At 43.8% G+C, this 288,358-nt stretch overlaps 2 protein-coding genes across 5 annotated transcripts; one reads left to right on the top strand and one right to left on the bottom strand.

Annotated features, from left to right (window-relative positions):
• The first annotated feature begins 93,888 nt into the window (after nucleotides 1–93,888).
• On the top strand, nucleotides 93,889–211,798 carry BBX (BBX high mobility group box domain containing). The gene is given in 16 exon segments (XM_010226704.2): nucleotides 93,889–93,905; nucleotides 161,765–161,935; nucleotides 163,475–163,717; nucleotides 169,510–169,708; nucleotides 174,631–174,698; nucleotides 179,489–179,569; nucleotides 180,899–180,930; nucleotides 180,932–180,977; nucleotides 185,579–185,659; nucleotides 187,300–187,380; nucleotides 189,106–190,027; nucleotides 190,909–191,047; nucleotides 193,458–193,606; nucleotides 206,341–206,538; nucleotides 207,368–207,560; nucleotides 210,059–211,798. Coding segments are annotated over 15 exon segments (2,682 nt in total). The 5' UTR covers nucleotides 93,889–93,905; nucleotides 161,765–161,773; the 3' UTR covers nucleotides 210,147–211,798.
• A 42,451-nt stretch (nucleotides 211,799–254,249) lies between these two features.
• Nucleotides 254,250–274,131, bottom strand: CD47 (CD47 molecule). 4 transcript variants are annotated; one of them, XM_088533772.1, is made up of 12 exons: nucleotides 274,070–274,131; nucleotides 270,209–270,556; nucleotides 268,823–268,870; nucleotides 265,519–265,608; nucleotides 262,866–262,967; nucleotides 262,400–262,492; nucleotides 261,824–261,919; nucleotides 260,439–260,531; nucleotides 259,437–259,468; nucleotides 257,027–257,051; nucleotides 256,354–256,381; nucleotides 254,250–255,217 (listed from the first exon to the last, which is right to left on the bottom strand). In XM_088533772.1, the coding sequence occupies exons 1-12, from the start codon at nucleotides 274,113–274,115 to the stop codon at nucleotides 255,196–255,198; spliced, it is 1,023 nt and encodes a 340-aa protein (XP_088389898.1). In that variant the 5' UTR covers nucleotides 274,116–274,131; the 3' UTR covers nucleotides 254,250–255,195. The 4 variants fall into 4 exon arrangements, with proteins under 4 accessions (XP_088389898.1, XP_088389913.1, XP_088389905.1 ...); XM_088533787.1 differs by lacking the exon at nucleotides 257,027–257,051; XM_088533779.1 differs by lacking the exon at nucleotides 268,823–268,870.
• Nucleotides 274,132–288,358: the final 14,227 nt, after the last annotated feature.

Below are 288,358 nucleotides of genomic sequence, written 5' to 3'. Positions count from 1 at the left end.
GAGATATGGGAAGGGTGGAAGAGGGAGGGGAACAGAATTTTTACACAGGAAGAGGGAAGAGAATTTTCTTTAATTGGAAAAGGTGGTGATAAAATCACAAAATTAATGAAGTGCAAGAGCTCAAGGTCAGTGCAATACCTGAAGATACTTTAAGCACATCTTTTAACTTGGTTTCCTATGAAAACAAAGCTCCTATGATCACCCAGTCTCTTCACGTCTGTCTGCTTTTCTATTCCCCTCCCTGCAATGATTTTCAAACCAACCGGCAGATTTCAGGCTAATCTGACAGGGGGTGCAGTTCTCCAATATAATTTAGTTTCCACTAGTTTCTTAAAAATAGCCACTGGCAGGTATGTAGGACCTGCATGGTTCAAGCAATCGCACTGCTTTCCCAAGTCACTCTTGATGCTCTTGGCTGACTTTGAGTACCTCTTCAAGACAGAATGGAGATTTTTTATTATTATTATTATTAATGTCGCTTTACTGCATATAACTAATGTAAACTTTAGTTTATAACTAAAGGAGGAATTCATAATTGAAAGAGAATTACTATCTTATAATTAAGCTGACAAGTCACTCAAGGAACAGGAGCAAATCCACTGGAAACTCGGTTTCATTACTCCATTTCATAGAGCTCTTTGCCTTCTTTTAGTAACACGGTACGTTAGGCTGATGACAGCCTCTTAAACGGCCTGAAGCATCAGGCTGGGAAACAGGGCACCGCTGCATGGTCCCTGATATCAGGCAATTGCAGATTGCTGCTGGAGAGCAGGTACGATGGCACAGAGCATAGCGAGTGCTCAAGGGCGGATTGACTAGATGTGTTGCGTTCCTGGGCCTCCGCGATGCTGGTGAACGTTCCTTTGTAGTCCCTGCAAAAGCAGGGACTCCTGCAAGCGTTTGCCCTAGCTGTGCGAAAACACGTGCTTTCCGGACAGGAAATGAGTGTTCCTCTGAGCAGCGTCAGAAAATATGGCATGTGCCTGACATTGTGAATTATTGCTTCTGATTACAGCAGCACACAGATGTGACATCGCCGCTTCGTGCATTAAGGGTCAGAGCATCCCTTAAGGGATTTTAGGAGTTAGAGGACCAAGGGAACTCAAGGATCCTAATGCATAATTTATTTTAGACAGGAAACAAGAAACAAGAGCAGTCCATAAAACTTTAATAATTTCCAATTTCTTTTGTTGTGTCTCCCTTATAAGAGCATTACAGAGACTAGCTCTTCTATAAGAATATAAAAACTTTTCACAGGACACATTTTTCTCTATGTGCAAAATCTGAAGTCATTATATCTACAATTAACAGATATGTTTTGTTTAATTATTGCACATTAATAAAGCAGGAGGTTCAAAAATAAAAAGTCAGCAAGGGGAAGGGGGAAAAAAATAAAAAAAAAACCAACATCCCAACACTAAACAAAAAATGTCAAAAGAGGCCACTTAGCTTCAGTAACTTGAAAACAGGTTGAACTCAGTTTCTCAAAGAATCCCTCTGAAGTTTAGTTATGTAAAATCACATGGTGTTTCCTAACCCTTACACCAGTGACATGTTCTGCAAGAGTATCTTTCTCTACAGAGAAGATTTGGTGGAGCTATCACCTGCGGTGCCTGGCTTCTGGATGCTTTCTGAGACTGAAAACACTCTTTTGATGCTAGCTTTTTTCTCTACTTCAATGGATATTCTTTACTATTTTTTTGAGTGAGTTTCTTTTGTTCCTCCTTTTTTTTTCCTCTGATCTTGTTCCTCTCATTTCTTCCTTAAATTGCACAGCTTTCTAGTAGCTTTTATCCTCCCTTTCTTTTTTCCTTATAGTTTTTGAGTTAAAGAGGAGAATATACCTCTTAAGATAATTGGTTGTATGAAAGGTTATCATTTTGCAATTGGATTAAATCTTCAATTGTCAGATATCCCTTCATATAGCATTTGGTACAATAGGAATCATAAGCTCTGTTCACCTTTACCTCAGACCATCTATTTTGATTGACGCACCTTAAAGTTTCCTCTTGTGTTCCTTCTAGCCAGTGTATTTTCTCAATGGCACGTCCGTGGAAGTCTTTCACCTTGTATTTCACTAAGCGTGTAACAGTGGGCCATATATAGGAATGTTCTTTTGGTTCAGCCTTCATGTTATAACACTACTGAGTCCAGGGTCACTCACAGATTCTCTTCTCCTCTCCTTCCATGTGTGAAGTTCATGCAGCCCTAGGGTGCTAAGGAGTATAGGAACTGGAGGGGAACCCAGGTGGGAGAACCTTGAAAGTATATGGAGATCAGAGCTGCTCACAAGAGGATGAAGATGGATAGCCTAGCTAAAGCAAGTGACATCACTGTTGTGAACCTAGGCATTACTAGAAGATGTACACGTTGTGACAAGTGTCTGTTCTTATCAGTGGAGCATTAGCAACATATAGCAAGAAAGAGGGGATGTCTATATTTCACAGCCATGAGAACAGAGCTTGTAAGCCTTTTTTATTTCCTGAAATACAATTGAGCCAACATTACCCAGGAGCATGACCCATAAGGATATATCTGTGTACATATTATTAAGCATTAAAGGTAAAGTTAGACTAGCAATAGCCCAAATGAAATGCATTGTGATTGAATCATTAATTTTAATAATAATAATAACTAGTACAATAATTTTGATTTTTTTTTCCTTTCACAATGCTCTTATTATTCAGTGTGAGAATGATCAGAGGACTGGAAAACATGACCTGCAATGAAAGATTGAACTAATTGGTTCTGTGCAATCTACGGAAGAGAAAATGAAGCAAAGACATGGTAATAGTTTTCAAATACATAAAAGGCTGCTGCTGCAAATAAGAGAACATTCTGTTTTCTCCATTCATAATGGGTAAGAAAAAAAACAAACAGTGGGCCTTATTTCAGCAAAGAAGGTTCTGGCAAGACATCAGGGTACACTTTGGCTCAGCTAAGGGCAGCAGAGCAGGGGAATAGTCCTCTTGAGGAACCTTGGGCCTTACAGCTCTTACAAGATGGTTAAGAAAAATGTCCATCAGGTTCTGGCCTGTTGTAGCTGACACTTTAAGGTCCATTCCAACTCTATTTTCTATTTTCTCTTTAAATTCTAGATATCACATATATTTATGGAGACCATGTTTCTGTGATAGTAAGTCTCCTGTCTCACAACACTGCACTTAATGAGAATCCTGTTGTTACTGTCTGTAGGAAAAGGATCAGGCCTTTCAGGAAATAAGTATCCATGGCGGTGTGTGGATTAACATTTCTGATTTTTTTTTCCCTTCTTTGTGCATGTCAGCTCTTACAGCAGCTTAAGCTCATGGGATATATTCTTTGGCGAATAGTCTCGTACATGCAGTGAGTATAGTTGCCTCAAAACCAAGCCTGGCATAGGAATACATGTTAATAACATGATAAACGTCTCTGGGGTGTGCAGACTATTCAAGCACTAACTTTGAGGGGCATTTTGTGTGAAATCAGCACCATATTTTCTGTTGAAATAATCATGAATGAAATATGTAATTATACGGTATAAATATAGTAAATACTACCTGCATTTGCAGAGTTCCTTTGGCACCAAAAGATGCCTTAGGGAGCAGGGAAGAGCACCTTCCTTGACCATGGGGTGCAATGCAAATCTAGAAGAGCTCAGTAAGAGCCCACAAGGAGGTTGAGAGAAATGTCAGGACCACTTAAAGTGCAAGAGAAATTACAAACCATGGAGAGCAGTTAGTGTGTTCACATCAGCTATTTTAAGCTCTTCTACATGTATAATTTTGAAGCTTTAAATCCCCCTGAGGGTATCAGTTTTTCTTCACCAACTCTGTAAGTGGCCTAGGTACCTAAATTAGCTCCCAAGTTATTTGGTATAAGAAGCTCTGAAGGTCCCGGTGTAATTATCCCGATACTTGTCTGCAATGCTAAGTTTAATATCCCAACTGATGAATAATAATTCCCTGAACGCAGAAGTGATGACCTGTGCATCCTTGATCCTCAGAGAAAGTTGGATCAGTAGATGGATTTGGGTTTTGTGATGTGGGGCCACCTTCAGGTCAGATCAGTGCTGCTAGTAGCTGAAATATCTAGAGGCGTAATCGTAGCATCTTGCTGTGTGGTTCATGACAGAAGCCCACAAGAAGGATATTGTTTAGTTGTAAAAAACATTTATTTCTGACCAGCCCTGGTTCGTATGCTGTTGGGTTGATAAGGCTTCTTGGAGGTGCCCTTCACACAGCTTGTGATGGACAGGGAGGCTCTGTGGTTGTAAGCTGGCCAGGCAGCAAGGGGGAGGGCTAACAGGTGCACAGGCAGCATGGCTGTAACTTGCTTTCCAGAAGAACAGCACTCCGAGACAGGGAAGAGGTGTTTCTGCATTTCACACAGCTCCTGCTTATGAAAGCTGTACGCATGCTTGATAAGCTGAGAAATTTGGAAGCACAATGAGCCCCTGCAATGATCCATCTCTTTTTTAATGTGATTGGTAATGAAATACCATGGTGGGATAACAGTCCTAGGGTCTGTTTGGAGCAGAGTCATTTGGCAGTGATTCTTTGCAGTCAATACCATGCGAGAGGCCAACAGGCAGAAATCAGCATGAGAGATGCACGTATTATCCTCTCATAACTTGCTGCTTTGCAGCACTTCACAGTCATTCTAGCAGAGACACCTACAGCTTCAATTTCGTAAATATTTACCCAGGAAAACTTCCTGGGCAGAAAATGCCGTCCTGCGCTTCGGGGCACATCGTAATTCCGTGTGCATGCCATGTGCATGTGAGACTGGGGTTCACTCTGTCAAAAGTTTTTGGAGGCTATTAAAAGATATGCAGCTTTTAGCCAAAAGCTAAGCCAGTGTTCAAAGTACTTAAGCACATACTCAAAGGCATTAGTAGACGCTTAAAGTTAACCCACTTACTGGCCCTTAATTGGTGCCTTTCTTTTCATAAGTTTCTTTTATAGCTACATCAAGCCCTGCTCCAAAGTCTTGCAAGGTCAGTAGAAGACTCCTACTGATTTCAGTGGGATCCAGATTGAGCCTTGAGCACTTCATCTTATGCATGGCAATGTTAACTTTAATATCTTTAAAAACTCTGTGTGCCAACCCTTACTTTCATTTTCTACTGCCTCTCTGATTGATGTATATAGGGATTTGCTGTCATCTGTGGGTAACTGATGGACCTTGAGACAAAATTATATTCTTTGACTCTTAACTGTCAAGAAGCTTTATTTTTCCCCCTCATTATTTGCAGAGTTTCCAATTTAGGCAACAAAGTAATTAAGGGCGCTGGATTTAACATTGACTGTAACAGGACTATCCATCCAAATTTGACTTACATTATCTAATTTTGATTTTCCCTTGCAGAACATTTACAAGGCCAGACAGGTGTATTATCTCAGCATACTCTTCATTATCAAGCATGACTGGAACAGGTGGCCTCATACTGATGTGTGTTTAATGAAACAGACGTTCGAATGCGTATTTCAAAACTGGGTAAATGATTTCCTTTGTAACACTTCAAATCACAAGCAGTGACAATTTCAGGAATACGCTAGCTCGTCCCAAACTGTGTCTCACTTTCATGTCTAGCATCTGCCAATGGGTGTTTTATTTTTCAGACTTTTCCAGTCTCTACTAGTTACTGGCATCTATGCTTGGAAAAATCAAATGAGTGGCCTCAGTGCATAACTTAATTGTGGTCCTGCCTGGACAGGGCAAGGCAGGGTCCTGCCTGCGTGCATGAAAGACCATCGCGTGATGTGCTGTCACCTTGTCCTTCTGGGTCTTTCAAGCCACTAGTGTTTGAAACCTATGCTGCTTGTTTTTGCCTCCTTTGTACATTCCCTGATGAGGAAATCAGCCTGCTGAAGATGTGCTCCTACATGCTTGGAGACACTGCCCGGTTTCTGAGGCAGTCCAGATGGCTCCAGCTGTGGATAGAAGCATTCCCTTGGCTTTTCTCGCAGCTGGGGTCTCAGTCTGTCTACGTGTTAAGAAAGGTGCGTGACAAGGTGTCATTCTCATAGCTACTTGTCTTCCTCCTCCTAGGACAAACATGGAAAAGACTGTAAATCCACACAAGTGGAAACTCATTAATGCTATTGACATTAGGTAAGTTCATACATCTAACCTAAGTGTTGGTGGCCCAGTTGTCTGTATAGCTAAAGGACTTCCAATAAGGAGCACTGAAGAGAAGTGCTCAAGGCACTTTTAGGTAGACAGTTGGGGTGCTGCTCTCTCTCTCTTATCCTTCAGACCCTGATCCAATTTCCAGTTACTTCAGCAGCAATAAGTCAAAGCCCACAGGGAGCCTCACTGGATTCAGGAGAATTATTCAAGTCTGTATAATGCAAAGATTGAGCTCCTTTCTTAACTAAGTACAACTAATTTTAGTAATTTAAATTCTGAGTCCTTCATGGTTTCAAGAGTCATAATGGAGCGTACTCTTCAGAGGAGACGGCTTTGTCATGGAGGTTTTCATAACAGCCTAGCCCATATGTCCAGTAGGGATCATGTTGGTGTCAGTGATATACCTGTCTGTCCACCATAATGTTGTAGACAACTTTAAGTGCCTGATTGACTGGAGACCACCAATAGACTGTTTTAGTTTAATAGTTTCATTTTAGAGGCATACTTTTGTTTAACTGCAAGCCATAAGTATGTGAAATTATAAATATTGCATAAGGCAATTTTTACAACTGTAATATTGAGAGCTGTTTAAATGAGTATTAGTAGCAACTGACCTAATTCTTGAAACCAAGAAAGAAAATATAATTAAATGTTGCTAGGAGATATATATTTAACCAATATCAGATATTTTGGAAAGGTAGTTATTTTTAAATCTATGGGTTTTTTTTGCATTTGTTTTATTTCTTTGAACAAATGTGGGGTTAATTAATAGATTTCTTTCAGAATCAGGTTGCAGAGTGAGTTAGAACCATAAAAGTTATAAAACAATATCTTTTTCCATAAACTTCCCACAGGTCTTAAATCTTAATGCCACCAAATATTGACACTTTTAACTATAGCTAATCCTTCTTTCACTTGTGACTTACGTTTTCACTGAACATCCTCTTACCCTACTAGCATAGTCACTAGACCCGTTCAGAAGCTGACAGGTTTCAAAGGAAATGTCAAAATACAGTATAAATTGATTTTAACCTGTCTGAAAGTAATGGAGGAAGTGAGAATTTTAGACAATCTGAGCAGTTATGGTCCAATAAAATGGACTCCAGAAGAATCAGAATTTGACAAGTAAGTTAGGTAACCGATAGACTAAACACTCCAGGTATATAAAGAAAAGGGCTCAGGACTATAGAAATTTTAACAAATTGTAGTGGAGACAGGCCTTTATCTTGCTTTTGTACATTGGAAATCAGTAAAGCCATCAGCCATTGAGTATGTTTCATGCACATGTGCTAAATCTCTAGCTAGCTAGCTACCTAAAAGAAGCGACTGACAACATTTAGCACCTATTTTCTCTCCAACTGTCACTCACTGAAACTCCCAATCTTTAACTTGATGTCTAAATGTAAGGGCTCTCAGCTAGTTAAAGGCATTCAGCTCTCATGCTTTGACTGGCATAGCTTCAAAAGTGGAAATAAATATCCAAAGAATCAAACAAATGCCAGCAGAATAACAGCTTGGAAAGACAAATGCTTGGTCCAATTCATGTCCAGCATGAATTCAGTTACTTGCTCAAATTTATTCTGGATTCAGGAGTGATGCAAAGATGATCCCATGAGAACTGAATAGACAATAGGTTTTGAGGCATGTGAAATGACTTTGTAGAATGGTTTAGAACAACTTAAACATTCATAAGGAAATTGACCTGTTAATAAATGCCAATCAACTTTAATTAATCACCTGACTAGCAGCTTAAATGATTTGTTATTCACAGATGGAAAGCAGAAGGAAGAGAAAAAAAAAAAAGGCAGGAGGTTGAGAGATAATGAGCTACTTCCATGCTGCTTCTTAATATTCAGACAACAGCACCAGAAATTCAGAATTGCAATTGCGAGGAAAAGCTTCTAGTTTGTTGTTTTATGGCTGTTTCTGGCTATTCTCTTTACTCTTTTTTACTGATGCTTTTCAACATAGTCAATGTTTGGACGACGTCTTCACCTCCACTTTCATGAAAACTATGGAGCCCCTCCTTAGAAAATCTGCTTTATATTCTGGACACCTGCCATTCTGTTATCCTTCATGGGCTTCACTCAAGGAAAAGTTACCACCAACTACTACCAATTACTAGAAATTAATTCAGCAATCAAATAATGTCAGCAAAGTAGGTCACCCATATAATAACCATGGCACCAGTCAGTGCAGTAATACCCTTCCTTACCTCCCATGAGGTAAGTGTCTTTTCCAGATAGTGAGGAGAGGGCACAGAGATAGTGTTAATTTTTTTTTAATCCTCACTCAAGCACTTTATCTGCTTTTCTTAATGACCTTACTGGAGAATAAATGTATTTTTTGTGCTTTATTTTCTCTGTAGCTACTTCGTTAGCTAAACTGCTGACCTTTATTTACTATACTTCAGGCGCAGTGGGATTAGATGATTCCTGGCTATCATGGATGTGATCTCAACTGCTTAACACAAGGCTCACACAGATGATTTCTTGGGCTCACGGTTGCTCAAATGTTGCTGGCAACTTCCTTGCGGCGAGTTGTTAGTCTCGGTTACTTGATCACAACATACCTGTCAGGTGATTAAAACCATTTAAATGGGCATATTATGTAGTAGCTACAAGAGTCTCTCTGTGGGAAAAGATGCATATGTAGAACATAGTATCTTGCTTTCAAGAAAAGACCTGTTTATCTATGGTGAAGTAAGTAGCCAAAAGGCAAAATTAACCATGAAGGACCTAGCTAGAAAGGTCTAAGATAAGAGCTGCTGACTTACCTCAAGATGAATATCCCAAACAAAGGACATGGTTCTATAAAGTAAATAAGGTATGCTATATATATACATATATGCACATGGATGTTTCTATTACCTTACTTTATAGCTCAATATCATTCTAAATTAAATGAATCTGGATTATGCACAAAAGGGATGAGAACCTGAACTGTTTGGTTAGTGAAGGTCATGTAAGCAATAGATTTGTTTCTCCTTGGCAGTTTAATTGTCTGTGAAGCATTGTTTCTCCACCTCAAAGATCCTTCCTAGATTTAGTTGAGTTTCTACTGGGCCATGGAAACACAGGTTTTTTGCATGTCACAGCTGGTGTGAGGTACAACTAGGTTATTTTAGGGGAAGGGTGTCTGGTGGCAGTGCTGGATGATGGCTGGAGCTCTGTCCCCTGTTGGCCCTCACTCAGAGTCTCTGCAGTCCAGCTGTAGCCCCTGTTAACAATATCCTCTATCCCTGGCTTTGTTTCTTACCTTACAGACAGTGCTGGTAAATACAAAGAGTATTCAGCTCACATAGATATAGCCAAATTTAAAGGGCGAAGTCTGTTACGCTGACTAAAACCTGAGGCTGTCTCACAGCAAAGCACAGCTGTACCTTTGCCCGATTTACAGTACATTTTGAAATGTACTTAAATAACAGTCTTCTTCACCGCAGTCAGTTACAATGGTCATTAGAGTACTCTGCATCAGCTTCCCTTGATGCTCTCCTGAGTCTGAATAGTAGCAATTTATTACCCATGGGGCCATGCAGCTTCAATCTCCAGTGGCACAATGAGTTTTCTTTTATTACTATAGATACATTTTGGTATGTTCGTTCCCTTCTGCAGAAGAGATCAGGACTGCCCTAGTGAGAATTAAGTACACAAATTTCCATGCTGTACCGCATTCATGCTGCATGTTTCCCTGCTATTTTGCTGGAGTTAAAGGTAGACCAGACCTTTGTCTGATTCTTGACGATTTTATAAGGACCACTTTGCACATTCAGCACACTTTCATGGCCATAACAAGTTGGGTAACGTGAAGGGTCTGTTTATGTCCCTCAGTCCAGACTCCCCAAAAAAGGACTCTCTGGAAAGCAATTCTCATTTTCCCTGAGTAAGCCAAGGCTCGCTTATGAAGCAGAGCAGTGTCTTACAAATAGATGTAGGTCTTTTGACATCTTTGGTGACTCAAGCCTCATTAAAAAATGGCTAGCTGATTTCTTCATTCTTGTGGGCAATATAAGTACTGACATGGCAACATCTTTTATTGAGCTATTTGCCTTTTATTGAAAACTGTCTCAGTTTGATCTGTTTATTTGGGACATGTTCTGAATATAGGCAGAACGTAAGCTATTTTTTCAGTTAGTCTATTCCACAATCAAAATCTTATTGCTCCATTTTTGGCCTTTTTAGGCATTCACTGGTTTGTTGGAAAACTCTGGTAATCTTTAAGACGGCTGGTGAAACATTGCATTCTGACTATTTTGCTTGAGTGATTTACAAAAATAAAAAAACCCTCTTATTAACCTATTAAAATTAATTGGCGGTTTATTCTTTTGGACTCAGAAACGACTGAATAATGAGTCAGTCATAAAGTTTGTGGCCTGTGCTAAATTCAGACAGGGATGAGTTACGTATTCGAATATACTCATTAAGGATAGAGAAAGCACATCCCTGTATATTTGAATAGAACAGTTATTTTCTGCTGCAATTGAAATGGATTATCAAATGCCAAGTGAAAAGCTCCATTCTGAATCATCATTGATCAAAAACAATTTGTTCACAGCATTATAAAAGTTTCAAGATGAAATGTTTATATAGGAATGCATTCTTCATGCCAGCAATCAGCATTTCAAGCTCTCGCACACCTGAAGGAAGTTTGCTTTCATCTTCACCACTAGTGCTTGCAACGTATTTTAAACGATCATTATCAAGAAAGAGGCATGGGTTTGCTGCTTTCACTGATATTTACCTCATCTTTACTGAAATTTCCTGACTGGCAGCATTATGCAAAACCTGTGCACTCTGTAGTGCTTACGCTGCTGTGACCTCAGCCAGAACATTTTGAGGAACTCCAAAGGAAACCCATAGACAAGGGAGAATCCACAGTCACCTGCAGACATATTTATGGTAGGTTAGAAAATCCCAAGAGGTTATGGACTCAAAAGCACCTGCTCTTGTTCAAAGGTTAAGGTGACTTTGTCCACCTAAATGGTAAGGTGGTAAAGAGGGTCTTTGCTCCCCGTCTCAAAGGGGAGCAACCTACGTATGTGTGGTGTTGGAAAACAACCCCTATTAGAAGACACTTATTTTGAAAAGCAAAATAAAAAGAAAGACGAGAAAGAAGACCTAAGATGATTCATATCAAATTCTTGGTAGTTTTTATTCCTTCTTATTTAGCTAAAGATGAAGTTGATACTACTGCTGAGTTTATAAGCTTTATTAAGTAAATTACACTGATAGATAAGAAGCTACGGAAAGTAAAATGTCTTACACTACACTAAAAGCACAAAATTCTGAGATTTAACAAGAACAGATTAAAATTTTATCAAATACCAATAATCAAACTTATTAATACATTTCAGATTCACAAGCACACAGTGGCAATTTTACCAAAATAATCTTCCCAGTAGATAATCGTACCTAGTGCATGTCCTGCCAGAAATAAAATAGTGGACCATTTCGCACCCTTTATTTGTATGTGAAACATATATTTGTATGTGGAACATGCATCCTCCCAGTCACAGGTTTGCACTCCCTAGAAAACAGCTTTGACTGAGAAAAGTTCTTTCAGTGCCTTGGTAACAAGCCTTACTTTAGAAAACAAAATGCATCCTGCAGTTCAGCCACTAGTGCTTTCCAGTCGCGTATCCAGGGGCACAGTTTCTAAATGGTTAGCTGTTTCAGGTAAAACCAAACAGGTACCCAAGAGCCTTGCAGTGAGCCTAGCTGCAATTTAGATGACCCTTCCTTGCACCTTTCACATCTTGGCTTCTTGTGCTCATCCCGTGAGCTTTGACTCTCTCTCATAAGCCTGTGGGGTCACGCGACTTCTAGCTCTCATGCCCCTCTAAGTCTAGGTCTTGTTGGCTTAGGCTTTTCCTGGGATCCCCATCACGACTGTGGTCACCTTTTTGCATGCTTCACATATGTGTTGAGCCTCATGTTGATCCATCACTTGGCTCATGCTGACTTTTCCAGTGCCTTTACTCCTCCACTGTTTCTTTGTTTCTGTTTCCTTGAAATGGAGGGCTCCAAGACCCAGATCTACTTCACTGCTGTAAAGCATCACCTAGAAAACAGTCTCTTTACCACAGCACGTTGCAGTGCCATCCCCACAGAGCTCTCAGCTCTGTGTAATGTGGTGACATGAGAAAGTAAACTGTGAAGAAGCATCAGGTTTTCTGTCTTGTTTTGTAATGATTTTCATGACTGCATGTCTCTCTCTGTTGTAAGTGCTAGTTTTCACCAGAAAAGACTGAATGCTTGAAATACTTGGGAATTAAAAAAAAAAAGGAAGAAGAAGAAGAAATGAATGCATTGATGTAAAAACTGCAAAGACAGTTTCAGAAATTTTGAGGAGAAAATGAAAGGGAATAAGGAGGTAAGGGAATATGTTATAATTTCCCACAAAAGTCTTTTCCTGGCCTACTTAGTTCTGTGGCTGCTGTTTGCGGTGATGAGACTCATAGGTGGTTTAAAATGGCAGTGATCCTTCCATAACGCCTGACTTTTTGGTCGAAAACTGGAGCTATAATTCAGGCTAGGAATTAATACCTTAACTACCGATAAACTCCTAAATGACATATTCAAAAGAAAGCTGCAGTATGTAACTTCAAAGGCATCCTGATTAGATTCAGAGCAGTTAGGCAGGACCGAAAGCCAGAAGATTTTCCTTGAAATTCTTAGATTAACTCTCTGTAGGACAGTGCAGGGGAGGTGACTGAGCACGAGCTCTCTCTCTGCAAGCTGAAGAGGAGCGGAGCCCATATGCAGGACTATGTTACCATCTACTGGGCTTGGGGAGGAATGCAGCAGCCCTGCAAATCCTGCTGGATTGCGGGTGCAGCGAGTCCCTGCCAGCATCCCGTGCTTTTGCCAGCATCCGTAAAGGGACACGGACAGCCAGAGCAGTCCCGAAGGGTCCCTCAGCACCAGCTACGTGACAGGGACGGGAATCCCGGCTGGAGCGTTGGCATCCAAGCATTCCATCCACAACCCTCGAAGCATTGCCCTGTCCATCCCCAAGAACTCGGCTCCATCTCCAACCGCTCATACATTGGGGCAGCTGGGCCCAAACGAGGACCTCACAAGGCACCAACGTGGCCGGGGGAGATGCCCTGGGCAGTGGCCAACTGCCTGCCCTGGTGGCAGGGCTGGCTTCCAAAGCGCTTCGTGTCCTGTCGCACCTGCCTGGGGAAATGCACAGGAATGGGGAGGCAGACCTGAGTCTGGGGCTTCGCAGGCCCTGCCTGGGTCAGGACGAGCACAAACAGGCACGTGGCGCCTCAGAAGGCAGCGTTGTTCCACGTCCTGTCCGGAACAGGCGCTGGACTTTGCTGGGCATCTGTTACACTTGCGAAATATTGAGATTAGCACTTAACACATTTTCTGTTTCCAATCAGAATTAAAAAATGACAGAGAGTAATTGCTAGCTGGAACAAATGACAATTTTGTAATTTCTCCCGGTTGTCAGGGGAGAAAGAGTAATCCTGTGCTGCTCAATATTTTTACAGCGGAAAGAAAAATTAAGAAGTCACATTAAGCTGATGCGTAGAACATCGTACACAACAAACTGCTCTATTCCAGCTAGCTGGCTTATACCCCTGTATACCAACACTGCTTTGATAAACAACGCTTCCTGGGAGCTGACTGTAATGTATCTCACCTCATCCAAACCACCCCTACATGCTGCTCTCAGAACAAGCATCGGAGCTCAGGGGCTGTATATTATGTTAAGCAGTTTAATATTGGGTATAAAACAGTGGTGCTGGTGCTGGGCAAGCAACTACAGCCTATTTGAAGAGTAGTTCCAGCTGAGGGAGGTCACAAGCAATCAAGGAGCAGGGGAGAATTTAATAGGCGACTCTCCCATCTGCAATATTTAATCACTTGGTATAATATATAAGTCCTTGATCTTTGATATTTGGAGTACCATAGGAACTGTCAGATTTTCTGAAGCGTCCTTTTCCATCAAAGGGACATTAGGGAGAAAGGACCAATCAAGTATGCTATGATTGACTGAAATGCTGGAGGGAAAACGCAAAGTAATATAACTACATTCAGTATAGGTGCTGTCTGATTTTCAGAATCCAGACACTTATTTTGTGTGTTCATACTCCTACTGATAATCTATTCAAGTGAATCTACAGAATAAAGTGCTGATATTCACAATAGCATCTTTTGCGCATTTTTCTGTGGAAGATTAATTTAAGGAAAGGTGGGAGGCTGACCTATAATGCCTCATCTAACTCTAAGATGCAAAAATTGTGTTTTCATCACTTTGTTTAGTTAGTGAGATATGTTTTCATACATAATACAGATTATTTAGGGGAAATTAGCACCTGATTTGTGATGTTACTTATATACCTTTCTGGTTCTTTTTCAAGTGGTATTTGGCTTTTTTTATAATTCTTTTTTAATCCCCAGAGCATTTATTGCACTAAGCCAACCACTGCACGGAAACTCCTCAGTTTCATCCTGAGCAGGGAGATGGATAGATCCCAAATCCTTATATTCTCCAGTTATAAGCATGCATGAGTCAGAGGAAGTTAAAACACACCGACCTCTGAAAGATTGATATCTTATTCCATAGCCTACACCAAAGTCCAAATCCAGGACATATCCACAGCAAGCAATGAGTGACACTAGTGAAAAGCCAGGGTAGGGAACACAGATCCAATTCTCACATGCAGTGATACAACCGAGGCACTGCAGGCTCAAACTGTCTTGAAATATGGAGCTCTCTACCCTGCAGACTCTGGTTACAAACGTTATTTCTCATAATATCCATTCCACCAAAAGTCTAAGAGGTTCAGATTAATGGTGAAAAGGAGTCTTTTATGCCCCAGGCCCTAACCTGGATCAGCAGAAACACTTCCATGCCCTTGCCACTCCTGGGGGGCCAGTGAGAGGAGGCTCCCTGCTCTCAGGTATGAAGAGCAATAAGACCACAAACCCTGGCCTTAAAATCAGAGCAAAGTGCAAGCCATGCAGCTAAACGTGTCATAAGCAATGGCAAAACAGGCAGAAAGACAGGAAAAAAATACCAAACTAGGCCTTGCTGCTGTCAACGCTCCTGTTACAAATACCTGCCTGGTTAATCCGGTTGCTTTAGGAATGAAGGTATTCCCTCTCGCTTACCCATCTCCTGACATTTTCTTTGCTTTGTACTTTTTGGTTCTTTGGTTGACTTTGTTTCGGTAGCAGCTTTGAACTATTTGTAGATAACTTTCCCCCAGTCACTGATCAGACTCCTTGTACTGGTATTAATAGAGGATATAATCTGTCCCTAACATTTAAATGTTATTGCATGTTTTCGGAAGCTTTCCTATAGATTGCTTTGTCCCTGCGCAAGGCTAAGCAAATGAACTGTGTGCTTCTTGTTTTTGTAGTACTCTCTGTCCCAGCAAGTCCTTGTCTGCAGCATAATCACATAACCATATTTATTCCAGGATTTAAAAAAAAAAAAAAAAACATACACACACACTAAGCTGTTTCTGCAGAAATCTGACAACTACAAACAAACTACAACTCATGGGATATTTGGGCCCCAGGTCAAAGAGTTGCAGGACCAGAAATAGTCATGTTTTAGAGGGAGGAGAAGTGTTTAGACACAATTTAGGAATAGCAAGAAATTCTTGCTATTGTGGCACCTAGTGCCACACAGCTCCTTAGACTCCCTACCCAGGGCTTGATTTGCTTCAGCTTTGTCATGAGGGGGGTATGCATGGGGGTAGGTCTGAATATCTCCTCCAGGAAGAAAATGAAATGTGTGGACTCTGAAATGCAAAAACAAGAAGGCCCAGCTCAACTACTGTGCCGAGAAGAAAGCGAGCGTCAGTGAAAGTTCATTTCATTCAGATAATTAGCTCCTGCTGACATTTTCTGTGGGAGTTGAAGAGAGCCAGTGATTCTAGCTGTTGTTCCGATCCCAAGAATGAATATGAAGTAATTGCAGCTTACCATAAATAAGGCTGACATGGAGCAATGCTTATTTTAGTTGTGACTTTATTTTTACAAAGCCTACTAAGATTAAGTTTATCAGTGGGAAAGAAAAAGTCTCTCTAAGTTAACCTAATGATTTTTCAGGGCCCTATCCCACTGGATAATCCTGCCACATGACACACCAAGGCTGGTTTCTAGCTGAATTCAGTAAACTGGCGGGGAACTGGGTGCACTGGAGAGCTGACTAGGCATAAGAAGAAGCAGCAGAAAGGCTAAGAGAGCTGGAAGGAGTGGCGGGTTCCTGAAGAGAGCTGGATTATGTTCACCAACAGACTAAACCCTAATGAAGAATGGGATCCCCACCCAAAACTTTGCAAAGACCTGTCTTGTGCAGAAGCGAGAGGGCGTTTTGCTACCACTTTCAATCAGGGCAGTCCCAAGAGATGTAACGTCAGGGACAAAAGGACACTGGGAAAATAATTGGAGAACTCCTTTTGTATGATGGGTGTATTATCTAGCGGTTCCTGCACACAACTGAATTACCAGGACTCTGAGGTTCTTCCTTCTGCCACTAGCTTGTCACAGGACTATCTCGCTTCTGTTTCTTTTCAGCCAGGTATATTACTAATGAGGTATTGTAAAGCTTGATGTTTATAAGATGCTTTGAAATCCATCTGTGAAGGCCCTTCACAGGCACAAAACTTTTTGTTGTTCAAAATCTGGCAAATTACCGTGCAGCATTTTTTTAATGAAGCCATCAAAACATACTCTGTATGCACTAAACTATTCCTTCTGACATCTTAGATGGTGTGCTGGGATTCATGATAGAAGTGTTTGATTCTTGATAAAGATGGCTGGAGCTTTCAGCAGAAGTAATCTGAGAATCTGTGCTAATCTGCATGTACAAGTACAATGCATAAATTCTCTCTGCTCAGGTAGGAAATTTTAATGCATGTGCTAAGGAAGGTGTGTCCTCTCTCTCAGCATCGCTCATTTTGTTAAGTATTCCAATAACACAGCTGTGGCAGAAGTTTGTTTTTTTTTTTTCTTTTCTATCTATAGCTGACAGGAAATGAAGGTGTTGAGATGGTGAAGTATAGCTTCCCACAAAGAACTAAGAAACATGTGGCAGTTAAGGGAAGAAGGATACTCATGGAATTTCCTTTTCCAGGTCTAGCTTTAAGACCAACCACGTCTGGACTAGGAGGTGTCTAAAGCTCTGGAACAAACCCTGGTCACCTGCAAGGATCCTACACTCTCCCTCAAGAAACAATATTCAGCCCAAAGGCTCCTCCAAGGCAGAGAGAAAAACAAGAAACAGAAATTGGAGTTCATGGTTTGATGCTCTATCACTTCTATATTGTGGCTTTTATGCTGTAATTAAAGAATGGTAGTTTTCTTTTTTAGAAATTCCATCCCTTGCCAATGAGAATAAAGTACGCATTTTTCAACATAGCTTGAGGACACATTCAAAATATATCTGATCAGTTTTTAATATCTCCAGTTCTGGGTGCCAGGTCTGACACACTTGAGTAGCAACAAGAATTGCTGAAGAATTGAGCATGTGCTTTTCTTCAGATTACAGCACTTCCCAGCTGTCCTAAGCACATACAAACAGAAGAATCCTTAATCACTGGTTATTTTTAAAGCCTTAACTGAATATAGTTGCTGTTTAATACTTTGGGGAGGTCACTTCATTAATGATGCTGGTACTCATTGTGTTCTTTTATATGAGAACCCTGACTGTGCTTGCAGAAGATCTTTAACTGGTTTTATTTGAAATGTTAAATCACTGAAGGGAAACTTAAATACAGGAAGAAAATTCTGTGTACACAACATCATTCTTAGACATTATGTAGTCTGCAACAGACAGCCTCTCTTAATTCAGGTCCAGCTGAGTGTAAATTTTTGAAGGAGGAGGACGACTTTTAGACCTCTGCAAACCTGTATGTTTAGATATTTTACTTACCTCACAGATGCAATAAATTTTCTCTAGAAGATTCATGCCGTCACCCACACATTAACTTGTCACTTTGAATAATAAAGTTCACAAACATCATTTCATCTTTTCCATGCTAAGTTGCCTGAATAATATAAGAGCATGTCACATCCCTTTGATTTGTAGCTTGTATACTTTATAAACAGCTTTGCCACAAACAGCCTGACAACATTAAGGTAAGTGGTCATTCTTTTTCAAGTCCCCGCACTTACAGTCCTCATTATGATTTACATGTATCAACATGAAAATATTGCAATTAGTGGGATGAAGTTTGGAGAAATGCATCCAGAAGAACAATCAAGGGCTGATTGTTTCGGAGGATGTGGAGGCTATTAGTGATCCTGTGCAGTATTAGAAATGTTGATCTTGCTTCACTAAACAGCTTGGCATTTCCAGCTCTTGCTTTTACTGACAAGGCTATCAGAAATGGCACATTTGTCACATATAATTGAAAAATGGCTATCTGTCTTCTCAGAACTTCCTTTCATTTAGGTTTACTCTGTGATATGCAAAGCATTTTTATGCCTGGCACATTTGAACGTTAAATTCAATTTTCTAATGTCTGCCACTAGCTTGGGGGAAAAGAACACACAGGTTCTTTTGCACTCCCTGGGGACCACAGAGGAAAAACAACAGTCCCAGAAACCGCTTGTGCGGCTGTGTTTTTAGGGCACTGAGGTTAAGAAGAATCTGTACAGAAAAAAAAGTTACAAATGTACCTTGAGACAGTCAGCTCCTGCTGATGCTTTAAAGACAGATGCAAACATTTTCAAAGGTAGACATATGTATATATTCACACACACGGCGACCCTATTCACCATTGCTGAGCACACATATCTGAGGCTTATCTCAGGCCCCATCATTACCTGGTTATGTGAAGCAAGCAGGAGATGGGGAGAGTTTCCCTGGGACAGTGACGAGGTGAGGAGGCAGCTGCATGTGGCCGTGTGCTTATGTTATCAACATGTACAAATACCTGAGAGGAGAATGTAAAGAGGATGGGGCCAGGCTCTTCTCCATGGTGGCCGGTGACAGGACAAGGGGTAACGGGTGTAAGTTAAAACACAGGAAGTTCCATCTCCATGTGAGGAAGAACTTCTTTCCTGTGAGGGTGACAGAGCCTTGAACAGGCTGCCCAGAGAGGTTGTGGAGTCTCCTTCTCTGGAGATCTTCTAAACCCGCTTGGACGCAGTCCTGTGCCACGTGCTCTAGGTGACCCTGCGTGTGCAGGGGGGTTGGACTAGATGACCTCTAGAGGTCCCTTCCAAGCTCAACCATCCTGTGACTCTGTGATTCTGTGCTCTCAGGGCCATTCAGGGATTTGGCTCCCACTGCATTTGCTCCTCTCACCCTTCCCATCACATCCCACACCTTGGGCAGCCCTGCCTACCCCAGGCACCCAAAACTGGGAGCAGGACCTGGCTGGGGCCTTTCCCTGCCCAGGCAGCACCATGGGATGGAGCACATCGACGTTGTGGAAATGAAGGGAAGGAGGAAGGTGTCATTGCTCTGCAATTTTGATGGTGCTTAGCAGCTAGGACGGAGCACTGGTGGGTGTTGGTTGCTAAGACAGACCCCTGAAAACGAGGATATGGAGAGGAAAAAAATGCTGCTGTGTTTTGGAAACCTTTCTCCAGCTGCCGGGATAATTTGTGGATGTAGCTGGCAGTCTCTGAAGGTAAGAAATTGAACAAATGAGCTGCTGCTTACTGCTGTAAATGACACAGCAGGGCTCTGTGAGCGTAGGCAGCTCGCTGGTGGGGCAAACTCATAAAACACCAGGCTTTGGGGGACTCTCTGTCTCTCAAAGACAGTCTGCTTTAACAAAATGGGAGCTGTGGGACCAGACACACCTGCCTCCCGCTCCATTTCTTGCTGCATGACTTCAAGGCCTTTCCCACGTATGTAAAGCTGAGGAGACCCCCAGGAGCCATGTACCTAGCCCAGCAGGCACTCTGGTGGCCTGAAACTCCAACCTGGTTGTGGGGCAGTCCTTGCTGAGGCCTAAGTGATGCATCTTCATGGCCAAACCAGCAAGTGCAGCCACAAGGATAGCCACACCACTGGGCCTTGTAAAGGCAGGCACCATATCTATGGCTGGGCACATGCAGGCCATTTGTTTGCACCGCAGGAAGCCATAAAACCTGTCGAATGTGCCATACATCCAGGCCTTGGCTTTTCGACTGCGCCACTTTTCCCCATTGCCTGTTACATAATATGTCACAAGCGATCAAGGTGTTCAAAAAGGAACTGATCTGCGTCTTCAGCTGTCAAGAGACTCTCTAGAAAAATCAGGCTTTTAAGGTTCTTTAGAGCTCACACTAGGCTTTTTGTGGCTCTTATGCTGATGCACGAATTAGGTGAGATAGCTTGTTGCTTCGATGTGGTGTTAAGTAGGATCACATCTGCACCCTGGAGCATGCTGAGCCGAGAGCAAAAGAGCTGCGCGAAGGGAAATGGGAGGTTCTAGGGGAGCAGTCGGGGTGTGCGGAGGAGCAGCGAGGGGGCTGCCTGCCTCTGTGTGCCTCAACACGGGCTCTGGAGCTCATGGGACAGGAGTGATGGTCATCAAAGAAATGCAGCAGCCACTGCCGGGGCTGCAGGACTGCGGAGTGACACATTGCAGCCCCTCTGAGCTTTCTTGGCCCTTCCTGTGTCCCCTACATGGAGAGGGAGTCCCAAGCTCTTACCCTTAAACAAACTTATTACAGGGGTCTTATTTTCTTATTTTTAACAGTCTGATTCACCAGGGGAGAGGTTCAGGGGGAGGTAACAACCCGTGTTATTAGTTAGCAAATGAATCAAACCTGTGGTCATGCTGCCTAATCAGTCTGGACGCTAGATGGGATTGCCCCAGGTGATGGTGATAAAAGAGGAAGCAGCTATAAAAGCAGTGAGGAAGGTCAAGGGAAGCTTTCTAGGATGGAGAAAGGAAGTGGCTGAGGAGAATTGAGTTTCAGCTTTCTCTGCTATCTGGAGGCTGCATGAGGGTAGCAGTACTGGGCAAGCTGGTGGTGGGAAGAGATGCTTATATGTATGAGCCATTTGAGACTGAAGGTAAACACTACAAAAGTCTATAGGACAAAGTGGGGTGGGAGGAAACAGTGTGACTGTAGTTATTGCTTTACACCTGAGGTTTTTTTTTTTTTTTTAATCCTGCTTAATCATGTGTTTCTTAAAAGCTGTAGCATAGGCCACATAGGGGCATTACTTCTGTGTACCTGAATTGAGGTGTTTATCTTTAACTACCACTGTAACTGAAATCTTTGGTCTATTTAATTCACTTTGATTTACCATTGTTTTGTGATTAAAAAAAGCTGTTTACGAATGTTGGTTGAGCTCAAAAAACAATTAAGAGTTTGTTCTTTCTTTCTTTTTCTTCCTATCTCTAAAGGCTGAACTAGCCTAGTTTTGATAGGTTACCATCTGATGATCTCTTATGCCATTAAAATCTATAGTTGATCCCTTTTGAATGCACACAATGACATCTTGAAGAGTAGAAAAATTGATTTAGGCCTTTTCTTTGTCTTTCTCTGAGTAGTAGTACTGTTTATAAGGGTGGAGCTTATCTGCTTATCTTCTGTCCATGTATCCCTATTCAAAGCCAGCAAATACGTAGAACTCGGGTGTATTTTGTTTCCTTTGGCACTCAGGTTTGCTTGCTAGGCCTGGTAAACAAGACAGAAGAGTTGTATCTTCCCCCAGAAGATGCAGTCTCCTGTCCATAAAGTGAGAGCTTCCTTTGCAAGGAAGGAGGGCAGAAGTGTCATTTTTAAACAATATGGGAAGATAGCTCAGTCTCAGCAGGCCCCAGCAACCTTCAGTAACTGTAGCAGCCACCTGACTGACTTCTTACCCTTGCCCTGGAAAGCTGTTAGAGGATATCAAAAAAACTGCTTGGCTGTGCCGATCGTCTTTGCCATATCAAAATAACTCACTGCCCCTCTGCAAGCCTGGATACCATCACAAAAGTCTTGTCTGTTCAGGCAACCACTTAATGGCTCCATTGGTTTAATGATCTCTGAAAAAAGGAAGTGCTTAAGTTAATAAAAGTAGGACAAAACACTTAAAAGGCATTGAAGAGAAGGAAGGTTGAGCAGAGGTTTGTGTTCTTTACTTTCTCCCATTATCTGCAGTGGAAAAAAAATGCAACCTTTATCAAAAGCACTCACTAAAGGGTGTATTCCAAAAATGATGAGCATGCACAGGTTCCTACTTGATGGTACTCAGGATTTAAAAGTGGAAACATAATATAAATATTTGCTTTGAAGCACATGTAACTTATGTGCTGTCCTGTAACAAGCAAATGCATTGTTCAACTTAATGAGAAGAAAGCATAAAACAAAGAAATGACAGCTTAGGTTCAAATCCTGGCTCAGGAGAGGGCATAGCTGTGGGTTGTTTTTCTAGTATAAATTGCGTATTTTAAAAGTGATTATCTGCAACCAGGAACAGATTTTTCTGGATATATTTGCATCAGAAAGGTAAAGAGACAAGGAGCACTGAATCGTAGCCTGGCCTGACACCTCTCTAGTCAAAAAGAATTATAAAATGGGCTCTTTCTGCTTCACACCTCTGGCTGAAATGCTGAAAAGCTCTTCTGCCAAAGTAGAAACAATAAAAGGTTTCACACTAAAAAGTAAGGAAGAACATTTTTGACATATTTTGGGAATTAGAGAACCTGAGGAGACACAGCTTCAGATCTGATGTCAGTCAGAAAAAGTCTCTTGCATGAGCATACAAATGAGGTGTGCTGTATGAGTTAGCAATAAAAAAAAAATCAGATGTATTTAGCTATGTCACAGTTGAGACAGAAGCTGATTTCCAAACAGAGTTATAGTCTTCAGCCTAAACTTTTTTCCTAAATTTCTTTTTTTTTTTCCTTTCAAAAGCCACAGCACCATGCAGTTGAGCTTGTATATTATTTGAGGTGAGACCGTTTTCTAGAATGTGGAATTAAAATGAAATAGCTAGGAATACAGAATTTAAGTTGGCCTTTTCTTTCAGACTTGGATTCACTGTCTTTTCTTTTTGATAGAAAAGCTAGCTGCCTGATTTATCTGCTTATAAAGACCTGTTGATTCAGAGGGAGAAAATTTCAAACCTTGTGGATGTTCTCTTAGAACCTTTATATCCACCTTGTGGGGAAAAAAAATACTGAGTTGTGACAATGTGGCATCTCACCACCTGATGCTGGACCTTGCAGGGGTGAGTGACGCCAAAGTTCAGATCTCCACTGAATGTTTTTGCCAGTACAAGGAGCTTTGATGTAGGCTCTGTGCCTCATACCTCCATGCATCTACCCAACCGGGTCCTTTAGATAGTTATGTCATAGCCTGTTTACCATAACTCTTGGGACAAAATTCTGCAGTTTGATTCACTCTGGTAAGCACCCCTAAGTTAATGTACTTTATGAACCAAGCTCTTGGGCCAGCAATTACACCAGTTTAATTCTAGTTTGCCTTTGCTAGGAGTGGATTGATGTGATTAGTGTCTGCCATGTTGCTGGACAGGTTGATTCAGCTTACTGAGTGGAGAAGAAGCAATTTAAGGGAGGGAAGATGACCATCTATCTACTTTGTGTTGCTCTGCACATGTGAGGATCCAGGACTGACTCCACAAGGATTTGCAAATACAAGTTTCTGTTGGGACACATTTTTCAGGCATGCTGATTGTACATTCTGTAGCCAATATCCATTTATCAGCATTAGAAGTAATATCCTCTCACCATCATCCTTTCATGATTTACTCCAGCTTTTAACTGATATGTCACATAGATGGTGGTCATACCATCAGCAACAGAATGCAAGATGAAGGGGGCTATGATTGAGTCCAGGAGAAGATTTGTTACATTGAGGTGGGGGAAATAAATCAGGAACAGCTGGTGGCTACACTTGAACATCATTTTTCCACATTGAGGTCTTATTTATGCAGAGATAGCCACAAATATTAACAAGAGAATTGACTTTTCAACCCTACCTGTTAGCAACAAGTCACACACAATGGTGCTCCCTGCACCTGTGGCTTCCTAATACACACTGCTCAGCCTGGCATTTGCCCTCCTGCTGTGTCTGGTGACTGTGCCCTTGGTATCCAAGTGTCAGAAGGAGCAGAGCAGCTGCCTTTGCTCCTCCGTTCACCTCCTGGAGCTTCGGCATCCTCTTGGCTCCTGGCTCTGTGTTTCCAGAGCAACCGAGTCTTGTGCTCGGTGCTCCTTTTCAGCTGGTTTGGTCATATCTCCTTCTGTGTGTTCGTTCTTCTCTGCAGTGCTAACGACTGCTATAGCAGGTTTGTGGGGCAGGGGGAACAGTGCCAGAGGCCTTTTTTTAAAATTTTATTTTTAATAGATATTTACGCGCATGGCTTTTTCTTTCAATGTTCAACATCTGCCCCTCTTAATGAAGTCTTGAAGGGCTGATGCGGTATATTTCCCATTCTCCTTCAATAAGGCCTCGCTGATCCCCTTGCACTCTCCAGTGGAACAACTTCTTATACTCGTTTCAGGGATTGTACCAGTGAAATGATACTGTCAGTGGAAGTGGCACTGCGTATACTTTGCCACCCTGACATTTCTATTGCTGCTGCTTTTCTGTGCATGTCAAGTGTTGTACGGCTCCCTCTAGCCCCATGACATTGGGGGCCCAAGGCTGCATGTACAGCGTGGGGTGCAGGGCATCCCCAGCAAGGTGCAGGGGATGAGGGCTGCATGGCATGCGATGCACCCGGGAGAGGGACACACGTGGCCTTGGGGAAACCCAGCAAGACCAGCCTTCTTGGGAATGATTCAGCACTGTTTTAGGCCTTAAATACTCTCTGAAAGTCCAAACCACAGATTCTAAATCAAAGAGATTTCTTTTCTTGTTGTCCATACAGATCACTTGTCCTACTCAAAAAGAAAAATGGCTGGAGAGGCCGTATAAAAGATGTTCAAAGCCAGAGTGCAACTGAACAATTTTCCTTCAGCCTTGCAGTAAAACTGCACTCTGCGCTTGTCAGCAGCCACAACAACAAACTTCATTTTCTTTATTTCTTGACCCAAATTCACTCTTTCCTCAACAGCTAAAATTCAAAGGGTGTTTCAGTGACATCTGATGACAAAATGCACAACTGCCAGAGATGGTTCTTGTCTGCTGTGCTGCTGACCCCCTCGTCTCCTGATGAGGCAGGCATGTATTTTTCTTCCTCCCATGTATTCAGTCTAACATTACTTTGCGCCCCGCCCCCCCCCCCCCCCGATGTATTTGCTGTATTCTACATGGAATAAATCTGCCTATTGCCTCCTGCCTTTTTTCAATCTCTACTTTCCAGCATCAGCCTCATTTACAGGTAGCAAAAGATAAAAGCTGGATAATTAGGTGACTTAGGTAGGAATTTATGGATGAGGTGGAAAGAACGAAAAATAGCTGAGTTTGGGGCTGCTGTGACAGCAGCACCCCTGTTTTTGGACGGTCCTTGCATCGTCTCACTGCTGTTTGATACATTGGGGTTCCCTGAGGAGCTGCTTCCCCTTTGCCCCTTAGTTTTGCTGCGTGTTTCCTGACTTTGATGTTTGTAAGTTTCCTGACCATGTCACCCATGCGGCTTGTGGTGGCTGCAGCCTCTGATGGCCTTGTGCTGTCCTGCTGCCCACCCCAGGCAGCCAAACCTGTCCTGCTGTCCACCCTGGCTCTGCTCCATCTTCCCTTGGGGCTGCTTGAGCAAAAGTGGAGCACATGATAGCACGGAGAGTTTTGTAGCTGGTTCAGTGCAATGGGAGAAGGGGGAATAAGTTTTCTTTTGCTTCAAAAGAGAAGCAAGCACCCGCTCTGAGCAGCAGCCCTGCAGGGCACTGAGGGGTGTACGTAGAGCATGGGCAAACCCGGGTCAAAGAAAGCTACCTTGGCAAGGCTGTGCTGAGCACTGGTGTCAGAGAGAGAAGCTTTGTAGAAACAGGCTGCTTTTCTAGACCAGCTCGAGGCAACTGAGGAGAATGAGAAGTCTTCAAAGCTGCAACCAATAAATAAATAAAAACTTTATACAGCTGGATGGAATCATGACAGCTGAGTGGAAAGAAGCCTGAATGCTTAAAGAAAAAAGGAAATAGAGATGACTACTTCCCTCCCCTGCCATTTTTGGAAGCGTGGGCCAATCTTTGTTTGTCATGACTGGACCAAAAGGCAAGATTTGAAAGAGCACTCAACTCTGTCGAGAAACTCTGAACTCAGGTGTCTCAAGATACTGAATTTGTCTAGAAGAAAAACAAAAAAATAATAGTTTTTGTTGGAGGTGTTCATAGGAAAAATACACGTAGTTCTTATGCCAGTTCTAAGTAAGTCCCAAATGCGGCTAGAAAAGCAAAGCTGTGTAAAGTCAACTGTGGTGTTCCCATTAAAAAAAAAAAAAAGCCACCAAGTTATATCTGTTCCTCCCCAAAGTAAGTCTTAGTACAAGTGCCATGTGCCAGTTCCTGGCAAGCTGCTACTTTCCTCACAGTGCAGTAGCTTTCTGCTGAAAAGCCAGAGGCTAAGAGCAAGTCTAACAGCATCATTTTACCCTCTGCAAAAGGCTATATGGGGTGTCCAACAGTGAGCAGAGCAGTGCCAGGTATCCATGCAGGCCTGGTGGTTAGCCCCAGTTGTAACAACATTTGACACTTGGTCACTGCTATCACACAGTAATTTTGCTGAGCTTGTTTTCTTTTTCTTTTCTTTCTTTCTTTCTTTCTTTTTTTATTTCTTCCTGATGAATCATTCTGTGATTTTCCTTGTGTGCTGAATCGTGGAGCTGCCGGAGCGGAGCTGCGGCTCTGTGCTAACAGCTGGCAGCAGGGGGCAAGAGCACACCAAAAATGCGGCCAGTTCCCCAAAATTCCCCAGCCGAGCGGGCAGCAATAAGCTTGTCTGTCTGAGCATTTTGAGTGGCATCTTCTCCACACAGTTCCTGGGAAATCTTTCTGCCCTTGCAAAATTTTCAGGCTATTGGTTGGTTTAGTTTTAAAAGCCTCTATTTTTTAAATTCTAATAAGAATTTTTATGAAGAAATTTCCTTCAGAATTTTTTTTATATTTGAAACTTCTCTTTTGTGGCAAAACTTTACAAAGGGAGAAGGAATGCAATTTTTGGCAGCTGCAAGGCAGAATCTTGGTTTGTAAACTGGAATATTTGCAGACAAGCCCCACTTTCTTATTCAACTTCATTTAGGAAATGAGCACTCTGCGAAGTTTGGGCATTACCCTGGCCAACTCCAGACTTCAATATTCAGGGAGTGAATATTTCCCCATTTATTAGATGTTTTCACACTGTTTACTTCAAGGAAATTTGTATTTATCATATGCATCACTTATTCTTATTTCCTGACTGGATGCCTGAAAAAAGGAAATTAAGTTGTGCTGAATGGCATGTGTTATTGATAGCACAGAAAACAGATTAGGAGAGAAGCTAAATCATTATAGGCCTGTGTTGTTTATAGGGAAATGATGATTCTTAGTATAGGTGTTGCTGTACCTGTGATAAAAGTCTCAGGATACAAAAAAGAAGGCAAGGATGTTAGGCAGAAGTAATATGTTTTATGGATTAACTCTTAAAGCTGGGAGACCCTCTGGGCTCACAGTTATTCCAGCTCCATAAGGAAAGACTGTGTGCAATTCCTTTATTTTTGCTGTGGGAGAGGTCATGCGTGGCCAGTCTCCTTTGGGAAGGAGCTGAGCCCTGTGGCACCCGCATGGTCCATCTAACCTGTGTGCAGCCCAACCACTCTGCTTGGGCAGGAAGCAGGAACCTTGTTTTATGTTACCAGGAACCTGGGTTTGCCCCTTGCTTATGAATGCACAAACGTGTTATGGACTGAAGAGAGAAGAACAAGGGAGGGCCCTTGAACATAATCCAAAATTCAAAGAGGTCAGGTAAGTTTTTTTTATCTGAACAATTTGTATGCTTCTTTTTTTTTTATGGCCCCAATTTTGTGGTCTTTGAAGTCACCAACATTCCTTAAATCAAAAACTACATGCTATTACAAATACTATAGCTGTATAAGCTTTTAGAGGGAAACCCCACACATCAGTGGAGCTCCTCCTTTCCAGACTGACATGCTGAATGTATCTTCTCCTCACATCAATAGGGGCGTATGGGAAGAGAGGAAAGAACTGCAAAAGCAACTTCCCTCTTTCACTCCAGGAGCTGTGACATTTGGAGGTTATGCATGCAAACAGCTAGCTCCTCTAGGAAGCCTGCTGTCACTTTTCCTAGCTGGGAAAAAAAATTGGAGGCCATAAGTTGATGCTATTTTTGGCTGCACAGTCTGTGGAAAGCAAAATGGAGTCTCCTGTGAGAACATGCTGCTCCTGAACCCTCCTGAGCCTGCCAGCCGGCTATGATGAAGCGACACACGGCTAATCTCCTGTGCTTGCTGCACACATGTTGTTATTAGGCAAGGGTGACATGGATGGGGAATGGCACTTGTGAGTAAGTCGACGTTTTGCTGGCGATGCTTTGCGTATGTGTTGGCAGTGAGGGTCTGTAGGGGCCTGTCTCCCACCCGGGCTGGTAAGGACAACCAGCAGGTGCATGGGTGGCATTTGTAGCTTGGTGAGGCAGTGGGCAAGAAGGCTGCAGTGGTGATGCTGGTTGCTGCTGCTGCGTGCTTGCTGCTTATCAGTCAGCGAGCCTTCCCCAAGCAGAAGTGTTCACACTTGTGCTGTTAAAATGTCTACTCCTGTGGCTACAGCTTGTTGCTGGATAGTTTTGTGGCCTCTCTATAATCCTGGATCTCCTCTTGCTTAGAGACACTTTTAGTGCAAGAGAGGACATCTGACACACCTCCTGGTTTTCAGTAAAAGCTGTGGCTCTGAAATCTTACTCAAGTTGCCTAGGTTTAAATTCATTTGCCGCTCCTAACTCGTAAAGGGCAAGGTTACATTTTTAGGTAGTGACCTGCCTAAAACATCCAGAGGAGCAAGACCTAGTAGCCATGGCTTTACTAAGAGGATGAAGATTTATCCAACTATCCTGAGACATTACACTATCAAGTGCACTGACCATGTCATTACTTGACCTTCATTTAGCCACCTGCCTGAACCTCTAAGTGTCCCAGGGACAGCAGATGATCCTTTTGCTTCTGTCCTGACACTTATTGTCAAGACTTCAGCAACACATGGGAAATGCATGAAGAATGAAAACCACATAGTCTGAATTATATCAGCCCTAGGAATTTCAGGAGGTGAGATGATGCAGTGCTTTGAGCAAGTGCTTCTCTCTTTGGGGCTCTTCCTTTTCCCACCAGCTTGGCTCTCTGTGCTAAAAGATCTGGCCATACTTCAGAAAGTAGTGGTTTCCTTATAGGAGATCAGAAGAATGTATCTTTTTCTTTTTCCCCAGATACTTGAAAGTGCTCATCGATGCTATGAAGAGGAATTAGTAGCAAAGCATTCTTCTGAGATGCGCAGCACTGAGCCTTGCAATTATTGACAACAAGACCTATAATGCCCTTCACAGATGATCAAATTATGTCTTTGCAGTAGCTGACAGTGGAGAAATAAAGTTAAGTATCTTCCCATTCACAGCTAGACACAGATATGGATTGAAACTGTTGGTCATGCCAAGCATTGCTTTTTGGCTTGAATGGACATTTCTCCTTCCTTTGTCTATTGCAAACAGCAGTAGTATTCAACAGTATTCACTCCACCTTTGTTCTAGTAGCTGAACCCTTCCACCCCCTTTCACACCTGTAAGATATGTCCTTGTTCTTCCCTGACATAAGGGTCATAAATGATATTTTGGCTTCATCTTTCCTAAGATTCTTGACTTCAGAGCCAGAAGAGCTTGTCAAAGGTTACACCTACAGCTGACTCGAGGACAGTGTTTCCTGACCAGAGACAGTTAATCATCAGCAGTATCCAGATGGCTTGTGACTGGGCCTGGTGATGATGCATGCACTTGGGGAATTTCCAGGTTGGTTCATGACTCATTCAGCTGTGATTTGCCTGGCTCAAAGAGAAGATCTCACAGAACATAATCACAGTTTGTGCTATAGAGCACTTTCCACACTCAGATTTGCACCAATTGAAATGGAGATTTCAAAACAGCTCCTTCCTGGGTGAGGCATGGTGTTGCATTATGAGGCTGGAGCAGAACCCTTCTGCCTCTTCTGTTGTGTACGAGCACAAGAACCTTTTATAAGATTGTCTTTCTCCGAGGCCATTTACTGTTGCAGTGGGAGAGAGCTTAACTTCCCTTAGCAGGCTGTGCTTCTGGTGGGATTCCTCATTTAATAATGGCAAAAATGCAAACCCTCACTCCCTTTTTATTCTGAAGGCAGATAACCTTTTTTTTTCCCCCCTTTTTACAACCTGAAGCCAGATTTGCATCTTAGAATGCAGTTACAGTCACATCAGCAGAGTGATAAGAAAGGCAGCAGAATGTCCTTTCAGCACCAGGAACATGTGTAGCAGCTGTTGGCACCTCACTGCCGATGGCGTGCACCTTTCCAGAGTGTTATGTGAGCGTCTGCAATATCCCTAGACACCAATTCCAGCTCAGCTAATCTTCAGGTTCTTGCCTCATATAGAAACAGAGTATGTTGTAGCCAGAGGACTTGGAGATAGTTTCAATGTCCAGTCATGCTTACTGCTCACAGGTGCTGTGCTTGACATTCTGGAGAGTTTTGATATAACAGATTGGCTTTTATTCTCCTTACAGAGAGCAGTGGGGAAACCTCCTGGGTGCTGTAGCGTAGCCTGTGTTCTTCACAAAGACAGCACTCCATTGCCTTCCTGTACTGTGGGACCACTATTCCCCATCACCTGGCCTCTGCTGCAATGCTCTGAAGGAAAGGCAGACTCCTTGGGACCACCTCAGCAGTCACCCCAAACCTGTGCCCTGCCACCCTTTACTCCTCCAGCCCACACATCCCTCCTCTATATGCAGACACTGGGGCATGCCCCATGCTGCTGCAAAGGGCAGACCTGTTTCTTGAATCCACAATTCCCCTGGATGTGATTCCTTCAGGAAGCAAGTTAATAACATCAATTTAAAAAAAAAAAAAAAAAACACACACACCAAAAAAAACAGCCAGTTCTTCCAGCTTCCTCAGCTGCTTCCTTTTTACGTGGATCTGGTGCTCTCTGTGAGGCATCTCTCTGCGTGCTGAACCTCATCTGTACTGATGCTGCTTTCACAATTACAGAAACGCTACCTACTGACCAAAGCAGCCTGCATCTGGGTGAGTATAAAACAGCCTGCAAGCTGCTTTATCCATCTTCCTCTAGGTGCAAAGGAAAGGGATTAAGGCATATATACTAGGGTGGCAATGCCAAAATGCTATCAGTTTTTTCTGTGCCATGGCCAGGAAGAAAGTCCACCTTGGTACTCACCATCTGAATGAGACAGGCACACAGTGATGCATGGGGAGAGATACAGCCCTTCAATACTTTCAACATAGTGCTTTTTAGCTGTTGCTTGAGCTGCTTCATTGTTTATGATCATTCCCATCTTCTATGAAAGAAAAATAAAGTCAAAAGGCAGCAGTGGACAGCCAAGAAGAGAAAGAAAAGGGTGAGAATGTAAAGACTCAAAGGAAAACCAGTGGGGCACCCAAGGAAATCTGCCCTGGATAACCAGGTCTTCCGCAGCTAACAGAGTGGCCAGACAGTAACTGAGGTGAACCTTCTGCCTAAAACACTAGCCACCATCCTGGGGCCTGTAGAGGAGAGCCCTTTGCTGCAAGGAGTCAGTCAGAAATTAGCGGGATCTCACATTGGCTTGGAAGCAGATCTTGGTCTCCATATGCCAAAGTTGTCCTAGATGTCAGCTGAGACTTAAAAGCTGTGCTCTAGGGGAAAGATAATTGAAACAGCTTTAATGCTATTGTACATGTGGGATGGGAGTGCAAGTATGTTGAGTTCTATTTTGGAAACAGATGAAACAGCAGTTTTCCTTCACAGTAGATTTTTTTTTTCTTGTCTCTACCAGTTGGCCAATTCAGCACCTCCTTTCAACTCTTTTCTTAACTTTTACATTGTTTCTATGGCTCAAAACTGCTTTTCCATAGCAGTGATAATGGCTGCACAGTACACTGTTCTTGTACCACGTCCTTCCCAAAAATCCCTCTAGAGAGGATAGTTTCCAACTAAAAAGCACCCCATTCCCAGTTCAGTGAACAGTCAGCCCTCCAGAGATGTGAGCTGGCAGGGGCTCTCTCAAAGCATCCCTCACCAGGGCGCAGCACCAGCAAACCCCATGGCTTCTGCCTTTCCTTGTTGTCCTCAGGATCCACACAGAGCACCTGAATTAGTATTTTTGTGTGCTCTCAGCCCGTGACCTACCAAACGCCTAAGAAAGCCCATTTTGGTCTGCAGCCCAGCAATCTAGTCCAATACCTTTCTTTGTAAATGTAATCAGATTAATAGATTTTGGCCACCTGTGATTTGTAGAACATAGGAAATAACAAAAAACATATTTTAACTACTCTGCAAGATGTGTTCAGTATACTTCTGTTGACAGGAGACAACTATATCTTCCTGTTAGCGCATATATCATTTTTATTAGACTTGCACAAACTTGAACTTCGGTGATACCTGGTTCAATTGAATTGGGTATCACAGAGACAGTGGCAGAAGGAAGAAAGGACATCTGAAGAACTTCTGTTGCATGATTACTGTTCATGGATAACACACCAATTTGCATTTGGGCCATCATTAACACTATAAAAAGCATGACGAAACAAATAGTTGTCTTTTAGACTTCTCTATTTGGAAAACCAAGATTGTATGAAACTGAAATGCCCTCCTTGAGGAGAATGCTGACTCCAATATCACCTTGCAGACTGCTGCAGACCATTATTCCCAAATATCTAAAGACAGCACAGGTAGCCAAAGAAGCAGCTCTGTGCTCTCAAAGTGTCTTGCAATATGATGGAACAGTAAAATTTAAATAAAACAAATAATAATTCTAAATATGTTTTTAAAATAAATGATTTTAAATTGAAAGATCATACTTTTCAGGCCAATATTTCTTAATCACTACAAAACACACTCCTCTGGAAGACCAGCAATCCCAAATGATCAGAGACAGAAAATGTGAGAAATGTCTCTCCTTCTGCTGTATGGGATTTGACTCTCTCGTGGCCTGTATCTGTGTCTCTGTGTAGCTCTGACTGAAGATGGATGGTATGCAATGTGTATGAATGACATAGTAGAATGATCGCAAAATCTACAGAAGGAAGATCAGCCTTGTTTCTGCACTGTATTCCTAAGGCAAGAAGGTACCAAAATAAGTAAGATCCCTAGTGCAATCCTACCACCAATCTATAGTATGATATTCTGTGAATGACTGCAACTTCAATTTTAAAGAAATATATAGCAGTAAGGGTAAATATGCAGTTTAAGTACTCTAGAGATGTGAGTTTATTTCTTTACAGCATGCTGAATATCTCAGAGCATATCTTAGTGATTCAGCTCTCCAGCTCTTAAGATAAAGATGTTCTTTCATGGGTGCAGTATTGGAATATTGTGGTGATTTGGCATTTTGTGAGCATTTAGAACCTGTGGATTTAATTCCCTATATTGATAAATCACAAAGCTAGACCAGAGACAGATTTGAAGTAAGAAAAACAATGTATACAGTGTATCAGAAGTTGAGGCCAACACATACAAGCGCTGTAAGACTAATAGGAAGAGGTGAAATTACTCATCCCATATTTCCTAGAACTTTATAATTTTGTTGATTTAGTTCTTGTGGGGGGAAAAAATAAAAAGGCAGAAAATTTTTGTAGTGATTTTTTTAGGCCATGAAGAACTCATTAGCAAACTTCTGGCACTTTAGAGATTTCATTTCATGATATAGCAAACTTTTTGTAGATTCTCCTTTCAATATCACAGTTAGGGCACATCCAAACAGAAAAGCAGATCCTTTGACTTTGGAGTCTTTCTAAAGTTCTCAGAAATTCAAGGAAAGGAGATGATCAAATAGTTCCCTCCTGTAGAGTATCCTTGGCCACTTGGAATATATCATGTAGTAGTGTGACATTGCTCTGGATTATTTTGGTAATCCAATAAATGTGAATTCAACCCTAGGGAGATACAACTGGGTAAAGATGTAATTATAGGCTTATAAACATTATACCTTCCTCATATTCCATTACTCTCCCAAGAGAAATGTATTGCCTTGGGGACTGAAAGCTATATGGATTTATACTTCCTACATCCATTGTTTCAGTATTTGCAGTTTACTGCCACATCTGTCTACAAGCATAAGATACAAGTGTAAGTACAAGAATCTGAGATTTCCTCACAGTAGCAATTCCAGACACATCAGAGGAGTTACACTAAATTAAATCAGCAAGGATTTAGGTGGAATCAGAGCCATTCAAACAATTGTTATTGCTGTGTACATCACGTGTATGTCTAAGCTTCATCTTCCTATGTCTTGGTTGCAGTGGATCTACACCAGTTTGTGCTAGGTAAGAACTAGAATATTTGTGTTTAAGACTGCAAAAAGACTGTGAGTGGAGTAAGACAGTGCAGTGCTGTTCTGGATGACCTGGACTTTGGTATAGGTGAGGCAGCCTCGCATCTAAAAACTCTTTTCATATGTCGTCTCCAGGCTTAGTCTGTTTTTCATAGCTTGGACTATTTTGTAGGACTGAGTTCACTCCAAACCCGTGGCACTAAAAATAACTAATAATGATTTTGACAGAAGAAACTTGTTGCATTGTTCAAAATAAGCAAAGTGAAAAAATCAATACAAAATGATTTTTAAAAACTATGCTTGGAGTTTTCCTGGCTAAAAAATGAACAAAAGTTCTCAGAAAATGGCTACTTGAGGAAGTAGAATCGTAGGAGGTGTTCAATGACTTCTTTGGTCTGCGATACTTTTTATCACAATATTATATGAAATTCTGCCTATGATGTGTCTTTGCATCCAGAACATCAGATAATCATCAATAACTGATGCTATTTTACAGAATCGCACTCTGGAGTATGCAACACTCAATGGGTTTGTGCCTGAGGAATTGGAGATAGCTAACATACTTCCATGGCCTAATATGATAATGTCAAGTTAGCTTGACTGCTGGTTGAGGGTTTTTTTGATTTTAAGGTGTTGCCTTGGGAATCCACGTTGTGCTATGCAAGTAAGGACCTACACTTATATCTATAATAAGCAAGGAGACTTCTGAGATCTTCCATGCTAATCAGTCCATTGACTGAATCAACTGAAAATTGAATTCCTGATGCCAGACAGTGGCAGGATCTTTGGAGGCAGCACCTATCTTTTTGTCAGAAAGATCCCATGTTTAAACTAGAGACAAGGTGCTAGAGTCCAACAAATATTTTTACATTGTACAAAAACATAGTTCATGCTCACCCCCTGCTTCACACAATCATTTTGCCTCTTTTAAGAAGGAAATGGGGCCTCTTCCCACTTGTTTGCTGCTGTTTGCAGGGTAACTATTTCCTTAAAGTTTATTGTGTATCCTAGACATAAAATCTGGTACACTAAAATAAAGTCTGAAGTAAATATGTCTCAGGTGCTGTCTGAGCTCACAACCCAATGTTTTCTTTCCCCATCCTTGCATCCTTCCATCCACAGATCCATCGTGCTGTTTGGCATCATCGAACCCAAGTGACGAGGCCTAAGGGTGGTGCCAGGCTGGTGGGAGCCTTGTCCTTGCTGATGTGATGTGCTTGGGTCCTGGGCCAGCACAGGGCAATCAGAGCTCCATGTGCTCAATGCACAGGAACACCCTGGTTTTGTGACAGGTTTCATCCATGGTGTGCTAGAAAATGCACCTCATTTTTTCTCTTTCAAACAAGGAATTACTTCAAAAGCACAACATGAGAGATGAAGGGCAGCAGGAAGGTGTATTCAGTTTTCACCTATGAGATTAGGAAACTGCCTGTTTTGCCATTTTCTCCCTAAAAATAAATAAATAAATAAATAAAATTCAGCACTGGCCAGGTGCACTTCAAGGGAAAAGGAATAAGCAGCTGTGATCCAAGGCATCAACTCCAGGCAGATTGCAGGATATGCTAAACCTGATTTGAGTGAACTGAGGGAGGCTTCTTGTCCTTATCATTGAGATTCATAATGCCTAAATATGAGGTCACCTTGGCCCCTCTTAAGGAAAAGCAAATAATATTTGTGTCTAGGGGAAGCTCTTTGGCCTGGTTGTCAGTTCTTGATATACCCCTTATTCAGTACTTTCTATTCAAAGTTGGCTACTCAATCCTACTCTAGAAGAACCCTGCTTGGATGATTGACAGTTTTATGAGAGAATAGCAAATAACAGATGACAAGTAATTTACATCTCCTGCAGATTTATGAAGCTTGGGTTTCACAAACATTTTCATGACTATGCCACAGCTATCTAATTGTTTCCAAACAAAGAGAAACAGAAGCTCCCAGAGAGCAAAGAACTAAATATTAGCTGGTTATTCCAGAAATTTGAGTTTTGTTATAGAACAAAGCTGAATACTTGCCCCTTGTATTTTACCTTGTAGCTGTGGCTGATCCCTTGAATCTTATTTTTTCCCTTCCAGCTGTTTATACTCTTACTTGCCCATGTGCTTGCAGCCTTCTGGACTTTAATTCGAGTGTGCAGTGGTCTTTCATAATGTCAGTTTCTAAGACATTCCTAAGACAAACTTATGGATAACATTTTTTAAAAACCTTAAATATAAGAACAACCTATGTGTTTACAGGTCCATGACTGCCAGCAAAACACAAGCACTTCACTTTCCATGAAATAGACTGTTGCATATATTCTCTCATCTCCTCACTTTACTGGTAAGTACATACCCACATAGCAAAAAAAAAAAAAAAATCTATTTAATCAGACATCTTGTTGCACCAGCTTAAGAGTGTCACTCTGCAGTCCAAAAAACACCTTCACACAGCAAATGCTTCAGTCTTTGTAGAACATCTACCTCCAAACAAACTTCACTATCCATGGCTCAGTATCCCCCTTGCCAACTCCATTGCATGTGTGCTATAAATTTTCCTTGGATATGCAGTTCCAAGTTTTGCACAAAGGAGCAGTTTCAATGGAGTGGCACAAGAGGCACCAGCTGAGGCTGACTATCTTGGTTGTAAAGCCTTACGCTTGATTCTGCAGCAGTACACATGACCTATATCCATTTAGACACCAGTCTCCAATAAGCTCCCCTTTGCCAGCTCAGAATTCCTGCAGGCCTTTCTTTTCATACCACCTTGCCCCTCTGCTAACCCAGTTTTCTGCAAACTCCTCAAAACAAAGTGTTCGTCTCCACCAATGAAAGTCATGGGTGAACTTCTAGGCACAGTGGGTAGTCTAAATGGGAGGACAAGAGCTCCAGCATGGAATTGCTCAAGTCCTGATATAATGCTATTCCAGCCCACTGATTAGCTTTAGAAAGTATCCCATGTTTTATGATGTGCCCGGAAGGCATACCAGCCTTTTCTGCCCAGGGATCGTGCTCTCGCTGAACTGCAGGTCCGGTCTAGCACCCACTGTGTTCCCACTACAGACACCAGGATTGTGTCTTCTTTTCACTGGCTTTATCTTATGACTCTATGGTTATCGTTACCACCAGAATAATAAGAGCTCTGATTAACACTTCATGGGATACTCCTTTACCATTCTGTCTTCCTGGAAATATATTTCCATCCAAAGCAAACAAATTCTCCTGCAGACAGCTGCAAGTCTCCATGTGAATGCCCTACTTGGAAGCAGACTATGAAGAGCTGAATGAAATCATTGGGCAGCATTTTATTCTGGTTGTGAAATTTGGCAACGCCTTCTCTTACGTTGCCCCGGCTGCTGCTGCAGGGAACCACAAACAAGGGAAACTCCTGCTCCTTCAAATCCGCGTGCCAAAGCCTGAGCAGGGCGGCTGGAAGAAAGGCAAAACTTCCATTGGCTCCGTGTGGCAGCGCCAGGTAGCTGCTTCTGCAGCCTCATCTGTCCACAGCTTCGAGGTGGCATCCTGATGCTGAGGATAACTATATCAGGATATATCAGAAGTCTCATGTGGACATTGTGGACATCAAATTCTGCTCAGAGTTGTAAATTCTCCCTTCAAATGGAAGATGGGAACAATAGCCAGCTAAAAATAAGCTTTTCCAGCAGTCTTTTCCAGTGAGGGGAATATCTGTCTTTTGGAGCTATTTTCCATGTATCCATGCTAGAAGCAAGCAATGCACTACTGAAGTGCACGTACACGTGCACCTGCATAAGTGCATATATATGTATATGTATATATGCATAGTCAAGAGATACTGTTTTCAAACAGCATTAAGTCATGTTTGCCCACACACAGATCAAAAAAATAAAAATAAAAAAGGCAGGATATGAAGCAGGAAAGCCAAAACAGAGACTTGCAGGGGAACCCTGGTAAGAAAGAGTCTGCTGATTGCTGGAAGCAGCTTTCTTGCTCTTACTCTGCTAACACAAATTTTTCTGTCTTTAAAGGGAAGCTGTTGCCCACAGGACTTCACTAAGAGGGTAACAGTGTGGGAGGATCATTCCTCCCGCTGCAGCACTGCTGGAGTCTGATAGCCTTAACTGACCTTAGGTGTCTTGATGCTCCAGCACCGTGTTTCATCTTAGCTTATTCTGCAGCTACTCAGCCTAGTTACAGAGGAGAAGACAAGTCGAGCCCATGGCCAGCAGGGAAGAGGGGGAGGGAGGGTGGGCAGTACATGTTTTGGTCATGTGTCATCATTTTTACAAGACTAAAAAATTCCTTCTTGCTTAAAAAGGACAATCTGTGGGCAATAGTGGCACAGGGCAGGCAAGTGAGCAAGTGCTCCTGCCCCGCCAAGTGTCATTCCCTGGAGTCAGCCAGGGCAGTGGAGAACATTTTGTGTGGCTCCATACCATGAAGACAAATGAGGTGGCAAACACAGGCTTGTCTTGGCAGGTAATGTCCGATTTCCTGTTTTTCCTATGCACAGAATCGAAGGACAGACCATGAAAAACAAGCAGAGGATTGGTAGAGGTTTCCTGTGTGGAGATCACGGCGACAGTGGGACCATTAAGTTGGAGGAAGGACAACAGCTGTGGAAAATAGCATGTTCCTGTTGAGGAGAATTAACTTTTATTTTTCCCTTTAATTCTCATAAAAGAAAAATAAGAGGGCATCTCATGAAATAAACCTAACCAAGTTTTCTTTGCTGATTTTTCTTGAGTTACCTGCAATGCAGTTATGAGAGCGAGAGGTAGGATTAAAAAAAAAGTGTTTTCAATATTTCTTGTTGAAATATTTGGCTTAGCCATTCTTGATAAACAGAGCAGTCTTAAATAGAGGGGGGATAGCAGTCAGTATGACAGTCTCCCTGTTTCAGACATTCCCGAAGGCAGCTCATCAATGAATGGGACAAAACATGTTCACTGTAGCACCACCCACACTGTCGGGTTGTTTCTTGGTATGACGTTATGTGTAATTTGTGCTCATGCCTTTTGTGGGAGAAACAAAGTGATCTACTTCAGCTACTGCTTCCTGCCATTCTGGAGTTAGACAAAGAGAGGTTGCCCCCTTTTTCCAGGTGAAAGAGGAAGGGGAACCTCCCCTGGACCTCTTCCTAATTTTTACGTAAGTAGAGCTGCAAATGCATTTTCATAGCAGCATACTGAACAGTTCAGCTACAGAAATCTTGTCATTTCATTGAAGAGAGAGCCACTCAGTACTCAAGGGGAATAATAATCATGTTTTCCCACCCCAGGTTGCTAGCTTTGCAGGGAAGATGGCTCTGCTATTTCTTTGCCTCGCGTCTAGTGTACCAGGCCCCAGAGAGCGCTGGGGGCAGAATAAAATCTCCAGCTTGTAAGAACTCTCAAGATTCACTCACATTCTCTCTTGGAGTTGAACCAAACCTCCAAAGTGTTTATTTGTGGTGTGGGCTTTTTTCAAAATGGTTGTTTTTGGAACGCACACTTCTGCTTTCCAGCTGAAATGCCAAGTGCTGTCTCCCACGCTCTCTCCTCTTCCCCCAGCCAGGCCTGCCCGGCGAGCCCCACACCTGGTAAAACCCTTCCCGTTGAAACTTGGATGACACCTCAACATACTGACAAAATACTTCAGCTTCAATAACACTGCAGTCTTCAATACGTTTTCCTTTCACCAGAAAGGTCCTAGCCAGCTGCAACCCTGAACTGAGTTGTAACCTTCAGGCACTGTATAGTAGAAATAGTGAAAAAAATAGCACATCTGATTGCAATCCAATATAAAGTGGAAAGGATCCTGACCATGCCAAAGAACATCTAACAAGGAGATTTGACTGTATTCCTGAAAAATCGCAAAGCAACGGCTCTGGGAGGCTTCATAATTATTGCCGTGGGATATCAGCTCTTCCACAACATCTGCTTTTCTGATCTGGCTCATTCCAGGCCCCTACTCTAAGTGTGTAAATTACCAAATATGTAGAACAGGATTTTTGAAGAAAGCAGAAAACAGCAAGTTTGGGGGTGGGTGAATTGGTTTCTCTCAGGCCTGAGCTCCAGCCCAGCTCTTTCGAGCTGATTCCACATGCAAAACCCCAAAGCTCCCACCAAAGCAGACAGTGGGAGGAGGAGCTCACGGTATTGGCGCAGCCTCTCTGATGGCCACCTTGGCTGCCAGGAACAGCCGCACTTCCAAGGACCCAGTCGTGGCAGCTCCACAGAGCAATCGGTCAAGAGAAGTGGACTCTGAAATGTCATATCAGCAGGAAAAGGACTCGGATGAATGGAAAAGTGGGTCTGCTCATTAGTTTCTCGGTGTAAACGGCACAGCATTACTCTGGCCACAGGCACCTTTGAGGAAAGTAGCACTCGTCGTGTAATGTGTGACTCGTAAACATATTATGTTATCCCCCCGCCTTGAAATTTTCTCTTTTAGAGAGGCAGAAAGTCTAGAGAGCTGGTCATTCCTATATCCCAAATTTCAAAGTCTGGTTCCTACAGCTATAGAAGTGCCCCATCATGTAATCTGTTCGAACCAATGCGGTTCTTTAGGGATTTTCTTGTCTGGAGTATTTAAGGGTGTAATTCTGCCAGACAGCTCATACAGCAGATATGTCCCCTTCCTCACAGACATCGCAGATGTCCTGACCTCTAGCGACTGCAGAGGCAAATTACAGGCTGGTTTCCGATAATGGGTATTTTTGCAAGACAGACCCGAAACAGAAACACGTCAGTCTGCTTGTGTGTGCGTGTTTATGTCCATGTAGAATTAACAACATTTTATAGCAGTTGCTTAAATATAAAGCTGCATGAATAAATCATTGTTTGAAATAGCAGAGAAAAAATATCAAAATATTTTCTAAACTAAACTAACTGTCTCTCTGTCTCTAAACTGAAAATGGAATTTCCCAGGACTGTTTGTTATTGCCGCTCGGCAGGAGGAAGCGACACTGGAGGAAGTCGCTGCAGTTCTGCTGGGCCTCAGGCTCCCTGCGTGGTTAATTTCGATATACCAATTCGGGGTGACTTAACAAGACTTTGCCAAGTGTAACAGGCTGCTGATGAAGTAAACCTGTGAGAGGGAGAAGTGTGACACAAAGAGCAAAGAATAAGGAAAACGTGCATTAATTTTCCTGAAAAATGTGAATGCTTTGGGAACACCATGCTGGAAAGAGTGCTGACCTCTAGGAGGAGAAGTGTTAGGAGAAAACAGAGCTAGAGAGCTAGGTTGTGTCTCCATTTTACAGAGGAGGTCCTGAGGTGCAGAAACATCTCATGATCATGCTGCAAAGATACCCTGTGATTCAAAGATGGGAACTGAGGCCCTCAAATCTCCACTTATCTCAACCTGACCCCTTGCCAGGAGCCAAGGTGGGTATTAGGTGGCTGCACAAAATCCCTGGCGCAAATTCCTGCCCCTCTCTCATGTGAGCCTGGCTCCTGAGGACATGCAAAACATTGGAAAAACTGAGCGAAAATAGCTAACAGTAATATTTCAGCAAATTTTAACATGAAGCATGATAAACAGCTCTGAGACATTTGGCCATTGTACATTTGTCCTTCCTAAAGAAAGGAGCTCGTTTCCCTGATCTGACCATATGTATAACAAATGCTTCTTGAAATGTTCTGGACTCTGGACTCTGGACTCAATGCTATCTGCTTGACAGGCTGATCTACGCATTGATTACATTAATGTATGCAATATTTCCCTTGTAACTGAGTGAACCGGCTCATAATTTGATTGAAAAGGCCTACCTGGTTGCACTAAAACAGATGTACATAGTAGATGGATGAGATACAGAAATTCTGGTGGTTTTTTTTTTTTCCTTTCTAGGGAGCCTATATGTAGGTTTCTGTGATAGTTTCCAGAAATTTTATAACAGTATAACTGGTGATACTTTTTAAAAATCATTAACCAACAGTTTTGGCTTATCAAAAACACAGGGTAAACAATTTTTGATGCTATCTCAATTTTAAAATCAAGCTAAAATGATAATGATCTTTAGGCAAATGCAGTGATTTTTAGAGAAAAGCCCTGCAATTAAGAAGAGGGGTCATTTTTCCCTGGAAAGCAGCAGCTGACCCTGACAAATAACCCCCCTGCTTCACTTCCACTGTGTTTCCCAGGGTACGTACCTTTGCAATATCCCCTGTGCTCGGCTAAACTGAAAATCCCTACAAAATTCAAAATATTCAGACATACAGATAACAAAGTCCTTTGCTGGAATGACCTAGGCACTCAGCAGCTTCTGTTTTTTTGGAAATAGGTGTGATGGAAGGCCTTGAGGTTACTGAATGGCTTTGGAGGGGTTTAATCCAAACTTCTCTGAATGGCTCAGAGTTCTCAGGAATCTTGAATAACTGCAAGTCTGTCCCAGGCCTGAAGACCAGGGAAATGTCTAAAAAGCACACTGCCTTTTGTCACTTTCCGGACTGCAAGAAGATGTCCTTGGTTTTGGGGAAGGTGGTCAGGTGACGCCGAGATCCACAAAGAAAGCTACCTCCACCGCATGCCGTTTCTTTTGATTTGTCGCATTTGAAAAAAGGAATGATTATTTCCCTTCAGATGGAACAAAAGTTGAAGAAGAGGCAAATGGAGGTGCTCCCTTGATAATGAAGTCCTTTTTAGAGGAGGCTTATTTCCAAAACCCAGTTCTGCTCAAGCTTTGAAAGCCCTCAGCTCCTGACAATGCAGTGTCCTCATTGAAGCTGACCTGGAACGGACCTCTATTTACCAAATATAAAGATGCTAATTATTTTGTGTATAGGCCTTAACGTGATTACTGCCAGCATGGACACTGTTTGTTGTTATAGCAATCTGAATTAAATTATGCTTTTGCCAGCATAATTAGGATCACCCTGTGAGTTTATTGGGCTGGTATTTTTAACATGGCATTTCAGAAGCATCATAAAAATGAGGAGAGTTTCACTTCAGCACTGGCTGAAGTCTGCAGGCCACAAGCCTGCAAACAGTGCCACTTATGTAACAAATCCCACAGAAGTCCAGCGCTTCGTGCAGTTCCTAGAGATGGCTTTACCCTCCCCTGCTCACGTTACGATAAATACTCCTTAAAAATCGAGGACTGGCGTTATGGAAGCTAAGCTTGCACCAGGCCTTCCTTATTAAGTGAACGCTTTCGCAGGGCAGGAGCAACTGCACTTCTTTCCAAGAGAAGGGAGCAGCGAAGTTGTCAGGCAGTGGAGCTGACACCCGAGCAACCCTGGCCCTGGCAGGACTTCTTGGTGCACAGCTCATGCCCCAGAAGCTGGACGGGGTGACGGGAGAGGATTTATGAAGCCCCGGGTGCAGCTTTCCTCCACGGACCTTGCTGTCTAGGAGGGGAGCAGCAGGCAGTGCCTGCTCAGCTCACAGCTGCCCCTATGCATTTCCCCCATCCTTGCCCTGCGGCAGAGGTGGAAGTGGAGGAAAAGCAGTGGTGAGCAGCATGGTAGAAGAGGTGCTGGTAAAAAGGCTGATGTGCCTCAGGGATGCGAAATTTCTCAGGAGGGGCCGCCACGTTCAGATGCCAAACGGGCTTCGCTCCCCTCCTGCCACACGATGCCTGCAGTCCCTGCAAGGTGTGTTGCTTATTATTTGTATTGCCATCTTTTTGTCTCCATATCGAGTAGAAATTCTGCCTTATTTTTATACTTACAAATTTACATTTATATTTCTTAAACTTAGCTTTGTCACTCACTGGTATTTGGGGAAAAGCTGGAGAAGGTGAGACAGCATCCTCCCTCACCTTTCACTGTTTTAGAGGATGTTTTGCTGGAAACTTCCCAAGGCCAAAGGCTCACGGTGCACAACCTGAGGTCACTGAAGGAGATGCTATCTGCCTGACTGCTGCTTGGTGCAGGTGGGGGACCCGTTTAGCCATCCCTATGGGCAGGAGCACGAAGGCCTTGCTGCTGAGGAGCTGGCTCTGCTCACCAGAGCGGAGACCCAGCCGCAGAGCAGGCCCCGAGAAGTGATGACAGAGAAGAGGCAAAGCCTAGCCATGATAAATAGTGTGCAATTGTCCGTGTCTTAAAAATTTTTAGTGTGCTCCAGAAGAGAAAGGTGCTAGTTTTTCACAGGAACTGCAGTGTGAATAGTTCAGCTTCACAGTTCAACTTTTAAAAAAGATTTCCAGCCTTTGGAGGTGTGACTCTCTGGGTGGTAGCAGTAATGCAAGTAGTGTGTTTAAAGCCTGTGTGGTCAGTACTGCAGGAATCTCACCATTGCAGAAAATAGCATGTCAGGTATTTAGAAGGATGCTTAGTTTCCAGAAAGCCAGGCTGGATGCAAGAGGAGCCAAAATTTAAGCAAATAAATGGCAGTCAGTGGGGTTACACACACATTTTGAGCAACACATGTGCTTAAGGAAGCTTAAGGAACTCAGGCCTAATGCTCCAGGACTGTGGTTTGTTTTTATTTCCAGCACTCTGCATAATTTGATCTTCTGTATTTATTGTGAATAGCAATAGGACCAAACCTGCTATGTAGGTGAGACTTGCATAGCTATCACATCTTTTCCAGGAACTCACTTGAAACACTATGAACATACGACCTTGCCAGTGGTTCACCAGGGCTTGTATTCTCTAGGATCACAGTGCTCCACAAATGGGAAACACACTGATAGGGAACTGATTTGGGAGGCAAGTTCCCACGCAGTGCAGCCTACTGATTCAGATGGTCAAAGACTCTGCTTTCAAAACTGTGCAAGGCTGCAACAGCAGCAGAGCAACAAATACAGCTTCCCTGCTTTTCACTAGGCCTCCTCCTCCCCATCGCATCCTGAATGGTAAAATGCACAAGGAAAGTGTATTATAAAGGCTAATACCTTCTGAGCTTTCCTAGCACCTGCCTTTGGCCAAAGCCAGCCCTGTGCTCTGCTAGTATCATTCAGTCAGAAGGTGCCTTAATAATAATTAGAAAATAGGTCGGGGGGTGGTTTAGCACAATTATTCATGGGGGAAAAAAAACTAATGGATTTTTTTTTCCTTTTTTTTTTTTTTCAAGCCCCAGAGCAGGTTCTCCAGTATTGCTCCACTCAAGGCAACGCAGTTGGGTCACAGATTCAGCCGGGTGTCTCGACACAGTAGCGCAGTGGGGGATCTTCTTGCTGTCAGCAATGGCAAGGACTGCATTTTATCCCGATTCAAGCTTAATATAGGTCTTTGTTACATGAGACTGAGTCCTGTTGCTGTGAAAGCACTGCCTTTTGGAACAACATTTCAATGAGTTTATTATAAAAGCATTCATCAGATTGCAGGGGGATGAGGGGAGAACTATTTTAGGAATCGAAAGCGGACTCATGATATTTAGGACAGAGCAGCCTTAGAGGCACCTTCAGATTCGGGAATAAGAAATACAAAGAAGGAGCTGGGTTTCAATGAAAGCAAACAAAACTCTTCATTCGTGTGATGCGTGGCAGGCTGCTTTACCCCGGCCTCGCTCTCGCTGCTCCTTCCTGCACCCGAGCAGGATTATTTACCTGCAGTTCTCCCTTTTTCCCACAGGCACAGAAGCCCGAGCTGACAAGCGTGAGCTCTGCTCGGCTGTTGAATCCTCTCCCCGCTAGATGGCCCGTGTCGCTGCCGGGAGGCCTCTTCCCTACGCGTCGCTCCGCGATGCCGCACGATGCCGCGGCCCTGCACAGGCCGCAGCCCTGTTTTGGAAAGCCCGTGCGCGGTGTCTGGGTATGGAGCAAGCCCTGCCATACGTGCTGCTTCACATACAAACATCCACCAAAGGACCGCTGCCAGCTCTGACGGCCTTTTTTCCAGCAAACTGTTTGGAAACTCGGTTGCTGAACTGAAAGGCAACTCCCGTGTTTTTATAGTGCGCGGATATTTTACCCACACGTGCCCTCTCCTCTAGCCACTGCACAGTGACATTCATGCAGCATTAGGCAGATCTGACAGTGCCCAGAAGAAAGTGGTGAGCGCTATCTTGCATGTGCATGCAAGCAGGCTGAGGTATCTAACTCCGTCCTCGCATCTGAAAGGAAAAACCTGCAAAAAACAGCCATATTCTATAGCTACGTTAGCCTGAGAAGAGTAGGAGCAAGATGTGTAAGTTGCTCTTTGTGCTCAGATTGGGACAGACAGAGAGGAGCAACCCTTGTAAGTGCATTTGCCTGCATGTAGAGAGCAGGAGGGTTTGGCACATTTTAGAAAAAAATATAATTTGCTCAGGAGCGAGGAACTCAGTTGTAAAAATGGGAGTGGAACAGCACAGCAGGAATGGCATAGCAAGAAAATGCTTTTGTTTTCAATCAACAAGCTTGGATCGGGTGCACTAGAAGATCTTACACCCCCACCCCAAAACCAGAGACTTCAGACTAAGAAGAAAATCCAGCACTCACTGAAGGAAAAATTCTCCCATTACATGTTTTATGGCATGCCTATGTCTTTGCAGAATTTCAGCACTGCTCTCAACTATACTGATCAAAATCATATAGTCTAGGGAATCCATGTCCTTATGGTGGAGGCATAAAATATGCATGCACATTATTAAAGTTGCATTAGTATTGTTCAATCGCCAATGCAAAACCTTGGAGGCACTATTGTGTAGAAGAGTAAGCACCAGTGTTGGTAGAGAAGGAATGTGGATGCTAATTCCTTCTCTGACAATCACATCACTTGAAAATTTAGCTATGTCACGTCACTCTCATGCTGCAGTTTCCTTGTTTGCAAAACAGGGAGTCAACAGGACTTGTTCGCCTTGCAGAGGAGTCTTGAACAGCTAATAGGTGGATTGTGCTTTAAATGCATAGGGTGTTGCTTAATGGCTCTGTGTTTTTAAAACCCACTTGGTTTTCAAGATTTGTAATTGTGATTTGTGATTTGTGTGGTTTTCTCCCCAATCATATTTGTGACAGCCTGTCAAGTTTTCCCAGAGGACAGAAGGAAAGGATGGCAAATGACAGAGCACAAGCTCAGAGACACTCTCTTTCCAGGGTGGCCCACAGCTGCCCATGTAGAACAGCCCAGCGATGCATTGAGCCCGGTGCACATCCCAGGCAGTGGCCCTTGCAGCACACTGCTGAGGAAGTGATGGGTATTACTGCCTAGTGCAACCAGTCGGGTGGTCAATATTATACTGTGAGGACAAGCCGTAAATTCCTGACCTCATCTGTCGCTCATGCCAAAAAAGAGCATTTGTGACCCCTATAAGGAGCAGAATAGAAAGAGTACCAGCGAATATGCATCTTCCTCCTTTCTGTTCTGTCCTGTACCTTACCAACCAAACCTGTCTGTGAAGCTTCCCAGAGGCGCAAGCCAAAATTACCTAAATCCTCCTGGCAGGCTGTAGGTTAATGTAACATGCTCCTACATTCCCCTCAGTGCTCTGAGAAGCTGTCTGCCCCTCTTCTTGGGCTGCATAATATGTTGCTACTTCTGTCTGCCTCGTGCACCCAGGATTATTGTTCTCCATGGCCCTCAAGGATCACCATCTCCAGCCACCCCTAAAGAAGTTTGCCAGTCATTGCCAGGAGCGTTTTGTCTCTCAAGCTGCTGATGAGATTAACATCATAGGTTCCTCCAAGAAGGACCACTGGAAGGCTGATGTGTCTGGTCATGGCTAAGCTGTGGAAAGGCCTCAGATTCTCATGCTGGAGAAATCAAAGGTTGTGCTGATCTGGTGGAACATAAAGTACACTGCTTAAAATGTGAGCAGTCTGCTACTGACCAGGGGTACTATGAATAACCTCAGAGAGACAGTGTGTAACCTCAGTGTAGCTGGTATAGGACTTCAGCCTTTCACCTCCTCTAACATATGGGGCATCTTTTCTTCTTCATTAACTAGAAGTGAGGCTTCTAAGTAAGAAGCAATCAGTATAATACAGCTGCAGTACAGTTATCACTCAGATGTGCATAACACACAGCATGGAGAAAGAAAGCAAGAGCACATTACATATAAGTATCAGCAGGTCTCTGTGAAGCTGGAAGACCAGTCACTTAGTGGATTAACAATTTTAGCAGTTGTTCCAGCCAAATTGAGTCTCCTGAAGGAAAACAGAAAAGAAAAGCTAGGACAGGAGAGGCCCTCTGTAATGAACTCCTTAGTATCAATTAATGCATTGAACTCTAACTGTAATATTCATTTCTGTGATCTCTCCCACCCAGCAAGAAATTCTTTGAAGCACCAGAATTTGTCACTGAAGAAATGGAGCCTAGGGTAACACAGATACATGTAACTGAGTGAATGACTGACACAATTGATTTGCACGTTCCCGTGATGCTAGACTCTTGGAGCTTGGTATACTCATAGATAACAGAGGGACATGCAAGCGCTTGGAAAGGAAGAAAAATTCATCTTCGACCTTTCTTTATGAGGTCTCAAAAAATGTGTTTTGTTTTTTGTTGTTGTTGTTGTTAAATTTAACACCAACACTCCTTCTAAGCTGAGATTTTGAAAATCATGATGGCCTCTTAATTATGGAGTAAATGACTCTGAAATTAGATATGCCCATCACCAAAAAGTCTTCAGTCTAATCATTTATCGTTTGATTTTATGTTCTATCTGTGGGCCTTGTAAGACTTGAAACTTCCTTTTTGGAGAGATTAGGGCCATCTGAGGTCAGTAGTTTAATTTATTGAGCTTTCGGCAAGACATCTCTCAAAGGGAAGAAAACACACTGTATACACTGATGTTGATTGCCAGTTAGCTGTGTTCAATTAATAACATATAAGTAGACCCTGAGGTCCATACAAAGAGAAACCTCATTTCGGATGTGTCTGAGCACACATAAGCAGAAGCTTCCTCAGCAAATAATAATTTGGCAATTACACTGCTGGTTCATATCAAGTTCCTGCTTAATAACGCTAATTCAGCAACATGCTAACATCAAAAATGTGAAAATGTGTAGATGTCTAATGAAGACTGGAATTACAGCATGAAGAGTGTCTTAAAGCACCATGGAGGGTGCTCAAGATGTCACATTTACCTAGAAAGTTCAGCTTGATGAATATAACATTACTGACATCCTTTCTCTCCCAAAACTCACCATCATCTTTTTCTTCTAAGCAAGAAGAGTTTTCACATTCAGAAGCGAGTAGTGACAAAATCCCACAGCGTTCCTGAGAAATTTTGCTATTGCTAATGATTTTGTGAGATGTATTCAGAGCCTTGGGGCTTACAATATGAACCTGTACTTACATATACACTTAAGTCCCCTGCTTAAGTAAACCGTGATAATGTCAACCGGAGGAGTCAGAGGTGATGAAATATCTGTAATGCTGAGGAATGGTGTAGTGAGTGTGAAGGCAGTTTAGGTCAATGATTATGAAATTCTGCACCCAAAAGGACATACAGGTAATCTACATAAATCTTTAAAGCCCTCACAGAGTTAAATTCAAAATAATCTAATATCAGGCTAATGCTTTCCAAGAAGGAGATGTGCTATTTTTGACCAGAAGTTGTAAGCAAGCTTCAAATCATCACTTTTCAGGTCATCACAAAGGAGTGGATCACTAATCAAAACTTTTGTTCGCTTATCTTAAGTGACCACCTAATAAATAAGACAATTTTCTGAAGAGACAAAGTGAAAGACCAGAAGAATATTAATGTCCAATATCTCCCATATTATACAATTTCTGAGGCAGATTTTTTTTAAAAAAAGCAAAGCAAACTTCTAAGAAACCCGTCCTTAATTCAAAAGTCTGAGCAGCTCTGAAATGTAACTCAGTTAGATTATCCTCAGCACACCTTGATGAAGAAAAATCATCATTTCTCTCTTACCTACTGTATTAATTCCAAGCAGGAGTCAGATTGGAATATGTTGGAAAAGCAACACAGACTGAGGAAGAAACTGGTGAGATATCTTCTTCATCAGAAACTATGAAGTGTCCTCTTCTGATTCTAGTAGATATTCTCTGTAGGTATCCCAAAATATTCCACCAGCAAAGATCAAAACATTAAGCATTTGCCCTTGCAGCAGCTATTCCACAAAGGGCAACATTGCTGTCTGGCTTTCTTCTAAATTTTCCATGCATGTCTGTCCTTAGACTGGGAGCTTGTCTGATCAGAGAGTGCTTGGCACATCTCTGACTTGTACTACTGATTAATTAATTGTAATCAAAGAGAGACCTGTAGGTACAGACAGATTGCTCGCCTCCTTGGAGAGAACATTGCCCTTTCTCGTGTCCAATATCTGCAAATGAAAGAGCCCTCAAGCACCACCCTGTTTCATGTCTAGTCTGTCGGAAAATTCACATTTGGGGGCTGAATGATGGGAAAGGCAGTAACAGATCCCACCAAAGGGCTCTGATCAGACTCCTATCACTCCTCTGTAGACATTAGGCTGTTGGAGCGCGGAAAAGGCATGTGTCTCCGTCCTATTGGAGACAGGTCCTGGCAAGCTCCCTGCCATCTGTGGGCAGGACAGAACTAACAGAAATAACCAATAGCACCGGCCCTATGACAGCAGTTTCTGCCTCCTAAAGAACGCTCAGCAATCAAAATTCCCCTTTCTTGCCTTAAAAACAAAAAATAAAGAACAAAAACAAACAAAAACCCACAAGCTCTAGAAGAGAAGAATATAAGAAAAGAGGCTGCTGAGATGAGTCTCAGTGAGAGTCCTTTGCATGCTCATTTCCATATGTGCTTTAGCAGAGCATACCTCAGAGAAAACCTGCTCTGCAAATGAAACGCACTGGGTACTGCTCCTCTTGGAAGGTTTTTGGTGCAAAGGTACAACCTGCTCAAATGCTTACGTCTCTCAGATGCTGTGTAGTTCTAAGGTAAATCAATAAGTAAACGAGAATCCTGTTGTAGCAAAGATCTTGACAAGACTGCAGGTATAAGTAGCTACTCATGGGAAATGGTAACAACTCATCTGTGACCAAAACCAGCCTGCATGACTTAGCCACGCTGGACAGTGAAGCATGCGAATATGATGCACTGGGTTATGTGCCTTTTCTGCACTTTGGGAGTACAGAATATAACAGGATATCTTCAGTAAAAAAGTCTGTTTTCTTCTAGAAGAAGCAGCCCTGGCATGCAGTGAGGATGATTACTAATGTCAGTCAAATTAATTTATTTGCAACATTTGTTTTAGGAAAAGGCCTGAATTAAAGGCCTCTCTACTTCATTTCCAGAAATCAGTGTCCTTTACTGCTGACTTTTAACTGACAGCATTCTTTGAAATCCTCAGGTTTGGGGTTTATCAACAAGATTATTTGCAAGTGAGGAGGAAAACCACTAAATAAAAATATGATTTGACATTTCCTCTGCCATGCTCGAGGTGGCCGCGCTCGCAGCCGAGGTGATGAATATTGCACCTGCTGGAATGCAGGCAATAAAGGCGAGCGCGTCGCCCGCGCTGACCCCTCACCTTCATTATACCCAGAACAATGCGCCATTCCCGGGATCCGAAAGCACGCTCCGCTTGTGAGAGCTGCAAGCAGCGGCTGGATTTACATCTACTCAGCCAGAGTTAAATTGCTATGATTCAGCTACCTCCTTCCCTTCTCTCTTGAACATAACCTGTCTTCTAGCTAGACTGCTGCCTTTCCAGTTGGGAATAAGCCACTGTTTTAAAGAAAAAGAACTGCGTGGGTGGAATGAAATGCTTGGAGGATATATGCTCTGCCATTTAGACTTTTTTCCTTAATAAAGAGAGCGTGCAAATAAGTTGCCAGAATCCAAAGAGCAAACCCGAGTGTGCAACTACATCTTTGAGCTTCTTTCTTGTTGTTTTAGATAACCAGGTAAACAAGGCAGAAAGGAAGGTTCTTGTTCCCAGACTAATTCCAAGCAATCAGCAGTGACTTGTCCAAATATTATTAATGATAACAAATATTAGCATTAAAGTAATATTCCTTTATGAAGCATGTAGCAAATCCATACAATTTGCCATGTTATGAGATCCGACTTTGTTCTTTTATGAACATATAATCAATCAGTGAGCTACCCTGTGAACAGAAAGCCATTTTCATGTATTCGATACTTGAAAAGATCACTGCATAGGCTTGTGCCGCTATAAAAAGTTACATTCATGGCACATTAATAATAAGAACCTCATTTTTTTTCCCTGGCACCCAGTTCTTTCCTTAAGAATAAGAGATCTAGGAAATACCTCATTGAATTAGGATCTGGTGTGGGTAATAAAAGTTATTTCCCACCTCCACTCTTGCCATGAGTGCCCACATTTGGGCAATCTCAATGACAAGTGAGATGATAGGGAAAAATAATGGATGTTTTGACTCTATTCTGCCAGTTATCTCTTGGCCGAGACAGGGAATCCCAACTAAGCAACACCATCTCCCTGTCCCTTGCATTCTTGGTCTGGTCCACACAGCAGCACAGTGCATCGATGGGTGCATCGTCATGGGAAGCCAAAAGGGATTCATGCTGTGCCCGAGTCTGCAGAATGGCTCTGAGCTTGCCTTGCCTGAGGAAACCACTTATAGAGGAATGTATCTATAGAGAGAGAGAGTGGAAGATATACATGTATCTATTTAACAGATGCACATCAGGATGGAGACAGACATACAGATATAAGATATTCAGAAGTACAAAATATCCATCTTTGCTGATAGGATGCAAAATATTTTTTTGTGCCTGACGATTCGTGTCGTGCCGTGGTGAGCTGGGCAGTCACTGGCCTCTGCTTGCTGAGGAAGCGCGCTCTCTGCTCCTCTTTTGGCCACCCGCCTCAAAAGAATAAACAACTTATATCTCTCTGACTGCCTGACTTAATTAATTTCACATTCCAGTTGTGGATGGAAATTGATTCCCTCGCTGACTTGGCTGCACAGACACACACACGCACCTTTCCAGACTGCAATTCAGCCGCACACAGGAAACTCAAATTAAGGTACAACCTAATGATTCCTGATAGTGATCTCAGTCCTGGAGCTGAAGAAATTAAGCGAGTTCTTGGCCAACAGATAGTGAGGGGTAATTACACTTGTAAAATGCTGCTGCCCAAAGGGCAGCCCCCTTCCTTGAAGCCTGGGAGATACACAAACTGCAAGGCACAAGCCTGCCCACTGATTCCTCTCTAAAGCTATTCGATCCATATCCTGCTTTCAGCATAACCATGCTCTCTAATTCGAAGGAGTTTTGCGGGGGGGGGTGGAACACTTAATTAGTAGTTACTGATAAAGTTGCATCTTTTTGCATCTAAGGCACTCAGAAGCATCCCATTTATGATGCTCTCATTCATGAGACAGGTGGGAGACACAAGTGGATTCCCCCAGGCACAGGATTTGCACCCAGGTACCCAGAAGGCAGGTAAGTGCTGTGACCACAGGGCTCTCAGATCTACCTGCAACTGTCTCTCCTCTGACCCTACCTGTCCCCCCACATGCCCAGCGATCAGTTTTTGGTAGCAAATAAACCTGCGTGCTAAAAAAAAAAAAAAAAAAAAAAAAAATTGCTCAGCAATGCACCCACATCACTTAAATGTTAATGAAAATACTGGCCTAACCAAACAGAATCCCTGTTGGCTGCTGTAGGTTAAAAGAAAAGCAGAATAAAGAACAGTAAATAAAGAACAGGAAGCCCCTCCAGTAGCATAATGATATATTGTTTACTTTCGATGAGCAAAGTGGGGCATCTAGCGCTTGTTGATTTTCAATGAAAGACAGCATTTTTGTGCCTTTTGAAAATTTTTCTCATAATTTCTAACTTACAGCCTAGACAGTGAGAAAGGAAAAAGTGTCATGCTAATTTAGATAAGTGAACTAAATGGTTCATCTTACATCAGCACCTCTGCAGAAATTGGTCTGAGAAGGCTGAATTTTGAGCTCTGGTAAATAACATTTTAACTCTACAAAGTAGTAAAAATGACAGTACTAGTCTCACATTTTGCTTACAGTCTGTAACACTCACTTTATGAAAGCCCTGAATAGGACTAATCCTTTGAATGACCTACTCAAATATGGAGTTCAGAGTTCACAACTATGTTCTCCAGAGCTGGAAAATGAAGTAGCAGCAATTTTCTTTGTTACAGATAAGACTTTCTGTCACACTCAAAGCTAGAGTAAGCCCAAGGAACACAAATGTAGGCCTCAATATCAGTCACAAAGTGATCTAGGTGGCAAGCACTGGATTTAGAGACAGCGTGTAAGCACGTACTTAATTCCCCTGAAACCAAGAATTCATCCTTTGCTGCTATGGTCAACGAAGGTGAATTTTCAGCTTGCTTGAAGTGCTTCCTTGAACCATAGTCTCTGAATCTGGCCCAAGAGAGGAAGAAAGTCCTGGCTTCAATGAGCTTTGCAACCTGCCCTCAGGTGCATAAATCTCAAGGCACTTCAACAAATTACAGTTTCCAGACCAAAATATTGGTGGAAATATTTTTTTAAAATGTTGCCATCACTTCTGCCACATAGATATTTATGATCTCATCTCTATCTACAGGGTCAATACTTCCACCTAGAGGTTGCTTTCCACAAGAATGTCAAATTTATGTTGACACTTTTGTAGAGCCTTTCTGTGGAAATGAATGGCCTGGAGCCGGGGGAAAGCTCATGTTTGGAGCTAGTTATTCCTGTTTCACAGGAGTCCTTTCTTCTGATGTTTAAGCTGTGGCCTATCACTTCCCTGTGAATCACTTCACCCTTCAGCGTTACACCAACGTACAGACCCAGTGCAAAACTTGGCTGCTGTCACAGGTTGCTGGTGGGTCACCCAAGGAAGCCAACTGGGGTTTCAGAAGAGCCCAAACTGTAACCTGCTCCCTTATAAAATCAAACTTTGTCTTCCCCAGACTGCTGGAGGAATAGAGATAGGATAGAGGAAGTCTTCTCGACCTTTAATTGGCAAGTGCTCCTGAAATCTCTGCTAAGTGGAAATCCAGCTCAGTAGAAGACACTTACAAAATTTCATCCTCAAAACAGATTTTTAAAGTGGGGCTCTTTCTTTACACAAAGGTGAATTTTACAGAGCACATGGATTCCTTTATCATACACATCTCTCTGAAAATCCAACACATTGTTCTCCTTACTTCAGATATCAAAGGTTAGTACAGCCTTTTAGTATTCAATGGCCCTGATTCTGTTCCCATGCACATGCTGTGTACCCTGGTATAATATTAAGCAGGCTCAGATACAGTTCCTCTAAATGCTGACAGTAGAAGACCTAGAGTGGTTCATGTTTATTTGATAGTTGCACTTCAATGCAGAAAAACAAACAAGTTTCTTTTTCTTCTTTTCTCATCTTAGATTTTTTTTTCCCAGTTTGGTATACAATTGACATTATTTTATCCTGAGTGGTGAAAACCCTCAAAAATTAGCAGGAAAGCTAATACATACAAAGCTATAAAGGTTGTTCTGATGGTATTGATATCAGTCGTACAACTCTGATTTCAGGGAAGCTAGAAATTTATTATGAATCATAATTACTTGGAAACTAGACGTGCTACCTTCACAGAGTTTTTCTTTCGGAAGGTCTGTGTCTTAGTTTTGCAGAATAAAACAGGATATAATGTTTCTGAAAAATCGTGTAAGAATGTCCCAATTTTATGTCTCCATCTTTAAATTGCTGTTCTTTTTTATCTGAAGGCATCCAACAAACCAAGAGGGGTTCCCAAAATTCTGTAACCCGTTTTTTTCCAGATATTTTTCCAGGCACGCAGAGCACCTGGCAGCTTGGCGCTGAAGGGGTGAGAGAGGCGCAGCGTGCAAAGCTGCACGCTGCAAGACGCTCTATTACGCGGCTGCGTCACGCACAGCACAGCGCCCAAGTCTTCACCTATCACGAACTGAAAAAAACAAAAAGCTCAGTTGAAACTCCCTCCTCAGCACGATGTTTCTCGTACACCGCTGTTCTGTTGCCTGGTTGCCACCGTGCCGATCGCCACAGAATACGGAAATCCCGCTAAACTCCTCGGATGAGAGTTGGCGGCGACAGCTGCGCTTGGCATTTCCGACACGGAGGCCCTTGCTGTGTGGAGCCAGCAGAGGGGGAGCACGGTCTGCCGAGCGGCTCCCCGGGGCCGGCGGCCGCCGCCGGCCTCGCCTGCACCCCGACTGCTCGCACCAGCTTCCCCGCAGCCGTAACGCGTCATTTCAAAGCCGAATTCCAAAGATCTGGCTGGAAATCGTGCTTTATCCTCAAATTTCCTGAACAATCAGGAGCAACAACAACAAAATGCGTAGCCTTTTAGCATTCTGGCACCCTCACTGTAAAATGGGAGTAATATTCCCCTCAGCTTCATGGAGATCCCGCGAAGATGCATTAGGGCTGCTAAAGTCCTGCTGACTTTGGAAACTCACTGACACGCACAGTCCAAACACGCTGTGGTTTTTATCCCTGCTTGCCTTCTTCACTATGTGTGTCTCCTGACAAGAGAAAAAGATGACATGCAGGACTGTGCGTTTGCAAGTTTTCTTGTAGGCTTCACCCAGAAAATAAAATGATACAATGAATTATCAGTGTCTTTTTTTTATTTATTTATTACTGTTATTTTACAGTTTAGGAAAAGAGATTACAGGTGATGGTTGCAAAAACCTTTTCTCCACCATCATGTTATGCCAGTTGCTTAATTGCATATCTCAGTAACTGGAGTGATTAAAGCAAAATAGCCACACACAGCATAGACCCTTAACTGGGCTTAATGTTATTTTAAGTTGTTTGCTTATACGAAAAGGAAAGAACTATATTGATGAAACCATATCTCTATGCTCACACCTTGTCTAGTTAACACTATAACAATTAAAATCTACTTTGTAAAATAACACTTGGCGAAATGATGTGTTAAGCATCTTCCACACCTATAAAGACTCTTCATTATTTTGTCAATACTACTCAGTGCTAATCACATCTATCCTTTAAAATATGAAATGAGCATTGTCCAACCTTTTGGGCTAAACAAGGAAAGGGGATTTTCTCAATGACAGGAGAAGTCCACATATCTCACCGTGCTGCATTTTCTACTCCACAGCTACAAGCTGCTGCCCTCACCAAAGCTGTTCATCATAGCCAAAGTCAACAGTGTGCTGCCAAACAGCTGCTAGAAGAAGGCAAGTTCAGGCAACCTGTCACTGGCTTACAGGACACAGATTAAGCAACCAGCTTAAACAAAATCCAAAGCAGTCTTACTCTCTTGGAAATCAAATCTACTGTTGTGGACCTCAGCAACCAGAAATAGAGCTCTCCGTGCTAACTCCCGTCAAAATGTAGCTAAAAATCCAGACAAAGGCATGTGCTATTAGCTTTTGAACCTGAAGGTGTTTTGTCAACCCTTAGATCTTGCCCAGCGCTGGTAATGACACCAAAAAGCAGTGGCTAAGGCTGATGAGAAGTGGTTGGCACTCCACAGTGGACACCAAAGGAGTACCATGACCAAGAGGAACAAGCCTTACAGTTATCACTGGAGAATTAAACAAACAGCAGAGAAATGAGCAAGATTCATATCAAGGAAATTAAACATTTATGTCACACTCTGAGTCCTTGAGACCTATCATCACACAACTAAAGGGACATAACTGCAGGACTTTAAGCCCTGTGTCTCATGGGCAACTTCAACCACCCTGATTTTTGCTGGGAAGACAGCACAGCTAGACACAAGCATTCCAGGAGGTTTCTGCAGAACATTTATGATAACTTTTTGACAAAGGAAGGTGGGAAAGTCAATGAGGAGAGGTGTGCTGCTGGAACATGTACTAACAATCAAAGAAGAACTGTTTGGAGATGTGAAGGTTGGGGGCAGCCTTTGCTGCAGCGACCATGAGATAGTGGAGTTCAGGATAGCATGTGCAGGAAGCAGGACAATATATAGGATCGTTGCCTTAGACTTTAAGAGAGGGAACTTTGGGCTCCTCAGGTCCCAAGACTTCACTCCAGTCTTCAGAAAGGGCAAGAAGGAGGACTCAGAAAACTATAGGCCGGACAGCCTTACCTTGATGCCTAGCAGGGTGGTGGAACTGCTTGTCCTGGATGCTATCTTTAGGCATGTGGAAGAAAAGGTGCTGATCAGCATAGTCCGTATAGATTCACCAAGGGGAAATCATGCTTAACCAGTTCGATAACCTTCTCTGATGGGGTACGTGGTTGAGTAGATAAGGGGAGAGCAGTGGACATTGTCTACCTTGACTTCAGCAAGGTCTTTCAATACGCTCTCCTATAACATCCTCATAGGTAAACTCAGGAAATGCAGGCTAGATGAGAGGGCAGTGAATTGGATTGAGAACTGGCTGAATGGCAGAGCTCAGAAGGTTGTGGTCAGTGGAGTCAGTGCAGTTGGAGGGCTGTAGGTAGTGGTGTCTCCCAAGAGTGAGTCCTGGGTCCAGTCTTGTTCAATTTATTCACCAGTGACCTGGATGAAGCAACAGAGTGCAACCTCAGCAAGTTTGCTGATGATACAAGAGGGTATTAAGATGATGGGGGCAGACTGTTTTCATTGTCAAACAACAATAGGACAAGAGGCAACAGCCACAAACTGTAGCAGAGGAAAAACTTCATGAGGAAAAACTTCCTGACTGCGAGAATGACAGAGCCCAGAAACAGCTTGACCAGAGAGGTTGTGGAGTCTCCTTCTCTGGAGATTTTCAAAATCTACCTGGACATGATCAAGTGCAGTGTGCTTTAGGTGACCCCGCTTGTGCAGTGTGGTTGGACAAGATGTTCTCCAGAGGTCCCTTCCAACTTCAAGTATTCTGTGATTCTGTGATTTAGATTTTTAAAGATTTATAATAGCATTTGGGAAACCTTCATACTCAAGATGTATAACTGGATCATCCATCTCAGGAAGAAAAAGCATGCTCACACAGGGAAGAAAAGGTTGCTACTATGTTTTTAAAACACTATGTTTTGCATTGAGTTAATAGTTCACCAGCTAGGCCCACATGGCATATTTGATAGTAGGGAGGGTGTGAATGAGGAAGATAACGGATTGTAGAAATACAATTGTACAATTGTTCAGCTGATTTATATGAACACCCAAGTGGTTTTACCCAAGTCTCTTCCTCTTTTTTTTAACAAGAAAAAAAAAAAGAAAAAAAATGTTGGATGAAATCCTCGTCTCTCTGAGATGAATGGAAAGGAACATTGACTCACTTTGTGTGGGCACTGTGGAAGATTTTTTTTTTTTTTCAGATGGAACTTAAATAACAGGCTGGATGGACCAGAGTAGTGAAAGACGACTGAGACTGCAGCACTAAAGTGGTTGGCGATGTTGTGATTTTTTTTAAAAAAAGAAACTAGGGCAGAAGAAAAGATCGTAGGTGGCTTGCTATTTCCTTGGCAGGTGGGGAATGGCAGGATGAGAGCAGCCATTTCGGAAAGCCAGGCAGATAGGACATAGTGTCACTGAGTAGTTGGTGCTGAGTTGAAACTGCAAGACCTATGTTTCATTACCCCTTTTATTGACAATTAGTTTATATCAGGCATATAATACATCCCCAGCATGTATCTACTGGATCGTGCCACACAAGGAGCAGCCAAATGGTGACTTTCCAGACACTGGCATTTTCACTTCTGTGTTCAGTGCTCTGGATCTACCTACCCCAGTGTGGTTGGCACATTCAGGGATCCTGGCTTTACCCCGGGCAGTGTTGACTTGGATAAGACTTCTACACTAGTCTGGAACAACACTTTTCACTGGTATTTCTGGCACCATATTACTTGTCCATTCCTCACACCCTCTCATTCTAATACAAACAGTAAGTAGTGAATAGAAATGGCAGCTATGTACTATCACTAAATGTTAACCAGACCATAAAGCTCAACCAGAAACAACAAAAAGAAGTTCTGCTGCATAGTTACAACTAGAAATCCTTCATAGTGTGAAGTAACATCATTGAAAAGAGAACACACACTCAGGACTCCAGAAATGAATAAATGCTTAATCAGGTCTCACATTTGAAAACTGATAATCAAATAATTTATGTTTTCAGGCTCCTCACGTCAGATTATTTTACTGGTTAAGCCAGCAACCCATGCCTTGGCTTCACCATAGGCAATGTTGCTGAGTGGGTGATGTACCACAGACAATTTATACATTGCTCACATAGCTGCTGTCTGCAAACCCCTGGCTAAGAACCACTTTTTTTTTACATTAGCACTGTCCAACCATTTGACTGTAACAGGCCATATCTACTTTCTCCATCAAATGAGCAGGTATTTCTCTTTTGTGTTCCTGTACCCATATGCTCCTGACACTTGGTGAGTATTTCATAAAACCCTCATCACACAACTCAACACATATCCCAAATCAACCACATGACTAATGGGAACACCTCCACACCTCCATTTGACATATAAGCATTTTGGTCTTGTAACATATGTGCATATCATATATCATGGCAGCCAGACAGTAAGGTCCCTAAGAAAATGGGTAGCAAGGAGCAAGCTGAGAAAAACCGGAACTCCAAATCTAGAATACTATTTGCTTCCTCTCCATGTCTAACAAGCCTCAAAAGGAATGTGCAAAAGACAGGAGACTTGGATTAAGACTTGTGACAGAGTTGAACTCTGCCCACTGGAAATCATTACCTTTGTTTTAGACTATCCTTACGTAATGATACTTCATTGTTACTCTTTACTGAATCCATTCATTTTGAATGGCCGCAAAAATAGCAAAACACTTTTTTTTTTTTAATCTGTATGTTAAGAAATAGCCATCAGGAGTACAATTTTGCTAGTAAAATCATATTAACATGTCTTTCGCTGGTTAGGTTAGGGATCGCATCTCATCAGCTCTTAGCACATCAGCGGGGTATGGTATGCTCAATATATCCAGCTTCCAACAGCTCCACTTCTCAGGGGCAGTAGAATTTTCTCATCACTGTTAGATCATTGATGGTTTTAGACCATTGCAGCTTGTTGATTGCAGTGGAGCTACATTGATTTCTATCAAATGTAGGTCTAGTCCTGTGTCTCCAGCGCATCTTTCTCAGAGAAAGAGTATAAGAATGTATGAAAAACACAAGAAGAAACAAAACTGTAGATCTAATTACTCAAATTGAGTACCAGTCAACATTACAGAGACTTGAAATGGAATAAAATCCTATTCTCATTTCTTAGTGTCCCCTATTCTCTTGGGACTGCTCTTGATCTTTCCAGATTGGCTTAGTAACAGGTGTATCGTGTCTAGACCGAGGTCTCTGAGACTCTCCCTGATTCAACACCTAACTGTGCTTATCAGTTGCTGATTCAAAAGGGGAAGAAGTTACCAAGTAATTGATGCCTCATCTACAAGAAATAATTCTCCTGTTGGAAGTCTCAGAGCAACACAAAACCAATTACTATTTCCACGAAATTTTAACGGTGAAGAAAAATGCATCCTTGAAAAACAGTAATCTAATTCCTAGTAGTAAAGCCTCGTAATTCAACTTTCACTTTTAGTAATGTACAGAATCTTCCCCTCGAGAAGGCTATGTGAGGTTGGCAGTGGGTGGTCATAAAATGAGATGAAGTGAGCTTTCTAGTGTTCACCAGGTAATTGCCTTGTGCCCATTAGTTTGAGTCCAATAAGAGCTTGCAGTGGCTTCATGCACTGGCACACTGAAAAAGGCCAAAAGAAGTCACTGTTACCTACAGTTGATAAATCCAGTCTGTTCTCTAATGTTATTCCAGCTTTCCTGAACATAGAACCTATTTTCTGACTGCCAGCTAGAGAAAACCATACTGGCTAGAGATAACCAAAGGCTAGGGAGAGCAAATGAAGACCCCTTTTGGACATCAGAACCAATCTACTGCAATCCCAGATAACCACACCTAGCCATCATCTCTCCGTACTTATCTCACAGCATCCGTGAGGCCAGCTTTCTCATCCTATCCACGGGAAATCTTTGAAGTACAAAAGCTCTAGGAAATGCACTAAGGTTGATAACATTCTGCTGTAGTTTTGTGTGGAATCAAAGAAAGGATGAGGAGGAAGTAATTGCTGCTTAAAGTAGAGAGCATCTTTTTTGTTTTATAAGCTTTTGAAAGATAACACAGAAGACGGCTATCATTGCCTGGCTTCCTCAAATCCTTGGCAGAGGCAGCTGTAAAGCAGAAAACACAAGGCCAATGAGGTAGAGTTACCTTTTCTCTCCTCAAGATGAAGAAACACCAGTGCTGACTTCTTTTCCTAAAGAGGAGTTCATGTGTAGATGGGAAAACCTTGGCAGTCTGAACCAAAGCTATAGAAGTTAATGTTTGAGGAAGTCAGTCAAATAGACTATGGTCACTGTCAATAAAAATAAATTATTTGAAAGAGTAGCTAAATCATGAAGAGAAGAACTTACTGTCTATGGGACAGCAAATTGCAGGACAGTTCCCTAATAAATATCAGTCTGTTTCTGTTCGCAGCTTCTGGGTCAAAATGAGTGATGAACTTCAAGGTCATTGTAAAGCGCACAACAGTGGCTTCTCTCTGGTCTCCTTTATAGAGGAATTACCTTGGTGTCACCATCCTATAAGAAATAGATCCACTTCTGGAAAATAAGGACAACATATCCAATGACCACACAAAAAAAAATGACTACAGGGGATTTACATAGGTCAGAATTGTACCTCCACTAACTGAGGGATAAATTCTTTGCTTACAAGAATCTAGATCTCGTGTGGATTCACTGTCTTTAATTGGCATTGGATATTTATTTTCTGACTAATTTTATGGCCAGCCCCTCAGCTTCTTCAGTTACCTGTCTCTATTGCATGCATGTGATTGCTCTCTTCCCTTCAGGTTTTCCTCTAGAATTCCTTGTATCAGAACTGAACGCAAGTCTGAGGTGAAGCTCATTTTGTGTAACTTCAGAAGCCTATGAAGGAATAGATATCTACATCTAGGTTAGTTCCTCTTTACTATCAGTGGAGGGAAACAAGAGGTTATAGGAACTGATTCATCTGACCTATTTTAAACCTACTTAGATGCAATGAATCATCACCTAGATGTGCCTATTTTTCCTTCCATGGACTCAAGGGAAGCCTGGAGTGATTTGTTCAGATGTGGATATCCGCAATCTAGATGCCTAACCATAGATATTTACATAATGTCAGAAGAATCCTATCTCTGATGGGTATCCTTGCCATAACATAGCTTAGCCTTCCAGCAGCATAACATTTATTGTTTGGAGAACAATTCCACTGAATTTGGCTTTCATAGTTGTTTAGATTACTCTTCATCCCCAAATATTCTTCACTGTTAGAAAGAAAGGGGCTATATCTTTGTGAGATTTCTTTTTCATGTGCTTTTCTTTATTTACTTCTTTTTTTCTCTTTCTTACTTCTCTCAATGCTGTTGATAAACACTGAATTGAAAAGATAGGGCAAAAGTAAAACTTCACCTTCCTACCAAAGATCTGCTGATGGGGTAATCCAAGAACTGCTTGCTTGGATATATATGTTAGATCTAAAGTATTTAGTCTGAAGTGGTGGCTTTCTCTTTTAAGATACAATTACTCTTTAATAAAATGATTTTTAACCTTTTGAGAACAGAGCGTGGAGCTATTCAGGTATTTTTGCAGTTCTCCGATTTTTGGATTCTGATCATCTTACCTGAAGAATCTTATTTTTGCAAAATTTTCAGCGTATCCGTAACATCACAACAGTTTGTTGGAAAGAAATTCAGATAAACATGTACATAGACACTAAACTATCCAAATAGTGTTGATGATGGAGCCCACACATTTTACCTACGCATCTTGCAAAAGATGGGAAGAGATGTCAGCAACACGACAAGGTGAATAGCCAGCTGTTTCAAACAAACAAACAAACAAAAAACAAAAAACAGATTGGAGAATCTCTTTCTTGCAACTCATTCTGTTAGAAGGTGAAAGGAATACAAGGAGTAAATCAAGTCATTTACATTGTTAGGCCACGGAAGTGTCCTGATGAATAAGAAATAGGGCAGCTATATTCATATGCTTATATAGGATTTGGTCAAAAACAATCTATAGTGTAAGGGCTAAACTACAGATACTCAGTGCAAATATTGCTTCTTTCTCGATACATGATAGTGAGATCCAGAAAAACGCTAAAGGCATAGACATTCAAAAGCAAATATCTCAAGGAAAATGCTGTATGCAAAATGATAGACTGAATTTATAACAAGTGCCCCTCCCAGGGAGCTGCACAGCTCCAGGTCTTCAGGTCATCCAGAGAAAGTGGAGATGGCAATATCTGGGCAGGGTGTGAAAACTGACCCAGGAGAACGGCTCACGGCAGTAGGGTCACTGAGCTGGCTGCAAAAGGGCTCAGTCAAACAGCACCTAAAGGGACCTGTGGCCTTTAACTACCATAAGGACATACAGAGAACAACCCTGGGCCAAGAAGGATGATGGAACCATGTTTGTGCTATGGTGGAGGAAGGACACTGACTGATACAACCTGAGAAAATTATAATCAGGGAGGAGGAAGATGGCAACATTGGTCAGTCCAGACTCCTGTGGCGCCTTACTGCCATCCTCTCCCATGAATGTCTGAAGAGAGTGTGCAATGGCACGCTCTTGTTCCCACCTCCAGTGAACCTGAAGGGAAACTGCTATCGAAGTCAAAGACTGCATGATCTTACATTTGACATTTTGTCTTCTGTTTTCTTATCTTCCGGCTTTTATTATTATCTTATTTTCTATGCACTATCCTTAATCTTTAAAGTTCTGCTGTGATTTTGCTTCTCCATGAGCTCTTTTCCCCCCCTCATTCCTACTCATAAGAGTGCTGCCAATGATAAATATTGATAACTGCCAATAGTAAACATTGGCTAAAACCTCTTACAAATACAAATAATTACTACAGGCTAAATCCTATGTTTAAACAGAGGTGTAGTTTCATGAGGCCAGCCTCTTTTCACTGATGGCCACCGACAGAACTAGAGGAAACGGCCGGAAACTAAAGCATCAAAAGTTAAAACACAGGAACTTAAGGAAAAAATTCTTAACAGTGAGGGTGACAGAGCACTGGAACAGGCTGCCCGGAGAGGTTGTGGAGTCTCCTTCTCTGGAGATCTTCAAAACCCGCTTGGACGCAGTCCTGTGCCACGTGCTCTAGGTGACCCTGTGTGTGCAGGGGGGTTGGACTAGATCATCTCTAGAGGTCCCTTCCAGCCTTAAGCATTCTGTGATTCTATGATTCACTGCCACAGATTTGTGTGTGAATGAGGGAAAGGCTCAAGAGTAGAACTGTGAGGGAGAAACTCTTTTCTGTCAATATATTTAGGATTTCAATGAATCTTAATTACAAAGAAGAATGATATCAAAGGATTTTGAATTTTTCTGAAAAAAAAACCCAACATTTCCCATAGAGGGAATGGTATGGAGTGACAGGAAGGGTGTCAGCAAAATAAATCCATGGTTCATATATTTTAAAACAAAAGTTGCTTCAAACTGTATTTCCACAACAAAATATTAAAAGACTTCTTTTTTTTTCTCACTAAATGTCTCTTTTTGCAATGAAAGCCATGTCTCTGATAAAAGTGTTTTGCTGAAAATATTCAAGTCGGCCAAGTAAGGAGCATTTTTTTTATAACTGTGAAATTTACATGAACAAAATTGGATGGGTTTTATGTCTTACATAAGCCTTCGAAATAGTATTTAAATATTGGTAAGTAAGTGGAATACAGGGAAGTTGCTTTCTTCCTGTGTACATTAGCTTACTGTATTATATAGCTTTCCGTACTTAGTATAGCAAATGTAGGCTTGTGGGATATATAATCTCAGAAATACATAAAACTCAAGGAGGTGTTTAACCTAAAGGACAATGCAAAGGACATGGAAACAGATGGGCAAAAAGCTACCTCTGAGTAAGACGAAAACACAATTTCTACCTGCCGCGTCAGAGAGGATCTGAAGCAACCTTCCAGGAAACATGAGGGAAGGGAATATATCTAGTAAAATGGTATATTTGTAAACGAGATTGTATGACCTGCTTGCCTGTGATAGAAGATAGCTGGACTCAAGGATTTTTACACCAAGGAAGTTAGCAAATATATCTGTTAAAGGAGAAAAATGGCTTTTGTTTATTACAGCCTTCGGAACTCTTTCTGGTTATCTATCTCTGCTTCCAGCAAACGCTTATAAAAATGTAGTTTCAGAGATATTAAAAGAGGGAGGAGAGCAGAGTATTCAGTTCTGATTGAATATTTCACTCCTAGCTCAAAACCACCTGAAGCAAAAAATAATAATAAAAATAAAAAAGCAACCTGCTAAAGAGGGAATACACAGGTTAGAATATTGGACTATCTCCCAGGAGAGTGGGGTCCAATTGCCTTTCTAGCATGCTAGATGACCTTCACTAAATAGCTTTATCTCCTGGTTCCTTACGTTCTTCATCAGCTGCAGTCGTTAATGCTGATGATTACAGCCTCTTTCATTAAGAGCTTTGAGAGTTATACTTTTAAAATACTATTTGAATAGCTAGTATTATTTTGCCACAGATTTAACGACAGGAGAATTCATTGCAAACTTTATTCAGTGGGATACCATATACTCTTCTTTCCGCTTGAGCAACAGGACCTTAGGCCATGTTTTTAATTGAGTTTAAGGATTAAGCACTTAACCACCTTTTCAAAATATCATCCTCAGCAACCTAAAAAAAGGAAATGATGATCTAAACTGAAGAGAAATCGGAACAGAAATTCTGAAATTTAAGTGTATGTTTAAGATGTTCACAGTAAAGAAAAAAAAAAAAAAGGCAGAATAGTCCTTCTTTGACTTCAGGTTGCTACAGATTTGCTTTAGTGTTGAGGGTGCCCTGGCCAGCACTGTTGTTATGTCCCCTGAAGAAAGGAAGCTTCATTTTCCATTGACTATGTTCTGATTTAGTACCCTAGAAAACACTTATCTTGATTGTTTGCCTGACTTCATTTTTCTTTAATGGGAAGCCTAGAGCACATCGCTAAACAAAAAAGCCAAATGTAAAGATTTGTAGGTTGACATTGGCTGCCACACTGTAGAGACACAGTATTACAGTTTCCATCTCTGAGCATTTCCTTTATAAATTTTCTCTCTTAATCCTATCCAAATATCCTAGAGAGCAAGACATAGCCACCTGCCACGGTTAGACTATACTCACACGAGGAACAACAGGGCTAATCACACTTTGCAGGGAAAACATACCCCTTAAAACCGTCTAAAATTGTAAGGGTTTCATTGATAGCTGGGGTGATTGGTCTTTACCTCTGCTAGCTTATGATTTACCTTTCCTTTTTTTTACCCCGTGTGCTCAGGGTTTAGATTGTACTCACTGTTACGGGTCTTGTTTTGTAGCAATGCAATGGTTATATTACTTACTAAAAATAAAGCTGGCTGGGCACTAACGGTGAACACAATTTATCACCAAAATTTGTTTTGGCTTGTAATTACAGACTTGGGAACATCCAGTCATGGTGTGAGTTTGACTTGGTTTCCCTGAATTGCTGAATTTCTGCATTTCATTTTGGTAGGTTTTATTTTAACTGGACTCACGCAAACTCTTTTTTTCTTTCTAACCAATTTTGTTTTGAAACAAAATACTAAATATTGTTAAAGAAACAATAAAATGATTAAAAAGAAACCCTCAAACCCAGAGTAAAGCGTTTCAAGACAGGTCGTATGAAATATATTTTTAATATAGTTCTCAAGTTTTTCTGTTTTCTTTTCCCCTGAAACAGCAAATGACTCCAGCACCAGTAGGGTCCAGCTGTAGGATTCTTCTCACATTCTCTGCATAGTAACGTGGGCCTGTGCAATCAGAACAGCAGCATTTTGTATCCACTTCTGTTTGAACAAATACAACCAAAGGGCAACATGAGATCCAAAGCACAGGAATATCAGGCCTTTTGTCTTTGAGGGTCATATGTGTGCACCTCATGCACAAGTTAGGCAAGAGCCCAGTCGCCAGAGTTGACACAGCTGGTCCCTGAAGCTTGTCTTACTTCTCCATAGTGTAAATGAGGATAAATTCTACATGCCTATCCTATGCTGGGTCTGAAATAGATTATCAGAGGGTTTTTGGAAGTTATAACTGATACCAGTGTAATTCCTGTTTTCTGCACTGACTAGATATAGATACAGCAGAGAATTTCCCATTTGCTTGTATTTTTTTTTCCTTCAGGAAGAATCTAAAACTTATTAAAGGATATGATAAAACGATAACAAGCTTCTGCCAATAAATTTCAAGAATTGGTTTTAATCTTCCAAAACAAAATTCACTGCCTAATACTCAATGGTTAAATGTTCCTTGTGCTTTTAGTGGACTGGTTGCAACTTCTGGCCCCTGTATTTAAGAAGGAGAAGATGTATATCGTGGAAAATGTGCCAGAAAACTTGACATAAAAGAGCTATATAAACTTGAAATGCAGACATCCACCTTCATTCGTAAAATTCAGGAGTAATTATGTGGCATAATTACATGATCTACCCAGGTAATTGCATGAAAAATTGGGTATGGTGTCATGTGCTAATTAGGTTCACAGCTACGCTTACATTTGTGTGTGTGTGATTACATACATTAAGATATTTTAAATCTGTTCCTAATAGTAAGACTTATTCAATCATTTGCTCTAAGCTACTCATAGTAGGGTGAAAGTCAGTCATAGCAAAAGTTTATTACCAATATTTTTCAAGCAGAACTTAAATGTAGCCTCATTTCCCTTTGCTGCTGATCTAGTTGCTGTGTAAAAAGCTGCCTAGTAATGATCCACTTCTCTGGTGCCAGTGGAAAACAGCAATAAGCAAGAGAAAACAAGAAAATCACTGAGATCCAGAATTCACATGTCAATAAGCTTTATACAGAACAGCACATGCAGTATGTCATGTCTAGCCTGGGTATTGAGTGCTGACATATCAGAGGGGTATATTGTATATAGCCTACATCTCCAGCAGGGAGCAGGAGAAAGGCAGGGTAGACGTGTCCCAGTCATCCTTCTGTTCCTCTTTGCAGGACCCAGTTGCTACCACCACTATATGTCAGGGCCCTTAGCTGGGACACCCTGCGTCACCACAAACGCTGTACAGCATCTCCCTCCAATGTAATCCGCTCCTGTCTTCTGTACATTCCCTCGTTAAGTACTGGAGAGCAGAGAAAGGTCCACAACGATGGCAATCACTAGTAAAGTAACTCTCTGTCAAGAGAAACCTGAGCCTTAGGTATCACCCTTGCAATCCACCATCAACTCCATCTGTGGATATGGTAAGACTGCACAGTCCAGAAAGGTAGGTAGAGAGGTGTGCCTGACCAAGGAAATTAGGGACTTATTAAATGCTCATTTACAAAAGAAGGTGAGATCATACCGGAACACAGCACCTGGCCTTTCTTTCAAGTCTGTGATACTCACACCCGTTAATGTTAAAAATATAGCCCATTAGGAAAATGATTTCATCCATGATGTCATGTAATCATCTTTCCTTCTCCTGAAAAAGTTATGTTAGCATCTTCTTCCACTGCTTTCCCACTGTCTTCAGTAATAGTGGAATCAATGTAATTGAGAACTCTTTTGAATAAAAATAACTCATTCTGGTTCAGGGAAGTCAGCCTAACGAAATGACTATGGCAGGAGTCTAGAAGTCCAGTGGTCAATCTTGGGTCTATCCCTGATTTGCCTACTAACTTGTTTTATGACTTCAGAAACAACTTTTCTATGATTCATCTCCTTCAACTGGAAGAAGGGTATTATCATGTCTGTTTATTTCAATGAAATCTTGAGTGGATTAAAAGGGTTTAATTAACCTCCATCAGACAATTTTGAAAGGTAATAATGCATAGTGTTAACAATACCATAAGAAGTCTAAAACTGAGGAGAGATCTTGTTAAAAGAAGTTGTTTCTTTAAGCTTAAAGATGGCATAAATAGGAAAGACAGTCACTATTTCTGTTTGGGAATAGAGAAAGTATGGAGACATCTAGTCTGCTCCTGGCCAAGGTAAGAGGAATTTTACATATTTATCAGTGAACCATGTATCTTGCAACTATACTTTTGCTGCTAGTTCATTCTAGTTAGTCTGGGAATGTTTACATCTGTTCTATTAACAGCCATTTGCACCTCTTAGTATTTCAGCCTAATGAGCCTATCTCAAACTTGGGTATACCTTTCAAAGTCAATTCTTTAAAGAATATCTTACAGTAGCAGTATAAGTGCTAGTGCCCAGCCCATAGTACATGGGATTATATCACTTTGCACACAGAGAACATTGAATTTACAAGATATGCCCAGTTAGCATGACTATACCTCCAGCACAGGTGAAGGGAGTTTATATTTGTTGCTGAAAGCCTGGGTTAATGCTTTGAGTGATCAGGAGTAAAACACTAATATTTCACCACAGATATCAGAGATACCTTAATCTGCAACAGTTTAGGCTCTAGCCATGACACAGTAACTAGACTTGTGTACATGATGAGAAAAGGGCAGTCTAAATCTACACTTAATTGTGTATTTTTAAGCAATGAATTTTGGACTAATCACAGTTGGCTACCTGAGAGTAGAATTGGTTCTTCCTGTCATAAATGTCATGATCTTTTTCTGCAGCTTCCAATAGAAAGCTCAAATCTGAGAACCTCTAGATAGAAAGGTCCATTTCTTTTGATAAGTGTGTTGGGAATAAATGTTTCTCCAAAGGCAGAGTTTGTGAGTGCTGGTGGGGGTTGCCAAGTTACCATTTAATTACATTTGTGTTTTCTGAGGATATTAAGGCAATTATGTTGTTGCATTTTCAGGATTATTTCTATTATGAACAGAGTCTAGGATTAGGTCATAAATAGGCAAACTGGAAATGGTCCCATTTCTCTGTGTGGTAGGCCACTTCTGCCACCATATCATCAATACGTTAAATAATATTAGAACTGAAGTATTCCAGCAGACAGATCACTTTCTAGCTCTCTTTCATGGAATCATTGTTTGCTACTGTATCACAATGTTCAAAACCTGTAATAGAATAGACTGCATAAAATTCCCTTATGTAGAAGCTAGAGTTCTCTAAACCTTAGATCACTTTAATTAGACTTTATAGGTCCCCCAGTACACCAATAGATGTCGTTGGTATGAAACTTCCACAGTTTTCCTTGGTGTATTTATTACAAATATAATATTAGTGGCATTTTAATCTTTGTAGTAAGTGGCTGTTTCTAAGCATTACTCCTAAGGAACCTGTGGTAACATTTGCAAAATCACTTAAGAGCCAAGTTCCACTTTCAAAAATGATTGAGGTGCCCAAGTCTCACAATCCAAGCAGCGCACAGGCAGTCAGGTGGCTACTTAGGTGCAGTCCATGCAGTATCTGTAGGCTTATATTGCAGAGGTGCAGAAATTTCCCTTCATTTGGTCACACTGGGCTGTTGAACAGAAATCCACGTGCATGGTACCTTCTGGATATCTCCTACATCATCTGCATCCATTCAGTGTCCCTATGGCAACTACAGCAATTGCTCACTTGAAATAGTCATATTAGGATAGCATTATATGATTTCTCTTTTAATTGATTTAGCAACTGAAAAGAAAACAGTAAGACAGCTATCGATGATAGCTCTATGGAGACAACCTAAAACTGTTTAACAGGCCAGTGGATGTCCAAATACTGCTGTTCAAGTGAAACTATTGGACTCAGCAAAATGATATAGCCTTCCTCTTTGGCATCTCAGCAACTTTTCCTTGGCAATAAGTAGAATGGGGAGAGGAGAAAACAGCCTTTAAATCAGAAAGAAACCTCAAAAGTTACATTTAGGAAGGAGTAGCTTTTATTTCATAGAATCACAGAATGCTTAAGGTTGGAAGGGACCTCTAGAGGTCATCTAGTCCAACTCCCCTGCACACGCAGGGTCACCTAGAGCACGTGGCACAGGACTGCGTCCAAGCGGGTTTTGAAGAACTCCAGAGAAGGAGACTCCACAACCTCTCTGGGCAGCCTGTTCCAGCGCTCTGTCACCCTCACTGTTAAGAAATTTTTCCTTAAGTTCCTGTGGAACTTTTGATGCTTTAGTTTCCGGCTGTTTCCTCTAGTTCTGTCGGTGGCCACCACTGAAAAGAGGCCAGCACCATCCTCCTCACTGCCTCCTTTGAGGTACTTGTAGACACTGATTAGATCCCCTCTCAGCCTTCTCTTCTCCAGGCTGAACAGGCCCAGCTCCCTCAGCCTCTCCTCATAGGGCAGATGTTCCAGGCCCCTGACCATCCTTGTAGCCCTGCGCTGGACTCTCTCCAGCAGCTCCACATCCCTCTTGTACTGTGGAGCCCAGAACTGGACACAATACTCCAGATGCGGCCTCACCAGGGCTGAGTAGAGGGGCAGGATCACCTCCCTCGACCTGCTGGAGATGCTCTTCTTAATGCACCCCAGGATCCCATTGGCCTTCTTGGCCACAAGAGCACACTGCTGCCTCATGGTCAACTTGTCATCCACCATGACACCCAGGTCCCTCTCTGCAGAGCTGCTCTCCAGAAGGTCGGTCTGCAGCCTGTACTGGTGTCTGGGGTTATTCCTCCCCAGGTGCAGGACCTTGCACTTGGCCTTGTTGAATTGCATGAGGTTTTTCACCGCCCAGTTGTCCAGTCTGTCCAGGTCCCTCTGGATGGCAGCGCAGCCCTCTGGGGTATCAGCTACTCCTCCCAGTTTGGTATCATCAGCAAACTTGCTGAGGGAGCACTCTGTGCCTTCATCCAGGTCATTGATGAATAAATTGAACAGGACTGGACCGAGGACTGACCCCTGGGGGACCCCGCTACCCCCAGGCCTCCAACTAGACTCGGCACCGCTGATCACCACCCTCTGAGCTCTGCCATCCAGCCAATTCCTAATCCACCTCACTGTCCACTCATCTATCCCATATTTCCAGAGCTTGCCCGGGAGGATGTTGTGAGGGATGGTGTCAAAAGCCTTGGTGAAGTCGAGATAGACGACATCCACCGCTCTCCCCTCATCTATCCAGCCGGTCATTTCATCATAGAAGGCTATCAGGTTAGTCAAGCAAGATTTCCCCTTGGTGAATCCATGCTGACTACTCTTGAGCACCTTCTTGTCCTCCATGTGCCAGGAGACAATGGCCAGTATGAGCCGTTCCATCACTTTTCTGGGCATGGAGGTGAGGCTCACTGGCCTGTAGTTGCCTGGGTCCTCCTTCTTGCCTTTTTTGAAGACTGGCGTGACATTGGCTTTCTTCCAGTCCTCCGGCGCCTCCCCTGTTCTCCAGGATCTTTCAAAGATGATGGAGAGCGGCTTAGCTATGGCATCTGCCAGCTCACGCAGAAAGGTCAGTGCTCCTAAGGTCTTTAATTTGTAGCATCATTCTCCTGAAAGGGTTTTGCATGTGTGAAGTAAACTCTTTTTAGAGATTCTAAATGGCAGTAAAAATTATACAGTGAAAGGCTCAACAAGTTTATGATATGATTCTTTTCTCCCTGCAGTGGTTAGAATCCATACCAAGATTTGATCTGAGGTTGTTGTTTAATTTCATCATCTGGTATCAGGGTGTTTTTCTTGTCTGTCGGTAAACCATTTCATGGGAAATGTCTGTATAAATTCCCAAGTCTTCATGGCTTGCAGAGGTTTATGGTGTTTTATTTTGAAGACCCATAGTTCAAACCCCATTGGCAGCAAAGGTGAAGTCAGGCATACTACCTCCAGGCCTCTACACCATTTTAAACTCAGTTTAATTGTGTTTCAAAAGAGATTTTAGTGATTAACATTACTTGATATTTTTAGATGAAATTTTCCAAAGTAGTTTGACTTTGAGTGCCTCATTTGAGTTGCACTCATCTTCAGTCTGCTCAGCTTTCAAACTGGTTACTTAAAATGCGGACACATAAGAGGTCACAAAGCTGTAAGGTTGACTTAAGGGCTCAGAGATTTTTATACAATAATACATCCTTGCTTGAGAAAATATGGCTTTATATAACACCCCAGTCCTTGTAAAGGTACTACAAAATTTGGTCCTGGCTTTGTAAAACAGACTGTTGTAGGATTAAAAAATGAATTCAAGTTTCCACATTTAATTTTTAACAAAGGTTTATGGGAAAACATAATATTAGACATGAGTGAGACAGTACTCCTGATGGCAGTGTCGGAGTCAGCTCAATCAAGCCTTCTTTCTTTTACGGAAAAGAGGTCTTTTCCATCTATGAGAGAGCAGAGAAAGCAAACTTTGTTGCAAATTACTTTTGCATTTTGAGCCTGTCTCTTTTTCCACCCCCTATATTTAAAAAAAAAAGAAAAAAAAATCCTCTGTGTGTGTATATGAATATTTTAAAATATATATTTTAAAATATTTAATATAATATTTAAAATATAGAATATTTAAAATATATTTTAAAATATTACAAAAAGTAAATATTTGAGGATGGAGTGTGAAGCCAATATCTAAGCATTTATTTCAGCATGTCCATCCTCACCTGTCATTGTGTATTGAGGCTGAAAATCCTAACTTGCATGAAATTAGAGAAACTTAATTTGCTATGAGTGGAACCAGTCTCTTCTCTCATGGTGCATAATGAATGGTCTTCCCACTGAATAAAGACCTTGATGAATTGTAGAGTGTAGGAATAGAAATCAGATTTTCTATTGATAAATGTGGAATTCTGACTAGTAACTATTTTCAGATATGATGAGATGAAAATCTGAAAATGCAAATATCACCTGACATCATTGGAAATACAGACTCTGTTTGGTTCAGAACTGAGAAAAGGTGAAAAATGGTAAACATTTCACTTATTAACTTTTATTACTTCTTTATTTATGTATAAACTTCAAAAGCAACAGAACTTTTGCATATTTATTCCTCAACAAGTACTAAATTTAATGAATTTTCTTTTTTCACATATTTTAGATTTCCATGTGATTCACAAAAATTAATCAGAAAAGGGATAAGAAGCACAGATAGATATATGTACAATTTCAAAACCAACATATGTTGAATGCAATTGTATTTTGCAATGAGGTCAGCCTTCTGCAGAAGATTTCCTCAAAAATATATTTGTATAGATGAATCATTTTAAGATTCAACAGTCGGTGGAAGTTGACAGAGGCTTTTCATATGAAATATTACAGAACCTTATGAACAACACAATTCTATGGCAGAACCAGTTCTGTTGAGCACTGCGGTCACTTTTCAAGGATCTGATCAATACATTTTCTGTCAAAGGGCAAAATCTGCTACAACAATCAGATTTCTTTTTCAAGAAAATGTTATTTGTAATACAGCTTGCTAAATAACTCTATAGTAATAGAGATATTTTCTTTTGAAGTAGACTGAGGAAATATCATACAGATTTTCAGGACATTTTCACAGATTCAGGCACTGTCTTTCAAAAGCTGATGAACGTGCTTAACTTTTCACAGAAGTCAATTTATTTCAATAGAACAGATCTCTGCCCACGAAGTGAAGCACATATATATGCCAACTCCACATCAAAGCCTTTGTTTCTGACCCTGCTTAAGTGTAACTTGGCCAAACCCCCTTTACGGCAAGTGCAAAGGCCTGTTTTTACAATCAGCTCTCAAGGTGCAGTCAAATCCTGGAAGCATTTTGTATGTGCATACCTTTCCAGTAAAGGTGTATTTAAAGATATTACTTTGATTCCAGAAGATTTTTTAAAAGACTTTCAATGTATCAGTTCTTGTTCTTTGTGTGCTTTGTTTGGAACCTTCTGAGATGCTTTCCAGAAGTGTTAAGACCTGCCTCTGATACAAGACCCAAAGATAGAAGAACAGGTTGAGATTTCTTTGCTTTTTAAGAAATTAGAAACACCTTTTGAAGGACCTGTCAACATTAGGACTTTTTGGTCAGAAAGGCCTTATCTTTCCATTCTCTGGGAGCAGCCAATGTCCCAGTGAAGGTCATCAGCTAATCAATAAAAATAAATGGTTTCCTGTGTTGGGGGGAAAAAATATGATGCCATCAGATTGATGGCATAATTATTGTTAGGAGTGGTAGGAAATAAGACACTTATTGAATTAGGCCTTTTCTTTGGGTTGAAAGATTATTACTATTTTTTAAAAATCTGTATAAACTTGATTACCTGAAGCAAGGATTCCCGGTTCTTAATTCAGATCTGGGAGTCAACACAAATAGAAATTGGGAGGGTTCTCTGTTTTTCTAAATATTCATATAGGAAAGAGGAACTGAGGCACAACGTAACTTTTAGATTCTGTCTATTGGTAATGTGGGGAGTTGATCAGCCCTCAGAAAAAATCCAGAGTAAATCTAATGCAAAAGGAGCCGCTGTGTCTCCTCACCAGTTACAGGAGGAGCCCAAATCAGTCTAGTCCAAACTGGACAGTGTGGATCCTCATCCAATTTTCCTTGTTTGTGGTGCCATAATCTTTTGCCTACCTATAGTCAAAGGACCTTTTCCACTAAACAAAGACAGCAACTCTAGAAGCTCATCTCCCTATTCACACTTTTTGGCCATAAGACTACCAGGCAATTATCTCATCTATCCATAGACTTTTGCCCAAACCATTGCTTTTCTCTCAGAAATAAAGCACACGCTGCATTGCACCGACTTGGATTGCCCTTCACCTCCTGCCAGGGGCCAAAGGCTCCTCAAGGAGAGCTCTTGCAGGGGAAGGGAGGCAGTGCGGGCTGCAGGACATCTTGTGGAGCCGTGCAGAAGGGCAGCAGCTGCTGCACTCTGTGTCTGAAGGGGAAGCGGGACTCAAAGCAGAGGCCTGAACTTCCGGGACCCGTCTCCTGCTCTGACTTTTACATAAGTAATCATGGCTTGAGAAGGTGTCTTTCTGTTTTCCTGATGAGCTGTCCTAATATCACTTTCCATCAGGTAGCCAGCTCTGAGTAGCTGCTCCGCTCAACTTCTCAATACCTGTTTTCTCCCCTGCCTAGAAGTAAAGTTCTCTGAAAGGGGCGACTATGTGAAGGCAGCGCTGTTTTTTTTTTGAACTTCTGTAGTTCAGAAAGCTGCTTCAATTTCTTAGTTATGATGAAGACTCTTCAGAGACAGGGAACAGTACATCCCCTTCAGAGTTGTCAGCAGTACCTTTCTTCTGGGATGTCAAGGCCACCTACAAAATCCCTTCCTCCTTTGGCCTAGTCTTTTGTACCTATTTGGTCAGAATTTCCTTAAGCTGGCCCCCAGGAGTAGAACAACATTTGAGATTTGAGACGTTATTTTTGTTCATGCAAAGCAGTTTGCTGTCATACCAGCTCACACTTTGCTATTAGCTGGTCTGTCTGTATTACTGACTTGCCAATTGCAATGAGTTTGCAATGATTTCCTGATGTTCTCTTTAAAGAGCTGCTCTGAAGCCAGCCTTGCACAGGTCCCTTGCTCAGCTGCTCTTGTGAAGGAGAAAGACTAAAGGAATATAGCGACTTGGTGCTTGGCTGTGCACTCCCTTTCTCTTTACTTTACCACATGCTCCTCCATGTTGGAGGGTTGCCAGAGTAAGTCCAGGTGATGTAGGCCATGTTGTGGGAGATTCAGACCTCCCTTAGGCCATACTTTTCCTCCTGAGATTATTGCAATCTACTGAAAGAGAAAGGGAGAGGGTGGGGAGGGGGGAAAGAAACCCACAAATCCAAGGCTTTTCTCCCTCCCAATAACATCTGGAAAGTCACAGGTCACCTCAAGCATCCTTGGACAAGGTACTGTCGTGAAGATTTCGTACCCTTTAGGGTCAGCCCACCTATGGTTCAAGAGGCTCAGACCAAATGAGCTAGCTGAGAAAACTATTCCGATCCTGGGGATTTAAGAAGGTCCTATGTTTGTCCCCAGAGTACCAGCAACACAAAATGCTTGTGCTAAACTCTAATTTAAATTCTCTTCAACAATTTCTTTTTTTTTTTTTTTAACCATGAGGTATCAAGTTTTCTTTGTCTCTAGCCAGCAGAGAATGTAAAATGGCCCCAACAGGTGTAGAAAATAAGCATATAAGAACCCACTCTTAACTCAACAGACACAAAGTAAATGTATTCAATAAATATTTTATTTTGATGCATATTACATATTCGTATTTTAAGAAAATACTATCGCCAAAGGGATGCTTACAAAGATTGACACGAAAGAAATAGCAAAGCATAAAATTATCATTTTCCTGTGAAGAGAGATTTTTCTACTTGGAAAAAAGTTTATATTATTCATCGAGTACTATCTATGTGCTCTGCACTGCTAAGAATATATAGCCAGCCGTGGGACAAGATGATTTCCCGAATCATCTAAGTGATTTGGAGACTAGGAGCCACTGTCAGTCAGTGGTTAGGTGCTTTTAATGCTGTAGCCTGTCTTTTGCTGTCCACAGGGCTCACTATCTAAACTCTTGAGGTCATTAAGAGGCTTCCCACTTAGTTCACAGCGCTCTGTATCAGGGTTGCAAGGTGCTCTAAGCTCTCTGCAAGGAGGCAGCAAGCTTTCTGGAATGGCAATCTTTGGACCGAGAGAGCCAGTTCACTGAGGATAACATTACCTACCTTTTTAGCAGGTAACATTCACTGCTACAATGCATGCAGCTGAGGGAGAAGCACTAGAACAGTGCTGAACACGTATTTTGCTTTATTCACTGAATTAACAGGAAAACCTATGAAAATAACACCCCAGTTTAATTCAAACTGCTGCAGTCTTCATTACACCTTATTTGGGGAAAGCTCAAGTTATCCTTGGCAGACCTGTAGCATCCAGTCAAGATGAGCAAGGCAAAAAAGTGACTCACCTTGTTCTCTTCTGTCTATTCAAATGGGAGAGAATGTGGTTGTTTTCTGTTATGAAACCCAGCCTTGTTCAGATTCCAAGCTGATAAGCACGAGGGCCTGAAAATATCAGAAAACTGTGGTTTAGTAGGAGAAATGCTGGGCAAATGGAGGAACCATCCTGCTGGTTTTGGAAGGAATGGCAAAAGTTCCACTGACTGCAGCTGGGCAGAGGCCAGGCCCAGTGAGCATAAAACTCCACTTGGCACCTCTTCTACCTTCCACACGCAATACTACAGATAAAATTAAATCGATTGTGGCACTCAGACATCACCCAAGAAGTGGGTTTTTTTTGTGGTAACGTTTAACTGTGTGTGAAGAGTCGACAGAAGGAGGACTATGAGGGACTTGGATGGTACATAAACCTTGCTTTGTTCCTCTGCATAACTGAATTTCACGCTGGAGGAGTTAAGCAAGCAAGTCTACTTCCTAGTGGTTCATTTTCTATTATAATACATGATGGATGCATGTTTTAAAAATATTTTAGATGTATATATGCATTGCACTAAAGAAAGGTGTTAGTTTGATGGTGGGGAATTAAACCCTGGAATTAATCACAGATAAGAAATAACCCTTTAACACTCTTGTAATTTTTTTGGTTGGAATGGAGGTGCAGCAGCATCATGTGGTTTTGTCAGTCCCTAGCACAACTGCCATGTAGTAACCTTGCAACTGCTCAATACAGAGGACAAAGATCAACAGAATGCAAATATCAAGTGTCATGTGCATAAACTCTGGGCCAGTCAGTGTTAGCATCCTTGTATTATTGCTGTATCCATAGATGGTGAGAAAACCAGGGCCTTCAAAAGTTATTTTGAAGAATTTAACCTTCTTCTTATTATTAGGCCAAAATATTGCCTCACCATGTACATAGGAGGCCCTAACTGGACCTGGCAACTTCTATACACTTTAATACTGAGACATTGAGATGTTTAAACTCTTGAATATTGTGGGATATTATTCCCCTCTTTGTTTCACACATACACACACACACACACACACACACCTGTTCAGAACCAAAAGCTATAGATTTATAAAGTTGCTCCAATAACACACGTTTTTCAGAATAAAGCAATAAGTTCCAGTGGCGACATATATGTTTGGTTATTGCCGTGAGACTGAAAGCAGACCATCCCTATAGGCATCAGTGCAGAGATAACCTGACAAAAATCACACCATGGACTTGCTTTAGTGTTACTCTAAAAGGTCTGGATAAAGTTGGAGAAAAAAGGTCAAAGCACTATTTAAAATATTTGATATTCTAACAAAAATAACAAGGTTTCATCAAGTGAGACTTGTCTTGGGAAGATACTCAATTATCTTGAAAGGTAGCAATCTCAGAATTGTGTGTCACAGTTTAGCCAAAATTACATCATAACCTTGGAGAAAGTGCTTTATTATTGCTGGTAATCAAAACATACCCAGCTGTATTTGGCCCTTTTCATTAAACCAGTTCAGTCAATTTATGCTAAAGCTACCTTGGAAGAAGACTCTATATCTATCACTAGCCCTAAACCATACATGGACATACATGTGAACAAAATCATTTTTTCCTTGATTAAAAGTGATATCGAGGTTGTGTTCAACACAAGGAGAGATTTTGAAATACAAAAACAAACAAACACAATAAAATGGCCTAAGTGGAAAAACAAAGGAAGCAATACGCAACAGAATGCAGGGAGAGTGAAAAACCAGCGCAGAGAAAAGATAAAAAGAAGGGGCATAAAAATCATTCAACAAATTGTGTACCGTATTCCTCTTTCAATCTGTCTTGGAGGACAATAGCTATTCCCATTTTATTTGGAAGACAGTAAATATTCCAGCTTTTTATAAAGTGGCAGAACAGATCAGCAGAAAACACAACAGAGAAAGAGCAAGATTTTTTCCCTTGGGGTAATGCTTATACAATGCTTATCAGAAATCAAATCAGTCAATATAAAGGCAAGAATGGCAAAAAAAAAGCAAACAAATAAAATAAAATAATAATAATAATAAAACCAAAACAAACAAACAAAAATCTATCATAGAACTGCCTTGTTCAGTGTTTCGGTGGTGCATCCTTGTGCTCTCATTTTCCTAGAAGACATTTTCTTGTACGACCAGGGACAGATTACGCTTTAACAAACTTTGAAGGAGAGGGACTCCTTCTCATACCTTTCTGCTACCAACAGCCATGCAAGAAGTTCATTCTCTCTCAGACTCAGGGTGAGTCTAATTGCTGAATGATTTAGAGGCTCTCATGTTCAAAGGTCCTTGAGGAGGAGCAGTCTTCAGTGAGACTAGGCTGCTCCATGTAGCACCATTTTGAGGCTATCATTAGTTCACTTAGACTGACAGTGCTTCATTTGGAGAATTCGTTGCTGTAAAACATCTGGAATTACTGAGCTAGCAGAGAACTAAAGTGATTATTATCACAGGTTCTAGTATTTTTCCCAAAGTCAATTGATAGCCCATAGTTCCGACCCACATTTCATATTTGTGGATTCTGCATTGTAATGGTGTATTTAACTTGTCTTTCTTGCCCCATTTCTGAAAGAGAATAAACCAGTCTAGAAACAGGCCAACTAAATTTTCAAAGCCATAAGGGACATATGTTGTTTTACCCATCTTGTTTCTTATGCCAAAGGCTCTAATTTAGGTAGGACTGGTGTATTTGGGGTAAGTATGTATGGGATGAACCTCACAAGCACATTGAGTGAATGTATGCTTTGTGTAAGTAAACTTATTTATAGCAATCACCTGTGTTCCTATTTACATGCTTACTCTTGTCTCCATATACTTAGCTTCTTCTCCTTGTAAATGTATGTGTATAATGAAACTCTGCTCAATATTCACTGTACAAATGTGTTAACAAGAAGATGGGACTGTGGAGACCTTGTTCGTGTTGGTGGGCATTTACTTATATCATTGCACCTGCTGAGAAAGTGCTCCAACACTTGTAGCTCCACAATGTAGCCTTACATAATCAGCTCCTGCCCATGTGTAGCTAGAGCCCTCCACAATGAAGCATTTCCATTTTCCTGAAAACGAGAACTGCGTGTGGAATCAAACAAAGCTGTATTTTTGACCTGTATTTTTTTTCTTTTTTTTTCTGGACAGGGAGCAGGTTGTATTTTACTTATTTTTCCTTTGTATTTCATTTTGTCTTGTTATTTATGAGAATATGCATGGGAAAACAGCATTTGCCAGGTCAGTGATAATAAATGCAAAATGTCCAATGAATGAAATGAATTCATTCAAAATAGGAAGGTGAAGGGGTTCCTGTCAACTATAATGTGAAAGACTAGGAGGATTTGTCCTTAAGGAATCATAGAATCATTACGGTTGGAAAAGACCTTTAAGATCGAGTCTAACCATAAACCCTTCAACACCACATCTGCTAAACCATGTCCCAACCCTCCCCACACCAGTTAACACTCTATATGGTAAGGAAAGAAACCAGAACAGCGTACATGGTCACAGTGTCTCCTCTTTTCATCCCCACCATGCCTGTTATCACACACTCCTGTGGATGCAAAGACACTGAGTTCTAAATTACAGCAATTCCACCAGAATAGCAAAACTTGGAGAATGACCCCAAGCTGATTTACATCAATGTGATCCTTCCCAAGAACTCTGAGTGAGTTGGGGACAGGACCTTGTTAGAATGAGTTCACACGGCATTGCTAAGTTTTGGTATTGATTTGTGAGGGCAAATAGAGTGAGGACTACACTTACTTTTTGGCGAGTCAGCGTCTTACTTCATGATTATTCATGAAATAACACATGCACAAGTACATTCAATGCACATTCTAAGAGGTTGCTTCCAACTGTTTCCACTTGACTGGTACAGCACCTAACCAAGAGTCTGAACATATACAACTGAATGCCAGTCTGAGTGCAGATTCAAGTAAATGGCAACAACAAAAAAAGGCCAGAAAATCAAAAGCCGCATGAACATTAAAAAAAAAAAAATCAGAATTCATTCTGTCACAACGACTGGCTTTGGAAGATCCCTGAGCAGGTTCATAGGCTACCTACAGAAGATAGGGTTAGTTCAGGGTTTATATCCGTAATTTAAGACTGGGGAAAATGCAGCTGGAAGACCATAGTCTTCCACCGTAGCCTGGAAAAAGCCATTGCTTTTTGCTTTGTTTCTCTACTTGTAAAACAGACATAATGCCTAAGTTCTCACCACTCAGAAGTGTGGTGAGGTGTGGGACCGGACTCCAGTAATAAACCTGATTTGTTATTGAACCAGGATGAGGCTTAGGGAAAGCAGCACACTCATCTTCTCTCTTATGCTTCTAGTGCCTGAAGCCTGCAAGGGCTTATTAAAACCTTTACGTCCTCTGATGGCCCACTAAAGCCAATGTTGAATCCCTTTCCAAGGTTGCAACAGGCCCTTTGTGTCAGAAGTATTCTGAAGGAAGCCCTGCACATGTACATGAGTAACTGTTATCACTGTTAACTATTAGTGATGTTGTTATTGCAATACCTATCTATGCATATATACATGCATAAGTGTGTGTGTGTGTGTGTGTATATACATATATAATCATACATATGTGCGTGTATATACACACTTCAGAATTGCAATTGAAAGTACTAATGTTTATCATTAAGATTTGGGACTTGAGCTGCTCGAGCTGCTCAGTTTATTCCCTGTTCCGCCATGGAACCTGCCAGATGTTCCCAAAAATCCTTAGGGCCAGGTTCTGCAGCTGTCTCCATATACTCACAAAGGTTGGATGAGGGCCTAGGATAATCTGCCTCCTTCCTGATCTGCTTTGAAAATCCGTATTTAATGCAACAGGCATCTTGCGCCGAGAACAGGAGTTAGTTGACTGATGGCGTTTTCCCTGCTCTGGAATTAACTTACTATGTGAACTTCCACATCCCACTCTGCTTTCTGCCCAAGTGTAATTATTCAGCCTTTTAAAGAGTTTTCCATCAATTGTAATCGATGGCTTGGGTGGATTTATCCCGAAGGAAACATTAGCTCTGCTCCTCCTACACTAGCAAGCATCATATTTGACGTTTCATCCTGCAATAAAAAGGGGTCTGTACCACTAAAACATTAATACCACTAGTATTTTGTTGTTACTAAAATATGTGGAGAGAAGCATTCATGTAGATGTATCAGAGGGGCAATTTTTGTTTTGTTTTTGGCGCATTGCATATATGCTCAGAAGCACGATGAAGAACGAATAAACAAAAAATATCCTAAAGTTAAAAGCTATATAGGAAAATGTGTTTATATTGACCAACCTCCTCATTTATTTCCAGTAACAAAAATCTAGGATGCCGCACTTATTTGTCTGAGAAATCCAAGTATGGGCCTTCCATCTCTCAGTGGCTGTCAGTATTGCAAAACAAGAGATCCTGACAAGTACTCCCATTCCCAGAGATGGCAGAGGAATGTCCCACTGCAGTCAAGGAGAGCTCTGGCACTGTTTTCATACAGTCAGGATTGCGCTCTCCGATTGTAAATCCTTGGAGCAAGTAAAGGGTCCTAGCACTAAGCTCCAGTTTCACAGAAAGGCAGAGAAGGGACAAGCCTTTGAAGGTACACGGCCAGCTTGTTCCAGGTAGATCTTTGTGGAAGAAGCAAGACCACACCAATGCTGAACCTCAAGGGGGTGAACAGCTCCCTCAAAGCCCATGGAAGCATCTACAAACCGCCCTTGGGTTGGGACCTCCACTTGTGACATAAGGTGCTCCATTACTTTCGAAAATAGTATTTCTATAGTGGCAGGAAGAAGTGGAGTGAAAGCAACAAGACAGCCTGGATTATTTAAGAATGAGGGGGAAATACTTACTAACATAATCTGACCACTGTTGAGTACACACAACCTGAGTTCACCTAGGTAGCACTCCAACAGTCACAGATTTGAGATTTCTTTATGAATATCTAGTTCATCACAGTCCATAAATCTCCCCTAAGATCTCTGCATGCTTTCCCACAACTTCCATTTGAAGAAATACAGAAATGCACAGAAATGCAGACTGCGCAAACTAGCGTTTTTTTTTCAAAGTATCTTTTTCAGAGTATTTTTTTCAAAGAATCTCAAAAAAACACGGGCAACAAATCATAAAGATTATTTTTCAAAAATACATGCTGAAACAAACAATTGTATTGCAGGCTCGGAAAGTACACTTAAAAAAAGTAGGTTTTAAGGGTCTGTTTCTTTTTTTTTTTTTTTAAAAATTATCATGGAAATGTTTGATTTAGAAAGTCCTTATACATTTCAACCTTTACATGTAAATGCAGGTCCTTATACTTCCCTCTGCCACACAGAAATGCTGGCCTAAGCCCAGGAAACATTTTTTCCTGAAAAAAAAAAAAAAGGTCTCAATATTATCAAATTTTTGCTGCTAAAATTTAAGCTTAAAATATTTGTCAGCTCCACTACCTAAATTTTACAAAATTATCTATTGTTTTAGACTAGATAAGACAGAGAACATGCCAGGGAGGGAAAGCCGCTACTTTTTAGTGATGCAGAGATTTCAGCACAAACAAATGCACTGACTAGAGCTGTAAACAGTGAGAATGAGGGAAATACCCACCCACGATGGGTATTTGAGGACTAGAACAAGCATGGCTGGCAGACAGACTCCAGGATGGGATTTGCCTGTGCTATGGAGTAAAGTATCTGTCAGGGGAGAAAGCTGCAAGAACCTGCTGACTTCAAGGGAAAGCCACAGTAAGAGGGCAACGCTGGAATACTACATTTTTAAAAGGTCTCGCTCTTACAGGCTGGCCTGCCAACACTTCTCATGTCAGAGCAGGGAGGAGTAGAAGAAAGTGCCCTTCTAAAGTTTCACCTTCTTCTCCATTTTAACCCAGTGGGACAGAAACAATGCAATGTGCTGATTTAATTTCCTCTCCAGAGGCCTCTCACCTGGATGCACTGAAGCAGTGAATAGCCTTGCTTCTGTAAGGATATTTATAGTGGGCTGCACTAATCCAAAACATGAATTGCTTTCTTCTTAGCTTAGCTTTTTTAAAATTTATTTTATTATTATTTTTTGATTTTTTTTCCTTGAAGCCCTCAAGGTCCATCCAATTTTGTTCTTGCAGAAAAAAGATGTATCTGCAAGGTAGTTGGGAAGGCTCTAGTTGTATACTGGAGGATGAAGGAGGATGTTAGAACTGAGTTGTAGCTGCTTTATGCTACATGTAAGCACCATGAATATGTATAGGAAGGGGAAAGCAAGTAAGCAAATAAGCAAACAAGCAAACAAACTAACAAATAAATATTTATTTATAAATATTAAATATTAAATATTAAATATTAAACCTAAATTTAAAGGGAAAAAAAAAAAGAAAGAAAAGAGTTCTTATTGCATTCTGTGCTCAAAGCAGTTAGATATTACTGCGGTTTACAGCAGAGCGGTCATTGTAGGATTCAGATGTGTGGGGCTGAGGAAAGGCTGCTCTGCTCTGGCCTAGCTCTTAGCAGGGTCTGGGTCAGTAGATCTGAAGGAATCCAGAGGATGAAGGTGTGCAGTACGGGCCCTTTGCTCTCCTGTGTGCCAGTGGCTGTGGAAACCAATTTGCTTGCACTCAACTAGCTCAAGGGCCTCCATAACCCCCAGGGAGCAGGTCTGGCCCGATTTACGTATTTTTTATACCATGCTGGCAGTATACTTGCATGATGACAGGGAAAAGCTACCAAGTTTAGGGCTGTGCTGACACCTGCCTCATTACCTCAGACATCGCATGTTTCACATACGCTAGTAGGGCAAGCAAGTGAACATATATCAGTTGAACGTGTACTTCAGTGCCTTACAGAATCAGAAGCAATCTTTGCAGAGGCGACAGACTCGGATGGATCTGGATGCTGTGGCTACCTCAGCTTATTACTGAATTATCCTGAAAGAGGGAGCACTGCTAGATAGCTCCTCATAGCTCCGCGTTAACATGTGTCTGAGAGAGGGAGACACCAGGGGAGGCAAACCTTGGAGCAACACAGAGAGGAAAAGAACAAGGTACTCAAAGCAATGCGCTGGAAGTTACGAGCCCAGATTTGATTCTTCTCCTATCACGAGACTTCAGGCAAGTCAATTCCCCTTCCTACTCTCGCGTCTAGCTCATCAACTCAAACCGCTAGCTGCTTGGTTCAGAGACTATTTGTAGGACTGATCTAACGCTCTTAGTAGCTGGTTTTGTTGAAGGGCTGCAGTGCTCTACTAGTAAAAAGTGGCGTGAGTAATAAGGAAAAAGAGTTAATAGTGAAGAGACTATAGGAAGGAGGTACAGACTACCCATAAGCAGCATGTAAAAAATGCAAAGAAGAGAATAACCTTGTTATCTAAATATTGTAAAATAGGCGGAGTAAGGAATAGGGATGAAGAAAAAAAAAAACACTGGTCCAACTGTGCCCTCATTTGGAGACATCAAGAGAAGGACCTGGCCCTCCCTCTGGCCGCCCCAAACTTCTGCAGAGTGCTCAAGAAGCTGAAAGGACTCCCGAAAGGGGCTGAGGTGGGAAGAGCAGCTTCCCAGTAGCGCTGTTCCTGAAGAAAGGCTATTCTGCACGAGTCCTCTGGCTTCCTTTGTGGCCTGAAGTGGATATGCCTCAAGCTCTGGCTCAGGTGAAACACCTCCTCCCTTCCACGCTCGCACATAAATTGCTATTAATGTTACCACGTTATACAAGCGCACCAGGGAGGAAAACAGGCTTGCTGATGCACTGTCCTCCTCCTGTGCTTTTCTGGGCAGCACAAAGGCGAGGTGGGCACAAGGCACAGAGAGAGGGAAAGCAAGCGAGGCGGGACGGGCTCCGCGCGGCTGCGGTGCCTCACCCATTCCTGCCCATGCTTCTCGACAGGCCGCGCGCAGAGCCTGGCGCGCAGGAAGCACGCGCTCCCCGGCTTGCCTCATGGCCGCCCTTCCCGCTCGCGTGACAACCCTCTCTGCGCTCCACTGGGGACACTAGGCCTGCGGGCTCAGGCTGCGGCTGGCTACCCCGTGCTCCCCGTTCTCTTATCCGAACGCTTTGGGAACGGCCACGGAAGCACATGCCTTCCTCGTGCTGCCCGTCACCTCTGCTCCATGGACAGCGGGAACGACCTGGATCAAAACGTCCCCCGTCCAGGGCACCCCAGCACTCGGGGAGCTCCACAGCCGGCCCCACAGCAAGGGGAAGGAACCGACCCTTGTTACTCTGTCATGGTTGCTATTTTTTCCTGTTATTGCTAAATAACAACATGAAGGGAAGGAGTATTTTTCTTGTTTGACGGACATTTGCTTACTTATGTCTTTTATGTTGCGCGATGGATTAATTAGAGGGGACATGAGGCTAGGAGGGAGATGCTCCACTGCCAACTGAGCACAAATCAGGCAGATCCAAATGAACTGGGAAAAAAAAAAAAAAAAGTCACAAGGTTTTTGTACCAGCTCTAAGCCCCAAATCCTGCTGCATGCGGATGTGAGCAGACTGCTCTGGCTGTGCAGGGCAGCATCGGCTTCGGCCGAGCGCTGCCTGCTCGCGGGCAGCCCACAGCGCAGGGGCATCGCTTGCTCCTTGACAAACAAACCCAATTATGTGAAAGTGCCAGCCATGAGCCAGCTGAACACCTAAGTTTCTGCAGAAACAGCTTGAAATGCAACTTACGTGGAGTTTCAGAACAATGAGGAGCCAGCCAGCAATTGCAGCATTTTCAGTACTTGCTGCCCCTTGAAAAACTCCTTCCTTGCAGACTCCTTCTAGCGCCTTATAACTCTTGATAACAGAGACTGAGTAATGCCAGAAATATCTCTGAACAATTATGCGAAGAGATTAATTTGCTTAAAATAATATAGAGAAAAACAGAAAGAAAAACAAGGAATATTTAGTATTCTTCCATCCTTTTCCTCATGACCTAAGTGCTTATAGAAGATCCTGTATTGATAGTCCTGTCTCCCCTCAGCCCCCCAAAAATCTAAATAGTCCTCTCTCTCTATGAACACAGTAAATCAAAGGCAGTGGAAACTCAATCCTTTTATTTTCTGACCACAGCAGTGCACCTCAGCTTACTCATGCTGCTTAAAAGGTGACAAAATGCTTCTGCTTCTCCAGGCCTATTAGGTAGCTGCCTTGCAACTCATGAAGTCATTTGTAACTGCACAGAGCGGGGCACAAAACATGATTGTTCTAACTAGTAGCACTGTATATCCATTTTGTATAGCCATAAACAACTGCATTACATGCGAGGCACCCTGAGCTTGACCTCTTTTCTGAAATGGCTAGTAAGGGCATCAATTGTAATACAGAACCTTGCTAAAAAAAAAAAAAAAGTGAAGCATCCTTTGAAATGAATTTCATGTATACTACTGAACATCAACATCAATTATACCGCTCAGTAATTACTTGCTTTGACGGGATTTAAGCTGGCAACGAAGAGGTGTGAAAGGCTCTGTATACGCTTAATATGAGTAAAAGAATCCAAGGAGTGAGGGCTGGTACTGAGAGGTAAGAGGCTGTACCAAAGAAGCTGAGCAGTTCAGCTCAGGCCTTTAGCTTGTGCATACTGCAGAGGTGCTGCCTGCGTACAGCTACAAAGCACTTCATGGTCTACAAGGGATAAGGGCACGTTCTGTCCCAGAATTAGGCCAAGTTTTTCAAATATGATTAACGAATTTTGTGTGCTTTCATACATCAGTGTTCTCAATGTGTGGCACCTGATGCACACCCAACGATAGGTGGTCAACTATTTTCTGAGCACTAGAAATGTAAAGATCAGGTAGAACACACTCATTTCAAAACACACATAACCTATCATTTTATAGTATGTAGCATATATAGTCAGTTCCTGAGTAATCTACCTACGACCCTTAATTACAACAGCAAGATAGTGATGATCCCATCCATCTAGAATTATTTTTTCTTACATCTCTCCTATTCCTGCCCCCACCCCCTGCCAAAAAAAAAAAAAAAAAACCACAGGCCTCCTTAGAATGACTTTTCCCAGAAATATGGATGCGGTTTTCTAAACTTCATGGATGCAATTTTTTAAACTTAGCTTGTATTTTACCCATTTTATTCAAACATCAAAATATTTTTCGCATATGTAACATGCATGTGGTGCAAAGAAAAAAATAAGTAAAAAGAAGTGCAAGAAGAATAGCTGAGCAATGGGGCAATGTTGAAATCCACCACATCATAGTGGAGAAAAGTTTGGGGCAGAGGACATACAGAACATACAAACTCTGTGGGATGCGCAAAGCAGCGGGGAAGCACAAACACTGCTCTTGTGAGAAGAAACGAGTACACTTCAATTTCTATTATTTTTATTGTTATTCGTGACTTTTTAAAGAAATACGTCGAGGCAGAGGCGCCCACCTGCACAGGGTGCCACAGCAGCATGGGCAGTGGCGGGTTTTGAGAGTGTCACACGCTTTTTTTCCCCTAAGGAGCACGTATGTTGGACAGGGCGATGTGCAAGGTTGGAGGCACCGCGCAGCCCTGCGGACGGCCCGCGGGCTCTGCCCACGGAGCGCACGCGCTGCCCACGCTGCCGGCGCCCGAGGGGGAAGCAGCTGCCCCCCGGAGCCGCTACATTCCTGCGGGGCTTTTTATTTGACTCTTTCCTCGCGGCCGCCCCAAACCCGCCGGCCTCGCACTGTTGCTCGCACCGCCCGCACCTGCCGGCGCCCCGGCCCGCGAGGAGGATGTGGCGGCCGCCGCGGGCCTCGGCGGCGCCCCTGCCCTCAACTCCCCAGGCAGAAGTAGGTGTGTAAATAATAAAGCGAGCAGCAGCGGGCAGCGCCGGGGGCCGCTGGGGGAGGGCGGCGCGGGCAGGGTCGCCGCCGCGGCCGCTGCCCCGCGCCGCTCGGCGCCTGCCCCGCGCCCCGGCCGGGCGGCCGCGGCGGCGGCAGGAGCGGCGCGACGCGGCGAGCTTTGTGTGCGCGCGGTGCGGCAGGGGCTGCGCGGCGGGCCGCGGGTGTAAGGGCGCCGCGGAGTGGCTGGCGCCGCCGTCGCTCAGCGCCGCAGCCAATGGCGGCGCGCCTTATATGGCGGGGAGTGTTTGTGGCGCTGCCCGGCTTGTATGGCTCTGCGCGGAGGCGCGTTCCGCGGGCGCCCCGGCGGAGCCGCGCTCGCCTCGCCCCGCTCGGGCTCGCCTCGCCCCGGTCGCTGTTGCTCGCGCCGAGGTGAGTGCGCCCGGCCCGGCGGCGGAGCGGAGCGGGCGGGCGGCGCTGCCCGCGCCTCGCACTTTCCCCTCCGCGCCGCCGCGGAGCACCCCGGCGGGACCCCTCGTCCCCGCGGGGGAGGCGCGCAGCGGCGGCCGCGTCCTCCTGCTGCTGCTGCCGCCGCCGCCGCTGCTGCTGGTGGTGGCGGTGGTGGTGGCGCCGCGCTCCCCAGTCACTTTCGCTCGCTCGCTTGCAGCCCAGGCTTCATTTAAAACTTTGGCTCGGGTGGGTCTGCGCCGCCGAGAGGGCAGGAGGCGGCGTGGGGCGCCCTGGGGGGCGGCAAGGGGGTGTCGCAGCGCGTTTGAAAACACGCGAGTGAGCGACGGGGAAGGAGGGAGCGCGAGCGGCGCCCAGGCAGGGCCAGGCCAGCCCGTGCCAGGCTGCGCCTGCGAGCAGCCACCTCCGGGCGCGGCGGCCGCGGGGCGGCCTGGCCCCGGCGCGGGGCTTGACAGCGGCGCCGCGAACGAAACTTCGCGGGGGCCGCGGGCGGGCGGGGGGCAGCGGCTGCGCCCCCCCTGCTCCCGCCGCTGCCCCTCGCTGCCCGTCCCCGCATCCCGCGGATGCAAAATGGGGGCGAGGAGGCGCGGGCAGGGCAGGGCCGGGCCGGGCGGGGGGCCCGCGGCGGCGGCCCCGACAACAACAGCGGTGGCGGGGCGGGCCGGGCGGCCCCGCGCTGGGCTTTCCGGGAGCGGCGGGGGGCGCGCGGCGCGGGCGCCGTGCCGGGGAGTTGAGGGCGGCGGGGGCCGGCAGGGCCAGGCCGCGTCCGTTTAAAGTGCCGCCGGCGGAGGTGAGTTGTGACATTGGCGGCGGGCGATGACAGAGAAGTTGGCGGCGGGCGCGCCGGGCGGGGGGCGGGCGGCTCGGGGGGGGCGCCGGGCGCCGCCGGGGGCCGCGCCGGGGGTGCGAGCGCGGCCGCTGCGAGCGGCTCCCGGGTCGCTGGTGAATTACAGAAACCAGCCGCCCTCCTCCTGCTGCTGCTGCTCCTCCTGCTGCTGCTCCTTCCCCCTCGCCTCCCTCCTCCTCCTCCTCGGCAGCCGCTTCGCCTCGCTCTTCCTCCTCTCGGGCTCATTCGCGATGTATGAAACTTGCATGGCCGTGCGGAGAGCCGCGCCGGGGTAGCGCGGCGAGGAGGAGGAGGAAGGGGAAGGGGAGGGGGGAGGCAGGCCGGCAGGGGAAGGGGCCGGCGCACCGTAATCCCGGGGAGCCGCACGGCAGCAGGTTTGCCTTGGAAATGCCGCCCCGCCGCCGCCGCTGAGCGAGGAAGGTAAAAACGAAGCGATGCGAAGGGAGCCGAGACAACATGCGCGGCGCGGCGGCGGGCAGCACCGGGCGCCGTCTCCTGCTTCGTATTTTTAATTTTCCCTTCTTTTTTTCCCCTTTCTCTCTCTTTTTTTTCCGCCTCCCTCTCCTTGTTTTTCGCTTTCCTTTTCGCTCTGTGTGTGTGTGTGCGTGCGCGCACGGGGGGAAATGGCCGGGTGCTGCCGGCGGGCGGGCGGGCAGCAGCGGAGCCCGGTTCCCGGGGCGGCTCCCCGCCGTGCCGGGGGGGGCGGCGAGGGGCAGGCCGGGCTGGGCGCGGGGGGGAGGCCGCGGCTGGCTGCAAAAGTTTGTGTTTTTCGGAGGAGGAGGGAGGGGAGGGGAGGGGAGGGAAGGGGGGAGGCAGGCCGGGGCCGCCGAGCGGGCACTCCGGCCTGGCGCCCCGAAACCATTGCCCGTCCTGCTGGCGACACGTCCGAGCGGCGAGGCGGGCTCCGTGCGGCGGCACCTCCCGCTCCGCGGCGGCGGCAGCGGAGGAAGGGGGCGCTCGGCGGCGGCCCCGCTGGAGGCGCCCGGCGCGGCCCGGCGCCGCCGCCCGCCAAGGTGCTGCGCGGAGTTGCGCCTCCCCTGCCCCCGCCAGGCAAGATGGACTCTCGCCGCCCTCCCTGCCTGCCTCGCGCGCTGCCCCCCGCGCGCCCGCCGTCTTGTCAGCCTCCCGGATCGACATTTTGTAACTGGGGTGCGAACTTGAGGCGGACCCGGAGGGGCCGCCATGGGGAGGTGGGGGGGCTGCGTGTGTGTGTGTGCGCGAGGCGGCGGTGGGCGCTGACAAAACAACAGCCAAACGCCGCCCGCTCTCCCACCTCCCGGGCGGGCAGCCCCGGGCTCACCGTGCCCACACGCATGTACGCATGCATGTGCGTTCAGCACGCACGTAACCCCCGGGGCGGCGGTGGCGGCCGCGCCGCCCCACGCGCGGCGGGTGCGCGTGTGTGGGGGGCGCTCCCTGGGGCCCCTCGGGGCCGCCCCGCGTAGCTGCGGCCCCCGCGCCGCGTTGCGGTGGGTGGCGCGGCTTGCGAGGGGCTCTCCGCGCTGCCCTCGCTGTTGTCAACTTTCCACGTTCCCCCCAGTATCCAAAACGTCCCCCTGCTCGTCCCGCGTGGCTCGTGCACGCGTATCGGCGCGCACCGGGGACCGCAGCGCACCCCGCTGCTGCTCCTGCTGCTGGGTGCCCACATGAGCCGCTCCATTTGCCCGCTGCCCTTCGACGCCGCTCTGTGCAGCTTCCGCTCGCTTTCCTGCCGCCCCGCTCTCGTGGGAGCTTCGGGATGGGGTGGGAGGAAGCAAGTTCCCAGCTTTGGGAGCGCTTGTCCCCTTGGCGCTCTGGTGAGTTGCGATGTTGTAAAATCGTGGTGTGCTGATGATGTGCTTTTATTTGATACTTTATAGGTCACTGTCACATGACAAAGGCTTTGAGACAGCTTCGTCCTCATCTGCGTGTGATTTCCCTTTGCCTTCCTGGGTAAGTATGTAAACTGTGCACGCAGAAAAGGAGTTTCGTTGTTGTTAACAAGATAGCGCTTTTCTGGCTGCCCTTTTCGCATGGAAGGGGCTCACTTGTTTGGGTTTTAGCACCTCGGAAACACGTCTTTTCCGGGCACTCGCAGCAACTGTTACGTTACAAAGTTTGCGTGTAGGAGTGGGTCTTAATAACCCCATAATATTGACAGCCATTTAATTCAGATTTCTCTCTTTTTATTTTTTCCCTTTTTTCTCTAAGCCTTGTTTTGTAAAGATAATCGGTAGAATCGAGGGTGAAGTTTTAAACCAGAGTAGTCATTAGAATGTGAAGAGTGCAGGATGCTGAGTCAAAAACTTAGTAAAAAGGTAAATGGCCTTTGAAATTTGGTGGGAAATAATAGAAACAAATAGCATAGTTCTGTAAAGATCTGCACAGGTAAGGAATCAAGAGTCCAGCAGAACGGTAATATGACAGCAACAGGAGTTCAGTTTTAACACACAAACTGGCGATTAGAATTCCATCCATGCTCTTCCTGTTATACTGATTTTCCTCTTGGCATTGATTAATGTAGGTAGCTATCAATTTGAAAGACAAATCTTAGTGACTGCTTGTATTTCCATAGAGCTTTCAGGTATGCACATTTTTTTTTTTTTTAACGTGTATGGTGTGGAAAAGTTTTGACACCTTTTGAAGAGCTCGACGCCTTTTAAGCTAAAGTAGATGCAGTCATTTCAAGAAGAGTTTGTAAATTTGTGGCATAAAGTGACCAGTGTTTGGAGTACTGTTCGTACAGTTATCCCTGGTGGCACTGAGCTGAGTTTGGTCCCGAATGGTGAAGTGGCAATTTTCTGTTCTTAATATGGAAGTTGTGTGTACGTAATTTAAAAAAAAAAAAAAAAAAAGATATGTATTTGGGGTAAGCTTGGTGCTCATAAACGTGCATGATTAATAACAGAGTCTTGACCTTTTCTAGTCAGTGTGTAGCAGACACAGGATAAGTGATGGTCCTAAACAGGCCAGCTTGAAGGGGCTGTTGGAGCAGCTGTTCCTGTGTGATATTAAGACCACAAAACTAGCCGTAAGGCTCGGATAACTCCTGGGGGAGAGGTGGTTTGGAGGGGGTAATCGGCCTTTTTCACCAGTTCCTGCAGAATTACACACATTTTTTTCTCTCTCCAGATTTTACAAGGGAATGAGATTAGTGCGTATAGGTCTGAGATTAGGCTATAAACACCGAATTAAATTACTGAAATTCTTTATGACAGACTAGTTGCGCAGGAGAATATTACTTTCAGTTTTATGGCGTTACTGACAAGGATCTTGTTCTGGGTAGAGTAATTGGTGTAACAGTTTTTACCAAATGAAAATACACACATCAGGAAAATCAAAAGCTTGCTGGTAGGCTTTGAACCATCGTTCAAAGCTCAGTGTGGACTCACTGAAGTTTTTGAACTTAATTCTTTGGCTTTTCAGGTAAGAGTAAGATTAGAGTGCTCTAAGTGCCAAGAGTTTTGTTTTTATTCTTTTTTCTTTTTTTTGGAATAATAGTACAAGATATTGGGAAGAGGCAGCTCAGAGACCTTGCTTCAGGTGGTGTCTTCGGCCATCATTATATGGTTTTATGTGCTGAAGTCTTCTGGATGGGTAGAGTTCAGTCCTAGAAATGATGGGCTGATCATCATCTTCCCACAATTTTACAAGGAGCGAACCTCAATTGTATGCGTAGTGCCAAGTGTAGTTCTTGCCTAATGTTGAAATGGCATTAGCAAATTGCAAAGAAAAGAAGGGCAAAATATCCTTGTGAGGAAACAGGCATGAAAGAAGCTTTAGAGGAAGCAGAGAAATACTTTTTCCTCCTAGCTGAAAAAGCAATAAAAACAACGTGCTCAGTTAAGGGGAGAATGGAGATTTCATTAGATTTGTCCGTGACTAAAAACTTCCATTTGCTTTCAGGAGCTTTTATTTTGGTAAAAGCTAGGACTCGCTTTACCACGCAGTTTTTGGTAGAATAACTGTTTCTGAGTGGGGGTTAGTAGTTTGGTTGAGATGCGAAAGTCAGAGTGCTGGATGTGGCCTTAGCAAAACTAGGTGGTGGACTGTTCGGGTGCAAACTGGGACTGATATGCTTAGGAAGGGGCCTGGGAAACATCTCAAAAGTTGGCCGGTGGTCTCCAAACTGATTGCATCGTGCTCTTCATCTGAGCACAGAAAGCCGATGAGTAATTTCAAGTAGACACAGACTTTGGAAAACTCCTGTATTGGTTTCTGTTTTCAGGTAAAATTGGAATATTTTAGAAATTGGTCCCGAATGTTTCTGAGGTTCTGAGGCTGCTTGCCGTAAACCCACCGCTTGCAAAACTTCCCTTGGTTTCAGCAGGAGTTTTATTTAGGAAAGGAGTGTGGGAGTGGTGGTGAGAGGGTTTGGTCCACGTTAATTTTCCCATTCAAGGTGATGAAGCAAGCCTTTTGCTTCCATAGTTGTTTGAATAATTAAAGATATTAAATGTCAGCTTTCTGCATAACATATCAGGGTAACCATGCATTTATTTTATACGTAGCACTCTTCATTCAGAAAGATCCTGTAAGCTGTTGGTTCCATAATTCAGGTGCTTGTGGAATGGTAAGTGTTCTGGAGCACGTGGCAAGCTGTGTTGAAGCCACTAACGCGACTGCTCACGTTCAGAGCTTAGTTATCCCCGTCTGCAGCTGCTGCTGGTCTGTGCGCTGGGGACATGCAGCGTCTCAGGACTCCTTACTTAAACCAGGGTGGCTCCTTGGTGGAGGAAGTAGCTCTCTGTCAAAGCTGGAGCTGAACTGAAACTCTGATTTCTGACTGTGTCACAGGCTGTCTCTGTGATCTCTGACGAGCAATTGTAGTTGAGACCCGTGGCTGCTTCTGGATGCTTGGACCCAGACTGGATTTCCTGTGCCATGTGAAGCATAGGGATCCTTGCTGCTGCCGGGGAAGCCAGTGGAGGTGCCATGGGCAGCTGGAGGCTCCCAGGTTCAGAGTTTACTCTTGGAAATGCAGTTTTGTGTCCCCTTTCCACCTGCAAATGGAGACTAAGGATGTTCGCTGTATCATGAGCTTTAAGATGAAAAATTTTGGGGACGCATGCAGTGATACGGCAGTGGAAGTGAAGATGTCAAATCATAAGGAGAACATTATTAGTGCAGATTTCCTTAATGAATTTAGTTTGTCTTAAAGCAATCTGTACACCGTTTACTTCCCTGTAACTTTAATTTATTTTCTTTGCCACTTAGGAGCCCACAGAGCTTGATTGAAACTATATCGTTATCGATATTTCATAATACCTCTTGAGGAGAAACAAGTCTACTTTCTTTCCTCTGTAGTATTATCTTCACTCCTTTTCTGCTTTTGCTGTTACCATGATATTCTTTTTTCAGAAACTTATGTTCTATGTCAGAAGATTGTTAGACCAGATTCTCCTTTTTAAAAATCAGTAATACCACCAGTACTTCTGGACAGCAATGTGCTGAGCCTGTGCACGAGTGGATGTGTGTGAACCTTCCCAAAAGGCTGCTGCAGGTGTCACCCTTCTTGATGGGCTTGGAAGAAGTGAGATGTAAACCGACATAAGGATCACTCTAAAGAATAGGTTGGTGCTTTGCTCTTAGATTGCATTGATTTTATTATTATTATTTTTTGACACAGGTTTGGGTCTTTTTTTTTCTGTCAGTAGTAACAATAATATGATAACTAGCAGTTATAAGCGGTGCTTTATTCATGTGCTTATGTCCTGTGTGGTGAAGTCCATAAGCCATGCCAAAATCATTCATCTCAAGAAATGTACTATCATTCCTTTTATCCCTGTTTCTGGAATAACTGCAAAGTGCTTTGCTGCTCTCGCTCAGCAGGTCAGCAACAGCAGGCAATGGAATAAAATCCGTGGTGACTCCTTAGCTTTGCATCTTTCCCTTGGTGTATGCTCCTTCACTGAAGTGTTCCTGGTAAATGCCTTTCCCGACGTGCGAGTGGTCTCGCTGAGTTCTGTGTTGTCCAGGCATCTTTTGCTAGTGCCACGCTTCCTTCACGGTGCCACTTCCCGCTTCCTCCACAGTACTTTAAGGAAAAATCTTCAGTACTAGTCTGAAGTCACTAACTTTCCGTTGTTGCATTTGTTGTAGCCAGAGAACTAGCTCGAAGCTTTTGCCACTCAGCGAGATACTTAAGCAACTGTGCGTATGGCACTGCTTGTTTTAATGCCTACTTCCCTGAACAAATTTTAAGGAACAAAATGCTCAGAGTTGTTGGGGAGTTATTAAAATATACATTGATAAAAATAGTTCTTTTCATTTAAATTACTTTTAATGTTTATAATCTAATGCTAAATCATTAGATCATTCATGAGGAATTATAGAATTGTCAGAAGCAGCAACTTCAACTCTTAGGCCATGTGGTGACAAGTAAGGGTGACTTACCAATTTGAACTTTTATTTCCAAGGGCAGTAACCTTATTTCATCCAATTGGATTTTCAGATTTGCTGGTTACTAGTGTTTTGTTGCTGAGGGTATGAGTTGGCTCGTGTTCAGAATAGGAGTTCTGTTGGAGGACGATCGTGTACTTTACTCAATGCCCAAGCGTAGACCTAATTGTAATATTTTCACAGTGATAGCAGCATTTTATTGTTTTTAATATTTATAAATTCAATTACATAAAAGATGAATCAACAAAGAGGGAAAGCATGGTTTTGACACTTTCCAGTGTTCTTGCCTTTTCTTTTCTAGCTCTTAAATGCATAATTTAAAATCAAGTCCTTATGAGCATGGACAATTCAGCATGTGAAAATAAACTGGCTCCGGGCATGTTTGCCTACAAAGAAAGCTAATATGACAGAATTTCAATTTTTAGCAAGGGGAGGCAAAGTTAACCAGATTTTATGAGACTATGCTTGAAAAATCAGTTCCTTGGGAAGCGTGGGATAGTTATTGTCAGAATCTCTCCACACAATTGTTTTGATGCAAGAGAGTTTGTAAAATGTAGATATCCCTGAAAATATACTTTGAACCTTTGTTTCACTGAGGGCCTCATTCAACAACGATTAAAAATGACTCAGGGGACTTCCATGGCTTGCTAACTGCAGACCTTATTCCAAGAGGAAGCTCTCTTGACAAGAAGCTTAACAAATTCTGTCTGCACCTTTCCTTACTGATGAGAAGTGGGAAAGTGCATCTTTCTCTTTTTTTTTTAAACTCCTGAGGGGTGACACATATGTACATATGTGGCAAACTGTTGAGCCTTCTGCTTTGAGACATTGTGAAAGCAGAGTAACCGCGTGCCCTTCTGTAGCAGCAGGAAGATTCATGTACTTGCATTGCCCTTAGTCCTTCTCTTGCAGCCTGGAGCCTCCCAGTGGCAGGGCCACTGCTCTAAAGGCGACCAAATTGGCCCGTGGCAAGGCTGTAATGAGGAAAGCTTAGCCCTGTTGCTTGGCCTTGGTGGCCTGGGCCATTTATGGGTGGTGACTGTGCAGTACCCAGTGAGCCACACAACTCCCCTAGCAGAAACTGGACTGCCAGGTAGGCTCTTCTGCTGTTTGCTTCCTGCCTTTGAGCCCCTGCTGGGTGGCTCTTTCCAGGGTATTTTTCATCTACTTAAGGACTTGCAGGCATATGCCTTGTCAGAAGTCTTGTTCTTTCTGCTTTTCATTTGTACCCATGTCCTCCACGATGAGGAATTACCCAGCTGTCCTAGCAGGAGCTCCTGAGACTGGGTAAGACCTATCACATGATCAGAGATAGGGATTATGTCTCGCAGTAGAATAGTAAGTCTTCTTTCTTCTGCCTGTGTTCTTTTATGAAGCAAATAATCCTAGATTTTTGCTTGTGTATGTGAGAATGTGCTATTTTGTGGTTGTCAAAGCAGTATTTAACGAAAAGTCATTGTGAGAGATTTGGAGAGGAAGCTGGATAAAGGAAAGCTTGGGAGGGAATGGAAGGGGAACTTGATGGTTTCTCCTCTCTTTTAAGCCCATTCGGTGCATGGTAACTCCATGAAAGTTAGTGCAGCTGAAACAGCCTGATACTCTGCATTGGAATCTGTCTGGGAAAGTTGAGAGTAAGACTTTCTTGATTAAAGAAGACTTTTTTTGTGTGTGTTTGGCTATGTTTGATTTGCTTTCCACAACTGGTCTTTGAGCCGTAACAGCTCTACAGTGAGATACAAGGTGCTGTTTTGTTTTGCCCTTTCCTTCCTCAGAGAAGGGGCGAAGTACTGAAATTTAGGCATCTTGTGCTAACTACCTGCTAGACCTGTGCAGCTGGGGTCCTGGGCCCAAAACTGCCACCAGCAATGTGGCATGGATCTGCTTCCAGGAGTTGGTGATAGCTTCTAATTCCTCCGGAAAGCTGGAGATGTCACGTTGTTCTTGCTTACTGATGGGCAGGTTGTCCTGCTGGGGCTCATGTGCAAGTTGATAGGCAGTCCCTGACCTGGTGATGAGCAGAATAGGGCTGGGTAGGAATAGAGACATCATTGAAGGGGATGGAAGAGCATAAGGTGTGGGAACGCCGTTGGGTAGAGGATATGTCTCTTGGCACATGTGCCACTGTTTGCCTCCCCAGTTTGTTACGTGGCCAGGTAGAGGAAACGATTTGATGTGTTGTAGTTGAGCGGTTGTAGATAACAGATTTTTTGAAAGAAGGTGTATTATCACTTCCACTTCTCTGATAAGCCTGGCTTCAGGCATTCTTTCCTTTTGCAAAAGGCTTCTTTATACCTGAGCCACCTGAGTTTCACTGAGCCACCTTGTGCAAAATGGAAAACTGCACGTGTGGTCAGGTTGTCTGGCCAGTGGATGCTCCACGTGCTACCAGCTTGTGAGGTTCACCAGCTTGTGATATTCTTATGTGTAAATGTCTGTATATTTTTTTCCTTATTTAAGTAGAATGCCTCTATTTATATTTTTCATCTAATTTGTTTGAGATACTCTTTCATGCATTGTGCTAAACATCAGTCATCAAGTGCTCATAATATATTTTGAAACAAGTATGCAAAATTGCAGCATGATCCAGTACTGATTACAGAGCTGTGGCGTATGAATTAATAAGAAAATAAAAATAGCATCATGAATTTCCAACTGCTTTTGGTGAAACAGAGGTGTTTATAGGAAGAACGTGGTGTTTTGGTGTTTGCAGAAGGGAGAATGACAAAACTCTCAGTGAATATGTCACTGCAAGTAACTGTTCAAGGTTTGCTTCCTCTGCTTTGTTGATTGAGAACGTGCTCCAGTACCTGAAGAGTAGACAGGAGATCTGGTGCCATAAATCTTGAGTGCGAGAATCGGAGCTAGAGTAAGGATGGGAAGTCTTTAATTTATTTATTACTGTGGGAAGCATTAAGTTAATGAAGTAAAGTATGGATAGCTTAATTGTCGGATGTTGGTGAAAGAGGATTGTCTGTTTGTATGGGAAATTAAACTTTTAGCAAAGGGACTTTCTCAGTGTGGTTGTCGTGTCTCCCATTTCCACCTCCTATACAGCGATGGGGCCAGGTGAGTGAGAGGGCCCTGGTGGGTGGATGCACCTGAGGATCCTGTCTGGATACGGTGCTTCATGTGTGGGGCTGCAGTGTTGCCTTCCTCAGAGTTTGCTGGATCCCTCGCTACCGCAGGGAGAAGGAGAGAAAAGCCAGGCAGGGACAAGGTAGGTGGTGAGCGAGGTAGCGGGGGCTCGCAGTGCGCTGCCCTGTGCAGCACGTGCCACTGCTGCCCGCCGGAGCAAGCTGCATCACGATTTTTAAGTCAACAAACACTCGGTTTAAGCTGGTGCTCTGGTGTTTCTCTATTTGTTTTCTCAGAAGCAATCTCTATTGGTAGACGACCGTTAAAATATGTGGCTAAATATAGCATTTACACTAAATCTGGCACTTCTTTTTTGTTAGTTCAGAGGATGTGCTCTGTGTGCCTGCATGTTTTTTCAAGTGATCGCTTGGCTTGTTTGCATTTGTTTAGCTTACGATTGTTAAGAAAGTTTTGGGTTGGGACATCGTGCCTTCTGGAATGGCTGCTTTTCAAAGGGTCCTGTTTAAAATTACCTTTGCATGTGCTAGACACGTGCATGGGCACACACAAGAGTTGATGCAAATAGTTTGCCCTGAAAGCTGTAAATAAAGCATTGTCCCTAATGAAGTAGCTGGTGTGGAGAAATAGTAGAAAATATGTAACATTTTAGTTAGTGGAACTCATCTTCCTGCGACTTGTCATCCCAATAGAAAGGGATTTCTGGTTCTCAGTTTCTCAAGTTTACGCCCAACTCTACTAGGTGAATAAGCTAGAATGAGGAGGAAAAAAAAATTCTTTACAAGTGCAGAGGAAGATACAGCTTTCACCCTGCCATGGCTTTTAGGTAACCTAAATGTTAGCAGTTGAAATCTTGATAAGATTTTCACATCGTTTATAGTTTGTTTTAATATAAGTTATATATAAGTTATAAAACTTTACAGTAGGCTCTAACATTGAGTTACCTTTAAAAAAAAAAAAAAAGAAAAAAAAGCTAAATTACAGCTAGGCGTTTTTGTAGATGAAAATCTATCTAGCATCAGTAAAAACCTGACTGAGGCTTAAGGCATCTGATTCCTGTGTTTAAAATGGAATCACTTGTGATTGGATCCATTTCTGCTAGGCTGAATATGTTTCCTCAAACAGCTTCATAATCGTATTCCACACTTCTCCTGATGAACCTAGCACTACTGGTGTCCAGAAACCCAAAAATGAAGCCAGGCTGTTCACTGAAGGCATTCTGCTCAGCTTTACTAGTGTGTTATACCAAGATATTAATAACATCTTGACTGAGGCAAGGAGCCTGGTAACACCTCTTGACTCTGCAGCTCTTCAAAGCCCTTCTTCCCCCAGCCCAAGCATAGGTTTTGCAATCTTGTTGCTTGGTACTGTTTTCTGTATTCCTTCCTATCAGTGCCGAGGTTGCATGAAATTCCAGTATTTATTGTGATTCTGATGTAACTAAGTACTAACAGATAAGATCAGAAACTTGCACAGAAGTTACAAGAAAATTAAAACAAAGGGTAAAATGCTATTGTAGGTCATAAATGTTTAGAACAGACTTTTTTTTTAAACTTCCTTAAAAAATAAAGATGGGAAAATAACTGAATGTTATCCATGCTTGCTCTTAAGATAAGAAACCAAAATAAGATGAATCAGTTGCACTGAAAGGGTCATCATTTTCATTTTTACATACATTTGGTGTTACATCAGTAAGGAAACAAATAGCCAATAGGCAACTTTGCTTATGGCAGCTATTTATTGCCGAAGTACTCACTCATATTTTATGAAACTGCCTTAAAACGATTAGCTCTTGTTTAGCATAATTATTTAAACAGAATGCTTTACTAATGTGGCCAGTTTTATATTTATTGCATTTTTATAGGGTTGAACTATTCTTGTTCTAACTTGCTTTTTAGATTTTTTTTTTCCCCTCCATTCAGACTTATGAAATGCTGAGGCTTTCTGCCTTTTCTGAAAATAGATCTTTGAGCCAAGATTTTCTCAGTGGAACTGGTATTTTTGAGGGCGTTCTGTTGGAGGTACCTGAGAAGAGCAGGTTACTCAGCATGTGCTTAGCGATGTTTTCTTCTGGGTTACATGAAAATGGGCTAGTGGTCGGCTTGCAAAGTCTGGATCTAACACTTGCTTTGGGGTGCGTTCGCCCTGGCTGGAAGCTTGTGCAGTTCCACTGGGGCAGCTGGAGCAGCATTTGGCTCTGTTTGCTGTGGGGGTTCGAGCCAAATCAGCTAGGAGTAGTGTGTGCTTAAAATATCGGCGTAACTACATCAGCAACACTTGCTTGGAAGGATGAGACCCTCTTGTTTTGGTCCCAGCACTGCAAATAAAACTAATTGCCCGAAGTGAAGTGAAAAAGCTAATGAGAGAGCTCAGCTCAATGAAAGAATCCTGCTGTCAGTCCATATGTAGATGACAGGTAATTTTTTCCTTTCTTATTTTTAATCAAAAGAGTCTTATATACCCAGGAACTTTCAAAAATCACATTTGCCACCAGGAGCACTTCTGCTAGTGCTGAACCAAACCATCACCAGGGCCAAGTGCTCTGCCTTTGCAGCAGCCCTGACCCTGCGGCAGGGAGTTTAAGGCAGCTGCTTTTTCTTACCTGATGCCCTTAAAGTTTGTAAATGGTTTTATTTTTATTTTTTTAAAGTCCCTGCTCACCTCTTGTTCACATTCCAAAAGGAACAAAAGGAAAGTTTCTGTTATCCAGGAGCTGTGTCGCTCTGTCTGATCCCTGTCACTCAGAATCCAGTGACAATTTTGCTGTCGACTTAAGTGGGAATAAAGTCTGACTTGTCGCTAACCTTCATGGATCTTGCCAATAAACATGTGATTCTTTAAGGATCTTCTGTACTTACATAATAATTTTACTGGTGACCGACATGAATTTTGCTGTTGTAGAACTATAGGTAGAAGTACAAACATGGATGCAGTTACTTTGGAGTAAAGGTACTATATGCCACTATGACTTATTCAGCTTCAGAGAGCTAAATAAGCAGGGAAATCTCCATTATAAGGGTGTGCTTGCATTTCTGTAGGCTTCCGCTTTGGCCTTTTAAAGTATCTTGGTATAAGAACTGGCGAGGAATTGAAACACACAAAAAAAACCCTTGGTGCTGGTATCCTGGTCCAGTTACAGTTGCCCTGCTGGTGTAGCTGAAGCGAGAAAAATTGAAGATAAATTCTTAGAGAAATGCATGAATTAATTTGATGGTGTTAAGAGCAAAGAGGAATGAGTTTTTTGTAGTAGATGTGCCAGACACTGAATGAACTTCTAAAAATATGACCTGGGTCACAGGCAGTACTATATCTAATGTAATTTAGTGTTTAAGTTCAAATATATTTAGGGGGATAGGTGAAAATACACTCCAGCTCTGCGCTTAACACCTTTGCAAGCAAATAAAGGGTTAGCAATTCTTTCTAGGATTCAGGCAAAGAGTGAAAATGGTGTCCAACAGAGCAGGGGAATAGAAACCGGGTCAGTTCTGCAGCTTTTACCATTAATGTGCCTCATGCTCTTGGGCAGATCACTTCCTCTTTCTGTTTCTCCCTTCACAGATGTGGGATGGTGATACCCTCTTCCTCTGCAAAGAGGTGTGCAATCTGTGGAAGAAAAACTTGGTGTCGAATAGATAGTTCAGGAGAGTTGTCCAGGTATTTTTGGCAGTTGTGTTAATTGTGGTCCTGTACTTTGGGGAAAACTTGGCACAGAGGTTAGGTTTGGTTTAATGTTAGTCATGATCTTTAAACTCTAGCAAAGGTGCTTGCTCCTTCCTCTGAGAAAGGGGAGTTCAGGTTGGTGGTCAGCATTTCATGCTATCAAAGCCTCGAAGCAAATCCCTTTCTGAACAGATAAATGAGCACAGAAGTCTTTCACAGTGTGTACTGCAGATCACAGTGGATATTGTCATTCACATATGCTATACGCTTTGTTAAAGAACATTCTTTTATGGAGTAATAATCTTTTCCTCTCATATGTGTCCTTTTACATGCATGACCTAAGTACATTTTGCAAACATTTCGGTACCGGTGTTAACCACCCGCGTTCTGCAGATTGTGGAGTAGACCAGGGGTGTTGAGGTAGTGGCACGTGGCTCGTGGCAGAGCCAAATACAGAACTCTTGAACATCGTGGAAGTTTCTGAGTCGCTGTTAAATTCACCAGGCCAGCTACATCTTTGTTACTAAATCATCCCTCGTGTACATGCACATAATAATACTTTTCACTGCTGGTAAGTTGAGGGGAAAAAATGGATAGTGGTTGTATCACCTGTCATGTTTCAGGCTTACTAGCTAAGTACGTGCAAGTTCTCATGAAGTCTGTTAGCATCCTTGCTTGATGTGAAAACTCCTTGTGCGTTCAAGAGCTTATGCTACATGATAGCTGTGGAACCTGGTAGCGAGTTCGCAGTGCCAGCTTTCAGACCTGGTATTTTGTTCTTGTGACCCAGAGTTTCTTCTCAGCTCAAAGCTGTGAGAATATTGCCCTGCATGCTTTTCTAAAACGCTTCTAAACTGAGCTTGCTGAACTCTTCTACAAGTGACTTTTGCAAGGATGTAGAACATGTTCTGTTTATACTCAGTCATGCCTACAGATGCTTGGTACCAGCACAAAAGCATTTCTATCATGAGCTAAATGCTTCTGAGCTTCATGCTCAGAAGACCCTACTTGTTGAGGCTGAGTCTGCCCCTGGGCGTTGCAGAGTGTTAGCTCTTCAGCCTGATCTTGGTGCTGCAGGCTGGCCTCCGAGGGCTGGAAGGAGATAAGCATGGTGGGGTTTTGGGGAGAGCATCGTGCTTCCAAGCCTCAAGTGCACAGGCTTTCAGAGGAGGAGGTCAGTAACAAGGAAGCCAAATGACTATCTTTAAAGCAGAACTCTTGCATCTTGTGCTTGCTTTCCTTGGGCTGGTGTTGTTCAGAGCCCACGTGGGCTTCTATGCTGACCTGGAGCTTTAAGCATGTTCCACTTCTCAGCTGGAGCACGATCATGAGCGGTCCAGAACCCTCCTCCACAGAAGATGCTCCATGGTTCACCTTCTCATTTTGGATCCAGCCATCCATGTGCTGCACTGCGAGAGGAAATGATGGAAAGCTGCAAAGTTAATCAGCAAAAATCAGTTGATCCTGAGGGAGTTGCTCCTATCCTTGCTCTGCTAGGAAAGCCAGCACTATGAGATATATATGTGTATATATACACACACACACACACATATATATATATATATATATTTGTAACTGCTGACACTTTTGAAAATACTCCCAGCTTGCGTCTTTTCAACTGAGTTTTTGTCTGTGTTGGATTTGCCTTTAAGACAAGGACCATATAGGGTTGCCACTTGAGGGAAGTGGGAAAGAATTGCTAGTATAAAAATACTTATATTTAAGAAAGAACCTGTACACTGTCTTTAATAAAATCAAATAAGTAACAGACTAAATGTGTTGAGTTTGGAGCTCGGTTTGAAGGCTCCTGCTTGCCTTCCTGCTTAGCCTTCTGCTAAGGTGGTGTGGCTGGTATCGGTGAAAGCAATTGGTAGACATGGATCTAATCGTAAAGTAAATTCTGATTTTTTGAGCATTGAGGTTCCTCTTGGAAGGCTCATATGACTTGTTACATATGGTTTATGAATTCTCTAACTTGAATGGTTTTTAGAGGTGTTTATCAAGAAATAAAGCCACTTGCATTCAAGCCTTTTTTCCCTCTAATATATAAGACTAAGCCGTTAACAACAAAAGGCATCAAATAAGTGGCCCGGTGGTGAGGATTTTTTTATTGCTTCTTTCTCTAGTTAATACATGAGTAAAGTAATTAATTTATATAACTTCTTTGGAAGTTCCCTCAATCAAAAATATTGTGGCAAAAGTATTTTTTTATAGAAAATTAAATACTCTGAGAAAAAGTAAAAGAAGCCTTGCCCTGGCAGCTTTGGAGTAGCTTTCCAGGTGTGAGCCAGGCTGAAGCCATGCTGTGATGTTTCCTAGAGCTGGACCCGATGCCTCTGGCTTCTTGGAGATCCTTGAGGCTAAAGTAGAGTCACTGCTGGCCTGTTCTCCCTGCTGCTGTTCAGAGTCCTGCAGATGGAGTGAGAACTGGGAATAATCAGATCACTTTCAGCCTGCTGCTGCTTGGGATTGCTGTTACTGGCAGGGTCATGCCATGCTCACCAAGAAGATGGCTTCTGGGCAGGGTGCGAGAGATATCTTTGCTGCTGCCTGAACTGACCTGAAGAACAAGGTCCTAGCTCAACTACCTGGTGCTGCCTATGGACTGAGTGTACAAGCCAGCAAAAAAGTTAGATTGGGGTCTTTCTGCTGCGTCACTAATAGTACAGAGTTATCAGACTTACAGAGAAGAAAAATGGGAATGAGAGACCATGGCAATAGCCAAGGTTCATTTGTGTGAAATGGACTTCCTTGTAGGGCCTGAGTGCTTTTTTGTGGTGCTGGTGAGAGACGTGCCACGGGTGTTGGATCCGAGCCGTTCCGGTGCTGGAGAAGGCTGTTTCTCCTTGTCTGCTGCCAGGGGTTGAAGGTAGCTCTGATGCATGTCTGTAATTACAGCAAGACTGATTTAATGACATGGTGTTCCCGAGCAGGGAGATGGCTGAACCAAACAGCTCCCAACTGGGAGATGTCTGCATTCCCAATAGCCTGAGGGTGGAAAGAACATGGCTGTTGTCTGGGCTGTCCTTGCAGAGCTTTGCCTGTGCTTTACCTGTAGTCCCAATTCCCTGTAATCCAGACTGAGGAATCTCCTGGAGAGCTTGCAGAGGGCGGTGGAGGTTGGGTTGTGTAGGGATATAGTGAGGAGCATCTCGGTATGTTTCAGGAACACCATCAGGACACAGGCACGCTTCAGGCTTGGAGGGACTCTCAGCCCAGATTGTTGTCATGGATCCTTATGATCTTTGGTGATTAACTTAACTGTGTGGCTACAAGGACTTCAAAAATATATAGGAGGAGATGGCAGGAGCAGTTCTGGCTATCGGATACAGCATCGGTTGTGCAGTTCCCCAGGATGCCTGTGATATGATAGAATTATTTTTAAGTAAGACATAAATTTCTCTCCGTCAGGTGTGTTGTGCCAACTTCATCTATTGCCTGACATTGTGGTGGTGTTTTACACTTCATCAAAAATGCATTCCCCTTTTGGGTAAAAGAGGACATTCCTGCTCTATTTCATTTCACTATGGATCTGTAATCATTGTTTCTGAGTTTATTTATGAGCTACTGGTGCCTTTACTAAAGGTGCTTTGCTTGTGATGTCAGAAAAGCCGTTCCTGTTTTGAGTCTCTTGGCAGTTTTTCTTCTACCAGGATGAAGTTCCAAGGAGTTAAGTTTGCTACAGTTGCCACCGAGGCTAGTGAAGCCATCAGTGGGGAGGTGAGAACTGCTCCTTAGCCTGTCTTGCCTTATTATATCCCTGTAGCAAATCATTTAGCTCTGATGAGAATTAAAAGGAGCAGGTTCACTGAGGTTGCTGATCAGGTTTGCAGGTTTCCCTCGTCCATGCTCCTCTGTGCTGCTCTTTTTTTATTAAAAAAAAAAAAACCCTTTAGTGGTATGGAGCAGTAGAGGTTTCTGTAGATGCAAGGAAAGCCTCCTCTCTCTAGCTGTTGTTTGGAGCTACAGCTGTCTTTGCACGTCCTTCTGCTAAGTAGGTGTGATGGGTTGCTTGTGTGTGAGTGGCTGCTCTTTGCCCTGATGGGGATCAGTAAGGAGGCAAGGTAAGGTGTGAGGACAGGGATTTAGATATTAGGAAGAGATTCTGCACAGAAAGGGTGGTGAAGCACTGGAACAGGCAGCCCAGGGAAGTGGTGGAGTCCCTGTCCTTGGCAGTGTTCAAGAAACGGGTAGATGAGGCGCTCAGGGACATGGTTTAGCAGGCAGGGTGGGGGTGGGTGTACAGTTGGACTCGAGTATCTTGAAGGTCTTTTCCAACCATAATGATTCTGTGATTCATCTGCTTGTTAACTGTGCTGAGAAAGTTTTCCTGTCCCAAATGTCCCGATATCCTTTGGAGCGCTGAAGTAGTTCGTTAATTGTACTGCATATGATAGGGGTGTGTGTTTGTGTGGAAATGATAAATAGAAGGTCAATTTGCAGTTAAAATTGATCATTTGGAGTTGGATTTTCTGTCACTATATCCATAGTTAGCCGTGTGCATAATTCCTTATAAAACTAGGGTTATTGTTGAGTTTCAAGTTTGCACCTGATTGCAAGGATTTACAGCCTAGTTTTGTATTATTCCTCTCTAGATTCTATTTCAGATGTGTGAATTTACTGCTGGTGACAAGTATTTGATCATAGTGTTATTTTAAACTTGTAAGCATCAGCAAAGAGCCTATCCAAAACTTTAGATTCCTGACAGATATTTAAATATTTAAAACATCCTCCATAGATTTACGAAATCCACCAGCTCAACTATATAAACAATACTAGAAACAATAAGCCAGAAAATATTCAACATAATATACCCTCTCCATAAATATTTCACTCTTATTTTGTCATTCGACATTGTGAAACACCAGAAAAAAGGGTGTTTGTGTGGTTGAGCCGGTTGCCTTGCTGTGGCGTTCAGGGAAATCCGTGGAGCCCCACAAGGTGGCAGGAGCTGACTGCTCTACACTGCCCCGTGCTCCTCAGGAAAGTAAAGGGAATGAGCAGATTTCACCCGTCGTGTGCATTCAAATACAGGGCAGTTGGACCCGAACTTCAAAGCCCGCTTTGTATAAGTGGTTCTTGGCCTTCTGAATAATTTAGGCAGATGTGCAGGATTCCATCCTCAATTCTGTCCTCCCAAAAAGCTTAAACCTTCTTAGTATGTCAGCCAAAAGGGCCTTCATCTTTGCTCAGTGGTATTTGCTTATAACGTCTTGTAAGGATGAAGTTCTGCAGTGACTTGCTAATGTATGAGATTCACAGTTTAGCAAACTGCCAGTGAGCATCTCTGTAACTTGCAAACCCACCTTGACATTGTGGGAACGCTGATCACGAGGACCAGCATTGCAGCCAGGGCAGAGGGACTGCGACAGCAAAGAAATGCTCTGCATTAATATAAGGAAGTGCTTTCCTTGGGAAACTCTGGAGAATCAAAACAGCATGAAAAACATCCAAGATTGAGGATTATGGGAAGTCATCAAAACAGCTAATTCTGCTTAGCGAAAGTGTGTTGGCTAGTATATAGTGCAAAAGGCTGAAGTGCAGGGAATTTATCTTCTCTTCCCCTGCCTGGTATGTTATTAGGCTGCCTGACGTCTTGTTTCGCTTTGTTGTGATTCTTTTCTCTTTCCCCCCCCCATCACCCCTTTCTCTTGTTTCCCTGTGCCTACTAACAGTGAGCTCTCTTGTGAAACATCTGGTGATCAGAGGATATAAAGCACTACAAAAAAATGACTGTGTCTTACTGAAGAAGTGATTTGATAGAGCTCTGGGTAGGTCCTTGCCTGACCTTGTGCTTTTGGACCTGGGTTAACAGGAGTTTCCTGGCCGACTTGGGAAATCTGTGGGCTTCTGTTGGCAGAGGTAACTCTGCACAAAGCAGTGATAAGATGACGATGATCAGCCCTGATTCAGCAAACCACAAAGAGCGTTGTTGTTGAGACCTGTGAATCTCTTGATTTGTGGTTTTCAGAATGAGAGGACAGTTTCTTTATATCCTCTGGGAATTGGCACAGCCATGTTTGTGGGGACACACAATGCCCTTCACCTGGGCTAGGGAGAAAATGAGGATGGGTTGTTGCTTCCTTAACCAGCAGGTAGATACTAGGAGTAGAATCAGCGCAATGCTCATGTGGAAATTATGGGTTCTCCCTTTCCCTTTACTGTCAAGTGCGTGTTGTTACGCTGGAGAAAAAAAGAAATACGCACTTGTGATGGCAATACAGAATAGCTATAGGAGGTGAGTTGATTAAAATTCTTCCACACCTATCTATGAAATGCCATTGCTTCCTTTTAGCAGTGACGGAAACAGCTTAATCTAAGAACACCTTAAAATCAGTCCTGTGGTGACTTTCACACTTGTTGCACTAAGATGTATTGTTCCCTAAAACGCCTACATCTTGGCTTACTAAAGGGAGGACGCAAGACAAGACCCAGAGGTGAACTGTGCATCTGAAAAGTTCTCTTGCAAGGTTCTCATTGAAATTCAGGACCTCCAGAAATGTTTTTAATGTACGTTTGCTGGAATGCATGACTTTTAGGAAAATTCTTTCACTTTTGGTTGTAGTGAAGGCAATTTTTAGTGGATGCACTCAGATGCCATTCCATAGTGACAATTTGCAGTTTCTGACAGCTATACTTTTCACAGGCTTTTCATGTTACTCTTTCCTAGTGATTATTTAAAGATTTTATAGAAGTCAGCTATTAAACCAGGATTCAGCATTTGATGAGCGCAGTGCTGGAATATGTTCCATAAGTTGGATACAGCTGGGAAGGCATGTGATTTACATACCTGTGTATCATGTAGGATTGGAATAAAACAGTGGTTGTAGCAGAATACTGGGGTTAGAAAGAGTAGCACTAGTGCAGCAGCTTGCCTCAGCTTGGTCATGGAGGTGATGCAGAGGAAGGCTCGAGACTACACAGCGACATGTCTTACTGGCCAGAATAGTTATTTTTCCAGGGTAGACAGTATGGCATTTTTCAGGTGCTTCTTCTCAGTGCAAGTGCCTTTTTCCAGGAAACTTAATCAGTCAGCATCCTGCAAAGCCTGCTTGTAATGTCTCAGTTCTTCTGCTGATTTTAGTTAGTCTGGGGACAACTGAGGTCATTCCAGGCTAGCTTCCCAGCAGAGGTGCTGAGCGCTTTCCGTTCTCCATGCCTTCCTTGGGAATGTAAGGCCTCAGCACGACTGAGGAAGGCAGGCAGGCAGGTGTCCTGGCTGCTAGGTTTCCTGCAGAGTAGATTTTCTGCATCTCTCCCAAGTTGGGTTTGCAGTTGGATTTCAGGGATTTGGAAATCTAGAGAGTTGGCTGCACTGCATTCAGGTTGTATTTGAAAATCCCAAGGATTCTCCTTCTCAACCAACTTTGTAGGAACACCCCGTTCCTGCGCAGCACTGTTAAATCCCACCTATCAATAGGACCTGACATAACGTCAAACCCTGCGGGCTTGGCTGCCTTGCACACTGCTGGGTTATGTAGTCAGGCGAGGATGCCTTAAACAAAGCACAACAGGGAGCATGAGCTGATTGAGCGTGCCTCGAGTTGGGGGAAAGCAGCTCGTGTGGTGTCCTGGCCTCCCATGGTTCGTGCTTGTGGTGCTCGATGGGTTCTGTTAAATGGGGCCTGGCGCCTAGGGGCAGAGCACTGCTGAAATCCCGTCGGGTCACCGGGGCCAGTCCTCGGTGCCATGTGCGACAAGGGCAGCTCTTGGACCTGCCTTTAAGATGCAAACGTCGGTTAGGCTGCACTAGCACCTTTCCCTGCACTAGCAAGCTGCACATCCTGTTTATGAATATCTTTATAGCACTAGACTCTTTTTTTTTTTTCTTTTTAAAAAAAGACAATTACTTTCTCATGAGAAATTACTGTTCTATTAACTTGGTATTTATTTTCATGTTACATATTGGGGTCTTTTATTGTTAAAGAAAGGGAAAATTTAACTGTCTGTTACAAGGCCTGCTCGTGATTTGGTTGGTGTGTGGGGAGAGGCACATATTTCCCTTACTGGTGCTGAGGTGCAGTTTTTGCTCCACTCTTCTACCTTTCTGTAAAGGAAGCTGTAACCGAAAACTAAAGGTCCCCTGGGGAATATAGGGAATTATAAGTAATTTGGCCTTGGTATTGACTCATTTTTGTGTGCCTGAAGCATCTGTAGAGCACTATGAATTTGGTATCAGAGGAGTTGTTACCCATTGCTTACCCATTTCAGTTGCCTTTGGGGAAGAGCCAGGTATGTCCAAGTGCCTGGGAACCAGAGTGCCGTGGCTGACTGATGCTCTGCATGTGGAGCTGGGCCTTGTGCCCATGGACCAACACAATCCTCTGGAAAGCTGCTCTCCGGAGTAGTGTCCTCCTGCCCCAGCCCTCTGTGGTGTCCCACACGTATGGCTTAGACTGGGGTGCAAGAAGCTGCTGCTATTTTTTCCCCTCATTAAGAGGTTTCCTATATTTATATTGTGCATCCATTAGTATTTTAATAGCATGCTGCCTTTTGGTGGCTGAGTCCAGCAGTGCAAACAAATTTTTCTTAAATATGAGATGAGGTGTCAATTTTCCATGTTTTCAATCTGTGTTGTCTTCATCTATGGTTATGTTAGATGCTGCGTAGTACAATTTTTTTTTTTTTTTTAAAAAAAAGAAAATTACATCATGCCCACACAAACACTAGGGTGAAAATCTGGTAAGAGAAAAGGCAACAAGTTTTTCTTTAAACAAGAAAAATGATTCACTTAGTATGCTGAGGAATGGAAAAGCAATAGAAGAACCCTTAGAGAAGGATTTATAATAGCCACCAATTCACCTGTCAGTTTTCAACAGCAAGGTTTTGGATTCAAGTGGGCATAATTTTGAGCAATGTTAGAGAAGATGTTTGTTTTCGTGTTTGAAACCTTAACCTGCACATACTACTGAAGATGAAGGAATTTTTTAAGCAAATTTTAAGTTAGTCAAAGCTGACAGGTGGTGTTGCAAAAGTATCTCAAGTTCAATTTATTTACGCTTATTCAGAGAACGTAGTTGTTAGTAACACACGCACACACAAAAAGCAGCTAAAGAGTGGGTGATTTTTATCTCATATCCACAGTAGTGGCTGAAACTTTATTTACTGGAATTAAGTGTTGGATACTGCCTTAACTCTGTGCCGCCTTCTTGGTGTCTTCTGCCTTTCCTGGGACCAGTCCTTATATCCACAGTCACCGCTGCGGCGGGCTTGGCTAGGATGCGCCTCCCTTTGATGAGCTTTGCTATAAAAGGGTGTGTTAGTGGCAGGATGTCGGGATTTGCTGCTTTTGTGGATGTGTAGCTCCCCAGACCCGGTTTTGTAGAGCTGTAGCTATGGTGCCGAAGTCTCGGTTTCCATTGCTGCTGTTAAAATAAACGCCAAACTCAGCCTTCTTGATGTATGAGTTGGTACAGTGACCTGAAAAAATCAGTGCGTGTGTCCTCTACGCCCAACTCAGGCTGTGGTAGTGGTTTTCTGGTGTTACTTTAAGATAAATTTAATTTGAAAGGTTTGTTTTTTAAATGTATTGAAGTTTGAATGGGATGAAATGCCTGGAGAATGAAATATGAAACTGTCAGAAGTCTTTATCCAAAGAAAAGAGGGGAGGATTCAGCCAAACCATCAAATGTTTCTATAAAAGCAATTGCATGTGCTCTAAAGGAAATTATTCAAATAAATAGTTGTGTATAGTAGCTGTTTTTAATTGGGCTTGATGTTTTATCACAGCTAGTTTTCCATTTAGGGGGAAGATAGGAACCATAAAACTTGATGCAGATAGGTGGAATAAAATAGCTTTCCTTTCAGCTACTATTTCAGCCTTTGTGCCTCTTTTAAGAATATGCTTATGGAATATTGCAACAGTACATTTGGGAAGAAAAGTGGAAAGCATATGACTTTGATCTATCGTTTCTGCTAGGAGGGCTAGAAAACAGAAGCTTCTGCTAATGCAACTTCCTTTTAAAAATCTATTTTGCATTTTAATCGTGTGGAGAACAACACTTGTTCTTAAAGTAAAAACATAACAAAACTCTTCTAATTTTAAGGAATTCTGATTTTGAAAATGCATCTTCATATGCCATAACTAATACATGATCTAGATCAACTAAAATTCTGCACCTCTAAACTTCCCCAAATCTTGGTCTTACAGTAAAGCTCACAGTAAAAAAAAGACAGCAGTGTTAAGATTTTATTCTGTCATGTTGTACATTCTGAGTACTTCCCATCTGTGAAAGTGAAGAAATAGGAAATAATTTCTCAGGATAACGGTGTTGAGGGAAGAGAAGGAGAAACAGGCTGCTTGAGGTAGGATATTATTATTGTTTTATTACTTGGAATGTTTTACACTTTGCATATATACGAATTTTGCATCAGACCATGAGCTGATGTGGCAGTCCTGTCTTTTGCACATTTATTAGGAAATGAGGAAATGGCTTCCTGGTGATGGAAATCTGTCCTTTCATGTATGCTGCTGTTGCACTGCAGAGGTCAGAAAACTTGTATGCGTCTGAAAATAAATGATACCACTTCTAAGACATGCTAAGTTGCAAGAGCCATTAAATGACTCTGCTTGTTCTAAATACACAAATTGTTGGTAGTGTTTTATGAGATATTTTATAAATATACCTAAATTGATTGATCTGCTCAATGTTATATTAGGGTTTGGTATTGTGTAGTTTATGTCAGTAATGTAAGTTTATGTAATTTAAGTTATGTATGGGGAGATTGTATCTGTTTTGAGTGGACTGGTAACTTTGTTTAAGGATTAGCAATTAGTATTGTATTCGTGAGAATGGAATAAAAAATGGAGTTCTTTGGGGATCTTGATTTGTTGATACCGATGCAAACTGTGTGTATTTATGTAACCACAGTTGGCCTCAAATTTTATAGGAGGCAGAATCACCATCATAGATGCATGTTGCCAGTCTGATTGACTGGGTAACTGGATGTCCTAACTGGTAGTCACTTTCAGATTAACTTTTGGAGCATTTTAAGTGTACGTGGAGTGTAAGCGTACATTCAAATTTGTGTTTGTTTCCTTCCCCTTGCTGTGGGATTTCCATGCTGGTTAGCAGGAGCCTATTAAAGGAAGTTTTCATCCCAGCAAGATTCATCAATATTGCTTCTTCCCTTTGAATCTTCTTCCACCGTGCCCTCCTGTTTATAAGCAACTCTGATAGTCATTAAAAAAAAAAAGGCAGTAAGAGACAGGAGAAGCTGTCCTGTCAGTTCAGGGGAAATTAGCTCTGTCACAAATTAACTCACTCCGTCAGTAGGTCTATCTCCTGGCTTTGGAACAAATACTCTGACAGTCTGGTGCCTTAATCTCAACCTGTCTTTAATCTAGCAAATGAGAGAGGTCAGAAACTGGCAAATATAAATGCATTTTGACAGTTCTAGATTAAATAAGGTACAAATGTCAAGTTAGGATGGTACATGCCAACTGTTGTATCGAAAGTACCTGGATTTTCTAACTCATCACTTAAGTATATGAGTTTAACAAACAGGAAAGTGAGTGAACACACTTAAAGGTGGCTGTTGTTTCCCACCTCAGGTCTTCTTTCTCAGGTAGGTTTCTACCTTCTATAATAGCTACGGGATTATTATGTATCAGAAGATCGCTTTTGATGGCTGCTTTCAAAAACTTTGTTTTTCCTGTGAGAAAGCAATGGATACAACAGTTTAAGGTAGTGGCTTTTTATTATTATTATTATTATTTCAGAAAGGCTAAAATAGTGTCCTGGAAAATAAATGTAAGCCTACCAACAATGGGCAAATCTTAGTTACTTTTGAAGACCTCTAGGAAATAATGACCAGAGTGTAAAAACTGCTGATCTAACGCTGTATCTGCGCTGAAGTTCAGACCTCGTGATGGAGTAATTAAGCCAGCCAGCAAAAATAATGACAGAAGTCCAACTGTTTGGTAGCGTTACCCACGGACCGTTTTGCTTTGCTGAGGAGAATGGCTGCCTAATGATGACTTCTACAATCCTGCGCCCGAAAGGCAGCAAATGGTGAACTTTGTTTTAAAACGTATTTGTTATTCTGATGACCTCACGCCAGCCAAGGAGACTTGGGAGGGGTGAAGATAGAGACAATAGTTATTTGAAGTACAAGCAGATGTTACTCTAGTTTCTCAAGGAAATTTCTTACGTAGAAAAACAGAGTTAAATAAGTGGAGCTTTTTATGCTGAAAGTGTTGGGATACATTAGCCAGTGTCCCTTCAGCTCTTTCTCTGGGGCACTTGTTGCATTTTTAAAGTGCATTTTTAAACCTGAATCTCAGGTATTTCCCCTAATACTCAAACTTACTTGCTGCTTTAAGGTCTTCCTTCAGCAAAGTGGTTTGTCTGAAATGTTGATTCTGGGATTGTGTGTGGGTTTGGGAGCTCATGTCTTTCTGGTGGGCTCCCAGAGTGCTCATGAGTGATGCAGTGGTATTAGTTGGGATTGAAGAGAAGCCCAGACGCTTAAACACCTGCAGCTGTATCAGAAAAGGTTTGGGAGAAGCTCTGCCTCTTCCCTCAAGTTGAGCACTTGCTATATTTTAGCTTTCCTTGCTGTTTTGTACACCCACCACCAGCAGCACAATACCCCTTGCAGTTTCTATGGATTCTTGGTTTTAATATTCACTAAATCTGTGCTCCTGAGTGGGTGAGTTATATATTCCCATTTCCAGTATAATTCTGCCTTTAACCTCTATTTTCTTTGCTTAGTGAGGAAGCAACTGTGTATCGCTTCAGTGCTAATAGTTTCCCCAAAAGAACGGAGAAGTTCTCCTGGGAGTGAAGCCAGCGCGCCTCGGTGCGTGCCCAGGAAGGGGTAATGCTGCTGAACACGCGCGCGTTGGGGACCCTCATGCGGATGGGGCCCCACGTGCCGCTGCTCTTGCTGGCATGCCGAGGTTCTCTGCAGGGTTGTGGTGATGCTGCCGCTGCTTGGCACAGCTCCACAGGGCACCTGGGCAGGGAGCTGGGAGATGGGGATGTGTCTCTGTGTCGGCAGCTGTCAGCGTGCGGCCTGGCGAAGTGACCTGCAGCCTGAAAATGCACGTGCAGGGCCTGTTGGTCCCATCCTCAGGCAAAGGCAGGAGCTGGGGATGGCGGCTCCGGCCCTGCTGCAGGGAGCCCCCTCCTGTTCCGCCATTTCTTTCCTCACCAGTGCGAGGGGCTCTGTACATATCTATACCCGCTATCCCTTTATGGGGACTCTACGCCATCTCAGAGCAATTGGAAGGTAGGATGGTGGCCAAAAAACAGTATGGGGTTTTGGTCGATGGTCAGGTCAAACCTGCCGTCACATGCTAGCCAGCTGCAAGCTCGCTCCACTTGCTCATAGGGCAGGATTTGGATCTGGCTAAAGCCTAAGTAGAAGAAACAGTTTGGAACAGCAGTCAAAAAGCGTGCGAGGCCTAATGAATGTCAAAGAGTCGCTGAGTACCATGTGAGGTGCTGGGCTACCCTGTCCCATGGGCTGGGGTGTCCCAGGTGCGAGTCGGTCGCACGTTACAGGCTCCCGTGTTGCAAGAGTGGACGAAAGAAGTGTTTAAGAGCGAATGGGTTGGCCCCTTCCTCCTCTTTTCCCTTTTCCTCTTGGTGCCAATGTGGAGGACATCACACTGAGCTTTAAATAGCATAAAGGCCTTAAATGATTTACTGTTTTCATTTCCCCTCCCGCCCCCCCCCGCAATGCAAAATTGTCACAAAAAGGTAATGGGATAAAACATGCAGAAGTGGGGATGGGGGAAGAGTAAGGCAACTATCTAAAGAATACTCTGTGTTTATCCAGTCTCATTTGGGGGAAAAAAATTTAGGAAGATCCACTGTCCTGTTGGTTGCTGTGAGTTTTAATCCTTGCTTTGAAACAACTGGCAGTGGCTGACAGAGGAACCAAATCTACCTTCTCTCATGTCTCGTGGGTTTGGTGCAGAAGCTGCTAGCAATAGGTGGGGGTTTCTCTGGTTATTTGTTTCCCTAGCTTTTCTATGCTGCTCGTGTTCAGTTTTCTGTTATATGTGGGCTTTGGGTAATCCCAGCCGCTGGGGAAAGGGGTTCCTTGCTGTAGGGGCTGGCGTGTGCCCGGGGGACAGGGTGGGAAGGTGGGGGAGGGAGGTGGTTACGGTTCGTATGAAGCAGGAGACGGTCTCATAGAGCTCAAACCAGCTTGGATATCCTTTTGAATCTTAGCCTAGAAGGCATCTCAAAAATCTCTGAAATGGTCGAAGTCTGAAAACACTTCTTGTAAATCACTGTTTTCCTCAAGAACTGCCCCCCCCCCCCGTTTTTTTTTTAATTTTTTTAAAAAAAAACTTTCTCTGATAAAGTCAGCTATTGCTTCCAGCAGACACCGTGTGGTGTTTCTGAGCGCATGCGGCGGCTCTCTCCTGGTGGGGAAGCAAGCGCACTAACCCGCGCCGAGGGAGGGCCATGTTTCCCGGGCCCGGCTTGGAGCGCGGAGCAGCGCCCGGCGCGGGCGAAGGCCCCCGTGCCGGCGGGAAGCGGCCCTGCGCTGGGGCAGGCGCTGGGAGGCGATGGCTGCAACGCTACCTGTGCCGCTGCCGCCGCACACAAGCGTTGTGCATGGGCAGGGGGAGCCCCGTCGGTGTCCGCGCTGGCTGCAACGCTGGTATTCCAGCAATGCCGCGGTATTCGACCGTCCTGCCAAGAGCGAGCTGCGAGCAGCGAGTCTCTGCTCCGCTTTTCCTCGCGCCGTCCCGGTGCTCCGCCCCGTCGGCGCTCTCCGTGCGCGCAGCCGAGATCAGCTTCCTGCTTCTCGTTTCCCTCAATGCTGTTCCTCCTCCTCCGAAAGAGTTATTTTCCTAAGAGCGGAGTTAATCTTTGTGGGTGATTGCGAGCTGCCCTCTGACAGGCTCCCTCCGGGCACTGGAAAAGCAGGATCATGGTGGTTTCTGTTCTCTTGCAGCGCGCCCGAGCCCGAGTGGTGAGGATGGTAGCCTGCTGCGCCGAGCCCACGTCCGTGCGAGCTCTGTGACCGAGGACGGCGGCGGAGGTGAGTGCTGCGCTCGCGCTGCGCAGGTCCTGGGAGCTGCGGCAGGCCAAACTGCCCAGGCTCTGTAACCAGAAATGAGCAGCTCTCTTCTTGCACCAGCTCCGCAGGGGGTTTCACCCCTGCTAATATTCTGGTAGACTGTTCTCGGAAAACGATGCTTTTTGCTCCTGTGAATACCTGCAGTCTTTAAAAGCTTGTGTTGTGCAGGCTTGCTTTCCTTAGCTTGGGAAGTGTAGATAAATACGACAGAGATCTAGCCCCGAGGGACAGGCCATAAAGGCCAAGTGTGCTCTAAACAACTGACGGTGGAGCAGCAGCCAGGCAGCTTCTGAGGTCTGAGGCAGACTGGGTAATGCCAGAAAGTGATCGTTCACTGCTCCAATAACTCCTTTGGGTCTGTGATAAAGATATATAGGAAGGGTTGGTGTGACTCACCCCACGTGTGGAAATAAAATTAAGAACATAAAAAGATAGAAGGTAAAACACCAGCCTTTGTGCATTTTCCAAAATTGCTGAGCATGCTCCAGGATTATTTATCTGCAGGAAGGAGCAAACAGGCAAGTTGTAAGAAAACTCCAGTTTTATACAGTGGAGGGAGTGTATGTGCACGTGTGTGTCTGTGTGTGTGTTTGCAGGGAGAAGAATGCAAATACTGCAGTTTCATTAACTTTTGGCCCTTTAAATGGGTATTTGTGGCTCTCTGCATACCTTCTAACGGAGCTCTGAAATTAGTAGTTTATAACTGGTGGCAGTTGGCTGCTTATTTTTTGTTACGGTGTCCCTCTCTTGCCTTCTGTCCCTTGCTGCCTGCCACCAGCCCCATGGGTAGCACAGCTTGCTGCCTGTGACCTGGCTGGTTTCACAGAGCTCCACTCTGGGGAAGCAGTGCCCGAACTTGAGCCTTGGTGGCCCATCCAGGCTGGGGATATCCTGTCGCTTGTGTCTGCAGGGCACCACCTCAGGGCTCAACTGCTCCCCAAGGGGCAAGGGAAACCAAGGAGAAACCTAGGAGCATGGGAGATGAGATGTCTACGGATTTGAGGAGAGCAGAATTGCTTGCCATCTTGATGCAGACCAGGGCTTGCACTTTGAATGCCTGTTTTCTGTGATCCTGAACTTGAATTGGCCGATTCTGCTGTAAAATGAAACAAAAATTTAGTCCTGAGTGAGTTGCGAGGGGCAACAGATGTTTCTCTAGCAATGAAGTTCTTAAGAGTAGCTGTTCCGAAAGCAGTTCTGAGTAAAGCTTGAAATTGAGGTTTGATAAATCTTGATGAAGACTGAGAGGGGCGTGGTAAATTAGAAACTGGGATTTGATTTGTGGCAATGCTTTTGGAAAAGATTGACATTTTCTCCTTGGTAGAAATAATCCCTGTTCCTTTCAGTTGTAGGGCAAGGAGGAGCATATTTTATGGAAGTATGTTGTATTACTAGGCCATACTTCTGGAATTGAAGAGCTCTGCAGATAAAGATGTAAGGTCAAAGCAAAAACAACAAGCCATGTTTGTTGTCCAGCTAGTGGCCAGCCCTGAAGGGGTAGAGGGGGTGAAGGGAGATGTTTAGAAAGTCATAATAAAAACTTCCAGTCACATATGGCCTTGTGTTTTTGTGTTTGGTTTCAGGCACTGGGCATACCACACAGATAGTATGTGGTTTTGCCTTCGTACCTCCTATAAATTCATGGCTGCTGAATGTACTTATTTGTGCACAAGAAACTTACCTCTCTGAGTGATGTCATGACGCAAGGCTAAACAGTGGATGAAGATCCTTTCTGTGCTGTTCATGTAGTAGGTTAGAAACCTGCTGCACTCTCAGGGTCTTAACTGTAAAGGTGGTAATGCTCACTATCAATTCTGCTTGTGTTTTGCCTGAGAACCGTGTGAGAAATGAGCTTATTCCATAAATGCAAATGTATTGCCCTTGTGGGCCCAGATACCGAACTCTCTTATCTGCCCAAGTTGCCTGTTTTCTACCGTCATTCTGCCAGTACGTAACATCTGCAGCACTGGAAACAGGCATGATGATGAGCATGAAGCCTTAACAGCCCCTCGGTCTGTGTGCCAGTCTACCTGTTTTGTACTTATTTTCAAAACTTCCTATTTTAAAAGGTAGGAAGTTGCTAGAAGAGTTTCAACCTGTAACTTGTCAAGGGCTCCAAGCAGTGGCCCTAAATATTGTGCTTATAATTCGTTTTCCAGGCTTGCTGACAGTTAGGGTCAAAACACTGACTCCCGTCACACTGACTCCTGTCACATTTTGTCAGTCTGGTCTTCTGTTAAGTTGTGGATGGGAATTCATTTGCTTTAGAGAGCTCTGGAATGGGATGGGAAGTTCTGTCTGCAAGCTGGATCGCTTTGTGGTGGAGAGATCCAGAAGGTGTGGATGAATGCTTCTTTCTCGTAGGCAGGGAGACAGGAGGGATGGTATAGCTCAGTCTTCTCACCTTCAGTTAATGGTGTGTGTAGCGCTGGGTCCAGGTAGTTCTCAGTCTAGACAGCTTAGGGAATACTGGCGCTGAAGATAGCATGACTTAGCTGTGGTGTTGCTTTCCTCTTCCTTCTTGTGAGCTTCTGTGAAGCAGGTGCTGCCTTGCACGGCTTTTCTTTGTGTCACCCACCATAGCGTGTTACCTGCAGGGCTATATTTGAAAGTTATGGGGAACCTTCACTGGGTGCCTCCGTTGGGCAAGGTAGCTCCATCTGCGTGCGGAATAGGAGTTTGCTGAAGGTTCAAGGTGTTGGTTGGATTTTAAGTCAGGGGTCTATGCACCAGGTTGCTGCAATGCAACTTTGACTACTTGGAAATGTATGTTTAAAGAGAGGGTAGTTTCTTCTCCAGTAGCCTGCAAGAAGAGTGCACATTCGTGGTCAGTACTATAATATTTTTTGTTTGTTTATTGTAATAGGAGGATGGTGGTGGTGGCTGTTGATTGTGTGTGATTTGTGGAGTTTAGGATGTTTTATTAGTGGTTTTCAAGCCTTTGTTGTGTGGGTTAGGTGCTGGCAAAAAGCAGCAAGCAACAAATACTTCTATGTGATTTCCCAGGGGCTCTGTTTTGGCTGGAGTAGTTAGGTGTTACATCCCAAGATAAAGATCCTGTTTTGAGATTCATTACTGTAGATCCATGCATTTGTGGAGGGCCTTGTCTCTCTCTGTGACACTCGGTGCAACTACAGGAATCTCTGCTAGTGGATTTTGACAAGAGTTTAAAAGATTGATCCTTGTTTTGTTCGGAAGTTGCCCAGATAGTAAAGAGTTGAAAATAACCTTTCTACTCCTTCCTTTGCCCAGCAAACTAAACTAAAAACCCAAAGCAAACTGTGGCACTTGAACTCATCACTTACTTTTGAGAAATACTTTGGAGTAACTTAAGCTATAAATAATGCTATCAATGGAAAAAAAAAGAAAAAAAATGTACAGGTAAGAGGAAAAGGAATCAGAGTTTTGGGCTGAGAAAGAAATATTTTATTTTTAAAAAGTTTTCTATCAAGTTTGCATAGCATGAAATCTAGTTGTTTTTTGATAGAGCTGGGAAGATTAAGGGCTGCATAGAATCCCAAGCATAAGTTTCACTTGGTTATGGCCTTCACTTTGGAGAAAAATAACTGTCTCTTGCTCTCTGGTTTGTAAATGGAGAAGCTAGTTAATGAGAATAAATCACACAACTAATGCTTTCTTAATTTCCACCAGACACACTGCAGCAAAACGCAAGGCTCCTGCCGCCGTGCTGTCGTGTGGTTGTTTTGGTCCTGCAGACCTGGGCCTCCGGCTGGTGAGGGTGGGAAATGGCGGGGCCTGCAGAGGCACCTTGGGGCAGTGCTGTTACACCCACGGTGTGGACGCAGTCGCGATACAAGGGCAGCTGCCTTCTCCCTGGACTCTCCCAGGTGTCCTGGAGAGTCTGATTGGGGAACAGTGGAGATCCAGGCATCTGGTAAGGGCTGCCTTCTCCAACCAGAGTTCTCCGTGCTCCCTTGTGGGCCAGCTGGCTGGAGTTAAAACCCTGGTAATGTCTGAGATAGAGGTTTTTGGATGAGGGAATTGATTGAGGAGAGAAATGCTTTTTACAGAGAGAGCGAACGCTTCACTGAGGGCAACTCATGCATCGCCTCCAAAGCAGCCCCAAAAGGTCCCACCAGAACAGGTGGGTGGACTTCCAACTTAGATAAGCAGCATCAGTTATGGAGTAAAACTCCAAAGTGTGTTTGCACCCTGCATCCATTAAAAATGGTTCATATTACAGTAGAAACTTAGGATATCAGGAAGCTAAGATATTTTCAAAACAGCGTATTATTTTTGTATCTTTATGCAGATGTTCAAACAAAATATTTGTTTCCCAAACTAGTCACTCAAAAACGAAGCTGTCTGTAAGACAAGTGAAAAATAATTTGATTAAATTTTCCTGTTACTAATTGGGGTAACGAATATCCTGGGTTTTTGTTTGTTTGCTTTTTAAATTTGAAGTGATAGAACACTTCTAATTAATATATTACTACGCTTAGGGTTTTTTTTTTTTTAATTGATTTGAAACTTGCTGCTCAGAAATTGCTCAGGAAAAGCAATTGGGTGTTTAAGTAGCTGAAGGTTACTCAGGTAAAGACTCGAGCCAAATCCATTTGGTCCTATCTGCACTGACGAAAACTACGTCACTTGGAAGACCTCATGTATTAGTGGAATTTGCTCAAGAAGCAGATTCTTCCAAGTCAGGGCCAATAAAGAATTTAAGATTTAAGCAGTTTCCTTCCCCATTAAAGTTGTAAGAATACAGTCAACCATCCAGGCTTCTGTTGAAAAAAGGTGCGAAATTTTATATACTAAAACTGAGACCTTCCCAGTGATTTTGTTGGTTTATTTAAAATGGATGCGAGAATGAGATGCTGCAGTAGATGCTTTCTGATTTAGATGCTGGACTTCCCTGGGATATTTTAGCAGTACACAAAGTTTTATAAATTCTGAGTTGGAATATGGAAATGTTCGCTGTAGGTATGGATATCTGTCTGGTGGATGTCTAATGAAATGATGAATCCAAATTGGCCTGTTGGTAAAGTGGTGGTTAGGCAGAGAAGGAAAATGTGCTTTCCTACTGTGCGTTTTCTGGGTAAGTGAATATATTTTAACATTATAATTGACAAATGAACACAAAAGCAGGTGAACCGTTTGTTCCTGCCAGTTCTGAGAGGTCTTCCAGCTTGTCTTGCAGGTGAGCAAGGTTATGAACACTGCAAGGGTGATGCCCTTAGTTGAAGGCAACTAGTGACTGATGCTCTTTAGCTGACTTCTGCTGAACAAGTAAGACATGAGGAGAGGCTGTCTCTTGAGTGCTTTGGCTAATCTGTGTATTAAGATATACTAGAAGCTCCAGGAAGAGCTTCACCTCTTAGTTTGAATTCAGAGGTGGGTAGATGATTCAAGAGTGGCTGTGTTGCTACTTTGGCAATGTCTTCCCTTTTTGTTCCAGGCCAGCTAGTACCTTCTTCTGCAAAGCTGCTTCGCAAACCAACCCACTGTTTTGTTCAGCATCTTACGTGTACCTGCAAACAGGTGCATCTCAATGCGTCTTCTCTCTGATAGCGGGACAAGGGGCGCATGTAGGAGTATTATCACTCCTCATGCTCTTGGTGCGGTTCACTCAAAGTATAAGGAGACCAAGACCTAGCTGAAGATGGTGTAAACTGATCAAGCGCTGCTCAATTTTTTTGGCTTGCTGTTTTATACCAGCAGTGAACCCATCCCTTCATTGTTCATGCAGAAGAAACTAAAGAAAAGACTAAGAAACTAAAAGTTAGAATGGGTTAAATCTGTGTGACAGTCTAACAGATAAGAATAACCTTGTCCTTCGTATGATGATGGCCAGTTAAGACTGTAGAATGTCATTTTTAATTTTTATTAACAGTACAGATTAGGTCTGTTTTAAAAACTAGGAAAAAAATCTGGGCTGCGCTTCTGTGTAGCTCAGAGTGCTACAGAATTACTTGCTCACCTGCAGCCATCGCTGTGAACAGGCCCCTGAGCGAGGAGCGTCAAGTAGCGCTTCTCGGTGGTTTCCTAACCTAAAGGCTAAGGTGTCCCCCCCTTTCAGGAAGAAATGTTCTTCGGGAGCTTTCCTTCTCCTTAGAGCGGCCTGTGTATGGCATGGGACCAACGCTTCGTTTGCTAGACCTGTGAAGGAGCAAGGTGGAGGCTGCCTGCTGAGACCGAGGGGAAGCAGAGTTAATTACTTGCTTCAAGCATCCTTTGGCTATTGCTCATACCACGCCATTTTGAAAGAGCTTCTGTTTTTAACTTCAACTATAAGGCTTTAAGGCTGCTTTTCCTGCCTTCCCCTACTGGTATAGCTGTGGTACTGCTGTTTGCTGCCACCAACTAGTCTGAAATAGGTCAGTGCTCCTTAACAAAACTGTAATGATGATTTACCCTTTCGGAGCACTCTCCACTGAAACCACCCAAGTGACTTACAGGATGGGTGAAAGAAGAATGTTTCTGACCGAGGTGATTAAGGCAGTTAAGCTAAAATTAAAAATCAAACAAACCAAAAATCCCCAAACCTTCCGGTTAGTCTCAAGAACTTACATTTCCTTATTTTCAGTGCTGAGCCTATTGCTACACAGATTAAGTTATTAAGTTGTAAGACATCAAGCCACGTGGGTAACATGCCTTAGAAACTGTGTGAAGGATATTTAACACATGGTGTTCACTTCCCTTGAGTCAACTCTTCTGCTCAGCAATTAAATGGAAAAGATGTTAATGATGGACTTAAGTCATCCTGCACTCTTTGTGAAGGAAGAGAAGCAACGTGGTATCCTCCAGAGCCTGGTGTTGTAGCAAAGCAATTTCCAGAACCAAGAAGAAATTCAAGGTAGCCATGTGCTTCAATAAAGTGTCTGCAGCTCTTTTCACCAAAGAGGTGACACAAATTGAGAATAACAAAAATTGATAAAAATGCTGAAACTAAAGTTTCTCTGAAAAAATAACAAATATGTTTTTTTTTTCAAGTTTTTGTCTCTAATATAGTTTAAATTGCTGTTTTTCATGGCTTGCTCTGAGCCATAAATGTTTGAAGTCTGCTAATAAAATTACATTCACTTCTTAAATTTCCGGAGCTTACCTAACTGGAGGTGTTGAACAGAGAATTGGTGAAGCATTACACATTTTTCTGAAGTTTAATAATAAGATTTTTATAGATATTTATGGTACTTATTGAAGTGTTAATTTAAATCATATTTCAAACACTCGTTTAAGGTATTACGGTTCTTAGTGGGCTTTGCATGTTATTAGGTGGATAACTCTCTTATGACAGAGGTACATAAATATTGAAGTGCCTTGTCCAAACCTATGCAATGAGTTTGTGGCAGAAGAGAGATTCAAGCTGAATGAGATCAGAGAACAACCTGGAAGAGCAAATGAATATATCGGTGGTCAAGACTGCTGCTTAAATTGATGCCCCTCGTGAAGAGGGATGGTGAACTGCAAGCTGGTGGTACGGTGTCTTTAAGAAGCAAAGAGCTTAAATTTGGCCTTGAGGATGGTCAAATGTGGACCTCAAAGGGAGCAGTTAACGTGGCTGTTGCTAATCTTACAGAAACGATGGCTAGGATGTGTCCTCCTGAGAGCGTTGGCGTGGGGGCTGAAGCTCCAGCTGTGCTGCCTGGTGGTGGGACAGGGCTGTTGTGAGGTCCAGAGCCCGTGATGTGGGCCCCGGCTCCGGCGTGCGGGAAGTGGTTGGCTGCGCGTGTGCCTTACGGCCACTAGGTGACTCCTGCAGCTTGCTCATGGAGTCACCCTGAGTCTGGCAGGGCTGCCGAGGTGGTGCCTTGAGGAGAGCTCAGGTTTTGGGCCCTGCTGAACACATGAGATACCCCCAAACTAAAAGGACTGTGCATTATTTAAGGAAGTATTAATGTGGATTTCTTACTGAGGCACTGGAAATGTGAGGTGGTTAAGTTTGCAGGCTGTCTTGTCTCCACATACACCTGGTTTTATGTTGAGTTTTGCTATTACAACTCTTTACTTCACAAGCTTTCAAGCCCTTCAGAGGGGCCTCTCCCAACACAATGCTGTCTCTGCATCCTCTTTGCATCTTATAAATGGGTGGATACATCCAGCTGGACTGTGGAAAGCTTGAGCAGACTATGCTGAAATTATGGCAAGGGCAGAGGCTTCCACAAGCCCTCTCTGGGTTTCACGATGTGCGCAGAGGGCCTGCTCACCCTAGGATTCCCAGCAGTTGAAATAATCTTCCTGTCTCATAGAGATGGCCTAAATGCTGCTTTGGCTTCATAAACATGTATTTGCCAATGCATGAGTTAAGCACATAGTCATTTTATCAAGGTAATTAGAAGATGAGGTGGTATCATTCTTGTTCCATGTGTTTCTCTGACATCCATTTTTGTTCCTGAGATGTAATAACAGATCATTAAATATGATTACTTCTTCCTGTAAAGTATGTTCTGAACAGACAGTAATGAATATGTCTGATTCTTCTTCTTTTTTTTTTCTATTTAACTTTCTCAACCAAAAATTCCATGTGGGGTAAGACTTCACTGAACTATGCCTTGAACTGTAAAGTGTTTATATTATTCTTGAAAGTTGTGATATTAGAGTGCTTCAGTGGTCATTGTGATATTTGAGTGCTTCAGTGTTCATTGCAAGGGCTGTGTTTGTCCTGTTTTTAAGCTAATTACACAATAAGTTATTATCTACTGTTCAGAAAGGTCAGGTGCCCCAGCACTTTTCCTTTCTATCATGTTTGGAAATTTTCTTTAGCTAAAGTTTTAATTTTCCTTGCTTGAATTTTTAAGGCCTCCTGATTAGCACAAAACCCTTTCTGAATTAGCTTGCTAAAATTCAGATTTAGATTCTGGATTAATTAGGCACTTTGCAGATTTTTCGTGACCCAAACGTCAGTCCCTTTGAAGGGTTGTGTTTACCTAGATGTATACTGAGATTTAGCTCTTTGGACTCTGTTGGTATCGTGCGATACAAAAGCAGCTATTGCTGGAGACTTTCAGTTATCTACTGTATGTGTATACAGAAATGTGCATATAATATATAATAAAGAACCTTTATTTTTGTATGGACACAGATCCTCTCTCTTTCAAAATGTATGTGGATTCGCTTACATGCACAAACATCAACCCCATATTTTGGCATTCCGAGGTGTGAAAGCCGTCTATGGCTACTTCATACTGCTCTGAAGTGAAGCTTTGTGATCTGTCATTTAAAAAACAAACTCCTGGTTTGTAAGTGAAGTATGATAAAACTGAAGAGAAATACTGAAATAAGCAAAACAATTTCCCGCTTTTGCTTACATACCTTAAATAACTTCCATTCTCTTCGCTGCTGCCCCATTACTGCATTTGCTACATGGCATGTTCTGTTTAATTCACTGAGATTTCCTTCCTTTTGTGTATTTATTTAAAACCGTAGCTCTAAAGGGCTTGCTTGCCTCGCTTAATTGAGGCTTGAAGGAGAAGGAATCAGGGGCCAGGCTGGGCACGAGACTGACAGTCAGAACATCCATTCCTGCACCCCTGCAGACTTGCTCGGCTTCGGGGAATTTCAGCTGCCCCTTATGGGGCACTGCCTGAAGGACGAGGCCTCGTGTGGCGCACGGCGGCTGCTGCCCGCGCCAGGCCCCGCTCCGGCGGCACCGGCGCATGACGTGCCGGGACACGCGGGGGCCGCCGGCGCGGCGGGCAGCGGGGCCGCAGCGATACCCGCGAGCGCGCGGCTTCCTGCGCCGCCGCCTCCTGGCCTGGCTGCAGGCTGCCGTGCCGCGGTGCGGCCCGCGGGCGCTTGGGATGCTCGCCTGACGCCTTGCCGTGGCAGTCTGCAGTGTGCCCGCTTGGCATGTCGTGTGAGGAAATGCCAGGAATTGCGGTACCCGGGGAAGGAAGCGCAGAGAGGGCTCGAGCCTTGAATAGGCAGCGGGTGGCGATAGCACACTGGGGCTTTGGGAGGAGGGAAGGAAGGAGGTAAACTTTGCTTAACTAAGAGGTCTTACAACAGCTTAATTTACAGAGGATTTAGAAGTAAAAGCTTTTTTTTTCCTCTCCTTCCCTCTCTCTCTATTTTTATTTTATTTATTTTTTTAAATCTGTGTCATTCAGTTATGTGATCTTGGTAACAGGCATCTTCAGGTCTCCCTGCGCTGGGCTATACAGTGCTAAAGTGCAACAGCTTGGGTTTTGTTTGACTTTGGGTCTGAATGGGAGCAGTCTGGTGATTTGCATGGTGCTGTGCTAGCACTTTGTGCCGCCGGCCTTACGTGAATGTACCTCACGTAATGCATATCGGAGAGGGTGATGATTTGCTGTCGTTTATCCTGCACTCTTCCCCATCTCTGCCTCTCATTCCCATTCCCCCACGAGTAATAAACCAGCATAGTGAAAATGGCGGTAGTTTTACTACTTCTGTTTCAAAAATCACCATACTAATTCAGTCCCTGTCTTAGTCCTCATTTTTTCCTCTTTTCAGTGATTTCAGTTTTGGAAATGACCTGAGAGGCAACTTATGCTTGAGTAATTATTTTCAACAATTGTTTTTCCCTCAGATATACACAATTTAATTCTGAACTAAGATTTTTATTGTGAACTTGAAATGCCATTTGAGTATTTCTTTGCAAATGTCTTGGTAGAAGTTCGCCTTAGATGTTGGATTAGAGGTCTGTGAACTGAAACAACATGTCTTGAAATAGGAGCTTAAAGTTTGAACTGAACCCCCAAAAATCCGGGATATTTTCATTCCTTAAGCTTGTGTTTCAAGGTCCATACCTGTATCACAGTCAGCTTGCATGCAGGTAACATTGCATTAGCTCCTCCCTGGTGCAGTCTTTCCCAGAGTCAGTTTTAGAGTCGAATTTAATATTCTAGAGCCAACATTGGCATAGCTCTCAGGTGAGTATATTTAGTGTTTGTTCTGAAGCACGCATGGTCTCTGATCTGTGTCCAGAAAATTGTTTTGGTGTGAGTGGGATTTCTGTTGTGCATGGGCATAGGGTTCCCTCCAGAAATAGATTTCCTCGTCTTCTCACAGCTGCTTTAAGACTGATCCTTTTGGTACTGTCGAGAATGAGACTTTGCATAAAAGCCTGTTCGAGTGCATGGTGTAGGAACAGCCTAGACCACTGTGGGTTGCACCAGAAGTCCTCTCTGACCAGGGTGACCAAACTCCTGCCACCTTCCTTACCCTTTCTGGCCTTCAAAACAGGGAACCTGCTGGGAAAGAGCCTGGAGTATTTAAATAACAGTTATTGCCTTAAGCTTTAATATCTCATTTTAGCAAGGTACTAGTGCTGATTTCACCATTTATTGAGAAATTCTTGAAGTCGTTCATAAACTCAGTCTGGCTCCTTTGCAGTGCAGTATTTCCAGGCAGTCTGCAGCTAAACAATCTCTTCATGGGTTGTGCCGCTGTGTCTTGCTGGGCATGTTCCCTTCCCATGTGTGTAGCGAGCAGAATAAGGAGTCTGTGTGTAGGGAACCCAGTTTTACTAACAGAGGCTGCAGCTGAGCTCTACATATTTAGTGCTGGAGACTTGTCAAAGTGCCCTGCATGGCCAGGCTGCAGCCAGCCCTTCCTCTCCGGCTCCGTCGCTGAAGCTTGTGAGGAGAGAAGAGAAGAAGGGTTTGTGGCAGGGCTGACTCCTCACCTCCCGAGATGGGCTGCAGCCGATCCTGGGCGCAAGTGGAGCCCACGGGGAAGGCTGTTAATATGTATTCCAGATTGCTGCTGCTGTTCCTTCTTGGATTAAAATGAGCAGCAGAATAAGCTTCAGAAACAGCGCTTCCTGCTCATGTGAATTTGGTAGCCATTACATCTGTGTGACTGTCAGACTTTCTCCCTCTACAAAAAGCAGAGGTTTCTGCATTAGGCAGTTTCTTTAAAGCTGGGACAAGCCTGTAACTCCTTGGTTTGTAGCAGAGCAAGTTCCATAGCTGTGGTAGCATGTACCTCCTAGATGTTATTAATTTAAAAAACAAAGAACCAAACAAATAACCGTAAGGTGCATGGATTTTTTTCTGTGTATATACACAAATTATGTGTCCACAAAAATTTTACGACCTTTGTGTCCTTCACATTTTGCTGTTGACTAGCCTTACTGCTAGAAAGGTTCATAGCGAGCACAGCATTCATTACATTATATTGTTATCACTGTCATATATAAATATACTGTTTTTTTTTTTAACAGATAAATCTCTATGCAAAAGCTTTTCAAGAATTGTGCCGGTTACAGAGGTAACAGTGTATTCACTGTTTTGCAAGAGACTACGAAATTATATTTGTATTACATAGGAGACTCCACTTTTTTCATCTCACAGATGTGCACCTACACAGATATGTACCTGTGCAGAAAGTTTTATAGAAAACAGGCCTTTCTGGTTAAAGTCTTTAAATAAGAACTAGCTATCTGCTGCCTTCGCTCTACCACTGCAAGAACAGTTTTAGCTGGCCGGTCTGCTGAGGTCTATAACAAACTGCTTACATAGCTTTGGGGAACGAAGGAACATACCATGCTGTTCAGCAAATACTTGGTCTACGAATACAGGTTAATGGTTAACTGTGTGTAAGTCTGGAAACGATCATATAGTAATTACAGTTCATTATGAGGCGGTACAAGTGCTTTGACATGTGCGAGGTCCTAAGAACACTCTGAGACTTGGAAATATGCTCTTAGGAAAGGGATTTGAATATGTTCACATCTTTGCAAGACAGAAGTATAAAATCACCCTTTTAGGCTAAGGCTGGCATAAACATACAGGTCCCTTTTGCTGTAGTGAAAGTCAGTTTCATTTAGGTACCTTAAAGAAGAAAAAGATACATTACTAGTTCACCTAAAGTGGCAGTAACTTGTCTGCCTGTGCAGTCAGCTCCCTGTCCTTGGTCCAGGAGCAGTGTGCAGCAAAGGTGGATCTTTGCAAGGCACTTTGGGGCTCTTGAGGAGCTTGTCCCTATGGAAGTATCCTTCAGGCAACTCGTAGCATGCTGTATTTTGGCTTTGGCCTGTCTCTTGGCCACTCACCGAGATGGATGCTTAGTGCTTTGTGCTCCCCCATAGCTCTTCTGGGAAAGCCTCGGCGACATTTTTATAGCCAGTTTTTCCTGCCTTTCTGCCTCCAAGTAAGGGCCTGTGGCAGAACAGAGAACTGGCTCTCCTGATACTTTCCTTCAAGACAAAACGAATTTGTCGTTCAGCCATCTGTTTTTCTCTTTTTGGTTTGTGCCTTCTGCTGAAAGTGAGGTTCTGCAAACAGATTTGCAGGCCTGACCAGGATTTCTTCATGCAGTCAATCTTACTAAAGCTCTCCAAGGTCAGTGGGAATCCTGTAGCAAGGAAGGGTTTGAAGGCCTCCGCCCTTAAGTCTTGGTCTTGAGCATGCTTACACTTAGGCACAGCTTTTTGGCAGAACTTCCCTTCTGCCAACCTCAGGGGCTACTTGTGTAGCCCCATTTAAAATGGAGCCCAAACCATGGGCAGGGTAGGATTGGGTTGATGCTAAGGGGAATAGTTCATCCTTGCATCCCCAGGACATTTATTAGGTGTTGAGACAACCTACCAGTGACTGATGGAGAAGGTTGGGATCTCCCGCTGGTCCTCAGGCACTTCCCTCAGGCCCCTCTGGAGATCTTGGATACTCCAGGGCATCTCAGATGCCACCAGAGGTCTGTTTATACCCAGCCACAGATCCGAGTAACTTCTGTTTCGTGGTGATGTAGTCTTTATGTGACCAGAAAAATTGAGATGAGGGTATTGTCTTGCAGAATTTAAAAATAAGCTTTCCTAAAGCTCTGATAAAATTGTAAGAATTACTTAATGCTGTCAGGCTGGGGACCAGGCCACCATGTCTGTGTCCCAAGGCACCTGTTACTGCCCTGGGTGGTTTCCTTTAATTCACGGGCGATGTTCCCAGTGCTTGCAGACGTGCTGAGGAAGAGACACGGGGCTGGTGGATGGTGGTGGGTAGGATGGGCTGCGTGTGGTGGTTACGGGGCATAAAAGCCTCGTCCTTGGGCCCACTGACTGCTTCAGTTCCGTGTCTGCCTTCCGCTCAGTTAAAAGCATCGTTTAAGAAACGGCTCTGTGGTTTCTGTAAATACCTTTCTGTAAACACTTTTTTTTTTTTTTTTTGAAGGGGAAGAGTACTTGCACAGATTCTTTTCATAATTACATTCCCAAATAAATACTTATCTCTGAGTGGTTGCACAAAGCAATTAAGGACTAAAGGCCTCCACATTTCTTCGAAAGTGAGACGATAGGGATTTTTTTCAGCCCCGGTACCTTCCATTTGTGCTTTTCACGTGCTCTGTAACTGCCTGTCGACTGTTAGGAGTTGTGAATGACTGCCTGTGGTTTCATTTACTGGGTTGATCTGCATCGTAGCAGGCTGCTGCTGCAGTACATTCAAGTCTCTTCTTGTTGGCATTATTGGGACCCTTTGCAGAGGAATTGGAAGGCATTCTCCTTTGCTTTCCAGAGAGCTGGGATGAGCTGGAGGTCCCGAGTGCTGTCCTCTTCCTGGCAGAGCCTGGAGCATCTCTCTGAAGAGCTCCCATGTGGTGTCTGGTGGCTCACGTGGCCCCTTGATTTTTATGCAAAAAGCTGCTTGTAGCAGCTGAAAATAGCATAAAACTTCTCCAATTAAGATTCTGCATTTGAGGAGAATTGTATGGTGGTGTCTACTGAGAATTTTTTTTTTCTGAGAATTCCCTTAGAGAAATTCTCTTCACACAGCTAGTCTAAACTAACTTGAAGTAATTTTATTGAAGTTTGTTTACTGTGTGTTTCTGTACTTTTCCAGGTTTTCAAAGAAACTAACAGTTAAGTTTTTCACATCCCCCTCCCTCCTCATGCTATAGCTTCTATAGGAAGGCTATCCAAATAAAATTGGATGGTAACTTTTAGGGCAAAATCTCTAAGATCTTACTTATTTTTAAACAGACGGAAGTAAGAAACAAGAGACTACAAAGCTGTTGCGTGATGCTTGAGCAATATATTGGTGCAAAATAATGCATTAATGCTGAAGTGCAAATGTGTGTTGGTATCTGTTTTTTTTTTAAATATCTGGGCCCAGTTTTTAGACTGTCTATAATTTGGTTCCTCACAAGGTGTGAAAATAGAAACAGTGGCTCTAGTTGATGTTTTTAAATTGCAGTTTCAACATCAGGAAAGGTATCCTAAGGAAAGGAATAATTTACTGCCTTATGGTGTCCATATTTTTTTCCTGCAGGACTTTTGTGAGTGAGAGAATTTAAGAATTTTTTTGAATAGTTTTTCCCCCACATACTATCATGCAGTATGCAGTAGTGTTCTCTAGGATTAAGAAGAGTTAATACAGATTTTTAACTTTCCTGTTCACTCTATTATTCTCTAGTCTTTTATAAAGCTCTAATTTTTTAATACCAAAGTCTATCAGATGACTTCAAAACAAGGGTGAAGATTTTATCATTAGCTTTATTTCAGTCTTACTGTTATGAGGATGTTTCATGCAACTTATCTTGGGTGGGAAAAGAGAATTGAATAGGGACAAAATTCCCATTGAGCTGAACACAGACCAAATGAGCCTCTAAAGATAAATTGTGCTCCTGAGCACTAATCATCCAGCATCTCAATTAAAGTCATTAAATAGAAGGGTAATTATTACAGGACATGGGGATTTTGCAGAAGTTTTGCATACCTGTCAGTTTGCCTGTTCCACCAAGACTTCTCTGCAAAAGTAGAGATTTGTCTTGAAACTCTCCTTTTTTTTTGTCTGACTTGGAAAGAAAGCCAATAGGGGAGGAAAGTGAGCTGAGGATTTCCTTTAAGTTCAACCGTAGTATTTCAGAAAGGCATTGTATGTTAATCTTGAAGGGTTTCTATGGGAAGTGCGTTGAATCTATAGGCTCAAAGAATGAGAAGCCTTCTCCTTGCTTGTCCTCCTGGCAAACTCCACTTTGCATCTGGAAGTTAATTGGGTGGCTCTGGGGGGTTTTGTTGAGTTCGATAGAGTTTCTGGTAGGCCTGGCTGTGTCTCCTCTTGGAGCTCTGCTAACCCTTTGGGTCGAATGTGGGAGAAGGGGAAGTGGTGTCGTGTGCCCAGAAACTGGCCTTGCAGAGCAAGCCTGGCTGGTGGCCGGGGTGACGCGGGGCTGAGACGGCTCTGTTTATCCTCCTGCAGCTCCGCTGGCTCCACAAATAGTAGGAGGATTAAGAACTACTAAAACTCTTTCTGTCGGTACAGAGAGCGCTGGCAGGAGGATTATCATCTGCTGAGTCAGGAAATGTCATTTTTTCTTAGTGGCGTGTGGGAAGGAGTACATGTTTAGGAAGAAGGTATTGAGTCCTGATGCAATTTCATGCAGTGTGGCTTTCTCCGTTTTGGACAACAGATAGTAGTGTAGCAATGCAGAGTTGTCATTTGGGACAGTCCAGTTAAAAAGTGTGTAATTAAAGCAATTCAGAGGTGATTTTGAAATGAGGCTCGTTCAGAGTAACGAAGGGGATGTGTGTGTGTATGTAGGTGCACATGTGCGCTGGAGTTGCAGTGTCCCTAGTTACTACTGTTTGCAGAACTAAAGAAACAGTAGTGTATTGATTTCATAGTGTGTAAGAAGACCAGACAATTGAAGAACACCTATCATATTCAATGCGAGGTAGTGTAAATAACAATCGTTCAGCAGAACACTTTAATTTCCCTCTTTTACAGCCTCTTGTTTGTTGGGCTTGTAAATATAATGAGTGCCAAATAGGAAGCTTGAGAATTACCCTCCCAGGTGAGATGAGCACCTCTGTGCTTAGGTGACAGGAGTGAAATCTGACCCTGTCCTAGTGCTGCCTCCTTCCCTCTCATCAAACTCAGTCCAGGAATTTGATGGTGGGCAGATTCATATACCCCCATTGAGCCCAGTTGCTCTGATCTCTCTACTTGTTTGTTTATTTGTTTGAATCACATGTTACAGATTTCTTTTCATCTAGGAAATGGAGTTTAACCTTGTAAGGGATGTCAAGAAGAGCAAGAATGGCTTAATTAAATACAACAGTAATAAAAGAAAGACTGGGGAAAATGTGGGCCTACTAGTGAATGGGACAGGAGCCCTGGAGAAAAGGATACAAAAAGGGCACAAAATGCTTCCTTGCTTCAGTCTTTACTGCTAAGACCAGCCCTCAGGAATCTCATACCATGGAGACTGGGGAGGAAGCCTGGAGAAAGAAAGACTTTCCCTTGGTTGAGGAGGATTGGTCAGAGATCATTTTGGCAAACCTGGCAACCATGGGCCCTGATGGGATGCACCCACAAGTGCTCAGGGAACTGGCAAATATCATCGCTTTGAAAAGGACATGGAGAACAGGGTCTTAATGTCACTCCAGCCTTCAGAAAGGGCAAGAAGGAGGGCCCAGGAAACTAGAGGCTGGTCAGCTTCACCTCCATCCCTGGAAAGGTGATGGAGCAGCTCATCCTGGTTGTCATCTCTAAGCATGTGGAGGAAAGAAGTAATCAGGAGTAGTCAGCAGGGATTCACCAAGGAGAAATCATGCTTCATCTATTTGATGGCCTTCTCGGATGGATGAATGGATGGATGGGTGGGTGAGGGGAGAGCAGTGCATGTTGTATCCCTGACTTCAGCAAGGCTTCCAAAACTGTCTCCCGTAACATCCTCGTGGGGAAACTCAGAAAGTGCGGGCTACTTAACAATGAGTGTAACAGAGCACTGGCAGAACCTTTTTCCCTGGAGATTTTCAATATCTACCTGGACAGGGTCCCGTTCACCGTGCTCTAGATGGCAGGGAGATTCGACTAGGTGATTTCCAGAGGTATCTTCCAACCTCAACCATTCTGTGAAATTGTACAAAGCGGCAAAAAAATAAAAACAAACAAAAACCCAAAAACAAACAAACAACCCCCCCTTTTTTTTTTCTTTTTTCTTCCTTTAAGCAATTGCTTCACTTGCAGGCATCAGCTGTGCCTTACCTAGAGTATTGCCCTTGCCTTCTGTCAGTATTCACTGTAGCTCACCACCTTCCTGAGTGTTTGTTGGCTTCCTCTTACAAATCACGTGGCTTTTATGGTGCCCAGCAAAAACTTGTTTTCATTTAATGAAATCAGTCCAACTTGGGAATTAGGCTGCACTGGTTAACTTAGCTCTATGACGTAAATCCAACCTATATATGCTTTTTTTTTTCTTTAATCTGTCCCGCCTTCTTACAAACTGGAGGCATAAGTTTCAAGTACTTTAATTTAGAAAATACTTCTTTAATATCACTTAGATTGCTTATTTTAGACACTAGAGGGCAGACTTGTACTTTAACTTAGTAACTGCAAATGAAAATAAGATTCAAAAATGTAAAAATAGAGGCATTTTTGATGCATTTGCCTTTTTAATGAAACGAATAGGAAAGTAAATATTTTCATGTTAGTTAAAGATGTTTCATCAAAACAGGATCATTTTTTCAGAGGGGAGCATAAAAGAAGTTCATTAGGGGATTTTGTTGTGGCTGTGTTTTCTCAGTTGCTGCCGTGCACCACCATCTGCTTGCTCTGATTCATGAGAACCAGTGTTGATGGGACTGGTGGGCAAGGTTGATTCCCTTCCCTCTCCCTTTTTGCTTGTACATCACCTCCTAGAAACGATGCATATGCATATATTCCGTACTCAAAGTTTGCCATTTACCTAAATTTTGAAGTCCGTGAACTGAGCAAAGAATATAGTGAGGAGAAGTGAGTCACCTGACACTTTGAATCAAAATTGCCGTTACCACTCCTCATCTCTGTGTGTGGGTTTTTTTTTTTTTTTTTTCTCCCCCCCTCCCCAGTGCAAAGTTTTCGTAGTTTTGTCATTCGGTTTGGGCAGCATTTTGCACTGGTTTAAGAGATGATATGAGTCACCACAGAATAAAGTGTGGTCATTTTGAGGTACTACATGAGGAAACTGTCTTGCAATTAACAATTTTAATAATTTTTCTTTGCTTTCATCTCGGTGACACTGAGGTGAATGAACTGCAGCTCTCCCAGACTTAATTTCCCACCTACTTACAGTCTTGGCTGCACTTCCCTTTCTGTCCTCTGACAGCAGATGTGTTAGTTGAATACAGTGACAGGATTGATTTGCTCAGTACTGTCTCATGCATCATAACTGTAACGCTGATTTATGGTTTGTTATCTCAAATTTAAAAAAAAAAAAAAAAAGAACATCTGGGGTGTGCCTGTATGCTGATGAAGTGCTCATTTAGCAAACATGTTAGAAAAGCAGCAACCTAATAGAGATGTTGAGTGTGCTGCTACCTGGCATCAGGGTGCCAATGAGGGGAATTATCAGCTATTTTTGATAAAATTCATTTTCATATGCAAAAAAATACAGAAAAATTCTTCAGAGAGTTGCTGCTCTGAACAGCTCCTCTTCCGAGAAGTTTCATGGTGTCTAATGACTGGTTTCAGCTATTAAAATCATAATTAAAGCTCCCTGCTTTAATTAAAGTAAAATTGTAATCTTTTCTTTTAGGAAAAATAGAAAGCTTTAAAGTACAGGTCCTTCAAGCTTCTGAAGTCGAGACTGTTCTGAACAATTCTGTTGCTAGGGCTGGTGACACCTCGCGAGCCCAGCAGAGCCCTATTGGAGGGGTGCAGCGTTTGGCAGGGCCAAAGCAAAGAGCAGGTGTATTATTCATGCACAAAATTCAAATGCAGTAAGGTTTCTTTGTTTTATCGTGAATAAGTATTTCAAAAGTATCAGTTCTGCCTTTTTTACCTGAGTAATTCCTGTAGCTTGATCAAAGAGGCGCTCAGTTTACATGGCTCGTTGATAATTTAAGGGCCAAAATATGCGATGGGTAACAGTCAAGAACATATTGAAATGGAAAACATTTTTTCTCCCTTCTTTCTCCTAAGCATGCTACCAATTTCCTGAAACATTGGCAAATACAACATATTCAGGCTGAAATAGGGGTATTTTAAGGTGATAATGCATTTGCTAGGCTGTTGCATTGTGCTTGACTGAAGAAAGCTGCAGCACATGCTTGATGAAGAGGTCAGATGTTGGAAGAAGCATCACAGTGGTACGTTCATTGAATAAATAGTTGAAAAGTCACATAAACTTTGAGTCTGGCACTTGCAGTTCAGCTTATCTTTTCTGTGTTTCTTTGTCTCCCTTTCTACACTTTTTTATTTTTGCCTTTTTTTTCCTTTTAGTTTTCTTCTGTGGCTCCTGGGACTGCTGAGCTCCTGCTGCATTTCAGATGGCCTTACTCACTGCCTTGCCCTGTCTGCCCGCTCACTGCCTATGAGAAGCTGGGTAAATGCCTCCCTCCATCTTAGTGGGGACTTCACTTGAATGTTTTGCTTAGTTTCCTGACTGCTTGGAAAGTAATTAGAAAAAAAGAGAAAAAGAAATTAAGTGAATTGGACCTGAAAATATAAGAATAGTTTCTTTTCTTGTCTACTTAACACACCTTTAAGAAATAGAACCAAATATTATAATAGCAATCAAATATTATTACACTCAGGTGTTCTGGGTTCACTTCATACATTAGGTAAGTGTGTTTTTCAATGCAAAATATGTTGGTTTGCAGGTGACACTGAGGACCCAGAGCTGTTTGTGATAGGTGACTTTCTCGAAACACTTGGAGAATAGGAGACTTGCTTGAATACATTTAAAATATTAATTATCCTGGTTGACAGAGTTATCTGTTTATAGTTCCCTGAAGCTTTTGATGAGTCTGTATTATGCAGTAGGTTTGATACAAAATGCGTGTCAGGTATTGCCAGGGTAATAGAGATGTTTTAGGTCGAGGAGTGGAATGCCAAATTGAACAGATCTGTGCAATGTATTGGGATTAGACTGGCACACCTTCAGTCCTGTGTTCCTGGGTTTCAGAAAGACGCAAGCCCTGCGGTTGCCCATGTGCAAAGTCACACAAGTGTCTCCAGAGGGGTAGGGGAGAGCGGTGGCTGTTCCCAGCACAGGCTGTTGTGTGCTGCAGCGTGCTGCGACTCGGCTCTGTCACCGGTGCACTCAGCATGGGGCCTGTCAGCCACCTCCTTCCTGTGTCGGGCTGAGCAGCGTCTGTGGGAGCAGGGCTGGAAAAAATGGGCAAGGCAAAGGAGGTCGGTCCCTTTGGTTCAGAGTGGCCTGAAAGAGACAGGGAAACGCAACTGTTTGCTTGCATTTTTGTTTATTTTTTAATATCTTTTTTGCAGTCGTGTTTGCAAACTTTGTCTAGACGTTCACATGAAAAAGTAACATCTGTTAGTGGGGTTACTGGTGGGAACCAAGGTTTGTTTTTTCTGCCAGACTTTGTCTTAAGCAGAAATTTTCTTGTGTGGCTTTTGTTTACTTTGGGGTAGAAGCTGAATTTACTTGCAAAAAAGTAATACTCTTTTTTTTTCTTTTGAAACTGGAAATCAATAGTATCGTCAGATCAACTCTTTTAGCCCTCACCCTACTCCCCTCTAGGGGACCCCTGTGCTGAAATAAAAACAAACATTTCTTTGGATACTCAGGGTAAACCCATTCTCTTCTAGCTGTTTCCTCCTCTTCTCCTTTAGGGTGGAACACTAGCAACAACCTGTCCTTAGTCTGATGGGTGCGTAAGGATAGCTGCAGGGCATGTCAGTAAGTCAAGTCAGATGGCTGTGCCTTATTGTGTTTGTGTTAGTATTTTAGCATTAAATTCTCTTGAGAGTTCCCAGACAAGACTTAGGCTACATTGCAAGGTGATGGAGAAAGGCACTTTCTCTACTTTTGGTTTCTGGCTTGTTTTGCTTGGAGTCCTTGTCAGCCAAAGGCTGCTGTGGATATGGCCTGGGGGGGAATGGTAGTGTGCGGGTTTTCCCTACCTGTTTTATAAATATCATTTATAATAAATTCATAGTTTTATAATTACGAGCTGTATGAATATTGATCATATCATCATCCTGGTCACCCAGGATGATTTTCAGATCTCTAGCCTTTTTTAAATTTTCCTCTTCTCTAGCTTAAATTTTGGTTGCCGTTTTACATAGCTTTCTTCACGGAAGCCAAGGCGAGTGCCAGGTGTCTGTTACGTGCAGGCCTGAGAGGCAGGATGAGGCGGCGGCAGCGTTTGGGAACGGCCACGCGCAGAGCAGACGGGCGCTCCTCGGGGCCGGCGGTGCGAGCCGCGCGCTCGTGGGATACCGTCGCGGGCAGGCGGGACGTGAGGGCGCCGCGGTGCCCTCGCGGGCTGCGCGTGGGCCCCGCTCGCGGTCGCCTCTCGCTCGCGGCGCTGCGGCAACGGCAGTTGTCAGTTTTCAGCATTATTCGTGTCTCCTGGTGCTTTTGTGGCGGGTTCCGGAGCCCTGGGGCTTCCCGGGGTTCTTGGCTGTTGGTCGGGGCTGCGGCGCCTCGTGGTGCCTCTGCTGGGAGCCCTTCGCTAGCCCTAGCCAGGACCCGGCTGTGCCGTCCTTGCGGGCTCATCCTGCCTCGCTGCGCCGCTCCTGGCGGCGGCCGCCTCTCATCCACGCGCCCTGACGGAGGCAGGTGGGTAGAGCTGCCCACCGCTGGAGCGGGGGTGGCTGTTGGTGAGGACCGGGTGGCTGGGAGCCCAAGAGTGACTCTGGGCGGCGAATCGAGGCTGCTTAGCGGGCAGAGGTGGCCGTGCTGGGATCCCATCCCATGGCTGAAAAGCCAAGTGGGTGGCGGGAGCTGAGCTGGTGGTAACATCTGTGTAGCTAGACAGCTGCAGGAGCTGGCGCTGCCTTTTCTTTGGGCATCGGCAGAGGGCTTTGGTGTCTCGCTGCTCAAAAGGCAGGTCCCCGCTCTCTGCGGCTTCCTCCTGCTAGCAGGGCTGCCATCCTAGCCGGAGGGGTGAGGTAGATGGGCTGCCCAAATCTCTTCTCGTGGAAGTGTAATCCAAAAATGTCCTTGGCCTGGCATCTGCCCTAGGCTGAAGTGTCAGCCGTGCAGCTCCGGTGCTCCCGCTGCAGGAACTGAGCCCTGTTTCCAAGCCCTGAGATCCCTTTAACCTAAATCATAGTAATGAACTCTCTGAAGGAGTTGTCTTGGGAGGATTCAGCTTTGTGGCTTCGCTAATCAGAAATTAGTCCAATTTTTGTGATGCCCATGGTCACATATGTCTCGGATGTTAATTCCTAAATTCAGTACAACTTTATTCCCCTGGTGGCCTTAGAGCTGTGGAGTGTCGAGGAATGGGCCTAGGCTCACCAAGAATAAACAAGGCTTGCAAAGAAATAAGGACTGGACACATCTGAGTTGGTTATATTTACTGTTGAGGGTGGGTCTGTTGGTAGGGGCTAGTTCTTGTACATGTAATGCAACTTCCTTGGTCTAAACAAGAAGGAACATCTTTGAAATCTGTTTGCTGCTTTGAATTGCCGTAGTTGCACGTGAAGGGTTAGTGATGTAGGCACTGTTGAGAAAGCAAAGTATTGAAAACTGAGCACTTTCTGAGTGAGATAATTGGCTTTAGAGCCCTCATTGAGTCTTCTGAGATGACGCCTTGGCAGGCATTAATGTCGGTGATTCGTAAGTCAAAAGTTTCTTTCTTTCTGTTTCTGTTTCTCACTCTTGCCCCCTCTCTGAGGTAAAAATTCACTTCCCAGGTTCTTAGCAGGTCCTTGGGGAAACAAAGCAAACAAACAAATTTATTTGGTTTAGTCTCTTATCTGCTCTCCAGAAAGATGTTTTTCTTTGGTATGGTAATTATTGAACATGCGGTTAGTCTATAATTTGTATGCAAAGGTTGTTCTTTTTTTTTTTAATAAATGGCAAGGGAATAATTAATTACTTTAATGTACAACCTTTCTAATAAATAAAGGATGCTTTCTCAGACAGGATACTGCTTACTAAAGATGATTTTGCCTACAAGTTAAGAGGAAGCCCAACAGTGTTATGCATCATCTTAAAACAATAAATAAGGGAGAATGTCAGGGACTTTTCTTTCGGCTACAGTCTACCTGAGTGCTGGAGGGTGTCTGGTACATGGTACACTCGGTGTGCTGGTGCTTGCACAGCAGTAAATGCTGGCGATGTGCATTACAGAGCCATGATCTCCAAGGTGTGCTCTCAGATATATCCAATGGCTATTCCCCCCGCTCCGTTTCATCAGTATTACAGAAAACACCAAAATAATAACAGTGGAAAGATAGTTTTTAGGACCTCTTTATTTCCTTGCTCATTGCCCGGTCCCTTCTCTCTATTGATCCAGACTGTTTATTTTGTAGTCAGTTTGCCTCTGTTGCCGGCGAGAGCCTTCCAGGCAGGAAAGCAAGCGGTGGCTGTGGGTGGCTGCACGTCCCCTGCCCCACTTAGAGGGACTCCCCACAGCCAGCTCGAGTGAACTCATCGCTGCCGTTCAGGGGGATAACGGTAAGGAGGGGAGCAAGGTATGTAGCTAAAAAGGGAGCCCCCCCGCCCTCCCCGTAAACATTGCAGGACTGAGAGGTTAATCGTGCAGCTCCAAGTGCATGCGCCCTGCTGCACGGGTCACCCTGCCTGGGTATCAGAGGGCTGCACAGATGGTCCTGCCCACAGCTCCATGTGCTGCCCCGTCGGCCCGACTCAAGTTGTGGGGATGTGGTGAGATGACAGCTGTTCTCCTGAGTGTTTTAAAAGAAAGCCTCACACAACGGGAGTTTTAAGACATGGCAGTCATCTTTTGGGCATGGTATAGAGCGGCATTTTTTTGCCCCTTTCAGGGAATAGTGGTTCCAGGGGATGATAGTGAAAACTTTGGGCAAAATTTCATTTTGGGGGATGAGGGAGACTGGAAAATAATCTTTGTGTTGCATCAGGTGAGTTCATTGAGGACTGTAAGTTGACAGGTAGCTGTTGCTGTTCTAGTCTGTAGTCACACAAAGGTGAGTTTGAGCAGCTCTGGAGAAAAATTAAAGGCAAATTTACCACACTTGAGGAAAACAAAATTACAGCAAGTAGTGAAACATTCCACCATAAATGAGTTCACTGTATAATGTAAGATTACTTTGACATGCTCAATTCTTTAACTGGTCATTGGCTGTCAGCAAATAGTTATTAGAAAAAGAAAACCTGGAGGTTGCTATTCATTTCCTGAACAGAGGACATAAACAGAATTTCTTTGAATGGAGAAGATAGGGAATTCTTCCCTGCTTGAAGAGATCCAGTCCTTAGCCATAGAAGAAGGAACTTCAGTAGTTCTTCTCTTTGGAGAAATGGCTTTGGATGGATAGTTGCATTTCAGTAAACTACATGTTAACGCATCTGTGAGTACAGCAGCATTTTTTGATTGGCCTCAAGCAAATCGGCTATCTGTAGACCTTGCATTTATGACCTTATATGTATATAAATATATATAAAATAATTAATATATATAATATAATAATGTATTAGTAATATATAACATAATATGGTAACATAATATAGTCAAATTAGGCATGTCTAAATGCATAGCTCTATTTCCATATGGAATCATTTCATAAGTATAAGAATATATCCTATAAAGCTCATAAAAACTTTGAAAACATGTAAAAAAAACTCAGCTTTACATGTGTTAAGCAGGAAAGATCCCCAGTAGCATTCAAAAGAACTAGAAAAAAATAATAAACTGTCTTTGTTTCTCTGGTGTGGTCATAAGATATGAAGATAAAAAACATAATACCTATCTGTAATCTTAACTATCAAATCTTGTTTGAGGTGTGGCTTGCTTGTGAAGTGGCTTTTTTATGTTGGTTGGGTTTTTGTTCTATTCTGTTTTTCACTGAAGAAATATAAAAGCAATTCTCTCCACCTGTCTGGAGCCAGACTAGTGCATTTTTTTCATGAAGCCACTTCTTTGACCGTCTATTAAGAAATGAATGCATCTTACTAAAGATGACTGCTACTTTCACTTTTTTCAACTGCTCTTGTTTCTTCAGAAATCCTTGTCAAAAGGAGACAAAATAAAGCAACAACTAAGATCATCTGCTGATGACTGTAGTTTTTAGCTTCAGCTGTCCCAATTTGGAATTTCATTCCATATTCTGGAGGTATACACAGCTTTATTAGAACAGCTGAAGAAAAAAAAATCAAAAGAGCGGTGTTTTCCCAGGCTCTTTATATCCATAGTGATCTAAAAGAGCAGAATCCGAAGCCTTGGGAGGGGGTGTCAAGGCACTTGGCAGCAGGAAGGACCTGTATGTTTTCTGTGTCAATATTATCTTTCTGACTCTAATGTTAGTTCGAAGAGCCTGTGTTAATTGTTTCTTTAATTGTTACCTTTGGTATTTGAAAAAAAATCAATTTTCTATGCAGTTATATTGTTACTGGAACTTTGTTACTGCTACTTTGAGTCATCTTAATTCAACCTTCTTTTCGAGAAAAAAATCTTACTGAGTACTTTGCCTTTAAATTTCTGGATTCTCTTTGTACTGACGGTATCTGTGGGTTTTTTTATTATTATTTTAGTGTTAGGCATGTGCTGTAGAAAAGTGAATTAAAGATAATCAACTGCAGAAGTAGTTTGCCTCTGAGCTTCTTTACACCTGGGCTGAGAGTATTTACAGTGATGAGAACTCATTTGCCCTTCTTAAACATGAGCCAAATGTTTGACTTGTCATGATTAAACTGTGCTATTAGGCGAACTGAGGTATTTAATGGCAACACCAGAATGAGTTACACCAATAGCCAGATTTTGCAAATCCCAGGTTTGGTCTTTGAAACTGGAATGAATTATTTAATCTGAGCCAGTGAAAAGAGAGGAGCACAGAAGATGTTGAGAGACATCTGATAGTTCTTCTTCCACTCCCAGGGAAAACCTTTCCCAGCAAGACTAAATTGCGAAGCTGTCTGCAGTGTAATTTAATGAGAATGCCGTGGGGATGTATGAAGAGCAGGAAATGGGGGCTCTCTGTTACAACTGAGAGTGAAAAAGACTGCTACAGTTCACTGACCTAAGGAATGGCTCCGCTGAGCTGTATGTCGTAAGATGAAGAAGGCCGAGCTGAGCAAATAGTTTGGCACATGGGTGCTTAGTCTGCTGCTTTCCCTGCACTGTCCTGTCACAGTTCACATCAGCAGAAGATCTCGGGTTGTAGATAGGAACACTGCGGAGGTGACAGGCCCTACTGCATACGGGAATACAAGGTGCCTTAAGCTATGGAACAAGTCTTTCCCTGTCCACAGCAGCCTGGCGTTATTGCTCTTCAAAGTGTTCAGGAGAAAGCTATCCGTTTCTCCAGGCATTTAGAAATGTCGGAGACACATGGGGATAATTTTCAGAGTGGTGAGAGGCATTGTGGGCTGTGGCTTGTTGGCTGGGCTTTTGTAGCTTTGGCTCTGCTTGTCGAGTTTTTTTTTTTTAATCTTGTTTTACTGAATGTTTAAAAAAGTGTCCAGCTTTGAGAGTTGTTTTGCGTCATGAATGAGCATACGTAATGCCATCAAAAAATAAAGGACCGCTCAGATTCAAAGACTGAGGTTTCTGAGTTACTGTTTAATAAACGGGATGTGTTTGGCAGTCACATATACACAAAATTCACCCATTCTGAGAGGATTTCAATAAGAGTTTCTTATGCAAGGATCCACAGCCATGTTGGAGAGGGTGGTGTTCTGTATTTCAGAGTGCCCCTGCACTGCAAAAATTTAGAAAAGGGAAGAAAAAGGGAAAGGAACTTTCTGTGAGCTTTGACTTGCTGAGGAACTGTAAGCACAAACCTGAATTACTCTCAGAAAGTTGTCCAGTTGATTTTGAGTACTTTATTCTTAAGCACTTTAGTCTTTTTGCAGTGAGTTTCAGTGTGTCTCCATATAAGGCTTATGAAAGTCGCATACATCGCAGATACTGCTGACAAATTAATCGATTAATTCTAGAGCTCCCACCTCATTCCTTCCCGATTCCCAATAGTGACAAATCGGGCAAGTTAAACTAACAGGTTTTTTGAAACTTGAAATGCACAGTCCCATCCAAAGTTATTGAAGTCCTTTAGGATCTTCACTGCCTCTGGCAAGTCTTTGATCAGCACATGACACTGGCTTGTCTCTCCAGTTGCTTGCTACATCATTAGGGGCCTGGATTTTCAGGCAAGACTCGTTCGTGTTTAAGAACTTGTGTGTAGTACTTGAACAGACTTTAAAATTGCCATGAATACAGCAGATCTCTGATGTTAAACATGAGGTTGTCAGAAGGAATCTGTTTGTAATCTAGTAGGAGCTAATCTTGTTCTTAAATCACTAATTCCTTGCCTTCAGTTCCTTGACCAGGAAGGTCACTTGCTCACTCTTACTCTCTTGTTCTCTGAGTTTAGGGCTTGCCTTAGAACCGTAATAACATAATTCCTTCTCCAAGAGGAAACCCCTCCCCCCTTTTTTTCTTTTTTTTTTTTTTTTAGTCGAAGAGTGAAAAACCTTCAACTACATTGGATTCACATTTAGAAAAGTATTGAAAAGTTCTTATGTTTTAGGCAAAAGAAGCATATGTTTTAAATATCATTCATCTTGGTAGGGAGGTATTTGTAGTCCCTGGACAGCTTTGCTCATGAAAATAGGAAGAGAGAGGAGTGAGCCAAGCAAGCTATGTTACCTTTTTTCCAGCTGCCAGTATTTCCAGCTCTTCTGACTTCAGAACTATTGGCAAATACGGTAACACAGTTGTAATCTTGGAGGTTATTACAGGTCAGATGAAACGGTGTCCTCGTTCTCATGGACCCCCCATGAGGTTGCAGTCAGACCCTCAGCTATTTTGTGATGCTCTGAGGCACAAGGGAGCATCGGGAAACCTTGCAGGCTGGTCAGCCTTGCAGCAGTCCCTAGGAAGACAGTGGCCCCTGCAAGCCATTTCCAGGCACACGAAGGACAAAGGTGACAAAGAGCCAGCAAGGATTGTGTCTGGCCAACCCCATGGCCCTCTGTGATGAAGGGGAGAAGGGAAATAGGGACACTTGTTTATTTCAACGTTAGCAAGGCTTTTGGCGCTTCCCCTAGCATCTCTGGAGCCAAACTGGGGAGATCAGACTAGATGGATAGATTACGCAGTGGGTGAAAAACTGGTTGAACCAGTGGTTCAGCACTGAGCTGGCAGACAGTTACAGGTGGTTTTCCTCAGGGGCTGGTACTGGTGCCAGTGCTGCTTACCAGTCATTACTGAGGCCAGTGACGCGATGGGGCCCAGCAGGTGCCACCAAGTTGGCAGGAGTAGTGGATACGCTGGGGTCAGGGCTGCGATTCGGAGGGACTTCAGAAAGTTGGAGGTACAGATCTGCAGAAACCCTGTGATTTCAACAAATAAAAAAAACCCCAACAACTGAAAAGGCAGAAAACAGCTTTACAGGGAAGACCTGGGGATCCTAGGGCAGTAAGTGGACCGTGAGGCAGCAGTGTGACCTTGTAGGGATGAAGCCAGACTGCACTGAGGGCTGTGTGGCCTTTGCCGAATCGTTATCACTGTGGTTCCCTGGACTGAATTAAAAATAAGCCCCATCTCTTTCTCCTTAGGTGAAACTTTTACGTTCAGCAAAACTTAAGGTGTAGCACAGTTGAGCATGCATAAGACTTAAGAATTAAAGTATTTGTTATAGCCCTGCTTGGTTCTAATGGACTGGCTTGGAGTTTATTAGATGAACCGTGGGTCACGGGAGTGTTTTCTTGATTTTTTTAATCCTTATGCATTCAATTTTAGGTCTTTTCCATCAAATGAAGTAGTCTTGGACTAAATGCTTAATTTTATCTTATTTTCACTTGCTCCTGCATCTCACCTGAAAAAAGAAGTGGTAGACTTATACTTGGTGTTGGATGAGGGGAAGTTCTGTGCTAACTTGGCTCAGATCATTTTGTTGTATGGGCTCTGAATGTACATGAAATATTTTTATTCTAAAATGGGCTGGTTATATAATTGGCTGGGCTGGGCTTATATAATTATAAGCCAAAACTTCCATGCTATCCTAATTAAATGCGTATTTTTATTTAACTGACTAATTGTGAATGATGATGTGTACAATTTAGTCACTGAGATATGGAATAAGGGCCTTAAAATTGTTTCTGGTTTGTGTTTCAGGTGTTAAAGGGAGATTTAATATGCTGAGTATCTGAGGCCACATTTTGGGGCTTTTGAGGCCCAGACCTGCCATAAGAAATAACTCTTCTGATTACTTTTTAGTAACTTTTTTTTTTTTTTTTACCTGTACATTGTGAAATCTTGCTGACATTGATGGTGCTATGTATGCCTGCCTCTTGGGATCAGCAGCAGCCTTTTGGTTTTCTGCATCTTCATATCTTGTTTGCGTTGCTTTTTAAGTTCTGATTGCCCAGAGGTAGTTACTCTGTCCTGCAGCTGCTGCAGAACCTGTGTGTGGCTTATTGAGAACGTTGGATAAGCCCCAAATCACACAGACATTTTACAGTGTATGTTTAAAGGCTTATATTGATTATACTTGAGCACTGTCTCCGATGTGTAAAGTTAGACAGTTGCAGGTGTGTCTAGGTAGTATTTGCTGGCACTTGCAATCAGGCTTGCCCAGGCTCCAGGCTGGTGAACTGCTTGGTCTCTGCCGTGCTGGCCGAGCACGGGCTGCTCGGCAAGCAGGTGTGGAGATCCAGAGGTGGATCTGCAGTGTGTCTTGCGGGGTGTCATTAATGTCTTTGTAGTCATCTATATAACAAAAAAAATGCTAAATGTAAAGGTTTGTTTCTTCAGTTTCCTCACTGTTCATCTTTTGGGAGGGAAAGAAGACACTGGAGTATGACTAGGACCATGGATGGGCATTGGAGAGGTACAAACTTCTGTCCTGGTTTTTGACTTTTCTAAAGCGTTTTCCTCTCTATGAGACTCTCTTTTTTAATTGGTAAGGTTGAGGGAAATGAATGTTCCCACCTTTTGTTAAGTTTCTTTGAAATCTGAATGCAAGATAGAGTACGAGCTAAGCTTCCTTATTCTTATTTTTCAGTGATATTGATTCTGCCACAGCGAGGTAGCCAACAAGTCTTTCAATAGCAAAATAATAGATGATGATGTTTGATAATGATATATTTTTAATTTTGGCTCTGTCTCAAACGGTGGATGGCAATACTTTATCTGGGGTGCTGTAGTTTTATCAAAGTATAATACAGAACAGAAAGTATACAGAAAGTATCATACAGATGAACGCCCTCATTTTATGATCCCAGAAGCTATCTGTGAAGAATCCCAGATTTTCTCTTGCTTGGTTGGTTACCCAGTGTTGACCTATATCTCTGTGTCAGGGGTCTCTAGGCAGAAATACAAGCAAATATTTTTGCATAAATGTTGAGTTGAGGATTTGATGTGCAAAGCATGCTTCCCACAGGTCGTCTGCATGTTGTGTACGTAAGTTTGATGTCTTCTGGACGCACTGTAGCACATGTGCAAATGTAGCCATTTTTCGGCTTATCCAACCAGCCCAAGTCCTTCTGCCTAGAGAATAAAAAAAATGGTGTGGGAGAGGAAAATATTTAATAATTGTCCCCACTGTAAGATGTTCTTAAGTTAGATAGCAGAGCTAGATGAGTTTTAAAATTTGGGCCCATATGAGATGGCTAATTGGATCCATTGTGTAATGGATATCTCTTGTCATGTGACCATGTATTTTTGTTTTTTTTGTGGCTACAAAGACATGCATCAACATATTGTAGCTCTGTTCTCTGGGATTTCCAGATATGCCTTGTTAAGGCCCAAATTCTTTACTGACCTTAACATGTCAGAATTTCCTGTATCGTAAGTAGACTTTGTTGTATTGTCAAAACTCTAGATAATGAATTGGCATTTGCCACTTACTTTGTTCCTATAGGGTTTTTTTTTTTTTTTCCTCACTTAAATCCTTAGTGCTGAAAACAGCTGTCCTCCTGCCCGAGTTAAGTCCATTGGAATGCTTAAACATATGCTTCGTTTATACATCTCCTTACAACTGCATGGCCAAAAGTCACCAAGAGGCACAAATAAGAAAAGTGGTTTTTTTGTCATATAAAAGGTGGGTATTTTAAAATATCAAATTGAAATAAGAATGAAAATGAACCACTAGGTGGCACTTTAAAATTATGAATAGTATATTTGCTCTCAAAATCGTCACAAACTTTGAAAGACCCACAAGGATTTTGTGGGGGTTTTTGTAGGCCTAAGACACTGTGTTATTTCAGAAAAGTCAGCAGATTTTTTTTTTAGATGTACCTTCTTCTGTGTTTTAGATCGAACATTTGAAATCATGTCTGCTTGAAAAGTCCATTCCAAATACTTAAAATGTGGTCTTTAGAAAGAAGGGAAATACCTGTAGAACCAGGAAACACATGCAGATTTATTTGCTTTCCACTTCTTACTCACAACTAGCTTTTTACAAATCTCTATTCAGTCTTGATATTCTCTCTATAGAGTTATGCCCAAATCGACGTACATTTTGACAAAATATTATTGCATTAGCATTTCTGTTAGTATTTTTTTAAGGTTCACTGCTAGGTGATTGAGCAAGAAGTCTGGTGGAAGGGACGTGTCTTTAAGGCTAGATACAGAGTTTTTTACCCAGAGTATCTCTCAGGAGGACAGGGGGAGGGAAGGAGATGGTAATAGTTTGATTCTGCAGAAAGTATGATAGTAGCTAGGAATTTATTTATCGAGTTGGTCTTGGGGTATTTCTGTCGGTGGTTGGTACGCTGGCCTTTCTTATTTGAAAATCCCTTGTAGCCTTGTTGCTGTTGTTTCTGAGATGCATAAAAGCTGTGTTATGAATTCTGAGCCAATGATATTTAAGACAGGCAAAGCTGATTAAACACTGTCTGTAGCTGTTAATTTATCTTGATTCTTCTTTCAGAGAAGCAATGAGTGGAAGCTGTTTTGAGGGGCTGCTTGCACAGCCCTCTTAATCTATTGTACTCGAATGGAAGAAAGCAGAAGCGGAGGGACTATAATACTCAGTTGTGCAAGAATGCTTTATGGCCTATTAAATACGTATTAAGGGACTAATTCTTCCCTTTGCCTGTACGGTGGTACACGGTTCCCCAGACACTGGCAGTAATGGAGCTGTTACGACGAGGCCGTCGCTGAGCACACACTGAACCTCAGCGCGGGCCGCAGCGGCGGCGACACAGCCGCTTTGTCTGGCTGCTGCGCGAGGCGCTAGGGCACAAGCAACAAGAGGGGGAAAGGAGACGCAGACAATTTTGCCATTCAGCCCCTCTTGCCCTGCTCTGCCTGTGGCAGTAACATCTCCTCATTTGTGCCGCTTTGCGCCGAGCTAAAGACTTTGGTTGTGTTACTGCCCCGGAGCGATTTGTATGCCTGTTAATTAGGGATAAAAATAAACCTTTGAGATTGACAAGTCAGAAAGATTGGCTTTTTGTGTTCCCTTTTGTATTCCTACCATTCAGAGAGTCTCATTCTTCGAAGGCTCTAAGCAAAGTTCCAAGATGACCCTCTCCATACAAACTTTCAATTTGATTTTGAACTTTTGCCCAACTAGACCCTTTGGTGAGGAAGCTTTTGCTCAATTGCAGATGCCCTCATGGGAATTTGATGATGACAGCACATATCCATTGAAAGCCGTTGAATATTTCCTGCAGCCATTTTTCCTGTGATCTGATTGGGTCAAAACGTCCTTATTATCGGGATTAGCTGTTTAGTGATTTGGGAGGAATAGAGGGAAAACCCAGGTGAGTCAGTTAATGTTTCACAGCGATTTTCTTTTGGATTTGTTGCTAAAATAACGGCAAAGCACAGGAATGTCTGTCGTTCTGGAGATGCTGCTCTGCCAGCAGCAGGCGCTGGGTTCCTGGTAGAGAAGGCAGTCGGTGCTAGGCCAGATGCCAGATGTGTTTTCCTGGAGGACGCGTGTGGCTGCAGCGTGCAGCGCCTGTCAGCTTGGAGGGCCGCCAGCACCCTGCAAACCATCTCCTGCCCCTTATGAGCTGCAAGTTCTATCTACCAGAGTGTGTCGCTGGAGAAATGGGCTTGGCCTTAAAATTTGAGGGAAGCGACTTTAGCTGCGGCTGGTGCCTGGCTGAATTCTGTGTGTGTTTGTTATTTCTGCCTCTGCAGCTGCTGAGGGCTGAAATGGATACTGCAATTGTAAATGCCATACCATAACTTAAATTCAAGGGAAAAAAAAGCCTGTTTTGGTTAAGAGATACCAGTCAGCTACCTTTTTCTAGGGACTGCGAGATAAAGCAATGCAATGTGAAAGAGGTTAATACAAAAGAGCAGAGTTCTGAACAGTTACATTAGGCCATTTAAATTATATACTTTTATTGTTTGACTTTGCTTCTTCTCTTGGCTACAACGAGTTTTTATTGCCCTTTCCCTCTTTCTGAAATAGCCCTCGGTGACTCCACAGAGGTGGCGAGGGGAGCCCGTAGGTGCAGAGCCCCGAAGCAGCCGGGGCTGCGGCTCCCCGGGCCCTCTGCTCGCAAGAAGCTGTTTGTGCTTCTCAGGGGTTTCCTTCCCTTTCAGAGCCACGTGTGGTACCCTTCTGCTAGAGCATCGCACAAATGTATTCCCTGTTCTCCTCCTTCTGTTTCTGGGTTTAAAGCCACCTCCCGAGGAGGTGTTGGGCTTGTTTACTTGCTTGTTTGCATGTGCGTATGGGTATTGTTTTTATGGGGAGTTCTTGATTTCCCTTTTTTATGCAGAAGTGGTATGTTTCTGCCAAACGCAAGCTCCTTCACCTAAGCAGAATAAACATTTCCTTTTAGTAATTTAGTATTGGATACACAGGAGTTTCATTAAAAGCTCAATCCAAGAGCCTGTTGTGCCTAGCCATGGCAAGTTGGTTTGGAAATATTTGTCTACAGCGTCATTACATATATATTTCAATAGTTTGCAGTAGCGTTTGAACTCCAGACTCTTTTTCAGAGGCTATATGCAGGAGAAAGCCTATTAGAAAATAAAAGGCTTGACCATTTCCTGAATCATTTCTCATTTCCCAGAGGTTTTTCTAACATCAGAGGTCAATTCACTCAAGCTCTGTAGTTTTACCTTCCAGTGCAGGCAGGTGTAAGATGGTTTTACCGATTTGGTGTGGCCTAGTAATGTGATGTTACTTGGCATTCAGATTGGACAAAGAACATCCAAATGGAAAAAACGTACCCCAAGCCTGCAGAGACTTGTGGTGGTGTCCTCCTTATGAAGATTCTCATGTAATTGCGCCTCATCATCCTCCTTATCTCCTTGAAATATTGAAAACTTTTAGAAAGAGTTTTATGTTTTAATTATGTGTTTGAAATATTGTGAATCAGCTATTTTTTATAGTTAGGTGGTTAGAAGAAAAAGAAAAAAAAAAACTTTAGTGGTTTGTTTGGCACTTTAGTTGCCTTCCATACCATAAAGTCATGGGGCTAGACAGAAGAAACGCTGAGTGGTCACTGTGCGCAGGGCAAAATCAGGGATCCCTGAGTAGCCCCTGACAAGTTTCTCTGTTGTCTTCTTGAGGACTCCATCGACAGGAATGTCGCGGGCTCCCCAGGCCGTCTGCTCCCTTCTCCTGGTAGCTTTTTCCAGTGCTTCGATCCCTTTCTCCTTGCTGTGAGTGGTTCCCACCCATGTGAAGTGTGCATCAGTGGTGTGGAAAACAGATTATTCGCTAGTGTCTTTTTATGCATTTAAAGCTTCTTATTTTGCCCTTGTCAGGCAATACTAGTTTGCTGAGAGCTTTTTTTCTTTTTTATTTTCCCTTTTTCTTTCTTTGTTTGCTTTCTCCTTTTCCTCTTCATTTTTTTTCTTTTGTTCATTTTTTTTCTCTTTTTTCAGAGTTCATTTTTTAGACTACAACTACCTGTTTTGCTACAATGAAGTTTTAACAAGTAGCTTGGCCTACTGAGAGTGAGCACTTGCTAGCACTATAACCATGATACGCTTATCTTTGTTTTTCAGTTACTTAGCTGATGCAATACTCCTGAGTTTGGCTTGCATGCTAAATTTAAAGTAGGATGCTGCTTGAAATGCTCACTTGGCTTTGACCCAGCCGGCTTTATTTGTTCTTTGCCTGATGCCTGACGCCTAAGAAAAGCCCATAGTCATGCTCGGTGTTTGGATTTGTCTCTTAGTCATCTTTGAAAATTCTCTTTACAAGTGGGAAGCGTTCCCCTTGCGTTGTGCTTGAAGTTTGTGGAAAGATTAATTTCTGTAGCCTTTAAAATACATCTACCTGAAGTGGTAAGACACGGGCACTTCTGTTCCTTGCACAAAATGGGCATATTTTCCCATGCAGTAAATAAAAGTGGTGTGAGGTTTTTGTTTTCTGTCCTATCCTATACATTTGCTGTGGGCATGCGGTGTCCATTTTAAAAACAGATTTGCAGAGACCCAGCACTTAAAGTGCCCTTACAACAATGCTGATGGTTAGTCCTTAAGAATGACCATGGCACTATTAACCAAAAGCAAAACGAAGGGATATTTATCTAAGCAGACAAGCAAATAGTAATAACACATTTATTCCCGCTTGCTTTTTTTTCTTAAGATTGAATCAACTTGATACCACAGTGGGGGATGCAGTTGTTGAGTGTAACTGTAGAGTGTTTCTAATCTAGGGAAACCCCACTGATCTCCAGCCTGACGAAAACCCAGAGAACATCTTGCTTTTTGTGCGTGTATGAATGCCCAGGGAAAGATTGAAAGTGAAGTTTAAGATCTGTTCACTTTTATCATGTGTTGCTATTATTCCCCCTTGGTGCACGTGGAAGCGATCTGCTTCAAATTCAGACAGCGCTCCTGGCTTTCAGTTGGCTCCATCCGAGGACCAAGGGAGGAAGCTGCTCGCTGATCGTGAGCTTAGGAGACCAAGGAGCAGGTGAAAAGCCCTTTCCAAACCTGGAGGAGCAAGTCCCTAACCGCGGGGAAGACTCGGAGCCAGCAGCAGAGCACGGGCGGCTCTGCCAAAGCTCTGCTCTGAGCAGGAAGATGCGCCCCAGCTGGCCACGAGTCAGTACCAGCTAGCTCTTGTCCTCCGTTACTGAGGGACTTGAGTTCGGTTATTCCAGAGCTGAAAAAAAAAAAAAAAAACCCTTATTTTAAGAAACGCTTTTGTTTTCATTTACATGTGTTTTGTTCCCAGTAATCTCCTTTTCCTTTTATTCAAAAATTAAACTCTTCAGCCCCCTAGGAACTGTGAGTTCAGTCCTCTTGTCACTCTTTCGTGTTCATTTGTATAAAGGAGCTAAGGTTTTTGATGGCATCAAGCAGTAGAGGTGTGGATATCGATTTGAAATTTCCCCCCCTCTTTCCCCTTTATGTTAGCAATCTGTATGGATTCAACTAAGGGCCCAGCTAGAGTCCAAAAGGGAAGTGATTTTAAGGTAGCAGGAAAATGGAAATTCATTTCCAGGGTCCTAATGGAAACAAGAGAAGCGTGACTAAAATTCAGATATTGTTTTGCTGAAAACCTTCCAGCAGAGATTACATCGTATTTACAGTTCAGATCTCCAGGGTTCTGCTTTTGCAGGTCTAGGATTTCTTACAGTTAGTGATGCTTCCCTGGCACGGGTCAGCCAGTCCCCAAACTGGGCAAGCCTCCTGTCCGCATCAGGTTTGGCAAATAGCAGAAGAAAAAAAAATAGGAGAAAAGCAAATTTGCATGTCAGCAAAGGTAACACTGCTGCTGTTGCTAGTGAAGATTTAAAAAAGGAACACTTGCATGCGATTGCGTGTTTGAATTAGAAACGTATGTCATCAAACAGTAAGCAATTGATCTTCCCCTTTTTGTTGAGGTGTCTTTTGCTGAGGGATCTTACTTTTTTTGTCTGAATTCCTGTTAGGTGTACGTATATATAAGGCATGCAGTAAAACAGTGGTAGCCGGCAGAAAAAAAAAGCTGAAGAAAATGTTGCCGAAAATTTTTATTGGTGTAAATGTAACATCTCTGTCACATCTTATCTGCATCTGCACTAAAGGTATGTGTAAAACATCACCCTTAAGGTATCTGTTGCTGTCAGTGGATCATGAATACCAGTCTTGACAAGGATCCTCTGGTGATGCTATATAGCAGATGTGCGTTATTTTAAGCAAATCTCTCTGTACTTTTGCCTTGCCTTGTTGGAATGTTCCTTTTTCCCTCCTCCCTTTCACTTTCTTATTACCTCTATGCCCCAAAATACTCTGTAAAATCTTGCTAGTTGTTTTTAATTGTTCTTTTGTTTCTGTTGCCAGCTGCTGAAAGCTACTCTCTTTGTCATCGCAAGGTAGACCTTTACTGATGCTGTAGAAGAAATTACATTTTTTTCTGATATGCTGCAGAAATTGCAGCTGTTGCAAACATTGCGCCTCGGGCGCTGGGTCTCTTCTGTACTTGTAAACCTCAAATTGCAGTCCTGCGCATAACTTGTTCTGTGACTTTAACTGCAACAATTTAGTTACCAAACTAAACACAGGACCCTACAGTTCTTGCAGGATCCAGGTCTTCTTTCAAAAACTCGGTGAGGGGGCTGCTTGCCCGCACGCAGGGAGAGCAGGAGAGGAAGAGCTGATATTTTTGCCTGCTTCTTTCTGCCACCCTCCTTCCCCCACAGAAGATAGCTGACCCACTGCTGGTGATGTGTCAAGGCAAGAATTAAAATAAATAAACAAAAATCTGAAGGTTCCGCTAAATGGATTCCATTGACATTTTGCCGTTCAGCAAGTGTTTAATGCTAGTATTACTTCTGCTGTCATTTAATTTTACATGCATTCACTTGAGCAGTAAGTGCATCTTTTCTAAAGCAGTTAGGCTGTGTCTTGCCAAGATTTTACATACAGGAAAAGTAAATAGAAATGTGTTTTGCATTTGATGGACTTTTTGGAGGAACAGCACCTATCATAAGTGAGTAACTGTGTGTGAACACAGGAACCGTTATGGCAGAAATACCCATGAAGTATAGGGGCAATGGTATGGAAGGAGGAGCAGTGCAAAATGAAGGATTCATCACGTTATCTCAGCTTCCATTTTTAAGAGAAGTCCCATGCAATTTAGTAGAGAAATAGTGTTTTTCATAATGCCTTCCCAATCTTACATTTGTCTGTAAGAAAGAGATATCAGCAAAAACTGAACACCAGAAACTTCTCTGAAATGTTCAGGTCAAATAAGCTGACTAAGCAAAAGAATTGCTTTCTGTTTTATAGGACAGCAGAGGGGGCCAGAGGATAGACTTGGCGTAACTTAAGGGGGGGATTTTTTATTTATTTTATTTTATGTGTTTGCTTCCAGCCCATACTGTAAAAGTAAAATTTGAGGTCAGTCTCTGGCTGCAGGCCTGCTCTTGCTGGAAGGATATTGAGGAGTGGCCGCTGATGCATAGTGAGGCCCTTGCAGAGATCTGCTCCAAATTTAAAGGAAAGAGAGATTGTGTCTTTCTCTAATAAATTACGCTTGTGTTAGTAGTCAAGCTTTGATTTATCTTGTGCCTTACATGTCCAAAATGCTTGCCCTGCTGTTAGAGTGAGCCACCTTGCTAAAAGGCTCCGTATTGTCGAGCTGTTGCCTCAGTAGGCCACACAGGTGACACGGGTCACAGCTCGAGGAAGCAACTGAATTACTGTAACTCAATTGTGGGCACGGAGCAGACGCTTCTACACCTTCGCTAGTGTGCGGTGAACATTGGTTACTGGGTTTTAGGGAGTACTGGGATGTTTCATATCTGGCCTACATGCATGGGAGACGAAAACAAATACTGGTGAGCTAGACAGTAACAAACTCAAACCTGGGAATCTCTGCTGTCCTTAGAAGCTCAAGTTTTTGTTAGAGTGGGAGCTCAGCTTCCTTGAGGGTTGTGTCAGAAAACGCACAGAATCATCAAGGCAACTGGTGGTTTAGTATTTTAGAAAAAAAACACAGATGGGAAAGGCAGTATTGTACATGATGGAGTTTACTGTTGGATAGAAGCGCTCTTTAGTCTTGTTTCCTGATACTGCATTTCTGCTTGATTTCTCACATTTTAATGTTGTTTTCAAGCCAAAGTTTTTTGTTTCTGAGTATTTAATTTCTAGTGTGTTTGTTGGATCCTCTGCAGAAAAGGATTCAAGTGAAATGGTGCGGGATTATAGGCCATATAACACGTGTTAAAAGGGTTGTATTTCTGTACTGGATACAGAAAACTAACAGAGAAGTTGTTGCCATGAGATCAAGGTCTGATTGTGCTTCGCGTGAACGCAGTATGATGGGAGCAGACGGGTGTGGAGCTTGATAGAAAACTGCTCTGGAATCGCACGCCACCCTTAACCGTTGGGGGCCAGGCAGTTTAATATGTTTGCAAGTTACATTTCTGAGCTACCTTCCCTTGGGTGCCGTGACCTCCCTTGGTGAGAGCGCAGCTGAAGCTCCCTGGATTTTCTGTCTGGAAGGCTGCTACCACCTCCGGAGCAAAGGAGGGCACTTTGTTGACCACTAAACTGAAGAGAAACACGCTGGGAAGGGACCGGCGAAAAGCGGAGGTGTTAACTGCTGCACTGACGGGGTGCAGAGCAACATGGCCTGAGCTGGAGAGGCTCCTGCTCCTGGGTGCTGCTCTGGGAAGGGGCCCTGGCGAGGAGACACCTGGGCGACCCGGGGCTGTCCCCGGTGCTGCAGGTCGCCCTGCCCCTGGTCTGGGCTGAAGCGTGAGCGTTCGAGCAGGCGTTCTGCAGAAAGCAGCATCTTAAACGTGCGATGCTGCCTCCCTGCTAGGAGGCCCCAGATCTTCTCTCACAGCTAGGCCCAGAAGCCAGCGGCACGACCTGCGCTGGTCCGGGAGCAGCGCTTAGCCCAGCTGCTCCGTTCTGCTGCCAGGACTTCCCAGCCAGACTTCCATCCATGTCTTCCATCCAACAAGACCCTGTTGGCTTGCCCCTCTCGCTTCTTTGTGATGTTTGCTTTCTTTTCCTGGAAAGTCGGCTTTGTTGATGCTTGGGATTATCACTGGTGTTATTCTGTGTGAGCAGAAGCCTACAAGCGAGCAGGGCTCCAGAGTGCACAAATGCAGTTCTTACCTGCAGAGCAGAGCTTTAAGCCATCCCTTACACTGGCCATCACCATGGTATGAGTGTGTATTTTGACCACACAGTAGAGGAATTGAGATGTGGAGGCAATCGCTCACGTGAGAGAGCCATGTAAATATTATTCACACTCGGTGTGCACTAGATGCAGCGAACGATTTTAGTTTTACACATGATCTCACCGTGCTCGGGTAACTCTTTCTGGTTGTTTGCTCCAAGTTCCTATGTTAATATGCTCCACTCAAGCAGGGAGTCAGATTTCCCTGTTGCACTTTTTAACGGCACTTGGGAAATGCTGTCTCACAGCGTCAGGGGGTGCTGCATCACCATTGCTATATATAAGTGCATGATTAACAGGGCAGTAGCTGATGAAGTTTGCTGCTGCTAAAATGAGGCTTTTCCTGACTTTTTCTGTGGCAAAAGACAAAATACTACAGTGAACACAGGTGTGGGAACACCATAATGTGTCTCACTGATTTGACTAGTGAAGTGTTTGTGTTTTTGTGCTACAGATGGGCTAGGAGCACACGTGAGATCTGGACTGGCAGATGTCCTTATTTCCTGCTCTGAACCTGAATGTCCCTGGTTGAGCTGGGCATTACGTGAAAGTGTTAAAACAGGAAAAAGATACATCTGTAGTATGATCACTTAGCATGCCGTTATTGATGGAATAAACCTGTCTGTTACCTTGCCAAAAACCTCTCAGCATCTTGTTTAAATACTCCGTGTGCTTGACACCATTTTGTGTAAGTGCCCAGGCAGTGGTCACTTGTGCTCAAGAGTCTGTGGTGAATGTGGGACTCTTTTTGCTTGACAGGTCACAGTAATGAAAGGCAGTAGTAGGAACAAGGATCATTCGACAGAAGGAGAAGGAACTGGAAAGCGACCCAAAAGAAAGTGTCTTCAGTGGCATCCCCTGCTTGCCAAGAAGCTCCTTGACTTCTCAGAAGAGGAAGAGGAAGAAGAGGAAGAGGAAGATATTGATAAGGTAGACTTGTCTGAATGCTTTAACTGTAGAAGACTAGTGGTGGGTCAGAGTCTCCCCTGGTATGATTTTTTGTTTATTAGTTTCTTACCTGTTCTTTTTTGTGAATAACTACAGCCCATGAAAAGAAGTGAAGCTGTGCATACAAACATTAGAAATGATAGGAAAATAGCAAAACAGTGAAAAAACATGAATTGTCTATCACACTTTTAAAATCTTGAAAACCTGCTTTTTTAGAGTTAGACTGTGTTTAACTGTTGTTTTAACAATATTTTACACCTTTTGGTCTTGATGGCTCAAAGTGTTTTGGGGGTTTTTTTAACATTTTCTTTTAATCATTGATTTTAGACATGATGCTAGACTATGCTTGATTTCTGCTTCTAGTAACCTAATGGATGTACCAGACTAATGCTTTTGTTTTAAGATCAAAAAAAGATTAAAATATAAAAAGAAAAGAATCAAAAAGCCGTCAGCAATTTACCATCTTTGCACATTAAATTCAGCTTATCCTTCAGGATTTTAGGAGCGCAGATGAAATAGTGTCTTTCTGATCTGGTGCTTGGCATTTTGGTGTTGTTCAATGACCCTGGCCATAGCCTTTTTTCATAAGGACCCTATGAGACTCATCCTGTGTAACCAGAAGTGGGAATGGGAGGTGATGCGTTCTGGAGATGTGACGTTTCCATCCTGGAGATAATGTTCATACCTGTATCCCTTGATTCCTTGTTAAGGCAGGAAGTGAGAGGTTAGGACTGAACAACCTGCCTTGAGCCACACACTGATAGAAAAGATTGAACTAGACGAGGATGAGGAGTGACATGAAGAAGCCCACCACTCTGAAAGTGCTTTCTGTTGGCCTTATGGGTCACTTTTCACAGTACAATATAAAATAGCAATGTTGCACTTGTATAGGAAGTGGCTTCCCATCTCATACAGTGTTACAGCTCACATAGTTGTAACTAGTCTTTTGTGGTGTGGTCCTTGCCAGCGTGATAGGCTGGTCTGTGAGCTGGGAGACCTTGTTTGGGCAGTGTGTTCTGCTGGGAATTGCCCTCTGGAGCCAGCTGGGTGCCTGCATGGTGGTTCTAGTGCAGCACAACCCACAGGCAGCTAAAGAGATGGGAGGAGCTGGGGCACCAGCTGCACCCACACATTACTGTTGATGTGCAAGCTCACCTGATGGAGGTCCAAGGTAGCTCTGTCCATCTCCAGGATGATTTCTTGTGTCTCGGTGTGGGAGAGTCTCCTCCTTTGAGCTTGTTTTAAGACTGTTACTATAGCATGGGCCTCAGCTTAGGAAGCTGCTCCATTTGCAAGTCTGATTTTAAGTCTTGGAGAGAGCATGAATGAACCTTGGACCTTCAGATGAGGAGGTTTGATGGAGAATTCCTGATCTTTTGAGGTGATGTTTGGCGTTTGGAGACAGCTATGTGTATGTATCTTCTCATGATTCTCTCTCTCACACACACACACACACACACACACACACACACACCCTCTGAACAAGCTGAGTTCACAGCCCATCTCTTTGGCCTCTGCCAGGTGCATCTTCTTGGCGCCGATGGTCTAGAGCAGGATGCCGATGAAACGGAAGATGACGAGTCCTCGGAGCAGCGAGCTCGCCGGCCGATGAACGCGTTCCTCCTCTTCTGCAAGCGGCACCGCTCCCTTGTGCGGCAGGAGCACCCCCGGCTCGATAATCGTGGCGCAACCAAGATCCTGGCAGACTGGTGGGCCGTTCTAGAGCCCAACGAGAAGCAGAAGTACACGGACATGGCCAAGGAGGTACGTGCCGGCTCCGTGGCCTCTAAGGGTGTCTGGAGGGGTCTTCTGTGGAATACCCAAGTCCCCGCTCGAGTTATGGTGCCCAGAGCTGCTGTTGTCCTTGCTTGGATGCTTGGGGCCTTCAGGAAAAAAGAAATTGGTCTTCTGCATAAAACATACACTTTTTCCATGGGGTGCAAGCACTAACATGTGGATAGAGTAGGAAACACGGAAAACGGAGTAAGTAGCATACAGTTCCTTATCAGCTGACTGTGGTGATACCTACCTCAAGCTGCTGTTATCAATAGCAAATGCATCTGTGTTGTACAACGTAAGTGGACCAAACCACAAACATAATCAGCAAATTTAATCCCTTTTTGCTTTTGACAATAGCTAAACAATGTTAAAACTATTGAAGTCAGTGATATACTCTAGCTGTGCATCGTTACCAGTTTCTGATTCAGCAGCCTTTGTTGGGGCAGAGTCCAATCCGTGAAAGAAAAAGTAATGTATAGGCAAAGTCCTTTAACTGGGAGACAGGAGAAATAGCTTGCTGGGCTGCAAAACGGATTACAGTTATTACCTGTGTGATGCACGTTTTGGGTAACCCTGGAATTCAGTGTTAGAAAAAATAAAGGAGGACTAGGGCCAAGAAGAGTATAATTCACTCATTGAGTAATGCTAGGGTGCTACAAAAAATATAGGTAGCTGTAGAGCAGTTGAGGAAACTGTTATCTGTCACCTGAAGTTGTTGGCTACTGTCAACACACATATAGGAGGTTTGGATATTCAGTGTGAGCTTGGAAGAGGTCAACAAGAAAAATGAGGCTTATTTATGGCAGACTCTTTTTAAGCAGGGTCTGTGGTACTTCTCCAGTCTCATGCGTGTGGCACAGTGGTGAGGAATTGGAGTCTGAGTTTTGTCTAACCATTCCTGATTTATTCTACTCTCCCACTTCCAAATCTGTCACTTGCAGAGTGGCACTTCTTTGAATGTGTGGGTGAAGGGCAATTAGGAGATTCAGTACAGATGGAAGAGAAAGATGAAACTGCACAAAAAAATTTCAAGAGAAACAAACTTGATGTGACTTTTTCTTAGCTTTTTTGTCTTGCTGAAGGAAACATTCATTAAGGAGGAAAATAGTAGAAGTTCTGTGTGAAGTGACTGATCTGTAACTATTAATCATACTGTTGTAGAAATCATTGTTCCTGTGGTGATTTATTTATTTCCTTTGGCATGAAGAACAAGTTGTATTTTCAGTGTGAAACAATAAATAGCTGAGATCGTAAAAACTAGTTCCAAGAGTATGGAGAAGAGATACAGCGTGTAATTTTTATTCTTTAAGCAGCTGTATAATACAACAATAATTAGCAGCCACAATGTGCTGTTGAACGTCTTTGGAGCTTCCTCACAGGCCTCTTTTGGGTGTGTGGAGGGTTTGTTTATTTTAACACAAGTTTTTATACATAGTTTACTGAGTCTGTCAAAAGAGTGTTAACATGAATCCAGTGAGAACCATATATTGATAATGGGTCTTTTCCCAAGGAGAATAAGTTTAGAAGTGAAGAAGGTAGGTGCCTTTGGTAGGGCATGAAAGTACCATTGGACTAGTAACCTTCTATTTCATCGTCTATGTATCTAAGCACATGGAGATTTTAAATATGCCAGATGAGCTTTAGTTACTTAAGTGTGGTTTTTGAGTGCCATGTGAGACTTCCAGGACAGTTTGTGGCCCAGGAAGGGCTCACGTCTCCCATGGACGCTGTCATAGCCGCTAGCTCTGCAACACCTCTTGTGTCCCCTGAGCTGCAAAGTGCTGTGTTGGGAACCACCTCGTGGAAGTGGTTCATGCTGCAGGAGCACTGCAGCCCTTGATGTAGCCACATCTCGGGAATGCTTTTGGTAGTTGAAGGCAGAGGTTACAGAAGCAGATCGCTCAAACGAAGCTTCAAGTGAGTCTGCAGTTTCTAACCCGCTCGGTACCAGCAATGGATACTTCTCTCAGCAGCTGTGCAAATTTGAGGCTTTTGCTTGTTTACTTACATGTGTCTTGCTATAGGCAAAACCTTCAGATTTTTTAAGATAGTGAGGCACTCGCACTAGGAGAAGTGTCCTAATAGGCTAGGTATCTAGCCCTGATTCCCAGCCAGAGGATAATCAGGTGTGTGGTTCATTTAGGCACTTTTGAAAATCCCATGATATGCCTGTCTGCACTTTGGGATTCCTTAATATCTTGAAAAAATGATCCCTGTGCTCCCTGTGTTGGAAGTCTTGGGGTTTATGTTCTCCTACAGCAGCAGCGCCTGCCCTTGAGGCTTCCCACTGCGCCTGCAAAACTCGGCATGAGTTTCTGCAAGTGCTTTCTTCAGAAGCTGGCTCTCTGTTTGCATCCTGCAGACCTCCTAGGTCTACGTAACTTGGGAATCTCATGACACAGGGAGCAAGCTCAACAGCTGATAAATCCTCCAAGCAGAACCACAAGCGCTCAAGCCGTTTATTAGCATTTCAGCGTGCTGAGGACAGAATGAATTCTGAAGGCTCTGAATCTGCTCCAGCATTTTTGGTTATGACAGTGGTAGTGGAAGTGTCCATCCATTAATTCTTACAGGACTTTCCTTACAACTGTCCTGATTGGGGACTGGATATATATTCAACTGTCTTGGAAAATATCCAGCAAGGTTGTTCCTGTTGAAGCCTCGCTTCCCTTGCTGGAAAGCGCTTCGTTTTTAAAGACGTCTTTGCATCGGCGAGATCCAGGCAGCGGGAGTCGCTTCCTGTCGCGAGCAGCCTGGCAAGGCCAGGCCGTTGCCGCTGGGCAGCAGATCCCAGCTCTGCTCCCCCCGAGGGCTCTGCCGGCAGATAGAGTCAGCCGGGCTCAGATGGAGTCAGCCGGGCTCAGCTCGCTGGTGCTGCTCCCTTGGCAGCCCCTCAAAGGAGGAGGAGACAAATGTTCTGGCTCCCCGGCTGCAGTCTGGCAAGTTCCTTGGGTGACGTAGGGATTATAACGCGTAACGCGAAACCTGTGTCCTTCAGGAATGAAAAACAGAGTGTAGTATTTTATTTCCGCCCCCCTCCTCCTAGATCTCTGGGATTCATGGGCTTTTAATAGAAAGTCAGTGGAATTTAAGCATACATTTAAAGTTAAGCATGTGCTAACTGCTACCCTGAGGTGTAGTTTGAACATACTTCCTGAGCTTCTGTTTCCATGGCACTGGAGAAAGCAAATCCTTTTTATTTGGTGATGACAGCAACTCAGGCAGTTGCAGTTACATGCAGCACCTTTCTAAACGTCATTTCTAAACTTGGCCTGATCATTTCGGTATTTTCATGTAATACATCCTTCCCTAGACATCCACAAAATGGAAATGATTCATAAACTGATCCTCAAAACTTCCTATTATGTGGAACTACAGAGCCTGATCTTGCAGGATGCTCCTGAAAAGTGCTGTGCCCTGCGCTGCACAGAACACAGAAACAAGAATGTTGTCTTTACTTCCAGGATAACTACATTGCTTTCTCTTTTTCCCTTTCCTTTCCTTTTTTTTTCTTTTCTTTTTTTTTTTAAGTGACTTTAAAAACTTCCTTAGGTTAACTGTGTTAAAATGGCTTACTGCACAGTTGGTTGAATGGAGAAAAACAGTAGGCGCCACAACTGCTTTTGGCTTTCTCCTATTAGTGGAGCTCATTTAAGGTATCTTCTTATAACCTGGCAAGCCAAATTATTTATTCATTTTAGGCATTGGTCTAATAATGGGTCTAATGCAGATCAAAATTTGAAGTATTTCTTAGATTTGGAGCGGTTGCTGTCTGCATCTTATAAAATGGCTTCTTGACTGTTGTTAACTTTTTGGACTTTTTTTTTCATTTAGCTCAAATGCTGAAATACTGAGAAGAGTCTGAAGGAGCCAAGGAGTTGTCTTCCCTTGTATTCCCTCCCACTGCACTGGCAGGCGTAGTTAATGTTAAATCCTTGGATTTGCAGGGGAGGAACTCTCTCGGCGCAGCACCTCCATGGAGCTGCTCTTGCAGGAAGGCGCTGCCACGGCCTCGCTTACGCGCGGCACGCTCTGCTCCCCCTTCCATGGGCAGCCCCTTGCCCCCTCAGCTCAACCCCTGGAATAACTCAGTTATTCCAAGTGGCAGCTCTGGTGGGAAGAGCTAATGCTTTTGGTTGCTGAAGGTGCCGGGCTCTTAGCTGCGTGGGCTGGAAGCATGAGTCACGGGTGGGCTGTTGCGTGAACAGCGGGAAGCAAAGCTGCCGCTCGGTGTGCTTCCCTTCCGCCCTTCCCTTCCTCTCCCTCCGCTTCCCTTGCCTCCGCGGAGCTATTTTTGGCTGTGCATTCACTGCGAAACAACTCCCAAACAAAACGGAGGAAAAGGCGGGAGGTGAGAGATGTCACAGGCCTTAGCCTGCCCGTTCAATACACATGCCCTGGTCAGGGTGTACAGGGAGTAGATGGGTCGGCAGCCCCTGCAGATTTTTCATTATTTAGAGCCATTGCTATAAATAGAGGGCTTTGCGCAGCGGGTTCACACGGTGCCGGGCTGCTCGTGGAATGAATCATTTTGAGCATTGCTGCAGTCTGGAAGTAGAAGGTGACAGATGACAGATCAAGATGGAAATGAAAGTAAAGGAGACGCGATGATAGTCATGAGGCATTCCAGGACTTCCCAGGCAGAGGAGCCGCGCTATCCGGGATAGCGCTGCGGTACCTCCGTGCGAGGACAAGCTTTGCAGGCTGCTCTCTGCGGTGTTCCTCGGCACGAGGGGGTGCTTCCTGCAGCGTGCGTGTACGGCACGTTCCTGCCTTTGGGAGACGCTGCTGGGCTGCCGGCAGCACCCGTAACCACCATCCCGCTCACGGGACAGACGTGCAGCGGGGGCGCTCGGCATCCTCCCGCCGTCCTCTGTTGGGCGCCGTGTGGAGTAACACGTGCAAGACGCTGAAGTGCGCTCGGTGGAGTAACGCTTGCAGAAATGCGCTCGGTTTGTTGCTGCTCACGTCCAAAGATCCTTCTCACCCGGTCAGCAAGGTGCTTGGAACATTTCACTGTCAGGCTTTGAGGGGAAAAAAGTGGGTTCCCACTCCCCCCCGCCCCCGCGCCAAACTGTGTGGAATCTGGGGACTTTTTTTCCACTCTGTGTTGTCTGGCTTAGGTTGTTTTGCTGCCTCATGCGAGATTGTTCCAAGCAACTAAGATGTGTTCTGCAAGTGGTCAAGGCCAAAGAAAGTTTTAAATGGTCACAGTTCATTTTAAGTGCTGCCATGCAGCGTGGTAAAGTTTGGAAGTGACCTCTCGGGAGTCACTGAAAAAACAGGTGATACAGGTAGCTGTTTATTTTCTAAGGAATGTGCCTGGCATGGGAAGGGATATAACCCAAATATACTAAAATACAGAATTGTTAGGGAAAAAGGATCCCAGGGTAAGCCGCACATTTGTTGTGAAGTGAATGTTTTCAGAAACGAGAACACAAACAAAGATTGTACCTGCAAAAGAGTTTAAATAGCTGCCTCCTGCGACACTGAGCCCCATGCAAGCACTGGGGAGCAGTTTACAGGATCAGGACTTAAGCCTCCTCTGGGTGATAAACCTTCTGTTTTAAATACAGCTTTTCTGATCTTAATATTTCTTTATGTTAGCTTGTGTTGGTGGTCATACTGTAATATACGATTAAAACACTGCTATAAAATCACAAAATTTAAAGGTCAGGTGCTGAATTTAATCCTCACAAAAGCAGTGCACTTCATTCTTCTATAAGTAATGTAATGTCCTGACTGGCGTGACTGATAATTCTCCTTTTCTTTCCTAGTACAAGGATGCATTCATGAAGGCAAATCCAGGGTACAAGTGGTGCCCTACAACAAACAAACCTGTGAAAACCCAGACATCCACTGTTACAAACAGGAAAAAGCTGTGGGCCTTTTCGTCAGACTCTGCAAAAGATTTACCAAGCCCCAGGAAAGTGACAAAAAGTGAAGAAATGCCACAGCTTAACTTTGGAATGGCAGGTGAGATTCATGGGAACACCGTTGCGTTTTTGGAGAATGCAACTTTGGGATTGGATTGCAAGAGCAGTTTTCATTATTGCAGGTGGTAATAGAGTGTAAATGCTTTTCATATCCCCCAGTTAAGTTGCCAAGATCATTCTTAAACCTATATGACAACTTTGCAGTGTTTTTCTCAGGGCCGAGGTAAGAACATGATTGCTTTTTGATTTGGGTCCAGCTATGTAACATTTCTTAAAAATATGGCTATTTGAGGTTGAGATTCGATTTATTTTTAGCTCAGGCTTATCTGTTGCTAGAACTAGACATTTTCATTTTCTAATCAACGATAGTGCTAACTTGGTGCGTTCTTTTTCATGAAGCAATGCACTTTGTTTCGCAGCTTGCTGTATAGCAAGTAACTTGTGGCTGTCTATAATAAAGTTGGAGGTTTTAATATTCCTTTAGATGAATGTACCTGTGGAGCTAATTCTTTATACTTAAGTCAAAATAAATGTAATTTAATTTTCTCTAAAATCTGCTCTTTTTCCCATTTTGTTGGGGCGTCCAAATTTTTACATTAAAAAAAAATCTGTGTAGATAGAGCCTGTACTTCGTGAAGGGCAGCTAATCTCTCCCTTTCACTGGTATAACACAAATAGCAAACTGTTGCAATCATGGCCTTGAAATACAGAGGCCTTAATGTGCTTAAATAGAGGTAGCTTAAAAACCTCAGTTGCAGGGTGGAAAGTAAGTTTCTTTCATTTTGTTTCTGATTTTCTAAATGTTGAGGTATTTGAAACTTTGTCTTATTCTACCTGCCTTATGACAAGTGTGTGACACACAAGACTTTTCTGCCTGAGGAGTTCCTGAGTTTTTCAGAGAGTGGAAAATGTTTTTATGGAGCAAGTGTAAAAGGCTAAAAAGGCTTGTGGGTGCTTTTTGCCAGTTTAGCAGGATGAGAATTACTGCAACGAAATCTCTTCTGTGCATGAAGGAACTGTGAAACATGACTCAAAATGAAGGTTTTCATGCTGCGTAGCTACAGTACTTAGCAGAGCAGTGCTTGTGCTCTGAGGAGTGACTTTCCTGCTCCTGAAAGAGGTTTTGACTTGGCACAAGCAGCAAGCAGTAGGGCCTGTCGTGCCTGGGTGCTGACCCCCACTCTCCTGCAGCACTGCCAGACACTTCCCTGTTACAGAATCATTCCAGGAAATTCATTTTGCTTGTTAGTAGTTGTAAACACGGTCTTAAACACGGTCTTTTTTTTTTCTTCTATGCCACACTTCATTATGGAAAATGCGTTATATAGAGTAAAAATGTACCTTTCATTTCATGAAAGTCTAGTGCAGGCCTTTTCTCCCCCTTTTTGGCATTCTAACAGTAGCCATCCTGATTTTTCTCATTGTTCAATTTTCTCGTGTTGCCCTCCCATTTTATTATTTTACCAAGACCTCAGGTGTAGCATCAGCAGCAGCGCTGGGCCCGTGCCCCGCGGAATCCCCCGTGTCCTTGCTCTGCCAGCCCGTGCGCTGCTGCTGAGCCCCTTCCCTGGGACGTGGCTCCCACCTGTGCTCTGGCGCGGGGCCCGAGGCAGACGCGGCTGCTCTTCTCTGCTCCCTTGCAGCCTCTCCTCCCGCAGCTGCAGAGCTCTGTGAGCAACAGCTGGCCCAGCTGCCAGGCTGCAGGATTTCCTGTGCTGCCACATTTCGGAATCTGCTCCCGGTTCCTTACTTCTGCTCAGCTCTTACTTTCCTCTGATGTAAAAATTGCTCTGATGCCAGCCAGCCAGCTGAGCTTCTGCCCAGGCTCATACTAACAAAGAATGTTGTTTTCAAATGGGTAGATGGTTGTAGTTTAGTTAGGAGTAGAGGCAGCTGAAAAAGTCACAAGTCGCATCCCAGGCTATGTATCAAATGTGCACAATATTTTCTCTTTATTCTTGATTTGCCTGTAAGTGACTTTAAAATAACACTTAGAATTCTGAATTATTTGTACTAGTGCTACTTGGTTCCTAGTGCCATTAGAGAAGCATAATTGTGCTTGGAAGACACTATAAACGTATGGCAGTGTCGGAATACATACATGCTATCTTCCCTTATATTATTATGTAATTTGAAATCTTAATGGAAGGGTTTTTGCCTTTTATCGGGATCAGACATTGAAGCCGTGCTACAGCTGTAGCATAAGTGTTCTTGAGTTGGTTAAGCAGCAAATTAAACTTTCACTTCCTACTAAGCTGTCATTTTTTCCCCTCCTCTTGATGTTTTTTTTTTATTTTAAAATAAATGGTTTAAGTGTCTCTTCAAGATTCACCAAAAAAAAAAAAAACCTAGCTTTATCCTGTAATTAAAAGCTACTCATTTGAAGGAGAGAAAACAGGAAACTTTTCCAGCAAAGAAGGCGCTTAGATGTGGGGACTCAGCTAGAAGCTGAGTCTTCTCCATTTGGCCAAAAAAAAGGATGAGGAGAAAGATCTAAAGATCAATCCCAACAAGGCTATGAGCCATCAGGGTGCCAGGGGCATAAGGAAGTGCTGTCCTGACATGTCGGGCAGAGTATTTGCAGGAACCCTAGGGAAGAGTTAATGCCATTGAGCAGAGCACAAGTGCAAGCTTCTCCAGAGTGCCTGTGCGCCAGGCCGTATGTGTGCAAGCAAGAGGAGTTCCAGGTGGAACAGCTGGCCAGCAGAGCTACAACAGGGAAATAGGAGACACACGTGCATGCCGGTGTCACAGGATTTTAATTTGCTTGGGCTAGTGGTGAAAGAATAGGATGACTCCTGTGAATACAACAGAGGGGAGGTACCATTTAGGAAGAGTTATTCAAGTTTAAAGTGCAGGCTCTAGGGCAACTGTGTACTGCTTGGCCCTGAGTAGATTTAAACTGAAAGTTAAAAGAAAGCTCTTAATGCTTAAAAAATTCAGGTTATGCAACTGCCTTCTAGTGGAAACAGAGAAAGCAGAAAGCAACTGGCCAACCCCTAGATGTTTCATTTGGAGCTCAGTCACTTTATGATGGGCCAGGAGGTCCCTTTCCATCTCTTTCCTTCAAGTGAACTACCTGTTCAGTCATTTTCCTTCAAGATCCGTGTTCACTTTTCAATTGCTCTGACTTCCTCTTTTCTGAAAGACAGAGTTGTTGCTAATCAAGTACTTTAATAGTGAAAGTGCTCTTCTGACAGGATTGCCTCACTTAAGAGCTGTGCTTACTCCCTTCTTCCCCATCTTCCATCTCTGTTTCTTCAGTCACTTCTTGTTGCTAGATGCTAGATTTCTGTTACTGCACAGTCTCTTTCTAAAAGCTTAATACTTTTCTATTTTACATTTAAAGAATAAAAAGTAAAAAAAAAAATCCAATTTTCTGTTTACTACAGTAAAGGGAAAAAAACTAATTGAACATTAGCTTTGAAACCAGGTACTACCTAAGGACTATTCTTAAGACTGTGAGCCACTCTGCTCACAGTCCTTGAGTTAGTGGATGAGCCTGGTTTATTCACACCACTTTCTTGCTTTAGTATGCCTGTCTTTTGAAACAGTATTGAAAACCCTTTTCCTGTGAATATGGGTGTGGGATGCTGGGTGAGGGAGAAGGTTGGCAGCATCTGCAGTGTTAATTCAGCAGTGCCAGCGAGTGGCACGAAGGGGAACTTGATCGTCTGTAGTGCTAAGTGGCTGGGAAGTTCACAGGTACAGCTTGGGCCCACAGCAGCTGCCGCTCTCCCAGAAATCTCTTGACACAGTTCATGGGCTGGAATGGGAAATGCCAGTAGGCGTTTGGGATGCAGCTGTTCTGTTAAAGAGGGTAACAGAAGTTAATGCACTAGGGTATTTCAGCCAGTCGGCCTTCATGCCAGAGAATGGTTCTGGGCAAGTGTAACTTACTGTTGATTTTGTCAGTTGTTAATGTCGAGGTCTCCAGCGAGTGGAGATCTGGAAGGTGAAAAATGTGAGTGCAGGCTTAAGGAGACCTAGCAAAGTAGTCGCTTGACTTCTTGCACCTTAGCAGTACAGCAGGGATAAGGCTCTCCTTTCTCTCACACTGTGCCTGTTGTGTGAGACATCTGGGCTGCAGGACTTGTCCCTCTCTGTGCACAACACTGCTTAACTGGGACCTTGTGTTGCTTCCAAGGACCCCCCAATATCAGACAACCAGTCTTCGTAACAATGAAGAGCAGCCAAGTATTTCAAGGTGCCTGGAGAAGCCACCCTGTGAATGATGCCATGGCAGTGTTCATTGCTTTTGCTTTTTGTTACCATTTGGCAGAACTCCTGAGGTGCAGGAAGGCTGAAGGAAGAACAAAAGTCCTTTCTCTGTCTCCATCTTGCCTTCTCCCAGTATATATGGTATCGGCAGGGCAACACGAAGGCAGACACACTGCCTGGGCAAGGCCTGTGCTGTCCTGGCACAGGAGAAGGCACTTTGTGCCTCTGAGCTGGCAGTCCTCACCACCAAATGCAGCTCTAAATTAAAGCTAAATGGAAACAGCAAATTTGCTTCAGAGCCTGATCACGTCATTTTCTTCCATCCGTTTTCTCATTCAGTGGTTGAGGGAAGGGAAGGCTCCCTTGGTAGGAGCATCTGTTGAGTTATAAACATTTGTGATGTTAGAGCATCTTCTTCGTGTATATTTATGTATGAGATGATTACAGTTGCTGTTTTAAAGATATCCATCTCTGTAGTACATAAAACCTTTGGCAGTAAAATTGTAAATCCACACAATGGGGTGTTAAGCACACAAATCCAATTAAATCCTTCAAACAGCTTTGAAAGCCTCTCCCAGAGGGTACAGAAATGGTTATTTGCGATTCTCTTGAATTGGCTTTTATGGAGGCTTGCTTAGAGTGTCTGTGACAAGGAGCCTTTTGGGGGTTTAACACTGCAAATGATAGGTTCTTGCAGCAAGCAAATGAATCAACTGAAGACTTGGTTTTGCTCTTTAACAGATCCTACACAAATGGGAGGCCTGAGTATGCTGCTTTTAGCGGGGGAGCGTGCCCTGACTGCACAAGAGGTAAGGAACTGTCTTTTCTCCCTCACTGTGAGTCCTCAGTTACCAGGACCCTTGAAAAGGAGTGTTTGGCGAGCTGGAAATGAACCTGGTAACCTCAGGAGCCACCCAGGTGTGAGCCTCCTGTCCCAGCCACGTATGTAGATGCTGGGCCTGGTTTTGACATCACTTCAGTATTAACTTCAGTAACGGATTAATGTACGATCAAACTAGGCACTTCTGCCCAGCAGGATGGTCCTTCTCTCAGATGGAGGAGCTGGAACCCAGAAACTGTTAAAGGCAGGTGGTTTCCAGACAGCCGCTCTGTGGCTCTCTCTGCAATCTGGCCTTCCACATCACAGAAACCAGCCATGTGCTCCGCTTTCACCAAAAATGTAAAGCAAAATAATGGTTGTATGCACAGCCAGCACAAATCTGGTTGAGGAATCTGCTGGCTGTTGCTAAGTATCGTTGCGGGCCTGAAATTGGCCCTTGCTTACTAGTGAGTTACCACACTTTAATAGCCCTGCGGGTGAGGCAGTAAGTAAGTGCTGGAATTAAGCACTCTATCTGAGAGACACCTAAGCGTCACAGCAGCACATGCTGAAAAACCTCCCAGATCTGTTGTGGAATTGGTAAGATTCTTTCCTCTGCAGTGGGCAATTTGAAATTGTGTTTTATTTGAGTGGATATTGACATTGTGGAGAATATTGGTGCCTTTGGTGTCCTAAGGTGAGTGCTGAGATATCATCAGTGAAAACGTTCAGCATATACCTTAATTAAGCATAGGTCTTGAAATGTGATTATCGTCTTAAAGAATGTTAGTAAAAGCAGTGGAGGACTAGTATAGTTTAAGAGCTTCAGGGAAGATGAGGAAAATGATACTTATGTAACAAGTCTGCTAATCTTGAGGAAATTTATTCAACGCCCACTGATTTTTGGTTAAATGGAGGTATAGAGACTTTTCACAGCAGATATTCCTTGCCTTTGTCAGAGCTGCAGGTGTTGGGTGCCTGTGTGAGCCTGCATGAGCTCAGGAAGGAGAGGAGGCACAAGAGCCATATTTACAGAGCAGCTTTGCTGCGTTTCTGTGTGCAGCTGGTTACGTTCCTGTCCTGGTAACTCAAGTTATAAGACGGTTACAAAAGACTGCAGAATTTTTCTTTTAGTGACAGTGTTGATACTTGGTTACTTGCCAAACTCTAGCTCAAGTCACTAATGAGGTGGGCAGGAAAAGTTAAATATCTTAGCACCAATAAGCAAATGATTTAGTTAAGCAATTCACTTCCACTTGGCATTCGAGTACTTCCTTTGGTTATGCCAGATGGTGATGCATACGTGTGCATATGCTATTAAACCCCTGCACAAAAACGGTTAACATGCCTGTGCATTGCCCAGGAGGATGTTGTGACACCGTCCCTCACAGCATCCTCCTGGGCAAGCTCCAGAAGTGTGGACAGTGAGGATGAGTGGACAGTGAGGTGGATTAGGAATTGGCTGGATGGCAGAGCTCTAGAGGGTGGTGATCAGCGGTGCAGAGTCTAGTTGGAGGCCTGTAGCTGGCGGGGTCCCCCAGGGGTCAGTCCTTGGTCCAGTCCTGTTCAATTTATTCATCAATGACCTGGATGAAGGCACAGAGTGCTCCCTCAGCAAGTTTGCTGATGACACGAAATTGGGAGGAGTAGCCGATACCTCAGAGGGCTGCGCTGCCATCCAGAGGGACCTGGACACACTGGACAACTGGGCAGTGAAAAACCTCATGCAATTCAACAAGGCCAAGTGCAAGGTCCTGCACCTGGGGAGGAATAACCCCAGACACCAGTACAGGCTGCAGACCGACCTTCTGGAGAGCAGCTCTGCAGAGAAAGACCTGGGTGTCATGGTGGACGACAAGTTGACCATGAGGCAGCAGTGTGCCCTCGTGGCCAAGAAAGCCAATGGGATCCTGGGCTGCATTAAGAAGAGCATCTCCAGCAGGTCAAGGGAGGTGATCCTGCCCCTCTACTCAGCCCTAGTGAGGCCACATCTGGAGTATTGTGTCCAGTTCTGGGCTCCACAGTACAAGAGGGATGTGGAGCTGCTGGAGAGAGTCCAGCGCAGGGCTACAAGGATGATCAGGGGCCTGGAACATCTGCCCTGTGAGGAGAGGCTGAGGGAGCTGGGCCTGTTCAGCCTGGAGAAGAGAAGGCTGAGAGGGGACCTGATCAGTGTCTATAAGTACCTCAAGGGAGGGAGGGAGGAGGATGGTGCTGGCCTCTTTTCAGTGGTGGCCACCGACAGAACTAGAGGAAACGGCCAGAAACTAAAGCATCAAAAGTTCCACAGAAACTTAAGGAAAAATTTCTTAACAGTGAGGGTGACAGAGCACTGGAACAGGCTGCCCAGAGAGGTTGTGAAGTCTCCTTCTCTGGAGATCTTCAAAACCCGCTTGGACGCAGTCCTGTGCCACGTGCTCTAGGTGACCCTGAGTGTGCAGGGGAGTTGAACTAGATGACCTCTAGAGGTCCCTTCCAACCTTAAGCATTCTGTGATTCTATGATTCTGTGCTTACTGTTGGCATTGCATTTGACAAAGCCTGACCTCATCATTTTATCACTCCTTGTTTTCAGAAGAAAATCTGAAATGCATGGGGAGTGCTCTGTGCTTTCCAGCTCACGCCGGGTTACTTTTACCTTGCCCACGGTGGCTTCTACTTGCCTTACAGCAACACCTAGTGGCCTCAGTGCGTTATTTCAGTATGTAAGTGTAGTCCCAAATTTGGCTCTTTAAGCAGTATTAACCCCTCTTGCTGCTCTATGTACCAAGGCCATATTATAATTTGCTATCAGCCTGTGAGGAAGATGAGTGTATGTTCCCAGCGGCATCTTTTATCTGTGTTCTCTCCTGTTTTATGTAGGGTAGGTTATGGTAAACTGCGAGGGAAAGTGGGCAGTGTCCTCGGTTTCCTTCTCCTGGGGAAGGAAAGGTTATCTTGTGTGTAGTGCCATGTCACTAGGGACCATGCAGAGTGGTATCCCCTGCCGCATAAATCCAAACCGAGAATTCTTTCAGTGTAGCTGAAGAGATGCAGGTAAGAAGGAGAAGAAATCAGGAAATGTCGAGGACTTCTATTACAGCAGGAGATGACACATATGCCGTGGCAATGTCTGGACATCTGTCCCCACGCTCCTGGTCGGCTTCTGCTAGACCAAAGAGTTAGAGCTCTGGAGATGAGGAGTCTCCTGCAGGTTGGCACTGCAGTGGGTGCAAGTGCAAGCTCAAACTTGCAAGCAGGGTGCTTAGGTGTTTCACACGGGTGCAGGGGGAGGCAGAAGGATGGACATGCGTTTCTGGTGCATCCCATGCCACTACTGAGCTGCGGAAGCTGAAAACGGATAACACGCAAACATGGAAAAGCAGTAATAAGAACAATAAATCAATGTAAACTGTCACACAAACCATTAAAAAGGCAAAAGTAAGGTGACAGAAATGGGCATTCTTTGATCATTTTAGCCCCTTGTGTTGGGTTGGCACACTTCTGTAGTACTCCATTAAAGCATCCTGCTAGTTGTTCAATAACTATAATGAAAGCATTGATTGTGGGAGGTGCCGCTGGAACTGCTGGCTTATACGGCAGGAAGGAAATGAGCTTAACTGTGCATCAGCAAGTCGTCCTGTGGTGCAGTTCTCCTGGACTTGGGAATTGCAGCAGTCAGATCTACTGCTCCGAGAGGAATAGAGGTTCCCTGGGCAGCACACGTGCCAAGTGGCGATGCCAGTCGCCCTGCTGCAGGGCAGGAGCAGCAGGAGCAGCAGCAGGAGCTGCCTCTGCAGTGATCCCGCCTGCTCTGGGGCGCCCTGCACTCGCAGGCAGGTCCTCACACCTGCAGTCACTAGTAAGTGCTATTGCTGTGCTTGTTCTGGTGACAAGTAAGAGAAAAGCCACATTCGCTTAGAAATGTTTAAAATAACCTGAAATTGTATGGAGAATTAAAAATGGAGAGGGGAAGAAAATCCATCATATTGTCATCTTCCTAAAACCCCACATAGTTCTCCTTTCAGCTTTCATGTGTTGTTCTACACACATTATTAGCAGTACCTCATGCTTCTGCAAATCACATGTGTGAATGTTTTACACCCAGCTGTGACATTTCATAAATGTATTTAATTTTTGATACAATTCCTTTAAGAAGAATACTTGAATAACACATTTCTATCTAATAATAGTATGCCCAAGTTTTGTCTTAGTAATGATTAGTGTGCAGAATAATTTGTTGAGGTTTTTTTTTTTTTTTTTGGACAGTCATTTCTTTGTATTTTGATTTCGGAAGTTTTAAGTGATTTTTTTCTTGTAAGAACCCCAAAACCATATGTTTAGATAAGATTATTCCAACACCTTTAGAACTGTGATGCCCTTTACTGGTTGTTTTCTTGCTGTGAAATGTTTAGGGATTTTTATTTTAGGTAAGCATTTTTATCACTTAATTATTAGTTTCTGCGAAAACTTTATTTTTTAAGCTTGTACATGTGTATATATAGCCTGAGATCAGAAGTCTCATCTTATTCAATGAAACTTTGGAAAAGGTTGGAGTAAAAACCAACCCCCAATATCTTTACTCTTTTTACTGTTAGATGATTGTCTAATACATCAAACTGGGTGCTAGATTATGTTTTCATCCTATAATTCAGTTCAACTTGTCCAGGACTGTGGTACACTACACTGTCCACTTTTTGTTTAGCTGTTGCTTTTGCTGCTACCTGTTATTTCATTTTGCCTGATGTTGTTAGCTGAAAGAAGGCACGTTGAGGTCTTACTCTGCACACGCTTGTTTCAGGTTTCCTCGAGTACCTGCCAGTCCGATGCGGCTAATTCTGCGGAAACCTGCCCGAAGTCGTCATTGTTTCAGTTTGCAGAGGTGAGCTTCCTTAAAAGGGCTGTTGCTCCAGTTTTGTTCTTCAAAGAAACATCTGATGTCTAGCTGAAAGAGAAAGCAAAACTGTGCAACTAAACATGATGATTTCATTTATTTATTTAATTTTCTTTTTGGTTTGTGGTACTCGATCATTTACCAGGTAGATATGTAGACTTCAAGTGTAAGAAAGTATGTTTTGGCACATGATTGAAGCCCTAGAAAAATAGTGGAGCTGTGATTTAATCAGTAATTTAGAAATCTGTCATTCCTGCACTTAGCTTTTAACTAGAGAATCTTAATTAAAGTCTCAACACCCATATTAGGATACCGAAATATTACCACAGTGTTATCATAAATGACATTGGAGTTAACCAGCTCTAAGTATTTCTAAGGTATTTTTGTATGCTGTCAGTTGAACAATGTAATATTTTTCGCAGTTCCTTTTGATAATGGTTTGTTTCTTCAATCTGTAAGACAAATCCCAACTCACTCACTGTTCTGGTTCACCTTATAGTGCCTATGCAGGAAAGCAGCAGCCACATGATAGTAGACAGAAATTGTGTGCTGCAAGTTAGCATCTTGCTAAGAAGCCTCCAGCTTCTCCTTACCCATCAGGCAAGGATGTTGATGGGTGCCAGGAAGCAAGCATGTCTGCATCACTAAAAAATACATTTTGGAAGTAGCTCAGTATGATTAATAGGTAGGGATGCATATTAGGCTAGTTTGTCTCATTTCCAAGGAAATAGCTTGCAACGAGCTGCACCTAATCAGTAGCTAGCAGGTACATGTGTCGTTAGAAAAATAATTGGTGCCCAAGTATAACATTAATCTGAAGTGCCATTTGCAACAAGAAGAACTGACATAAGTATAAAACGCAGTTCCCTCAGGGCCTGGGATAGATCCAGTATTTCATAAAGTATGTGCATATGTTGTACGTGTGTCTGCACATCTTCCGTACTGATCTTGTATCTTCATGCTGGGCAGCACTTTGTCAGCACCACCATTCTGCAGGCAGGTCTTACACTAAAATGTGACATAGAGCATGGTGTTAAGTTTTTGTTGTTATCCCTCTTGTGACATATCGGGTGGGCAAGTAAAAGACCTTTAAAAAGTCATTATGTTATATTAATCTTAAGTCATAAAAATATATATTTTTGAAAGATAATTCAAGTACTTGTCACAGGTCAGCATTCATTTGTCTTCTGGGAAAGCAGGTACTGTTCCTTTGTATGGATGTGGTCAGACTTACCTATGTGTTTTTTCAGTACCAAGAAGCTTCTCTGTGCAAGGGATCAGACCTAATTAATATAAACATAATTGTTTTCTTGACAGATCTCTTCAAGCACATCACAGCCAGATGTCCCGCGGCTGTAAACAAACCGAGGAGTCTGCACTGTTTCAGTTCGCTGAGGTATAATAGCTAAAACATGTTCTGGGCAGATGGGAGGAAGCAAGAAGAGTTGTAACTGAATGGTTAAGCACTCTACATGTTACTCTCAGTAGAGGAAAAAAAAAAAGTCATTAAAAGCCCATCTTCATGATAGCTTAAGAAAATCCCGAGGAAGTGACCACTGAGTTGAATAGACACCAGCTATAGCATATACAGAAGTCACTGGGCTTGTGAACATTACCCAGCCTTTCATACCTAAGGACAGCTGCAGAGTCCTCTCCTTTTTTCTTTTTTTCTTTTTTTTTTCTTTTTTCCCTTTCTTCTCCCAAAAAGCTTTTTAATTTCACATCTAGAAAAACAACAAGTGCATTCTCCAATGACAGTATTCACTGCCTGTGAAGAGGCTGCAGTGGAGGAAAAGGGCGAGGCTAGTCTAGAGGCAGGAATCCTTTGAAAAATAAATTTGCAGGCAGAAGGAGTGTATCTACAAGGACACATAGCAGCATTATTAGATAATGACCTATAGATCACTTAGAGTCTATAATCACAACAGAATCATAATGGTTGGAAAAGACCATCCGGATCATCGAGTCCCACTGTAAACCCTTTGACACCCTGCCTGCTAAACCGTGTCCCTGAGCGCCTCATCTGCACCTATCCTGAACACTGCCAGGGACGAGGACTCCACCACTTCCCTGCGCAGCCTGTTCCAGCGCTTCACCGCTCTTTCTGGGTAGAAATTCTTCCTAATATCTAACCTGAACCTCTGCTCACACAACTTGAGGCTCTTTCCTCTTGTTTTGTACTCTTACCTTATCCGCCCTCCTCTATGTGATGAAAATTTGGGGTTCTCAAGGATTGCTTTTACGAATGTCTTCCGTGTTTTTAATGTGCCTCATGAATTGATTTTCCACACATAGATTTTCTGCTTGTCCATTTGGGGGAGTCTGGTACTGCTTGTAGAGCCGCTTACATCGAGGGAATACTCAGGCTACGCTTGAAAGGCCTGAGATCGGAGCCGGTGCTGCCCTGGGGGTGCATTAGGGGATGAAAGGCACCATAGCCATTGTTTGTACAAAAAAGAAAGCTTCCTTCTGTTAAATTTCAAGCAAATTGTATACTCTGTGGTTTTATCTTGTCAAGAATGGGTCTTCATGTATTTCTTATGAGGTCCAATTATGAAATAATAATTTACAGATGCAGCAGCTATAAAATACATGATCAGAAACGTTCCTGTAAAAGATAAAATGGAACTGATAGCCAGAATTGTGACGTTGTCTTCGTATGTCTTCATAAAGTTAATAACCTAAATTGGGAAGATTTTTTGAGAAAAAAAATTAATGGATTTTAGCAGAATGAAACTGTAGGCTGAAACCAACCTTTTAAACCAAGTAAATGATGTCAGCTATAGGATATTTTATAGATAATTTTATTGCAAAAACCTCACATAAGTGAATCTTTTGATTTAGTTTTGAAAATCTTAGCCATCATGGATTGTAACTAAGCAGTATTTCTAGCCCTCTGCAGCCTTGAACAGGGTCTGAACTGACTTTAGCCCAGTATTTTCAAATCATCAGTAAAATTGTATCAGGCTGTAGCCTCCAGATCTCACTGAACCTACAATCTGTTCCTCCCTTAAACGAACAAACAAACAGCAACCCCCGAAATTGCCGTAAGGATGAGACTATGTTGAACCCCACGTCTGCTGTGCTGAGCCAGCTTATTTGGCCCGTTGCCTGCATGCATGAATCATTGAAAGTCGGAGGAAAGAGATGCTTGCAAAGTTTATTTGAAACTGGAGAGGACAGTTTTGAACTGGAGAGTGATCTCTTTACCTGTGAAAAGTAGTAAAATGGATCTGCTGTTTAGGAGTGGATTGAATTTTTTGCATCATTCTTCCAGTATCTGGCACAGAGGGACTGAAACCTGACCAGGCCAAAATTAGAGAAAACAAGTTGTTGGCCATGATTATTCCCCCTGTGTTCTGCTGTTGTTGTCAAACCCTAATGGCTGTGACTAACCTCTTGCTTTTTCCAAAGTGTTAGAGAAATGGCATTTTTTAAGATTGCAGCCTGATTTCATTTGAGTTCTTCCAGGGGGAAATAGTGGGCATGCTGCAGAAGCTCTTTAAGCCTTTCTCTCTGCTATTAAAGCTGCTTGTGCTCCTTCTAATACAGGGGCTTTCATTAGCACAGGGCGCCTTTGTCCTGGCTGGCACAAATCCCATGCCGTCCTGTGCCGCGTCTTACCGGGTCCTGTCTGTGTGAATGCGTGGCTGCATTCAGTGAGCCAAATTACGGTGAGGAATTTGGACGCAGTGAGCAAGGCACAGTGCTACCAGAGGGAGAGGGATAAGGCAGTTGCTTAACCAGGGGCTGAGCAGACCTGTGATATAATGTGAATTGTGTGTGCTCTGGGGCGCCTCGGGGCTCTTGGCAGCCATCCCCACTGAGGGGTTTTTGGTGTTCTGACTAGGTGTTCTTCCTATGTTCCCTTTCTCTTTACTCCCGTCACAGCGGGACGAATAGAGGTGGTTCTTTGTGAAGAATGTGATCCCATTGAGTAGATGTGTAATTTAAATGGACGGCCTGGGATGGACAGTCCTGACCCCAGGATTACAGCCCCCTGTCACTCAAGCAGCTCATTATGTATAGGAGGGGGCTCTTTCTTCTCTAGAGCCTCAGTTAGGCTTCCATGTGGCTGTCTATCCTGAGTGTTTCAGTTCTCAATTAAAGCTGATGAAGACAGGGCTAATGAGGCCTGCCCAGTGCTGACCTGCCACAGCAGCTGACGGCAGTCCCATGAGCAGGGCTTGTTGGGTCCTGCACTGACCAAAGAGCAAGTGCACGACTCTTAGAAGAGATCATAAAGCCCTCGGGAGAGATTCTTGCAGCCCGGCGTGTGGCCGAGTTGACGCTCCCGACTTCCTCCTTGCGGTGAGACCTCCTTGTCGGCTCTGCCCGCGTCCCCGTCGCGCGCACCCGCGTGGCCGGGCTCCTGCAGGCAGCGGTGTCGGCGCGGCGGGCCGTGCCGCGGAGCGGTGCAGTGCGGTGCGGGCTGCCTCCTGCACGGGGGCTGCAGGCCGCCGTCCCCGCGAGCCAGCGCAGCAGATGGGGCCCCGCGCTCGCGTGGTCTTACGGGACGTCTCTTTGGCAAACGCCAACAGATGGCGGTGACTGCTTCATGGAGGAGAATCACACGCACCTCTGAGGTTTTTCGTAGCTAAGCTCTCATTTTCTGTTAACAACGAAAATGCTTCCAGAAGGCGGCAGCAATAAGGTTGCTAGTTTGCAATAAAATGCTAGCTTAACCATGTTGAAAAGAAAACGAAGGCTCCAAATCTTTGCTTTTAGCTGCTCTTTCCAAGCATTTTTTTGGTGATCTAATAAAAATACAGTGGCACCCACAGCCAGCCACAAGGTGGAATAAGCCCTTCAAGTCCAGGAGGTCTCATTGTTCTTCTGAGCCAGAAGGCTTGAACCCAGAACTTTGATCAGAATGCCTTGAAATTGTGGGGGAGATCTGGTCAGGATCTCTTCTTACAGCCTCACTTGAAAGCTGCAGTCATGCCAGGCAATACTGTTAAATTAATAGGCAAATTTAACTGGTGTTTGCATAGATGCTGGAATCATTTAATATTGGTGTTGGAAGTGAAATGTCTGTTCTTGAAGAAGAAGGTTAAAAAAAAAAAAAAAAAGGGTACCCTGGCACATGCTTCTTAAACTAAAATATAATGCAGTAGCACGGACACTGATATGTATTGTAAAAGGGGTAGTAACTTGATCCTAATGGTTCCCAAGTTAAACCTCTACGTAAGAAGGGATTATTTATAATTGTAGCAGTGCAGGTACAGATTATCCCACTTAAAATTGGGAGATGGTGTTTTGCCAGCAAAAGAGATCTCTGGTCTCCCTGGGAGCGGCCTGATCAGCCTCACACCCCTGACGTGCAGCCAGCAACTCGAGCAGAGTGAGCTCTGCGCTTGTGTCCCTTGGGGTATGTTCCCCTGGCAAGGAGCTCCTTGCTGAAGTAAATCCCTGGCTTCCCTTTTCCTGTTAGTACTGCTGGGATCCGGCGTGTGTTTGGTGACGATGATACTGTAATGTGTGCCTGTTTCCCTGGCCACTTCTGCCATTAGAATGGATGTTTCAAGTTTCTTTCTTGTGCATGTTAATGAATCTCCTTGATATTTTAAAAGTAAGCTGTTCAATGAAGCTGCTTCAAAAGAAAGACATAATATTGAGAGATAGACTAAGTTGATAATTTTTGCCTGGTCATAAGTGTTTTTTGTGATGGGTCAATTGTCTTGGAAATACTGATTGTCTTATCCCTGATTTTATAGGTTTTTTTCAAGGCTTCCAGCTTAAGTACTACCTCTTAATGCCATTCCAAGCAAAAACAGGGAAGAAATTCTGTATCTGCTTATGTCCTACTGACCTTTAAAATGCCTATTAAGTGTCTCTTGGCTAAGATTGCTTTTTTGAAGTAGGGCCTTCTACCAGGAAGATCCTAGAAGTGACTGATGTTAGCTAACCTCTTTTTAACTTTGCTTTCTCTCCCTTCCTCGCTGTCTTTCCTGTGTGTCACTGATATGTTTTTTCCTCTGTTCATTTAAAACCTAGATCTCGTCAAATACTTCCCAGTTGTCAAGTCCTGAGCCAGTAAAGCACTGTGGGAAGTCGCCACTCTTCCAGTTGGCAGAGGTAAAGTTATATCCGTTACTGTCTCGGTGGGAAGATTTGTGTGTCTTTTTCTCAACAGTACAAATTTTGTAAGGTGTGCTTCAGAATAATTCTGTTTATTACCGTTTTTAGAAGCACAAATCAATAAATATTTGGATAGTAAGATAGGCAAGGAGGCAGTTGCAATGTGTGTAGTTTCTTGAAGACCATACTGGAGGAGAAAAAAAAAAAAGCATTGTTAAGGTAGTCGTGCGGGCAAGAGACAGTGGTATTAATCATGAGGTTAATGAGACTGGAGATAGAGCTGGAAGTTGCAGGAGGATATTGAGTTTTGAAATAAAATTCGCAGTTGTCAGCAGTAGTGGAGATTTCTCAAGGCTATGTAGGTTTCCCAAACAGTTCCAGAATTTGTTGCAAGTCTTAAATGTCATCTCATGGAGGTTTCCTCTCTGGTAGGAAAAACCACTGCAACCTTCAAGGCTTGGCCTGAAAATGTTACTCCTCTTAATGACCCAGATGGAAATGTTTGCTGAGCTGCAGATAAATGAGGAAGGGTGTCAGCGCCTCCTTAGCACACTCTTTTTGCTTGTTTTTTCAAGACCACTTCATATTTCAGGGAGGGAAGTGCTTCCCTGGGTCCCTCCGCGTGGCCTCAGGCCCCGCAGCATGGGAGGAGGCTGCGCCCTCCCTGAGCTGTGCAGAGCCCTGCGCTGTGGGAAGAGGGGAGAGCGGCAGCTCCCCCAGGACACCGAGAGAGCAGCCCATGTGGGTTGAGAGAAACATGTGAAAGAGTGCGGGCTAAATAGTCCTGGACCTTTTAGTTCCCAGTCCCTAAAATGAGGCACCTCTTTCCAAGGAAGCAATTGCAGGAAGCCTGCAAGCTTACTCAGAGATTTTGAGATGTGTCCTTAAAAATGCACGTTTTTCTGCCTTATGCTGCTCTTCAATCCTGATGTTGATGCTTTAATTCATTTTGAAAGTGGTTATTTCTCCATGTGTACTTCATCTTGGTGCTGATATAAAACACACTGAAGTACTGAAAAAGATGGCAGCCTGATAAAAGATAAAAGGCTCTTGGAGAATAGTCAGGTACCTGCTGGCCTTGCTGAAGAGCAGTAATCAAAGGTTACCAAAGGTTTGAGTTCTCTTCATTTGCTTGGGTTTCCTGGCATCTTTTTTGCTTGCTCTTGGACACCCGTGGGCAGTGCAATAAACTTCTTAAGCCTTGGCAGCGATGTGATTTTGCAGCAAATGTCTAAGTAAGCCTGCGGAAACAGTATGAGCTGGTTTGCATGCTGGTGTGGATGGATGCGGCCTCGTTGGCTCTAGCAAAGTCACCGGGACCACTTGACATGTAAGAGTGCGTATCTGTGCTCCATTTCAGCCTTCTCTTCAGAGAGAGACCTGACTGACAGGAACCTCGAATCTGGAGTTAGCTTTTAATGTCCAGTGGTGTTTCCTACCAGTGCGATAGTGGAGTGGGGCTGCCGCTTTATTTATAACCAGGAACGCAGCTCTGTGCTTCTTTTTCAAGGTGTAATCTTATGAATGAATGTTTGTAAGGGGAGGGAAACCATCCGTTCCAAAGCTGTATGATAGAAATAAAAACACTGTACTGAAGAAATAATGTCATTTTCTTCTCTTCTTTTCTGTTTCTTTAGATTTCTTCAAGTACATCCCATTCAGGTCCTTCTGATTTGACAAAGCAGTGTGGGACATCAGCATTATTTCAGCTGGCAGAGGTAATATTAAAATGCTAGTGACTAATTACCACAGGTGCAGAGAGGAGGAGAAGTTAATGCTGTTGATTGCCAAAGTCTGAAAGGCAGAACCATGCAGATAAAATGACATTGTGCTTTATGGAAGCATAAATTAACTGGGTTTGGGTGCCGTGGGTCAAGATTTCCCTAGCCTAGCCATTAACTTGGAGCCTCTAAGAGCCTATGCTGTAGCTGATAAGAAGTACCAGTCCCTGCTAGCAAATGGATTATCCAATTTCCATTTAAATTGGTTTAATTTCTTGTTTCAGGGTTTGGATTCTGGGGAGGTAAAATTTTTTGTTTGTTTTTTAAAAGAGGGACCAAATTAGTCTGTTATTGAGGTTAGGGCATTGCTATTGCAAAATATCTGTTGAAAGGCATTAGCCTCTTTGATTTATTTTTGTCCTTCATGCCTTTTATTTTACTGAAATGGGGAGTCAATAATTTATATAGAAACTCTGCTGTGGTAACTTGTGAGTGACAGCAGATGCTCCTTCTGGGATCAGTTAAAACCAGTGGCCCCTGATGGGTATGTTGTATTTCTTTTGTTTCTAAGCTATGTTTAAACTTGATTTGTTTGAGAGACTAGGGATCTCTGCCTCACGCTGCAAGAGTTTTAGAAACCCATTACCAATAAATAGGCCTATCATTAGGCCTATGTTATACTCATGCATATATTGCTGCAAAGGATTTTCATTTTTCAAGAAAAAGAGGGAGATGATTGAAAAATAAGCAACTGACCTAAAGAGAGCCTGATGATGCGATGAGAAAGCCCATGCAGAGCCCACAGCCTGCGGAGCGGGAGCGGGAGGCTCCAGGGAGAGTGGTGGAAAGCAAGCCTCCTTCCCCTGCTCCACTCCAGCCTGCCCTTTGGAAGACACCTGCTCTAAAAACAGAACAGCTCTGGGAATTCAGCTTGGGGGCTGAGAGGGAGAGTGCAGAGAAGGAAGGATGACCTTCCTGGAGAAGCTGCTGCCTTTTGGAGCAGCGTCAGCGTCGCTCACCTCATGAGCAGCCCGGCCCTTGCGGCAGCTCCGGAACGTGTTTCTCGGGCACCAGGAGGGCCTAGGCTTCCCTAACGGATTTCTCCAGGAGGAGATAACCATGGCAACCGCCGCTGCTTTGCGGTCGGTGCAGAATAGGTCTGTGGCATGAGAAGGAAAATTCCGAAGGTTTTTTTTACAGATGTTTGAATTGTTTTGCACATAGAAATCACAGAAAGTGATTGTTGAGATGCGATTGGCTCCACTCTCTTCGAGGTCATTTGGAAAATGGAGGAGAGAACTGTAGATAGGAGAATTTCTTAAGGAGTGGATTTGAGATTTAGGGGAATTTGGCCATGGCAATCCTGAGAGATACTGTGCCATTGCACCACACTTAAGAGTATTCTGAAAACCACTCTAGTGATGGGTTTCTGGGTTATGTAAAGGGCACTTACGGGATCATGGAAAGGCCACTGAGGTCAACGGGAGTATTGTTTTTTTATTCCTTAGTGGCAGAATCCACAGGCCTTATTCTAGCACTTAGCCACATAATCAAGCTTGATCTGCTTCAGTAGGACTGTAACATATTCTTGATTAATGTCCTGTGGCGTAGCTTACGACCCCAAATCAAGATTCCTGAGAAATTCCCTCCTGTAAATGCAGGTAAGTAATGCTAACAGCTGATGTGCTTGTTTCATGGTGGTTGTTTTTAAACTCCTTCTAGATGTGCCTTGCTTCAGAAGGGGTAAAAGTGAAAGATCCTGGGAAGATAAAAGTGGAAGCATCGGAAGATGTGGCGAGAGAAATTGCAGAGGAAATGGAAGCAGAAAAACTAGAGAAAACAACAATAAAGGACTCCTGTAAAGGAAAAGTGGAGCAATCAGAGATGGGGAAGATAGAAGACCGGGATGAGACAGAAGCTGAGGAACCAGAAACTGCAAAATGCAGTCATTTTACCAGTCTTGTGGTGGACAGCAGTCACTTTGAGAGAAGTGACAGCTCAAAGGATCACGTGTGCCGTTCTCCAGAGCTTTCGATGGCTGACATGAATATCCTTGGGCTAAGCAAGCCAGAAAAGATAAAGAAGAAAAAGAAAAAAAATAAGTTGGAGCGGCACTCAAATGAAAAATCCACCCCTAAGAAACCATGTAAAAAGAGGCAGTCCTCCGAGTCGGACATTGAAAGTGTAATGTATACAATTGAAGCTGTTGCAAAGGGGGACTGGGGTGCCGAGAGACTTGCTGAAGTTCCCCGCAAAAAGGCACGCCCGGCCTCGAGTGCGAAGGGGAGCCTGTTGGATACAAAATCACCAAAGAAAAAAGTGAAATCGAAAGAGAAGAAAGCATCGAAGGAGAAACCCATGGAGACCACCAAAGAATCCAAGCCTCCCGATTTCCTTAGTATTACAGCCAGCAAGGAAGTACCCTGCGAGGCTACTGATAACATTAAGGTGGAACCACTGACCCCGACCGAGGAGGTGGTGCCCCAGAGCTTACCAGGACAGGTCAAAACTGAGGACAGTGACTGTGTTAAAAAGATAGAAACCTGTGGCTCCAGGAAATCGGAGAGATCTTGCAAAGGTGCTCTTTATAAAACTCTGGTGTCAGAGGGCATGCTTACGTCTCTGCGTGCTAATGTGGACAGAGGTGGGTGGCTTTGACCGTGTTTATTTACGGCATAAACTGCAAAAGTCTTCCTGGCGTGGGCAGAAAAGAGAACATTGGTGTTTAAGGAGGAGTTTGAGAGTGCGTGGTGGGAACTGTGGTCTGATTCTGCGCCTGGGACGCGAGGGGCTTCTGCTCCGTGGTTCAGGGCAGATCTTCTAGGTCCTGCGGTCTGTATTCCCCTCTCCTCAGAGGCTGTTAACCTCTCTCTTTTTGTCTTTCATCACTTGACATTTAGCTTTCAGACCAAAGGCTTGGTTGGTTAGTTGGTCAACCTGCCAATACTTGTATTTTATGTAATGCTGAATGATTAGTGTGTCTCTATATGGGCGGTGCTTGGGGTCATGGTGTTTTAAGGGTAGTTCTCGGCCCTACCAGGGCCTGCTGTATTGTGCTTCCCTTTGCTGTGGCTGGTGCGAGAGAGCCTGTTTGCTCGGGGAGGATACATTTGAGAATTTTTTTACCAACATTTTTGGTAAGTTTCTGTGAGATATGTTGACAAACATGTTTTGGGTTAGTAAATCTACATGGGTAAGTACTAATCTAAAATGGGGAGCAGTCAGAATGGAAAGGAAAAAATACTGCGAATTGAGGGAAGTTGTTAGTGCAAATCTACTCATCCTTTCCCCCTCCTGTGTACCTCAAGAGAGCTCGTTTGGAGGTGATACATACATGGGGTGGGGGAAAAAGTCACCAACAGTATCATTGTCCGTTTGAAAAAATAAGATTGGTTTGACCCTCCTGTAAGAAGGTCGATCATCAGAGGTTGCATTACTTTGTGGGTATGTGAGTTCCTTGGGAGCCTGCTTTGCTGTGGCACACTTTTCCTAAAGAAGAGATATGATTTTTTCCCCCTATCTCAGGTAAAAGAAGCTCAGGAAAAGGCAACTCCTCAGATCATGAAGGATGCTGGAATGAAGAAAACTGGGCTTTTTCACAAAGCGGAACAAGCGGGAACAAAAAACTGAAAAGGCCTAAGCCAAAGGAAGAGTTTGTTTTGGGGTAAGTTGCAGCTAGCACTGTTCAAAATTTTGGCTTGGTCGGCCTCATAATTAAAGAGAATTCCTGGAAATTACAGGCCAAGTTTAGCTGAGTCATGATCCAGTTTCTTTTTAGCTATTCTACCAAAATAATTCCTTTGAGATCTTCCCTGCTGTAAGCAAATCAGAATGACATTATTTGCTCGCATGTAAAAGAATCACAATATTTACCTGCTCAAGGGTTGGTGAAGAGGGTTAATTACATTTCTCAGAGCACTTTGCAAACTGTATTTAAAGTTCCGTGTAGGTGTTTAATCATCTTAAACAGAATTACATTAGAAAAAAATGGAAATCCTTGTCCGCTTGAAAAGAGATTACTTACAGCAGAAAAGTAAACAATATTCTAACATCGCTAAATGATTAGGATAAATGCATAGATTTTTCCATTGTAGAGACAAGATAGTTAAATTGTTTGTATCCAGTGTAAAGATGCTAAATATATCAGAAGAATAATTAATGATTACAAATGCATTGAATTATGTGTAGCTACACATAATTACTTTGTAAAATATGATTTTTTTTTTATCAGCGTGCTAGCAGATTTATTTACCTTCAGGCATAGTTGTTAAATCCACTCAGTCATTCAAATTCTTGGAAACTTCCGGTTGTCTGAATTCTGAGGAAGAAATTCTTGGTGTATCTGAAATGTTGCTACAAGTCACTTTACACCAAATGTGCTAAGCTGCAGAAAACTTCCAAATGTTCTTTTTCTTGGAATAGTCAAGAAAAACTAATGGCATGCTTCTTTTATTTTTGATACATTGTAAGTATGTTTTGTATGTGTCTTGTGGCATTGTGTGCCATCAAATATGTAAATGACTTTTTCAGTATTTTTCAATATAAATTCAAAACTCTTATCATGAAAACTGCAAATGCATTTCTAACTAGAAAAAATGTAGCAAATTATTTATTCAAAGTTGCTGGGAAAATTATGTAAATAATTAATTCATTTGACAAATATTGTTCTACCATCAATGCCTGCCCGGATGGGGAAAATACATACTTGAGCGTTTTGCTTCCTGAATCAGTCACGTCATTAATGAACATTGTTCAGTGAACTTTGTAAAAGCAGAAGCAGGAATTTGTGGAGTGCAAGTGCTGGGGAAGGTGTCCATTATCCCCCTTCGCTGCACTGCCATGTCTTGCGTCGCACGGAGGAGCTGGGTTTATTCCTGCTCTCCGCTCCAAGCCTTTCCTGCTCGCTCCCCGGCCACCCCTCGTGCTCCCTTGTGCCATGGGAGGCTCCTCCTGTGCTCACTGCTGTTGCAGGCAGGTGTTTCACGGGCGTCCTGGGCACGTGTGGAGCACGTGGCTCCCTGTAGCAAACAGGATAAGAGATGAGCAGCAAAACCCGTTGCTCCCCTGCCATCGACGGCTCCCTGTACGACCTGCCCGCTCAACAGCCTCGCTGTGCAAATTGCCTCGTGTGGAAACACAGCTGCTCCCCGCGTTCCTGCCTAGCTGCCGAAATCCGCTCAGGAGCGGTGCTGGTGCGAGGGGTCATAGTCAGGCAGCCAGAAGGACGTGCCAGGGTTGACGTGTGTCGTTGTCCTCTTTCATGATCAAGAGCCCCAGCTCTGTGGAGCTGCCCGGTAGCAGGTAACGCTCTTCACGGTCCTTCACGCTGGGCTCAAGGGCAAACGACGCCACCTTTCCTGGAAGCAGGAGCAGCCATGTGTATTTTCCCTCTCCTCACAAATTTAAAATGTGAGAGGAGGCAGTACCGTGCCACCAAACAAATGTGTACTTTGGGGTTATGGATGGATTGTTTTTTTGTTTTTTGGTGTGTTTTTTTTAAGATATATGTGGGTTGAATCATTTGACATTTTTGTTCTGGTTTAAAATGCTATTTTCTTTGACTTTTGATAGCTTTTTGTATGAAATAATTTTATTTGTTCATTTAGCTGTTGTTGATTTCAGAAACAATGCTCCTCATAATTCAGCATCACTGATACTGTTGCTACTTTTGGGATATTAGTTTCCTTTTTTTTTCTCTTTGACTTTTGACCTTTTTGACTTTTTTTCACCTCCTGTCCCTCCCTTGTAGAATGGAAGAGTCTGCTGTATGTAGAGCAACGATAGCTAAATGGCACTAGCATGACATTGCTCTCTTTTATTTTAATGTATACAAATAATATAATGAATTTGTACTGAGTCACAAATGCAGAAACTGCAGTGTGCGCATTCTCATTCCAAAGGTGGAATAATACATATTTGTTTGGTGCTTACATTGTGTAGGTGGGTGTGTGTCTCCCTCTCCATCTCACTCTTGCTCAACACATATATATTTGTTTGTAGGTACGCTACAACTTCAGCTCTATCTTCAGTTCTGGAGAAAATTTGTAATTTGATTAATTTTTCCCCCCTTTTAGCTTAGCAAAGCTAGAAGAAGAATTTGAAAAGAAATTCAACAGCCTCCCTCAATACAGTCCTATAACTTTTGACCGGAAAAGTTCATCTGTTCCGAGGAAAAAGAGAAAGGTTGGAAGCGGCTCATCTGAACAACCAAAATCCAACAAAGGTAAAGTATGCCATAATACCTAAAGTATACAATAAATGTATGCGTACATTTATAAAGGATAACAAAACTATGCCAAGCTCGAAATCTATACTTTTTTATCTTATTTTTCTGTATGTGAGAAGTGTGGAGTCAAAGAAGACATTTTTCTAGCACTGAAGTTATTTGATTCTTACTGAGGTTATTTATGCTGAAGTTTTCAGTCTGTACTCTTGTTTCTTTCTGATTTTCATGCTAAGTAGAAGAGGTTAGAATTTTTACATGAGATGGTTTCCTCATAAGTAAATTTATCAAAAACAGGAACATTTGTGAGGTAAGTGAATTTGACAAGTTTTCCTAGAGGAAAAATTGGAAAAAACATGCAAATGATCAAAAAGTTACATCTTGAAATTTTTCAAGGCATGTCTTTGCTTTCAGATGTAGTTTTAGTCTCTAATATAAAACAGAAGATATCAGAGGTATCTGAATGAAATGTTGATTTTTTTTGTTCTCAGGTTTTTAAATACTCAACCTAAACTCAGGGAAAAATCCTCTGGATCATAAATATCATGAATGTGAACCTATTCAATGCCTAGCTCCATTAATGAGGTTTTTAGAAGGAAAACTCATTCACATTTTGCTGTTTTACATAGAACCAGCCCGAGGCAGAGCTGTAAATGAGAATGTGGTAGGGTCTATTGAGACTGTGACGCTAATATCGATGCATAAATACAGTACAGAAGCACAACAGAATGAAGGAGTGACTTAGCAGTAGCTCTGCAGTCTCTGCTCAAGACTTCTCATGATGTGAAATGGGTTTGTTTTTCTGCCAGGGCAGTAGAATTGCTGACTGGTTGGTTAGTTTTCAGATCTAGTATATGTGTTTAGCCAGGTGCCCCCAGATTAAATCCAAGCCTTCTGAATGCTTCACAGATAGTCACATTGCAGTGTGCGGGACTGAGCATCTGTTCCATTCTAGTGCATGCTAATTTTGGTATTGATTTTTGTGTTTATGTAATCAGATGTGTGGAACAGTCAGATTCTTGTCAAGTTGGACTTTTGTTAGTACCGAATCTTGATTTTACAGTCTTTTCACTTTTTATGGTATAAACTCAAGAGGCATTCTTTAATCAAAATGAGTGAATTATTTTACAGTGGTTTATTTAGCAGCATCTGTTGGGAGCAACATTTACTCATCTAACATGAAATTGCAATTGAAGATGTCACAGCAGCTTCCCGAGTTCCTAACTCCTCTAGTTCCTTCTCAAGTGTCTGTGTGTCTAAGAACACTGCAGGTCATTTTGTGAAGTGTTCAGTTGCTTGGGTATCACGTGGTCTAATACTACCTGAGGTCAGATAGCCTCGAGCCGAGTTCTGCTTTTGGCTGGGTTCGCAAGGAAGGGCTCGATTTTTGCCCTTGTTCTCATCACTTCTGAAAGGCTTTGGAGCGTTTCCAGCCGTGCCTCAGAAGCGTAGCTGCAGGCACGCTGCACCCCTGATATAAGCAGGTTTGGCACAGCCCGGTAGAGGAGGCCGCAGAGCGTTCGCCTCTAGCTGTCAGAAGGGCCCTTTAAACTAAGGCCACTGACTTTGCGCGGGAGCAGATGGGGAAGAGTCACATGAACTTTTCCACCAACTGAGCTGTAGGTTGCAATAAGCAGCCCCAGGGCAGGAATATCTGATAGTGACACTGAGGTTTCTGCAGCGAACATCTAACCACAGGCCTGCACTGCGTCCAGCCTGAGACAGTGATATCTGTTCCTCGTTTCGCTAGCTGCTGAATTCAGTGAAGCTAGCGAGGCAAGCTGTCAGCTCGCTTCAGTCATCCCCGCTCCCCGGGGGGCCAGCTTCAGCTCTCCAGGGATAAACGAAAGGCGTTCCGACAAAGCATTTTTCTTTTAGAAAAAAATGATTTCTAAAAATACAAACATTCCATGGCAGTAGGTTGATTTTTGATTTGTTTTACACCGCATTTGTTAAGATACCCAAAATTAGTATGCGAATTGTGGAACTGAAGTTACCTCAGCCAACCCGAGCTAAGCACACTTGCTAGCTTAATAGGGAAGCTCTTCCAGCCAAGCCAAACACTCATTAGGCTGGATTTCTAAATTAATTTGTGGGGTTCTGACAGGTTATTCCATGTAGACGTGCTGTTGGCTTGGCCTGTGACGTGACCAAAGACGCCTAGGGGGTACCAGCCTCAAAAGGTGCTGCGCATGCGTGTGCAGACTGGATTTCTGTGAGTGCTGCATGGAAATGAAACATGGCAAGCAGGCATATTGTGAAGAATTAGAGCAGTTGGTTTGGGATGGTTCCAAGTTTTTTGGATTGTCAGGTTTTTTTGCTTGTTTGTTTTGTTTTTAACATCATTAGAGTTGAGCAAAAAGCCGAAGCGACGTTATTTTCCTTGCAGCGCGCGATGAGCATGAAGGGGCAATGTAGTCTCATGGGTATGGCTCAGAGCTGGGCTCTGGGAGAGCTCCAGGTCAGCGTGACGTGCTGTGCCTTGCGCTGTTGTGCGCAGCTCCCTGTGCCACTTGGCTCTTTCCTGGGCCATTCCATGTGTTTGTTCATGAGAAGAGGGGCTGTGATGCTGAGGCACCCGACACAGAAGGGGACTTCTGTAGCTGGGGCTTCTAGATGCACTGATTTTCCAATCAGTAATGATCATAAGACCTGCTAAACACCATTTGAAATGAAGCCCTGTTTTTCTTGAACAAACGTGCAGGGTCATAAACTTCCCGTGCATGTCAGTCCTCAGGTGATTGCCAGCTTTCTGCACTCTTCAGATAAGTGCATTGTCCTTAGAGTTTGGAAAACTGGTTCTAGTGCCACACGCTAATGCTTCCCCGAGATGCTAGGTGAATAAAAATAGAAAAATGTTTTGAAGGTGTGGGTTTTTTTGATTTTTTGGGTTTTTTTTTGGTAACTATGTTTTTACAAAAAAAAAACTTATCTCGCTTGTCATGTATTATTTTGTTAGGGTATGAAGGGTGCCAGATACTTTTCTGTCAAATTTCATTAAGCTATAGCTACCAGAGGCTACGTAAAAAGATGGCCCGATGTTCTAACTAATCCAAGCAGACAAGCTTATCAGGGTATTTTCCAACTCCTCAGTTGTAAAATCACTGGATTTGTGTTCACTGCATCTTTGCTCTATTGGTCTTGTCATGCTCAGACCCCTGTGCTGTCAATTCTTTTAACATAAAAACACCTGAAGAACCCTGTAGCATGAAAGCTGAGCTTCTGTGTAGGGGATATTTGAACTTTTTCAAGTGAGAGAGAAGTATTTTTTTTTTTCCCAAAAAGTATTCCAGTTTGCCCTAGTTCTGCTCCCAGTGGCATCAGTGGGATTTTTTCTTCGGTGGGATCAAAACTGGACGAGCCTGTAGCAGTCTCCCCCACGAGCATTTTTCACAGAGTCCCTGCGTATCGCATAATAACACAGCAAAACGGCTGAAAAACACGGCCCTCCTGGGTCTATGCGGACGGCCTGCGCCAGCATTTGCTGGAGCTGCGACTGGCTTTTACATTTTTCCCTTCTTTCCGATGGCGCCTTTGCCAAAATATCCCACCACGCAGAAGTCGGCAGCCTGCAGTGAGTCACCGATTTGCTCAGATGCAGGGGAGAGCGGCGGGCACGTCGTTATTTCTGTTTCGTGCTGCCAAGGCCTGCGCAGGCCGGCTGGGCCGGGCCGCTGCCCTCGTGAGGGGAGCGAAGGGCGCCGGGCGCTGCCTGCCCTCCTCTCTGTGGCCACCAGGAGTAGGAGCAGAGCATGGCCTTAAAGCTGAAGCTTTTTTGTGACAGTGGGTTTTTTTGAGCAGTAAGCCTGTCTAGGGATCACATGCCGTAACGTTTCAAAGCTCGTGACCTAAAAATGCTGCATCTTCCTCCGGAGAGACTGCGGAATGCGCAGACAAACGCTTGGCAAACCCCGGCTCTGCCGGGAGCCGCCGCAGCAGCCCGGCCGTGGATTTTGGGGCAGGAGGCTACTCTGCCGCCGCAGGGGGCTGAACTCTGGGTAGGGGATACGCGAGCTTCCCCGCTCCATCCAGAGGGACTATGTCAGCCCTTGTAAAATCAGCACTGCGGCTTTCCGGGGGCCGCATGGGGGTTTTGTTGTGGTGCTGGAATGCAGTCTGGCCTGGCCTTTGAAAAATAGCTTTGAGGGGGAGAGGGAACATTTTCCCCAGATGCAGTTATGATGCAGACCCTGATCATCTTCTTGCCTGCTGCTTCCCTGAGCTGCTGCCTTGAAGCAGACTCAGTATTACAGGAGGAGGTTCCTGCTGCCATCGGTCGTGTTTCTTGCCTGCGTGGTATACATCCATCCTTGCCCTTGGGTCCTGCCCGCGTGCAGGGCTGGTCAGTGATGGAAGAGTGGTGTAGACTTACCCGCATCTTGGGTTCCCACCTTGTTACGGTCACGCCTCAGCAGCCAGGATGTTTGTCTGGGCCCTTTTGAGGATAAGCGGGTGGTCAGTATTTGGACAGGACTTTCGGTGGGCAGAATCCACTTCCAAGACAGGGAAGTGTCTTCCCTTCCTTCTTGTTAGGCTACAAGGCATCACAGCATCTGCAGCACATCTCATTTCTGGTGAAGTCCTGAAGTCCTGTTTGCTGATGTATTTTTGGAAAGAAGCATTTCAAGTGCAGTCTGCTTCTGAAAAGCAGCTCCATAAGAATAGCTTTACAGTGTAGAGATCACGCACCTTCTATTTCTTTGGTCTGTTAAGTCTTTACTGCTTTTGTATTGCCATTTACTCCACTAAGAGGTCAAAAGATTGCCAGTGCTACAGGCCTGTTTTGTGATCTGCTGACATTTGAGATGTCTTCTGGCAACTACTGGTAAAGACTGGTAAATCCCAAAGTAGGGATGATACCATAAATACAACATCACCTGCCCCTCATTTAGTCCAAATAAGTGTATATTAGTATAAGTATATAAATAAGTGTATACTAGTATAAATAAGAAACCCCTTTCACCTCTGCACTTAGTATAAATTTATTTCTGGACACCAAGCAGGGCAAACCTAACTTTCATCTCCAAAAAGGAGTGTGTCTTTAGAGCTTAAAAAACAAAGAAACAAACAAGACCCCTGTTTTCTGGTAGGTTAATATTTCCGACAGTCAGCATTCTCCAAAATGCCTTGGGTGGCCTTAAGCACGGGGAGCTGATGGGTTCAAGTACAGCTGACTGCAGTCACAGGAGGGCCTCCAGGGGCTGTTGTGGGGGGTTAGGTCAGGTTTTGTACTTCGTGAAATGGCATGCTGTGCTAATGGAAGGGGAGGCTATGTATGCTACGTACTGACTGTTGTGTGCTTCTAAAGACTGCTAATTGAAAGTTTGTATTATTAATATTGTCTGTAGGTTCATTCCAGTCTCAGCAAAAGAACTTATTCCACAAAATTGTCAGCAAATATAAGCACAAAAAGGAGAAGCTTAATGTTCCGGACACAGGTACTGGTGCATTACTCAGTTAAGGTTTTGGGCCACCTTCCCTCTGAATTCAGTCTTGGGTAATGCTTCTGGATGGAGGCTGCTCAGCTCTCTAGACTTTGGTGCTTTGGTCCCTTACTTTCCTGTCTGCTTTGGTTTCATCAGCTCCTGGGTCTGACTGATCATATTATTTTATTACAATATGATGCTGCTTTGATGTTAATTGATACCTCCTTTAATTACACTCCAAACTCCTGGCAGCAGAGCTGAGGACACAAGGGAAGTTCTGGAATTAGCCCTGAGCCCTTTTTATCTTCTTTTAGCTCCTAGCCCTGGAGTCTTTTTGCTGCTGCTGTCTCTGTCCTTTCTATATCAGAGGCCACATTATTTATTCCCATGCCAAGACACAGAGTATAGAATCATTAAGGTTGGAAGGGACCTTTAGAGATCTTCTAGTCCAACCTCACTGCACACACAGGGTCACCTAGAGCACGTGGCACAGGATCGCGTGGATAAATATCCTCGTTCGGGTGGCCTCTCTGCCGGAGAAGCCCCTTCTATAGGCTGAAACTCTGTCTGAAACTCCAGAGTCTGCAGACAGACAGACTGAACTACAGTCTTTCTGTACTACAACTCGGAGAGTCCTGCTGTCCCTACACCAACCCAAACCTCCGTTTTCCACAAACAGAGGCAGTTGTAGGAATCCTCCCTAGCTCTGTCTGCTTGCAGCAGATTGGAGAGAGCTTCTGCAGTGCTTAAGTGCCCTCCACCCTGCTGCCAGCAGCCCTACAAAGCCGTCTTGATCAAGTATTCTAGGCCTTTATTCTCACACGCCACCTCCCTGGGCAGTTTTCCAGGGTTCAATATGTGCAGGGCCATAGCTCAGCCTCTAGCCCAGAGCCTTTTCCGTTACAGTCTTACCTGCTGGCCATCATGCCCAAATCAGGCCCATGCTGGGATTTTTGCCCTTGCACAGCAGAGGATGACTCCCACGTCATCCCTGTGGTGTAGAGGAGACTTTGTTCCTTTTCTTTTTTTCCCATCGATGTCAGTATCTTTCTAAGATGATAAAATGACAGTCCCTTTCTCCAATACCCCCAGCTATCTTTCTGCTTAATCCCTCTGCCTAAGGCTTGGCCATGTCACCCCTTCTCCTTTTCCCTCTGATGCTGTTTTTGTATCTTCTGTGGTCTACTTGCACTGCTATCATGGAGGCTCTGCCAGCTCTGCTGCATCCAGTATAACTCAGTACAAACGGTCTCAAAGGACTGACGCTGTTTCCTTGCATTCGTACAACAAATGGTGGGAGTTGCTCATGAAGTAACTGTCTGGATTCCAAGCTGAGTGTGGAAAAGGCATTGTGCATTAACATGGGTCCTGTTGCATGCCACTCAAATTATTGTGCCTGAATTATTAAAAATCAGTAGAGAGAAATTATTAAAAAAAAATGTTAAAATTCTCATATGGGAAGTGAAACAGCATTTAATACATGGTTGAGTAAAAAATTAAATATCCTAACGTGTTGCAGCAATGAAGCTGAACAAAATGTAGAGAACTCTGGTAAAAAGAAATCATCCTCTTTTGATATAAAGTGTGCCGTGTGATCAAGGATTCAAGCCTGGCAAGTGCTGAGCACCCTGACCTCATTCCAGCACAACAGAGGCATGTCCCTACTCACTAAGCACGTGAGTTATGTCACTATATCTAAACATGAAGGAAATGCCTGTGCATTTTGCTGGAGTAGGGCCAGTTTGCTACCTGCCAAACCTGAAGCAAACCCCAGAGAAACCCGCGCTTACCAGTCTTACAAAGCCCACTTAGAAATCTTCAAAGGGGAGGCAGTGAGTCTGTACACTGGTGGAGAACCACAATTTCTGATGCTTCTAAACCCATCCTGGGACTGAAATAGGTAAAGAGCCAGGGTGCTGTCTGACCTAATGTACCACATGGTGATGGTGGAAGTGGGGCCTTTGGCGGCAAGGGCCGTGTGGGTACGACCTTGGCTGCCTCCCCTTCCAGGGGTGCTGCGGCTTCATGGTAAAGGCAGAGCCAGGCAGAGAGACCCTCCAGGGACATTCCGCATCCCGTGTGTGCCATAGCACTTGGGCTGGGAATTCTGGCATCTGCACTTTAGGACAAACATGGAAGCTTTTACTGATTCAAATCCTAAAGGGGAAACGTCTGCCCCTTTCTGTGCTTGCCCTGTTCTTGTGGTGAGTCACAGATCTGTCTGTGCAGTTTTGTATTTTAAGCAATTAATTTAGCTGCAGGAGGGAGGGAGTTGGATATTCCGGTGGCTGAGCAGAAGATGCTTGGGGGGCTGTGAGCAGGGTCATGCTTGGTTCATGTTTTGTCAGCTGGGGAAGTGTATGTTTGTGTGTGCGTTTTGAGTAAAAACTTCTGCCCTGAAGACAGGTTGGTGCAGGAAAGGCAAATTGTGCCATGGCTGGATCATGTTCTCTACAGCCCTCTCTGTGCTGAGTATCTGAATGAATCTGGGATTTTTGCTCCTGCATCACACGCAGCATCACCAGCACCAGTTACGGGATCGTGAGTTTGCAAATACTTACAGAAATATATCCCAGCCAGATGATGATGGACGTGCCACAAGCGCGGCTCCCGCAGCAGAGAGCCTGTGGCACCAGCACCGAAAGCAGAGACACGTCACCTCCTTAGGCGGTGCTGAGCTAAGCGTGGCGGAGCCCATCAGCGCCGGCGTTTTTGCCTGCAGAGTTTCACCAGTCCCGCTAGGAAAGCCCTGTTGTGCTGGGGGCGCGGAGCCCAGAGGGAGATGGGGCTCCGTCCCCAGCGTGCCCGTGTCAGCACCAGGGCCAAGGCTGCACATGCTCCACAGGTGGTGCCCGCAAGGACACGGATGCATTCAGGGCTGTGATCCTCTGCCCACCTGGTTTCAGCATCTGCTTTCCTATCTATCAGTGTCGCTTGGTTTGTTGGTGCTCCCCATTTTCGCTCCAGCTCGAGGTGCTCTCTGACGAACTGGGATTTCCCCAGATGTTTGAAGCTTTGCTTTTCTGCCTTGTTAGGCTTCTTAACTTCATGAAACCTTTTTAACCCCAAGAAAAACCATGAGACCATTGCAGGCCACCTCTCCTTCTTGAGGCCCAGGGCTAGACATGGGCAGAGCTTGCTCTTCAGTAGACACGGTTCAACACCTGCAGCCTTCTAGTAACCAATAGGCCTTCCCAAAGACAGAGTTGTAAATGCCTTGTGTCTTGCTGAGGTTCCAGGAAGCGCATCCCCTTCCACAGTGCGTAGGGTGGTGTCACGGATTTCATTTCTCGTGTTCGCAAAGGCAGGGGAAGGCTGCTTAGTCCCGAGCGAGGCCGGCAGCTGCAGCGGGAGCGCGGCTCTGGCCCTGGCGCCCTGCGGAGAGCCGGGAATGCAGCATCGCCCTGGCTCCCGGCGTCGTAAGAGGAGCAGGTCAGAGTGCCCGTTCCCAGTAATATGAACCCAGCTTTAGGGTGCTGATCTTCACCATTTAGTGCAGACAAACCTGGCACATAAAACAGTGAAGATAACTTGGGATTTATTGCTTCTGCCATTTAAAAATCTGCTTTTCTCTCTATATTTTGGGACTGAAAGGGAAAGATTTTCACGAGGAAGGAAGGAAGGACCTTGTTATTTCAAGGCTTTTATGATTAATGTTATAAAAATGGTGATCAACGTGTCTCTAGCAAAGAGAGAGCTTCCTAGTGCTTTTCTTCCCTCCAGCTTGCTTGGCTCTTTCTCCCTTAGTTGTATGCACTGTACACTGCAGCCTGAAAATCAGGGTTAGCGATCAAGTCCTATCTCCAGCTGCAGGCTTTAAACAAATGCTCGTAATTGATAGAAATGAGAAATAGCAGAGCAGTGAGTCAGGTTTTTTAAATCCTCCTTTTTTTCTCTTTTCATTGATTTTTTTTTAATCAGTTCAAAACTTCTCTTGTGGAAAGATAAGTACATAAGTGTTTACAGGCCTGAGAATCTCATTTCATTTCCAGACAGCAGTCTGAAAACTAGCTGAGCTCTGTAGAGCTCTTCCCCACAGGGTGGTGTGGAAACAGAAGGGATGTGAAATGGATTAAAATATATAGAGAGGTGCAGATACATCATTAAAGAACAATCCAGGGAAGAAAGTTTTCTCATCCTGACTTCCCCTAGGACTGCTAGAATAACGAGGAGATGTGGGACTGAGGAAGACCAAACCCTTCTAAGGAAAGCGCCTCTGCCTCTGAGCACCCCGCAGACCCTGGGTGCCCTCCCCGTCTCTCCCTCCATCCTCCTTCAGGGCTGCGTGTGCAATGGGGAGATGAGAAGGAGCTTTCTCTGGAGCTAAAGCAGAGAACAAACTCTCTCAGGTCTCATTACAGGGCTCGAGAAACCTTAAAATAAGGAGAGGACTTTCACGAGTGTATCCTGAGTTTGTCAGCCACCCACTACTGTCTCTTAGTTGAACACCTAAATATGGTGTTCAACCATATCTGTTGCAACCTAATTTGTTGCAAAGACATTACCATATTTCCTTCCCTTTTCTTTTTTTTATAATTATCGCCTCTATTTTACCCTTTGTGTTTCTTTTAGCTTTGTTTATAGTTTCTTGGGCTTTTAAGCATCTATAGTGTGAGAAAGAGAAGATCAGTTACAAAAGGACCTCTCTGGTGTCCTTAGTATATTGACTGATCAAGTTAATTTCCAGTGATCTGCCATAGCTTGTAATATATGACACATTTTATTAAAAGTCCACTAAATCAGATTTTGCTGTCACATGTTGTATGTTGTTGGAAATTTGAATGGCCATGCTTCAATACTTTCATTACATCTTTTTTTTTTTTTTTTTTAAAAAGAATTATATTACTAAGGTTAAAGTCATTATAAATTCAATCAAACTAGAATTAAACAGCACTGTCAAAGTAGAATCTAATTGGAGCAAATCTCCAAACCAGAATGAGCAAATACTGTTGAATTAGAACCAAACCATTACATTAATACATAGTCAGTGCTTATAAATCCTCAAACAGGAAATCTAGAAGAGAAAGCTGCTTGTTTAATTTTGCATTCCCATTAAGACTTTTCTCTCAGTCAGTGCAGTAGGCTTATCTGAACATCTCACTCTTAGCCAAATTGCCAAGTTGTTTGAAAGCCACATTTACAGTCACTGGCACTTCTCCTTAATTGGACTGTTACCAGGCAGTTTTTTCTTGTGATCCTCTGTACAAAAATAAGCTTTACAGCATAGCTGTGCTCTGCAAAGGTTAGCATCTTTGGCTAAAGTGTGAGATAAGCTAATTAAAGCTGTATGCTTTTTTCAAAATTAACCATGCACAAGTCCAAAAACGTTTTTATGAGAGAGAAAATAGGAAGATAAATTAAGAGCATAGATGAATTAAATTTTGAAGCATTTCCAAGTGGCTTTACACATACGTACTAGATCTAATCATATACTTATGCTGTAAATCTTTAAAAGAAAAACAAGATTCCCCTCCCACTTAAAACAAAAGAGCAGGGGGCAAAAGTTAACAGGATAAAAACTGGAGCTTTTCTCCCGGTCTTCATGCTTGCATAGTTTCAGGTAAGGAAGCCAGCAGAAGATAGAGTTTATATGAGCCGTATCTTTGAACAGGAAGTTTGTTAAATCTACAAACAAGCAGTAAATATGTTCTAAAAATAAATATATGTATATTACGCAAAGATATAATAAAAATAGGTAATAAAATGAAGAAGGGACTGCTTGGCTGCTTCTGCCCAGTTTGAGGGTGTTGGTGTTCCTGCGTCTGGGTGTAGGAGGTTGCTCTCGTTCAGTGCTTAACCCTTCTGAAAGAACAGTTGTTCACACTCCAGCTTGAGCTTTATGCATGTAATTTTTGCTTGTCCTACCTCCCACAAAGTCGCTGAAGAAATGGGTCTTAGACGTCTCTTGGAAACAAGAAGGACTGAAAGAATTTGTGGGGAAGAGAAGGCTAAAGATAGACTCGGTAACAGCTGTCAAGGATATAAAAGGCCGTTGCAAACAGGCACAAGGTATAACTGACAGGTAGGAAGGGAGTAAGGAGTTGAAAATGCAGGATAAGGTATTAGGAAAAGTGCCGTAGTAGCTCAGGATGGCAGCGCACTGGGAAAAAATGACCTAGCGACTTGATGAAGATATCATCAGTGCTTCCAGTTTTGAAAGAGGTCAGACAAGCAATGGCTTGGGCACATCCTACAGGGAGAGAGGGGCTTATGACTGCTTGTAACTAACAACCGCCTCTCTCTTGATGTGGTTCTGAGGAAGGTCCAGCTGGGTGGAAATCCCGTTGTGACACCAGTAGTTTCTTTCTAACCCTATCTTGCTATAATCGTAGCTGAGAGGGACCTCATAACGCTTTATTGCAGAAGGAAAAAAGTGTCCTAGAGTCAGAATTTGGGGGCAAATGATACCGTGTGGTATCAGCAGTGTCGCTCACTGAAGCAATGAGAATTACACACAGCTAATAAGCATACGCTGATTTCAGGCTTTGAAGACCTAAATACATTTTGTGATTCCTGTATGACCAATTTCCTCATGAACACAAGTTAAGTCACTGTCTAGTCAGGTGCAAATCTGTGGTTGTGTTCCAGTTTGGGGTGGAAAGCTGCTTGGAGACGCCAACACTGGTACTGTTTAAGAAGATTCAAACTGTTCCTTTCCCACTTTCAGACTTCATGTAGGCTGTATTTATGTCACAGTATTTTATTCTGTGCTTGCTTTCTTTTTTTAACTTTCTTGTCTTCAGCTGTGATCTAGCTCTGCTTTATATTTCCTGCCTTTTTGATCTTTTTTTTTTCCTCCAAGATTCTTTTCTTTTTTTTTTTTTTCATAAAAGGCAGCATTTCTGTCTGTTTAGCAGACACAGCATAGAGAGGAGACTGGGATTAGTCAGGAATTTCTGAATTCTACTTATGAGTCTGTCTATGACCTAAAATACACTTATGTGAAGACTGCAACCATCGCTGTTCCTGAACAGGGTTTTGCTCCCCAGCCACTGGTTTGCATCTCCAGTTGCAGAGTGTTTTATGCAGATTGGTTGAAACCCACTCCCTGCTGAAATGCTACTGCCTCTCTCATAATTTCCTTTGCAAATCCAAGGAACTCGAACCCCCTAGGAAATCTTCAGGAGCTGATGGTCCTCTGCCCCTGCAAAGCCCTGCAGCATTCAGCTGATATCTTGCTGTGGGTTGAGCTCTGAGTAGCTGTGAGGGATAGCTTGGTATTTTACATGGATGGTTGCAAAATGTTAAATGAGTAAAACTAGTAGCTGAGTTATTCCACCTTTAAAACTCCATTTTTTCCTTTTTCAGCCATACTCTCAGAATACAGAAATTCCAGTGAGCCTGCCTGGAAGAATAAAATTTCTATATCTGCCCTCAACACTTCAGAGCCAGCAATGATGCATGAACCCTTAGTTGGCAGCCAGAAGAGGAAAGCAAGGAAAACCAAGATCACCCATCTTGTCCGAACAGCCGATGGTCGAGTGTCACCAGCAGGAGGGACACTGGGTAAGGAAATGGGAGTGTAAATGTTGTTAAAACTGAGTTGGTGGGCATGGTATTGGAGCATAAACAAACCATCAGGGAAGTGCTTCTAAGTCAGCTTGGTTTCAGACCTGCTTTAGAAACATCATTTTGTAAAATGCAGATGTCAATCAACTAGGAAATCGGTTAGTCCAAAATGGTCGGCTTCTTGTTTCAGTGTTTCAATGTCCAAATCTGTCGAAGTTGGCTGATTTCTCTCTAAGATCTGAGAGCTGTGTGCAGAGGGGACTGGAAAAAATATTTATACATAGAGAGGGTGGTTGAACCCAAGTGGTTGAGTCCCTGTCACTGGGGATACTCATAAATCAACCAGTCACAGTGCAGGGCAACCTGTTCTAGCTGACCTTGCTGAGAAGGGAGTTGGACCACATGGTTTCCAGAGGTGATTCTGTGAAAAACTTAGCAAATAAATTATACTCTGCCTAGTTACAGGACATAAAAATACGCTTCGTAATGTGAAAGTCAATGCTACATGCTGTGCAGGAGTCTTCAGCGATTGAGATAATCTTGCAGGACTTATTCTGTATCTAAAACGCACACAAAAAAAACACACTTTCTTGCCTGACCTGAGATCAAACTCAGTCAACTGATTCTTACAGCTCGGTGTGTTTCTGCCAATAAGCTTGGGTCATGAGAGGTTGCAGCATGAGCTGGATTACACAAACAAAATAGAAGTCCTAAAGACAAAGTTCTTTTTAACACCAGTGATTGGTGTATGGGTATATTGCTGAGAACATAAGGGCAGGCCTCGATCATCCCATTTACCTGCAAACTTTGCTTTCTTTTGCTACAGAGGAAAAGCCAAAAGAGCTGCCACAAAGTACTCTTCAAAAAACATCAAGTGCAGAAACAGACTGCAACAGTGAGTGCTCCAGAAACGCAGAGTCGGAAGAAACTCATAGTATTACACCAGATATGCCAGCAGTGTCTGCATTTTTTAGCTTAGCTGCTCTGGCAGAAGTAGCAGCAATGGAAAATGTACACAGGTATGCTTTTTTCCCTTGCTCTCTAAACAGAATCTGTTCGACTGCCATCTTGTTAAAAGCATGTGAATTGCAAAAGGTTTCATTTGGCCTCTGTGGTTTTCTCTTCCACAGCTTTCTTTGAATGTTTATTTTATACCAGGAGCTTAGTAGAGTTAAGTCTTCGCATGATTGTGCCTGGAAAAACTTGCCTAGCAAGTTTTGTTTATAAACAAATTGATCTGCTTGGTGAGATCCAAAGGATTGGGGGTTTCTAATACCAGGTACCGTTTGCCTGATGATAGCAGGTTTAAATAGCTACTGCGTGCTCCTTGTCTCTGCAGCCTAAGACTGCGGAGTGGCTTTCATAAAATCTCAACAGATCTCAAGGTGTGGGGGTTTTGTGTGTTTGTTTGGTTTTGGGTTTTTTGGGTTTTTTTTGCTAAGCATGGCACAACAGAGCAGACCGGTGTCTTTGCTCTTGTGCTTCCCTGTATAAGAGTGAGAGCATCTACCAAGCATTCCCGGGCAGCGCAGTCCTAGGGGATGGAAAGTCACGTTGGTTTGGGCTGGGGGCCTGCGCTGCGGGCCGGGCTGTCTGCACGGGCAGCACAGAGGGTGTGCAGGGCACCAGGTCTGTCGGGACAGTTCAGCACAGTCGGATCCTGCAGCCTACTCCTCTGATGGGAGGAAATGGGTGAGACCAAGTCGGCCTCTGCATTCAGGCTGTGCATGAAGAATTGCAAGATTTTTACAGGCCCAGGGCTCAGATGGGCCGAGCCTGGCAGCTGTTCTCCACGGAAGCTGTTGTCTTGTGTAAGCAACAGTGTTTTGGGCGAGAAACGTTTGTTTGCACACTGATGTCAGTGTGGCCTTTCCTCCCAGCTTTGCAGAGTACCAGTCTGTTACCAAGACAGCAAAGGGAGACCTGGCAAAGTGCTGTGCAAGTTCTGTTCTCCCTCACAACGTGGCAGCTTCACTGATTTCGACTGACACTGTGGCTAGAATTGCACAGGAGAGACAGGGTTTAGTCAGTCGTGTTTTATCGCTGTTTGTTTCTCTGAGAGTCCTTTATCCTTCTTTTCTCCCTGGTAAAGTGAGTGTCCTGGGCTAATGTTTTACACAGCCTTTTGCTGTTGTCATCTTACTTGCTTCCAACTTTCAGCATCTAATCATATAGTTGCAGCAATGAGGCACCTTCCATGAGGCCTGAAAACACCAAGTGGGCAAAAATTTAACTACTCATACAAACCGATTCCAGCTTCTCATCGCATGGGGGGCTGGAGTTGGGGGGAGGGGACTCCTTCCTATTGGAAACTGAGCCAGCTGTCTCCTGGAGACTTGGCAGACGGAAGTCAAAACAGAAACCCCAATTTGATGGGCTAGATGCCTCTAATTTCTGCTCTGTGTTGACTCTTTGTTATCACTTGCAGCTTAGTTCTTTATTCTGACAGTAGCTGCGAGTGAGCAGAAGGATAGTATTAGAGGCTTGTGTAATGTGTTCTTTTCAGTGTTTGAATTTAATTACTTAATAATTTTGCAGATCCTTGAGGCGTGGAAGACAAGCTCCTTTCTGCTGTAATCAGAGCTTGGCTCCAGTGACAGCATGGTTTTCCTTTGGCTGTTTCTGTCTGGCTTTGCTTGCCTGGCACATGCCCTGGTTCAGCACCACGAGCCTGAGCTGCGTTTTGCACCAAGGCCCCTTCGTTGCACTCTGGTTGTGCAAACCCCGTTTGTGCTGAGGTCGTAGCCCAGCCAGGGTGAGGCGAAATGCGCGTCAGCAGTAGGTCCCAGTGTTTCATTGCTGTATGTGACACAACACGTAGCAGAAACAGAGCCTGACTCATGGGACATGTTCAGGGGCCGTGATGGGCTTGGTGCGTGTGTTTTACCAGGCCATCTGGAAGGGAGTTCTCCCCGGGCCATGTGTGCTGATGATTGATGCTGCTTTCCAGCCGTAGTCCTGGCGTGGTTTATTTCTATGATGGCCTGTGCAGGCAGGCGTGTGCAAACCAGCGCTGCTGCAGTAACGAGGGAGAGGTCAGTGTTAAGTCATGAAGCTTGGCGTCGTCGCAGCCTGCAGCTCTGCAGGCGGGTGTGTTTCCATGTTGCTTACAGGTTGGCTATGGGGTGGCGTTAACGTGGCTCACCCCGCGTTGCGCACTCGCCTTCCGCCACCACCACACAGAGCGGCGCTCTCCGAAGCCCTTGCGACATGAGTAGCACCACGTGCGTGCTCTTAATTTACCCTTTGGTCAAGCATTTTAGTTTATGTGCTCAAACACCGTCTTGACTCAGGCTTGCTGCGCTGGGGTTGCACTCCAGGTCGTCCTCTGGACGTTTCCTTCCCGTTGCAGGAACGCCTCCGTGGAAGCGCGCGAGCGGCGCGGGTCGCGGGAGGCCGCCGTGCTCTGCAGCGGGACGTGGAGCCACCTCAGCTGCAGCTTCCCAGCCCTCCCTGCTGGTGTGTGACGGCCCTTGGACGGATAATGACGGGTGGCTTTTCTCCTTTTCTCTTGCAGAAGCCAGAGGGCCCCTCCTCTCCCACACGACGGACAGCCAAACGAAATGTCTCAGGCTCCAGTGCTGATCTCCTGCGCTGACCAGTGAAGCTCCACTTTATTGTAAAACATTGTGCTTTACCTAATATCCTAGCCTTGTCTTTACCAAGGGAAGCTAGTCAGTCCATATGATGGAAACTATAGACTGCAAGCAAGTGCTTATTGCTGTGAGTGGCCCAGACTTCACTGGAAGCCAGACATTAGCAACTTGGGCCAGGTCCTCAAATCGGAACCCAGTGTGTAGGAGGGTGATGTTATTTGTCTATTAATGAACAGCAATGGAATGATCCCAGAGCTCGCTTTCTGTGGAAGGCTTTTAAGCAGTAAATGGGTGGTTGATGTGGAAAAGGCTGCCTTTTACTGTAGCTCACACAGCGTCTCTTTTACCAACCAGAGAGTATGGCAACTAGTTTCGTATAATACCTAGTTATTCTAAATGAAAAGAAAAAACAACAACAAAAACACTGACGCACTGCACTAGTTATTATTAGATATTCTTAGTCATTTTTGTACATGAAGATTTAAGTTCTAAGATGGTTTATATTAATAGGTTATGCCTACGTTTATATTGTAGAGTGAATTTAAAACCTGCTCCAGAGAACTCAAGGCAGCCTGGACAGATGTACCATTGTTAGCGGTGTTTGGGCAGCCATGTGGTCCAGATGTTCTGCACTTTTATATTTGCCACCGGAGTGGTAGCGTTTACTGGCAAAAATTCTGACAGGCTATGTTTGGGTTTTGTTTGTTTGTTTAATTTAGTTTTGAGTAACCAGGATGATGTGCATTAGAAAAAGGAGTGGTATATGGAAAAGAGAAGTACTACAGAGGATTGACTTGTCTCTCATGCCTTGGAGGGTTCCTTTATTTTTGCATAGATACCTGAGTGACTTGGTGAAATGTTCCTGTAAACAAAAAGTACTGCAAATATGTTGTTCAGAAGTGACCTTAGTATTATTTCACCATTCTGAAAAACCTAAAAACGTGACTTTTCAATATACATCTACACCGATACACATACCTTTTACATTTTACAGGCACTGGCATCGTTGTAGTTACTATGCACAGTCTAAATTGGCTTCATAGATTGTATAAAGGGCCAATTGCAGTTTGTGTTGGTGAAGTTGTACACAGATAAACTACGACTGAAGAGTAACGTGTGACTGAATTCAGAGATTCATCTGCCAGTTTCTGTCTCTGCTTCTGTTGAATTTTTGTGTTTTGCGCTCATAGATACATCCCAAAAGCCGGGCCACGTGTATCACTTGGCCAGCTGCCTTCACTATCCTGACTTACACTATTGTATAACCAAGCATTGATTCCTACCGACAGATGCAAAATGATCACTAGTAATTAAACTAAAGCTACAAATTCGACAGGGTACTTCTTCTATAGCACAAGATGTTTCCCTACTTTTTGCATTGTAGCACAACAATTTACCAAATTGGACTCCAGCAATAATTTTCTATTAGTCTTCGTCAAACTGGCTGAACTTTTGATAGTATTAGGTTGAGTTCGAAGTTCTTTGAATTAAGTCTTTAAATGATGAGAGTTTACATGGTTCTATCAGGCATTCTTATTTATACTTGACTGAACTGATAAAAGTGTTTTGGGGTTATTTTGTAACTAATTTGATGTAATAGCCATACGGACAGTAACTCTATTAATGCTTGCTAGGTTTTGCCTTTCATCGCTGTAGCGAAGCGAAAGTCTTTGGTTCCTGGTTGAGAAATGACACACAACATGCCACACAGTTGTAACAACCTCGCAAAAGGCAGGGAGCGTCATTAAAAGAGCACCATCAAAGATGCCTGTGTTGGAAGAAGGGGAACAGCAGCAAGAAAAGAACAACAAAAGTTAAGAGCCAATGAGTCAGTGAAAAGGCTGTTTAAAAACCCAAGTAAATTCATGACTAAGAGCCCCCCTGGAATGCCACTGCCGTCTATGGCAGTATTTTTAACAAGATTTTATTAAGGTTTTATAAGTTACTTTAACAAGACAGGAAAAACTTAGGACTTAAAACGCTAGGGTCACGGCAAGGTGGCTGTTGGAGTTTTGGACCACTTTATAATTAGCTGAAATCCAAATATGTTACAGTGCAGGCCGTTCACGTTGACAATGGTACTAACTTATTTCTCTAGAAACCCTTAGAGTAGATATATTTTTGTCAAAGCACCCCATCCTTCCTCAATTTAAATTTTAATATTGTTCCTGAAGATATTTCTGTATATTAATGGTACCTTTTTTAAAAGAAACAGAAAATTACTTTTTTCTATATGAATTAATATCTTACTTGATCTGCTTTTCCTTGACTTTCCCTTAGAGAGGGGGTAGGGTTGGGTCAGTTTACTGGATATGACTGTTTTCAGATACTTATAAACCCTTTTGTAGATATGCTTAATTTTTAAGCGATTAGGCACTGAGAGTAGCAGAAATCCTGCAAAGCTTTATAGTTCACTAGGCATTTGCCTTCGCTGATTCTCCGAGTGATGTCTTGATTTCAGTAGCTAGAATTTTCCCTGAATCTACTAGAAGGGGTATCAGTATTTTCAGGTAACAAAGTCTGTTAGCACAACAAAAAATTCAGACCAATATTTTACTGTATTGGGGGTTGTGTTTTTTTCTTTTTTTTTTCTCCTCTCTCTCGTGTTTGTTTTGTTTTGTTTTAATTTTTATTAATTTCAGCTGCTTTCATTTTGGAAAATCGTATTGCTATCGTGTGTACTTCAGTATACCAGCAAACACTGTTACCCATTAACACATGTCCACAAATGCCTCTAGAGAAGAAATTGTTGCACCTTATGTATATCTCAAGCAAACCAAAATATGATGCTTTTCTGCTTTGTTTATTCTGAATATGTTGTATCATACTTTACTGAACCCATTTTAACTTAGCTAAAGCTATCGATATTTATGCATTTCACATTATTTTCTGGATCTGAACCTGTGTATAAATCTTTCTTAAAAAAAAAAAAAGAAAAAAAAGAAAAAAAAAGCAATTATCGTAGTCCTCCTCTATGACTTATCCATGGGAACGGGGAATCTTGTCTCAAGTGTAAGATGCAGTACTGTCCCAGTTTTTCTTGGCTTTTATTTATTTAGTGATCTCTGATATTTCGCATATTGTTTTGAGGTATACAGAGTATATTATCGTAGCTGAAGCTACAGACTTAAGCAGCTGGGAGAAAATTACTGTAATGTCTTCTTAATTGTTCTAGTACTGTATACGGATATGGAAAATACGTTCTGCAGAACATTTGAGATGCAGATTCTTATCCCCGCATTAGATGATTTTCCGGATTATTAGACCAAATCTATCAAAAACATCTATGGAGATTACGTGCTGCTCTGATTATGGCAGTAATTACCCCTTGAATGTGCTGTGATTTCAGAAATAGAGTATATTTATTTAAGATGACTGAATGCTCTTTTATACTAACACAGTATCCCAAAGTCATTGAGCAAAAGACTTCTTGCTAGTTTGGTTTGTATTTCCTGGCGTTGGTGCATGCCTTTGCAGTGGAAGCGGTAAGCGCTGTTGTTGGAAGGGGGCCCAGGAGCGCGGGGCTGGTGGACACGGGTGACGTGGCGTGGACCTTGCAGCTTCGGCTGTGTTTGTGTGGGTGACAGGGTGGGTGGGTGCTGCCTGCGTGGCCTCTCGTGCCGGGTGGGCACCCCAGGGAGCTGCAACCCGCCGCAGCACGCGGCAGTGCCCGCTCCTTGGGGTGCCCTCCCTCGGGGCGGCGCGTTCAGTGGAAGCGGTTTGGATTCCTGCTGCCTCTTTAGCTACCGTACAGATACCGAGGCCAACAGTTGTAGACGTGGGACAGCTGGCAGAGGATAAAAGAAAGGAAAACTGGCCTTGTTCTCAGTGTGGTGAAGTTGCAGCAACAAAGGGGAGTTAGGAGAGAAAAAAAAAAATGATTTTTATATATATTATGTGTGTGTGTGTGTGTGCATGTATGTATACATTCTACAAAAGAAAAATGTAGGAAAGGTAAAAACATGATGGGTCTATGTGAGATTATAATGTATGTTGATCTTCTGAGTGCACTCCCTTTTTTTGAATGCTGAGTCTAATATGGCTACCTCTCCTAAAAGACTACTTTAGTTAACTTGCATTTGCTTTCAGGCTTCATAGTGTAATCGTTTCAGCCGCTGATGCCATTCGTATATTCCCGTGTGCTTTCCCAGAGCAACGCTCAGCAGGCAGCGTTCGGCTGCACATGCAGTGGTGGCCAAACTGTCTTTCTGTGTGACCTCTGCCATGGTCGTGTGGGTTGCAGCTCTAGCTGGTTCAGTGAGGTTGTGAGAGCAGAACATGTGGTGGTGCTGCTCTGATGGTGGCTTCAGCCCTTCCCTAGGGTAATGTGGTAAGCCGGGTGCTGCTCCTGAAATTCATCCTGGAGCTGATGTTTGCAATCCTGATTTCAGAAGGAAACGTAATGGCAACGCGTGTGTTGTCTACCACGTGGTCTCCGCTAGACACCGCTTGCCATGCTCATTCCGGCCGCATTGTAGAGCTCCTGGGCATCCCTGCCATGCCCCGTACTATTTGTGGTGTTCTCTCTACCTTGTACATGCTGTGGAACTGCCACCTAAAGCTGCCAGAGCGCTGAGTTGTTTTCAGGACACCGAGAGCCACAAACGCACGCATTTAGGCTGCAAAAGAGATATCTGCGTCCTCTTCTGAATCCACCAGTGAAAAGGCGCAGTGAGGTTTATGCTGTCCCCAGAGTACTGTCACAGTCATTTCTGCATTCAGTATCTCCTGCTGCACTGAGGGCTCTGAAGAAGCTCGCACGATGCGTATCTCACGTTGCCCGACTCATGCCTTTAAGGCAGAAATCTAGGAAGAACTGACCTCGGGTTTCAACTCAGGCACACACCTGAGCTAATGCTTGAGACCACCCCGACTTAAGAGCAGCATTGCCCTTTGCCTTAGGGCAGTGCAGGAGCCCGAGGCTGGACCACGGTGCCGTCGCAGTTACGGTTGGCCTTGCATGATGCTCCTGACAGGCGGGTAGCCGTGTGACCTAGGGCCTTCATTCACACAGTGTTTTATAACCAACTGCAAGTAGCTTAACATGCACTGAGTTCTTCCCAAGGCTCATCTTCTGCCTCCCGGGTCTTGACTGTTAGCAAATGCCAGACAGCTACTCCCGCCACACGCACTGCTCCACTTCAGTCAGCGCGTGGGGCTTTGAAGGTGACAAAAGCAGAGAGAGGTGTACGTGTCTGTGTGTGTGTGTACACACGTGTGTGTGTGTGTGTGTGCGCACAGATGCGTGCTCACACATCCCGGAGGGCTGGGGCTTGCTGCAGGTTCTCCGTACGTGGGGGTCCCGCGCTGAGTCGCGAAGCAACGTGCAGTTGGTTTCTCAGACCGTAGTTTTCAGACCGACTTGGTAGATTTCATTTTCTTCCCTGCACATGACGTGTGGTTTTCAAAAAATGTCTAACAGAAATACAAATCTTGCTGACCTGGATGCTAGGAAAACCTTTTCCAGCAGTGCTCTCTTTGAATAACCAGCCTCCCTTGATAGTTCTAACCCAAATGATTTGCTATGATCTCTTCTCGTAGGGCCCAATCCTTCGACTTCTCACACATAATTCCAATTTTGACCCGATGTTTGGCTTTATTCTCTTTAAAGCTTGGTGTAAACATGCCTTACAACAGTTTATCTCCATCAGTTGTATAACAGAGCTACTGCCTTCTTAGGTGTGTGTAGTTAAGGTCAATAAGCACATTTATAAAATGCCGTTGTTTTTTTTCTTCAAGACCTTCTAATTTGCTCTTTTCAAGTGCACATGTTAAGTCATGTGTATAACATGCTAAAGTACATTAAACTGTGATCATGAAACTGAATATTTAATAAAATATTTGAAATAGCTGAAAAGGACCTTCAAACAGATTTCTTTTATGTTCAATCTATTTTGGTTACCTAGTGTGTGCTTGTAAATAGTTTCCCATTTAAAACTAATGATTGCAAATAAATATTATTAAAACAGAGCTTTTTGGATATTTCACCTGCTTTACTATCAAATGATTGTTTACTTTAACATACTGCTGAGTTAATAGTATTTGCAGATTTTACTTTTAGATAGACTATTTTAATTTTCTTTTTATTTTACATAAAAGCAAGCTTGTTTCTACCTGAAAAATGGAAGATGCCAAATACAGAGATGGATCCTCGAAACTGTGGGCTGTACTTTTCTGTCAAATCATTCCCTCAAGCACTAGGTGATGAGTATAGAAAACCTACATATTTTACAGCAAGCGTATGCTTATTTGTCCTTGGTTAGACATGTCTATAGTGAAAGCTTCCACTTCATTCGTAAAAACTCCCAAGCCTGGTTCAGTGCTTTTGGAAGTGTTGGGAAGATCCTCAGATACATGCATGTGCCACAGAATTTGAGTAGTTGATGCCATCATGAAGCTAGAGCTAGAGCCAGGAGTGTGAGATATATGAGGCTGGGGGAGAAGAACTTGTCTTTTCTCCAGAGCCCCCCTGGAGAGGCACAGGGAGGTTCCCCCTTCGTCCTTCTGGATTTTGTCATCTTTATGCAATTGGAAAACTCATTGACAGCCCACATGAGTTTAACTGATACCATGCTGCATGATGAATCCCTTGCTACGTTTTCAGTCTTTGGACACTAAAATGATTATTGAGAAATGGATTATCCACTAGAAATAAGCAGCAAGCACCATCACTACTTCCTGCTGGTTACTTTGGAAGCAGGACTCTGTGTTTTACCCTCTTACCGAGGCTGGAAAATTAGGCCCTTTGGACCTTGTCTTCCACTGTCCTTGGACGTGCGAAGCGGCCCTTGGTTGCCTTGTATTTCCCTGATCGACTTGAGCGCAGGTCTCGTGAAAACAGTAGAGCCTCTTGAACCCACGGGAGCAGAGCTGCTGTCTCCAGAGCAAAAGTAGCGGGAGGGAAGGAAGCCCATAGTGTTTCACTTTGCTTTTTACAACCAGTATGATCTTTACTCAGGGAAGAGGAAACGTGCGCAGTCCTGCGCTGCCTTGGCTAGGGGTGCAGTAGCTTCTCCACAAGGATCCCCAGGAATGGGGCAGTTTCAGCATTAAAGGCGCCCTGATCAGTGATATTTGGGGAAGTGAAAAGCTCTAATTTAGAGAGTTAAAAAAATAATAAAATAAATCTTAGGAAATGTATTTTCTCTCAGTGTAATGTGCCCAATAACCCACTATTCCATTTCTGTGATTACCAAATTACCTTAAAACACAGTCATCTTTATTATTCAAAATCCATCACGTTTTGTCGTTCCAGTGAAATGGTTGCTTCTTCAGCCAGCTCCCAATGCACATAGATCCTTTTTTGTTACCAGCCCTCCCTGCCTTTGCTTCTTTCAGGACATGGGGCGAAAAGATGCGTCCTCCCAAGGCACCGAACTTCTGCCAGGCATTCCAACATTTTCCCATTGATTCCAGTTGTTCTTCTGTTACTCGTTGCATTTTTGTTTTTTAACGTGCAGCTATCCCTCTTTCAAACAGACTTTTTTAATGCAGTGTGAAAACTTTGAGATGAGTGAGATGCAAAGTTAAGTTTGCGCATTCTATAACCAACTTACAGCCCATAAGACTGTCAGTTCCTTAGTAGGACACTAGCACTTTGTAACAAAATATGAGATACATTTCTATATTTGCTGCAAAGTTCTGTTTTGTTTTGTTTTCAAAAATAAAACCTGTAAGATACAACGCCTACCATCTATTCAGTGTGAAATTCTTTTTGTGGACGGTTCTTGGCACAGAAGGCTGTAAGAAATTGAATCCTAATACCGAGGTATTTAAAATATACTCTAGATTTCCACTCACCCTCCTTTGTCAGATACTTTCTGGTAGGAGAAGACCCGTTAGCTTTTCACAGAGGTAAACTAGCACAGTGTGCAGCTGCCGCTGCCCCAGCTGAAAACCTGGCCCATATAACATGACGCTAACAACTCGTTCCAGGCTTCAAGCCCTTTGTCAGACCTTGAAACAAGAGGAAGCAACTGAAACAGACCTGGAATTCATACCTGTTAAGTTGGAATTTCAAGCTTATCACAAAGTGTAGCTTCCTGAAGGCAAACACTTCATATTCAGAGCCACTGTCTAGCACCTTTACAATTCCTTTTGATAACATTAGTGTTTGGGTATGGCGAACAAAACACACAGTTTCAGGTGCATTTATTACGATTTGTGTCTGATGGGTTTCCCTAGGCCAAGGCACCTTGGCAATCAAGAAGGAAGAGTTTTCCTGAGCACTTCTTCCCTTGCTCAGGCTGAAAACACACGGCAGCGTGCTGATTACATTCACTGTAGTTTTGTGCTTTAGTCTTCTCATGCTGAAGGGAAGCCAGGATAGCTACATGAGCTACAGAAAAGCATCTTAGGGATTTTCTCATTCACCGAGAAGCGAGAGCGTTGGAGAACCCTTCAGGGATGCAGCCAGCCGAGTGGCTTCCACACACTGCCCTTAAACTCCATGGCAAAGCCTGGGTGGAAAGGGGAAAAAAGACATGGCCCAAATTCATCCGTCCTGCAAAAAAAGGTTTCTAGAGAAATCTGAACAGTGCCTGACTCCTGGCAATGGGAATTGAGTGTCTCGCCTGAAAAGGTGAATAGGTGGTATTCAGCCTGTTGCATCATCAGCATTCATTGAAATTAACAGCAACAAAAAAAAGAAAATCCAGCTATCTTACTTCAGCTAGCTCCATGATTGCGTAGTTGGAAGGCACAGAGAAAACAGTGCTAGTTCTGGTGTGTGCTCAGAGCAGGCCCGTCACCCCTACATACCAGCCCAAGGGTTTTCTTGCATCCACCTCTGAAGATCTTCTGCTTGTTGTGTGCCACTTAAATCCTAACTGCCTCTGCCCAGTGACTTTGAGGGACATCTAGAGGTTTCATCTGATGAAAACCTCCTCGGTGCAGGAGGCGGTAACGGCTACCTAAGATCCGCGCTGCTAGGGAGGTTCCCTGGGCCTTGGCTCTCCCATGCGCCATCCCCACCACGGAAGCGTGGGAGGTGCGAGCTGTCCCCGCAGGACGGGAGATGTGGCCTGCGAGAGAAGGGCCTCCTCTATGGTCGGGGTAAAACAAAGCGGTTCGAGCTTCCTTTTCCTCGGTGTGAGATTGTTTCGATTAAGCTGTCTAAAATGCCAAGAAACAAACACGATTTTTAGTTCAGTGGTTTATTTCTGTAGTAATTTTAGTGTCTTAATTTAAGGTCTGATTAAGAGTGCCTAGTAAAATGCTTGTGAGGAGAAGGCCAAGCATCTAATTAAAAAAAAAAAAAAGAAAAAGAAATAAGCAGTCAGAAGGAGGCATCTTTCTGATCTGAGATGTCTGTAATGTATCCTACTGCTATATATTATCTATAGTGGCCCACCAAGGGCTTCCTAGTTGTGGCAAATGGTCAGGCCCGAGCCGGGTCATTTGGAGAATCTGGAGCCCGCAGTCTGAGCCCAGCGTGGCATCGTCCCTGGTCAGCACTTACTGTTGGGGTTGGCTTATTCATAACGAGCTTTCCTGTGGTAAAAATCACGGACTTTTAGATATTTTTGAGGCTAAGATTTTTGAAATCCCGTTGCTGCTGCAGGCAGCACGTTGGCAGGAGCTTTGCGGCGCGGTAGCTCAGACACCCCCTCACAATGTCGGCCCTGCCCCTTCGTGTGACCCTGCAGCTTTCAGCAGTGCGAGCTCAGGGCGGCGTACGGCGAACCGGGGCCCTCGAGTTACTGCCATTGTCAGTCTTGCAAAACGAGTGACTGTGGTGATGGCTTCAGATGAGGTGTGTACGGAAGAACACTTAGCAGCCTTAATTCAGACAGCGTGCAGAGGTTTTTGGCAGGGATGAGGGTGACATTATCCGGAGGAGATTCATGGCGTGTCCCTCTGACACACAGATGGTTCCCTACTGACTTCCTAAATGTTTGGTCTGCTTTGGTCAAAACAGAACGATACAGACCTAGCTGGAAGTGAGACAGAAAAGTCCTTCAGGAGCTTCCAGGTTTCAGCAGGCAACAGTTTGAGGGCCACACACGTAACGTGTCTTCACTGACATCAGCTATGCAAATTGTTTCCAGAGAGGACAGGTTGCTGCAACAAAACTAGATTCTTTCTCTTTGGAGAGCAGTGTTTGCAGACGTAAGCAGACGTAAGGCAGAAAAGCTACCATTACAGGAGATTGACTTTTAGTTATCTTCAAGAGGTTCCAATTTCAGGAGTAAGATTTGCCAACCAGTCTAAAAAAAGATGAGAACTTGAAATTCTGGTGTGTGTTTTGGAGTGGGTGCGATATTTTGCTTCAGTGACTGTAGCAATAATTTATCAGTCAAAAGTAATATGTGAGCTGCTAGAGGTGTGATGCATTTTTGAACCCCTCTGTTAGCTTCTAGATGACAGACGTATGTGGCACGTGGCAGAAGTGTCATTGGTAAGTGCTTCTATCTGTGTACTTCATAAATAATACCAAGTCTTCATCATTATTTTAATCAGTAGTTAAGCAAATTCTTCCTGCTGTGTTTCAAGAAAATATATTGTGCTTGGCTGGTATAAGGCATATTTTACCCTGGAGAGCAATGAATGGAAGCATGCAGTATGTGGCTGCTTAATTTTGGTATATAATTTTTTTAAAACTTGTTTATTTGAAGACAATTACTATCTTCAGTGTACTGTGTTTAGGGTATAGTTAGTTCAGTCCTGGAGTCTTTTTAAAGTGAAGATAACTACTGTTAAGAAGCTATTTGATGCAGAAATCCACACCAGTGACAGGCTCTCTCAGAAACGAAGGCTTTCTAAGATAGGCCTTGCACAAACGCTAGACCTCATAAGATGTATCTGATCTTACAGTCTCAGACCCACAAGCCCAACTCTCTGCTGGCAGGTGGCACAGGGTCGGGGTCTAATTGTGCTGACTTACACGAGGGGGGAAAAAAGAGCCCGTGGATTAGAGATCAGGACGGCTCTAAAAACCGATTCCCTTCCCCGAGTCCAACCCGTTGTCCCTGTTCGGAGGGAGCTGGGGATTGCCGCGGCGGGAAGCTCTCTTGCTGCGTCCTTAGCAGCGCCTCTTCGTTGGTTTCCTGCAGTTGAGCACGGTCACTTAGCCTAGCCTCTAGAAATGGTCAAAGCTCCCCAGGTTTGTCCCTCTCCTACTAGAGTAATATTTAGTGGAGAAGTGTCATGTATGGAGGTGCATGGCAGCCCAACCGCAGACCTACAGCAGTGCAGGAAAAGCTCTGTCCTTAAGTCGCCAGCTACGTTGCTTGGACCAGGCTCCGTGCACAGAAGAAACAGAGGATGTTCATAAGATGCCCTCATAAAAGGGAAGCAGAATTTTAGTCAGCTACACCCGGAGAAACATAACAACAGGATCCATTCAGTCTTTTAAGCTACTTCCGTAGAGACTGCATGGGATATACAGTGTTTACTGACATGAGTGCTGAGCAGCGGCGCAGCTCACTCAGCGCACCATGCGCGCTTGGTCATTTATAAAGGAGTTGGGGGGGGGGAAACAGAGTCACTTTTTATAGGATCTGTAATTACAGGGTTGCAAAACGTACCTGAAATAACCTGGTCATCAGGGAGCTGGAAGGACAGTAATCTCCAGATTATCTGCAGGGCTGCATCCCTATTGTAGCACCGTCAAACAGAAAGCATATATAATATATGAGATGCATTTTGTAAAATAACTAATTTGTGAGCACTGTGCAAGTAATAGATGTTTCTTATGTGAGAATTGTGAAAACACAGTAAAAGAGCAAGTGTAAAAACAGTATTTTCATATTTATAGACTCTGTTAATCTGCAGCCTTAAAAAACAAGTCAAGAAAATGAATGTGTGCTATTCCATCATAGAAACAGCGGTTGCCTAACTGACAACCAAGGGTTGCCATTTAAAAACATCTTTAATACTGAGAGAAAAACATATTCTTAATTAAATCTTCTGAGGCTCTTTTGATGAAGCAGAAAATACTCAAAGAGCTTCGCGGGATCCCGCGTGCCGCGGGCCGGGGAGGCGCGTGCAGGGCTCGCAGCGCAGACCCGCGCATTGCAGCAGCCAGAGCTGCAGCGCCGGCCACGGGGAAGCTGGAACTTGGATAGACACAGTTCTGATTGATTGATAGACACGCATGGGGTGGAAAAAAATGTCCTAGGCGTAGCGCATGGTTGTGTTTCATGTTGCGGGAAGCTGGGTCTGCCAAGCGTTGGTTACAAATGTCTCATCTTCCTTTGCAACCATCTCGCTTTCCCTGTCATCCTTTTCCTAGATGGCTAAATATTCAATTGACATCAATGGCAAAAATCCCACTGATTTTCAGCGGGGCAGGATCTGTCCCAGACGTTCCCAAGCCGTTCCACAGCTCCAGAACATCTGCAAAGTGTATTTGTATTTGATGGTGTTTGGAAAATTTATGTTCCCCAGGTATGGGGACCATAAAATGTGGGCTCTCCAAAAAATTAAGCATAAACTGGTGGGATCTATACCCAGCAGCAAAACTCCCTGTTCCCTTCCTCCCTGCTCTGCTCTTTGTAGAAAAGCCCAGGTCATGCCAGTGCCAGAAACACAGGTTTTTTTAGAATAAGATAAATTATTTCCTCCTCCGAACAGTTTATTAAAATAGTTGGCCAGGTGAGGAGGATTTGGCCAGTTTCATTTTTTAAATGCGTGGCTCGTTGAAGCAACTTTGAAAATAATTTGTATGTAGTATGCTGCTTTTTTCTTCCCTGCTTTAACTTCAGCACTGTACAGCAGAAATATATTTGTGTCGACTCATACAAAGCCTAAACTTGCAAAAGGAAACTGTTTCACATTTCTTTATTAGGGAAAAAAAAATCCAAACAATTAAATTTACCTTAAACGAAAGTATTTCTGGATTTTCCATTCACCTCACTCATACAGTCTCAGGTCAACAAGTCTGCATAGGGGAGGTTTGCAGGGTGAGGACCGCATTTAAGCTTTTCCTTCTGTAGCTCTGATGTTATTCTGTTTTGAAGCTAACGTCGTGGTGTTGCATGAAAGGTAGAAGCTTTGCCTATGCCAGGAGCGCAGGTGAAGGCTGAAAGGTAGGAGCCATGTTTCCAACTGATTTCAACCATGATTTAAAATGAGAACCATTATTAGGGTAGAAGTCAAGTTGTTGAGCAACGCCAGCCTGGCTGTGAATACTAAATGGTGGTGAATTTAAAAGTGATCCTTATTCAGGCAGCTGAGTGGCTCGGGCAGCTACAGGCACTTACAGCTGGAATCCTCTGCCATATCCCTGGGTTACTTGGGTGGCTTTGAGGCTCGGAGCGTCGGGGTTAGTGCCCGTGTGGACGTTTTGGGTCAGAAACAAGAGCTGCTGGTCATGACACTGATTTAATTAAGAAACATGAGATCAGGAATGATGCCACTGACTGGCCTGATTAAATGTCTCACTACATGGGCTTCTTTCACCCATGTCGAATGTATAAATTAGAAAAAAAAAAAATACCAGCGTGCACGCAAGCCTCCAGAAAGGACCAGCAGTTCTGCACGTCAAACTCTGCATATCCTGCCAGCGTTTCTATGGTGAAGGCAGGTTAGCAGGCGGTGTAATTCAACTGTGCACTTCAGAAGTGGTTAGCAAATAGTTTCCCACAGAATTTTCCGTGTGAGTGTGGCAGCCTTGTGCCGGTGGTGGTGGTTGCTGGTTTCCTTTCATTCTCTGCAGGTTAATTGCTATTAATGCCATCAAATTAATTCCTCACCATCAACCGGCTGAGAGAAACCCTGTATGTGAGGTCAGCTTTGGGAAATTGTATTATGATAAACAAAATGTCACAGATTGTTTTCACGATAATGCTGGTATTTACTAACGATGTTGCATGTGGTGTTTGTGAGTGTCTGCTTAAAATATCCCAGGGTCCTAATTTGATTTTTTTTTTCAAGCAGGGTAACATTTTATGTGAAATGTGAATCAGGTAAAAAAATAACTGTGGTTGTTATATGAGACCGCTGCAAGCTATAGGCAAAAAAAAAAAAAAAAAAAAAAAAAGTAAAGGTATTCAATAGAATCAGTGATTCTTGGGAATACTTTTTTCCTTGCTCATTATCAACTGGTCAATAGATTGGCCAATATTTTTCAAGAATGCAAAATGTTGAACCTAAGCTTTAATGGCAGCTTTTGAAATGCTATGGGGCCTTTTTTTTTCATTCTTCTTGGTTTGCTGCTCCCCTATATATATATTTGTGTGTATATATGTATATACACATATATATGTATCTATATAAATAAATATATATAGAACAAGGCTGTAAAAGTAGGCAGGCTTGTGATGGCTCGTGAAGACATAAAATGATGCTTAATAGGATGTGTGTGTAACCAGATCAAGAGCAAGCCAAGGGAAAAAAGTGAGCAGCCAGTCGGGATGTTACACACATCCGGAGGGTGACAGGACAAGACTTGGGCAGCATTCACCTGCTGGTTCACCTGAGAGATGAGTCCTTTAGTCGTGGAAACTTAACTGTTTCCCCATGCAGTTTATTCCAGTGCTTTATTATCTATATTTGCATTACTGAAGATGATTTATTTCCCCAATGACTAGAAGTGCAACATTTTAGGCTGGGGTGGGGGGGCGGAAATAAAAAGGCCATGTCCTCACGAGTTGTTAGACACATATTTTCAGTTGTTTTTATAAATGCACCCTTACTACTAAATGATTGGATAAAATGTGAGATGAACTTTTCAACGAGCACCAGCCCGACTTTATCACTAGCCATATGACGTCCCCAGGCCTTTGCAAATCCCTATCCTGGAATGCTGTGTCAGGCTGGTGGTAAATAGCCATACCAGAGAGGTTCAAAGCGACCTTTCTTCTAGTGCTGTGTTTTCTACCCAGCAGTTGCCTTTCATTTCTTTTTACAGAGTTCTGACAGTGAGAAAAAGCCTGACAGCTCTTTCCTTGGTACCCTTTTGCAGGCGCTACAAGTCAGTCTTTAAAGCCATATTGCGAGGCCGAAACCAAACCCGGAGAAGATGCTTTTCCCGTGGCAGTGCCTGTGCCCGGTCGGGCTGGGCCGCTGGCGGCCACACGGGCGCCGGGCTGCGCGCTTGCCCCGCGGCCGCCCTCCTCGCTGCCTTCAGCCTTCACGTGGGGCTTTTCCGGGCCGTCCTCCGAGGGGCTGCCCTGGCTGCGGTGCCTCCCGCGCTCGCAGCGAGGTCCCTGCTTGGTGTCCGCTCCCTGCGGGACACGCGAGAAACGCTGCCCGCCATGGGGTCGGCGGGGCAGGGATGATGACCTGCGTGGGTCTCTAAAACAGACAACTTTTGCTTTGGACTGGAGAGCCACAGCTAGGACAGGGATTCTCCCTCCCATTCCAAAAGCAGGAACTACTTTGGAACACTTGAGAGACTAACAGAGCAAGCTCGGCCTATTAGCAAGTCCTATGTGCATCCTCATGGGCCAGCAAAGCCTCCTCCACGCTAACGCTCTGCTCCAAAAACCAGCACCAGGCACAGGGTGCAACTGGGGGGCTCCGCCACTCTGGTGGCCACTGGCGTGCGGTGGCCCTCTGAGCACCGAGGACACGTGTCCGTGGCCCCGCAAGCGCTTTGGGAGAGGGCAGGGGCCTGGCCCTGTGCCGGCTCGCTAGGTACGTGAGCAGGGGCTCCGCATACACGGCCCTCCTCCGACTCGACAGTCCCGGGCGCCGATAGCCTGCGACAAGTTACAGTCAGGGACAGGATGTGTTATCAAAGGGCTGAAATAAGTGGAATGAGTGGGACCCAAACCAGAGGCCCCAGAAAAATCTGGGCTCCTGCAGCAACTTACTGCAGGCTGCCACCATCTGGCCCAGGGTTGTACGTGTGGATAGTCCCAGGGCTGCAGATGGGTGAGGGACCTGGGTCTGTTCAATACCGCTGCCTTTGAACAACCCCTGCAGCGCTGCCAGGGGCTTGCGCTGTAAGGGAAGCATTCCTAGAGCCAGCCTGCTGCAAGAGCCGGCTGCCTCGGAGCGCCGGGACAAATCATGTGCTGGCTAAAAGGAAAGCGGATCCAGCAGGGCGGTTAATACAGCGTCATTTCCTCAACCATTTTGTGAGTCAGATAAATAACATCATAAAAGGGGCGTGGAAGGAGTTAACGGATTTTCCCGAAGCCCAGTAAAAGCCTGGAAGGGATGGTTTAGCGCTAGGAACTTTCGGCTCCCGGTGTCACACGCAGTCTATTAGATCATGATAGATGCCTATCGGACTTTGTTTCAGGTGCAAATTCAGCAGTATGTTCAGCAGTTTCTGGCTTTCAGCAGCAGTATCATCTTCAGCAGTGCCTAGGGAATGTGTGTTCCTTTCTGATTCACCGTTTCCCTCCTGCCTCCAATCTCTCACACTCCCAATAATTTCCTAACTCCTGCTCAGCCCTAGCAACCCTACCTTGGATAAGCAAAAATAGGTTGCAGTAGAGTCAAAAAAGACAAAAAAGGCTACAATTTGCAGTAGAAGATCAACCTGAGTGTGACTTCCAAATTACACCCTTTCCCCGAGAGTCAAAAAAACCCCACAACAACTAGTAAAGGTGAATCTTTGGTCTGAGTTTATTTTATATCCAGTTTAAGAACTCCTATATTAAGATATCTTTTTCCCCCTCTCCATCATAGTGGAGTGCTTCTCATGTTTTCCTTGCTGCTGAATAGAGTTTACCCTATTCAACTGCAGAGTTTAACGGGAATTACTAATAGAACTGAAAAACAACACACCAATCCCGTGAGCTTTGCAGGCGCAGAATTGCTTCCAAATCTACTAAATACACAAGAACAGGGGCATTTCCCTTCTGTCGTGTTTGCACATTCAGCTGAGTAACACAGGCTGCAAAAGCAACGCCCAAGGATGTGACTCGAGGGAATACTCCATGGGGACACGGGAGCTGAGGTCTCTGAGTCCCACCCCCATTCACGGTGGGTTTTCCTAGTCTATAGGCAGAAGGAATTTAAACTGGGCGCCACACAGCTGAGTTTCTGGCTTCTGCATATGCCGCTCTGTTACAGGACTCACCTGCATGCTCAGCACGGACACCCAGCTGTGGCAGAGGATAACCTGCCTCTTTAACACTGTTATTTCACACTAACTTCAGGAGTGCTGAAAATTGCTAGCTCTACTGCTTTGCAGCAGGGGCATCAGCTGAGGGTATGTTTGCCTGGCATAGCACTGATTTTAACGACAGGTACGTTTGTCAGTACAGTCCATCTCTCTTTCTGGAATACTGCAAATGCATCTCGTTGTGTCAGGGTGTCTCTCTTTCAAAGAGTTGTATTTTTAATTAACCCTACCAACGCGGTTGATCCTATTGAAGGATGTTTGTGTTACGCTCAGAAGATGTTACTTGTGCTTTACGCTTCTGGCCAGATGTCGGTGCTTGTGTTTGAGGGGGCAGTTTCCCCACAGCGGCCTGTGCCAGGCAGGGCCCCTCTTGCCAGCAGACGTGTGCCAAGTCCCTCGGGCCCATTTGTGGCCTGGCACGTGTGTTGCAAGGAAGCATTACAGCCTGCAGGGGATACCTGGCTGAGAGTGAAAACACAGCAAAAGCCAAAAACAGCAATTGCCACCCCTGTTTCCCAGCTCAGTGTAACAGATTTCCTGCACGAGAGGGAAAAAGGAGGGAAATCTCAGCCGACCCCGGCTACCTAGTGCTGGCTTTCTGCATCAGAGGTGGCTCTAGCAGAGGGTGCCTCACCACACATCAGCGGCACGGCCTCACCAGCTGCCAAGCTGTAGCCGTCTCCGCACCAGAGACCCCCCTGCAGCTCCAGGCCTCACACCAGACCTGGGTGGCAGAGGTGCCCGGAGCTGTGTGGTGCAGGGCCAGCCCTGCATAACTCGGACCATAAGCTGAGCCCCCCGTGCTTGCCCTGGTAGCACCACTGTGCTTCAAGTCCTTCCTTAACCCGAGCCACCTACAAGTTGTACCTTGTATAAATCCAACTTCCCACTGCCACAGAGTAGAGCGATTAGGTATCAGGTTGTCACCACTGATTTAGGAAGAGGCTCACATAAACACGTTCAGGCAGAGAGTGGGTTAAGCGACATACACGTCACGAACAAAAATGAGCCTGGGCAGGGCGGTACTGAGAGCATTTCTTAAAATAGGTGGCTGGTTTTAGTTATCCACAACCCTTCATAATTTGTAGCCCTCGGGACGCTGACTGTGCTGGAGCGAAGGGTTATGCCCTGAGAATACAGGGTGGCTGATGCTGTGTGGAGGACTGCTGAGTTTTTGGTGGGGTATTGCATTTTCCTTAGAAAAAGCAGCCCTTTTGACATGGTTTGGATAGAATTGAATTTGGGTTTTTTTTTTTTCTTTTTTCTTTTTTTTTTTTTTTTTGGCCCGGGAAGCACTTTGAATGAGAGATAATGCTTTTAGATTAAACAACAAAACTCTGCATGCACATACAGACTAGATCATAACGCGGTCAGGCTTTGACAGTGTACTGCAGCATTATTGCTATTTATAATCAACAATTACTAACACTATAATCGAGTAAACTTAGTGGTAGCAATTACAGCAACATAAATAGCAATCCGGGTGACTAAAGGCATTGCTGTCCATGTGGATGGCAACTATTGCATTAGGGAAAAAAAAAAAAAAGAAAAATTCCAGGGAAGATATTGGAAGCTGATACATGAGCTTGGGTCTGCTAGTCTTTTATATACCATTTTTAAGATACTTCCTGAGATGAAGCTTCGGAAAAGGTACACTGCCTCTTTAAAATTAGTCTAGGAACTACAGGTAGTTCACATTATTTTTAAATAATAAATCTCTATATATATCTATATTAAAGTATATATGTATACATAAGTCGGCCGGCCTACGTTGTGGGAAGGCTGCGGCTAAACTAAGTCTGAGCTAATATTGTATTACCATGGTCTTCTGTTTTGTAGATAGCCTTTCCTTACTAGATGAGGTTCTGTTCCCGCTCCACAGAAGGTGCCTGTGTATATAACTCCTTTGTATTGCTTTCTGCAGAGTCCCTTATATATTTCTTACTACTAATGCTGTGTAGAAAAAAAAAAAAAAAGAAAAAAAAAAGAGAGAGAAAGAAATCCAGAGATTTTACTACTGATAATTAATGATATAATGGCCATTAGCAAAATAAAGATTTAGTTGTTTGGGAAACAGATTTATTTATATTGTGTATGGTTTATTGCCTGATAACTTGTTTGGTGACTGGATATTCTCCTCCTGGCCCTTTTCTGCTTTTTTCCAGCTATGGTGTTTACTCCTCACTTTGATTATCTAGCAGGCAATAAAGTATATTGTATGTTTTGAAGCCGAGTGGTGTGCTCCTTAATTATCCACCAAGGAGGGTAAGCGGGAAGGGTCTCTAAGGAGGGAGGCGCAGCAGCTCCTGCCTCCATCTGGGAAGGGCTTTCTGGGGGCTGCCATCTTTCCAGCACCCAGATCAAAGAAAATCCTAATGGAAAATAAAAAGACGGAAGGGGCATTAAAAAGGAATAAGTGCAAGTTGACAGCAAGGGGGGGTCCCAAACCAGCACTAAGGGCCTGAAGGGGCAGCTGGGCCATTTCAAGGCGGATTTTAACCGGTCACGACCGGCCAGGACCAGTGCCGCCCCGAAGGCCAAGGCGCCTCGCCCGCCATGGGGCACTGGTGCCCTGGCCGAGGGCGAAGCCGCTGGCGGGTAAATTTCGTGGTAATTGTAGGAGATGCGGCTGAAAAGTGCAGCCTTCGCCAGGCAGCGTGGGGCTGCTTTTCCATTTTCTTTTTTTCTTTCTCCTGTTCCTCACGGAAGCACAATTCGGAGCGGTGACACTTCCCAATGAGTAAAGGTTTTTTGAAAAGCAGCGAGGAGCCTCATTTTTAAGAAAAATGCCGTTTTTTCCTTGATTTCAACCTTTGTCTATTTTCTTTTTTGTTTGTTTTTGTGAGCGTGTGTGAGCATACGTGCATGCATTTCACACACATAAACACAGAAACACATGTGCACATGGATAGACAGTTTAAAAAATAAAAAACTCAGTCTTTATTCATTAACCACCTAAAATACCCAAATTGCTCTCTGGAAACTCAGGCCACGCTACACAGTGGCATTTAAGAACATAACAGTATATTTTGCAGTCCTGCCTTGGTGCAGCCTCAGTTGGCCCTGGAGCTAAGCACGGCTCTGCTAACACACACTGCAAAGCCTGGTGCCCACCATGTGGCCTGGGTGAGAGAGGGCTGTAAAATAAAAGAAAAAAGAAAAATTCTGCCCCAAGATGTCTTCCTGTCAGACAGTGTTTGCAGGGGAGGCGTCCAGGGTTTTTGGTATTAACTTCAGTGATGGGAAAATTTTGCCTCTCGCTTGGATGGGTGTTGCAAACTCTTGGCCAGGTTTTAAAATTCAAGCTAATAAATTGCTACTTGCTATCTTTGGGGAAGGCCACTGACATTTGACCTCTTAAAACTTTTTTTCTTGTAGTTTAACAAGGAAAAATACTTGACAAGGAAAAAATCTTGAAAAATACTTGAAAGATTTTCATAAAACAGAAGAGCTGAGCGTGTTTGATCTAAGTGGGGAGAGACTTCAAAATGAGGAAAAGGTGACATGGTTTCCAACAGGAGACGAACGCCCGGCTTGGTGGAAAAGGGACACACGGCACTTCCATGTCATACAGGTTTATGTGTCTGCCACAGCTGCTGGACAGAGGCCCTCCCCTTGAGCCCTGCTGTATGCAGCTTCTCTGCTGACCTCCTGTTCCCCTCTCACCCAAACACGGTCTTTCTGTGAAACCATAGCACACCCAGTCACTCGCTGTTAATCTGGCGTTATTTCTTTTCCTCTAAGAGCAGTATTTAGAGTAGGGTCACAGAGCGGGGAGTGCTTCTTCATTTTGTTTGGTTGCAACTGCAGTGCTCAGAAAGTCAAAACCCATTTTCTGCTCATGTTCAAGCTATAGTGCCCTGTATAGTCTACTATAGTGTACTAGTTCAAAAACAGGAACTTATAACGGTTTGGACAGTATAAACCCTCAGTTTGTTCTCCACCATCAGTTTGACTTCTGCTAAGAATTTTTTTTTCCCTCATTAATGAATCTGTACAGAAGGTTACTGTGTTTGAAGGTCAACAGAGAAGATGACCATGCATCACATTCAGGCAATGCCTGGCTTCATCTTACTGTATCTGCTCCATTCACTCCATTTAATGCCTACAGTGTGGACTGGGTGAAAGAGTGCTGTATGTCCAAATGGGCTGTGCGTGTTGTGCACCCCAGACATGTGCGCTGCCAAGAGGAAGTGTGATTTTGTCTCTCAGCTGCTACCCCTAAGGCACCGGGCACCACCAGCTCCACTTCACGGTTTGTACCCAGGAGGCTTTGGACATGAAAATGTCATTCCAAAATTACACCAAATTTAGCAACTCATGAGTGCTGGAGTAAAACCCAAATGAGAAAATATCTTGCATTACAAGTATATGTGAGGGTGACAGACCCTGGAACAGGCTGCCCAGAGAGGTTGTGGAGTCTCCTTCTCTGGAGATCTTCAAAACCCGCCTGGATGCCACCCTGTGCCATGTGCTCTAGGCATCCCTGCTGGAGGAGGGGGGTTGGACTAGATGATCTCTAGAGGTCCCTTCCAACCTCAACCATTATGTGGTTCTGTATATATTCTGTAGTTTTCCTTCTTAGTGTTATGGCAAATTTATGATTGATGGTACTCCTTCCATAGCTCACATCCGCTCTGAAACACGCTTTTGGCCAGCATAAATCTTCTCTTAGATGTAAGAGAAGAAGGGCAGCTGCAGATACTCAGACAGGTTAATGACTTCCTCTCTGGGTTAGTCCATCAGGCCGTCAGAGGGAGTGTAATCTTGTTGGGCCTTGTGCTTTGAGGAAGCCCAGGGCAGCACGTGCTTGAAAGGTTGCCAAGGGAAGACTTGTGAGTGCCCTTATGAGAAGCTGTGGCTTGGCAGCCTGGCACATCCAGCCATTTTTCAGTGAATTTCTGCAATTTAAAGGCTTCACCATTTTGTCATCTCTCTTCAACCAGCACACCAATATAAAGGACTTTCATCCCCATGGACTCAGGGATGATTTCATACTACCTCACAGCTAGACAAAACAATGGGTGGACACATTTGTTTGGGGTTAAATTTGAGCTCATCAGAGAATGATGAGTCTGTTTGCTTTAAATGCCCTTTCTTGGGGGTAGTACATTGGTTACAGCCTCAGTGGTCTAAGGACATGAGCCTGGCAGGTATAACAGGGAAGCGTCCTTTATGAGACCAAATGAAGCAGCTGGGGAGAACAGACATATGACCCTGCAAGTCCTGGAGCTTAGCTGTGCCAGTGTCATCGCAGCTAGTAGGTTTTCACGCCACAGCATGAGGGGGGCTTAGGTGGGACAAGACCCTTGGACCAGGCCTCCTGCATCCCCACCTACCTCTGTGCATGCAGGCACGGGCCCTTTCTAGCCAGGAAGGTAATGAAAAATTGTTTGTGGACAAACACTTCTATTTATTTATTTACTACATTTTTCCTTGCTAATGAAAGATTGGTAGCACAAGCTTGTTTTCATCACTTTAATATTTATGAAAATGGATGTGGCTGAGATGCAAATGCTTGCACTTCTGTTTCTGAATATTCCCACAAAAGTCATCCTGAAGGATGACATGCAGGCCATGCCCTGTAGCGATGCCAGCGAGAGCTGTACATGGTACCGCTGTGAGCTCCAGGCAAGCTCTCCGCAGGGGCAGCCACTTGCCCACACAAAGCACCAGGCGCTCCCACACGCCTGGTTAAAATAAATGCTGGGTTGCAGTGAGTTTACACTGTAAAAAGCAAACAGCTTTCTAGTTTGAGAACAGAACTCTGGTCGTGGATTGCCAAGTAGTGATGGTGATAAAGTCTGAAGTAAAACTATGCATGCAGTCCATTTGGGGCAGAAATCCTTCTCCTCTTCCTTGCTGCATCTCACTACCTTCCTGTTATTCATTTAGCTATATGGCTAAATGGCATATGGCAGAGGGCACCCCTGAGCTAGCACATTATGTTTGCCTAAGGGATTTGGGTCTTTAAACATCTGATATTGTAAGGCATAGGAAGAAATCTCTGGTGTCAGCAGTGTTCAGTAATGTAAAAAATCTCAAGCAAGATACTCCACCTTTTCCTGTTTTTAATTTCTCTCTAGCTACATGAGAAGAGATACTTTTTTTCTCACGAAAATATCTCACTCTGATTTTTTTCATTTTTTTTTAATTTTTTAATTATAAATGGTAACCCTCTGCTGTGACCTTCTCGTGATGGCACACCATCAGATGTAATAGTGGAAAAAAATCCATTTTTCTTTGTGAAAGCATGGAGGGCAGCTCTTCCTTACTGCAGTCAGACTGCCTTGTGACTTCCTCAAAAATGAGAAGTGTCTTTCTCACCAGCACGAAAAAAAAAAAAAAAAAAAGAGAGAAGAAGGATGATGATTTTGCCCATGTTAGTGGTTTCAACTAGGGCAGCATTGGAAGGGTTTCTTTGCAGTAAAATCTCAGATCTCAAAAAATCAGATCTCGCAGGGAAGGGCTCCAGAGCGGATGCTTGCGCCGGAGCTCCTCGCCTAGAGGAGCACGACCGCAGTGAAAGCCGCCGAACGAGCGGGAAAGCACCGGAGCCCCAGTGGCGACCCTCGCGTGGGCAGCACCAAGCCCCGGCCTGGAGGCGTCGCTCACTCAGCGCGGGCGGCACCCGCAGGGAAGGCCGCATTTAAAAGCCGCCCTCAAGGAGCGATCAGGAGTGCAGTGGGGCCGTTAGTGCAGGCAGGGTGCAGGGAGTCTCCTCCTGGCTCAGAGAAAGGGCTAGGGCTGTCTCCACAGTTGCTCCTGTCAGTGGGAATTCAGGCGAAGACATGGTTTCTACTCGGCAGAGCCTCTGCCAGGAAGACTGTGGCTACGCAGACTGAACTGCCACAGAAACATGCAGCAGTCCAGGCCTCTGGCTGCGGGGAGTGTCTGAGCCTCTTCATGTTCCCGGGGAGTAACAAAAACAACCCCTGCCTTAGGTGTGAACAGGTGGATGACCTGCTTAGCCTGGTGATGGAGCTCAAGGAGGAGGTAGAAAGGTTGAGGAGCATTAGAGAATGTGAGAAAGAACTAGACTGGTGCAGCCACATTCTGCAGTCGTCTCAGGAAGTGCACCCAGAGAACCCCCCGATTTGATCTGAGGATACACTGCCTTCTTGCCATAGAGCAGAGGGGGCAGAATTAACAGTATAAAGTGATGAAGAAGAATGGAAACAGGTCCCTGATCGAGGTGGCAGGAGAACCCTTTCCTGGCTCCCCTCGCCCCCACAAGTGACTACGTTCAACAGATATGAGGCCCTGGAACTTGAGGACCAGACAGATGAAGTCAAGGACCAAGGCCCATCTAGGGGGTTGTCCAGAGTGAGGCAGTCAAGTTCGCATCTTAAGGCCACTCCCACTAAGGAGAAAACGAGCACCCAGAAGAAGCGGTGAGTGATTGTTGTGGGTGGCTCCCTGCTGCCGGACATGGAAGCACTGAGCTGTAGACCCGACCCCTTTCCAGAGAGGTCTGTTGCCTGCCAGGGGCTTCAATAAAGGATGTTGCAGAGAGTCTGTCAAGGCTTGTCCAAGCGTCTGACTACTATCCCCTGTTACTGTTTCATGTGGGCACTAATGATGCTATGGGGAAACTGAGAAGCAGCAAACAAGATTTCAAAGCCCTAGGGATGGCAGTCAAATGTCTGGGTGCCCAGGTTGTGTTCTCCTCTATCCTGCCAATGAGGGGAATGGGTATGAGGAGGAAAAGGTGGATATTTCACGTTAACAACTGGCTGCACCGCTGGTCTTGGCAACAGGGTTTTAGTTTCTGTGACCATGGGACTTTTTGTTTAAAGATCACCAGCTAGTGGGGAATGATGAGAGCCACCTCAGCAAGAGGGGCAACATGTCTCTGCCAAAAGGTTGGCCAGCCTGATTAGGAGGGCTTTAAACTAAGCAAGAAGGGGGAAGGGGAATGTTACATGGACAGGGCAATAAGTGTCATGCAGCCAAAGCCAGAAGGCATCCAGCAGGAGTATGGTAGTGGGGAAATGAGTATAGAAGATGATTATAGAGTGTCCTCTTTCACCCCTCCCGGGAAAGCTGCAAACTTGATTACTTCCCTGAAATGCCTGTACACCAATGTGCGAAGCATGGAGAATAGAGAGGAGGAACTGGAGATCTGTGTGCGGTCCCAGCATCCTGATCTCATTGGCATCACAGAGATATGGTGGGATAGCTCACATGACTGGAGTGCTACCATGGAAGGCTATGCGCTTTTTAGGAAGGACAGACTGGGAAGGCAAGGTGGTGGAGTTGCTCTTCATGTGAGACAGCAACTGGAATGCATCGAACTCAACCTGGGCATGGATGATGAGCGAGTTGAGGGCTTATGGGCAGGGATTAGAGAGCAGGCTGATGTGGGAGACACTGTGGTGGGTGTTTGCTACAGGCCACCTGATCAAGATGAGGAAGCTGATGAGGCCTCCTACAGACAGCTGGAAGTAGCCTTACAGTCACAGGCCCTGGTTCTCATGGGGGGTGTCAGCCACCCTGACATCAGCTGGAAAGGCAACACAGCCAGGCACAAACAGTCCTGTAGGTTTCTGCAGTGTGTTGACGGTAACTTTTTAACACAGATTGTGGAGGAGCCAACGAGGAGAGGTGGGCTACTAGACCTTGTACCAACAAATAGAGAGGGACTCGTTGGAGATGTGAAGGTGGGGAGTAGCCTCGGCTGCAGCGATCATGAGCTGGTTGAGTTCAGGATCCAACGAGGAGGAAGCAGGGCTGTAAGTAGCCTTGCAACCATGGACTTCAGGAGGGCCAACTTCAGCCTCTTCAGAGACCTCCTCGGAAGAATCCCATGGGCTAGAGCTGTAGAAGGAAGCAGGGCCCAAGAGATCTGGACACAACAGTGCATCCCTGTGTATAAGAAGTCAGGCAGGGGGGGCAGGAGGCCTCCCTTGATGAGCAAGGAGCTGCTGGCAAAGCTCAAAAAGGCAGTATATAGAAAGTGGAAAAAAGGACAGGCTCCTTGGGAGGAATATAGGAATGTTGTTGGGGAATACAGGAATGTAACAAGGAAAGCTAAGACACAATTGTAATTAAATCTGGCAAGGGATGTTAAAAATAACAAGCAGAGCTTTTTCAAATATATCAATGGTAAAAGGAAGATTAGGGAAAATGTGGATCTGCTGGTGAACAGGGCAGATGCCCTGGTTGCGAAAGACACAGGAAAAAGCAGAGTTACTGAATGCCTTCTTCGCTTCAGTGTTTACCAAAGGCAGCCCTCTGGAATCCCAGACCCTAGAGATAAAAGAAGCCTAGAGAGAGGCAGACTTGCCCTGCGTAGAGGAAGATTGGGTCACAGAGCACCTAAGGAAACTCGATACCCACAAATCGATGGGCCCTGACTGGATGAACCCCAGAGTGCTGCGTGAGCTGGTGGATGTTATTGCTAAGCTGCTCTCCATCATCTTTGAAAGGTCCTGGAGGATGGAGGAGGTGCCGGAAGACTGGAAGAAAGCCAATGTCACACTGGTCTTCAAAAATGGCAAGAAGGACCCAAACAACTACAGGCCAATCAGCCTCACCTCTATCCCTGGAAAAGTCATGGAGCAGCTTATCCTGGTTGTTGTCTCCAAACATGTGGAGGATAAGAAGGTGCTCAGGAGTAGTCAGCATGGATTCTCCAAGGGGAAATCATGCTTGAATAACCTGATAGCCTTCTATGATGACTAGCTGGATAGACGAGGGGAGAGCGGTGGATGTCGTCTATCTTGACTTCACCAAGGCTTTTGACACCGTCCCTCACAACATCCTCCTGGGCAAGCTCCGGAAGAATGGGATAGATGAGTGGACAGTGAGGTGGATTAGGAACTGGCTGGATGGCAGAGCTCAGAGGGTGGTGATCAGTGGTGCAGAGTATAGTTAAGAGGCCTGTGGGTAGTGGTGTCCCCCAGGGGTCAGTCCTCGCTCCAGTCTTGTTCAACTTACTTATTCATCAATGACCTGGATGAAGGCACAGAGTGCTCCCTCAGCAAGTTTGCTGATGATACCAAACTGGGAGGAGTAGCTGATACCCCAGAGGGCTGCACTGCCATCCAGAGGGACCTGGACAGACTGGACAACTGGGCGGTGAAAAACCTCATGCAATTCAACAAGGCCAAGTGCAAGGTCCTGCACCTGGGGAGGAATAACCCCAGTCACCAGTACAGGCTGGGGACTGACCTTCTGGAGAGCAGCTCTGTGGAGAAGGACATGGGTGTCATGGTGGACGACAAGTTGACCATGAGGCAGCAGTGTGCCCTCGTGGCCAAGAAGGCCAATGGGATCCTGGGGTGCATTAAGAAGAGCGTCTCCAGCAGGTCGAGGGAGGTGATCCTGCCCCTCTACTCAGCCCTGGTGAGGCCGCATCTGGAGTATTGTGTCCAGTTCTGGGCTCCACAGTACAAGAGGGATATGGAGCTTCTGGAGAGAGTCCAGCTCAGGGCCACAGGGATGATCAGGGACCTGGAACATCTGCCCTACGAGGAGAGGCTGAGGGAGCTGGGCCTGTGCAGCCTGGAGAAGGCTGAGAGGGGACCCGATCAGTATCTATAAGTACCTCAAGGGAGGCAGTGAGGAGGATGGTGCTGGCCTCTTTTCACTGGTGGCCACTGATGGAACTAGAGGCAATGGCCACAAACTGAAACACCAAAAGTTCCACAGGAACTTAAGGAAAAATTTCTTGACAGTGAGGGTGATGGAGCACTGGAACAGGCTGCCCAGAGAGGTTGTGGAATCTCTCTCTCTGGAGATCTTCAAAATCCTCTTGGACGCAGTCCTGTGCCACGTGCTCTAGGTTACCCTGCGTGTGCAGGGGGGGTTGGACTAGGTGATCTCTAAAGGTCGCTTCCAACCTTAAGGATTCAATGATTCTATGAAATTAAATACAAAGAAAGAAAATTTGCCAGGAAACCTTCAGAAATACCCTTTATTCAGAAATACCCTTTTATTCATTTATGACTGGGGAACTGCAAATATTCTAAGTACCAGCAACCCTTTTGGAGAGGAGATCTAGTTTTACAAGTTCTAATCAAGACCTTGGGACCTGATCCTCCTGTTCCTGCTGTAGACTGTGTCAGGGATATATATATATATATATATTTCCTGTTAAGAATGTTTTCCTGTTAAGAATATTTATGTGTGGATTGTAGGATACTCATATCCTCCACATGGCGAAGAGTTTCCTCCTGCATCTCTTGGGAGTTCTTCAGGGCAGTTTTCCAAACACAGGCTGAAGAGGAAAAGGGATGTCCTTGCTCACAGTATGGCTTAGTGGAGGAAGGGGCGCAGCAAAGGACAGTTTTCACCAAGCAGGAGGGGACCAGCAAACCGATATCCTGAAGCCCAGCACATGAGGACTTTTCTGTTTTTTGGGTGACCTCAGCTAATGTTACTGAAAAAACAAACACTGGCATTTCTGATAGCACTTACAAACCTTTTTTTTTGGAGATCAATATGCACCTCCCTACATCCCTTCCTGTTTCCCTGTGCAGCAGCAGCTGCAGAGAGAAGAAGCAAAGGTGCTGGCTCTGGGGCACTAGAGCATCCCCCAGATGTGACTTTCCCATACTGGCCATACCTGGTCGGACCTGCACTACAGGATAGCAAAGGAGCCCTAGTTTGGGTGCCAGAGTCCTAGTTTGTAGCTCCCACAAACTGGGTTTATATCAGGGTTAATATCAGGGGGATGGAAAGGGCAGCTTAGCCTGTTAGATACAGAATTAAAAGCAAATTGAAAAGCTTCAGATGTCCCCATGGTATACATTTCTCTGTTTTGGTGGTTGGTACATTGCTAAGTACTGCAGCTGCCAGTGTGTTGTTTGAAAGTAACATGGAAAAAAAATCTGCAGATACTTTTTTGGGAGGGGTTTTGAGTGTGGCTTTCTCAGTATGGTTTTCAGGATGGCTTTGATAGAATAATAAATAAATAACAGCCAGCACACTAGGTCAGCCTTGTTCAAGGAAACACCAAGCAGCTTGTGGGTAACACAGATATCATCATTTAAAGTATATACCAAATCTGCTTGGGCTGGTGATTTAGGACCCAGCACTGTGGCATGGATGGAGATTTCGGTAGCCTCTGAGCCACATTCTCAGCCCTCAGGACAGCCCGGACACTGATTTTCACCCGCTGGCTGCTGAATCACCTGGCAGCTGGTGCCCAGAGTCCTGGGGGGTGTCCTATCTGGGAAGGCGCCGGCAGGAGTCTGGGGTCCCGCTGGTGCAGGGGACTCGTGGCCCGTCCACCGCCCGAGCAGCCCTATCTGAGCAACAGCAAGTGCTGGCCCATTCCGTGCCAGCAAAACTACAGCACTAAGCACAGAGCCAAAGTGTCCACCCAGCCCGGCCACTCCAAGAAGCGGTAAGGAAAATATGAACGGGAATGTGTGTGTGCAAGTCAGGAAGGTTCCTCCAGCCAGCTTCAGTGGAACAACTGGGCTATCTACAGCAGATTTATTTTAAACACTATTTCTACCAGATGCATTATTATTTAGAAATACTGTCTGGTTTAGCTCCTTCCTGAGAGCTGTTTGATTTGGCAGAGAGTCGAGCCATCAGCTGCTCAGGAGCTCCTTACTTCTTTGGCCTTTGTGACCTGGAATTTGTCTGGCCATTTTAATAAACAAGCCATTTCCCATTATTTAGTTTCTATCTTCGCTCAAGATGAGAAACCCAGCCAATCTCCTGGAATTCCCTGGAGTAATTCCTTGCTGCAGGGTCTGCTCCCCCGTATGTAATTCATGCACTTTATTCCCAGAGGGGTTTCAATGACCTGAGCGGGCTCCTTGCCACGGCCTGTGCCAGTTTCTCAGCAGTACCGGTAGCCAGCACAGGAGCACCCTGGTACCTGCCTGCGAAGCAACCACAGGCTGCTGCGCCCATCGTGGGGCAAGTCTCAGCCAGGCTGGTGTCACTGCCGGTGGCAGGACCTGTCATCATCTCTTTACAGCTGATGATGGTAACAGTAACAGTGATTTAATTTCAAAGCTATTACCGTGTGACAGCGAGGCTGTGCACCCGTCAGCAGTCACAGGACATTTAGTTTCCACAATGTTTCCTAATTCCTTTTGTCTCTGGGAGCGACGTTTTCCCTGCAGTGCATTAAATGTGCTTTCAGTCAGCGGATTTGGTCAGCATGAGCTTCGGTGGTGCCTGGCCCCAGATTTTGGGTTGTATGTGCTGCTGCAGATCTCTAGATTGTTTGTAAACCTGTGTGAAAATCAGTTACAAGGTTTTTAAAATTAAGAAGTCCTTTGAGGATAGTAGAAAGTATTCATACATACTTATGAATAATAAAATTATTCTTGAGTGTTACAAAAAAAACCTCATATATTCATAACAGGTTGACTTTTAAGGCAAATTTTATACTTGCTCAGAAAGGTCTGGATTATCAGTATATTTGAATCATTCTCTGGAGGCTGGACAATAGTTGATTCACAATTACAACTTTAGCCAGGTATTTAATGCATTTTCACTGTTTTTTTTTTCCCCCCCAGCTGGCTGAATGTCTGGTTCCTGTTGATTTTAATGGAAATTAGGCATGCTTATCCCTCTGACATTTTTCAAAAATCTTAACTAACAACTCCAGTGTTTCCCTTACATAAACACATAGAGTCCCAGCACGCAAGTGCTTACAAGTCAGTGGCTGACTCGCTGTCACGGGCCTTGCTGTTGAGCCCCATCCCCCTGGCCCCAGCAGAGCACAAGACTCTCCTCTCTTGGCCCTTGAGGGGCTCCACGTTCCATCAGCTGAGGCTGGGGGGACCAGCTCAAGCTCCCACAGTGGCAGGTACCGTGTCACCACCTCAGAGGTGACAGTAAGGTGTTGGTGTTGACAACATTTGTCATCCTGCACCGTAGGACTCGCCTGATCTTGCCACTTATTGGAAGAACATGAGGAAAAACATTGGGCCAGAAAGGCTCTGTGAAGGCTTGGCTGGAAAATTGCCACTTCTTTAGTTGTGCTACCCCCAGTGCAATGAGTGTGGGCTGAGGAACCCCACTGTCCACATGCGGCCAAGAATTTATTCATGTTCCAGTGAAGTTTTATCAGCCCATTCAAAATTAAGGAATGATGTTTTATTATTCTAATTACCATTTTGCTAAAATTTGTAATCCAAATGATCTCATTACTGCAAATTTCTAGTAAATCATATACACAGAATTTATTGGGTCATTTTCCCCTTTTCCCAGGGTTATTTTATTGTTTCCACATGGTGGTATGGCATGTATTTAGCATCCCGGTTCCTTTGCGGAGGGGTGGACATTGATCGTGTGGTTTCTTCCTTCTTGCTCTAGGGCCCATTTGAGGGTATGGTTACACATTATAAACAGTTTGAGCATTTGTTTCTTAACTTGTCTGCAGATTTAGTCACACAATGCTCACTTACAGGGCTAACATCTAACCAAACCCATGGGTAAGAACTGTACAATTGCACAAAGCACATCTGACTTTGAGGCACCGCCTCAGCACTGCCTCGTGTGCTGTAAACCTGTTTATTCCCTCCTCGTCTCTGCTCCTCAGGCTTGTTCTAATGCAGAATTGTGATCCAACCTTAACCTCTACCCAAACTCAAAGAGACTTTTGCCTGGCTGCTGCAGGGCATAGCTTAGCTGCTGGTTTTGATGGCAATGTAAATAATTACGTGCAGCCCTATGGGGGAGCTGTGCTCTTAAAAGCCACTTCAGCACTGGTGGGGCCTCTTTCAAGCAAGGTGTGCGTGGTGTAGGCCTGGCACAAATACGCCAGCTCTGGTTTCATGGGTGTTGCCCGTAGTCTTCCCTCGCCCGCCCATGTCTCTGGGCAGCGGCCGCCTCGGCGCCCTGGTGGTGGGCAGTCATTCTGCGTTTCTTCTCTTTCAGTCCAAGCCACAGCCCCTGGGGGAGGTGGTGAGAAGCTGCGTGCCATTGCCACAGGGGTGTGTTACCAGAAGAGACACTTGGGGTTTCACCATAACTGCAGGAGCTCCCAGTACCAGCTCGGCCTCCTCAGGGCACTAAATCCCCGCAACAGTTGTGCTCTGGCTGTGGGGGGCAGATATAGAAGGTTTGGAGGGAAGAAGAGGTGGCAGGACAGGCAGTACTGAGGTGTGAAGAGAAAGCATAAGGAGAAGATTAAAGAAGTCATCTAAGTAATTTTTATATAGTTAACACACTGCTAGAAATATCCCTCAATTGCTGGCATGGGGTGTGCTATTGAGCACATGCCAGCCTAGACTAACACGTTGAAGGCCCAGTCCTGCTGCAGATCATCTTCCTCCTGCAGACCAGGTAAGCCTGATGTCTGTGCTAGCAAAACCATTGCCAGATTATTGTAGGAAGGTGTAAAATTGCTCTCTGTGCTAATCATCTCACCTAAACCCAAGCAAACACATCTGGGCATCAAGATGTGATAGTCTCACTGGATCTCCTCAATTACACACTGCATTAAATAGGTACTGGTTGATGGTGTTTTGGCACAATTCACCTTAACTTGACTGTTGGTTTGGAAGAGTTGTTTAATTTTGGCTCAAATCCCCTGATGCCTCCACCTCCCTTCCTTACTGGTTTTGTTCACATAGCAATGCTGGTATGTGTGTACTGTGCTCATTTATATTAAATAAGCATATTTACTTATTTAATCTGGCTGATGATCTATGCCAGGTCTGCATCAAACATTTGCCACCTCATAAGGACATCTGAGTTTGTACGGGGCATCTTTCTTCGGACAGCCTCAAACCATCGGTGGTGGTGACCCCTGATTGGAGGGTATCAGGCTGAAACTGGTCTCATGTAAACCATCTGGAATCTCAATATAGTGTTAGGCCCTCAGCTGTCTTCATGTGTTAGTCTGTTGCACCAAATTACCTTCCAAATAGTCCTCTAAAAATCAGTTACATAGGGCTGAACCAGCCATTCAACTTTTCCTGTCCGGCTGATGGAGACAAGAGAGACATACAGAGAGCCCTGTCTCATCCAAGACACCTATCTCAGGGGGACTGCAAAGCCTGCTGAGGTTTTTCCTCCCTCTCTTTGACGTTAAGGAGATGAAAACGTAACTTTTGGTTGCCTAAAATAGATGAACAAATCCCAGTTCCTGAGTGCAGAAGGAGCAAGCCAAACCCCAATCCCTATGTGGCAATACCTTATGGGTGGAGGGCAGCAGTTCAGGTAAATGTGAACGGCTCTGTGTAAGGCCACGTTTCCTTTCTTCATATGTTTGATCCTTAGAGGTGAGAATAAATACAGAAATTGTCTAACTGTATGAAGATGGTAGTGGTGCTGCATTTTTTTTTCTGGGGAAGCCAGCAAGTTTGTGAAATGCCACTATTCCTTGAAATTCAGTGAAATGAGTAGTTTCTTTTTTTGAAAACATTAGGCTTGTGACACTCTAAGAGCTTAATTTTAGAGTAATACAGAGATTAAGTGAATATTGTATTAAAAAAAAATCAGGCAAAGAAAGCAGGGTTTTGCCAATACAGGTTTGGTTTAGTTAGTTAAAGTGGTTTCACCAGATACGATGCAGACTAAAGAGCATGCAGAATGTGCGGAAAATCTCGCTGTCAAGAACTGAATGTCCAAAAGGAGACAGAAGAGTCCTAAAACTTTATTCGAATAAAGGGAGAGTCCACCGGGCATATCCCTGTGGGGTGTCTCAAATTGCTGGGGGACGCAGCCCCCCTTTTATCCTAATTTCCCGACCGAGGGACGCCCTCTCCTTTTCCCCCTTGGCCAAGGTACTCAGAAGTTACAGCCTTCCGGGCCGCCTACATCGAACTCCGGCCTCCCGCCATCTGTTCCCACCTGAGCTCACCAACTCCTTTGTCCCCCTTGCTAAAAAGAATGTGGGGGAATTGCCCTATTTCCCTCCTTTGTAAAGGCCCCATCTCCTTGCAGATGGCTCTTTTTGTCCCACTCGGCTCATGGCTCCACTCAGTCTCCCCTCCCTTTGTCCTGCTCTTCAGCCAAACTGTGGAGAAACCCCCTTATTGATGAATACAGAAACTTGAGCATTCCGCTCAAGAAGAACTTTTTTTCCCTCTCTGCCGAATACCAAGCTTTATGTGAGCTTTTAATGCCTTAATTCCTCTTTTCTAACCCTTGCAAAAGAGACTTGTTTGTTTTACCATTCTTTGGCTACGGAGCAGCCACAAGCATGTGTTTGCTCCTTCCCTGCGGCTAGGTTTACAGCTACCTGCTGCTTTGCTGTGTGTGTCTGTGACGTTAGGGTTTTGTCCCTCTTGTGGAAGTTATACTTTACTCTGCAGTGCTCTCGCTTTGCTAGAAATCTTAAAATATCTGTGTTCCTTCAAACGCAGCGTAACTGTTGCTGTAGCTGGAAGGCTTCGAGGTGCATATTGTGCAGCTCTGCAGGTTTGGGGCCTGCAGCCCGGCGCAAGGGGATGGCACTGCGTGTGGGGGCAGCACCAGGACCCAGCTCCCGCCTTCCCGTGCTTCCCCGTCCCCGGGTGTTTCTGCCCACAAGGAGCCAGGAGAGACCTATATGTGGCTTCTTAGAGATGGAAATCTTCTTAAGGTGGAAAAAAAATGTTTTTGACCCTTAAAATGCCCAGCTGGTCTGTCAAGTTTATTTTCTGTGTTTAAGCTGAAGATTTCCCTTTAGGAATCCAGAGCACTACTTTAGGGGCTTTTCAGCCTTTAACTGAAAGGACCAAAGAGGTTAGGCTTTTAATAAAGCTTATTAAAAAAGCCTTCAAAGTTATTGGAGTGAAGCAAATGTTCAGTGAAAAAGAAAAGATCTGATTAACCGCCCCTTTATCCCCTTTCCAAGCTGATGCACCTTCAGTGGTTCCACAGTACGGCTACACTCGCCTGTATTCACAGTTAGTGCACTCACCAAGCCTCTGTGGTAAAAATATACACACCATAAATATTCACATGCACCTACACGTATCTATCTATGTGTATATGCATGGACAGATGTACGCATCTAGTAACTTACTGTATATACTGCAGCACAATGGTCCCGTATCTCTTTATAGAGACACAGCAACTGATTGCCAAATGGAAAAACCAGATTGAGCACAAGGGGTTTTGTGCCTCGGCACCTAGAGCTGTGACAGGGGAGTCCCAGTAACGTGTTGGTGCTGCTGACGGAGAGGAGCGCTGTGGGGTGCCCTGCGCCGCTGCGACGCTGCTTCGCACTCGTGCACCACAGCCCTGCGTTGCCCTCAATGCTCATGGCTAGCGCTGGCGCTTGTCAGAGCCAATAAATCTTTCTCCCCTGCAAAGCGCAACCTGGACTAGACACTAATGCTTGTGCGTCTTCCCTTCCTCCGCCTTTCATCCCTGCTCTGAATGGCAGCAGTTGTGGCAGACAATGGCTCGAGGAGTGAGTTGTTAGGAGAAAACATGAACTAGAGCCTTAAGGGCATTTTTAGATCTGTTTTACCCTGATAATGGTGTTTCATAAGAGCAGAGAGAAATGGCACTGTGCTGCGTGCTTGAACTTTCAGGTGGGTAAGCAGGACTTATTTCAGAGTGCTCACACTATTACATATGGAAAATAAAAACCCAAAACTTAAATAGTCTCAATTACTTTTTAATTTGTCAGTGCTTCACAAGTAGGCAAAATGTCCCCTGCATCCCGTCAACTTAGGGAAAGAAGATAAAGGTTTCCTTGGATGCAAGGACCTTTGCAGGCTGGGGAAGTCACAAGTGCTGCTGAGGGCTGTTATGTTGCTGATTCTTGTGTGTCTGTGCTCACTCGGTGCACAGAAGTACCTGTTGAGGCTCAGCAGAGCTATTATGTTGTGTAAAAGCAAATGTGACACTTCAGTAAAGGCAGAAATCTCCTTCGGGGACCCTCCCTTACTCCCAGAACCCAAGTAAATATTGGGCAATGTTATGAGGTCTCAAAGAACCTAAAGGACCTGAGTATTTATCAAAGCAACCTGTCCCAAGATGGATTTGCTTTCTTTTAACAAGCCGAGAGATTAAAATATACCTATTTTTTTTAAAGCAGATATTTTTAAAATGTTTATTTAAATTTATTCCGGCTGTATTTATCCGCTTCCTTAAAGAAAAGTTGGTGTTTTAAAAGCACAGGGCTTCGGCGTGATTCACTCTGCTGCAGATATCATATAAATGACAACAACGCACAGATGCAGCAACCAAGCTCACTAAGGGAGCATTAGCCTCTAAAAACACTTTTTTAATTGGCATTTACGAACAACCAGGACATGCTTCCCGTGTTGCTCTCCTGTAGCTTAGTTTCAGCAGATATAATCCCCTCTGTGAGACAACCCCATCCAAGTTGAAGAAAATGATCCTCCAAGCCCTGGAGGCAAAATGGGCCTCGCTTGCTCTTGGAGAACGCACAGCAAAGTGCCGTGCTGGAAATCCTCCTCCTCTTCCTCCTCTTCCTCATCCTCCTCCGGGTGGTATGGCCACGTGCCCTTTCGGTGCAGGATATAGGCCTGTTTTCAGGGGCATTCCCAGGGACCAAGCGGTGTTTTGCTTCTGCTTTTGTGAGTTCTACCAACCATTCCCCAAAAGAGCCACTAGAAACCAAAGCACTGTTTGGGAGAGAATGAATTTTGCTGGTACCGTTATTACCATCTCATGATCCGCAGTTCTATTTATTTGGACTAGACTGTGAGCCCTCAATCCCCCAGTCTTCTTCCAGTCAAATGAACACTTCGATGGTGATTTTTCTTTCCGTAAAACTTAAGTTTCCAACCCTCTGTTGTGCAGTACCTCACACTTCTCCAGAAACTGTGATCATGTCCATCCCATCTTGGCAGGAGGTTCCCTGTCCGAGGCCGGCCCTCAGAAGAGAAATATTGAGTCTCCTAATCTCCTTATAGATCCACAGAATGGTTAAGGTCGGAAGGGACCTCTAGAGATAATCTAGTCCAACCTCCCCTGCTCCAGCAGGGACACCTAGAGCACATGGCACAAGGTCACATCAAGGCGGGTTTTGAAGATCTCCAGATCATTCTTTACTCTTACCCTATTCCTGCTCAGTAGATATTCAGGGGAATACATGGCAAGATCAATTGCAGTTCGACATTGTTTGCCTTCTACACATCAAAAATAGTGCTTAAGACAAATGTTATGAATACCTAAAACGACTGAAACATAACAAAATCAAGAAAAATCAAACAGCAATACTTTGGAGTGGGCCTACATGCTTTGTTTCCTTTCTGAGATAAACTGATGGAATTCCATAAACTGATGAAATGAGAGAGCTGACTCAAGAAAAATACACTGAAAAGTAGTGGGATGAGAATAAGAGGGAGTAAAGCTGGAGGGGAAGGCACCAGGGTGGGGCCCTGCTCGCAGCTATTAACACCACACAGGAAAAACGTTTGGACAGACCCTGAGGACAGACATCTGGATGGTATTGACAGAAATGGCCTTGCTACTAAGTAGAGCCAGCAACAGCTCTCAAATACTGCAGGAGATGTCCTAAACAAGGATCACGATTACCTCCTTATTGCATAACTCACACTAATTCTACCTTCTTTCAATTATATTTCACAAAAATATTGAAAAAGCTTTGGGGAAATGTAAAGAAAATTAAAGGCATTTCTTTGTAACCTCTAAGACTTTCAACAATCTATGAGATTCTGATAATTTTATGTCTCCTAACCTGCCTTTTTAACCTCCCTTTTACTCTCAGTCCTGCTCCCCTGTCTATGCTCAGGCCTACTTCCTCTGTTTACCCTCTGTCCTATTCCCCTTGTTTACCCTCAGTTCAGAGCGTGGAGGAAGTGCTGCTCAAATACTGACCAGATCTCTTGCGCCCCGCTTCCTTCTAGAGCCCTAGCCCATGGGATTCTTCCGAGGAGGTCTCTGAAGAGGCTGAAGTTGGCCCTCCTGAAGTCCATGGTTGCAAGGCTACTTACAGCCCTGCCTCCTCCTTGTTGGATCCTGAACTCCACCAACTCATGATCACTGCAGCCAAGGCTACCTCCCACCTTCACATCTCCAACGAGTCCCTCTCTATTTGTTAGTACGAGGTCTAGTAGCCTACCTCTCCTCGTTGGCTCCTCCACAATCTGTGTTAAAAAGTTATCATCAATGCAGTGCAGAAACCTACAGGACTGTTTGTGCTGTGTTGCCTTTCCAGTTGATGTCAGGGTGGCTGAAGTCCCCCGTGAGAACCAGGGCCTGAGCCTGTAAGGCTACTTCCAGCTGTCTGTAGAAGGCCTCATCAGCTTCCTCGTTCTGGTCAGGTGGCCTGTAGCAAACACCCACCATAGTGTCTCCCACATCAGCCTGTCCTCTAATCCCTGCCCATAAACTCTCAACTCGCTCATCATCCATGTCCAGGTTGAGCTCCATGCATTCAGGTTGCTCTCACATGAAGAGCAACCCCACCACCTCACCTTCCCAGCCTGTCCTTCCTAAAATAGTGGCACTATAGTCAGTTTTTACAGCTGGTTTTCATTTTACGTGGTAGAAGTCTAAGTAACCCAAAGGAAATGTTGTGAAGAGAACATAATTGCCCATATCGGAAACTTCAGACTTTCAGACGTATCTGATACTCTATTTAGAAGCAGGAGTTGTTCACAGGAGGAAAGACATTCCGAAGCTGCTTTGTAGATTTTGTGGCATCTGGTTTTTCTATTGCTGGCAGTTAGTATTATAGACTTCCAGGTGTTACTGTTGTCCCAGAAGGGAAGATTGTGATTCCTGTGAAAAGCGGAAGTCCATTATGTGCTCAGTATATGTCATAAGAGGGCAAGCAAGATGGGTTTGCCAATCTTCTATATAGCATCCTAAAAATAAGCTGGCTTAAAAAGCATGTTAACTCTTAAAAAGATGGACAAAAACGTTAAGATTTGCTTCTTCCTTGTGTTGTCACATCCTCGTTCTCACAAGTGGCCACACAAGAAATAAGCGGTGAAGCCATATTGCCTCTTTTCTGTCACTGATTTGAGTCATATTCTTCGTATCCTGCAAGCACAGCCAACCGTGGCTTTCAAACGACGTCTCCGGTGCCGCTGTCCCCCTTTCCCCTCCCCGCCAGGCCTTCCCAGCCCTGCTTTGGCCACGGCCGGGGCAGCTGCGAGGGGCGCGGGGGTCCCTGCCCTCCCTCGCGCCGGCCACACGTGCAGTGCCCGGCTCGGCCCCTCGCAGGCCGTGCCCGCCCGTGCCTCACCACACGGCCGCGCTCCGGCTCCCTGGGGACACGGCTGCGAGCGGCTGTAACGGAAACTGTCCCCTCCCTTGTTTTGTTTTAACTATAAGCATTGTACCTATAGAATAGGACCGCTACCTCATCTCATGCATAATCTAACTACCCCCCACTGGCACCATGAGCCCGTTACTTCTTGTCCTCTCCCGGTATGGAGAGCTTATTATTCCCCCTTCCATCTCTTCTATTGTCATGCCTTGTCACAGACCTTGTTATAACAAACAAACTGCTAGTTTCAATCTTACGCCCAGAGCCCCGTTTTTCTAGAGGTCATTTATTACTGGGCTCTTCTGGATTCTCTCCAACTGAGCCACAACTGAATTGCTGCTCCCCAATTTCAGCTTTCAGTTAAGGCATCAACAACTCTAAGCAGAACAGAAAAGTGACAGGCATCTTTTTTAGGCTGTTGCCTTCTTGCAACACAGCACAACACAACACAAGATGACTCAGGCTGCTCGTGATTCAATCTAACTCTTCACCAGTGCGGAGACACCTTCTCATTTGCACCTTCTGGCTTTTAGGGTGCATCTGTTTTCTATGGCATGCCGCTTTTTCTCTCTCTGCAGCCTCTGTTACAGCTACAGATTTTCAAATGGTGACACTTGCATCTGAAATCCTTCCTTTCCAGAGCTCTGAAGCTGGCTTTGCTTTGCTTTTTGCATTTCCTCCTATGCACTTGGAATGCACAGAAAATATTTCTGTGCCTGTATACATATGTAAACAGATAAATACTTACAGGCATAGGTGCAATTTAAATAATTCCTTAACATCTTCCAAGTATTTATTTTACCTTGATGCTTAGTTTAGATGCATTGCTCAAGAAGTAACCCTTTCCTGTGGTCTGCATTCTTTATTCACTACTTGCTACTGCTTTTTCTTACGTATGGAGTAGAGGTAAGAAAGGTGCCAAAATGGCAAATGGAAACAGATTTTAGGACTATAGCACTGGCAGTGACTACAGGTCTGCAAGCTGAAAATCTGCATCGGGCATTTCTTACTGTAGCACTCATCCACTGAGAGCAATCTTGAAAGCAGTTAGGGTCTTTCCTTTTTTATCTTCACACTAAAGTGAAAACAATCTTTTGTTTTTTCTTGCATAGGCAATTTCTTAATAGATCTTTTACATTTATTCACGTGTTACCAAGAGGATTGCTTCAGTTATTTTAGAGAAGACATGCTATTAAATCTAAAGCAAAAGGAATCCGATTCACATGCTGTGCTGCAGGAGTCCAAGATGCTCCAATCAGCATGTCAGAAGTCACCCTCCACAGAATACCCTTAGCTGGGGTTAGTAATGAGAAGCACGTCTGCCACATGGACAGCCTAGGAGCACCTGAAAGGCTGCAACAGGAGGATTTGAGGGACGCTACTTTGGGCAAGGGCTAAGATGATGGGGCAAAAATCGAACAGGCGCTGTGGTGAGATGGCAGCCTTGCTGAGGCCCAGGAGCACATGCACGAGCTCCCGGGAGAAGTAGTGAACACAGCTGCGTTCTCATAAAATCCATTTTACCTTATACTTCCTTCTGGCAAAGCTACTTTTTTTAATCGGGTTCTTTTCAGATACACGAGATCACTGTGTTAAAGAAGGGAATGCTAATGGCCTGCTACTTAACTATGTGCATCTATTTGCTTTATTAGAAAGCCTATCTGCAGACTGACTGGTCCAGATGGGTTACCTAAAGATCTGGAAACCAACTCCCTTCCTTCTAGCTTTTGAAATTCATTAGGATCTCAATGAAGCATAACACATGCCAGGTGCTACTAGCAACCATGCTTCTTGACTTTAAGTAGTATTTCAGAAAAAAAAAGGAATATAAACATACGAAAAATATCAATATGAAGTACCTTCTAGATGCTTTTTGATCTTTTGAAAATTTTGACACCGCCTTTTTTTTTCCCCCTCTGTAAGTTTCATGTTTCTATAGTGCTATGGGACTTGAGCTGAGAGTCTTGCAGTGGCCTCCATTTCACGTCTAGTATGATGGTCCCCAGGAGGAGCGTGGGCAGGGGATTTTTAAAATCACACAGAATCACAGAAAGGTTGAGGTTGGAAGGGACCTCTAGAGATCATCTAGTCCAACCCCCCTGCTCAACACGTGGCACAGGGTGGCATCCACACAGGTTTGGAAGATCTCCAGAGAAGGAGACTCCACAGCCTCTCTGGGCAGCCTGTTCCAGGGCTCTGTCACCCGCACAGTAAAGAAGTTCTTCCTCACATGGAGGTGGAACTTCCTGTGTTTCAATTTGTACCCATTACCCCTTGTTCTGTCACTGGCCACCACAGAGAAGAGTTTGGCCCCAACCTCTTTACCTTCTCCCCTCAGGTACTTGAACATGTTGAGCAGATCTCCTCTCAATCTTTTCTTCTCCAGGCTAGAGAGGCCCAGTTCGCTCAGTCTGGCACAGCGGTGACACATTCCTGCTTACTGGTTCTCTAACTAGCCTCACTTCATACTTGGTATGACCCTTGAAGCTGTTCACCTTTGGTACTGCAGTACATTTTCATTGCAAATGCCACCAGCAGCCTAGTGGTTCAGAGTATTTCCATCATTTTCTTTATTCCCTCATTTCCCCCTACTATTTCATTTATATTATTGTCCTGAAGAGCTGATACAAGGGAAACCAGCTATGGTAATGGGCAAAGCAACAGAGGTGTAAGGATCAAGACAGCAACATTATTAAAGATAGCTGTAACTATGGTAGCAAAGGATATTTCTCTTAATTTATTTTTCTCTAAGCAGACAACATTAGAGGACACTCATTTTGCAGGTAACTATAGCAATAAATACCAATTATGCAGCCCTGATAAAGCATTAAAGGTCTTTCAGAAGGCTTCTGGATCAGAGAGTTGGGGTTTGGACTGGTTTTCCTGCTTACTTGATTGGAGCAGTCCAAGTATAGGCTTTAGATTTGATTCTGCTGAGACGCAGCTCCTCCATCTCCTCCGAAAGCACTGCTGTCCAGCCACTTGCAGTGACAGGAGCAACGAGTACTATTAACTAGCTGCAAGCAGGCAGTGTTTCTGAGCTTCTGCCCAAGGGTCACCCTTAGCAAGTTTATGTAGTGAATGAGGGTTCACACTTAAAATTTTATATATGCCATGTATGTGCACACACATATATATTTAATTTCACAGTTCACACAGTGGTTCACGATGCCTTTTGAGAACCAGGGTGGGAATCACAAAAGGTTACAGGAGCCCCCTTGAACAGGCTCAGTTCTTAGGACCCTGATGAGGGGGGAATGGCCAAGACCCTTCATCAGGGGCTCCATGTGCCCGGTTCCACAGAGCATGGAGATTGGTGGAGCAGGAGCAGACACTTTCGGGCAGCGCTTGCAGCCTTTTCTCACTGCTCCACTCCCAAGAGCATGTCAGAGGCGTCATCCCCAATTTCAGAACTGACTGAGCAGTGTCTTCACAGTAATGCAAGAAATTCTCTTCACACAGAGAACTCTCATCAGGCTTAAAGACTGACCACCCATACGCACTGCTCGCTGGTTTTTACAAAGCCCAATGTGATAGCAACAAGATCTCTGGCAAAAACAACTTGAAATGGCTTTATTTTAAGTGTATTAGCACAATATTTACAAAATTATGTTTCATAAATAAAAACATTTTCTTGGGTAAAGGCTGTAGATCTTTAAAATGTCCAGTAGTGAGATTTTTTTTTAATATATATTCACATATATACACTCACACATACACACAAAAACATAATCATACAGTTATGAACAACTTTGGTTTTGAATTACTGGTGGGAAGGGGCCGGGTAAATCTATGAATTTTAAACTCATCTTTTTGAATTTGTACATACAAGAAATCCATTAACATAACAGCATGGAGAGCAAGGTGAGGAAAGGAAAATCTCTCCAATTTCTGGAATAATTTCTTCTTCAATCGGTACTTGGCCACAAAGTCCTAAACTTTTCAGCAATGTCCTGGTAACAGCTTGGCCTTATCACCACAGTGATACAGAACAGATTCTACTGCAAACTGCTTTACAGTAGTCAGTATAAAGCTATTAAACATCATGGTTTTGTAAGGCAGAATATCTCAACAGAATTCCAGGGTTTTTCTATTCCTCAAATGCCCCTCTTCCAACTTACCAGAGGAATGTGTAATCACAAATAAAGAGCTCTGCATACTACTTATCAGGTAAATCCTTACGCTGAAATCTATTAATGCAGTGTAACGTCTCCCATCTTCAGGTGGACTGCAATGATTATGGGGCAACCTATACTAAAAGATTTGTATATGGGATCTCAAAACTTACCTAAATACTCCCACCAGCAAACTTGAAGGAGTAAAGCTAAACCATACTCCTTGTCAAGTGTTTTATCGCACGTGTAACCCTCTTCACAGTGGATAATTTGACTTTTAGTGAGGGTTGGACTGTAAGTGAGAGTAAATACTGTAAAATCAGATACCACAAATGAATTTTGTTGGATTATTGATGCCCAGTGTCTGCATCACCACTATAGCCCACATGGGGACTCATGCAATGTGCACCTACAGCATGAATATGAACCCCAAGTTAACTTAACCCAGCTCTGAGACTTGCTCAATTACTCAGAATCTTTCAAAACAAGCGTGATACTACTGCAACTGGGCAACAGCTTTCCAAACAAAGTCTTAAACTGTTGAAAGGAGAAAATATTTGTGCCTTAGAAAATTCTTATCCTAGTACCAATGGAGAGAATGTGAAGATTTTCTACAAAACATGAAGTCCAAAAGAAACCAGCTGTATTTTGGAATAACTCTGGAAATAGCTGTAAAATGTGTCAAAGTCTCACGGAATGTGTAAGTCTACAAGACTGATCCTACCTGGATTTTCACCCATCGTACTTCGAAATCTAGGGAAACTGAGCCTCCTCACTTTTCATTAGCTCTTCCTCCTTACTCTCTATTATATTTATTTGTGACAGTATCGCAAACAGGGGTCAGAAATAATTTACCCCTATTTCCATTCAAGAAAGCAGATTTAAAAACTCTGTTAAAAATTAAGCTAAATAGAACAATTCCTACTTTTCTGATGCATCAACATATATTACGAATCCACTCAGTTAAGAAAGCCTGAAATTGGTTCCAGTACCACACACTGTACAATATGAACAAAAAGAAGAATCACATTCAGCATGAAAATTACCAGGTGCAATGTTCTAACTCTAGTGCACAATTTGGCTCTAAAAGCTGAGCAGAATTTCCAAGAATATAAAAAAAGAGGCACCAAGAACTTTCCCCCGGCCTAAAATATGGGCCACCACAGCAAACACAACTAGTGTCTAAAAAGAGAAACATGACTGTTTTGTGGAATTACGGTGGCTCAGGTAAAGACTTGAGAAGACCTGGGAGTAAACTCTGTATTTATTTATTTTCATGTATAAGCAATTTTTTTCCTGCAAGTTCTGCTGAATGTCAGAAAATAAATATTTGTACAAATCCTACTTCCTGCTCATATCATAGACATAGGACCACACCTTGCCCATGCACACAAATAAAGAAAACAATCTAAATGGTACTGCAATCTCTGGGCCGAGCAGGCCCATTACCAAAGCAGTGACTGATGATGGTTTTGAAAATAATACCACTAAGGATACTACAGGAAGACCCTGTGGTGGGCAAACAGTGCTTTTTATATTCTCACCCTCAACCACACCATATATACCATAATAGAAGAAAACAGAGTTCACATGTGGGTAGACACACATGTTCCTCGCTACGGCTGCTGTGACTACAAAATACATCATTTATATCAAAAGCACTTTTGCCACACATGCAAAACAGCTAGTTTTCCTGAATTTCTTCTCTTGGAGTAGTGCATCTTCAAGGCCACGGTGTATAAACAACGGTGAATTTCTTTCCACACATCACCCACCTCTGCAGCGGATTCAGTTCTTCTCATTAGTTACACTAGAAATTAAAAAAAAAAAAAGTATATATATATATGTGCATATTCAGGAAGAGTTTTAACAAAGAACACATGCTGCCTATCCAAATTATAGATCTTAAAAATGCCTTTCCCTTCCTTCTTTCAACTTCTGGAAGGGCGCTTGGCTTCCAAGTAACAGGCAAGAGCAGCACGAGCAGCCAGCGCTGGGGCTGCTCCACGGCGGACACGTGGACGCTGCTTCGGAGCCCTAACTCAGGGCTGGGAACCAGCGCGGCTGCTGGCAGCCGCAGCCGCCGGCCCCGTCCTGCCGCTGGGCTCCTAACGGGGCTCCCGTGCCTCAGCAGGCCGAGTGCTCCTGCCCAGCGGGAGAGCTGGGGGAGGCTCGTGCACAAAGCGGGTTCAGCTCTAGGGATTTCTGCCCCCAGCTTCCGAGTTAGAGCCCTCCCTCCGCTTTGACCTGCAAAATCTGTTGGTTTAAGGAGCCACCTCCGAGGCAGAAGCAACAGTCGGGCATCTAGTCCCTGTCATTTCACAGCTTATTATAAATTTAAAAGAGTTTGTTTATAATGTATGTACAGATGCACCACTATTTTAGTATTTAGTGTTGCCAAATAGTATTTAAATGAGAAAGGTGGTTCTTTTTTTTTTTTAATAACTACTATCTGACACTGAAAAACAAGAGACTGATTTCTGTAAGAACAACTTAAAAAAGAGAGTTTAAATAACACCTAAAGTGTGGGGAAGAGACAATCCACTTTTAAACCACTTCCACTTGGCCTTCCATGAGAGATCACCAATTAAATAGGTAGAGAAAAAAAAAAAAAACACCACACACATACATCCCCCGCCCAGAAAACCAGAAAAGCACTCCATATACCTTAAAATATAAGCATGAAAAAACACACAAAATATCTGTATTTTACATTTGATTAAAAAAAAGTAGAGGTTCACTGACACATCATCATCCCTGCTGAGTAATACATACTCTGCCTCTATGTATGATAAAGGAAATATATATTCTTTTTATTCACTGAAATATCATCTGGCTTAGAAGAGTACCTGCACTGTACTCCAGTTTTGCTATTAACACTAAACATGAAAATCCCCAAATAGACACTAGTTAAAAACAAACATTTGGAGATATATTTTGACTCACCATAGTTCTAACATCACTCCTTTTGCATCTTTAAAAGCCAAGCAAATGGATTAGTAATTAGCCAGACAGTAAGAAATGCTTTAAAATTAATACGCACAGTAATTCTAAAATACAGGTTATAACTTGCCACTACTTCTCAGTATGCCAATTAGTGAACAGTATATTAAAAAATAAATGAATAGATAAAAATCAGGGCCATGCCCCCATCACTGTGACATTTCCCCCACCTTAAAGCACTATCAGAATTTCACAACCTCACCGTGGAGTTTTTCCAACCCCAATAAACCCCCAGAGGATACAGTGACACGGACAGATTTTGCGATAGCCACAAGCATTTCATGGCAGTAAATGACTGTCAAAGAGATTCAGCACCAGCCCCCAGGAGCTGCCCCTCTTTTCTCTTGGAGGTTGAGCTCTTTTTGCAAAGCAACGTGCCCAGCTGCTTGCTTGCCCTACGGCAGGCAGGGCCAGCGTGGGACAGGACGCAGAGCGGGGCTCTCTGTGCCACAGGGCAGGCAGAATTCCACTGAGGAACTGGGCTCTCGGGAACTCCAGGAGCCACACAGCTTCCATGCCCGCCTGCCATCTCAGTGCTTTGACAATACAAACTCTTTTTGGATCTATTTCTAATCTTAATCCCTTAATTAGAAGATAAATCTTGAACACCACCTACCATTTAATGGTTCTTCTACAGCTTTCTGCAAAACATTTAAAAATATATATATATGTATAAAATGCCTTCGTGTTTATTTTTGGCTCGCCACAGTTAAATTACTCTAATTGACATATACAGTAAGTAGTGATTCTACGAAAACGAAAAAAAGCTGAAAGTTAATAAGATTGATTGCTCAAGCTCTGGAAAAGAAGAAATCAGTAACTGCAATCTCCAGGCTATTTTTCCCCACTATACAGCTCATTTTTTCCCCAGATGCAATCCCTCTAGGTGGCAGCAAAAGGCATGCAGATACTACTTTTGGGTACTAATATCAGAACAGATTATTGCTGCGACTTGATCGGTGGTTAGGAATAAAATAACATGATTGAAAACAAAAGCAAAAATACTCATCAAGCACTCAAGTGTTACTATCTCAGACAGAGATGTATCAAATAACTGTGCATTTAGTCTGCTAGGCAATCAGAAATAGAAGCAATCTGCAGATGTGTTAAAAATTTAATAGGTAATTGATTAGGATTAAAAGATTTCAAAATAAGCACCTTTACCCCCTCCACCTCAAGAAAGTAACAGGCATCCTTCAAAAAGCGTGCCCAGGTGCCAAAATGAAGCATGGTCCTCCGACAACAAATTTTCCTTAGTCTTTAGATTACACAGAACAAAAAGCTGTTTTCAAGAGTCCTTCACAACTGAATTCCCCACAAGGCACAGCAGTATAGTCTGAGTAGCACTCGATAGAAACAAGCAACAGGTTAGCAGACTTATTTTCCATCAGCTCTTCCCATGATGTCCTCTCATATCCTCACAGGATATGTTTCATTCACACAAATTACTGTCATCGTATTTGACCCTCAACTAACTGTGGCTGCAGAAGCGCATGGAGTTTTTAAAGGCTGAGCTTCCTGATGGCCTCCAGTTTTAAATATTTCTTCAGATTTCATTTGCTTCTCCAATTCATGCACTAACATCGTGTTTAGTATTGCATACTAAAATGCAGCCATTTCCACTTGTCAAATCCTCACTGCACCGTAAAACCAGCTCACACAGAATATAGCTCACAAAGAGAACGGAGATCCACAAAGGCTTAGCATGTTGGTTCACATCTCAAGTCTTCCTTAAAAAACAAGATGAAAAAAAAAAAAATCTTCTCCTTGCCTAGTTTGTTTCTGTTCTATAAGTAAATATGAACATGCTACTTTAAAGGCATTACTGCATTTTGGAATAAAGGTTTCTGTAATACACTTCTCTGCTCATTTTTAATAACAGAATGGGCTTTGTGTCCCTCCTCTTTTTCTTTTTTCCTTCACTTTTAAAAGCCTCATGTACTTATCCCTCTCCTTCCCTAAGAGACTAATCCTCTGAAATGTTATTCTTTAAAATGAAATTGGATAAAAAAAAGAAAGGAGAAGTCTCTTAACTGCATTCAGGTCTCCTGTGCCATTGCTAGAAATCGTATTTCTAGAGTAGTTGCAGACTGCAGAGGAGACATAGGGCTAAACTTGTCTCAAATGATGTCTGAAATGGAATGACTTTGTGTTCATCCCACTTCCCTGATACAAGGAGGTTTCACTGTTGTGAAAGGTTTCTAGGTTTCTAGAGTTGGGCATTTTGATTTGCTTTTGCAAAACTCCAGAAAATAGACTGTTCACATTTGTGGACCACTAGAAAATACAGTGCAAGTTTAAAAATATCAGTTTGCAGAATTATTACTCTAGAATCAAAAAGCTCAAAAAAATAACCAAATGCAGCCTTTAAACTAGCAAACAAAAAACCTTTTCCTTTTATTCTGTGTAACCTAAAGACAGACAGCCTGCTTTCAGATGGTCTCATCAATATTAAGGGACATGATGAGGGTGGGGAGAGGAAGGGGGTAATCAAGGCAACAGTCTTTGCATAGCTGAGAATTCAAGAGAACATTAAAGAATTCTGGAGTAAAGAGCTTTAGAAAAAAAAAAAGGTTTAGTTTTTATATAGCTTGCCTATATAAATAATAGTAATAATGAAAAGTAATCTGCATTTGCCTCAACAAAAAAAAGCACAAAAAAAGAGAGACATTACCCAAAAGTCCTCAAACTCAGGTGAAAGGAGTGCATGGTAAAAGGAACGTCCAGATTCCCTTCATAGCCACTACCTTTTTGCAACAGCCCTTGCAATTGCAGCTCCACCGAGCACAGCAGTTGGAGTAGCTCTTAGGTACCCCAGCTGCTGGGGTGGCAAGTACAGTACTAGTGACACACTCAGCAGGGACAGTGAAGACCACCAACTCACTCAACATGAGACGTGTTACACAGGCAGAACTTTTGCTTTCTACCAACCTGGGCTGAATTGGAACTAGTGAAGAAAGGCTCAGTATCTCACTACACTCCCCTGAGCCATCTAGTCACCCCAAATTTATTAATTTTAAGCTTACCCTTGGAGGATGATGCTCTTTCATGCGGGAACCTAAAATAATTGAATAGGAAGAAAAAAAAAGATTTGAACAAACAGATGAACAAGTTTCATGACCAATTAAATATCTACCAATAAAACTTAGAACACAGTAATAACATAAGGTTGCAACTCCTTTACCCAAAATACTTAACATGACCTGTAAATCCCAAAACCCTTCAAGCGCTTTACTTAGCACCCAAATATTCTTAGCATATACAATCTGTGGACTAACAGAGTTAAGATTTTAGCTATATAAATGAATTATGCTGCACTGAGTTTTGTGATTGTTTGGCATTTTGGAATCTGCCCATTGCAGTGACGTTCAAGCTCTTCAGCCAGCAAAATCAAATTACAAAGCCAAGATTTATGCAGACCACTAATAGGCAGGATCAAAGAAATACAAACAAGTAGCTTATAACATCAGTAAGAAAATACTTTTATCATCGTTAAAAGGCTAGCTTCACAGAGGTGACTGGCTTCATTTTTGACTGGCTTCCATCAATCTCATGTATTAGGTCTTCTGCCTTAACTTCTTTAGGGGAACCCCCATACCCACACACTGATTTACACCTCCTAAACCCAGGAGACCGCGTGTGCCAGCGCAGCCGACCCTGAGCTCACAGTGCACAGTCAGGGGGAGTGCAGAGCAGCAGATGTTCAGCTCTGCTCTCCTGGGTGCCAAGTAAGAGGTGTCTGAAGAGCCGCCCTGCGCAGCTCGAAGCAAATCAGGCCACCCTGCTCTGAGGAGCGGCCCGCGATGGCCACGCACGCGGCACGCCGGCCGGGAAGCAGCTGCACCACAGCCCTGCCCGCTGCGCTCCCTCTCACTCAGCCGCCTTGACTGCCTTCTAAAGGTTTCCTCTCTTTTGAGATAAGGTAAACGCTCAGGTTTCAGAAGCAAGCATTGCTATTCTTTGCTGCTGCTTTTAAAATTCAGCATAGGAAAAACAGGAGATGATAAAATGACTTATGTCCTACTTACCCACAAAACACACATAAACCAGACTAAGCAAAGCTCCAATAGCCATAATAGCCAAGCCAGCAATCACAACAGACCCATTTAACACAGGACAGGCTGTTAAAAACAAGAAATAAGGAAAAATTATCTGACTTGAATTAAAGCAAACATATTTTCAGATAGATCTAAATACTAAAAAATAATGATAATATAATAATAAACCAAAAGTAATCCAATTTGTCTTTCAAAAGCACTCAAGAACTATTTCTGCATCTTCGTTTTCCTGCATGTGTTCTTTATTGTACAAAGGCTTTTACTGATTTATCCTGGTAGAAGTTTAGCTGTAATATTCCACTTTCATTCACTGTGCCTGAAAGCATTATTTATTTTTTGATTTAAGCTTACATCTTCAACACCAACTTTTTAAAACTATAATGAGATTATAGAATACAACACTATTATTGATAAAATAGTGGGAAAAAATGGACGTAAAAAGTGATAAAAGGGAGAAGACAATGTAGATCTGCAGCAAATCTGCCAAAGATAATAGGAATACTTCAAGTTTATAATGACACCCCAGAGCAGAAATCAGCCATCACAACCCAGCCATGTCTCATTTCAAAAACTCTTTGTTCTCTGATTTTTCTTATGACCCGTGTTTCCTAGGATGTGGAATCACTGCAACTAATTGGGAGCTCATCAAGAGTAGAAGGAAGGGAGAGGAGCAAGGAAGGGGTAGAGGAAGAAGGGCTACATGCTGTTTAGTTGGTGCTCCTTTTTCAGGAGGGATTATTGTGCAAGGCTGAAACAAAATGCCAGCAATTCCCAGCCTTCAACAGTTCCCAGTTCCTTGCTAATTTGCTGCTTCTGAACCAGTGCAAGGCAAACGCAATGATTTGCATTCCCTAGCAATTCAGTTATCACTCACGTACAAGCAAGAGATTTGGCAAGAGATTTATTCATCTGAACATCAGAAACTGATTATGGCTCTATTTGGGTTCTTGGGCAAGGGTTGTTTTTTAAATACTGCAGGTCACAGTAAAAATAAGAAATAAGGTCAGTCTTGGTTTGTGGTGACTCTCTAGCATCCTCAGTATTGCCAAATAAGCAAATACATAAGGTGGCTTTCTTTGCTTATTTTTCGCTTGTTGGTTTCAAAGGCAGTTGCTCCTAGGATGCAGGCCTGCTGGAGATGGCCACACCAATGAAGCTGGTGTGCCTAATGGTGCCCTTGGGCTATACTTCCTTCACCAAAGAAAACAGCATTAACGCAGCAGTCCCAACATATAGCTCTATTGATAAAACACAGTGTAGTGAAATCATTCTCGTAACATTTTAGTGTTACTACGAAACATTCCATCAGGGATAGACAAGGTAAAAATCGCTCTTACAGTGGATAAACTTCTTACCTGAGACACACAGTGCAAAACCAGCCACAGCTATGATATAACCAATAAATTCCAAAGCTAGCAGAGCATATGCTGTTTTTGTTAGACTATCCAAAACTGGGAAAGGGAGAGAGAGAGAAAAAAAAAAGTAATTTTAAAGATAAACTATAGGAAAACAAAAGCTAGATCATTCACACAAAACCAGGCATCAGGTTCTCCTAAATTCCAGACTTAACCAGCCCAGTATTGTTTACAAAACAAGCTAAGCAAGTCACTTCAGGCTTCCTTCTTCCTTAAATCATAAAATTTATAATTTATGATTTATATTTATATGTGCATACACATATATGGGAAATACTTGGACATCCTACATTTAATCTGTTTTCCAAGAAGGTAACTTATACCTCTTCCTTGAAGCATCTGAGCCAAAGAAAGTCAGGATAAAAATGTTGTTTGGGGACAGTCAGAAACCCCGGACACTATCATAGCAACTATTTATGATGAAAATATCATGCAGGTTGTGAGAGCCGAGGTGGGGGGGAGCCCTGAGTGTACCTATCTGTATATTTTTGAGTTGGTGAAAGGACAAATGCTCACCCATTCCAAATAGAAGGCATTGAAGTGGCAATAGGATCAGAGCAGGGATTACAATTAAACCAAGTCCAGCTTGAGTTCCTGGAGTATAGCCATCTGCAAAGGTTTGCATGCAAATTAGGAAAAGAGAAATCCTTGTTTGGAATAAAGCACAAGCAGCATATGTTAAGCATCAATTTTGTCATTTTTAGGGTCCCCCAAAGATCCCGCTTCAGCAGTGGAAGTCACTCCCTACCCTCCATATTTCAACAGAGGCAGCAGGACAGCAAATAGAAGTCAGTTTGCAGTATCTGTCTCCCTATGGCCGTGGCCACTTTGAGGGCCTGAAAACCATAACACTGTTTTTATTTCATTCTGTAATTGTATTCAATTTAAAGATTAGTAGGTGAAAATAATTAGCCCACTAAACTAGGCCAAAAGTGGATTTGTGCTTATTCCCATCAACTAGACAGAAAATTCGTAAACTTACCTGGCACAAAGAGAATAACACCTGCAATAGCAACAATTGTGAAGATGCTACATGCTATAATAATGCTGATTTTCTTCTGAAATACGGTTTCAAATTTTGATGCTTAAAGACAAATAAAGAGAAAGAGAGGAAAGTCAGACATTTACATTCCTTCACAAGAACACAGATCTTGTGATTTTTAGGAGTTCATTTCTAGACAACAACTCTAATCATAACCATAATCACTAAGATCTCATTTATTTTCATTATTTGGTATGGTTAATATCATATCATAATGGCTTACTCATATCAATGAAACCTGGCACTGCTGCTTCAGTTAAATTCTTAATCCTGCCATCTATCAATCCAGGTCAACTGCTATCAAAGTCACTGTGGGGGCAAGACACAGGTTAATTCAGTCGGATGCACTATTGATACTTGCACGGGGCAATAAACCGTTTGTTATTCGGGTGAAGTCTAGACAGGGATTTAGAAAGCCCAAGTTTAATTCCCTTTCCAGCAACACTGTGTGATATTAGATGCACCATTTTGGTTCCCACAGGAACAAGGGTATGATCCCCCCTCACCAAGGTGCTTTGAGAATAAACACATTACGAGTGATTTACATGTTCAGAAGCTACGCATGGGGCTGATTTGCAGTACGATTGTGCTATGAGACACTTCAGGGGCCGTTGGAAACGAAGAAACAGCACAAAGCACTGCAGTACACGAGCTGCATGTGTTCCTGCCTTAGGCATTGCTACAACAAAGATAAAAAAAGGCACAGCTTGTTCCAAGCTTGAAAGTTCTGATGAAAATTCCCAGAACTTTAGCTTATGTTGAACTAAAATGTAAATAGGTAGTCACCAAAAAAGACTGAACACAAAGAGGAACTAACTTTGAACAGAAAAATGAAATGAGTTTTGACTGAATTAACATCCTACTTCTGCTCACTGCACCAGCACGAAAAAAAAAAACCACCCACAAAACCAAAACAAAACAGACACATACACACATCACCAGTATACCCTAAAAATTTTAAAGGGTGTGTGCAAGGAAAAGCTTTAATACTACTCTACGGAGGGGTAGTATTCCTTTACAAAAGGACCTCTCCTGCAACTAACCCTCTTTCATTGTATTCATACTGACTTAATGTAAGTTAGAGACAGCATGCACACTATTCTTCAGGGAAGTCAAAGGGCTTGCAAAAAAAGGTGCGAAGGCACAGCAAAACATAAGCAAGCTCAACTTACACCCATTGAGCCATAGTGCTTTTCTATGGATGCATCTATGTTTCAGAACAATTACTACCATCTTATCAAATGCTAAAAATGTGCCAGTTCCGAATACACATAGTAGGCAATGATGATTATTGGACATTTTAGAACAAGTTAAATGAGTCTTAAACTATTATAAATGATCATGTAAATCAGGAATCTAAAACTCAGAAACAAAATCATTAAAAAAAAAATAGTTTTCAACTTCTGCCAAAGACCCTTCGAAAAAAACAACAGTCTACTTTTAGAGGATTATGAAAAGATATTAAAGAAAATTACATTCAGATAGATGAATAAGTAACTGATTACTATAAACTTCTTATATACTCCAGTGCTCCAAGAAAATGTTTAGAAGCCTACAAATTAAAAAAAAAAAGGGGGGGGGGAGGGTGTCTGAAAATCACCAAGACTGACACAACACATGGCACCTCAGGAAGCAATCTGAATCCATGCTAGGACACAAAGCTCTCACACAGGAAGGACACCAGCATGTGAAGAATGCCTAAGAACATATGACACTGCTGAATGATTTTTTTCCTGAAAATTTTTCTAAGCTCACTAGTGTCAGTGTTAAATTATGACTAAGCTAGTGCTAAAAATACAGTGTATAATTTTACTTTGAGAGCACCATATTTCTCTAATATTGACTTTATAATCATAAAATGAAATATGTTTCCATTTCTAATGCGGTCTGATAATGTCATAGTGAAGCAACACTGTCTTGTTCTAATCAATGACTACAGGCATCATCAATTACACCCTGCAAAAATTATAATCTACACACCCACCCATGGAAAAATAAATAAATAAATAAAACAGTGCCTGGATCCACATTGCATAACTTCGGCACCATGTGACAGACACGCTACAGCCCCAAAACACAGATCTTATTGATGAGGTCCCAGCCACTGCAAGCGCTCCTGCAACCTGCCAGACTAGTGTTTTTGTCACTTGATGCCAAAAGATGTACAATACGTACATGAAAGAGTTTGTGAATGAGGACAAAGCCTGCTGAAAGGGAGCTGGAAGACTACACAGAGGAGGAGTGTAGCTGGGTGTACTCTTACAGACAGCTGTAAGACTGTAAGTACCAGTGCTTGCTATGAACTATCCTCCAAACTGTATTTGGCTTCAGTCTCTCGTGTTACTAGCTGATTCATTGCAAAAGAAAGCTCAAATGTGAATGCCTGTACTGCACAGTGGATCTGCAGGAGGGGGTTCTGCAGCAAACAAAGCTAAATTATTTGATGGAGCAGACATACGCCTGTACTATCCCAATCAATTCTACCACTAATCTTTTATATGTGAGCACCACCTTTCATTTTACATGGCTCCCATTATAAAAGTGATTTTAAGGCAAATCAACAGTTGCAAAGAATTAAAAAGTCAATACTTACCAATAACACTTAACTGAGTCCAACAGAAAATAATAGCTAAGAATAGCAACACTATGATGCAAGCACTTTCCACTGGAAGAAACCATGATCCTAGAGAATAAACACAGAAGAATCATAGGAAGAATACAAAAATGGATGTTACTAGCTTTACATTTAGAGCTTCTTTCAGGTTATACTCTAGAATGCTCAATACTATATTTAATGGCTAGGCTGCTAAAACTTCTAATGCTACGAAAGCTGTGACTTCTACCTATTGATTTTTGCTCTAATCTTGTGAGGGACATCTTATTTTTTTGGTACTTTAGTTATTAAAACCTTTTTCAAACTGTATATCTTAATCTCCAGAGCAACAGAGGATATGTGTATGATATTGTCTGGCAGTACCAGCTATTGAGCTTGTAAAATTACTTATGGCACAAGAGATCAGCAAAGCAATGTACATTGGCTAATCAGGGAAGGTGTCCTGACCTGTAAAGTCCAGTTTGGTGTTTCTCCAGTTATTTTAGTCTATCCTCAAAGACTATAATATTACTATAATATTTTCACACAAATTCAGATGTGTGACATAGAACACAGGAGTTAATCCAAAGGAAAGAAAAACGCTACTGTGCTAATTTTGGACACCACAAGTTCTCCTTTACGTGTTCCCACTGTCATCTACTTGGCTTTCTTTCCCTGCATCTCAGAAGCCTTAGGCTGTCCAGTCATCCATGCTGTAAGATCATACAGGCCGCCTTCCAATAGGCATGCAGCAATTCCTAAAAATCCCCCAACTGAACCAGAAAATACAGTTGATTCTTGCATCTCTGCTCATAACATTATTTAGATTCATTCTCTGAAACTCAAAATCTACCTTTCTTACATTATACTTGCCACTGGCCTCCTGCCTCCACACTTACTTCTGAAGAGATTTCTCATCTTCTTTTTGATGTACACTACTCATATGTACACTATATATTTAAAAAACTATCTGCAGCTCCAGAAAAAACAGAATTAAGCAGCAATACTTCACAGTTTTCAATGCCAAGTATCTTGAAATGAGCTTGAAGCTCCTGCATTCCAAAGAAAGCAGCTTTAAGTGACTTTACCTAACGGGTTCAGCTCAACTGTCTACTAGTTAGTGGTGTTAGTAATAAAGCCTATGGATCAAGAACCATTTCCTAAGAGCACATGAATGCCTAGAAGGAAGGAAAGCATTATTTCACGACAAGAGGATATGGCTTCCTACACTTACATTCCTTCCCCTCCTCGCCTCTCCCACCCCTCACGTGAACAGCACTACAGAGAAAGCTGCATCACGACTTGCACAGGTTACTCAGAACAAGGATGCTAAAGACTGCATGCAACTACAAAACTACAGGTGTGCATTTCAGTCTTACTTTTTCCTTATAAGAAGGCTTCTTCTCTTTGCATTTGACATTTTCAAATTCTTACTTGAATCTTTTTTTGGCTCAAAATCTGTCATTCAGATTTCTCATTTGGATCTTACCCAATTAAGCAATTTTTATAATGTCAGTCTGGCATTACTGGGGTTTTATTCACCTGCTACAGTGCAGCACAGGGTTACCATAATATCTAGAAGTGCCACATACTTGTTTGTACCTGTGCCACCACTCTAGAATATTGTGCTGTGGGGAGCACACCTGTGAACAGACAGCGCATCCATAAATATTTCAGAATCTGCCTTCAAATGGTTCATCCCATATATTAGTAGTAATGTAACCATGGCAGCAAGGAGTTCAACACACATCCAACGCAACTCCCGCACACGTGCATGGATTAGCCCTCAAAATGATCACAAATCTGGGCCTGTGAGTTTGTGGCCCATGTTTATTGCTACTTTTAAGCTGCACCCTTTTGAAGTAAGAGGCTACAAAAATATTTCTTTCTGAAAAGATTTAGTATTACTCATAAGGACTATGGGTCACATTAAGAAATAGAGTCTCCAGCCATGAAGAGCATATAAAGCTTTGGGAATGTACACATACACACAAATGTAGGAGATGGCAAGTTAAGCCTAGCAAGCATGCCATTTCACTCCAGGGTAGAACAAGCTGTCAGGGAAACTGATATCGGTACAGGATTCCAATAAATTAGCACTGCAGCCAGCACTTTATTTCTTTGACAGTTTTGAATCGATGGAAATGGGGATACTGTGAAACATAATCTTTTAAAAAAAATTTCTCACGTCCACAATCATAGAAGAGATGCTGTGGTCACCACACAAATAAAAGGAAACAAAAAAGATATTAGAGGAGGGCAGAGAGAGGAATTCAGCTTCCTTACCATCAAAAGAAATTTAGGGTTAAAAAATTTTCATGCATATTTGAAAATAAACAAAACAGCTAGTACTGAACAGTAACTTTAACACACATTTGCCTTTCCCTGGACAAGCTGAATCCTACAGGCAAATTCTAGTGGTTCAACTGAGAATTTTAAATGAATTGAAACATCTGCAAGCAGAGCCTGAAAAGTAATGCAATTTCCTCTGCAGCACTTGGGGATGACCTTACTGGGCATTTTGAATACAAAAAGCATGAGTGGAGCCTGTTATCTGTCAGAGTTTCTGCCTCCAGATGGTGGGACCTCCAGTTACAGTGGTTCACTCTCAATGTAAAAGGACTCCCTATATGGAAGTGCTTGCAATGTTCTCTGTACGTGCAAGCTATGCATAAGAGGAGCAGCTGAACACATTATCCTGGCAACACTTTGCCCATACTCTCATGCTTCATAGCAACAAAGTAAATTCCTCGCCAAAAATACTATTTTGGGAACCAATACAAGGAAATAATCTCCAAATTCTCTCTCCTTTTACTAGTAAAATGCTTGATTAGAAAAGACTACATCCAAAGATGAGGGCTGAGGTATGTCAGTCATCATGGATCTGATCCTTATTCTGATACTGATTCCATATGTAAATGTGAGCTAGGAAAGGGCTCTCTCCTCTAGCATTACCTCTGCAGAAAGATCAGTTGGAACATATTACTAGTGAGAACATGAGTTGCCTGTTCAGAAAAAAAAAAAAAAAAAAAAAAGACAGACTGAAGACTGGTATAGGACTTCCATTATTCATTAACTTTTTTTAAAGCTCACTTGCTGCACTGTCTTGTATTAACATAGTGTCTCAAGAATCTCATTAGAATACTGGAGTACAAGCACTGAAAAACTAATAATATTTAAAGAACAAACAAGTGACTGTTTTACCTTCAGTTAAACCCTCAAACATAAGGCTGTATTTTACATTTTCTAACTTATGTTCTCAAACCTAACATGTCCTTGTGCCCACTATAAATTATTCACCAACCACATTTTTCCTTTGGTGCTGAGACATTTTCCTCGCCGCAACTGACAACTAGAAAATGAAATTAGAAAAATTACATCAGTTTTCTGCTTTGCAGTCTTTATACTTCTTTCAAAAACTAAAGTTCTAAACACAGAGAAAGGTAAAGAGTTAAAAAAAAAAAAAGAAGTACTCTGCATCATGTAATTTTTTTTATTTAGTTATTGATCTTAAAAAAAAATCACCTAAACAGAACCCTCACTCCAATTAACCTTTGTTAACAAAGGAATTATGGCCCAGTTTATTTGTTGACTTGACTGGTGACTCGATTCTGCTACATGCCCAGGTTTTGCTTCCTCTTCTATAGCTGAACACTGAATGAATGACAAAAATATCATCCAAAAAGGCTGAGTAAAGCCTGAGAGGAAGCTTTAGCACACGGAAGGAAACAGTCTATTCTTCTTTCTGTTGGTGGTTGTTGGCTTTTTTTCTTTTTTGTCTTTTTTTTTTTTTGGCAGCATTCTAAGAACTGAATAATTTTCTAGCACCCTCGCTCCGCACTTCAGTGGCTGCATCCCTCTCAACCCACTTCAGGATCATGTTTGTTTTGCAGGGTATACGGTTAACTCACTCTGAGCCAACTGCAAATTACAGAGCAGCAAGATACAAACAGCAATCTGTTTGATATTCAGAAATGCTTTAATGACAAATGATGTAAAAGCTTCCTGGGTGAATTCTATTCTGGAGCATATGGGCTGCCTCTGACAAGATGACAAGGTAAAATGGCTTACCAAATGAGAAGCTCATCACCTAGTCACCATTACTTTAGCTTATCACTGTCTAGAGGGGACTTAAATGTTGAGCAACATTAACAAGCTACCACCTGCCAGTAGCGATTTCAGCCTCACTGAAAACAGTAACACCTTTTAGAACTCGCACAAAATTTCCATTAGTTCTATCTGCAGTTTTTCCAGCACAGTTAAAGAATGCAAGATGCATTTCTTTACACAGGAAGTTTCTGCAGCCACTGCGAAGTAGCTCACGGATATATACCCCTCAGTATTATAAAGACATCAAGCATGATTCAGGATGTAATACGACATGAGGGTGCTGAAAGCACCAGCAACTATGTAACCCAAAGGAGGTAGGAAAGCATAATTCCATACTAGACAAACACTCTTCAAGCATTAGTATGCAATCAATAAATTAGTTCAACTATTTCCCACAGAAACATTCCCCTCTAACTTAAAACATTCAAGTTTTAAAATAAGCATTCAAGTCAGAAGAAACTGAGGAACAGGATCCTACATTCTTGGGATTTTCAGTTTTAAGTAGTATATATTGCCCTCTTTCCCATAAGATCTTGCTTTTCTTTCCCAGTGGGCTCTAAAGCAATGGCAGACAACTTACCTGAACTGTTCCTAAGCTCAACAGTAGTTTCTCCTTCTCTGTTTGATTCCGTCACCTCACAGCTGTAATTTCCAAGAATTGCTTCCTTCTTGTTAAGTAATATAGAGGCAACACCTTTGGATAAATCCGATTCAGATAATAATCTAGCCGATGAAAAATTGGAGTCTGTGACAGACTGATGTTCTCCATTAAAAGAAAAAAATAAATTTCCTTGTCTTTTCCACTTAACGTACATGACCGTTTTATCATTTGCTTGTAGATTATACACAAGGCAGGGTAAGAGGATAGTTTCATTACAGATATTTTTTTCAACAAATGAGGTTACATTAAACAGCAATTGGGCAGAACCTAGAAAGAAAAATGAAAATTGACACATTCAGTATTATTTCTTAATATACAAGACAAAAAAGAAATGGAAAAGTAAAAAGTGACTTGGCAAAACAAAACCAACTCTCTGCAACCCCACTTCAAACAGAATATCAGGCTTTAAAGGGAAAACAAAAACAACAATAAAGGCATTATAGTTCTATCACAGACCTATTCATAGGGCTTATCCATTCTCACATCTAGATAACGTACAGATTCTATAAGCTGTCATAAATCGAAAACAGTAATAAAAGTTTATGCTGTATCTCAGTCGGACACTTCTCCCCAAAACATGTGCCATAAATACTGCTCTAAGGCCTACTCGAAAAGCATACATGTAACTTTAAGCACAAGCAGTGTCAGCAATGTCCCAGTTTTTCCTAATGGTCATTCAGGTATCTGGAAAAGGGGGTACAGAGCTATCAGCTTCAGACAAGCATCCTTTATAGTTTCTCAACGACAGAGGGAAAAACAAACAAACAAACACCACTACTCTGTTGGGATTTCTGCTTCTATGCCTCCTAGAGAAGGAAGGCAAGACAGCTTAGTGTTTTTTTTTTTTTTTAAAAAAAAAGGGGAGGTGGGGAAGAGATTTGTCATTTGTTCCTTCTGAACTCTGAAGGTGGAGCCAAATCCCCACAAATTTACAACATTTATTGCAAGTTCTCCTTTTCCTTTCTGATAAAGGAAGTGCACACAAACTAATACAGATTAAATGTATTAGCATTAGAGTATTTAGCATTAGAGTATATAGATAACTGAAAATGGAGAATTTGCTACAAAAAATACTCTGGTTTATAAACCACTGTCATTAACGCTGCGAACTATACCAGTCAATGAAAATCACATAATATTATCACTTAGATTAGCACTTATGTTTTTCACCTTTCTCACCTGCCTTGCACTTCTGTTCTAAAACAGCATTATCGATCACTATCTCAATAAGATGCCAAATCTAATTCTGAGATTTTAATCCAAAAGTAAGATCCATTCATCACATTTTGAGAACACTAACAATTCCAACACCTGTATTAAAATCACACCAGGGACCCAAAAAAAGAGGTAGTTTGGTTGTAAAGTATGATTTTCTCCATTCTCCTTTTTTTTCCTCTGTATTTTTCATCATTTGTGCAAAATCATAGTTTAGTTCCACCTATAATTATCCTAACAGCTATAGCTCCCAAAGTCCCAATGACTTTAATCATTCAAACAGCTTGATTATACCTTGCAGTAAAGCCAAAGACAGGATGAATCCAGAAACAGTAGAACAAGAACACAGCCCCTAATACTGTAAATACACAGACTTACAAACGGGAGTGGATCCAGTGACTTCAGTGCGACTGCTGATACTCACATGTTTAAAGCAACTCCAAATTCTGGTATGTATTTCATGAGTAAATTCAATTATGGGAGTGGAAAAAAAAAAAAAAAAGGATAAAGATACCAGTAGAGCCTCTATTTACAGTAGTTCAAGTTCTTCAGAGCAACAGCCCTGAATCACATTTAGAAAGCAGTGAACTTTGAAGCATGCTGCTTTAATACTACCACTTGGGTCACTGGGTCACTACTGAAAGTCTCAAGTTCAGACTAAACTGACTAATATATATTAGGCATGAGAGCCCTGTACACAATAGACAACAGAATTAGTCTCTGGGTTGCACAGTGCTGCATTTTAAAACTGTACTTTTAAAAGAAAGCAAAAATAATAAAAGCAGACAAAAGCAAAATGGTACCCAACCCCTAAACCACATATTTATCAGCGAATGTGAAAAAATTAGTTCTAGAATGCTGTAGTGAGACTCAAAAAATGCACAAAATTAAAAACTTTAGTGCTTCAATGATTCTTTCTCCTAAAATAAATTCCATGGGTTTTATTTTAACACTGTCCTACAGGAAAAGGTTTTGGTTTCAGTTTTATTTTTACCTTTTTCTGTGCTGGCACATTTATACTCAATAGAGCAATTTATTCTCAACCAGCTCCATTTCATTGAGAAATGCTGCAATTATATATATGCATACATATATTTCTAAATGCCTATCAAAGCATATTAATAAATAAAGAAAGGAAAAAAATGTCATCTCCCAAAAGCACTGGTCATGATTTTCTCACTATTACTAAGCTCACCTACAGCACCGTGATTCAACATGAAAATCCCACCAAAATCAGTGGCGTGCATCAGCTAACAGGGTACCCAGAGGATAACACGACCCAGGAGACCATCTCCAGGGAGGGCGTTTGGGCAGGCAGCAGCACTGAACGGCAGGGCTCTCTCCGCTGTGGATCCCGCCGAGCGGGCGCTGCGCAGCCTCCACGGGCCGGCGCGCGCTGCCTGACGCAGCCCGGAGCACCCGCGGGCACTGCTCCACGGGCAGCGCGCGGGAGCCACCAACTGAAACGGAGACCCAGCTGCGTGGGCGCTCTCATGCTGAAGCCGAAGGACGCTAGGAAAAGAGGCTACCCACCTACCACCATGGCACTAACGGGGACCCCGGCTGCTTGCTGCAGCCCACACTGCGACTATCACCCCCTGACATTTTTCCTGCGAGCAGAGGAAGCCGCCAGGCAGCCCCTTATGCAACGGGTCCTCAGCGCTGCAGGCGGCCGGCCTCAAACTTCCTCATGGATTATCAGCCTGGACACGTAACGGTGGCCATTTCACAGCCTCATCCTAAAGGTTTGGGGGAACCCGTTTCTGGAAAAGTGTGGGATTGGGAACCACACACACACAAAAGTAGCTGTTCCAAGCGATGTAAGCAATGCAAGTTCAGGAATAGCGCGTGACGGCTAAAACTAGCTGAACCCGCTAGCTAGACCTGCTGAATATCCACATTTCTTTCTCACGGGATTCAGAAGATCCCAGGGCACTCTGCACTTACGTCAAGCTGCTTCTAACGCAGGAATCCAAACATAATTTGGCACCAGCTTTAAACACACACGTTCCAAGTCCCGCCTAGGGGTACATGACCAAGGCAACACCTGCACTTCAACAAAAGCATTTTAACTTTTTTAAAACCCTCCCCTAATTGATAATCTTCTGGCAGCGGGGAAAACAGCAGCCTCGGCGCCATTTACACACCGACGACACCCAAACTTTGTATATTGCCAATTGCTGCCGAGCTCCGCAACTGCGCGGAGCCCCAGCTCCGCTGGCGCCTCCTTCCCAGAGGAAACGAAACAGGGGGCGCCAAGCTCCCCTAACGCCACAACGACCGGAAAACAAAACAGAATAAAATAAATTGAATTAAATAAATTAAAGGCAGGGAGCTCAGCGCTGACCTCCCCCCCCCCTCCTCCCAGCTACGCTCCGAGCAGCGGGGCGACACCTCGGGCAGCAGCTCCGGGGACCCGAGGGAGCTTCGCCCACCGCCACACGCGGCCCGAGGGCGACGGTCCCGCAAGCGGAGGGGGGAACGTGTCCCGATCCCCGCTCTGCCTCCTCCCCCCACAACACCCGGTCTCGCGAAGACGCGCCGGGGGCGGCCATGAGGACTCACCGGCGCCCGCGACGCTGAGCAGCACCCAAGCGGCCAGCGGCCACATGGCGGGGAGCGGCGCGGAGCGGGGACGCGGCGCGGCCGGAGCTGCGCGGCGCCGCGGCGGGCACGGAGCGAGCGAGCGAGCGCGCGGGCGGGCGGGGCCGCGCGGGCGGGAGGCGCCGCCCGCCTGATTGGCTGCGAGGCGAGGAGGAAACGGTCAGTGCGCGGCCGTTGGGCGCCCCGCCCTCGCCGCCTGCGACAGCCAGCGCCGCGGCGGGGGGCGCGCCGCTCCGCGCGGCTTGGGCGTCACGCGCATACGTATATATACATAAATATATATTTGTTGTTTGTTTCAACACGCACAAAAAACAGAAGTGTTTTGTTTTCCTTTTTTATTTTGAGTAGCTGAGGCTGCGAGGAGAAAGGTGCCTGGTCCGGTGTACGGCGCCGAGTCCGCCCCCCCCGGAAGCTCCCTTTTCTCCCAGGCGACTCGGGTTTAACCGATTCTGAGGCGCAGTCGCTAAACAGCCGCCCTTCGGGAGGGCTCCCTCCGCCGCGAATAACGTCTGGCTCTGCCCCGCTGGGTTGGCGCCTGGGGAAAGGCGCCTGGAGGCAAAGCGGGAGCGGGGGAGGGAAACTGCACGGCGGAAGGGAGGGAGGGAGCGAGGCAAGGGGAGGGGAGCGATGACACACGTTTGCTATTTCGGTCCCCTCTTTCGGTTAATCACCGTGCGTTTTACTTGTAAATAATCTAGAGGAAGGAAAAGGGTGGGGGGGGGGAACACACCTTTCTCGTGGTAGCTAAAAGCCGTATTGAAAATTCGCTGCTGCTGCCCAAGTGACGCTCGCGTTGCTGGCAGTAGTTAAAATCGGCCCGCTATCCGTCCTGCTCTTGCCCGTGGGCAGGTCGGTAGGACGGTAAAGCCGACGGGATGTGCACAGCGTGAGTGGGAGGAGACCCAAGCCCCCAGCAGAAGCAGTGCTCAGGGTTTTGCTCGCCTGGCTGCCCAGCTTGGCCTTGGCACAGAGCTGCTCCTCTCTGAGGTTTTGCAGAGATTAACTCAGGCATTGCACCAAGAAAAAAAAAAAAAAAAAAAAAAAAAACACTAAGTGTCAGAAAATCTCCCTGTCCTAACCCTGCACAAAGGTGGAGGGTGACCAAAGAAGGATGGATTCAGCAGTCCTTGGTTTCATGTCACCAGGCAATCGCTGCCTTCTGGGAGGAAGATTGCTGTGGCTCCTACAACGGCCAGTGTGAAAACATTTTAATACTTTCAGTTTGCTTGCGCAAGCAGCTCATGGTGAAACTTACAGAAATATGAGGAGTAATTCACTTTATCTAGAATGGAAATAGTTTTTTTTCCCCTGTTGTGAGGATCACTGTATTCTCTTAAATCCTTCCCCTGCGCTCCTTAAGTCATTAATGGACACCTCTGCCTTGGCTACTACGTAGGTTTCCTGCAGATATTTATAAAGCACTCAAGAGATCCTCAGCAGTCAAGTTTAGTAAAAAGCCTGTGGCAGTGGATGCCGTATGACTGCAGAAGCGATGGAGGGAGCTGGCAGAAGGCAGCTGATGCTGCTCCTGGCAGGCTGATCTGGACGGTGCTTGCTGGAGGCCAGGAGAAACAGGGAGAAGGAACAGGGGGGCGGTGGGGAAGACATGTCTGCTTCGCTCATACCTCGTGCGGTTGTGCCCAGATGAAGCACCTGCATGTTGAGAGCTGCAGGCAGGTGCCAGGGCACACTCTGGAGATGGGCACAGCGTGTTATCCATGAGAAAGACGCAGGGATGCTCTCCTCCCGCTGCAAAGGAGAAGGCTGGGGCTGCAGCACCCGTTTGCTGCTGTTGCTAAGGTAGCGTGTAACACACCCACGCTCGCCCGTCAGCCACGCGCTGCACGTAGGAAATTTCTTACAGCCGGGGGCCTCTGGAGAGAGCACTCTTCTGTAGCCAGTGCCATCTCCTGGATCATTGACTCGGATTGCACAGTTCCCAGAAAGAGAACTCCATGTGCATGCCTGCATTTTGGAGAGGCAGCCGTGGCATATAGCTGGCTGTGCCTCTGCACCGTGTTTGCCGTGTCCTGCCGCTGGGAAAGCAAGGCCTGCGACGCTTCTACTGACTGGTACTTTCAGGAAGCACATGCAGCGCAAGGCGCTTCTGATGCTTCTGGTCTGCTGGGAAAAGTGTTAATTCAGTTCTGCTTGCAGGCACGTTCTCTAAGGTGCTTATGGAAATTTCCATCGGCTCTTGCCCTGAAGAACTGCGCATTGCTCTTCACCCTGTGCCTGGATGCTCCCGGAGCTTGTGCTCCCAAAACTGAAAAACACTGAGCCATCTCAGACTTGCATATGGAACCTAGGTGCTCCTAAAGCAATGGGTAATCAGATTTTGAAAGCTTTAAGTCCCTTATTCACGCCTTCTTTTGGTTCTTAAGCACCCTTTTGGTCCTTAAATGAGTTACCAGTGATCTCCCATGTTAAACGGGCTCATCTGGGGTCAGTGAGTGAAGCTGCTGCCCACATCACACAAGGCCCTACAGAAACACACGTGCAGGAGGCCGCTGGCTGCTGGAGCTTGCAGGAAAATTCAGAGGAGCGACAGGAGAGTCTGCAGCCCAAAGGAAAGGGCATCTGCAGTTGTGATCACTCAGACTGACTGCGAGTGCCATCTCCCGAGGGCCCAGACCCCTGTGTGAATTCCCAGGCTCATCTGACATACAGGCTGTCTCTTATCATAACGCTCACAGAAACAACAGAAGTCATAGTGTAACTAACACAGTACGTAATATTTGGTCTCCTTTTAGCACCAGAAAGACACTCACAAACAAGTGCAACATCAACCCACTTTTTCTTTCCTGTCTGGAAACTGAAGAATGCTGAAAAAAAAATGGCTAAGGTTAAATAATCAGCCAGTGGCAGCACTGGGAATAGGCTCTGTATTCATTTCTCCAGGTCCAAAATCTAACTCTCAGACCAGTCTTGGGGGCATAGGCACACGACCAAAGCAGTACATCCCAGCTGTATAGAATGTGACATTTTCAGTACAAGCACAACTCCAAATCCTTATTATAGAAAAAAAAAGGAGAGAAAAAGAAATAGCAATAATATTTCTTCTGAGGAATCCTGCCTGGACAAGAGGGTAAAATGGGATTAAAGTGACATTTACAAATATTAATGGCACTCTAAGCACTAGCACATTAAAAAAATTTCAACAGAAGAGCAAAGCCTGAATATTAACTTTGATTAATAGATGCTGATGAGCTAGACAAAAAAAAAACCAATCCTGTGAAACAGTGTTAACCTTTCAATTTGTGTTGACTTGATAAGGCTCAGGTACACTGACTTTCCCTTCAAAATTAAGTATTTTAAGAAAAAAAAAAAAACATTCAGGTGGAGCCGTGCTTCTCGCTCTCTCTTCATTCTTTGTAGCCATGACCAATGTCAGGGAACTGGTGGCAAAAGAGCAACTGTCTTGGGTGTCACCTGCAAGTGTCCTCCACGTAACACAGGGCTCCTGGAGAACTGGATCGTGTTGTTGAGAAGCTTCTGGAAATTAGACGTTATGGCGTTTTGGTGGTGAAGAGGCTCTTCATTCACCCTGGACATTTTGACCCATTCAAGAAAGTTCTATGGCAGTGAAACAACGTTTGATTCTAGGGTATGGTTTAACTAAAGGGAAGCTAAGATTTCCTACTCAGCAGTTCCAGAAATCCCTCATTTCAGTCAGGATTGGTTCAGATAGAGGGTCAATTTTTCTGAAGTGTTTAGGAAGCAAGGTTCCTAGTTTTAAACCCGTTTAAAGACATGACTTCCCATGCAATGAAATCATAGTCCCAGCTGATTTCAATGGGAATTAAACTCTATGTATCTTCAAAAATCTGGGCTCAGTCATACAATGACATTTATGAACGTGGCCCCTGCGGCTTTCACTGGTGTGCTGGCAGGTCTGCGAGCACCTAAAACTCACTGGCAATGTGTCAAGTTTGTACTAGCCACACGCTTAGTAAGTCTGCCCAGTTAGTTACAGCACAGAGCATCTTCTGACCACATCCTGCACACTGAATATCTGTACTCCTCTACCCCCAGCCCAGCCTGCTGGCTTTCACAAAACGCATGGGAATAGTTAAAACTGAAACATGTGCCTCTAGGGACCCTTTTTTGGTTTGGTTTGGTTTTTCCCTCTCCTTCTTCAGAGATAATTAAAATTGGCCATGGCAGTTAAAAACTTATCGGGAGAGGCACATGGCAGGCCGCACAATGCCATAAGCTTGCCCCTGAGAAACTAAAGCTAAAACCCACTTACCATCCCAGCTGGAAACACAGGGCCTTGCTTCGAAGACACAGCCTTTGAAAACACAGATACAAGATTACTGTGCTGTAATAGTAACCACGATACTAGTTCTCTCAGTGGTGCCACGCAGGTATGTGTCTCCCTCTTCTGAGGTGGTGACTGAGGTCTCGGGGGGGTTATCAGGTGGCTGGAAGGGCATGTGGCACTAAGCAGTGGCTGGACCACAAGCACTTAAACGGCTCCTCCCAACTCCTCCGCTCACATCTGGGACGGGGCAGGACGGGAGGATTGCTCTCGGTACTGCGGAAGAACTTCCCAACTATTCATACCGTTCCTGACATATATGTAAGAAAATGAGAGCTGAGTGGGGAGATTGTTTGCCCTGAGAAAGTTACTCATTACCGAGTGCATGCAAGCGGCCGATTAGATCAAATACATTGAAGCATGTTTGGATCTACTGGCACTTACATGACGAGAAATATTGCTAGCATGCGGCTAGTCGTATGGGGAAGGGCTGAGGAAAGGGGGAGGAAACCTGGGAGAGAGAAGAGCAGAGGGACTTCATAAAACATCTGCTATCACTCAAGTTTCCAGCATTACAAATAACTCTCTGAACTCGCATACATAGAAGAGCAGCTGTAATATGTCAACGGCAGCAGTCTAACCCATCTAAGAGCAACGGTAGACGGGTAAATACTGGCCAAGAAGCACTCACTATCCCAAGCACTTGGAAGAAAAGGCACAGGGCATGTTTTATGTCCACAGAAAGGATGACAAAGTTGCATTTGCCTCCCCTGGTTGCTCAGGAGCTGCTCATTCATAGTGCTCTTTCCTGCACCAGCAGCGTAAAAAGTTTATTCAGCTCTGTAAAGCAAGAAGGTGAGTGCAAATTCACTACTGCCATGTCCCACGTGCAGCCACATTAACAGCAGCAGCAGTAACTACTGCTGACATTGTTACTTGGACGTTCATTTCACTGACAAACTGCTCTGCCTTTGGACGAAATTCTGGCTCGTTTCTACTTTTCCCCCCCCCCCCCTTTTTTTTTAATGTAGTCTCCTTGGCTCCCAACAGCTTTGCCTGGTTAGATTTCCCCCTCCAGCTAAAGAAAAAAGGAATTAGACTGATCTCTTTTGGCAGCTGTGAAATGGTTGCATATTGTGTATGTTTTCTTGATGAGCTTGCGCGAAATGGATTTTGTTTTTCTTTTGATAGATCTACCACTTTTAGCACAATGTCCATACAAGATTAGCATGAGTTTCATTATTTCAGAGGAATTTTTATGTGCTTAGGATGGCACGTGTGCCGTTTCTATACAGCACTATGAATAGCGTGTAAAGCTGCTTGAGCAGGGAAACGGAACCGATTGAGAAGCATTCCTCCAGTGAATGCTTGGTATGATTTGTGGCAGGGTGTAGTTTGCTAACCAAAAGGCTTCAAAAAGAAAAAAAATCAATGTGATTCAGATTTTAATTCTTATCCTTTCCCAGAACCAAATTCCGGCGCTGTATAAAACATGAAACTGTCTCTGCCCTAAGAGCCATTTAGTCCATTGCCCTATAATGACAGGGACCAGATGTGGATGCCTGGGGAACAGAGCAACATACATGGAAGTTCCTACTTTTCTGCGTCCTCGGCCTCCAATCATCTTTAGCTCAGGCTCCCTGGGCTAATGTTCCTTGTGCATTTTATAATCCACAAACGGGGCGAGATCAGGTGCAGCTTCCATTAAAGACAACAGGGTTTGCACCGCGCTGTTCACCGTGGGTGAATTGGATCGCTCTGTCTTCTTGCGCAGTTAGGTGCATGGACCTCATCTTTCCGTCTGTATTTTGTTACACTGGAGTATTCCAACCAGCTTGTCTTCAGGTTGGAGTAGGAAAATAAAGGGGAATCAGAAGTTATTTTCCAAATAAGTGAAGGAACTTTAAATTTACCCCTTGCCTCACATTCAACAGGTCTCCAGTGGATGTTTTTCCAGCTAAATTTGATTGGAATATAACTGCCTTCAAAGCGGTGTCCCCAAGGTGGTAATTGAGTCCTGCTCTTGGACAGCACCAGCACCAAACTCGAAAGCTGACACAAGGCAGCATTCAGCGGGAATGCTGCTGGAGTTACTGTTAGTGAGCTGAGAAACTACAAAACACACCATTCGTCTTGTTACAGAATTTCACTGCTGCCTGTAAAAATTATGTTGGATGTATACCGTGAAGGAACAAAATCCTTCTCATCTACCAAGTAACAGCATACAAATGCAGCTCATGTCCAAAGAAGAGGAGAAAAAAAAAAAAAAAAAAAAAAAGCAAAGCGCTAAAAGGAGTGCCCTGGAAAGGGTTACTCTAAGAATTTTTTTACCCTTTCCCCTCAAGACAGTAGCCCATTTTATCCAGGCTTGTCGCTATTGCAAGAAGGGTCTTGCTTGTGGTCTTGCCTGTGGTCTTTATGCTGCTCTTAGGCAGTTCTTTGTGGCCCCAGCAGATAGGCAGTATCTCCCTGCCCAGCGGCTGGGACAGCGCCAACTATTCAGAGAGCAACTGAAAGGGCAATTAACAAGCAAGGTCTATGTGAAAAAGCAGCCCTGCTGTGATCAGCATAGCCAGCTCTCCGGGCTCTGCCTTCCTCCTCCTCCCTCCTCTTCTTCCTTGTATTATTTCCTTTACTTATGTATCTGTTTCTGACACTGCTTAGCCTCTGTCCCCATCTAACCTTTTGACTTTTTTTTTTTCCTTATTTCCTCTGATTCTCCTTGTGACTTTTGCACACCAAAGCTAGTGCTGGCAGACAGAAACGCTGCTTGTTTAGTTAGTGTGTGCTGGGGCACGGGGGCATATGACAACTTATGTCAGCTTATGTTAAGGCTGTGGCAAACTCTAATGTCATGGCAGTTTGTTCTCCCCACCCCCACTGCCTCATTTTCCCCCTTCCTTCAAGCAAGCTGTTCCGTATTTTTTCCTAGCAACTGTTCCTCTCTCTCTGCTCTCGTTACAAATATTCTTGCTCCAGCACTTTTGCTTTGTTGCTAACTTCCTTCTCCATTACAGCCACCTTCTGCGCCTTTGCGCCACAGGAGCAGCCTCGTCCAAGTACTAAGGACTTCTCCCAAGCTGCAGCTTTCCCATTTCCTTCGTGGTGCTTCCTCGTGCCCATACTTCCCGCTTGCTTCTTTGGCTTTTGTCCTTGGACTCCATCCTCCAAGTGAATGCCCTCTGGGAGCCTTCCCTTCCTGCTGCTCCTGCAGGGTTGCAGGTGCCCTCAGGGTCTCCCTTGAGCTCTCTCCGAGGCAGAGCTGCTGGATACGAGGTCTGTGGCTTGTGGCTGCCTACAGAGAACAGCGCCCTTTTTTTGGTTTTTGCCTGAAGCAACTTTTCATAGAAACCCACAGTTACTTCCTCCTGATGTGAGGGGGTGCACGCCCAGTGAGGTGATTTTGAGAACGGGGGAAGAGCAAGGTGCTGTGCAGGGATATGAGCGATGTCACCTCCCCGGCTGGTAGTGTGTGGGGAGCAGACAGCAGCAGGGAGGCTTGTACACCACAGGTCATCGCATGACCTGGTACTCACAGTGCAAAAACAGGCACTCAAAGAATATTCCTCACTTTGGCACTCTTGTCTGCTTAACTGTGACTTGTCAGGGTCCTAATGACTCCATCTGAAAGCCTCCCTGGAGCATTCTGGAGCTTGTGAAAGGTGAGATTGCGGCTAAATTCAGCCCCAGACCCAACACCATGACCGCGCTCCTCCTAGGAAGGCCGTGGCGAATGAAAGGGGACCCTGAGCGCTGACAGCTGTGGTCCAACATAAGTGAAAAGCACCAGCTATGACTTCCAGTACTAACCTGACCACCCGCTGGAAACAGAAGCCGCCTTGTTTGCAAATGGCCAGTAAGGACAGATAAGAGCTGGCACCATTGTGTGCAGCAAACGCGTTTTCAGTCAGTGGAGCCCTGCGGAGTGATGCAAACAATTATTGCACTGATTACCGCGTCATCAGTCGCAGAGCTCGCTTCACTCACTCATCCTGTGGCCTCATCTTCCTTCTCTCCGTTTCTCATGCTCTTGCACATCACCAACAGAACAGCCTTATTTCGCAAGCCAAAGGTTCCCTCTTCAGAATGAAACCTTCTGCTTTTACAGGCTGAGTTAAGCCTCTTCAAAACACACAATTACAGCTCGTTGGGATGTGTCTGAAAACAGAGTTTCTTGGCAGAAGTAGGTGGTTGAAATACGAGGGGTTTTGAATGCAAAGCAAATATTTCCTCCAGACAAAGAGGAAAGATGACCCATCCAATGTTCTGAGGCATTCAAAGAGGAAGGATGCAGCCTCTGGAAACACATGAGGAGCGAGACATGTGGACCTGGAAAAAAACACCGAGGGAGAAAAGCTAATCTGGGTTCAGAAGTATGGACAGCCATACCCTGAGAAAAAGCCGAAGAGCAAGTCATATTCTGCCAGAAGATTTGAATTTGTGAGCAGGTTATGTGTTTTATTTGCTTTTTTTTAAAAAAAAATCTTTCTGGGTATAGAAATCCTGGCTTGATAAGCATTTTCTCCTCCTTATTATAGCAATCAACGAAACCCTGATTTCTGATGAGCTGCTGTTATCAGAAGGGTGACACCCAGCACGAGCCTCCCCTTTCCTCTTAGGAGCAGCTGTGACAGCAGGTTCCGTGTGCCCTCCCTCCTGCACAGCCCGGAGAGCCGCAGCAGGGGCCGCTTGGTGGAGCAGCCCCGGTCTGCGTGGCCGGCAGGGTGATCCAGCCAGCTGCTCCTGCTCTCCTCACACCCACATGAAAAGGAGGGCAGTGGGCGCCACCATCCCGCAGCGGGTGCCCACACCAGGGGCTGTGGCACCCTACAGCGCTGCACTACCCACTTCGCATCCAAGTTGCCATCAATTCCAACACACTAACCACATCAGTTACATCCAGGTCATGTTGCCAAACTTTTCTTTGCAACCGTGTCAGCATTTAAGAGCAATAGCCAAACCAATCAGAGAGCTACACCAGCAGCAAGAGCCTCACTACAACCTGTAACTATAGCAGGGTATGTTTGTCAGCACAGCTACGAAAGCCCAAGGAAGGAGTGCTGAAACACTCGCCGCCCAACACTGCTGTGCCAGCACAGCTTTTAAAGGCAGACCAAACCTGAAAACGTACATTTTCACTGAGAACTGAGGAGCGCAGCGCAATCAGTCATTCGCCTGCTGCTAGGCACGGGAGGAAATCTGCTGCTGCTTCGCTACGCGAGGCTGTTTGAGGTCAATGAGAATTCCTCTTGTGCCTGCAGTGGTAGTTTGGCTCATGCCTGTACGAGCAGTCTCCAAATGTTTGCAGAAAACATTCTAACTATGAAATGCAAAACCTCTGTCATTTCATACCTGAAGGGAATCATCATCATGGAGGAGTAAGCTGCACATCTAAGAGTGATGAGAAATGCAAGACTCATTCGATCCAATGAAGGAAATATGGCTGAGGGTAAATTTTCAATTATTTAAGCTAATAAACTATGGAAGAGCTGTTCAAAGGGTGCTTTTTGATTGTCAGTTTGAATTTGTTACCTATTTATGAATCCTCCATACAAGGAGATAATCTCATTGACCATCAATTGTATTTCTTTTCTAACAGAGTTATCTGTAATTCTGTTCTTCAATTCAGAAATTTCACAAACCCATACTTAGGTACATTCTTGCTAAATCAGAAATATCAGCGTATCAGAGTACTTTTAGCAATGAAACATGTTCCCAGCCTAGAACACCCAAAGAACACCTTTTTGGCCCAGGAAAAAACATCTTCTCAGCACAATATTCTCTGTTGCCACATGGTACATCTGAAGATGATGAAAAATCCCAGGTATTTTTATAGGGCATAGCATAGGCATTCTCTTGAAAGCTGTAAGGAAATGACTGCTAGATAGATTAGTGCTAAATTGAATGGCACTGTTAAGAACACAGAGTTTTCACTGTTCTTATCGCTGTTTGATAGCATTTGTGAAATTCAGCCGAAATCCCTTTTGCCCTTGTCCTGGGAATTTGTGACTTCCTCTAGCAAAGAAAACAATGATTAACAGAGTGCAACACCTCTCTAAACCTTCTATGACTTTTTTTTTTTTTGGCTCCAGTTTCCTGCAAAATTTCACAATCCCCTGTCTCACTCAGTCTAATTAATGGCTTGCACTCTGTCACATGGATTCTTTGAAAAGGGGGTAGCATGATGGTGGGCCAGCAATATTGACAGAAGGATAGAGAAATCTCTCAAGAACCTTACAAGAAAGCATATATCCCCTTCTACCTCTGCAGACAGAGTAAGAAATTTCTGGCAAGGAGAACTAAGTTATGAGCCCTCTTAATGGTGTAGCACCGGGAAGAAAAACATGACGACATCAAACTGCATCCAGTAAGCAACAGAGCAGCATTATTCAAATTGCTCTCAATAAAAACACCCTCAACCCCACTTGTACCAGTGCTGCCTGTGAATAACTATTCCAAAAGGGCTGGGCTCTTCCTATGAATCTGAAAGTCATTTCCAGTACCGCCAAGCCCTGGAGTAACAGCTGGAGCATTAGCAAATAGCTGAGAAAACCATGGTAATTGTGTAGGCTGAAGGAAAATATACTTGGGAAGAGGAAATAGCAGACAAAATCTTTCACAACCTCACAGCCTTCTGTGGAAACTCCCCACCTTTGAGCAGCCCTGGCGCTGGCTCTGTCATGTGTTTACTTAAGCTCACAGGTACTGATATTATAAACCAGGATTTCCCCTTTTTAAGCCTTTCTCAGAAAGCACCCATCCCTTTCAAAAAACAAAAACCGAAAGCCATTAATTTAACTATGTGAAAGTGGCAAACAGTGAGGGTGCAGGGACAGAGTATCCTCAGTGCTGTCTTCACGCTGCCCAAGCCGCATGTGCAAACGCACGTGCAGATGCCCTGCGGGACACGCTGCAGCACTGACATTCAGCATGTGGGATGAGGGCCAGCACCAAAAGAAACAGCTTCACACTAATTTCTTCTTCTTTTCTTTTTTTCTTCTTTTTTTTTTTTTTCAAATTAACATTTGTCAAATTTGGATGGAAGCCCAAGCTGCAAAATTTGGATGAAAAATTCAAAGAGCACAGAAGCTGTAAATGTTCACATGCAGGCTCTCGATTCATGCCTAGCCCTATTTATATGTCAGGCAGAGATGACTTAATTGCTGCTACTGTAACGCATAGTAATATCCATGGTAATTTTTTGTATGTCTCAGAGCAGGGCAGAGATACCACATTATGAGGTGCAGGGGGACTTCGGAGCAGCAGCAACCCTTGGTAACGCATTGCTGGCCTCACTCTGAAGCTCTGGGCAGCACGTGCAGACAAAGCTGGCAACTGAGGACATTCCCCTGGCCACACATTTCCAAAAACCAAGCCTCAGCTCCTGTTAGGGGCACATATGGGCCTAAACTATGACAACCCCCATGGCAAGGATGAGGACTGTAGAAAATCTTAGGTGAGGATTCTAAGTGTTGTAGGAAATAATGTGATTTAATGTGGCACCTGCTTCCTGCACTGATCCAGCAGTGGAAGTAGAATCATAGAATCCCAGAACACTTAAGGTTGGAAGGGACCTCTAGGGGTCATCTAGTCCAACCCCCTGCACACGCAGGGTCACCTAGAGCACGTGGCACAGGACTGCGTCCAAGTGGGTTTGGAAGATCTCCAGAGAAGGAGACTCCACAACCTCTCTGGGCAGCCTGTTCCAGGGCTCTGTCACCTTCACTGTTAAAAAATTTTTCCTCAAGTTCCTGTGGAACTTTGGATGCTTCAGTTTCTGGCTGTTTCCCCTAGTTCTACCAGTGGCCACCAGTGAAAAGAGGCCAGCACCATCCTCCTCACTGCCTCCCTTGAGGTACTTATAGACACTGATCAGCTCTCCTCTCAGCCTTCTCTTCTCCAGGCTGAACAGGCCCAGCTCTCTCAGTCTCTAATTATTAATATCCACCTAGATAAATGCTTTTGTATTTTTAGAATGTCTCATGCCAGATGCCCTTGCTCTCCTCACAGTTTCAAGGAACGTGGTGTAGCCACTTGCCTTGGTCAAATGGCTTTCAAAGCAGGGGCAAGTGAGTTTTCCGTTCCATGCTACTGTTCCTTTCACAAATGCTGTTCTTCACTAGATGAAAATTAAGGGCCACATATCACTGTTATGACAACAGCAGTGTCATAGTTTGATGCAGGGCAATGCAGTTTCAGACAGTTCTATGAAAAATAATTACATAGAATTAGCATACAGTATTTCAGAATTACTTTGGCATAAAGAACACTAACTTCCTTTCTTAATATCTTTTTACCACATTATAGTTTTTTTTTTTTTTTTTTTTTTTTTTAAGGAGAGTCTTGATTTACGTAAGGGAAGGCTTTTTTAATTTTGTTTGTTGTATTAACACAAAGGAGGTTTTTTGGGGGGAAAGAATTTCCATAAACGGCATTTAAATGGCGCAACATTTGCAATCCAAAAGCATCTGTGAGCTTTTGCAGGCAATGCAGAAAGGATTGCTATATCCTAAACTGAAATAAACCTACTGTTAAAGCAAATATGCAGTAGCAACACCACCTTACAAAGGGAACATGAATAATAACTTTTCTAATTTAAGAAGAATGTGGGAGGATAGAGGTAGGCAGCAAAAAAAGGTTGAAAATTGATTTCCAGTGTGATTCATAGAGATTTTTGGCAGCTGCTTACACAGGTAAATTATAATATTGAGCATTTACATTTAGCTTTTCACTTACTAAAATCTGGTGGGGGGTTGTTTTTGTTTTGGTCGGGGGGAGGAAGTTGTGTTTTGCAAATGAAATCGTGAAGTACAAAGGTGAGAAACTTGCACCTCTGGTGCTGACTGCCTGTAGGTCTTGGCTTCTGCACAGGACAGATCCACTGTTTCTACCAAATACTGCCGACCTGACCTCCCTGCAAGATGAATGGAGTTTCCTACAGAAGTTAGGGGAGGAATTTGGTACGACTGGAATTGTGACAATTTTGTCTATGGCTTACAAAGAGTGCTAATCCAAAGGATGTACTAGTAATTAATAAGGCTTGTTCTTCACTCCAGACCCCTTCGTTACCTTATGACCACTTCCTACTTCACGTTTACCAAGAGAGCTCCCTGTTGCCATTACGTTTCACACACCCTCTCCCTACATTTTTATTCTCATTCTATATTACACGTCTAGACTCAGCAACATTTCTGCCTGACAGAGATTAGGTATTAGGTGTTCTGACACAGTGACAGAAGTCTGGAGTAATCCCAATGAAGCCAATGGGACTCTGCTACGTGCTCCAAATGAAAGCAGCATTTGACTCAATGCTAACACAAAGTGATTGTGAAACCGGTGATCATACCAAAAAGTAGAACAGAAAGACAGCAGTGAACTCCAAAGAGCAATTTTCACATTTTGGGGCCTTTGTGTAGGCTTCCCTTTTATTGTCTCTGTCACAAGCAATGTAAAAATAAAAATAATTACAAAAAAGAAAAAAAATCCATGTCAGAGGACTACTCAAAGGAGTGGGCATTCATAAAATTGTGTAGGGCTCAGCTGCAAGCTCTGGTGCACAATCTTGGTGCACTAAGATTGTCCCAGCACTAGTGCTGTGTCGTCCCCTGCAACTACTGTCCAGTTTCTGCCTTGCACCTTTGTCCTTACAGAAACGTAACAGTGAAGTTACTTACGTTACCCAAGCATCAAAGTCAGAATAAATTTAAGGCTTGACTACAAATACTTGGGAATATATGTCCAATAGTGATATATGCAGAGCCCTTCCTGTTTCATCCTAATTGTGAATTATCATAAATACTCAAAATTTCAGGGAAATATAGACAGATAAGCTTCAGACTGAAACATTACATATCCACTCACCATAGCGTTACACAAAGTGCCACCCTATGCGTAAGCCAAAACCAAACAGGACAGGGAACAGAGCTCATGCTTCATGTGAATGCTGGATGCAGTGAACACTGGATCACACTTTACTGATCATACAC

Source organism: Tinamus guttatus, unplaced genomic scaffold (assembly GCF_059628265.1).
Source record: "Tinamus guttatus ecotype Peru unplaced genomic scaffold, ASM5962826v1 Tinamus_guttatus_pri_ptg000035l, whole genome shotgun sequence".
Lineage (NCBI taxonomy): Eukaryota > Metazoa > Chordata > Aves > Tinamiformes > Tinamidae > Tinamus > Tinamus guttatus.
Note: the sequence above shows the minus strand (reverse complement) of the source record. Positions and strands in the feature narration are given on the sequence as shown.

Coding starts and splice junctions, on each gene's coding strand:
- CD47 (XM_088533772.1), bottom strand. CDS start 274,115: ATGTGGCCGCTGGCCGCTTGGGTGCTGCTCAGCGTCGCGGGCGCCG. Junction 260,532..261,823: donor TTTTGCACTGTGTGTCTCAG/GTAAGAAGTTTA, acceptor TGTTTTTAACAG/CCTGTCCTGTGTTAAATGGG. Junction 257,052..259,436: donor AAGAGCATCATCCTCCAAGG/GTAAGCTTAAAA, acceptor AATGTTTTGCAG/AAAGCTGTAGAAGAACCATT.